The sequence below is a fragment of the Macaca nemestrina genome, chromosome 4 (assembly GCF_043159975.1).
Source record: "Macaca nemestrina isolate mMacNem1 chromosome 4, mMacNem.hap1, whole genome shotgun sequence".
Lineage (NCBI taxonomy): Eukaryota > Metazoa > Chordata > Mammalia > Primates > Cercopithecidae > Macaca > Macaca nemestrina.
The window spans coordinates 174,857,371-175,101,163 of NC_092128.1; the positions used below are offsets into that span (position 1 = coordinate 174,857,371).

The 243,793-nt window shown below is 45.4% G+C and overlaps 1 protein-coding gene, 2 long non-coding RNA genes and 1 pseudogene across 9 annotated transcripts; 3 read left to right on the forward strand and 1 right to left on the reverse strand.

Annotated features, from left to right (window-relative positions):
- The first annotated feature begins 42,805 nt into the window (after positions 1-42,805).
- LOC105472732 (uncharacterized) lies at positions 42,806-45,114 on the forward strand. Of its 3 annotated transcripts, none has more exons than XR_011621773.1 (4): positions 42,806-44,070; positions 44,248-44,399; positions 44,473-44,767; positions 44,884-45,114. It is a non-coding gene; the product is annotated as an uncharacterized lncRNA (long non-coding RNA). The 3 variants fall into 3 exon arrangements; XR_011621774.1 differs by having other exon boundaries at positions 44,275-44,399; XR_981768.3 differs by having other exon boundaries at positions 42,806-43,970.
- Positions 45,115-75,959: 30,845 nt separating this feature from the next.
- LOC105472731 (translationally-controlled tumor protein-like) lies at positions 75,960-79,334 on the forward strand (annotated as a pseudogene).
- A 26,850-nt stretch (positions 79,335-106,184) lies between these two features.
- Positions 106,185-123,106, reverse strand: LOC139362991 (uncharacterized). Of its 2 annotated transcripts, XR_011622789.1 has the most exons (3): positions 123,016-123,106; positions 115,743-115,993; positions 106,185-107,034 (listed from the first exon to the last, which is right to left on the reverse strand). It is a non-coding gene; the product is annotated as an uncharacterized lncRNA (long non-coding RNA). The 2 variants fall into 2 exon arrangements; XR_011622788.1 differs by lacking the exon at positions 123,016-123,106 and having other exon boundaries at positions 115,743-116,279.
- On the forward strand, positions 108,525-242,228 carry LOC105472945 (hormonally up-regulated Neu-associated kinase). 4 transcript variants are annotated; one of them, XM_071095608.1, is made up of 11 exons: positions 108,525-108,663; positions 164,084-164,376; positions 179,865-179,920; positions 186,338-186,473; positions 199,093-199,220; positions 208,849-208,984; positions 215,130-215,292; positions 223,019-223,102; positions 229,988-230,035; positions 235,569-235,749; positions 238,719-242,228. In XM_071095608.1, the coding sequence occupies exons 2-11, from the start codon at positions 164,171-164,173 to the stop codon at positions 239,375-239,377; spliced, it is 1,797 nt and encodes a 598-aa protein (XP_070951709.1). In that variant the 5' UTR covers positions 108,525-108,663; positions 164,084-164,170; the 3' UTR covers positions 239,378-242,228. The 4 variants fall into 4 exon arrangements, with proteins under 4 accessions (XP_070951709.1, XP_024645854.2, XP_070951707.1 ...); XM_024790086.2 differs by lacking the exon at positions 108,525-108,663 and adding an exon at positions 113,881-114,156; XM_071095606.1 differs by lacking the exon at positions 108,525-108,663 and adding an exon at positions 139,266-139,736.
- Positions 242,229-243,793: the final 1,565 nt, after the last annotated feature.

A 243,793-nucleotide genomic window follows, 5' to 3' on the forward strand; every position in this document is an offset into this window, starting at 1 on the left:
GGAGACCGAGGAGGGCAGATCACTTGAGGTCAGGAGTTCGAGACCAGCCTGGCCAACATGGTGAAACCCCGTCTCCATTAAAAATACAAAAATTAGCTGGGCATCGTGGCGGGTGCCTGTAATCCTAGCTACTCAGGAGGCTGAGGCGGGAGAATTGCTTGGAGCTGGGAGGTGGAGGTTGTAGTGAGCTGAGATCACCCCACTGCGTTCCAGCCTGGGCAACAGGACAAGACTATGTCTCAAAAAACAAAACAATAACAACAAAAAACAAATCAGTTGGTGTATATCTTCATTTCCCATGGCATCATAATTAGTATTCCACATATATCTGATAGACAACTGAGTATTAATAAATAACAATTTATGAGAGTGAACGGAAGTAACAGAACACTTTCAAATACATAATCACATTTGAGATATGCAGGAACTCTGCAGTCGGGAAAGAGGGCAGTGTTATGATCACAACTTTGTGTCTCAATTTGTAGAGCTAGTTAGTGGTAGAAGTAGAATTTTAATCCTGTCGTCTGGTAATATTTCTATGAGAGTCTAATTTCACATTTGTGTTTTTCCCTGACTACTAGCTTTGTGACCTTGGACAAGTTACGTAGCCTCTTCATGCCTTGGTTTTTCTTTTCTGTAAAATGGAGATAATAATAGCATAGGGTTGTTATGAGAATTAAGTGAGCAAAGTGTTTGGACTAGAACTTTGCACTTAGTAAGCACCATGAAAGTGTTTTTAAATAATATATAAATATTTGAGAATTAAATGAGCAAAGTGTTTGGACTAGAACTTTGCACTTAGTAAGCCCTATGAAAGTGTTTTAAAATAATATATAAATATTTTTTCTTCCCCTGCTACTACATCATCACCATAGTTAATTCCCACCTTCAAGTATTTCTCCTCAAATACTTGTGTTATCTTGATCTAGTTGGTTTTTGCCTACTATGCATTAAATAATGTTTTACATTATAGTGTGTTGCTACTTTTCACACGGGGATTTAGATCAGGGTTGGCAGAATTATGGCCAAATCCAGCCCACCATCTGCTTTTATAAATAAAGTTTTATTGGAACCCAGCCACTGCCATCATTTACATATTTTCATATGCTACGATTGGCAGAGTTGTGTAGTTACAGCAAAGAACGTATGGCCCTCAAAGCCTAAAATATTATCTAGCTCTTAACACAAATAGTTTGCCAACCCCTGTTTAAGAGATATATATCTTTTCCTTTTTTTTTTTTTTTTTTTCTGAAATGGAGTTTTGCTCTTGTTGCCCAGGCTGGAGTGCAGTGGCACAATCTCGGCTCACTGCAACCTCTGCCTCCTGGGTTCAAGGAGTTCTCTTGCCTCAGCCTCTTGAGGAACTACAGGCACACACCACTATGCCCAACTAATTTTTTTGTATTTTTAATAGATATGGGGTTTCCCCATACTCGCCAGGCTAGTCTCGAACTCGTGACTTTGTGATCTGCCCGCCTCGGCCTCCCAAAGTGCTGAGATTACAGGCATGAGTCACTGTGCCCAGTCCACCCCGCCCCCCCGCCAAAAAATATATATATATATATTTTAGACAGAGTCTCACTCCATCGCGCAGACTGGAGTGCAGTGGCACAATCCTGGCTTGCTGCAACCTCCGCCTCCCAGGTTCAAGTGATCCTCCTGCCTCAGCCTCCTGAGTAGCTGGTACTATAGGCGTGCACCATCATGCCTGGCTAATTTTTGTATTTTTAGTAGAAACAGGGCTTCACCATGTTGGCCAGGCTGGTCTCCAACTCCTGACCTCAAGTGATCCACCTGCCTCAGCCTCCCAGAGTGCCGGGATTATGGACGTGAGCCACCGTGCTTGGCCCTAAGATACTTATTTTTTAGAGAAATACTTGGAGTTTTAAGTTCTTCAAGAGAAAGGAAATTGTACACTTAAAAAAATTCAAAGACAATAAATATTTCCTTTCTGGTTCCTACTGAATAACAAAGGACAAATATAGATAATTCCTGCAAAACCATTCACTTACTTTACCTACATCACAGACAAAGGGCAATTAATATTATCATTATTAATCTGTTACCATTATAACAATTGCAAATTGCTCTTGCCCAGTCCCATGCCTGCCAAGAAGCTTGTGGATTTGCCTCTTTTAAAGAGGCTCATTTCCCTCCTCAAACATGATTTACAACTAGAGACTGTCCCTTGCGATCAAAGCAGTGATTTATTTCCCCCTGAGATCAGATCAAAGCCAGCCTGGGAGCGCTAGGTCTTGTGCTGTCGTCCCCCCACCAACCCCCATCACCTCACAGATACCTCCTGGAGGAGGGCAGTTTTTTCTAAGTTTGATCCTGGGTTACACCAGGCAGCTTCCTACATTTTCATGACTGCTGGTCACCCCCTTAATCTTGAATATTTGTCTCCTAAGCTGATGAGAAATTCCAGGAGAAGAATTGGGATGGATCAGACCAAATCCATTATGTTTCTTCCCTGGGAAAACATTTCAGGGCACATGACAAGCACCCGCTGCATAAACAAGACCAGATCAAATGCCTGGCATGGGACTGTATCATTGTATATTTTTACTGTTCTGATGTTTTATGTTTTAAACTGATCTTTCCACAACTGATGTTTTACACAGTGGCTGCCTCAGTTCTCTCCCATCTAGTTCTTGCAGTGGAATTGCTTTTTCTCAGGGCCTCTACCTATACAGATCACTTTGAGCAATTTGTCTTTAAAGCTGCTTGAAATGATCCTAATATTCTCCTGCAATTCTCACTGCTTTAAGAATCTGTCTCCTCTAGACATAATTCCTATCATTTTATAATGCAATGATATTGCTTAATAAATCCTTAATGTATGTTACTATTCAGATTGACAGATTGTATACTTATTATGTATGACATTTTCATTGACTTCTTTTGCGAAGTGACATTATTGCCATCCCAGTCTGGGAAAGATTTAATACCTGCTTCTTCCTCCATCCATTTATCAGAGTCATTCAGAACTCCTTCTTTTTTCCCTCCTGCCTCAAAGTATGAATTCAAAGATTTTTCTTTCAAACCTATTTCCTTAGATATTTTTCTCTAGTAATCACTTTGTTAAAGACATATTACTACCTAAAAGACAGTCACTTGCCCAGTCCCTGTCTGCATCCCGATTTATCGAGATTTTTTTTTTTTTCAGACGGAGTTTCACTCTTGTTGCCCAGGCTGGAATGCAATGGTGCGATCTTGGATCACCGCAACCTCCGTCTCCCAGGTTCAAGCAATTCTCCTGCCTCAGCCTCCCGCATAGCTGGGACTACAGGCATGCGCCACCATCCCTGGCTAATTTTGAATGTTTAGTAGAGACGGGGTTTCTCCATGTTGGTCAGGCTGGTCTCGAACCCCCACCTCAGGTGATCTGCCCGTCTCGGCCCCCCAAAGTGCTGGGATTACAGGTGTCAGCCACCATGCTTGGCCAGTTTATAGGCTTTTAAAACCAAATTTATTTCTTTTCTTTTTTCTCTCCTCCCTTCCCCTCCACGTCCCTCCCCTCCCCTCCTTTCCCCTCCCCTCCCCTCCTTTCCCCTCCCCTCCCCTCTCTCTCTCCCTCCCCTCCCCTCTCTCCCTCCCTCCCTTCCTTCCTTCCTTTCTTCCTTTCCTTTTTTTCTTTCTTTCTTTTTTTACTTCAGGCATGTTTTATTATAATCTTACACAGCCTACTTGTATTTATTTGGGTTCAGTTATAACATAGCATAATAAAAATAAAATACCTGGGTGATGAAATAATATGTACAAAAAATCCCCTTGACATGTGTTTACTTATGTAACTAACCTTCACATGTATCCCAAACCTAAAATAAAAGTTAAGGCCGAGCGAGGTGGCTCACACCTGTAATCCCAACACTTTGGGAGGCCGAGGCAGGCAGGATCACTTGAGGTAGGGAGTTCGTGACCAACCTGGTCAACATGGTGAAAGCCTATCTCTACTAAAAATACAGAAAAAATTAGCGAGGCATGGTGGTGCATACCTGTAATCCCAGCTACTCCGAAGGCTGAGGCAGGAAATATTGCTAGAACCTGGGAGGCGGAGGCTGCAGTGAGCCGAGATGGCGCCACTGCACTCCAGCCTGAGTGACAGAGAAAGACTCCGTCTTAAAAACAAACAAACAAACAAATAAATAAAATAAAAGTTAAAAAAAAAAACCCAAAAAACAAAGCACAGGTCCTCTGAAATAAAGCAGGCAATCATTATTCAATAAATACACTTGATTGATTTTGTATAGAAGGGCGAAGTTTACAACTAAATTTTTATTTATTTATTTATTTATTTATTTATTTATTTATTGAGACGAAGTCTCGCTCTGTTGCCCAGGCTGGAGTGCAGTGGCGCGATCTCGGCTCACCGCAATTTCCACCTCCGGGGTTCACGCCATTCTCCCACCTCAGCCTCCCAAGTAGCTGGGACTACAGGCTCCCACCACCTCGCCCAGCTAATTTTTTATATTTTTAGTAGAGACGGGGTTTCACCGTGTTAGCCAGGATGGTCTCGATCTCCTGACCTCATGATCCGCCCACCTCGGCCTCCCAAAGTGCTGGGATTACAGGTATGAGCCACTGCACCCGGCCTACAACTAAACTATTATAAAAAGTTTAGCATGAATAAGTACATCATTACACCTTTTGATGCAGAAATATACATCTTTGCCACTATACAAGAAAACTCTAATTAAAGAGCTTACAAGGTTTCACTCAATAGATATATATTCGTATATAAATATATAAACAGCATTCAATAGGCTTTTGTCAAAAAGGTAATTTCTGACCAAAAGACTTCCTTTAAGTGACTGAATCCTGGATCCTTCTGTTATTCATGCTCCACTCTTGAAAAAAGGCAAAGTCTGCTTAGATTGGGCAATTGCTTGTGATTTTAACATTTTTGTTTTCATTCCCCATGGTGGGAATAGTGTATAAAGAAAACCTTCCAACTGCAGAAAGGGCATTTAAATATCTCTTTCATAAATAACGAATATCACAGTCCAAGTCAGAGAATACCCTGAAAAGATGATCATTCTTAGTTTTCCTTCCATATTTTTCCTTCCTTCCTTCCTACCTTCCTTTCTTCCTTCCTTCTTTCCTTCCTTCCTTCCTTCCTTCCTTCCTTCCTTCCTTCCTTCCTCCCTCTCTCCCTCTCTCTCTTCTCTTTCTCTGTCTCTCTCCCTTTCTCTCTCTCTCCCTTCCTCCCTCCCTCCCTTCTCTTTCTTTCTCTCTTTCTTTCTTTCTTTCTTTCTTTCTTTCTTTCTTTCTTTCTTTCTTTCTTTCTTTCTTTCTTTCTTTCTCTCTCTCTCTCTCTCTCTCTCTCTCTCTCTCTCTCTCTTTCTTTCCTTTCGAGATGAGTCTCTCTCTGTCACCAAGGCTGGAGTGCAGTGGTGCAATCTCGGCTCACTGCAACCTCTGCCTCCCGGGTTCAAGTGATTCTCCTGCCTCATTCTCCCCAGGAGTTGAGACTACAGGTGTGCACCACCATGCCTGGCTAATTTTTGTGTTTTTAGTAGAGATGGGTTTCCACCATGTTGACCAGGCAGGTCTCAAACTCCTGACATCAAGTGATCCACCTGCCTCGGCCTCCCAAAGTGCTGGGATTACAGGCATGAGCCACCACGCCTGGCCACTAAACCAAACTTCTAGGGTATTATCCAAATATATTGCTGATGACAAAGGACCATTGTTTGACGAATTCCTTACAAATATTATTTATAATGTCTCTATTAGAAACATCATAAGTGGTTTCTAAGTTGCTTCTATTTAAAGTATAGTATTTATGGAAATTTAAAATCTTAAACTCTGTTTTTCAAGATATGATTTCTAACAGCCTTGAAAGCATCTTCAATTTTGATGACAAATTGTTAAACTTGAAATATTAATTTGTGTTTTAATTCAAAGGCAGTGGGATGTAGATCAGAGTGGTGCAGGGTTCCTGCCCTCATGAGGTTTGTAATTTCAGGTGAGAGTCCGACACACTTTAAAAAGTATCACAATGTGGGAAATGCTAAGGGAGCTACTGTTCTGGGCGGGTTCTGGGTGGGTCCCCTTGCTCCATACTTTACTGGAGCAAATATGATGGTGTCATCTGGGAGGGCTTCCTGGAAGAGGCAAACTAGGTCTTAAAGGAAGCATCAGATGTCACTGGCTTGGGAAAGATATTCCAGGAGGAAGGAATAGGTTGTACAAAGTAAGGTAATTTTGTCTGGGGAAGCTCCAGCAGGTTCACATGAGGACACAGTTGAGATGGTCTGCCTCTATACTCATAACTGTAGGTGCTTGGGAAAAGCTGAACTAAGCCAGTATTAACAGGCTTTGTCTGGACAATGCAGTGGGTCTAGAAGCAGGTTAGAAGGACTAGAAGAGATTAAAAAAAAAAAAAAACCTCTGATGTAAAAAATGAATACAGCTGCAGATAAAAGTAGTTTGGCACTATCTGTATGGTTCCCATCTAGGTTTATTTTATTTTATTTTATTTATTTGAGATGGAATCTTGCTCTGTCACCCAGGCGGAAGTGTATTAGTGCCATCTCGACTCTCTGCAACCTCCATCTCCCAGGTTCAAGCAATTCTCCTGCCTCAGCCTCCTGAGTAGCTAGGATTACAGGCATGTACCACCATGCCTGGTTAATTTTTTTTTTTTTTTTTGTATTTTTAGTAGACATGGGGTTTCACCATGTTGGCCAGGCTGCTCTAGAACTCCTGACCTCAGGTGGTCCACCTGCCTCAGCCTCCCAAAGTGCTGGGATTACAGGTGTGAGCCACGGCGCCCGGCCTCCCATCAAGGTTTCTAACAGGGCCATGAGAATTTTCTCTAATTTTCCTCTATGGTTCTATTGAGTAAGATCCTTATTTAGTGTACAGGTCTGCAGACAGAAAGAAACAAGCCAAGGAGAACACTGCTTCCTCTGTTTCTGTGGCTTATGTCTAATTTTAGGAAGCAGCGCAACAAATAATAAAAAACGGATGTTTCTAAGTAGATTTGTGTGTGTGTGTGTGTGTGTGTGTGTGTGCACGTGTGTCCTTTAAAGCTTTTCCTACCCCATCCTGGCCTCATGCAATGTCAAAAAAAAAGTAAGTGAGCAAATTGACACTTTCTTCTTGTAGTGATTATTATTATTTGAGATAGGGTCTCACTTTGTCACCCAGGCCGGAGGGCAATGGTATGATCTCGGCTCACTGCAGCCTCAACTTCCTGGGCTGAAGTGATCCTCCCATCTCAGCCTCCCGAATAACTGGGACTACAGGTGTGCACCACTACACCTGGCTAATTTTTCTGTATTTTTAGTAGAAACGGGGTTTTGCCACGTCGCCCAGGCTGGCAGTGATATTATTTTTATCTCCAACGTGCACCTGTGGCAGGTTGGCTTCTCCTCTCTCACCCCCAGAACCGAGTTATTTGCTTAACCTCTCTCTAATGCAGTGGCTGTGAGGAGAGTCCCTGGAGCCAAGCTGCCTGGATTTGAATCCTGGCACTACTACTTAACTGTTCACTGGGATGAGTTACTCAATGTGGCTACGTCTCAGCTTTCTCATCTGTAAAATGGGGGTATTAATAACAGTACCAACTTCATAAGCTTTTTGTGAGGATTGAATGAATTGAACATATACAGGTGCTTATAAGAGTACCTGGCACATGCTAGTACAGCTTGAGTTTGGTCAGTCTCATCTCTCAAACAGCATCTAGGGACACATGCTCAGAGCACCAAGAGCACTGATCTTCAGTACTCTCCCTCTTCCTTCTTTTCCCCACTCTCTTAATCACCGTTCAGTGTGTACCCCCCTATCCTCACCCCAGTTAGCTCCCGGGGCTCACACTTAATTTGTTCGGAGGAGAAGTGGCCTGGGCAGTGTCAGTCCCTGGTAGTAATGAGATGTGTTACGTGTTGATGCCTGGCAAAGAGGAAATAAGAAGAAATCCTAGGTCTGCAGCCATAAAAAAGGATGAGTTCATGCCCTTTCTAGGGACATGGATGAAGCTGGAAACCATCATTCTGAGCAAACTATTGCAAGGACAGAAAACCAAACACTGCATGTTCTCACTCATAGGTGGGAATTGAACAATGAGAACACCTGGACACAGGGCGGGGAATGTCACACACCGGGGCCTGTCGTGGGGTGGGGGGATGTGGGAGGGATAGCATTAGGAGATATACCTAATGCAAATGATGAGTTGATGGGTGCAGCAAACCAACATGGCACATGTATACATATGTAACAAACCTGCATGTTGTACACATGTACCCTAAACTTAAAGTATATATATATATATATAAAAAGAAATCCTAGGTCTATTCCTCCATCACTGCTTACCAGCTTTAGGAAAATCTAAAATGCCTACGGCCCTCAGTTTCCTCATCCTTAAAGTTGTGATGATAATAATTATCCTCGTCCCCCTTGGTCCTCTTGAAGGTCACAGGAGAATACTGCTTATGGAAATCTTTTGTAAACTGTAAAGTGCAAATAGATATATAGGACTGTTTTCATTCACCCAAACACTTGTCAATGAACAGCATTAGCTTTTCTTGGTCTTAATGTATTATTGAGTACCTGCCATATAATGTCAAATAGAAATCTTGTCTTGGTCCTGACTTTTATGGGAGGGATTTGTAATATCTGACTTGTAAAATTATGCTTGCTTAGATTACTAACATGCTTGATTAGGTTTAAGACATTTCTTTTCCTGGGTTGCTATCATGAATGGATGTTCTATTTTAGCAAGTGCCTCTAAAAGATCTGTTAATACCACCACATGGTTTTTCCACTTTGATTTTTTTTTTTTTTTGAGATGGAGTTTTGCTCTTGTTACCCAGGCTGCAGGGCAGTGGTGCGATCTCAGCTCACTGCAACCTCCGCCTCCCGGGTTCAAGAGATTCGCCTGCCTTAGCCTCCCTAGTAGCTGGGACTACAGGCATGTGCCACCAGGCCTGGCTAAGTTTTGTATCATTAGTAGAGGCAGGGTTTCACCATGTTGGCCAGGCTGCTCTCAAACTCCTGACCTCAAGTGATCCACCCACCTCAGCCTCCCAAAGTGCTGGGATTATAGGCGTGAGCCACCATGCCCAGCCACTACTTTGAACTTTTTAATAGACTCTTAATATGGAAACATCTTAGCATTCCCAGAAAGATCTTTTTGTACCTTTAATACACTGCTGGATATGAAATTTAGTATCTTTACTTTCACTGATATGTAAATGTCTATATTTGTATACACACATATATACACCATATATGTTGTGTGTATATATGTGTGTGTGTGTGCTGATTGATAGATACAGATAGATATAAGGTTGATATGGTTTGCTTGTGTCCTCACCCAAATCTTATCTTGAACTGTAGTTCCCATAATCCCCAAGTGTGGTGGGAGGGACCTGGTGGGGCAATTACCTCCATGCTGTTCTCATGATATTGAGTGAGTTCTCATGAGATCTGATAGTTTTATAAGGAGCTTTCCCTCTCTTCATTCTGGACTTCTTGCTGCTACCATGTGAAGAAGGACATGTTTGTGTCCCCTTTTGCCATAATTGTAAGTTTCCTGAGGCCCTGTGGAACTGTGAGTCAATTAAACCTGTTTCCTTTATAAATTACCCAGTCTTGGGTATGTCCTTACAGCAGCATGAGAATGGACTAATACAATAAGTTGGTACCAGGTAGTGGGTAGTGCTGTAAAGATACCTGAAAATATGGAAGCAACTTTGGAACTGGGTAACAGGCAGAGGTTGGAACAGTTTGGAGGGGTCAGAAGAAGACAGGAAGATGTGGGAAAGTTTGGAACTTCCTAGAGACTTGTTGAATGGCTTTGACCAAAATGCTGAAAGTGATAGGACAATAAAGCCCAGGCTGAGGTGGTCTCAAATGGATATGAAGAACTTGTTGGGAACTGGAATAAAGGTCACTCTTTCTATGCAAAGAGACTGGTGGCATTTTGCTCCTGCCTTAGAGCTTTGTGGAACTTTGAACTTGAGAGAGATGATTTAGGGTATCTAGTAGAAGACATTTCTAAGGGGCAAAGTGTTCAAGAAGAAGCAGAGCATAAAAGTTTGAAAAATTTGCAGCCTGACAATACAATAGAAAAGAAAATCCCATTTTCTGGGGAGAGATTCAAGCCAGCTGCAGAAATTTGCATAAGTAACGAGGAGCTGAATGTTAATCACCAAGACAACAGGGAACATGTCTCTGGGACATGTCAGAGACCTTCACGGCAACCTGGAGACCGGAGAGAAAAAAATAGTTTTGTGAGCTGGGTCCAGGGTCCCCCTGCTGTGTGCAGCCAAGGGACTTGGTGCCCTGTGTCCTAGCCACTCCAGCCGTGGCTAAAAGGGGCCAAGGTACAGCTCGGGTCATGGCTTCAAGGGGTGCAAGCCTCGGGCCTTGGCAGCTTCCATGTGGTATTGAGCCTGGGGGTGCATATAAGTCAAGAATTGAGGTTTGGGAACCTCCACCTAGATTTCAGAGGATGTATGGAAATGCCTGGATGTCCAGGCAGAAGTTTGCTGCAGAGGCAGGGCCCTAATGGAGAACCTCTGCTTGGGTAGTGCAGAAGGGAAATGTGGGGTTGGAGCCTCACACAGAGTCCCCACTTGGGCACTGCCTAGTGGAGCCGTGAGAAGGGAGCCACTGACCTCCAGGCCCCAGAATGGTACATCCACCAACAGCTTGCATGGTGCACCTGGAAAAGCCAAAGGCACTCAACGCCAGCTGTGAAAGCAGACTGGAGGGGGGGTATACCCTGAAAAGCCACAAGAGCAGAGCTGCCCAATGGTGTAGGAACCCACCTCTTGCATTAGAGTGACCTGGATGTGAGACATGTAGTCAAAGGATATAATTTTGGAATTAAGGTTTAATGACTGCCCTATTGGATTTTGGACTTGCATGGGGCCTGTAGCTCCTTTGTTTTGGCCAATTTCTCCCATTTGGAATGGGTGTATTTACCCAATGCCTCTACCCCCATTGTATCTAGGAAGTAACTTGTTTTTGATTTTATAGGCTCTTAGGCAGAAGGGACTTGCCTTGTCTCAGATGAGACTTGGTACTTGGACTTTTGAGTTAATGCTGGAATGATTTAAGACTTTAGGGGACTGTTGGAAGGGAATGATTGTGTTTTTGAAATGTGAGGACATGAGATTTGGGAGGGGCCGGGGTGGAATTATATGATTTTGCGGTGTGTGCCCACTCAAATCTCATCTTGAACTGTAGTTCCCATAATTCCCACATGCGGTGAGAGGGACTTGGTGGGAGAATTGCATCATGGGGGTGGTTACCTCCATGCTGTTCTCGTGAAATTGAGTTCTCACGAGATCTGATGGTTGTATAAGGGGCTTCCCCCCACTCCTTTTCTCAACACTTCTTCTTCCTGCCACCATATGAAGAAGGATGTGTTTGCTTCCCCTTCCACTTTGATTGTAAGTTTCCTGAGGCCTCCCCAGCCCTGTGGGTATGTCCTTACAGCAGCATAAGAATGGACTAATACTAAGGTATGAGTGTTTCTATCTTTTCAGAGACAGAATCTCACTCTTATCAGCAAGGCTGGAGTGCAGCGGCATGATGGCACAATCATAGCTCACTGTAACCTTGAATTCCTAAGCTCAAATGATCCTCTCACCTCAGCCTCCTGAGTAGCTAGGACTACAGGCATGCACCGCACATTCCTGGCTATTTGTTTTTTAATTTCTGTAGATGTAGGGGTCTCGCTTTGTTGCCCAGGCTGGTCTCAAATGCCTAGCCTCAAATGATCCACCTCCTTCGGCCTCCTAAACCACTGGGATTACATGTGTGAGCCACCATGCCTGGCCAGATATCAGTTTTATACTGAACCTCTAAAATGAGAAAATGGGTTAGATAAGCTTCCCATGTTTTCCTAGCCTCAGAGGTAGTTTATATAGAATTAGCTCTTCCTTAAAGCTTTGTCAGAATCTACCTGAAACGCCTTCTGGACTCAGTATCTGTTTTAGGAATAGATCTTTGAGTATCTCTTTGAGTTCCTTGATAGTTATGATTCTATTCAACACTCCTAATCTTCCTTGAATGAATCTTTGTAATTAATATTTTCTAGGATATTAGTCTCTTCATCCAGTAATTTTCAGAATGCTTGCCATTAGATAAACATTCTTAGTTTTTGACCTGTGATTTTTTTCTTGAAAGGTATGCCAAAGGTTTGCCTTTCTATTCCTTGTCTCAAAAAAACAAGTTTATTTTTATTTTTTAACTTTTATTTTAAGTTCAGGGGTATATGTGCAGATTTGTTATACAGGTAAACTTGTGTCATGGGGGTTTGCTGTACAGATTATTTCATCACCCAGGTATTAAGCCTAGTACCTATTAGTTATTTTTCCTGATCCTCATCTCCAGCCTCTGGTAGGACCCCGTGCATATTGTTCCCCTCTATGTGTCCATGTGTTCTCATCATTTAGCTTCCACGTGTTCTCATCATTTAGCTCCCACTTAAAAATGAAAACATGCGATTTTGGTTTTCCGTTTATGTGTTAGTTTGCCAAGGATATTGGCCTCTAGCACCATCTATGTTCCCGCAAAAAAACATGATCTCATTCTTTTTCATGGCTGCATAGTATTTCATGGTGTGTATGTATATATATGCACATTTTCTTTTTCCAGTGTATCATTGATGGGCATTTAGGTTGATTTCATATCTTTAAGGGTAGTATGGCTTCTTGGCCTTTTGGCTCAGATTTCATGTCTTTGCTATTACGAATAGTGCTGCAATGAACATACACATGCATGTGTCTTTATAATAGAACAATTTATATTCCTTTGGGTATATACCCAGTAATGGGATTGCTGGGTCAATTGGTATTTCTGTTTTTAGGTCTTTGAGGAATCACCACACTGTCTTCCACAATGGTTGAACTAATTTACACTCCCACCAAGGAAATTCAGGAAAAGAATTTCCTTTTCTCTGCAACCTTGCCAGCATCTGAAAAACCAGTCACCAATGCTATCTCCTCTTTATTGTCTATTTTTATTAATTTCTACTCTTATCTTTCTTAATTCATTCCTTCAACTTTCTTCAGATTTATTTTGTCTCTATCTCCTGCCAAGCTTCTTGAGTTGAAAGCTTGGTTGATTCATTTATTTTCAACATTTCTTATTTTCTGCCATATGCACATAAGGCTATGTATTTTCCCTGTGAATGCTGTCTTAGCGTGTCCCATGGGCTTTGATATTCATGGATCGCTCTTACTGTGATTCAGTTCTAAATGGCTTGTAATTTCTGCATTTATTTCCTGTCAAACCTAAGACTTATTTAGTGGAATGTTTTAAAATATCCAAGAGGATAGATCTTTGTTGGTTATCCATCTTTTATTATTTTCTCATTTTATTACATTATAGCTCATGAATGTGTGCTGTCACAGTTTTACTTTTGGGGATTTGTTGTGATTTTCTTTGTGGTTTAATACATTCAGAGAATGTCTCATGAGAGTTGGAAAAAAATGTGCAATGTCTGTTGGATAAAAACTTGTTTCTCTCCATATGCCTATGAGGTTATAAATGTTAGTTTTGTTAGCCAGGACTTCTCGAGCCATATTCATTTGGGTAGTAGTTGATCAGCCTGTTTTTGAGAAATGTGTTTAAAGCCACTCATGATGGGGACTTACCAGTGATTCCTTGCATTTCTATCAGGGCTTGCCTTACTTACAGATTTTGAGGCCAAGGTTGTAGGTACATAAAGATTTATGACTTACATTTTGTGGATTATAATATTATAATTATGATACATTCTTTTAATTTTATTTTGTGTGAGATGACTACTATTAATATATTCCTGGCATGCCTTTTTCTTTTTTTTTCTTTTTTTGAGACAGGGTCTCACTCTGTCATCCAGGCTAGAGTGCACTGGCACAATCATGGTTCACTGCAACCTGCTCGCCTCCCAGGCCCAAGTGATCCTCCCACCTCGGCCTCCTGAGTAGCTGCGACTACAGGACTGCACCAGCATGCCTGGTTAACTTTTGTATTTTTTTTTCTTTTTGAGACAGAGTTTTGCTCTTGCTGCCCAGGCTGGAGTGCGATGGCATGATCTTGGCTCACTGCAAGCTCTGCCTCCTGGGTTCAAGCGATTCTTCTGCCTCAGCCTCCCAAGTAGCTGAGATTACAGGCATGCACCACCACACCCAGCTAATTTTGTATTTTTAGTAGCGACAGGGTTTCTCCATGTTGGTCAGGCTGGTCTGAAACTCCTGACCTCAGGTGATCCGCCCGCCTCTGCCTCCCAAAGTGCTGGGATTACAGGTGTGAGCCATCGCGCCCGGCCTAATTTTTTTTTCTTTTTTAAATAGATTTTTTTTCTCACTCTGTCACCCAGGCTGGAGTGCAGTGGCGCGATCTCGGCTCACTGCAAGCTCCGCCTCCCGGGTTCACGCCATTCTCCTGCCTCAGCCTCCCGAGTAGCTGGGACTACAGGCGCCCACCAAGACACCCGGCTAATTTTTTGTATTTTCGATAGAGACGATGTTTCACCGTGTTAGCCAGGATGGTCTCGATCTCCTGACCTCGTGATCCGCCCCACTTGGCCTCCCAAAGTGCTGTGATTACAGGCGTGAGACACCACGACCGGCCTTTTTTTTTTTTTGAGATGGAGTCTTGCACTGTCACCTGGGCTGGAGTGAAATGGTGCGATCTCAGCTCAAGGCAACCTCCATCTCCCGGGTTCAAGCGATTCTCCTGCCTCAGCCTCCTGAGTAGCTGGGATTACATAACTTTTGTATTTTTAGTAGAGACGGGTTTCACCATGTTGGTCAGGCTGGTCTTGAATTCCTGACCTCAGGTGATCCGCCCACCTCAGCCTCCCAAAGTGCTGGGATTATAGGTGTGAGCCACTGCGCCTGGCCTAGCATGGCTTTTTCAATGTCTTTTCCATGTTTCCTGTGTTCTTTTCATTAGGTATTAGGATTGCTCATATGTTTGGCCTTCTTTCTGGCTGTGGCAGAAAGGTCAGAATGGTCTTTCCCAAGTATATGCCATTTGGCTACCAACAGTGCATCCTCCCTTTCCTAGCATGGAAAGTGACAGCCCAGTCAAAGGCTATTTTCTCAATCCTCCTCATGCCCATTTATGGTCACGTGATTAGTTCTCAGCAATGAAATGTGGGCAGCAGTGATGGGAATCACTAAGGACTTAATTTTTTTGTCTGCTTTGATTGAATGCTCACTTAATTGGTGATGATTTACAGAGAAGTGGAGAAAGCAGAGGGAAGTAAGGAGTTTCTATTTGTTTATTGATTCTAAGCCCTCAAAATGCCAGGTAATCGGAAGTGTCTGAATCATGTTGGTGGTGCCACTAACTTGCTTGATGTTTGCCTTCCCCTTCACTTAAGCTCCCTGAGGCCTGGGACTGTGCCCACCAAGTGCTGCATAGTCTTCCCTAAAGCTTAGGTTATAGTAGACACTTTATTAACATTTATTGTATGAATAAATGAAATGCTTTACATTTACTTTCTGGTGACCTCATCAACTAATTCTTTTTTTTTTTTTTTGAGACGGAGTCTTGCTCTGTCGCCCAGGCTGGAGTGCAGTGGCGTGATCTCGGCTCACTGCAAGCTCCGCCTCCTGGGTTCACGCCATTCTCCTGCCTCAGCCTCCCAAGTAGCTGGGACTACAGGTGCCCGCCACCACGCCCAGCTAATTTTTTGTATTTTTAGTAGAGAAGGGGTTTCACCGTGTTAGCCAGGATGGTCTCGATCTCCTGACCTTGTGATCCACCCGCCTTGGCCTCCCAAAGTGCTGGGATTACAGGCGTGAGCCACTGCGCCTGGCCTTCATCAACTAATTCTTTTGGTAAACGAATTTCTGCTTAAACCAGGCCAAGACCTTTCTTTATAAGGAGCCAGGCCAGTGAATCAGGGAGTGAGATCAGAGGAAAAGAAGTCTCCCTTTTGTGTCTTTAAGTCACGTACTGTGCCTTGAGTAGCTGGAAAAGCTCCTAAATAGTATAATAGACAGAAGCTGTATATATCCGCAATAGCAAGGACCACTTGTCTGAGAACCTGGTTTGTACCAGGCACTGACCTTAATGCTTTTCGTACATTGCTTCATTGAATGCTCGTAACAGCTACCACATAGATTGAATCTCCCTATTTTACAGATGCATCAACTGAGGCTCTGTGCAGTAAATAAGTTGTTCAACAACAGAGACCAAGTAAGTGGCCAAGTCAGAACTCCAATCTGTCTTCCTGACTTCGAGCTTGAATTGCCTTCCACCATACCTTATAAAAAGAATTCAGCAGCCTGAGGTTCAAAGTTCAGCTGCATGATACCGAGAATTCATTTAGTTTCTCTGAGCCGCCATCTCCTTATTTGTGGAATGGAGATAATGATGGCACTGATTGATTCTCAGCTCCTCACAGGGTTATTGTGAAGACAAATGAGAGGATGAGTATGTGTTTTGCAAGTGATTAAATTCTGCAAACACAAGTCACTTTACTTACAGTATACTGGAGACACTTACATTAGACTTTTAAAAATTTATATATATATATATACACATATATATATGTGTATATATATTTATACAGCGTCTTACTTTGTCACCCAGGCTGGACTGCAGTGGTGCAATCTTGGCTCACTGCAGCCTAGACTGGACCCAAGAGGTCAGATCCTCCCAACTCAGCCTCCCGAGTAGCTGGGACTACAGGTGTGTGCCACCATGCCTGGCTAATTTTTTTTTTTGTATTTTTTTGTAGTGATGAGGTCTTGCCATGTTACTCAGGAACTCCTAAGCTCAAGCGATCCATCTACCACGGCCTCACAAAGTGCTAGGATTACAGGTGTGAGCCACCGCTCCTGGTCAGACTTTTTTTTTTAATTTAAAAAACTTTATTTTTAAACTGTAATTTTTGAGATAGGGTCTCACTCTGTCACCAATGCTGGGGTGCAGCGGCGTGATTGTGGCTTACTGCAATCTTGACTTTTTGGGCTCAAGGGATCCTCCTGCCTTAGCCTCCCAAATAGCTTGGACTACAGGCATGTGCCACCATGCCCAGCTATTAAAATCTTTTTTTTTTTTTTTTTTTTTTTTTTGTAGAGACGGTGTCTTGCCATGTTGCCTAGGCTGGTCTCGAACTTCTGGGCTCGAGTTCCCACCTTGGGCTCCCAGTGTTGGGATTACAGGTGTGAGCCAATGCGTTGGGCCACATTAAACTTTAAAGTTTCTGAATTTGAGGATATGACTTTATGACAGGCAACCTCTCACTTTTTCAGAATAGAAATAATGCTCTTAGTCACGTGAGAGACCAGTGTCTTCTATTCTAAGTAGTCAACTTTCTCTTTAGTGTTGTTTGTATGTGGGCAAACCCTACCCAAGTTTCAGTTCCTGAAATCAATTTCTTAATTTGCATTAGGCAAAAGTGTTGCATAATCTTATTTTATTATTATCCAGCTTTTTATAGATCTTCGCTGAGAGACAATACGGGCTTATTGAAAGAGGCCCTGATTGGCTGTCACAAGCCCTGGGAGGGAGTCCTAGCCCTGGCACTTAGCAGCTGTGGGACCGTGGGTGAGCTACTTCACCTCCCTGCTTCTCAGGCCTCTACATCTGCAAAGTGAGAACAAGGAGCGCTCTTTCCCTAAGGGCCCTTTCAGTGTACTACTTAAACATGATTGCAAAGAGTCTTGTGTTAAGCAAAACTGAACACCTGCTGTCAATGTCTGCACCTCAGCAACATGACCCACAGTGGAATCTATATTTAGTTGCATTTGGATAATCTTCCCTTCCCCTTTTGCTTTAGCGCTTCCTACCTTCAATTATTTCTTTATTACAGCGATGCCCCCTTTTTGCTCTACTGACGTGGGTGAGATGCAAATGGGCCTTCTGAGACTCTTGCTATGTCTCCTGGGCCCCAGATGGACAAATGGGAGACAGAACTGTTGTGGAGTACATCTTGGAGCTGATAGGTTCGAGGGGCAGGAAGTGTTAGTCAACACACGAGAAAAATGGGGTAAACAGCTGGAAAAGGCTGAGCATTAGCTGACAGGCTCTTTAGCCAACAGCCCCGGGACTGGATCAGGGCCTTGTGCATGGTGGGAGAGGCACCTAGGACCTGTGGAAAGGACAGGAAGCCAGACCCAAGAAGCCTCAGGCGCAATCTGGCCCTCACTTATTACCACAAAACTTACAAAGGTGTGAGTCTCGTGAATCAGCTGCAATAGATTGTTGCCTTCAGGACAAGACAGTCTAAACAACTAAAAATTAGCCAGGTGTGGTGGCTCATGCTTGTTATCTCAGGGCTTTGGGAGGCTGAGGCAGGAGGATTGCTTGAGGCCAGAAGTTCAAGACCAGCCTGAGCAACACAGTGAGACTCCCACCCCCAACTTCTACAAAAAAAATTTTTTTTTTTTGAGACGGAGTCTCGCTCTGTCGCCCAGGCTGGAGTTCAGTGGCCGAATCTCAGCTCACTGCAAGCTCCGCCTCCCGGGTTTACGCCATTCTCCTGCCTCAGCCTCCCGAGTAGCTGGGACTACAGGCGCCCGCTACCTCGCCCGGCTAGTTTTTCGTATTTTTTAGTAGAGATGGGGTTTCACCGTGTTAGCCAGGATGGTCTCGATCTCCTGACCTCATGATCCGCCCGTCTCGGCCTCCCAAAGTGCTGGGATTACAGGCTTGAGCCACCGCGCCCGGCCCTTGAGCCACCGCGCCCGGCCCCCAAAAATTTTAAAATTAGCTGGACATGGTGGTGCACACTTGTAGTCCCAGCTACTTGGGAGGCTGAGGTGGGAGAATTGCTTAAGCCCAGGAGTTTGAGGTTGCAGTGAGCTATGATTGTGTCACTGGACTCCAGCCTGGGCAACAGAGCAAGACTCTGACTCAAAAAAAAAAAAAAAAAAAAAAAACCCAAACCCAAAAAACAAAAACAAAACAAAACAAAACAAAAAACAAAAACCACATATACACAACTAAAAATTACTACAAAATAGCCTGAATTTGGTAGATCCATTTCTTACACCAGGCATGGTGGCTCACATCTTTAATCCCAACAGTTTGGGAGACTGAAGTAGGCAGATTACTTGAGCCCAGGAGTTCAAGACCAGCTTGGGCAATATAGGGACACCCCATCTCTACGAATTAGCCAGGCATGATGTCATGGGTCTGTAGTCCTAGCTACTTGGGAGGCTGGGGTGGGAGGATGGCTTGATCCTGGAAGGTAGAGGCTACCGTGAGCCAAGATTGCACCACTGCACTCCAGCCTGCGTGACAGAGAGAGACACTGTATCAAAAAATAAATGAATAAATAAATAAATAAAATAAAATAAAATAAAGAAAAGAAAGCATTTCCTGAATACCAGGAAACCCAAGATATGACGGCTGATGCACATGAAGCCGTGTCCCTTCGTGCAGTGGGGTGGCAAGGCCTGAACAGGCAGATGTGGTCTCTCAGGAAACTTGCCTATGATTTCTGCCTTCCTCCCCTGTGGCAGTCCTGTTTGGTTGTGCAGGAGGTAAAGGAATCTGATGGCTTGGGAAATGTCCTGTTGATACAAAACTAACCTGTTTAAAATGTAGTGAGATTCGCGTTGTCTCTGAAAAGTAACATTTAGGCTAGTCACATTGGATCGTGCTTCCACCCTACCATATGCATAACCTACTTACAAGCAGCACTCAGCATTTACATCTGATTTTATAGGGACCAAGGACCCATTACCATTAATGATCTGCCAAGCCAGACAACAGTTCTGTGGAGGCAGATAATGATGTCCAATTTGCAGACACAGAGGATTAGATTTGAAGATGCACAGTACTCTTCCTGGGGCCAGATCCTTTTACCAGACACAGGGAAATATGTTAGAATTTTCAAGTGTGTAACTCTTTGCTTTTCTGCAAGCCATGCATCCTGTTGGGTGCATTCCAAAGATTGCAGATTCTATTAGTGGATACCGACTCATATACAAAAGAGAAACTATAGGAGTTCTGTCCAAAAAGGAGCCAGTGTCTTGCTAGGCCCTCGGGTCTCTGTAGGGATGCACCTGTTGATGTCCTCTGGCCTCTTGTCCATCTTACCTGGTAAGGGGCTTCTCCCCTCCAGCCCCCCTCCCCCCACCTAATGGATCTTCCTTAAACCCAGCTTTTATCTGGTCAGTCCTTTGCTTGGAAGTTTCCAGAGTAAGAAATATGAATAAAGGGAACGTGTACACAACGAGGGGGACAGTGAGTCCATTCAATCATTTCAGAAAACAATTTCAGAGAACCTAGGAAAACTGGAGGTGCCTTGCCACCCAGAAGCCCTTGCACATTCGCAACAGACAACACACATAAGAACGTCCTGGCAGCATTTTTATGAGAGCAGAAATTTGGAAATCAATCCAAAGTTTCATTAATCAGATGAAAAAGTATGAGAGATGTTCTCTAGTGGTGCTGGGGAACAACGGAGATGATATGTTCTCGAGTGGTCCCGGAGAACAACGGAGATGAATGAACCTGAACCAACACCTCACCGTGGGTGAATCTCTAGAACACAAAGTTGAATGAAGAAGAGAAGAAAAGTCATGGAAAAATATGCACAGTATGATCCTATTTGTATAAGGTTCGGAAATAGGTGAACTCAACAGTATCTGTGGGGAACACACAAATGCAGTGAAACTATCAAAATAAACAAGAGAATGGTGAGTGTCTAAATCAGACTGGGTGGTTTCCTTTGAGGTTATGGGAGGAACAGAGACCAGGGAGGGGTCTGCAAGAGTTTACTGCTTTGGTGATGTTCAGTTTCCTAAGCTGGGTAATGGGTCCCTAAGGATTCATTTTATTATTATCCTGCAAATCTTGCATCTGACTACACACACACACACACCTGCACACGTAAGTATTCTTCACTTTGCATGACGTAGTAATGAAAAAAATACACAGATAAACCACCTCTAGGAAATCTTACCTTTTCCCATAGCACCTACATTTCTCTGTCTAACTGGAAGACCCTTCCCAGTCTGGCAGCTCTGGCCTTGTAACATCAGCCAACACTAGTATTATATTGTGCCAGGACCTGTCTTACGTGCTCTGTGTCGTGTTGCCATATTCAATCCTAACAACTCTACAAGACAGGCGCCATTATTATCTGCATTTTATACATGAGGAAGCTGAGGCCCAGAGAGGTGAAGTCACCAGTCCGAGTTAACATGGTTAGTTCATGGCAGAGAGAGTATTGGAACCTATATGGTCTGATGGAAGAGTAGGAATATTGCTGATTTTTTCCCTCTAGCTTTCCCCTCCTCTCTGGTTTTGACTTTCTTCTTACTATTTCATGCAGATTCCCACCTTTCCCACCCATACTCGCAAGTGCCTGGTTCTCTTTGATCAGAATGGTCTTTCTCAAGTATATGCCACAAAACATCACAACCGTGAGATCCTCTGTTTAAAAAAATGGGAGTGTCACAGTCAGATAAATGGAGCAAACACTGAAAAGTAAAACCCACTCTCAGAAAATTACAGCGGTCATCAGCGATTAGATCTTCTAGGATGTTCTGGAATACAGACGCCTGATGAACTTTGCTTAACCCAGCATTTTCCAAACTTGTTTGATCATGGAAACTCCTCCTCGCCACCCTCACCCCCAACAGTATTTGATATTGAACCAGTGCTCCAAGGAACCCACTTTGGAAAATATTGGCAAGCGTCCTCATCACTCTCTTTTATCCAGTCATTCCTCCTCTTTTCCAGTCCTCCTTTATTCCTGTCTCCTCTGAAATCCTACAGCCCCTCTAATTTGTATTATGAAGCAGCTTGGCTCTGATCTATCTAGTGTTCAGTTTGGTTTCAGGATTTCTCTGGTTGGACAGCTTTTTATTCCTCAATGAAACATTAAATTCCTGTGGGCAGGGACTAGATTTTGGGCTCCTTCTCTGCCTCTCTCTGCCACTAGGCATGACTACAGTGCTGGGCACTTGGTAAACTCTTTTTTTTTTTTTTTTTTTTGAGACAGAGTCTTGCTCTATTGCCAGGCTGGAGTGCAGTGGTGCGATCTTGGCTCACTGCAACCTCCACCTCCTGGGTTCAAGCGATTCTCCTGCCTCAGCCTCCCGAGTTTCTGAGATTACAGGCGCCTGCCACCACGCCTGGCTAATTTTTGAATTTTCAGTAGAGATGGGGTTTCACCATGTTGGCCAGGATGGTCTTGATCTCTTGACCTCGTGATCCGCCCACCTCGGCCTCCCAAAGTGTTGGGATTACAGGCATGAGCTGCCGCACTCGGCCAGTAAACTCTTAAAGCATGAAAAACGGTGGGAGTGACTTGAGCAACAAAGAAAGAAAATCGCATGTTTAGTGAAGGAACTTGGCCATTCAAAGCCTGGCATTAAGGGGTCTCTGGACACATCCAAGAGACAGAGCACTTTGTAGAAAATGCTTTCCCATCACTTGAAGGAGACAGATTCAGAACACCTACTTGGGTCAGACAAAAATACCTTTGGGGTTTTAGGGTCACACCTCTGCCTCCCTCCTCCTCCAATGGCATGTTCCACACATTGCATTGCCCCAGTGGAAGATGGTATTTACCTTTAGCCTCTTGTGGATACACAGACCTCACCTGTTACTGCCTTGTCTGCTTCCGTGAACTCACTGTGTTCTCCTCTAAGGAGCCCAGGAGACTGCCGAGACCAGCTTGGTCGGGGAGACCCTAACCCAGCGGCGCTAGAGGAATTAAAGACACACACACAGAAATATAGAGGTGTGAAGTGGGAAATCAGGGGTCTCACAGCCTTCAGAGCTGAGAGCCTGGAACAGAGATTTACCCACATATTTATTAACAGCAAACCAGTCATTAGCATTGTTTCTATAGATACTAAATTCACTAAAAGTATCCCTTAAGGGAAACCAGGGGACAGGCCGAATTCATTGCAGCAGGAACACGCCCTTAAGACACAGATCGCTCAGGCTTTTGTTTGTGGCTTAAGAATAAAAAAAAAAGGCCGGGCGCGGTGGCTCAAGCCTGTAATCCCAGCACTTTGGGAGGCCGAGACGGGCGGATCACGAGGTCGGGAGATCGAGACCATCCTGGCTAACACAGTGAAACCCCGTCTCTACTAAAAAACACAAAAAATTAGCCGGGCGAGGTGGCAGGCGCCTGTAGTCCCAGCTACTCGGGAGGCTGAGGCAGGAGAATGGCATAAACCCGGGAGGCAGAGCTTGCAGTGAGCTGAGATCCGGCCACTGCACTCCAGCCTGGGCGACAGAGCGAGACTCCGTCTCAAAAAAAAAAAAAAAAAAAAAAAAAAAAAGAATGCCTTTAAGCGCTTTTTCGCCCTGGGTGGGCCAGTTGTTCCTTGTCCTCATTCCGGTAAACTCACAACCTTTCAGCTTGGGCGTTAGGGCTGTTAAGAACATGTTATAGTGCTGCAGAGATTTTGTTTATGGCCAGTTTTTGGGAGGCTTGCTCCCAACAGGAGACAGTGGCATGGCTGGCCCCAGTGGCTCATGCCTCTAATCCCAGCACTTTAGGAGTCTAAGGCAGGAGGATCACTTGGAGTTCTAGACTAGCCTGGGCAACATAGTGAGACCCCCACTCTCTACAAAAAATTTTTAAAAATTAGCCAGGTGTGGTCATGCACACCTGTAGTCCCAGCTACTTAGGAGGCTGAGGTGAGAGAATCATTTGAGCCCAGGAGTTAGAGGCTGCAATAAGCTATGACTGCACCACTGCACTCCATCCTGGGTGACAGAGAGAGATCCTGTTTCAGAAAACAAACCAAAAGAAAAGAAAATGGCATGCAGAATACACACACACACACACACACAGAGTATATGTGAGGAAAAGATTTTGGATTGGTGAAATACTGAATATTGTGCTCTATTTGCTCTCCCCCTTCCTTGGATTTCTAATGTGAGGGGAAAAAATCTTCCTTCTCATGATGGTTAACATTGAGTGTCAACTTGACTGGATTGAAAGATGGAAAGTATTATTCCTGGTGAGGGGTGTTGCCAAAGGAGATTAGCATTTGAGTCAGTGGACTGGGAGAGGCAGACCCACCCTCAATCTGGGTGGGCACCATCTAATCAGCCGCCAGCACGGCCAGAATAAAAGCAGGCAGAAGAATGTGGAGAGACTAGGCTTGCTGAGTCTTCCGGCCTCCATCTTTCTCCCATGCTGGATGCTTCCTGCCCTCACACATCAGACTCCAGGTGCTTCCGTTTTGGGACCAGGACTGGCTTCTTTGCTCTTTAGCTTGCAGACAGCCTACTGGGGCCTCACCTTGTGATCAAGTGAGCCAATGCTCCTTAATAAACTCCCCTTTATAGATACCTTTACCCTGTTAGTTCTGTCCCTCTAGAGAACCCTAATACACTTCAACTTCATTTCTTTACACCCTCTAAGATTTTCCTATGCCTGCCAAATTTATGCTCAGTGCAAAAATATAATTCATTCCTCTGTTCTGATTCCGTATATTCATCTTCTATTGCCACTCTAACAAATTACCACAAATGTCGTGACTTAAAAAAATACCAATTTATTATCTGACAGTTCTAGAGGCCAGAAGTCTGACACAGGCCTCCAGGAACTAAAATCAAAGGGTCGGCGGGTCTGTGTTCCTTCCAGGAGGTTCCAGGAGAGGCTGTGCCTCTTTGCTTTTTCTAGTCTCTGGAGGCCTCCTGGGGACCTTGGCTCCTGGCCCCTTTCTCTGGTTTCAAAGCCAGCAATGACCAGTCAATTCCTGATGCTGCCATCTTTCTTAAAAAACTTATGGGATTAGATTGGGCCCACCTGGATAGTCTGGGATACTCTCCCCATCTCAATATCCTTTACCTTAATCACATCTGCAAAGTCCCTTCTGCAGTGTAAGGGAAACTATTCACAGGCTGTGAGGATTAGGGCATCCGTATTTTTGGGAGCCATTAATCTGTCTACCACATTACCCCAACTTTCAGGAAGACTTTGAGGAGTGAGCAGAAGTCACTGTGTGACCAGGGAACATAATTTGGTGCAGAGTCAGCTGTGTTCCCCAAGCTCACTATGAGATCCTGAAAATCCTAAGTCCAAGGAAATCCATGGGGAGTGTTCGTGATATGGTTTAGGCTCTGTGTTCCCACCCAAATCTCCCCCTGAGTTGTAATAATCCCTACATGTCATGGGAGGGACCTGGTGGGAGGTAATTGAATCATGGGGGCGGGTATTTCCCATGCTGTTCTCGCGATAGTGAATAAATCTCATGAGATCTGATGGTTTTATAAAGGGCAATTCCCCTGCACACACACCTTCTTGCCTGGTGCCACGTAAGACGTGTCTTGCTTCCCCTTCGCCTTCTGCCATGATTGTGAGGCCTCCCCAGCCCTGTAAAACTGTGAGTCCACTAAACCTCTTTCCTTTATAAATTACCCAGTTTCGGGTATGTCTTTTTTAGCAGCATGAGAACAGACTAATACAGTTGGAAAGGAGAGTTTTGGAGGAGCCGTGTTCCTCTTGTCTTGGTTTGCGGATGCCTCATTAAGTATGGGAGGGTTTGTTCTTTTAGGGGAAATGTTGGTCTGTACATTCAAAGTATTTGGAAATTTGTATTGTTAACTTGTTAACTAGGAAATTTGCCTAGTTAACCGTCACGGAGTGGGGCAGACCAGAAGTGTCTGGGCGGAGGCAGTTCTCTGGTGGATGCTAAGGAAGGGTCTGTATTTGGGGCTGGCCAGAATGCCAAAGGGTAGGGCAGGGTAGTCTGTGGTCAATGCCAGCAGATGGGTCGTGGAGTATGATATGGGGATTGGCGTATCTGATGGGCCACTGGGAGCACTGAGTACCCAGCAGGTGGGCAGTCAGGCAACAGGCCACAGGGAAGCCTGTGGAGAAGGACTCTGGTCCTTAGGACAAAAGGGAGTAAACCAAGACAGCAGCCAAGACCTACAGGGACGTTGCTATAAGGCCCTTGGCTGAGACACGAACTCGGGCACAGAGAACACAGCAGCAGCCTGTTTATCAGACTGGGATCCGGGGGGATTGTGGCAGCGTTCCTCAATGGTGGGTCTGCTGGGTTACAGATGGTTCAATTCTGCATTGTGTGGCTATTTCCTGAATATTGCAGGATGTTTGGTATCCCTGGTTCCCACACACTAAATACTGGTAATCACCCTAAGTCATTTCATCAATCATTTTGGGATAGTGCCCTAAGACATTTTCAAATGTCTCCCTAGCGGGTGGGAATGCTCTCAGGTCATACTGAAATATGACCAGCCTAAGGTTGGAATGGATCCCAGGACTAGGGGCAGCTGTGAGCCTGGGGAATAACCCGCCAGCCCTAGGAGTAAGCCGATGTATATATAGAGGTAGGCCTCATAAGTATGAGAGACGCTGTTGTTTTGTGTTGATACAATGGAACTTATTTTTCCAGGCTTTTTGTAGTAATTTATGTTCTGCTTCCTCCATTCTCTCAACCATCTTCCTTTTTTCCCCTTCCTGCTAGCAATATTATTATTTTTTCTTTTCCATGGTGACTACCCTAGCTGGGGTCCTTGTTGTGTCTATGGATGGTTGTAAGAGGTCCCTGAATGACTATTCTTTATCCTGTCCCTTCATTGCATCAGCTGCTCTACATTTGCCTTCTGGAACATTCTTTCAAGCTTGGATCTGATCATGTGTGTCATTGTCCAGTTAATGAGTCTTTTGGGGTCCCCACTGCCAGCCCAGTGAAGGCCAAACTTGGCTGGTACTGAAGACCCTCAGCCAGTCTAGCTGGGTGGTCTTCCAGCTTTATGTCCCAGCTCTAGAATCTACGATTCTTTTGGTTTCAAGGTCTTCATTCCCCCTGGCACACCCTTGGCCATTTGCTTCCACAACCTCTACATCATCAATGACCTACCCCTATCTTTCCCTTTATGCATCTCCATCCTTTAAGGACTGATTCAAATGCCACCCTATCCATGAGCCAGTAAAGCACACTAATAGATATAATAAGGGTTCTCAAAAAAAAATTTTTTTTTTTTTTGAGACGGAGTCTCACTCTGCAGCCAGGCTGGAGTGCAGTGGCATAATCTCAGCTCACTGCAGCCTCCACCTCTCAGGTTCAAACAGTTCTCCTGCCTCAGCCTCCCAAGTAGCTGGGACTACAGGCATGTGCCACCATGCCTGGCTAATTTTTGTATTTTTGGGAGGGACGGGGTTTCACCATGTTGGCCAGGATGGTCTTGATCTCCTGACCTCGTGATTCGCCCTCCTCAGCCTCCCAAAGTGCTGGGATTACAGGCATGAGCCACTGCGCCCAGCCTCAAAAAATTTTAAAAAGTATTAATTACTGATTTTATATGGTGTTCCTATGAACAGACATTATAAAGGTTTAGATGCTTCCACCTTCTTTTAGCCATGAAATGGCATCCACGTTGATGCAAGGACCATATCTAGATTTGGGTAGTTAGAGGTGGAAAAAACTAAGTCTCAAATATGAAACCATTTTGTTTCTTTCTCTCAACACTGTTTTCTTCAAAAATAAAATATTGAGTTTTCTAATATGAAGGTGGTATTTTTTTCTGTTTTGTTTTTTTTTTTGAGACAGAGTCTCACTTGTTCTGTCACCCAGGCTGAAGTGTAGTGCTGTGATCAGAGCTCACTGCAGCCTCCACTGCCCAGGCTGAATTGATCCTCCCACCTCAGCCTCCCGAGTAGCTGGGACTACAGGATGTGCCACCATGCCCGGCTAATTTTTTATTTTTGGTAGAGATGGGGGTCTTGCTATGTTGCCTTGGCTGGTTTCGAACTCCTGGACTCAAGTAATCCTTCTACCTTGGCCTCCCAAAGTGTTGGGATTATAGGCATGAGCCACCATGCTGGAGTTATTTTTAACTATGACAAGTTAAACTATTTTTAAAATTGTTGGTCATTATGTAAGATATCTACCCCAGGAGCATTTTACAAAAGTTAGAGAAGTCTGATTCAATAACTTTCATACTGTTGAGTTGAAAAATCTCGAATAATGGATAAACCCACTCTGAACAGCAGGGGGCTCTTATGTACACAAAAAAAATCTGACTGCTTTTAAAGAGCATCAGCACAGGTGTGAAAATCATGTGTTCTCATCTGTGTGCCTCTATAGGTACAAGTGTCAACAGGTGTAATGACCGCTTACGGCCACCATCACTCATACCTTTCTATTTCTCAGTGTTGTTAGAAAGAGCAAAATGAGACAAACAGCCTGTAGGGAAGTATTGTAGCAACTTTAAACCGAGATCCAAACGGTAAATATTATTAATCAGTAAAACTATGGAAGTAATAACAACTTCACAAGATTGCTGTAAGATGAATGAGCTAAGCCACACAGAGGTGTCTGCAAGCTGCAAGCTGCTGCTCAAATGCTTATTTATTTTACTACTTTTTAAACTGCAGTCTCAAACTCCTAGGCTCAAGTGATTTTCCCACTTCAGCCTCCCAAGTAGCTGGAACTACAGGTGTGCGCCACCACACCTGGTACAAATGCTTGTTGTTCGTTGCCTGCTTGCAAGGGGCTCTTAGCTCTGTGTTTCCAGGCCTGGGCTCTCTCTAAAATTCCAGGGCTGCATCTATAATGTTCTGCCTGGAATCCCTTCTTAGTGTCTAATAGATATCTCAAAATTAATGGAGCTGAGACTGAACTCTTGATCCACTCCCTGCCCCACCTCGAAGAGAAAAAAAAAATCAATTACTCCATCCCCGGTCTTCCCCGCCTCCGTCAATGGCACCCAGCTGCTCAGGACACGCATCAAATTTTTAATTCCACTGTTTTTCTCATTTTGCTGAATCCAGAGTAGGTCTTGCCCACTCTCATTCTGAGGCACATCTCAACTCTGCCCTCTCTCTTCATCCTCTGTGCTTCCAGCTAGCACAAGGCGCCACAGTTGCTCATCTGGACTCCTGCCAAGAGCCTCCTAATGGTTCTCTCTTCCTCCTCCAATCCGTTCCTCAAACGCGGCAGGGTGTTCTTTCAAAACAAATCACATCATGCCACTCCCTTGCTTAAAACCCTCCCAGGTCTTCTCCATTGCACTTAAAATTAAAACCACCGTCCTTAACCGCCGTCCTTTCCTTGGCTGAGAAGGTCCCACCTGGTCAAGACCCGTCCTACATTTGCAGACTCATCTCCCACCATGCTCCATCCTCCACCCCACTCCAGCCCCTCTGTCCATGCTGTGGACACAGCAGGCATGGATTCCTCATCTTTTCATGACTGATTTCTTTGATGCATCCCATTCTTAGCTTAAATGTCACCTCCTCAGATAGGTTCTTCCTCGTCCACCAATCTAAAGCAGTGACCCATTCTCTCTTTCTTCATTCACCCTACCTGAACGCTCTGTGAAACATTTCTCAGTAGTTGGTATTACACACCAACCACATCATGTCCTTAATAAACCATTTACATTCATATTTCATCTAGTGACATAATTTCAGTAATGAGATCATTGAGATGGTGTATCGTACCTCTTTGGGATTTCAGAATAGAAGAAAAGAATACAGAAAATGCTTTAAAAAAATAAGCAATGACATGTGTTGTAATAGAGATAGCCACAACCTGTTAGTGTTCTCCCTCCACTCAGAGAATCAGTGACTTTAGAATGTTGGGGGAAAAGGCCAGGTGTGGGTGGCTCACATCTGTAATCCCAGCAATTTGGGAGTCCAAGGCAGGCAGATCACCCGAGGTCAGGAGTTCAAGACCAGCCTGGCCAACATGGTGAAGCCCTGTCTCTACCAAAAATACAAAAAATTAGCCAGGCGTGGCAACGGGCACTTGTAATCTCAGCTACTCGGGAGGCTGAGGCAGGAGAATCACTTGAACCTGGGAGGCAGAGGTTGCAGTGAGGAGAGATTGCGCCATTGCACTCTAGCCTGGTCAACAAGAGTGAAACTCTGTCTCAAAAAAACAAAAAACAACAACAACAAAAGAATATTGGGGAAAAAATCCACGCAAAATATGACTACAAATGAGTTATGCATGGAAACTAAAAGAGACTGACAACATCACCAGTGTCAAACCAGACTTCTTACTTTAGGAATATCCCTGACTTATTTTGTGTGCTCTTCCCTCCAGTTATCATCAAATATTTATCAAGCATCTACTCTGCCAAATGCAGAGGAAATCATGAGAAATAACAGCAGCCCACTAGGACCACTTCCCCTGTACCTTTTTCTCTCCCCTCTCCATCGCTCCTCTCTTCCTTGTGTGAAAACGTAATTCGTAAATACACAGAATGTTCTAAGCCTGTTCCTAAATGCATGTTATGGTTATTTGGGGAGGCAGCAGCAATTACTAGGCAGTTGAAACAATGATGATAATCATTTGAAATGACAATTTTAACTAATACATGGTCTTGGGGAAGTGCTATATTCGCCTTTTAAAAAGTGAATCCAATGTAGTCCTGGAAAAATTAACCAAGTCTGTACATGCCAATGGCAGTCTCTTGGAAAATTTTCAAGGCAAATAACTCACATGTTTGGGACCCGCTCACCTTCAGACATCCTCTTCCTGACCCAGATGTGTCTGCCTTCTGGTAAGCCCCTCCCTCTGCAGAATCCCCTCCGCTACCCGCGCCCCCCACCACCTGAAGGGAAACTATCCTTCTTCAGAGGCTTCTCCTCCAGGGCCACGTCTCCTTTTCCATCTTCAGTGAAAACTCCTGAGTATTTGCAGTAATGTTTGATTAAGGTCATCTATATACATGTGTGAATGACTGATAGTCTTATCTCACCAGGTTATACTTTTTCTTTGAGAGATAACTTTAATGAAACTCTAATTAGGAAAAAGCTATTAGCAAAATATTTTAGAGCAAGGTATTGGGACCCTCTCTATTTCTCTCTGCTTATGAGCTGTATTACCTTGGGCAAGTGACATAACCTCTCTGTGCTTCATTTTCTTATGTGTAAATGGGGATTGTAAAACTCATAAGGTTGTTGTTAGGATTAATTAATGTATATAAAGCACTTAGAATAGAACTGGGCACAGAGAAATACTACATATATATTAGCTATTACTGCCATGGCCATCATCACCACCACCACCACCATCACCATCATTATCATCATCATAATCACAGCCATCACCACCATCATCACCATCATTATCATCATAATCATAGCCACCACCATCATCACCACCACCACTGCTATCACCACCATCATCCATTATCACCACCACCACCACCACCACCACCACCACCACCATAAACACCAACATCACCACTATCCCCATCACCACCACCGCCATCATCACCAACTACCACCATTCCCACCACTATTATCATCACCACCACTACCACCACCATCGTCATCATTACCAACCATTACCATCATCACCACCACCATCATCATGACCACCATCATCCTCATCACCAACTACCACCATCACCCCCCACTATCATCACCACCACCACCACCATCACCCCCCAACCACCACCATTATCATCACCACCACCATTATCACCCCCTAACTACCACCACCAGCACCACCGTCATCACCAACACCATCATCATCATCACTGCCACCACCATTATCACCCCCCAACTACCATCACCACCAGCACCATCACCGTCATCACCACCACCATCACCACCACCATCATCATCATCACCATCACTGCCACCACCATCACCCTCCAACTACCACCATTATCATCACCACCACCACCATTATCACCCCCCAACTACCACCACCAGCACCACCACCAGCACCATCACTGTCATCACCATTATCACCTCCCAACTACCACCATCACCACTACCATCATCACCACCACTGCCACCACCATTATCACCCCCCAACCACCACCACCGCCACCACCACCAGCACCACCAGCACCATCACTGTCATCACCACCATCATCACTATCACTGCCACCACCATCATCACCCCCCAACTACCACCACCACCACCATCACCATCATCACCATCACTGCCACCACCATTATCACCCCCCAGCTACCACCACCACCACTACCACCATCACTGTATTAGTCCATTCTCATGCTGCTAATTAAGACATCCCCGAGACTGGGCAATTTATGAAGGAAAGAGGTTTAATTGACTCATGGTTCAGCATGGCTGGGGAGGCCTCAGGAAACTTACAGTCATGGTGGAGGGGAAGCAAATATGTCCTTCTTCACATGGTGGCAGGAAGAAGAAGTGCCGAGCAAAGGGGGAAAAGCCTCTTATAAAACCACCAGATCTCGTGAGAACTCACTCATTATCACGAGAACAGCAGCATGGGGGTGACTGCCCCCATGATTCAATTACCTCCCACCGGGTCCCTCCCACGACATATGGGAATGATGGAAACTACAATTCAAGAGGAGATTTGGGTTGGGACACAAAGCCAAATCGTACCAAGCGCTCTATCATCACCCCCGACTACCACCACCACCACCGTCATCATCATCACCATCATCACCACCACCACCACCATCATCATCACCAGAGCAGCAGTCAAAGCTTCTTTTCTTCATTACTTCAGAAGGTCCTGGGGCAGCGGCTTTCTTTTTTTTTTTTTTGAGACGGAGTCTCGCTCTGTCGCCCAGCCCAGGCTGGAGTGCAGTGGCGCGATCTCGGCTCACTGCAAGCTCCGCCTCCCGGGTTCACGCCATTCTCCTGCCTCAGCCTCCCGAGTAGCTGGGACTACAGGCGCCCACAACCGCGCCCGGCTAATTTTTTGTATTTTTAGTAGAGACGGGGTTTCACCGTGGTCTCGATCTCCTGACCTTGTGATCCGCCCGCCTCGGCCTCCCAAGGCAGCGGCTTTATTTTTCACTTTCCTTCGGTAAATTCAGTCGTGTGTGTCTGCTGCTCGTTAACATCTCCACCAGGGGGCAGGCTGTGGAAGAAAAAGTTCAATGCAAGACTTCTACTCTGTCCTTGAATTTCGGAGCTGCCAGTGTGTGAATTCTTCCAGACTCTCCCTGACACAAACCATACTTTGTATATCTGCTAAGCAGTTCTATTTTTCAATTTCTCTGTCACAGAGAGTTCCTCTTGTTCCGCGAAATATGTACGGTTTTGAATATTTGAACCCGATGTTTTTCTCTTTGCTCTAACTTCTGAAATGTTTCGCCAAATGTGGGAAAGTGAAGCTTGATGTGAGTCAATAGAATTTGTTTTTTCCTGCTAAAAAGTGATTTCAATTTTCAGCTGCAGACATAGGCAAAAGGTGTCTAGAATAAGAGAGTTTACATTTCTGGGCGGGCAAACGTGGTGGCATGCGGGCCACCCTTCCCTCCTCTGTGCTCACGGATGGCATGGTTGATAGATGGTGGCAATCTTCCTCGCTGAGTCCAAAGGCAGTTCTAGACACTTTCTCAACACAGCACTTCAGTCAGCTTCTAGCGATCAATGGCACTTGAGATAAAACCAACTTGGCATTTCTGAGATGTTCTACGTCACACTCCTTCCATCACTCTCCATTTGAAGCATAGTGTTTGGGTCAGGGCATTCTATTTTCAGAAGAGTATTTGTGCAGTGATGCTTAATGAGGGCAGCTCTGCTCCCAAGGTGTTTTGCAAATCTGTGGCCATTTCTTAGTAATCACAGCCAATGGGGACACACCTGGCACATGGTAGGTGGGAGCCAGGATTGCTTACTCACCCTGCAAGGTGTGAAGTTTTCCCTCATGATGAAAACTTGTCTCCCAGCCTGCACTAGTTTTGAGTATTTTGTTGGTCATTTATATAGGTGAAAAACCTGTTGATAATAATCTAATGTGCCGGGCGCGGTGGCTCAAGCCTGTAATCCCAGCACTTTGGGAGGCCGAGACGGGCGGATCACGAGGTCAGGAGATCGAGACCATCCTGGCTAACACGGTGAAACCCCGTCTCTACTAAAAAATACAAAAAACTAGCCGGGCGAGGTGGCGGGCGCCTGTAGTCCCAGCTACTCGGGAGGCTGAGGCAGGAGAATGGCGTAAACCCGGGAGGCGGAGCTTGCAGTGAGCCGAGATCGCGCCACTGCACTCCAGCCTGGGTGACAGAGCCAGACTCCGTCTCAAAAAAAAAAAAAAAAAAAAAAAAAATCTAATGCTAGACCTGAACTCTATTTGTATCTAACACACATTGTTTTCCTGTGCTTTTAATACACACGGAATTTTCCAGTTGTATAACCATCACATAAATTGAAATCTTGCACTCTGTTTTGCAGAAACTTCCACAAGAGTTGCTTCTACCGTTTCTGAAAATTGCCTCACCAATGACAGCACTGCCCATGGGATCTGAGTTGCCAAAGCAGCACACTGGGTTCAGCATGCACGTGTAGCAGTCCTGTTCACAGGGATTTTACATGCAAGGCACGCATCTGACTTCTTACTGACGCCTTCTATTGTAGTCAGGCTTGGGCATTGACATGGATGTGTGGTGGTCATGCTATTTATGGATTCTATTTCAGGACAATAAAATAGGTGGTTCCAATATTTGGTCTAGAAAGAGAGTCCACTAGGCTGGGTGTGGTGGCTCACGCCTCTAATCCCAGCACTTTTCAAGGCTGAGGTGGGTGGATCACGTGAGGTCAGGAGTTTGAGACCAGCTTGGCCAACATGGTGAAACCCTGTCTCTACTAAAAATACAAAAAAATTAGCTGGTGTGGTGGCAGGTGCCTGGAATCCCAGCTCCTCAGGAGGCAGAGGCAGGAGAATTGCTTGAACCTGGGAGGCAGAGGTTGCAGTGAGCCAAGATCATGCCATTACACTCCAGCCTGGGCAACAAGAGCGAAACTCCGTCTCAAGAAAAAAAAAAAAAAGAAGGAGCGTTCACTAGATAGAGACAAAGGGTTGCTTTTCTTATCTCTGTTGAAGAAGGGGGTGCAGGCATTATATGCTGGTCTTCGTGTAAAATGCTAAGCAGGGGTGGATGTGCATGAGTGACTGTGTGTGTTTAGTGTTTTAGTTTAGTTTCATTTTGTTTTTTTGTTTGTTTGTTTCTTGAGACAGAGTCTTTCTCTGTTACCCAGGCTGGAGTGCAGTGGTGCAATCCCAGCTCACTGCAACTTCTGCCTCCCAGGTTCAAGTGATTCTCGTGCCTCAGCCTCCTGAGTAGCTGGAATTACAGGCACGTGCCACCATGCTCGGCTAATGCTTTTTTTGATGTTTAGTAGAGATGGGGTTTCACCATGTTGGCCAGGCTGGTCTCAAATTCCTGACCTCAAGTGATCTGTCGGCCTCAGCCTCCCAAAGTGCTGGGATTACAGGTGTGAGCCACTGTGCCCGGCCCCAGTTTTTTTTTTTTTTTTTTAATAGTGGTAACTGACTTAGGCTGACCCACTTTTACTCTTTCCAGATCCAAAAAAATGCCAAAAGCACAGATTTTGGGGAGACACATCATTTGGAAGAGGCGTTGCTCTCGTTCACGGGCCATGTAAGATTCACTGATCTATGTGGGATCCAAGAAACCAATGGCTGTTCGTTTCTATCATGCTCTAAGAATTTTGGGTCTTCAAATCACTTTTAAGTTTATGACCTCTAAGAATAGATTTAGAAATGACATCTTATGGCCGAGTGTGGTAGTTCATGCCTGTAATCTCAGCACTTTGGAAGTCTGAGGTAGGGGGACCTCTTGGGGCTGGGAGTTCAAGACCAGTCTGGGAAACATAGCAAGACCCCATCTCTAAAATTAAAAAAAACCAATTTGCTGAACATGGTGGCACATGCCTGTAGTCCCAGCAACTTTGGAGACTGAGGCAGGAGGGAGGCTAAGGCAGGGGGACTGCTTGAGTCCAGGAGTTCAAGGCTACAATGAACTATGATTGCACCATTGCACCCTCAAGGGTATCAAAAAACAAGTCATCCCTTAAGGAATCAAAAATCTGGAAACAGCATTCTTTTTTGATACAGTAACCTCCTAGGTATTTATTCTGAAAAAAAAATTGGGAAAATGTGCAAAGATAGATAAACAGTTTGCATTATCAGTAAAGAAACAGGAAGAAAAATCTAACTGTTGAGCAATAGAGCACCGACTAAGTGAATTAATTAATTAATTTATTTATTTATTTATTTATTTATGAGTTGGAGTCTCGCTCTGTCGCCCAGGCTGGAGTGCAGTGGCATGATCTCGGCTCACCGCAACCTCCGCCTCCCGGGTTCAAGAGATTCTCCTGCCTCAGCCTCCCAAGTAGCTGGGATTACAGGCACGCGCCATGACACCTGCTAATTTTTGTATTTTTAGTAGAAACGAGGTTTTGCCACATTGGCCAGGCTGGTCTCCAACTCCTGATCTCAGGTGATCCACCCGCCTTGGCCTCCCAAAGTGCTGGGATTACAGGCATGAGCCACCACACCCTCCTACTTTGCAGCCCACTTCCTAACAGGCCACGGACTGATACCGGTCTGTGGCTCGGTGGTTGAGCATTCCTGTTTTATAGCTTGATAAAAGCTATTTTATACATTTGGACATAGATTCTCAAAATGTCTCTGTTGATAGGAAGAAGATTCAAATGCACACCTATAAAACGGTCTTCCTTCCCCAGCAGATTCATGGATTGCAGTATTGGAGTCAAGTCATGTTTCTTTTTAAAAAATTATGGTTCTTATTTTTCTTTTTGTAGTCACATCTCAGCAGCAGGAGGAAGAGTCATGCCTTCTTAATTTGAGGTCAGCAGTCAGTCAGTCCACATTTACTGGACACCCACAGGGTATGGCACATTTTACTAGGTGTGGGGGTGAACTAAAATAAATAGAAGTTTAATTCATGCCTTAAAGGAGCTTTTAACTTCCTGGAGACACAGAACACTCCTGCTGAACACAAATACACTAATAATAAGGAAACATTTCATGTGAGATTTAGAGATAAGCCGTCTAACGTATTTGGTGAAGGACGATATATTTTGTAATGAAGTGACTACAGAGCAATGGGATGGCCAGGACTGGCCTTCAGACCACTTCACTCCCTATGGACCTTTTCCCATCAGGTCACCCTGCCACCAACCCTAACGAGCCCCATCTTCTGCCATACGAATTTGTGCCCTAAATATTGAGGGGGAGTCGAAGAAAAGAAAACAAAATCAGATCTTTTTTTTTTTGAAGAAGTCTCACCATTTCACTCTGGCTAATGTGCAGTGGTGCGATCTCTACTCATTGCAGCCTCCGCATCCCAGGTTCAAGTGATTCTCCTGCCTCAGCCTCCTGAGTAGCTGGGACTACAGGCAATGCGTCACTACGCCCAGCTAATTTTGAAGTTTTTAGTAGAGGTGGAGTTTCACCATATTGACCAGGCTGGTCCCAAATTTCTTACCTCAAGCGATCTGCCTGCCTTAACCTCCCAAAGTGCTGGGATTGCAGGCGTGAGCCACCATGCCCAGCAAAATCAGATCTTGGTATCATGAAAAGTATATCAAATGCATTTTGGAGAAAATAGGAAACGGATTAAAAGGAAAGATCAGGGAGCATGAGCTAAGGGTTGGTCTAAGAATTGGCTGTGTAGAGCGGTACAGAAAGCCGGGAGTTCCTCTCAAACCAGCCGAGGGAGATGGTTAAGGCCGCGGGAGGCAGGAGAGGTTCTGCCGTGGGAAAGGACAGGTCTGTATGAGCTAAGGGAAGGGGATGCATAGAGTCATCACAGGACTGAGACCGGCGTGAGGAGGTAGAGGTGAGCCTGGCAGAAGTTGGGGTGTCACAGCCCCCTCCACATTCCATAGCTTCTTTCATTGCAACTTATTTCTTAGTTCAGTTAGTAGAAATTCAGTCTTTTCTTGGGGACGCTGAAAATACTCCGTGGGTATTATTCCATAAAATCCAGAGCAATGGAATGGATTTGCGTTGGCATACGTGTAATTGTGTGTGTAAGTGTGTGTGAGTGACTGTGTGAGAATGTGGGTGGGTGGGAATATGCATGTATGTGAGTGTGACTACGTAGAATGTGAGAATGCACATATATATGTGTGTGTGTTTGTGTGTGTTGTATGTGAGAGTCAGTGTATAGGTACATTGTCCCTAGAGGTCACTGTATTTTTTTCCTGTTGCCACTGTGACAAAATTACCACACATTTAGTGGCTTGAAACAACACAACGTTTGTTATCTTACAGTTCTGGAGGTCAGAGGCTGAAATGGGCCTCACTGGGCTAAAATCAAGGTGTGAGCAGGACTGCGTTCTTTCTGGAGGCTCTAGAGGAGAACCTGCAGCCCAAGAATCTGGTAATGCTTTGCACCTCAGGTTCTCTCACTGTCCAGCAAGAGTGGCCAACAAAGTGCTCCACTCAAGCTTCCATCCTCTAGGATGAGTTCCCTTTACCCACAGCCTTTAGGGCCATTCAAGAGTGAGGATATAGAGCCAGTTGTTTACTTCTGGTTGGAGCAAGTGGATTAAGCAGATCCATCTGAGGCCACGCTTTGCTTTAAACTGTCATAGGGAACGCCCCATGAGGCTGGAGGTGTGAGTGGAGAGAAGGATGGCGGCATGGCAGGGGTGAGGCTGCTGCTCATGGAACAACTTGTGTCATCACAACCAGATTAAGCACCTGCTTGACTGTCCCTCTGCCATTGATGATGGAGCTCTGTGGATCACACCAGACTTTTGTTAAGGCAGAAAAACTGACCACTTCAACCAGGTCAATCCAGATCATGTGGCCATTTGGCATTCAACAAGGCCACCAAAATTGTTGAACTGCTGGTTAGGATCTAGTCTTTTTTTTTTTTTTTTTGAGATGGAGTCGCACTCTGTTGCCCATGCTGGAGTGCGGTGGCATGATCCTGGCTCACCGCAACCTCCGACTCCTGGGTTCAAGAAATTCTCCTGTCTCAGCCTCCCGAGAAGCTGCAACTGTAGGCACATGCCACCACGCCCAGCTAATTTTTGTATTTTTAGTAGAGATGGGGTTTCACCATATTGGTCAGGCTGGAATTCCTGACCTCAGGTGATCCACCTGCCTCGGCCTCCCAAAGTGTTGGGATTACAGGCAGGAGCCACTGCACCCGGCCCAGGAACCAGTCTTACTGCAACAGTTTGCACCACCAGCAAGGATTCACTGTCATCCCCACTTGCCTGTATCACTTGGTCTTAAAGCAAATTGCACTGTGATTATACAAGGCCCAGGCAACCTAGGATCACATGCCTCTGCCTGACTGTGAGGGCAGCTGGGAAAGAAAATACCTTGTGTTTTCAGCTTCTGTAGCGGGTGGGTAGACAAGCTTTATCAAAAGGGATTTTCTCCAATTACAAGAAGGGGATTCAGACACTGGGCAGTCAAAATATCTCCAATATATGTTTCCTCCGCCCTTTTTGAAAAAGTATAGAAAAATTTACAGAAAAACATAAAAATAAAATGTAATCCAATAACTCAGAAATAAAAAATTTATTAGAATTTAGATGTGTTTCTTCCACATGTCCTCTAATGAATATTTGACTTAAAAGAACAAATGTTTCATGAGGTCAGGGATGTCATCTGATTTATCTGCCACTGACTTCATATTAATAAATGAATGCCTCAATGAATGGTTGTTTTGTAAATCTTCAACTAGTATTGCAATCATTTTTCATTATTAATAATGACCTTTATGCAATCAGTTTTAATGGCTAGGTAAGGTTTTATCCAATGAACGTAATATTACATTTCTAGTGAGCTGGGGTCCAAGAACGACACTGTTGGGAAATGAAGTGACCCTTGCTGCTCCTTGCCTCTTCTGCAGGCTTTGCTTTACTTTTTTTTTTTTTTTCTTTTTTGACATTATCTCAGTCTGTCATACAGGCTGGAATGCAGTGGTGTGATCTCGACTCACTGCAACCTCCCCTCCTGGGTTCAAGTGATTCTTATGCCTCAGCCTCCAGAGTAGCTGGGAGTACAGGCATGTGTAACTATGGCCTGGCTAATTTTTCTGTTTTAGTAGAGATGGGGTTTCACCATGTTGGCCAGGCTGGTCTCGAACTCCTGGCCTCAAGTGATCCACCTGCCTTGGCCTCCCAAAGTGCTGGGATTTCAGGCATGAGCCACCGTGCCCAGCCATCTGCAGGCTTTTCAAACCTGCCTGAAAGTGACAGCATTCACTACTTGCCTGTTATCATAAATCTTGATTCTCCCGCAAACCAAAGTGGTCTGAGGAAGCAAAGGCTAATTATTTACAATGGATCAGGGCATTGAACACTTAAGTCTTTTGTGACGGAAGTAGAAATTCAATTAATAAAACCTTTTTATTGTTCTTGGCTTGTTTGTGACACTCCTGAGTTTCTGGTGAAGAAGCAGGACACAGATGCAAATACAATGATGATGTGTTGATCAACTCATGCATAGACATTGTTCTAAGTGCTTCACGTGTGTTATCTCATTGAGTTTTCACAACAACCCTATGAAGTATTATCCCTCGAGGTATAGAGGAGGTTTCACATTGCTGGTGTAATCCCAGAGTCTGACTCATCAACTTCGTTCTAGTGTGACTCATTGACATCATTCTAGCTGTGGTCTCAAATGAGTTTATTCAAGTGCATTTTTGGCAAAAAAGGACGTGAATAAATAGTACCAAGAAATGGGTGGGGTTTTTTTTCTCTTAAAATGATGGCAGGGGCCAGGCACTGTGGTGGCTCATGCCTGTAATCTCAGCACTTTGGGAGGCTGAGGCGGGCGGATCACGAGGTCCAGAGATGGAGACCGTCCTGGCCAACATGGTGAAACCCTGTCTCTACTAAAAATACAAAAATTAGCTGGGCATGGTGGTGCGCACCTGTAGTCCCAGCTACTTGGGAGGCTGAGGCAGGAGAATTGCTTGAACCTGGGAGGTGAGGTTGCAGTGAGCTGAGATCACACCACTGCACTGCAGCCTGGTGACAGAGCTAGACTCTGTCTCAAAAATAAATACATAAATAAAAAATAAATAAATAAATAAAATGATGGCAGGAAGTATAACTCCTTTTGGGAACCATAGAAGCCCCTAGCTATTTAGAACAGGTTGAAAGACCTTTAATGATTTCTTTGGGAGAAGAGCTTCTTGGCAATTCAGGAAGACAGGTTAGTAACTTGGGATTTACAGAGAATCTGTTTGCCCTGTTCTTTCTTCTTTGGCTCTAGAAACCAAAACAGGGCACCTCCTGAACCGGAATGAGAGAAGTACTCTCTGACTCATTCCACTGACTCTTGCCTCAATCCTCCTTTGACCTGGGCTTCTTATCTGATCAGGAGAGAGGAATATCTCATAACAAACCTCCATTTAATTGACTCCCCAAATTAATGAACACTTTTCACATCCTCCCAAGAACACACACTAACACAGCAAGTTGAATGCTCATAGCTAGTCAATGACTCTCCCATGCACCCGTGCACCCACCTGCTGATTTTACCTGCTGCGCTTACCAAGAGTCAGTTCCATTAGCTCCCAAACCTCTTTCTGCCATTTATACTTATTGTTGTAACTAATTCATTTAATTATTAGGTGAACCACTTTATTTAACAAATTGAACATCTACAATATGCAAGGCAATGTTCTTCATGCTTGGAATAAATCAGTGAACAAGAAAACAAAGATCCCCTTTTTCATGTGACTTATATTCTATGCAAAAAGATATAATAATCTACTTCATAGAGAATTAAGTTGAATGCTTTGGTAAGACCCAACACATGTAAGTTGCTTAAAATTTTTGCTTAATTTGGTGTGGTTGAGACAACTGTAAAAAGATTGAGAAAAATATTGCAAGGCTCTGGAAGGATTCCACACTCAGGATACTTCACAAGTGTCTTTAAATTCTTGTTCTATTTTAAAGAAATCATAACTAGAAATATACAGGCATGATTTATACAAGAAAAACAACGAAGAAATCCAATGAGCAAATCCAAAGGAAGGCCTTGGACTTACATCAAAAAAATTTTTTTACTTGTTTTACATTAAAATGAAATGTTTAAGGTTAAATATTTATCTTTTTTTTCTTTTTAAAAATGAATTTTCACTGTAAGTGGCTTTTTTGATTGACAGTCGACAACTAGTCCCAATAGAGCTGGATGAGAGTTTCTACTCTATTTTTCTTTTCTCTTTTTCTGTTTTACTTCTGAGACAGGGTCTTGCTCTTTTGCCCAGGCTGGAGTGCAGTTGCATGATCACGGTTTACCATAGCCTCCACCTCCTGGGCTCAAGTGATCCTCCTACCTCAGCCTCCCGAATAGGTGGGACTACAGGTGCATGCCACCATGCCCTGGCTATTTAAAAAAAAATTTTTTTATAAAGACGGGGTCTCACTATGTTGCCTCGGTTGGTTTCGAACTCTGGCCTCAAGGGATATTCTCACCTTGGCCTCTTGAAGTGCAGGATTACAAGCATGCACTACTGTGGCTGGTCTTACTCTTATTTTTCAAGGACTGCTAGAATCGGAATCACCAGAGAGCTGCAGCCCTGAATTGGAAGTTCTAGGGTGGGCCCAGAACAAACTCTCTAGGGATCAACTCAGGAGAGTTCTTCTGACTATCAGGGCAAACTTCCTGAGTCCTTGGTCTGGACCTTCAACCTGGAGGATTAAGGCTCAAGGTACCATTTGGTGGGAAGGCCCTATCCTGTCTCCAGACGGAAAAACATTTTAGGGGGTCTTATTTTGACTTGTGTCATAGCAGAAACCTAGTATTACAAGAAAGGAAGTTGGCCGGGTGCCATGGCTCACGCCTGTAATCCCAGCACTTTGGGAGGCTGAGGTGGGCAGATCACGAGGTTAGGAGTTCGAGACCAGCCTGGGCAACATGGTGAAACCCCTTCTCTGCTAAAAATACAAAAATTAGCTGGGCTTGCCTGTAATCCCAGCTACTCAGAAGGCTGAGGCAGGAGAATGAATTGAGCCCAGGAGGCGGAGGTTGCAGTGAGCTGAGATTGTGCCACTGTACTCCAGTCTGTGTGACAGAGCAAGGCTCTGTTTAAAAAAAAAAAAAAAAAGAAAGAAATGAAGTCAACATGTAATTCTTTGTGCCCAAAGTAGATATTCCAAGGAGATGAAGAAAGGACCTTGTTCTTGAGCAGTTTATAATCTTGAGAAAAACTCATTACAAATTACTAGGTTATATTACTAGACAGCAGACAGTATTATTAGTAGCAAAATCATACGCAATGCATCCTCTAGAATGGTGAGAGTCTTGTGGTCCCAGGTTGCCCAGGACTAAAGGGTTGACTGCTACACAGGGCTTTCAGTATTAAACTGAGATAGTCCCAGGCAAACACGATGGTTGGTCACCATGGAGAAGGATCGATTTGCGTGCAAGCACAGCTGGGGAAGGCTTTGTAGAGGTGGGAGACATCTGAGTGGGCGTTCAAGTCTAGAAGAATGTAAAGCAGCCGGGAGCTAGGAGGGGAGAGGGAGAACTGTAATTTGAATGCATGAGCAGCCTCAGAGATTCCCAGCACTATTCGTTTAAATCCAGGTATTTAAAACCCAGTGTGTTTTTAGCGATCCCTTGGCATGTTGCTACAAGAAGTATGACAGAGCTAAGTGGTTCTGCAAGCAGAAGTGGTAACAGTTCATACGCACACCCACCTCTGAGTACAGGTTAATTAGCTTGTGTTGGCAGAGCCTTTGAGTGTGTGCAGCACGCCCTAAAACCCAGATATTATTAGCCAGTTAGCAACACCTTAAAAAATACCACATTGCTGCAGTCCCTTCAGCTCTTGTTTCTTCCCAATCTCTCTGAAATAGCTGGATGCCTGCAGATTTCAGCATGAGCTTCTCACTGGTACTGAAGTGGACACAGTGCCCGACACCTGCGTGAATGTGATTACAAACCAACCCCGAGCCTGGGCTGTTATTGCTCTGCTGCGGGGCCAAATTCCAAACAGTATGCTGTTGCATTCCTGTTAGAACAGGTTGCGTTTATCCTCTCTGCCTCTTCTCTTGTTGGCCTGTTCATAGACATGGTTTCTACACACACACACACACCCCTTTTATATGCCATACATGTGATATCATAGACCATATGCTATTACATCATACATCTGATAATGAGAGATATGCTAATGTCACTGAATGACCACAAACCCTGGACCACAAACCCTGCTCTTGTCTGAGCTCAGGCTGAGTTGTATGTCCCTTGGGTGGGGCAGAAGAGGGCAGGGCTTCAGCACAGGTGCCTTCCTCCCTGTCCAGAGCTGCTGCCGCAGGAGTTAGGGGGTGAGTTGGGCCCCACCTTGGAGCCTGCTTCCTATTCACAGGCAGCTTCAAGCTTAGCCAGGCAGAATGACCGTGGTAATGGCTGAACTCTCAAAAGCATGTGAGTGTGGATATGTGTGTGTGTGTGTGTAATGGGTGGATATGTGTATATATGTATGCATATGAGTTTGGGGGCATATGTGCTGTATGTATGTGTTTGGAGAGGGTATGTGTGTGCGTACAGGTGTGTGTGCGGGAATGGAATGGAATGTGTATAATGTGTTCATGTGATCCCAAGAGTTGACAGTTGTGCTCTGAGCCCCAGGAGATGCAGAAGTTTGTCAGCCCTCAGATATGGGTGCAGAAGACATTCCTGGTTCCCTGTTCTGGCAAGAGAGTAGGTGACAGCCCTGCAGGGGGACTGGAGAACGGGGAGTCTGGGAGTCCGAGGTATGGAGCACAGGAAGGGCGGGAGGCGGGTTTCCAGGCCTGGGCGAGCCTCCCATCCTCACCCCTCTCCCAGTTACAGTGAGAGGCAGAGGGAGAGACGGGCTGATTTTGCTGCTAGCAGTAATCAGTCTCGGACCTGCTGACAGTCTGCGGAGCTGCTATAAGCAACTCCCCGGCCATTGTTGCTGAGCAGTGACACACGGATCGGATGGGATCCTTCCTACGCTTTGTGGCTCCACCCTCGGCTGGGGTCTCCTGAATAAGAAAGCACACGCCCAGTCAGGTCCACCTCAGTCCTGCTCATGGGGGGCCTGCCAATTCCAGAGCTTCCCTGGATGAGGCTGCCCCTCCGCCAGCCCACCACGCAGGTAGGATGGAGTGAGCAGGCAGCAGAGCCGATTTTCCTCAGAGCTTTTATAAAGCATGAGTAAAAACAAGCTCAGAATGTTATTTCTATTCTCTTACTCCACAACAATCAACATAGAAGACTTCTGAGACCAAATATGTGTGGGTTTCCCCCACACTCCAAGCAAGCAATCAGTCTGCAGCGGACACCAGCTGGCTGTACTCCAGTTCAATGCCGTCTACCTGGAGCTAGCATCAGATCCCACAGGGGCAGGGGCTCAGTACCCCAAGGTTGTCCCCCTCTTCTGATGCCAATCATAAGCCCTTGGTTATTTTGCCTGTGCTTGTGACTCACCGGCTATAAATTGGGGTTCCCACAATCTCCTCCTTTGCTTCGATTAATTTGCTAGAGCTGCTCACAGACCTCAGGAAATACATTTCCCAGTTTATTACAAAGGATGTTTAAAAAGATACAAATAAGGCTGGGCGTGGTGGCTCACACCTGTAATCCCAGCACTTTGGGAGGCTGAGGGTGGCGGATCACCTGAGGTCAGGAGTTGGAGACCAACCTGGCCAAATGGTGAAACCATGTCTCTACTAAAAACACAAAAATTAACCAGGCGTGATGGCGGGTGCCTGTAATCCCAGCTACTCGGGGGCTGAGGCAGGAGAATTGCTTGAACCCCAGGAGGCAGACGTTGCAGTGAGCCAAGATTGCGCCACTGCACTCCAGCCTGGGCGACAGACTGATACTCCATCTCAAGAAACAACAACAAAAATAAACACTCAGATGAAGAGATACACGGGGGAAGGTCTGGAGGAGTCCTGAGCCCAGAGCTTCTGTCCCTGTGGAGTTGGGGTACGCCACGGTCCAGGCACATGGATGTATAAGCCCCATGTGTTTGGCTATCTGCTGGCTCTCTGAACCCAGTCCTTTCGGGTTTTTATGTAGGCTTCATTATGCAGGCATGATTGATGACATCACTGGGCATTGGTGAACAACTTAACCTTCAACCCCTCTCCCCTCCACTGAGGTTGGGAAGGGGGCCGAAAGTCCCAACCCGCTAATCCTGCCTTGGTCTTTCTGGTGACCAGCCCTCATCCCAAAGTTACCTAGGGGCTGCCAGATATCAGTCAAATCATTTGCATACAGAAGACATCACTTTGGAGGGTCTGAGGATTTTAGGAATTATATGCCAGGAAAGAAGATGAAAACCAAACATGTTTCACAATGTCATAGGATTCCAGAAATGGAGGCTACTCTTGCAGGACTGCTCTACATGAAAAATCCTTGTAAAATCAATATGGCAGTACAATACACACTAGCCATTTACTATTTGGTAGTGGAGTGAGGGGTGGAGTCTTACCAAGCAAAGCAGAGGTTTAAAAACACAGACAGATGGAGACATTTGAGCCTTGGAGTCTGAATGTCAAAGATTCCTGGAAATTACAGATTCTTGGGGTTTGTCTCCTGACAGGTTTAGACAAGAGTTCCTTGGCCTCTGGGTGTCCCCCCAACCCCCATCCCAACAGTGGTGCCCTTATAAATTATTGCACAACTGACCCAGTGTGGTCTTAAGAAAAGGGGAAGATGTGTAAATAGGGGTTAAGGGCTATTTGCAGGGAACAATCTCCTCCCTCATATTACGTCTTTTAAATTGATTCACCAAAGGCCAGCATGGCTTGTGACCCTGTGCCGGCAGGCTCACATGTACACATTTTCCAAATGACAAAGTGCTTGCTGCCTCCCAACAGGATTTCAGACAAGTCAACCTCAGGTCATGGTTTTTTTTTTTTTTTTTTTCCCCCTTAGAAATGATGGGTTCCCTTGGTCTTCGGTGAGCCCCGTTAGTGCTGATAACCATCTGCTTATTCTTCCTTTTTTCTCTCGGTCTTTCATTCCTTTCTTTGACTTGTGTTGACAAAGCACCTAGGAATAATTCTTTTGAAAAAATTGTTTTACTCTTACTGTAGTCAGCAAAGTTCACTTTATATTTTCTCAATGTTTATTTTAAAAGTAGAAATTTCTCCAGGCACAGTGGCTCATGCCTGTAATCCCAGCACTTTGGGAGGCCGAGGCAGGTGGATCACTTGAGGTAAGGAGTTTGAGACCAGCCTGGCCAACAGGGTGAAGCCCCATGTCTACTAAAAATACAAAACTTAGCCAGGCGTAGGAGCGGGCACCTGTAGTCCCAGGTACTTGAGAGGCTGAAGCAGGAGAATCGCTTGAACCTGCGAGGCAGAGGTTGCAGTGAGTCGAGATTGCACCACTGCACTCCAGCCTGGGTGACAGAGTGAGACTCAGTCTCAAAACAAAAAACAAACAAACAAAAAAAGTAGAGATTTCTCATATTGGTCTTTCTTAAAAGCATTACTTACATTATAGATCAGAGTGATGCACTAGAACTTTTCAAAATGATGGGAATGTCCTGTATCTGCACCGTCCTATTGAACTAGCCACCAGCCATCTGTAGTGCTTGAACACTTCAAATGTGACTAGTGTGATTGAGAAACCATGTTTTCTTTTTTTTTTTTTTTTTTTTTTTTTTTTGAGATGGAGTCTCGCTTCGTCGCCCAGGCTGGAGTGCAGTGGCGCGTTCTGGGCTCACTGCAAGCTCCGCCTCCCGGGTTCAGGCCATTCTCCTGCCTCAGCCTCCCGAGTAGCTGGGACTACAGGCGCCTGCCACCTCGCCCGGCTAGTTTTTTGTATTATTTTTAGTAGAGACGGGGTTTCACTGTGTTAGCCAGGAAGGTCTCGATCTCCTGACCTCGTGATCCGCCCATCTCGGCCTCCCAAAGTGCTGGGATTACAGGCTTGTGCCACCGCGCCCAGCCCACGTTTTCAATTTTACTTAATTCTAATCAATTAAAATGTAAATAGCCGCACGTGGCTAGTGGTTGCAGTAGCTAACCGTGTAGGTAGGAACAAGTACGGATCTCCATGGTGCTCCTCCTCCTAATCCCAGCAAATTCAGATTGCCTTTTCCTTGAGCAGTCCAGGTACACTCCTTCATCCCTCTCTCGGCCCCCTTGGCATGAGAGGAAGCACGCAAACACTCAGCTTTTTGCCCTGCTGTTTCTACAGCTCTCAGAATCCTTCACACAGTAAGTAAGAGATTGGGTTGGGAAAAGCTTGCTGAAATGTCAGTAATATGGGTGAGAATATTTCAGTTCTTCACCAAGCATTTTCTTTCTTGACACAACAGGTTTACCTTCTTATGCGTAAAGGAAAGCAATGGTTAAACCCTGAAATGAAATGCCTGGGTCCCAGGTGACTCATAGTTCTATTTCAATTTAATGCATGTTTTAATGAATGTGAGTTATTAGAGTTATGTATGCTTGAAGGTACTATATGATGAACATTTTGGGAGAAAGTCTATGGGAATTACAGTTACATAACCGGAGAAGAATTTGAAGAGTCCCAGGTTTGCATGAAGAAGCTCAGGGCTGCATTTAAGCTTCCAACTAAGGCACTGTCTCTCTAAGACATTGCTGGAATCTCACTGTAATTGGGTGATTGATTGTTGGCAAAGACCTAGGATGAGGGAGACGATTAGGAAGCATCTGTTTATACAAAGAGGACAAAGGGACAAGGCATTTCAGGGTAGAAAAAAAACTCAGACTTTTTAGCAAAAGTCAAAGGCAATGGTGAAACCCTGAAAGGAGGAGGTGGCTGGAAATATAGTGCAGACAATGGTGTACACCTGGAAAGGATCTACGAACCCAAGAGAGCTCATCAGTGTCAGAAAACAAGATCAATGAGGCCTACCTGAGCATGGGTGTCAGACAGAGACTATGTATGGGAATGATTCCCAGACTTGGAGAAGAGTTCTTGGTTAAAACAGTAGGAGGTAGCCCTTTATTTATTTTTCCTTCTTTTTTTTTTTTGAGACAGAGTCTCGTGCTGTTGCCCAGGCTGGAGTGCAGTGGTGTGATCTTGGCTCACTGCAACCTCTGCCTCCTGGGTTCAAGTGATTCTCCTGCCTCAGCCTCCTGAGTAGCTGGGACTACAGGCACCCATCACCACGCCCAGCTAATTTTTGTATTTTTAGTAGAGATGGGGTTTCACCATATTGGTCAGGCTGGGGTTGAACTCCTGACCTTGTGATCGACCTGCCTTGACCTCCCAAACTGCTGGGATTAAGGCGTTGAGCCACTGCTCTCGGCCTTCTTCTTCTTCTTCTTTTTTAATTGAGACAGAGTCTTGCTTTGTCACCCGGGCTGGAGTGCAGTGGCACGATCTCCGCTCACAGCAACCTCCACCTCCCAGGTTCAAGCAATTCTCCTGCCTCAGCCTCCCAAGTAGCTGGGATAACAAGTGTGCACCACCACACCCGGCTAATTTTTGTATTTTTAGTAGAGATGGGGTTTCACCATGTTGGCCAGGCTGATCTAAAACTCCTGACCTCAAGTGATTCACCGGCCTTGGCCTCCCTAAGTGCTGAGATTACAGGCGTGAACCACTGCACCCAACCCCCTTTGTTTCTTTTTCTATCCAGCTGTGTTCATCTGCCTTGGCTACCTTAACAAAATAGCATACACTGGGTGGCTTAAACAACAGAAATTTATTTTTAAACAGCTCTGGAGGCTGAGATGTCCAAGATCAAGGTCAGTTCCTGATTCAGTTCCTGATGAGGGCCCACTTCCTGGCTTGCAGAGGGCTGCCTCCTAACCATGTCCTTAAATTGCGGAGAGGGAGAGAGGGTGAGCTCTGGTCTCTTCTTCCCAGCCTCATCACCTCATCTAAACCTAATTACCTCCCAAAGACCCCGCCATTTCCAAATACCATCACATTGGGGGTTAGGGCTTCAACATGTGAATTTGGGTGGGAGACAGACACTCAGTCCACAATACCAACCATGCAATTAATATTTATTGAGCGCCTACTATGTGCTAGGGTTGTATCAGAGTAAAACACCTTGTCTTCCTCTAGAAACTCATTACAAACAACCACAACTCAAAGAAATAAGCAATAAAGTTCTGGAGTGCACAGAGGATAGGGGAAAACACTACACGGGGATATAGAGAAGACTTCATGGGGAGGTGACATTTGAATGGGGTCTGGAAGGACAAGGGAGACACAGAGGGGGTGAGTCCAAGACAGAAAAGACAGTATGTACTAAATCAGGGAGAGGGTCAAGGCAATGTGTGTTGAGGTCAGTGTTGATACATTGGGTTGTGGGATTAGAAATGATGGACGGGGTAGGATAGGTAGGCAGGAGATGACATACAGAGGCAGGCTGGGGCGGGGAAGAAGGGTTAAATGTGTCATATTAAGGAATTTGAACCTGATCCCAAAGGAAATGGAGAGTCTGAGGGCTCTGGAAATGTTTTAGCTAGGAAAGTGTGCTGATTTATGTGTAGGAAGCTAGTGGGCATTGTATTAGTTTGCTGGGGCTACCATTGAAAAGTACCACAGACTGGGTGGCTGAAAGGAAACTTGTTTTCTCAGTCCTGGAAGTTACAGGTACGAGACTGAGGTGTCAGCAGGGTGGGTTCCTTCTGAGGCCTCTGTCCCGGGCTGGTCGATGGCCACCTTCTCACGGTGCCCTCGTGTGTTCCTTCCTGTATGTGTGTTCCTGTTTGTGTCTAAATATCTTCTTACAAGGACACCAGTCATGTTGGATTAAGGGCCCACCCGAAATGCTTCATTTTAACTTATGACCTCTTTAAAGGCTCTATCCTCAAATACAGTCACATTCTGAGGTGCTGGGGATTAGGACTTCAACATATAAATTTTGGGAGGATGAAACTCAGCCTTGTCAGGCATCTGTGTTGGGGGCGGACTGGATAGGAAGGACTGGTAGGTGGTGAGACAGTGATAAAGCTCTTTTGTGCAAGTCCACTTGCTGAGTGAAGGTGGAGACCTGATTGGGAGCGGTCGTGGAGATAATCAGGAGGCAGCAAATGGGGAAGGTATTCGGAAGGTGGATTCCAAGTCAATAATGTGGGGAAGAGGAGATAGTGATTTTGGGCCATTTCTAGCGTGGACCTTTTAAGAGGAGGCTGGCAGCTTAAATGAATGGCGGGAATTCAGTAGAGGGAATAAGTTTGGAGGTCTTAACTAAGAATTCTTAGCTACTGTCAATGAATTATTGACAAATAAATGAGTACAGGTAAAATCCTATGAGTTCAGAATGTAACAGACACTCTGTTGCAAAGTGATGAGCTCCAGCTCTATATAGCACCCAGCATGTGTTGCTTACACGAAAGTTTGACATTTTTGTGGGTGATTTCTTATCCCAGAACTCTTCATCCTGCTAATAAATGCTTGCTTCTCTAGGTGCCTGAGACCTTCAGCACATGCTTTAACCAGGCCAAAATAAAGGGACCAATATAATTCATAATATCCTAAAGAAGACATTGGTGATAGATCTGATTTCAGAAACAGGGACATGTAGGAAAATAACTGAAAGGACTTAGATGCAGTCAGAGTGACCCTTTTCCCTGCTTAAACCTCATTATTCCTATCTGTGCATTCTCAGCATTGTAAGGCCAGCCTGTATAACATTACTTGTGTTATATATTTGTTCTTGAGTCAATGCCAGGGGAAAATGGACCTGGGAGAGCTCTGCTTTCACAGCTCCCAAGCCTGATTAACTTCTAACACGAATCCTCTAAAGCCTCCCCTTTGAGTCATCACTGCAGAATCAAAGTCTTCCACCTTTTCCTCTTCCATCTTCCTTTATGAAGCTGGGTCATCACCAGGGTTATTTTCCTCTAAAATGCCTACTGGCATCTTGAGCATGGCACCACTAAACACTAGGTAAGGGGAAAAGGCAATTAAAATGGGCGTGGCAGAGTCAGGAGTTTACAATTTTGTGAAGGGATAAGACAAGGACAGGAGGCTAAAATGAAACTCTTGTCTCAGTTTTGGCTGAGGCCTTAAGTCAATAGGTGGAAAGAACAATGGTGTTCCAAAGTCAGGGCGTGGTTTCTGATGCAGGACTTGGAGGTGGTTGAAAATCAGCTTTGAGGGCCACCAGTTGACCACCCAGCTGCCACCTATATACCACATGGAGAGGCTGGGTGAGGGGTTGGAGATTAAAGAAATGATTTCTTGGAATAGAAATAATCAGTGTGTAATAAGTTTTATCCCTTCGGCGGGGGGGGGGGGACGTTGCTTCCTCCTTCACATCTGTGAGCATGGATTCAGAGACACCTTTTAGAGGAATATTAGGTGTCCCTGGAAACTTAGGTAACTTGGGGTACTGGAGGCTGATTTCACAGGTACAGTCTAAAGTGGGAGAGCCTGGCCGAAGTCATAGAGAAGAGAGCTGTGTGCCTGCCCTTCCACTAGCCACAGACCAAAGATGCATGTTCACTGTGGACCAGAGGTGGGTCATGTGAGAGAGAGCCCTGCCAGGGTTATCAGATAATTCCCAGAGCAGAAGGAAGCTAGTGGTATTGCTAGATGGCCAGGGACCAAGGGAGAGCTCTTAAGTGGCCATGTTGATGGAATGATTCTGCCTGAGTCAAAAGCATGACAGATGAGAAATATTCCCAGTGGTGGGGGACGGGAGGGAAAGCCAAGGGAAAGAGTTGGTGTTCTACATGAGCCATGGCCTGGGGAAAACCAACATCAGATGTGTGTTTACCTCTGCCCCTCCCCCTGTCTAACCATGGAGAGGGCAGAAGGTGCAGCTAGTGAGGTGAGGGAAAGAGACAAAAAGCCAACCACGATTCCCAAGGCGCCAGCCAGAAAGAGGCCTAGGTTGACCCAGGGAGGGGCATGGACTTGAAAATAGAGATTTGGTGATTCTGTGGGCTAGAGGTCGTGAATGCATTTTTTGTGAGAGTGAGTAGTAAGCCACAGGGACCACCTGTGATTTCTTCCCAGAACGGTGAAGGACTCAGTCTCACAGAGCAGGTGGAGCAGGCCCTTTCAGGGGAAAGAAAACATCATTTTCTGATTGTATCTTGCTATGATTTGAATGTGTCCCCATGTGTTGGAAGCTTAATCTTCAATGCAATAGTGTTAGATATGGTGCCTCATGGCAGGTGTTTAGGTCATGAGGGCTTCATCCTCATGAACGGATTAATGCTGATTATAAACTGGCTTGAGTTATTCTCTCTCTGTCTTCCACCCTCTCCTTGCCCTTCTGCCATGTGATGCCTTCTGCCATGTTATGACACAGCAAGAAGGCCCTCACAGGATGCCAGCCCCTTGATCTTGGACTTTCAAGTCCCTAGAACTGTGAGAAATAAATCTCTGCTTATTATAAATTACCCAGTCTCAGGTATTCCCTTACAGAAGCACAAAATGGACGAAGACACACCTAGTTAATTCCTCACATTCAAGTTCTAGTTATATGCACAAGCAATGGTAATCTCAGGCAGAATAATGTGCATAGTCCTCATCCTCTCAATGCATACCTATCAGACATCTGCTGTGTGCCAGGCACTGGCCGGGCTCTGGAGAACAGCAGGGAATAAAACCAGGCAAAGTACGGACCCTTCACAGAGCCGACAGTTTAGTAGACACTAGGCCTCCTGAGACAAAGTTACAGTATGCTTTGAGAATCTGACAGGGGAAAAATTACAGGGGGGTAGAGGGAAGAGAGGAAAGCTAAGTGGAAGAGTGATGCTTGGGGCTGGATCACACAGAAGCTGTCAGACCTGGGTGGGCAGTGATGGCTGGGGTGGGGAGGTGATTCTAGACAGAATGACTGGTGTTCTGCACCTGGGGAAAGAGAGTGGTCAGTTTCATGAGAGCACACGGTAGATAGAATGAGTATGATTCCTCTTATATGAAATAGAATAGAAGAGGCAAATCTATGGAGACAGGAAGTAGATATGAGATTGCCTAGGGTTGAGGGGTGGGGAGAAATGGGAAGTAACTGCCAATGAGTACAGGGCTTCTTTTTACAGTGATAGTATTTTTCTAACTTCAGATCGTGGTGATGGTTGCCGTTAATATGCCAAAGCCACTGAATTGTAGACTTTTGGTGAGTGAATTGCTATGTGAATTATATCTCAAATAGGCTGAGAAACAGGGGAAGGAGAATCTAGTCATGGCAAAATCAATGTGGAATAATACAGTCAATAGAAAATTCAGAATTTGGCAAAGCCGAGCAAAAATGTCATTTAGAACTACGTGGTAGGACTCTAAGAAAAGGCAATGATTATGAACATGTCAGGGGTGGGTTAGCTCGAGGAGGCGGGAGGGGAAAATGCTAAGTGAGGGAGCGGAGGGGAATGGCTAACAAACTCGACATGTTCGATGATGAGGTGAGAGGTGGTTTTGCAGATGTGGTCTTTAGAACAATAATTTGTGCAACTCTTAGGAACACTCTTTTGAATGTATGATGGGTTTTAAAATAAAGAAAGAAAAAATGGGGAGGATGGTCAGAAATATATATGGAGAGGGTGTGCAGAGTTCAGAGTTCCAGGCGAGACATTCGTGTTTAACGAAGGAGACAGGGAGCCAGCGAAGACACTTGAGCAGGCAGCCGAGGAGATGAGAGCAGCAGGCTAGGAAGGGATCCAGGCTCTGTATGCAACATGCATGGGGGCAGGGAGGGACCAGTGGTGGGGAGAAGCCCTAGGAGACTGGTGATAGGATCTGGGTATCTCGTAGGGGAGCAGGGATGGGAGTGCTTTGTGGGAAGTCTGAGGACCACCGGCAGCAGGGTAAAGTTGAAGACGAAAGATCAATTATGGCACCTTGGGCAGAGATATGGGTTCAGGAGGAGCAGCCGGAATAAACAGAAGATGAATAGTTTAGTCTTGGACATGCAAGAAGTATAAGAAACTGTGGGGAGATTGTAACTATAACTCTTGGCAAATTGCAGGTTCCCGGATAATTATGGGGCCTTTATAAATTCTTTCTGTGCTCTTTCTGTGCTTGGTTCCTTGAGAAATCTGCTCTTTATGGTAGTCCTGTCTCGAGAACTCCATAGCCCCTCTGATCTGCAGTCCTGGCTCCCACAGCTTTCCAGATAGAAGAACAAGATGAGTCCCGTCGCATTTCTTTCTTTCTTCTTTTCTTTTCTTTTTTTTTTTTTTTTTTGAGACGGAGTCTCACTCTGTTGCCCAGGCTGGAATGCAATGGCGCAATCTCGGCTCACTGCAACCTCCACCTCCCGGGTTTAAGTGATTCTCCTGCCTCAGCCTCCTGAATAGCTGGGATTACAGGAGCCTGCCACCACGCCTAGTTAGTTTTTGTATTTTTACTAGAGACAGGGTTTCACCAGGCTGGTCTCAAACTCCCGACCTCTGGTGATCCGCCCGCCTCAGCCTCCCAAAGTGCTGGAATTACAGGCATGAGCCACCGTGCCGGGCCATCCTGTCACATTTCTCAGGGGCTTCGCCTGGGGCCCTGGCAGTGCAGACTTGAGAGGATGCTTTCCTGTTTCCCAACTCCAGAAATTCTCTTTGAATACTTTCTTCCTGAATGCTTTGGCTCCAGACTTCTTGTCTCCCTGGGACCCTAGCCGGGCTACTGTGTGAGAAGAATTGAGGCGAAGGCCTGTAGGGGAAAGAGACTCGTAGATAGGACATGAAGGATGAATGGAAGATGTCATCCACACTGGGTGGGAGGAGCAGGTGTGCAGCTGCCCACGGCAGAGACAGCATGATCCAAGAAACAAGGGAGAATCCCAAGAGGTAGGAACAGGCCATGTCGTTCAGGCAGTTTGTACTTGAACCTTCATCCTAAGTGTAACTGAAGCAATTGAAGGCTTTGAAGCCAGGTGGTGATATAATCGGTTTCTGCCTGCATATAGTGAGCATTTACTGTGTGCCAGGAGTCATTTGGTCTTTCATATATATATTATCTCTCTCTTTTTTTCTTTTCTTTTCTTTTTTTTTTTTTAGACAAAGTCTTGCTCTGTCGCCAGGCTAGAGTACAGTGGCGCAATCTCAGTTCACTGCAACCTCTGTCTCCTGGGTTCAAGCGATTCTCCTGCCTCAGCCTCCCAAATAACTGGGACTACAGGTGTGCACCACCATGCCAGGCTTATTTTTGTATTTTTAGTAGAGACAGGGTATCACTAGGTTGGCCAGGATGGTCTCGATCTCTTGGCATTGTGATCCGCCTGCCTTGGCCTCCTAAAGTGCTGGGATTACAGGTGTGGGCCACTGCGCCCAACTCATATACATCATCTCATTTAATATTTTCAGTGGTTCCATGGGGGTAGGTGTCATCCTTCTGTCCATTCATCTGACAAGTTTTAAAATTAAGGGACCACTTTGTGCCAGTCACTATATTTGTGTTCATTGGACAGATGAGGAAACTGAAGAGTTCTCACTCCCAGAGGATCAAATCAATTCCTAAAAGGCTATAACCAGAAAGAGGCACAGCCAGGATTCAAACCACGAAAGCAGATTCCAGGGCTTGTCCACTGGGCCTGAGGCATGGTTCAGCCAAACCCCCTCCCTGGGGTGGAGGTGCAGGTCCTGGGGGGATCTTAAAGGCAGCAAGGTCAGCGAGAACCAGGTCCTGAAGTATGAACTGATCTTGGGTAAAAAGTGGGGGTCAGTGCGGCTACTACAGCTGTCAAAAATATTCAAAGGCAGAGACCGAAACTTTTCCTCTGTGCTCATGAGGTCATTACAGATGCTTTGCTTGTTTTATTTAGTGCCTTACAGGTAACGTGAAGAGGATAAAAGGCACTTGGGAATGAAGTTGGAAGACCTGGGCATCTGCCGTTTCTCTGCTTTCTTTCTTGCTAACGGAGCTCTGATTTTCTTTTTCTTGGTGGTTGGGTTGAGGGGTTGGGAGGGTGGGTAGTCATGTGTCCAGCTCCTGTGAATGAACTGTGATTGGTTTTAAGCCAGTCATGGCTATGCTAATACCATTTGCTAGCTATTCACTTTGCCGCCCTCTCCTCTCGTAGCTAATGGGAGCCATTTGACCAAATTTCGGTCAATGAGACGAAAAGGAAGTCTGTTGAGGGCTTGTGAAAAGTATTTTTGATCCCTGCCATAGGAGGCAGGAAAGAGGAGGTCCTATGTTATCTGGCTGCCTCACTGTATGCTGACTTTGAATGCAGTCGTGATTCTTGGCGCTGTGGCAGCCATCTTGTGACCGTGAAGCAATAATCACAAAGACAAAAAGCCAACAAATGAAAGGTGGAAGCCTGGAAAGAGCTAGACACTGAATGAGCCTGAGAAGCTGAACTGATGGCAGCAAATTTTCCTTCCAGACTTCTTAGTATGTGAAAAAGGTAAATTTCCAGGAGCTCATGTGTTTTCATTACTTCTAGCTGACCATGTGCCAGCTGCTGTAATAAGCACAGTGGAGATGAGGTAGGAAGGAACGGCAAACCTATTTGGAGTACACGGTGATGTGTTAGGAACATTGCTTTGTTTTCTAATTTTTTTTTTTTGAGACAGAGTCTTGCTGTGTTGTCCAGGCTGGAGTGCAGTGGTGCGATCTCGGCTCCCGGCAACCTCTACCTCCCAGGTTCAAGCGATTCTCCTGCCTCAGCCTCCCTAGTAGCTGGGATTACAGGTGGCTGCCGCCACACCCGACTAATTTTTTTTTTTTTTTTAATTTTTAGTAGAAATGGGGTTTCGCCATGTTGGCCAGGCTGATCTCGAACTCCTGACTTCAGGTGATCTGCCCGCCTCAGCCTCCCAAAGTGTTGAGATTACAGGGGTGAGCCACCGGTGCCCCGCCTTCTAATTGTTTTATGTGTTGCACATCTTGAAGACAGAGTAACCTTTCCTTTTCTGTTTTCCCCTTCCCACTTGTACTCTCCTCACCTCTTCCTCCAACCCATATTAAGCCCATATGCTCTGTAACCATTTTTTCGAATAAAGAAATTTCTCCTCTTTAATTCTTATTGTACTTCTATGAAGCTATCAAAAATATTCAAAGGCAGAGACCTAAACTTTTCCACTGTGCTCATGAGGTCATTACAGATACTTTGCTTGTTTTATTTAGTGCCTTGAAAGGAAGCTGGTAATTTCTTTGATGACAAAAATACCTAAAGGAGAAAATGTCATAAAAGACTTTGGGGTGGAGAGGAGGGCAGGTATAAAAATAAAATGACAAAGACAATGGAAGAATGGGAAAGGGAGGATGAAAAGAAGTCTTTTGTATCACTGGTATTTCAGGGTTTTACACCAGAATTCTCTTCTATCAATGAAGACGTATTTTTGAGGTCTCTAATTATAATGGTTTCCTATGGCAGACACTATTAATTACCCTGCAAACAGCTATCTCCCTTCTTTTACTTGAACAGAATCCCATTTTTATCCTCTAGAGTGTGGCAATGTTACTCACATTAGGATGGGCCTTACAGAGGCCCCAGACCCCGTGTAGGGAATCTTATCCTTCCCCAGGCAGGGACTGGTTTATGAATGGTCATGTGACACAATTTTGGCCAATGAGATGAGAAGGGACTCCCACAGGGGTCTTTTGGGAAATTTCCTTTGCTTTTCAAATATGACAGCAAGCTCCTTTTTCAGCTTCTGGTGTGCGTAGGTGAGGAGGTGATGCCTAGAACTATGGCAGCCTTTTAGGGGCCATGAGAGAAGCCCACCCAAAAGGATAAGCCAACACACTGAAGCTAGTGAAAAAGAAAAGCAAAAATAATCTTGAACCTTAACTTTGGTTAACCTCTGTGTTAATAAACTCTTGTTATATCTGTTAATACTGATGTAAATAAATGATTAGATAAATAAATGAAGAATAAAAAAATCTCCTGTGCCGAATAATCTCAAATAATGTATATAGCTACCCTGTCCTCAAGGAGATAGAATGTACCCCCGCATTCCCAAAGTGTGCACTACACGGAGTGGCTTCTTTCTGGTAAGCACACTGGGTGGAGAGAAGGGTCACTGTACGGTAGAGAAGCCTGACAAACACGCCTCAGTCGGTGATCACGATTAACGTCAACAGTGATGTCATGGCCATAGTATGTACCTCTGACATCGTGTGATGAGAACGGCGCTTTATCTCTCTGGTCTTGTCTGATCTTTCCCAAACCCACAACTCTGTCTAATTCATGAGAGAAACATCAGACAACCCAAGTTGAAATATGTTCTAAACAAAATTTCTTGCCTGTGTACCTCAGAACTATCATGGAAAATTTGAGAAACTGTGACAAGAGGCACCCAAGGAGAAATGATTGCCAACTGTAATGTGGCATCCGAGATGAAATCCTGGAGGAGAAATAGGACATAAGGTAAAAAGAAAGAAAATCTGAATAAAGTACGGACTTTCATGAACAACAATGCATCAATACTGGTTCATTAATTATGACAAATTCACCATACTCATGTAAGATGTTAATAATAGGGCAAAGTGGGCCTGGGATTTATAGGAATTTTCTGTAAATCTAAAACTATTTTAATATTAAAAGTTTATTTTAAAAATAGAGACATTGATATCAAGAATGAAAGGTTCACTTCTAATGAAAGGTCCAACTCCAGATTCTATAGAGATTAAAAGAATAATATTATTAACAATTTTGTGCCAATATATTTGATAACAGATGAAAAAAATTGTTAAAAGACATAAAGCTCACTGAGGAATAAATAGGTAACTTAAAAATTCCCATGTCTCTTAAGGGCATTAATATCTAGTTAAAAATTTTCCCACAAAGAAAACTCAAGGCCCAGTTAGTTCTATTGGGAAATTCTGCCAAACAATTTAGGGAAAAATTAAACCAATTCTACACAAAATCTTCTAAAAAATGGAAGAGAAAGGTATGCTTCCCGACTGTCTTTGTTATACAATGGAATACTATTTAGTCATAAAAAAGAGTGAATTTCTGTCATTTGCAGAAGCATGGATGGAACTGGAGATCATTACGTTAAGTAAACAAACCAGGCACAGAAAACCAATTATTGCATATTCTCACTCATAAATGTGAGCTAAAAAAGTGGACCTCATGGATGTAAGCAGTAGAATGATGGTTACCAGAAGCTGGGAAGGGTCACTGGGAAGGGTCAGACATGTGCAGTGAGGTTGGTTATTGGGTACAAACATAACAGTTAGATAGGAGGAGTAAGTTATATTGTTTGATAGCACAGTAGGGTGACTACAATTAACAATGATTTATTGTATATTTCAAAATAGCTGGAGGAGTTGAAATGCTGTCAGCACAAAGCAATGATAAATGTGTGAGGCGATGGATATCCTAATTACTCTGATTTGATTATTTTAGACGGTAAGCACATATCAAAGTATCACATGTACTCTACAAATATGTACAATTATTATATATCAATTAAAAAATAGAACTATATGATCCAGCAATCCTGTTTCTGGATATATGCCCAAAAGACATAAAAATATCAAAGATATCTGCACTCCCGTGTTCATAATTGACAAGCTATGGAATCAATTTGTGTTCACCAATGGATGAATGATAAAGGCAATGTGGATAGAACACTATTGAGCCTTAAAAAAGAAACTCCTGTCATTATGGATGGACCCGGAGAACCTTATGCTAAGAAAAATAAGCCAGGCATAGAAAAACAAATGTTGCCTAATCTCACTTACATGTGGGATCTAAACATGTTGAACTAATAGAAGCAAAGAATGAAGTGTGGTTGTCAGTGGCCTGGCAGGTGTTGGGAGATGGGAATGGGGAGATGTTGGTCAAAGTGTCCAAGGTTCAGTTAGACAGAATGAATAAGCTCTAGAGATCTACTATATAGTATGGTGATTACAGTTAATAATAATGTATTGCATACTTGAAAATTCCTATGAGAGTGGATCTTAATGTTCTTACCACAAAAAATGATAAGTATGTGAGGTGATGGATCTGTTAATTAGCTCAATTTAATAATTTTGCAATGTATACAAAGATCAAAACATCACATTGTACACCACAAGTATATACAATTTTATGTGTCAGTTGTAACTCATAAAAATAAAGATTCTAGAACTAACATATGGGGCTAGCAAGGTTGCAGGATTTAAGATTAAAAATCAGTAATATTTCTACATACTAGCAACAAACAATCAGACATTGAAACTTTAAAATACACCATTTACATTTTATCAAAAATGTGAAATACTTTGAGGTAAAGGTGTGAAAGACTTGCTGTTGAAAACTGCATAACATTGCCAAAACAAGTTAAAGAAGACCTAACTAAATGGGGAGATATACCATGTTTATGGATTGAAAGACTCAATACTGTTGGGATGCTAATTATCTCCAAATTAATCTACGGTTTCAATGCAATTTTAATAAAAATTGCAGCAGGCTTTTTTTTGTGGGTGGGTAAAAATTGATAAACTGTGTTAAAATCCATATGGAAATGCAAAGTTCCAGAATAACAACTTTGAAAAATAAGAACAAAGTTGGAGGACTTACACCACCTGACTTCAAACTTATTATAAATTTATAGTAACCAAGACACAGTGCAGTATTAGCACAGAGACAAATAGATAAATGGAATACACTGGAAAGTTCAGAAATAGTCCACATGTATATAGACAAAAAATTTTGACAAAGGTACAAAGGCAATTCAGTTGAGAAAGGATGGTCTTTTCAACATATGATGTTGGAATAATTGAACATACACCTGCAAAAAGTTAACTTCAACCAATACCTCAAATCATGTACAAAAATAACTCAAAGTGGGTCATAGACCTGAATATACGATGTAAAATTATAAAAATTTTAGACTAAAACATAAGAGAAAATATTTGTGACATTGAGTAGAGTAAAAATTTGTTAGATATAAACCAAAAGTATAATCCATAAAAGAAAAAAATTGTTAAATTGGACTGCATCAAAATTAAGAACTTTTGCTCTTCATAAGTCCCTGTAAGAGAATAAAAAAAAAAAAAACCCAAAGACAGAGAAAAACTATTATTTTCCAATCACATATCTGATAATAGACTTGTGTATAAAATATATAAAGAAGGCTCAAAATTCAGTAATAAGAAGATAAACAATCCTAATTTTTATTTTGATTTTTACAATGTATTTATTTATTTATTTTGAGACAGAATCTCACTCTGTTGCCCAGACTGGAGTGCGGTGGCGTGTTTTCACTGCAACCTCCGCCTCCTGAGTTCAAGCAATTCTCCTGCCTCAGCCTCCCAAGTAGCTGGGATTACAGGCACCCGCCATCATGCCTGGTTAATTTTTGTATTTTTGTAGAGATGGAATTTCACCATGTTGGCCAGGCTGGTCTTGAACTTCTGACCTCAGGTGATCTGCCCACCTCAGCCTCCCAAAGTGCTGGGATTACAGGTGTGAGCCACTGCGCCAGCCACAATCCTAATTTTCAAATGGGCAAAAGATTTGAACCGACAATTCACCAAAAAGATATACGGATTATGGATAAGCACATGAGAAGATGCTCCACATCTTTAGTCATTAAGGAAATGCAAATTAAAACCACCATGAGGTGCCATTACACACTTACTACAATGGCTAAAATTAAAAAGGCCTGTCATGCCAGGTGACGATGTTGTGAAGCAGCTGAAACTCACATGCACTGCTGTGGAAATGCCAACTGATGCAACTACTTTGGAAAACAGTTTGGCAGTTTCTTAAAAGTTAAAAGTATCTCTACCACCAGTCATTCCAGCCTTACACACTTACCCAAAAGAGATGAAAACATATGTCCATACAAAGACTTGAATATGAATATTAACATCAGCTGTATTTGTAATAGCCCTAAACTGTAAACAACTGAAATGTCCACGAACAGATAAATGGATAAACAAATTGTGTTTAGTAAGTTAGAATATTACTGCACAATAAAAAAAGGAAAGGAGTATTGAATTAATGCATGCAACAACATGGATGAATCTCTAACAATGTAAGTGATAAAAGCCAGCTGAAATAGTACATTCTGCGTGCTACTAATTTTTATAAAATTCTAGAAAGGCTAATCTATGCTGACAGAAGGCTATTTAATGTATTGAGTGGGGGAGGGGATAGAGAGAGGAAAGGAGGCACAGGGAAAATTTGGAGGTAATGTATCTATCCATTATCTATTATTGCTTCTGGCGCTATTTTCATGTATGGTTACATATGCCAACATGTCAAATTACACACTTTAAATATATACAGTGCATTGTATTATAACTCAGTACCATTCTATTATTGGGAAATAATCACAGACACCATAAAAATTTATTTGTAAGGATGGTCATGGCAGAAATATTTATACTAGCATGAAAAAAATCAGAGGCAGATCAAACATCCAGTAGTAAGAGGATATAAAGTATTCTTCTATCATAAAAATAAGTATTACACGTTTAGATAATATGAGATTTGTGATGAACTTTTATGGACACAGGAGAAGGCACATGTTAATGAAGAAAAGCAGGTTATAAAACCTTGAAATGGAATCCCAATTTAACCATCTTCTCCTCCTTACACCCACTTGTAGATAAAATTCTTGAAGGAAATGTACTAAATTGTCTATAGGCAGTAATATTATGAGTGGTTTTTATATTCTTATTTGTTCTTTTATCTCCTCCTATTTTCCAAATCTTTTTTTAAAAATCACACAGTAACATTTTTACCCAGGAAATAACACTTTTTTTTTTTTTTTTTTTTTTTAAAGACAAAGAATTACCCAGATTGGTGACAATATTGACTCAAAAACCATCAACTGGATGTTTGCTCCCGTGTATGGCTGGATTCCCGCTTGTTCACTATGTCTGCAGTAGGTTACATTTTTGGTCACAGTGATTTGTTCCCTCTCTGTAGGTGGAGGATGTTGGCGTTCTTAGTCATGTGACTTGCTTTAGCTAGCACAATGTTAGCAAACATGATGGAGGCCACATTGGAGCAAAATGCTTCAGATGCAGTTGTCCGGTTTGGCTTGGCTGCTTGTGCTCCTGCCTTCTGCAAGAGAAAGGCAAGATGTCTTCTCAGAATTGCTAACTTAAAAATTACACAATCTGACCAGGCGTGGTGGCTCATGCCTGTAATCCCAGCACTCTGGGAGGCTGAGGCAGGCAGATCACCTGAGGTGAGGAGTTTGAGACCAGCCTGGCCAACATGATAAAACCCCTGTCTCTATTAAAGATACAAAAAATTAGCTGAGCATGGTGGCACACCCCTGTAATCCCAGCTACTTGGGAGGCTGAGGCAGGAGGATCACTCGAACCCAGGAGGTGGAAGTTGCAGTGAGCCAAGATTGTACCACTGCACTCCAGCCTGGGCAACAGAATGAGACTGTCTCAAAACAAACAAAAAAACAAAACAACAAAAATTACACAATCTGTATATTTAGAAAAACGAGAGCTTTATTTTGTATCAAGGTCATATCCTGCAAGGTGGCTGTTCTGACAGGTTGGAGAGAGGAGTCTCCTGTTGAAACTATTAGCAGGAACTTCAAGGAAAGGAGAGGAAAGACAGGAGTTTAAGCTGAATAGGTTGGGCTTACATACATATTCAACAGGATATAGGAGGAGCTATGAATATTCATGAAAGGGGGTTGTACACATGCATGACAAGCACACTTGTGTTCCAAGTGACCCATGTTCACTTTGGGGTGGAGATTCAACATTTCAATGAATGACTGTTAGGCCCTGTATGTCAAAAGGTGATGTGGTCACTCAGTGTGTAGCCTCTGTAAACCGGCTGGAACCAGTCCATACACAGTGGTCTTCTTTTTTTTTTTTTTTTTTTTTTGAGATGGAGTGCCCAGGCTGGAGTGCAGTGGCACAATCTTGGCTCGCTGCAAGCTCCACCTTCTGGGTTCACATCATTCTCCTGCCTCAGCCTCCCGAGTAGCTGGGACTACAGGTGCTTGCCACCACGCCCGGCTAATTTTTTTTTTTTTTTTTTTTTTTTTTTTTTTTGAGGCGGAGTCTCGCTCTGTCGCCCAGGCTGGAGTGCAGTGGCGCGATCTCGGCTCACTGCAAGCTCCGCCTCCCGGGTTCCCGCCATTCTCCTGCCTCAGCCTCCCGAGTAGCTGGGACTACAGGCGCCGCCACCACGCCCGGCTAATTTTTTTGTATTTTTTTAGTGGAGACGGGGTTTCATTGTGTTAGCCAGGATGGTCTCCATCTCCTGACCTCGTGATCCGCCCGTCTGGGCCTCCCAAAGTGCTGGGATTACAGGCTTGAGCCACGGCGCCCGGCCTCCGGCTAATTTTTTGTATTTTTAGTAGAGAAGAGGTTTCACCGTGTTAGCCAGGATGGTCTCAATCTCCTGACTTCGTGATCCGCCTGCCTCGGCCTCCCAAAGTGCTGGGATTACAGGCGTGAGCCACTGTGCCCAGCCATGCAGTGGTCTTCTTATCAGGAGAAAGTTATTGAAATCTGTCTCTTGTCCACTCAAAGCTGTAGTTATGGCTTGTGGAACAGGGGGTTGGTTATTTAGTCAGCATCTGGAGGTGGATGAGCTGTAATTGTTTCAATATTGCTTATCTTGAGGCCAGTGCTTATTCAACTGCTAGAGACAAAGAAAAACCTTGTGGTAGTTGGAACATGCTATATTCTTTAAGTGGAAGCTGTGTGACTTAACCTTGCCTGGCGTGGCCTTAGGTTCTGTTTACAAATTGGCATCCCATTGCCACAAATAGTCTGTTCTTATGTCTTATCATTTACATTTTAACATTAATGACTGTCAGTGTTGTGTCTAAACTGAAAAAGGGGCTGGGTGTGGTGGCTCACGCCTATAATCCCCTAGCACTTTGGGAGGTTGAGGCAGGAGAATTGCTTGAGCTCAGGAACTTGAGACCAGCCTAAGCAACATAGCAAGACCCCATCTCTACAAAAACATTGAAAAATTAGCTGGGTATGGTGGTGCACAACTGTAGCCCAGTTACTTGGGAGGCTGAGAGAGGAGGAGAATTGCTTGAGCCCAAGAGGTAGAGGCTGCAGTGAGCTATGATTGTGCCACTGCAGTCCAGCCTGGGTGGAAGAGTGAGACCCTGTTTCAAACCACAAGGACAGCGAGAACAAAACTGTAAAAGGGAAAGGGCATCATGAGGCATGTGTGACCTCCCATCCCATCATGGTTAATAACTCTGTTTTTAAGGTTTCTTGCCCAAGGGGGGATCCCTTAAGTTGGTTGGAAGGCTTAGCATTTTAATTTTGGCTTACAGAATGAAGGGGCTGTTCCTTCACCTTGGGGCCCAAGGTGAAAAGGTATACAGAGCCAACCTGAAGACATTTCGACCCCTGGAGCAAAGCCATGGCTGACCTGCCGCCTTCATGTAACCAAAACAAGAAATTGAGGTTTGATGTGGTAGCCTCTGAGATTTTAGAATTGCTTGTAATCCAGCAATACATTTTTCTATTATAGATGATAATATCTCATAAAGCATAGCACAGCAGTGTGTTTACTACAAAATCTTGAATCTAGGTTAAGAGCATGCCCTAGATTCCACACCGTGGGGTAGAGGTGAATGGGTGAATGGGTGAGGACTTAGGGGCGGTGTTAAAAAATTCAGGAAGATGCCTCTAAAAGGCACTATTATGGGAGAAGGCAAATAGAACTTCGGAAATGGGGTGGTGGGATGAGAGAATGGGGTGAGACGGTAGAGATGGAAAAAAGTGCACGGGAAAGGCATAATGCAAGTTTGCATGCAGGCCTGGACAAGATGGAGAAAGAGAGGAAGATGCAGAGGAAGGAAGGCCCACGTAGTTCAAGAATAGTGCAGAAATGCTTTTCTCAGCCACCACTGGTGTCCTTTCTCTTCTTAAAAATGATGCTGGCATTACTTCTTTCTCAAGTGCACTTCTCACCTCATTTCCTTAGCCAGTAAGTGGAAAGTACTCCAATGTGGGTTTTGGTGAATGTGTCTGCAGCCCCAGCTGCTGCTGGGTGCACCAAGCTGCCCATGTTTCTTCCTTTCCAAACAAGGGCTTCAGAACTTTTAGGTTGTGATATGGTTTGGCTGTGTCCCCACCCAAAACTCATCTTGACTTGTAGCTCCCATAATTCCCACGTGTTGTGGGAGGGACCCAGTGGGAGGTAATTAAATCATGGGGGCGGGTAATTCCCATGCTGTTCTCGTGACAGTGAGTAAGTCTCTCGAGATCTGATGGTTTTATAAGGGGAAACCTCTTTCACTTGGCTCTCATCTTCTCTTGTCTGCCGCCATGTAAGATGAGCCTTTCGCCTTTCACCTTCCACCATGATTGTGAGGGCTCCCAAGTCACATGGAACTGTCAGTCCATTAAACCTCTTTTTACTTACAAATTACCCAACCTTGGGTATGCCTTTATCAGCAGTGTGAAAGCAAACTAATACAGATTGTGTTGTGTCCATGGCTTTTTCTGGGTACTTGCCTTTGAATTTTCATTTTTTCTTAACTTAGGGGTTTCCAAATCTTGGGTCTACTCTTTCCTCTTCTGTGTACATAATTTCTCACAGGGAACATACCAACATCTTCAGCTTTGTATACACCACCTTTCTTCCTTTTTTGGAGAGTGAATAATTTGATGTCGTCAACCCAAGACACTTCACTGAACATAGAGATGTAGGTGGCAAGAATTTAAATTCATACCTAATAACCAGCTTGCTTTTTTTATACTTTAAAGACTTTTTTTTTTTCCAAAAGAAAAAAATCTAATTATGCACAAGAGCAATTCACTCAGAATTAATTCACTAGGAATTAAATTGAAAAAAAAAAGGCAAGGATGTTAACAATCCTTTTAAAAATAATTCAAATTAGAAACACTAATTATAGGAACTCCTTTATATAACATGAAACTCAGTTCTCTGAGGCATGGTGAAGAGGGCTGGCTGTAAAGCAAACTCTCAGAGAACAAAGTTTCTGATTTCTGGAGGAATTTGTTTGAACAAGGAATACAGTTTCCCTTGAGGAGTTACTGCTCAGATCTGTGATCACTGTCTGATTGTTTCTGGGACATAGCATGACCGACATTTAATTCTGGGATCAGAGTCTAAGGGCTCACCATTTTGAACTTAGGAAGTCAGAAAGGAAAGAAGACAAATGTTTGGGTGGCTCCTCTAATCGCAGCCCTTCAGCATTCTCACAGAACAGGAGCATGCAGCGGGCGATAATAGCGAGATTTCTATCTGGGAGTGTTTCACCCACAGCTTTGTTCTTTGTATTTCAGCAAGTTTTCTTGAGGACAGGCAAGGATTGGGATCTGAGGGCCATTTTTCTGACTCCTTATTAAGGTTTTATTTGGGCCTGGCTCAGTGGCTCACGCCTGTAACCCAAGCACTTTAGGAGGATCACCTGAGGTCAGGAGTTCAAGACCAGCCTGGGCAACATCTTTATTAAAAATAGAAAATTAGCTGGGTATGGTGGTGCACATCTGTAATCCCAGTTACTCGGGAGGCTGAGACACGAGAATCGCTTGAACCTGGGAGGTGGAGGTGGAGGTTGCCATGAGCTGTGATCACGCCGCTGTACTACAGCTGGGTGATAGAGTGAGACTCCGTCTCAAGAAACAAAAAAGGTTGTATTTGCCGATTACTAGGCCAAAGGGCACAATCAAAGTGATAACAGTGCTTTTCAAACTGTTGGGTTGTGTCCCAGTTTTTGGATTGTGAAATCAAATTAGCACAACTCAATATGTAATTCTAAAAATCAGAATAGAATAGAAAATGCCAGACTGCATTGGATACATGCATAAGAAGTGTTATGGGCTAAATCATATCCCACGAATTCATATGTTGGAGTCCTAACCCCAGTAGCTCACAATGTGAACTTATTTGGAGATAGAGTTTTTAAAGAGGTAATTAAGGTCAAATAAGGTTATTACAGTGGACTCTATTCCAATATAACTGGTATCTTTATAAGAAAGGGAGATTAAGACACAAACGCCCATCGAGGGAAGACCATGTGAGAACACAGATTGAAGATGACCGTCTACAATCCCAGGAAAAAGGCTTCAGAAGGAACTACCCTTGCTGACACCTTGATCTTGGACTTCCAGCCTCCAGAACTGTGAGACAATCACTTTCTGTTGTTTGAGCCACCCAGTCTATGATGCTTTGTTATGGAAGCCTGAGCAAACTAATACAAGGGGTAAGTATTATTTTGTGGAATTTAAATTTTTATTTTACATACACACATACACACACACTCATGCACACACACACATCCTTAAGATTTATAGCCTAAAAAGACTGAAAAATACTGGGTTAGAATGAGCCCACAGTGTTTCCATATTCAGGGAGCAACCAGAGAGATGGTTTACACTCATCCAGGTGAGGACAGTGAAGACAGGAAGTAAACGCTCACTATCAGAGCAAGCAAGGGCTGCCTGTTTCTCCCTCAGTAGAAAGACAAGACTTGACTTGGTAGAGGGAAATCTCCTATTCCCGTATGTGAAATTCAGTGTTTCCTGTTTCACCAGTGCCAAAAAAAAAAAAAAAAAAAAAAAAAAATTGTGTGTTAGAACAGAGCAACAATCTATAAATGAAAATTATTCATACTGATTTTGTTAAAGGGAGCCACTTATTACACAGTGAATTCCAGTTCCATTTGGAACTTACCCAAGAGCCTAGAAGAAAGCAAGAAAGTTTACGAGTTAGTGAGTCTAAGTGTCTTAAAACCCATGCCCTGAAATTCACCTTTATTCACAGGAAAACTCCTCTGGCCCTCATTCAATCTCTTTATTCTTATTTTAGACCCTAATAGTTTAAAGAGAAGTATTATTTTAAATTTAAAACATGTGAAAAGCTATTGTATTTGTTGGCCAAAATCCGGGTGGAGTCTTTCCTTTAGTTCCAGCGAATTCTTGGGGATGAGATAAATGTTGTAGGATGCCTGCAGACATAGATTCCTTGGAGAGTCATTTTGCTCTCTCTTTATTTTCGTTCAGAAATTATAGTACATCTTTCAGGCTGGGCGCAGTGGCTCACGCCTGTTATCCCAGCACTTTGGGAGGCCGAGGCGGGCGGATCACTTGAGGTCTGGAGTTCAAGAGCAGCCTGGCCAACATGGTGAAACCCTGTTTCTAGCAAAAATACAAAAATTGGCAGGGCATGGTGGCGTGTGCCTGTAATCCCAGCTATTCAGGAGGCTGAGGAAGGAGAATTACCTGAACCCGAGAAGCAAAAGTTGCAGGGAGCCGAGATCGTGACATTGCACTCCAGTCTGGTCGGCAAGAGTGAAACTCCACCTCAAAAAAATACATCTTTTAGCTGTAATCACACAGATCTCTGCTCTGTTGGTGAGATCATTTATGCTCGCATGAGTCTAAGCAACACACGAGCAACCAACTTGTAAGGGAGTCTGAAACTGGGATCTGCTCAGAAGGAGGGAAAAGCTGGAACTTTCAGGGCCTCTCTTGGGGCAAATGTGACTGACAGCTACAGCATCTAATCACATCTCCGTGACTAGGCCTGCCCTTTTTTGGTCTTTGGGACAGATTTCTTGCACAGGCTTTGCAAGCATCTATGTGTTGAATTTCTTGCAGTGCTGTGGAATTTCCGTCTCTGAACCAGGTACGTACGGTTCTTATTCCTTAAATACAACATCTATCTGGGTGTTAATTTGTTCTTTTTTTTCCCCCAGAGTGAGAAGGGGGAATTATAAATGGTGAGAAGTAGCACTAGGCTTTTAAAAGGGAATTTGGCCCAGCGTCTCTCAGAATAAACAACCAGAATTCTAGCATCCTCATTCTATCATACCAATTCGACATATTTCACACATACCCAGCAGTCTGATTCTCTAGTTCACAGCAGACTGGAACAGTAAATTGGAAAATCGAGCATGCTGACAAGAGCAAAGACAACATCTAATGGAATAATCAGAACAGTGACAACCAAAATATTACAGCTAGACTTAACAACCCGGGAAGGCATCTCCTGGGGCCATTTAGTGTGGGAAGAACCCACCCTGCATACCTCGGTAGCCACTGAGGGCACGATGGTGTTTCAGACCCAAAGACACCTTTGAGTAATCAAGAAGGAAAGCCATGACGCCACTGAGTAATGCCAAAGACTCTCTATTTGGCCAAAATTTAGTCAGGCTCCTCCAAGCCCTCTTTTCAACTAGGCTTCGGCCTTGGCCACTGTTCTTGCTAGGCCTGCCTTGCCCAGTTGTAGCAAGAATCCTGCTAAGTCCGTTTAGACAGAGTCCCCCAACCTTTGCTATCTGATCACCCTGGCCTGCCTTCAGCAAGCATCCTGTTAAGTCAGTTTAGAGAGTCCTCATACCCTTGGTGTCTCCTCGCAGTAATTTCCCTTCCACTGACCTTATCCCCTGCTCATCTGGCTGTAAATCCCCAGATGTCTTCGCTATATTTGGCGATGAGCCTAATCTCCTTCCTCTATTGCGGTAGTCTTGACACAAATTGCAATAATCCCAATAAAGTTTTAACAAGTGTCAGAATAATTTTTTTCTTCAGTAGTAATCAAGAACATAAACTCATTGCAGCAGCTTCAATGCAGATGTTTCAGCTATTTGCTGTCCCAGTTCCAGGAAATATAGACGATAGCTCCTGCCCGTTTTCCTCTGGATAGTACAAACCTGAAAGAAGAGCTAAGATAATTATTATTTTACTTGGTTTTTCCAAAGGCAAGGGTGTGTAAGTTGTTGACAAGAGTCCCCAGCTGAACCTAGCCCACACCTGTTTGGCTTGTGTCTTGCTCTTGTGTAGAGCTGTGTCCCCAGAAGGGATGCCTTTTTTTAATCTTTGCAGAAGCACTCTCAGTTCACCGAAGTGTGCACCTGTTGGGCCCATTCCCCTGGAGGGTTGCATTTAAACACCGGTTCCAGATGTGTTTTGGAAAAATAGAACACAAGTAAAGGAATGGGTAAGACAGGGAAAAAGATTAATTTGCTCATACACATTCAGTATCAAATCAACTGTAACTAAAAGAACAATAACTATCTGCAAGTTGAGTCATCTACCTGCAGGGCAGTGCTTCTCAAATCTCAGTGTGCATCAGAATCACCTGGAGGAGCAGATTCCTAGGTTAAACCTCAACTTTCGCTGAATTCATTTGCACTAGACTGGGGCCCCGGGACCTGTGTTTTAAATAAGTACTGATATGACTTAGGCGCCCGAGGCTCTTGGACCATACTTTGGAAATCACTGTCTGGAAAGACTGTAGGATCCACTTAGGCGGAAAAATAAAACAAAAAACCCTGCTGTTTTGGTTTATGGGAACACCTTAGTAGGCAGATTTTGGTTGTCCACCTCTGTGGCGAGAATTTGGAAGAGGAGATGTGAGCAAAGACAGTACTGCATTGTTATGTGTGATCAAGCAATAAGAATCTAGAATTGCTAGAAGTTTCTACTTCTTCCTCTTCTTCTCCTTCTTCTTTCTTCAACAAGGTCTTGCTCTGCTACCCAGGCGGGAGGCAGTGGCATGATCATAGCTCACTGCAGCCTTGAACTCCTGGGCTCAAGTGATTCTCCTGCCCCGGTCTCTCTAAGTGTTGGGATTACAGGTATGAGCCATTATGCCCAGCCTAGAAGCTTCTTAAAAGTGGAAGAGACTCTCTCATGAGAGAGGAGGAGCCCAGTGACCTGGTAGGAGGCCAGAACCAGAGGAAAACATGGGCTGAGCAAAGTTCCCAGTGGTGGGAGTAAACAAGAAACTTTTCAGAACTGTGATGTTGCATATTTAGGTTGTTTACCGTTATAAATCATAATGCCCTTCAATCGCCCTCCAATCCCCAGTAAATCTGTTATACAAACTGGTCTTGGACCAGAAGTGGGCGAGGAGGTGATGGGTCTGCGGGGAGAGTGCACAGAGAGGGAACTGAGAGCCTTAGTTGGGAGGCAGGAAGGCAGGGAAGCTGGCTGAAGCAAGCCCCAGTCAAAGCAGGGAGGAACACACCCTTTCTCGCCAGAGGTACTAAAGCAGTGGTGTCTTACCATTTCTGCTCAGGTGCCTCTATCAGTAAAGAAAAATTTGGGGCCTGGATATTATAGTCCATTTTATGGAATTGACTGATTCTACATTAAGTTTGCTCAATGTGAGGATGATGAGAATGAAGATCTTTATGATGACTTACTTCCACTTAACAAATAGTAAATATATTATGATTTTCATAACATTTTCTTTCCTCTAACTTACTTTATTGTAAGAATACAGCATCTAATACACAGAACATACAAAATTAGTATTAATCAACTGTTTATTTTATTGGTAAGGCTTTCAGTCAACATAGGCTACTGGTAGTTAAGTTTTTGGGGAGGGAAAGTTATAGACAGATTTTAGACTGCATGGCGAGGTCAGCCCTCCTAACCTCCACGTTATTCAAGGATGAACCGTGTAACTATATAACGCATATAAGATGCATGCTACTGTACTAATATATTATTGGCATTACAAAAAATATGTAAAAATAGAGGGTAAAAATAAGAAATCAGAATAAAAGTTCTAATAATGTACTTTTGTACCCCAGTCAATTGAGTTAAGTAGCCATGGAGCACATGGACTGTATATTGAAAAGCCTGATCTTATCCTAAGTGAACTAACACAGTCACAGAAAATCAAATACTGCATGTTCTCACCTATAAGTGGGAGCTAAACATTGAGAACACGTGGACACAAAGAAGGGAACAACAGACACCGGGGCCTGTTTGAGGGTGGAAAGTGGGAGGAGAGAGAAGATCAAAACACTACCTACTTGGTACTATGCGTCTTACCAGGTGATGCAATAATCTGTCAACAAAACCCCAGTGATAGGCAATTTACTTTTATGACAAACCTGCACCTACTAGGCACAGGTACCCCTGAACCTAAAATAAAAGTTAAAAAAAAAACACACACACACATTAGTTGATTAATTAATTAAAAAGAAAGTAGGGGAAGCACAGCCTTTACTGTTATATGAATAGGGCCTGTTTAGTTACCAGACACTTGGATTACTCAGCCACCCAAATTGAGAAGGGTTTCATGATTAGACTCAATTTTGGGGTTAAAGCATGGTGCTTTTTGTGCTTCTCAAACATTGGTCTGTAGATCTTGTCAGAAAGCAAGCCCAGGAGAAAAATACCTCAATTATAACAAATCATGATCATGAATGAAAAGGGAGGGGAAAACCTCAATAACTTCCTCAGGGCAGCAACTTTAAGACACTCCATTCTTGTAGCTAAGCATTAGCTCAGAGCTCTTGATCAGGAATCCCTGGATTCTCATGAAGACAAGACCAGGACGTCAAGAAAGGTGGCTGATATGGTTAGGCTTTGTGTTCCCAGCCAAATCTCATCTTGAACTGTGATCCCCAGGTGTTGAGAGACCTGGTGGGAAGTGAGTGGATCGTGGGGGTGGTTTCCACGATGTTATTCCCGTGATAGTGAGGGAGTTCTCACGAGATCTGATGGTTTTATAAATGCCAGTTTCCCCTGGCCTTTTCTGTCTTTCCTGCCACCTTGTGAAGAAGTTACTTGCTTCTCCTTTGCCTTCCGCCATGATTGTAAGTTTCCTGAGGTCTCCCCAGCCATGTGGAACTGTGAGTCAATTAAACCTCTTTTGTTTATAAATTACCCAGTTTCAGACAGTATCTCTATAGCGGTGCAAGAATGGGCTAATACAGTACCCACACCGAAAGGTTGGAGGTGATACCTTTTACCAGGGCTCTGGGTCTCAGCTTTTGGGCACCTTGCATTTGTTTGTTTATATTTATTTATTTTTATTGTGGTAAAATATATATAACATAAAATTATCCATTTTAACCATTTTAAAGTGTCGTTAAGTACATTCACAATGTTGTGCAACTGTCACACTACCTATCTGGTTCTAAAACTTTTTCATCACCTTAAACAGAACTTCCGTATCCATTAAATAGTAACTCCCCATTCCCTCTCCTGTGATCCCAATAACCTCTAATCTACTTTCTGTCTTTGTGGATTTGCCTACTCTAGGGACCTCAAGTAAATGGAGTTATATGTTATTTGTCTTTTTGTGTCTGGCTTATTTCACTTAGCATAATGTTTTCAAGGTTTGATTATGTTGTAGCATGTGTCAGAACTTCATTCCTTTCTTTGGCTTAATAATATTTCATTGTATGGATAGACCATATCATGTTTATCCATTCATCTGTTGATGGACACGGGTTGTTTCTTCTACCTTTTGACTGTTATGAATAATGCTGCAATGACCACTGGTGTACACGTATCTGGTTGAGTCACTGTTTCCACTTCTTTTGGGTAAGGAATGGGATTGCTGTGTCATATGGTAATTCTATGTTTAGCTTTTTGAGGAACCACTAAACTGTTTTCCACAAAGCCTGCACCATTTTAAATCCCTACCAGAAACGTATGAAAGTTTCAGTTTCTTTACATGCTCTACAATATTTGTTCATTTCAATTTTTAAAAATGGCATCCATCCTATTAGGTGTGAAGTGGTATCTCACTGTGGTTTTAGTGTGCATTTCCTTAATGACTAATGACATTGAGCATCTTTTATGGGCTTATTAACCATTTATGTAACTTCTTCGGAGAAATGTATTCTCAAGTCCTTTGCACATTTTTAAATTGAGTTGTTTGTCTTTTTGTTGTTGACTTATAGGGGTTCTTTACATAGGATACTAAACCCTTGTGAGATAAGTAATTTGCAAATATTTTCTCCCAATCTGTAGGCTGTCTTTTCACTTTCTTGATAATGTTCTTTGATGAACAAAAGTTTCAGATTTTGATCAAGTCTAGTTTATTTATGTTTTCTTTTGTGGCTTGGGTTTTTGGTGCCATGTCTAAGATGCCATTGCCAAATTCAAGGGCTCAGAAATTTACCTCTATATTTCCTTTGAGGAGTTTTATTGTTTTAGCTGTTATATTTAGGTCATTGATCTATTTTGAGTTAGCCTTTTTATATGGTGTAAGATAAGGGTCCAACTTCAATTCATTCTTTTACATGTGAAAATTCAGTTGTTCCAGCACCATCTGTTGAAGAGACTGTTATTTTCCTATTGAATGGTCTTGGCATCCTTGTCAAAAATCAATTGGCCATATATGCATGGATTTATTTTTGGACTCTTAATTCTATTCCATTGGTCTATATGTCTATCCTTATGCCAGTACCACATTGCTTTGATTACTTTTGTTTCATAAGTTTTGAAATTGGGACTTGAGCCCTCTGATTTTGTTCTTTTTTTAAAGAGTATTTTAGCTATTCAGAGCCCCCTTGCAATTCTATATAAATGTGAAGATCAGTTTTTCTATTTTTGCAAAACAGTTTGTTGCAATTTTGACAGGGAGTGCTTGGAATCTGTAGATCACTTTGGGTACAGCTCTGTTTTTTTTTTTTTTTTTTTCCCTGGCCTATTAGAATTATTGGGAAGGCTCCTTACCTGGTTCCAGAGGTGCTAACCTTGAATCTCCTTAGCCAGGAGGCTTAATAACTTCTCAGCACTCTGTACATGGTAAGGTTGGAGCAGGCAAACCAGTCAGAATGTTCATTGCCTATCTTCTCCTAGAGCTGGCTGAACACATCATTCAAAATACCAACACATCTCTCTTGCATTTGTTCCAGCCTGGAGACCACACTTTAGATCCCACTGTCTTAGTGGGTTGATGAATCAGCATCCAATTGAGGAACTGAAATTGGACCAGCTGGGTGTTTACAAGCTCAATTGGAAAGCAGACATTGAACTAGCTCTTAGATTTCCAGTAAGTTTTCCCCTTTTGTGAATGTACTTTATCACTTTTGTAGTTAAATATATTTTGCAGCTCATATATATACATACATATATATATATAGGCTAGGAATGCATTCAGTTGCATGTAACAGAAGATTTATTTTTTTCACACAATGGAAGTCCAAAGGTAGGTGGCTCTTGGCATTAGTTCAGGCACTCAAAGATCTCAGTGCTGGCATCCTTGCAGTACTTTTTGTCTTTCCCTCACAATCTCAAGATGGCTTCACCACTCCAAATATCACATCTACCTTCACAACAGGAAATGGTGGGAGAAGCACCCCAGAGCTTATGTCGAGAAGATAGAAGCTTTCCAGGAAGCCCTAGAAGATTTCCCATTATCTTTTGTTAATTAGAATTGTATCCCATGGCTCTCTGTAGGTGAAAAGGAACTGGAACCTTAGGGAACAGGATTGTCATGATTGGCTTTAACCAATCCTGATCCATTGCCTGAAGCCGAGCACATCACCTTCCTAAATACAATTGGAATTTTGTTGGCAAGGAATAAGGAGCAGCAAGATATCAGTGTACTACTTAGGCATATACACTTATGTGGTTATTTTATTATCTATTTTCTTAAGCACTTTCTACCTCTGAGGGCCTGTTCTCATCCCAGATATTCTAAGAATATAGAATAACCAAAAATTGTCTCGTCCTATCTATTTTCCATTTGGTCCTGGATGGTGGCTTGGTGCATACTGAAGTTAGTTGTAGAGATGGCAGGATGTGGCCTTAGGCTGTAAACAAATGTGAGGAGGCTTACAGGCACTGTGTCTTTAAGGCCCCGAGTTCACACTGTTCATGATATGTTTCCTAATTATTTCCTTTAAATGTTGAAAGCGCTTTCTTTTCTTGCCCTTTAGGGGAAAAAACCAAGTTTCAAAAAAGCATCTCACCAATGATTCAATCAAAGAAATGTCATTAATGAGAAGACAGAAAAAAAAAAATCCTCCAACATTGTATTTGGGTAGATTTCAAAAGTTAATTTGTATTTCAAAATGTGAATGTAAATTAAAAGGCTAAATACTTGAAAGTCAAAAATATTCCTTATTTGACATTAAAGTCAGTGAATTGATCACATTTGCTGAATGTAGCTAGTAAAAAGTGCTAATTTATGGCTAAGTAATTAAACAGGGAGACAGATGGAGAATCGAATGAGTTTTCTTCACATTCAATTTGCATACTGTTTCTGATGGTGCATACTCTTATTGCTCTGTGTGGTGCCCTCCAGTATTAGAAGAACATAAAGAGCTATTTATGTCAGCTTTGCTCAAGCAACCCCAAAGAAAGAAAAGGGGAATTATATCAAGTCCTAGACTTAGATAAAATACAGAGCTCAGTTAGATGTTCTCTTCTGTTTCTTGCTCATTCATCATTTTTGCTTCCATTTCATAGTGGATAGAATAGGCAGCTGTCAAATAGTGGAATTTTCTCCTTTCTCCATTGTATTATGGAAAACGCCATGGTCTGGGAATCAGAAGATGGTCTAATTTTAGCTTTCTCAGTAACTAGTTGTGTGACATTGGACAATTCTGTTCTCTGCAGTCGTAGTTGCCTCATTTGACATTTGAGTTGAATGTTGCCTAGATTATTTCTAGGCAGTATGGCACAGTGGAGAAAGCAAGGACTCTAATTTTGATCTTGGATCAACCACCTACCAGCTGAGTGATCTTGGATAACTTAGTTTAGCCACTCTGTGCTGCAGGTTCTTATTAGCAAAATGAGGATGTTTGGTGATCATTTTATGCAAAGCCCTTAGAATAGTGCCTGGAATATAAGCACCCCTCGATGTTAGCTGTTTTGTTTGTTATCTCTAAGATTCCTTAGTATGCTAAGAATCCTCGAGTCTGTGTTAAAGCATGAAGGAAGGTGACCTAATGACAGCTAATCCAGCTTGCTTGCACCCTGTGTCAGACTTGTAATTTCTAGAAATTACCATCAGAGATAATTTAACTATCAGGACCTTACTTGCACTCCCTTGATGATACTGAGTCACCAGAGGGAAAGATTTCAATGCCTTCCAGGCCATGCCAGTGCTCACATGCGCTAGGGTGGTACTGGCTGGGGGAAGTGGTCCATCAGCCAATGCTGTGCTCAGAGTTGTTTTGATAGTTGCTGGTAGCACTTGCAGAAGGGAACCGTGACCCTCTCCTCCATCTCCCATGCCTTCAGTTCAACAGAGAGGACCTGGAAGTCAATATCCCTGGCACTGGCATTAAGAGATACAACTCTGGTTTTGCCACCTGCTCTCCACTTCCACCTGAGCTCTGCTCTAGCTGCACAGAGCTTGCTCCGAGCTCCAGGCTCCTGCTAAGCTAGACCACCATCAACTCCCTCCAGCTGACTTCATGATAACCTACCGTGATCTCATCGGCCACAAAGAGGTATCCTCTGACTTTTACAAAGATCCTGGAGATCAGGGACAGGCTGTGTCTGGAGGTGGAGGGGAAGATGGTCAGTAGGACAGAGGGTAACATTGAAGACTTGCCCATTAGTGAGAATGCCTCCACTGAAGACCCCTACGGTAAAGATATAGAAAGCACAGTAATTGATGCTGTTGTTATCATCATGAACCATCACTTGCCAGAAACCAGCTCCACAAAAGAAGCCTACAGGAAGTACATCAAAGATTACATGAGATGAGTCAAAGGCAAACTTGAAGAACAGAGACCATAAAAAGTAAATTTTTTATGACAGACTGCAGAACAAATCAAGCACATCCTTGCTAATTTCAAAAAGTACCAGTTCATTATTTGTGAGGACATGAATCCAGATGGCATGCTGGCTCTACTGGACTACCATGAAGATGATGTGACCCCAGATATGATTTTCTTTAAGGATCATTTAGAAATGGAAAAATGTTAACAGATTTGGCAATTGCTTTGGATCTATCACCTGTCATTGTAACTGGCTACCACTTGTCATCCACACAACACCTTTGAAGACAAATGGAACTGATGTCACCTTGAGCACTTTATTTTGACCATGATTTATTTGGAGTGGAAGCATTGTTTCTGAGGGGAAAAAAAAAAAAAAGAAAAGCATACCATATATAGGTTGTCTAAAAATAAAATACATTTAAAGTTTAAAAAAATACAACTCTGTGACCTAGACTGGAGCTGTCAGCTACCTCTTTCCCACCTACATATATACTCACATGGAGCTCTGCGAAGGAGAGAAGCAAAATTTCTTTATAATTTTTTAGAGGTTTGTTTATTTATTTATTTACCTTTCACTGGATTTTTTATTTTATTTTATTTATTTATTTATTTTTGACAGAGTCTTGCTCTGTTGCCAGGCTGGAGTGTAGTGGCACAATCTGGGCTCATTGCAACCTCTGCCTCCTGGGTTCAAGTGATTCTCCTGCCTCAGCCTCCCGAGTAGCTGGGACTACAGGCACATGCTTCCATGCCCATCTAATTTTTGTATTTTTAGTAGAGACAGGGTTTCACCATGTTGGCCAGGATGGTCTTGATCTCTTGACCTCGTGATCTGCCCGCCATATTTAACCAGTCATAGATAGAGAAGACCCAATGATGAGGTGCAAATGGTTTTACAATCCATTTCATTTTCACTTTTGTGGTGTAGCCAGTTGTTTGGGATTACAACAGTACTAAAATCTTTAAAAATAAAGCTCTTCTCATGCCTGTAATCCTAGCACTTTGGGAGGCAGAGGCGGGCAGATCACTTGAGGCCAGGAGTTTGAGAGTAGCCTGGCCAACATGCAAAACCCTATCTCTACTAAAAATAAAAAAATTAACCAGGTGTGGTGGTGCATGCCTATAATCCCTGCTACTTGGGAGGCTGAGGCACAAGAATCACTTGAACCCAGGAAGTGAAGGTTGTGGTGAGCTGAGACCATGCCACTGTGCTACAGCCTGGATGACAGAGTGAGACTGTCTCAAAAGAAAAGAGGGCTCTAAAAGATGTCCATGATGGACATCACTGTCTGGCAAGCAGGACCCCTTGTTCTTCCAAAAGTACCTTGATGTACTTCTTATTGTTTTAATGTAATGACAGATCAAGGTGCTCTGTCCTTCCCTACCCAAAAATTGCGAACTGGTTCCCAATTAGGCAACTTGGCTTCTACTCTGACTTTAAATCTCATGCAAAGTGACATAAGAATGGGTGTTGGGCATTCTTCATTTGTGTCTCTTTCTCCGCTCTCCAGCTATCCACCTTACTCGGTGTCCTGCAAGGTTCATGTTTATGGATTACATCGGAAGGCTTCCTTAACCTCTGCTTCCATTTGGGTTTGGCCGACGGAAGGCACTGGCTGAAGATGAGAAGGTAGAAGAGTGAATTGGGGATGTTTTTCACCTTCTGCCCTCTCTGCTGGGCACAGTAGGTTGGTTCTTTCCCTCTCCTAATGCCTCAGCTTCATATGGTAACCCTAAAAATTAATAAATCCTTTTCCAGTTTAGTACTATCATAGAACAGCAGGCTTGGTTATTGCTCTTTGAAAATCAGTGTCAATGTGAGTTGAAATCTGTCTAGAAGAAAAAAAACCCAAAAATAATATTTTAAAGCTTTGTATTCAGAAATCAGGTTAGGAGCTAAAACAATAAAAATTTATAAAAAAATTTTAAAGGCTGGATGTGGTGGCTCACATCTGTAATCCCAGCACTTTGGGAGGCCAAGGTGGATGGATCACCTGATGTCAGGAGTTCAAGACCAGACTGGCTAACATGGTGAAACCCTGTCTCTACTAAAAATACAAAAATTAACTGGACATGGTGTTGCATGCCTGTAATCCCAGCTACTCGGGAGGCTGAGGCAGGGAAGTTGATTGAAGCCAGGAGACGGAGGTTGCAGTGAGCCGAGATCATGCCACTGCACTCCAGCCTGGGCGACAGAGCAAGACTGTCTTAAAAAAAAAAAAAAAATTATGAGCTGCAGTTACTTTAAAAAAAAAAAAAGAGAATTCATTTATAAGTTTATAATAAACCAATAAATTTATTAATCTCTTGGTAGATATTTTCATTTATCTAAAAGTATCTTCTTGTGTGATTTCTTCTTTGATTCATTGGTTCTTTAGTTGTATTAATTTTCATATTTATGTAAATTTCCCAAATTGCCTTCTGTAACTGATTTTTAATCTCATTGCATTGTGGTCAGAAAATAGGCATTTCTTATTTCAGCCCTTTTAAGCATATCAAGGTCTTATTTTACAGCTTAACGTATAGTCTTTCCTGAATAAATTTCCATGTGTGCTTTAGAAGAATATGTGTTGTTCTCTCATTGGGTGCATTGTTCTATAGATGTCTGTTAGATCTAGTTGTGTTATAATGTTGTTCAAGTCTTCTATTTCCTCATGGATTATGTATAGTTGTTCTACCTATTTTGAAGTCTCCAAATATTATTGTTTTTGAAATAGATAAATATTATTATCTATTTCTCCTTTCATATCTGTTCCTTTTGTCTGATTTTGCTTCATGTATTTTGAGGCTCCGTTGTCAGGTGCATATATGTTTATAATTGTTATGCTTTCTTTATGGATTGTTGCAAACCTTTGCCTAATTTCTAGAGTTCTGAAAAAGTTGATACTGACTATTGTTGCTAGGCTTTCTTTCTTTCTTTCTTTCTTTCTTTCTTTCTTTCTTTCTTTCTTTCTTTCTTTCTTTCTTCCTTCCTTCCTTCCTTCCTTCCTTCCTTCCTTCCTTCCTCTTCCCTTCTTTCCTTTTTTCTTCTTTCTCTTCCTTCCTTCCTTCCCTCTCTCCTTCCCTCCCTCCCTCCTTTGTTCCTTCCTGCCTTCTCTTCTTCCTTCCTTCCTCCCTCCTTCCCTCCCTTCCTTCCTTCCTTCCTTCCTTCCTTCCTTCCTTCCTTCCTTCCTTCCTTCCTTCCTTCCTTCCATCCATCCTTCCTTCTTTCTTTCTTTTTTTTGTGTGTTCTTGTTGTTTTTGTGGAGAAGCAGCTTTTTGGAGATCCTTACTCTGCCATTCCTGGTGATGTCTCTCTGCAGTTTCTAATAAGAGAAAGTCTCTAAGAGTTTCAAATAGAAGTATACATTTATGTTGTGTGTTCTTGGAAAGACCTTTTTTTTTTAGACTCGCTTTTACATAAAATAAGAAAACAATTAGTAAACACTGGGGTAAAATAAACTTTAGCATAATTAACAACTACTAAACTGGCCATTTTTACATGAACATATGAGGTGTGACATGAATCTGAAAACTGATCCAACTAGTAGGCATCATTTCAACGTCACTAGAAGAGTCAATCTGATGAGTCTCTGTCAATGTTGACCATCTTGACCATTGTTACATTTTGGGTGCTATTGATTAATCTGTGGTTCTTTGGATTCATCTCACAGAGTACAGATGTTAGGTATAGACTTTATCTTTCTTAAAATATGAATGGTTATGATCTTATCCCTTTCAACAGTAGAGATGTTTGATGAAGATTTGTATCTACCATGTGTTATTCATATAAACATTCTGCATAAGTAGAAGTTCACTGGAGGGTCACTTTGATTTTTTTCCAAGACCATTTATATACTCCAAAGATGAGTAATGAACTAATAGAGAACAATTACTGACTAAAATATTAAATAAAACTGGACATGAAAAAGGAAGTCCACATGAAATCCAAGGTGTTGCCAATAAAATTAAGAAATGCTAAAAACAGTCGGCAACTTTGTAATAGCAATGTTAACTTTTCTTCCCAAATAACTAGTAGGTACTTAGATTTTCTTTTTAAGTATTGGCTAAAAAGCCCAAATTACCTGAATTTCCTTTGAACTTTTTGTCTTTCATACATGGACCTTGCCACATTTTTGGTCATATCATAATTATTTTGTTGCTTTTATTTCCCTCTTAGGTTGCATGGGCTTCAGTAGCATGGCCTGTGCCAGTCATCTATTTTTCTCCAAGGACACCAAGCACAACATTTTGCACACAATTGGTATATTTAAAAAACGGGTCTTGCATTCAGGAAATCACACACTAAAAACAAGAAGAGTTTATGGGAAAAATAGGGTTAGGAGCAGACTACTCAAAACCTAAAGTACTTTATCACAAGAGCGTGAGTAAAGACAAGCCTAGGAGTGAAAAAGACATGCTAAATTTGTAACAACAAAAGAAATGTTAAAGTAAATAGTTATCTCCTTTTAAAAGGTGATGGCATGAGCTTCCTTTCTTAAATGCTCACTGAGCTGATAGATGAATTTTTTCTGGCCCACCAGTTAGGGAATGAAGATTTTTATCTCCCTAAAATTCATGTGTTGAAATATAATCACCATTGTGATGGACTGGGAAGTGGGGCCTTTAGGAGTTAATGGGTGGAACCCTCATGAGCGGGACTAGGACCCTTATAAAAGGGATCCCAGAGAGGTAGCTTACCCTCTTCTGCCACGTGAGGCTCCGACGAGAAGGTAGCTGTCTGCGACCCAGAAGAGCACCCTCACCAGAATCCGACCATACTGGGTCCCTGATCTCAGACCTCCAGCCTCCAGAACTGTGAGAAATACATTTCTGTTGCTTATAAACCACTCAGTTGATGGTAATTTGTTATGGTAGCCTGAGCCGAGATACCACCCATTTTCTGAGGTTGCAGCTCTTTGACAATTCAGATCCACACAGGGGTTTTAGTTCCCCCTCTTCATCTTGCCCAATGCCTCAGCAACTATTCCCGCATGAACACTGAAACCCGAGTATACCTTGGTTATTTAGAACAACAACCAGGCCCCAGCACATCTACAGTGGCAGCTTACATACCACTTTTCAGTTCTCTCCTCCATGTGGCCACTAGAGTTTCTTCTTTACTTCCTCCTTGTGAGCTAAACTAAATTTTAAAAGGGTTTTTAAAATCCTAGCGTTTTAGGCAGCATAGCAAGGAGTCTATTGAGGGAGCTTTTTGCTGTTATCTATTATCTTAGTCTGCCATCTTCCCAGCAGAGCTCCCACTTCCATTATTCTTTTCACAGAATCCTTTGCTAACAGATCACTGTTACTAGAATAATATGAACATTGGGTTCATTATGTATAGCAGGCTACATTTACGGGAAGAGAGAGAAGGAGAAACAGAGATTTAGTAAGAAGAGGAATTCATTTTATATTGAAGGTATAATTTTGAGGCCAGGTGCAGTGGCTCATGCCTGTAATCCCACAACTTTGGGAGGCCAAGGTGGGAGGATTGCTTGAGCAAAGGAATTTGAGACCAGCCTGGGCAACAGAGTAACACTCCATATCCACAAAATATTTAAAAACTAGGTAGGTGCAGTGTCATGTGGCTGTCCTCCCAACTGCTCAGGAGCCTGAAGTGGGAGGATCACTTGAGCCCAGGAGATGGAGGCTGCAGTGAGCCGTGATCATGCCGTTGCCCTCTAGCCTTGGCAACAGAGCAAGACTCTGTCTCAAAAAACAAAAAATAGGAAGTATAATTTTGAGCCAGTTCTCTAGAGTTTATCAGGTTTTCTTCCCAGCATTTTCTCTAACATACACTGTCCACACAGAAGGTTGAATGATTGCTTTAGGACTAATTACTCAATGTGTGCATTATTAGACCTTTTGTCTTTGTCCCTCTTCTCTATTTATTAGCATGTCTGCAGTTGGCTGAACCATGGAAAAAGATGCCATAGGAAACACTTAACAAAACTATTTAATAACAATCATTAACGTCTCTTATAGAACCGTGACTGGAAAGATGGAACCACTGGTTGAAATAAGATCTGAATCCTTACTGTCTCTGCTCTTGTTCTCTTCTTCTATACATATAAATTTGACAACTGCATCTGAAACAACCTATAGGGTCCGTTGCTAAAGGGAATTTTAAATTTTCTTCCATGGAACACTAGGTTTCCAGAGAGTCCTTAATGAATTCTGCAGGAAATAGTATATCTGTTTACTTATTCAACAAATATTCACTGAGTGTTGGCCAGATATCTGACACTGGGTTGGGCCTGGTCTTTGGGGAGACAGAACTGCCAAATTTCTGGCCCTTACTCCTTCAACCAGAGCAGCTCTGCTGGTGTCTGCTTTGTAGTTGACAATCTGTGTATGTGGGGGAGGAGGTTCTGCTGCCTAAAGAAAATTTGAAGCCTTCTGTGGCATAGGGAATGCCCTTATTTAATAGAAGTTATTATTAAGCAAAGCTATATTGGGGCTGTGGCCTAATAGTTCCACAATTTCCCCCCTTTCTGCAAAAACATGAAAGAAAGCATGTGGAATTTTTGTTGTGGCTGGATTTCATAAGGGGAAGATGCTTCTCTGTGTAAAAAGATATACAAGAGAAAGCTGTGGTTGGACTCTGCAGTGTAAGTGACAAAAATCTCAGGCTGGGCGCAGTGGCTCACACCTGTAATCCCAGCACTTTGGGAGGCCAAGGCCGGTGGATCATCTGAGGTCAGGAGTTCAATACCAGCCTGGCCAACATGGTGAAACCCCATCTCTACTAAAAATAAAAAGGTTTATGCATCTGTACAATGAGGAGCACATAGTGAGTGTGCGTGTGGTTCAGGATCGTCTCTATTAAGCTGCTGTAACAAATGTCCCCTAAATCTCAGTGACTTACAAGAGGAAAGGTTTATTTCTTGCTCATGTTATACGTTCACTGTGCACTGTCTCTGTCTCCAGTTTGAGTCTGACCTGACTTTTGGACTCCAGCTAACGGAGCAGCCTCTTTCTGGAGCATCACTTGTCCATAGTGGGGGTGAATTAAAAACACGGTGAAGTTAAAGTTTGTTCTTACAGCTTCTGTCTGGGAGTGAGACAGGTCTCTGTTATTGACATCTCCTAGGCTAAACAAGTTAAATGGCTTCACTGGATGTCATTGGCACAGGGAAATATAACCTTTCCGTAGGGAGTGACAGCAAATATTTGGTAACAATAATGTGAAGTGCTCTAGTGCTCAGTAAACACGTGCTGATTAAGCAGCTATATACAATCAACAACCATGTATCAGTGCATTCTCAGCTCCCAACCCTGTAAACCTTTTCTGAGTAGAGGTCCCTGAGATGTTGTGCTTTGTGTGTTATGGGAAGAGCTGCAGTGAGCTGAAATTAATCTCAAGATTTTTTACTGTCATAACTAAGTCACAACTGGCCTTCAACACTCCCTACCGATTGGGTAAGGAAACCACAACATCCAGTCCCCAACCCCACTCTCTTTCGCCTTTTCAAAATGCGTTATAAAACATTAGAAGGAAAAAGGTCTGGAACTTCTAAGGATTAAGAAGAAATTCGCATCAGCAGAAAGCAAGGCTGTAAACCCCCCAGGAGTTGAAGAGCTTAGTTCCAGAGCCAGATTGTAGAAGACGGGGCTTAAAAACGAATCTGGAGCCATCTTATGTAAAACAAATGGTCCGCCAACAGGAAGCCTCAAAGCAGGGCGCAGAGTATGAAGGAATGAAATGGATTCCAGGCTGCCATGAGGATTTTCTTGATTGAAACAAGACCAGCTTATGGAATCATGCTCTGTGTGAGTCCACAATTTCCCCCCTTTCTGCAAAAACATGAAAGAAAGCATGTGGAATTTTTGTTGTGGCTGGATTTCATAAGGGGAAGATGCTTCTCTGTGTAAAAAGATATACAAGAGAAAGCTGTGGTTGGACTCTGCAGTGTAAGTGACAAAAATCTCAGGCTGGGCGCAGTGGCTCACACCTGTAATCCCAGCACTTTGGGAGGCCAAGGCCGGTGGATCACCTGAGGTCAGGAGTTCAATACCAGCCTGGCCAACATGGTAAAACCCCATCTCTACTAAAAATAAAAAATTAGCTAGGTGTGGTGGCACGTGCCTATAATCTCAGCTACTCGGGGTGCTGAGGCAGGAGAATCGCTTGAACCCAGGAGGCAGAGGTTTCAGTGAGCTGAGATTGCGCCACTGCACTCCAGCCTGGGCGACAAAAAAACAAAAACAAAAACAAAAACAAAAAACAAACAAAAAAACTCAAAGTTGCCTTTGCAAAAGGAAATCCTCAAAGTTGAAAAGTCCAGAGATGGATTTTGCCTTTAGATATGACTGGATCCAGGAGTTCATGCAATATTACCAGGACTTTCTGTCTTTTGCCTTGCTTTTGTTTGGCTCTATTCTACAGAGAGGGTTGCATCTATCCAGGTTTCCCTCATCAGGGCCTTGCCCACTGCCTGCCATGCTTGCCTTCGCTGAGCTTTTAAACATCTCCAGAGCTATCTGCAACAGAACTGCATCTTTAGCCAGCTGCTGGCCTGTGTCAGTTCTTCCTTTGCAGCTGATAGGGCCTCTTTGTGGGCTGCCACCCAGGTCCTCTGGCTCTCATCCTTGGCCATTTACTGCTGGTAATCAACCCTCAGTCTCTCATCATCTTTCTGTAGGGTGTCAGCGTGACTTAGCATTACTCAACCAACACTGTTGTCTTTATATGCTTTGTTTCCCCAGATTTTTCAAAGCCCACATCATTGTACCTGCCACAGGCTTCTCTGCCACTGGACATTTGGCCAGGCCACCGCTGGTGAAATCTGTCACATTAGAGCCATACCTTGTAACAGGGGTTATCCTTGCCCCACCTACCAACCCAGACCTCACGCTCTTGGCCTGCCAGGCAGTAAGTGAGGAAGTCAGAAATTCTTGTCTTTCCACCTGCATTGTCTGGCCTCTAGTTACTGCTTAAGCTTCTAGGTCCTCCAAGAAATGGTCATTCAAATTGGATTAGGTGTGTGAGAATTTTTTAGGAAAAATGCCTGTGAGAAAATGGGAAGGGGATACCCTTCAGACCTTTTTTTTTTTTTTTTTTTTTTTTTTGAGACAGAGTCTCGCTCTGTTGCCCAGGCTGGAGTGCAGTGGTGTGATCTCAGCTCACTGCAACCTCCACCTCCCAGGTTCAAGCAATTCTCCTGCTTCAGGCTCCCAAGTAGCTGGTACTATAGGTGCACGCCACCATGCCTGGCTAATTGTTGTATTGGTTTTTTTTTTTTTAGTAAAGACGGACTTTCACTATGTTGGCCAGGCTGGTCTTGAACTCCTGACCTTGTGATCCACTTGCCTCGGCCTCCCAAAGTGCTGGGATTACAGGTGTGAGCCACTGTGCCTGGCCTCACCCTCAAACCTTGAGTGACGAAGGGAGGGAAGAGTGAGTGGAAGTTTCCTCTACTGATACGAAGTTTAAAGAAGTTTCCACAAGAATGCCATGTGGTCCTTGAGCCAACGTTGACCATCAGAAGGGTCCTGTCTCCAGGCAGGATTAGCTGCATAAGCTGATGGTCCAGTTTAACATTAATATGTAGGACTCTGTGTTAAAAATGTATTAAGAATTTTGGGCTGGGCGCAGTGGCTCCTGTCTGTAATCCCAGCACTTTGCAGGGCCAAGGTGGGTGGATTGCTTGATCCTAGGAATTTGACACCAGCCTGGGCAACATGGTGAAACCCTATCTCTTTAAAAAATACAAAAAATTAGCCAGACATGGTGGCATGCACCTGTAGTCCCAGTTACTCAGGAGGCTGAGGTGGGAGGACCACCTGAGCCTAGGAAGTCAAGGCTACAGTGAGCCATGATCAGGTCACTGCACTCCAGCCTGGATGATGGAGTAAAACCTTGTCTCAAAAAAAAAAAAAAAAAAAAAAAAAAAAAAAAAAAAAAAAGGAGACAGAGAATTTCAAGACAAAACAGCAGAGTGCTCAAGTGAGCATAGGGTCCTTCTGAGTTCAGGACCCTGAGTGACTGCTTGGGTCTCACAGCCATGAAACCAAATATGGTCTATCTTAGTATATCCCCACTGTGCTTAGTAATCAGCAGCCAAGCCCTTGGACAATCATGGCTCCCTGTAGTTAGAGACCTTCTAGGCATGTTCTCACGGTTCCTACAGATGAACAAATTTATTGTTTTTCTTGTATAGTTTTTGCTTTTTGTCTCTTAAGAAAGCTGAGGATAAACGTGTTATCCTCTATTTCTAGCAAATACTTTAAAAATGTTTTGGGGCTTTAATCCTGATGGAATTTATTTGTATTATTGGCACGAAGTAGGGGTTAACTTATTTTTTTTCCTCCAGTTGATAACCACATGTCACGTCATCACTTACTGAATGGCTGGTCTTTTCCCTTCTGATTTAAACGTCCACTGTTGTCAAATATTAGATTTCCATATATAAGGCATGACAAGAAGTGATAATGGAGCTGTTTGTAATCTTATTTTTGCTGAATCCCCAAGAGTGCAGACGCCATGTCTCACATTTCATGTGGAAACATCTAAAGGATTGAAAAGGGGATGTCTAAAGATAGTTTTTTTGGGCTGGGTGCAGTGGCTCACACCTGTAATCCCAGTAGTTTGGGAGGCCAAGGCGGGTGGATCACCTGAGGTCAGGAGTTCAAGACTAGCCTGGTCAATATGGTGAAACCCTGTCTCTACTAAAAATACAAAAAATTAGCTGGGCGTTGGATGCCTGCCTGTAATCCCAGCTACTCAGGAGGCTGTGGCAGGAGAATTGCTTGAACCCATGAAGCAGAGGTTGCAGTGAACCAAGATTGCGCCACTGCATTCCAGCCTGGGGGACAGAGTGAGATTCCATCTCCAGAAAAAAAAAAAAAAAAAAAAGATCGACCCTTGACCTATCAATAATATAATGTGCATGAAATAATTAAGATTGAAATTAGAGGAGGATTATCCTTAGAGTTATTGTTGAATCTTGAGTCTCTCCTACCTCTCTCCTTGCCCCTGGGTTCTCCTTGGGTTTCACCATTGCAAGGCCCCAGCCAGAGCTGTGAGTGGACAAGGAGAGATGTGGGAGCACTGCCTGCCTGGCTGCCTCCCTGCTGGGCGCTGTGTGGAATCGCTGCAGTTCTCTGCCTTTGGCCACAGCATGTGCTGGACTTAGACACCCCTCCCTCCTCTGCTTCTCCAAGTCCAGGGGCGAGATGTGTTCCCGGCTTTTGCTACCCTCAGAGGACCTCCCCTCCTTTGTCTGTTTCCCTCAACTCTGCCCACGCTCTTATTCAGAATCCTCGCTTCATTCCGTCATCTTCCATTTTCCCTTCCAAATGCACCATCTGTTTCCAATGGAAAGGAATGTCAGTGTGATGTCCTCTCATCTTTTAGAAGATGATATTTCTTCATTTTTCTCCTAAGTCAAGCCTTAACATAAGTGGTTTTGTCCATTTTGTGCTGCTGTAACAAAAAGCCTGAGACGGGGTACTTTATAAAGAACAGAAATGTATTTTTTCACAGTTCTGGGGGCTGGGAAGTCCAAGATCAGGGGCCATATCTGGTGAGGGCCTTTGTGCTGTGTTATCCCATGACAGAGGAGAAATTGCGAAGAGAGGGCTAGAGGTAGAGGTAGAGATGGAGACAGATAGAGGGGGCTGAACCTGTCCTTTCATAAGGAACCTACTCCTGTGAAAATGGCATTAATCCATTCATGAGGGTAGAGCCCTTGTGACCTAAACACCTCTTAAAGTTCCACTCCCCAACACCTCCACACTGGGGATCTAGTTTTGGAGCACACATCTGAACCATAGCAATATGATTATTGAAGAAAACTTGGGAATTGGAGGCACAGTGCAGAAGAGTTGCAGGCTGTATCCCCAGTGTTCTTCTTTTCTCTGTTCTATCCCCCATCCCTAGGTAGTCCCATCTAGGCCCAGAGTTTCAAATCCATCTATTAATATATGTTGCAGGCTGCGTGCAGTGGCTCACACCTGTAATCCCAGCACTTTGGGAGGCCGAGGCGGGCAGATCACAAGGTCAGGAGACCAAGACCATCCTGGCTAACACGGTGAAACCCTGTTTCTACTAAAAAGACAAAAATTAGGTGGGTGTGGTGGCAGCGCCTGTAGTTCCAGCTACTCAGGAGGCTGAGGCAGGAAAATTGCTTGAACCTGGGAAGCGGAGGTTGCGGTGGGCCGACATCGCGCCGCTGCATTCCAGCCTGGCAACAGAGCGAGACTCCGTCTAAAAAATAATAATAATATGCTGCAGACTCTCGAATTTGTATCTTCAGCCAGTCTTCTCTTCTAAGTTCCAGGTTTGTATGTCCAAAGCCTATTTACTCTGTCCACCTGGTATCTAACTGAGCTCCTGATCCTTCTCCACCTCCATGACCCCAAGTCACCCTCCATCTGATACACCTTCCTCCTTCAGACTGGCCTATCTCAGTCATGGCACGTCACACGCCCAGCTGCTGAGACTCCAACGTGGAGTTACTGACAATGATTTCCCTATTACTCTCTGCTATGGACTGTTTCTGTCTCCTCAAAATTCCCCTGTTGAAATCCTAGCCCCTAATGTGATGGTATTAGGAGGTGGGGCCTTTGGAGGATGATTGGGTTATGAATGTGGTTAGTGCCCTTATGAAGGAGGTTGATATGGTCTGACTGTGTCCTCACCCAAATCTCATCTTGAATCGTAGTTCTCATAACCCCCACGTGTTGTGGGAGGGACCCGGTGGGAGGTAATTGAATCATGAGGGCAGTTACCCCCATGCTGCTGTTCTCGTGATAGTGAGTGAGTTCTCAGGAGATCCGATGGCTTTATAAGGGGCTTTTCCCTCTTTTGCTTGGCGCTTCTCTTGCCTGCCACCATGTAAGACATGTCTTTGCTCCTCTTTTGCCTTCCACCATGATTGTGAGGCCTCCACAGCCATGTAGAACTGTGAGTCCATTAAACCTCTTTCCCTTATAAATTACCCGGTCTCGGGTATGTCTTTATTAGCAGCGTGAGAACGGACTAATACAGAGGTCACAGAGAGCTTTTGTTCCACCAAGTGACGATACAGTGAGAAGCCACCATCTATCAACAGGCAAGGGGGTCTCCGGGTCATAGATGGGGAGTCCTTTACCAGATACTGAGTCTGCATGCACCTTGATCTTGGACTTTGCAGCGTCCAGAACTGTGAGAAGTAAATATTTGTTGTTTAAGCCGCCAGTCTATGGTATTTTTGTTATAGCAGCTCAGGCGAAAGCACTCCCACCTCCGCTTTTCTTTCTCTCTCACATTGAGTCCATCGTCAAGTACCATTAGTCCGCCTCTCCATGCTGCTGCCATGAGCCTTGCCCAAGGAATCTTTATCACTTCTCCATGCAGGAGCCTTTTTAGGGTCTTCCTCCTTCTGTCCTTTTCCAATGAGTCGGACTTGTGTCACTGGGTAAATTGAACCACCTGTGTTTTTCCAGGGTGCATGGCCCAGGTGGCCAAGGGGCTGACATCCAACTCAATTCTGGTCTTGTGTCCTGCCATGGGGTGACCTCTGCTCTGAGGAAAGGGTGCCTGTCTCTAATTGTGCAATTAGAGGTCCTGGCTGCAATGCTCTCTCTAAAGACCTGGCTACTGCTGTCTTCACCATCATCCCCCATTGATTGCTCTGTATGTTAAAATAAATCTCTCTAGGTATACATACATGCATATACATGCATGCACATATACATGCATATACATAATGCATGTACACATACATGTGTGCATATGCATGCATATGGATGTATGTATACATGAATACAATGTGTGTACACATGCATGTACATTCACACATTATGTATGTTTATGATGTACATGCATGTATATGTCTCTCCATGTATGTGTGTGTATAACTATATCTATTTTACTTATTTATCTTTATTGGTTTAATCAGAGTTCTCCAGAGAAACAAAACCAATAGGTGGTATTATATATATACATATACCAACAGGAGGTTGCAATGCTACAGAGGCCTGGCTGCTGCTATCTCTTCACCATCATCCCTCATCGATTGCTCCGTACGTTGTATCCAGCACTCTGGCCGTACTGACCTCCTTCCTTTTATATATATATATCCCAACAGGAGGGAGGGGTGTGTGTGTGTGTGTGTGTGTGTGTGTGTGTATGTGTGTGTGTGTATATGTATACCTTTTGTTCTGCCATGTGATGACACAGCGAGAAGGCACCATCTATGAATGAACAAGGGGATCTCTAGTTCATAGATGGGGGCTCCTTTACCATATCCTGAATCTGCTTGCACTTTGATCTATATACCCCCTTTGATTTATATACACAAGGGGTATATAGATCAATTCATATATATATACACACATGGGGGTATATAGATCAATTCATATATATATACACTCACGGGGGTATATAGATCAATTCATATATATGTGTGTGTGTATATATATACACACACACACAGGGGGTATATAGATATACATATATACCCCCTACATATATACAGGGGGTATACATATATACAGGCGGTATGTAGATATATATACAGGGGGTATATAGATCAATTCATATATATATAAAACACTTTGATCTATATACCTCCTGTATGTGTATATACACCCATTATGTGTGTATATATACATGTGCGTGCACACACACCATAATATGTATATTGTATTATATATTATGGTATATACATACATATATGTATAAGGTCTATATATATATATATATATCTCCTATTGGTTTTGCTTCCCTGGAGAACTCTAATGAAAACAATAGATAAGATAAATCAGTAAAATAGATTACATACTGCAGCAGTTAGTGATAAATGCAACAGACAAGTCCCCACAATCTTCATTTTCTTCATAGCATCACTTGTAGCTATCTTGCTTGTGAGTTACAGGTACAGTTATCTGACCAGTGTACCGATAGTTACAGTTATGGTTATAGGTTGGTAACTTTTTGCTGTCTGCCCCGTCTACCGGAGTGAAGTGTTATTCACTGTGACATGCTGTTCTGGTTATCTTTGCTGTGTAACAATGCATCCCAAGCTTAGTGGCACAGCTGTTAGCTGTTGTTTTATTATGCTCACACTTTCTGTGAGTGTAGATTTAGAAAGGGCACCACGGGGATGGTTATTCTCTACTCCACGACGTCTTGGCCTTTGCTGGCAAGACTTCAGTCTGGGGGCTAAGAGAGTGGGGGCTCTAGGAACCACCCCTAAACTGGCTTCTTTATGGATACTTCTGGTGCCTGGGCTGGGATGGATGAAAAATGGACTGAACTGTGACAGTTGAGGGAGCATTGTGTGGCCTCCCATGGGACTTGGGTATGTCACAGCAGGATGACTGGGTTTGGAGAGAGAAATTCCCAAAGGGGTCTTCAGACAGTGAGCATCCCAAGAAAGCCAGGTGTAAGTGGTTTGACATTTTATGGTCTAGTTTCAAAAGTCACATTTCTTCACTTCTGTCACCCTCTATTCGTTCAAGCAGTCATCAGCCCAGTTTCAACAGTGGGGGACACGGATCTCTCAATTGAAAGAGTGTCCCAAAATTTCAGGCCATGTTCTAAAACCATCTTCCATGCTTAGCATATAGCGTAGTTCCTAGCACATAAAAGGTATTCAACAAACGTTTGTTGATTGTATAAACAGAAAAGCCCAAGCCAAACAAAATAAATATTATACTTATTCTACCACCTAGGGATATTAGAATATGATTCTACCTATTTTTTCAATGCTTGGACTTACTATGCATATATTATTTTTACTCAAAGATTATTTCTATAAGTACTATTAACGTTATAGTATTGTTCTACTTAGTATTATAACTTTCCCATGCCCATAAACACTCTTCCACACCATCGTAATTGTGGAATTGCTGTGTAGTTGGCTGTGTAGTTGCATGCTTTTTGAGGTATCATATTTTACCTATTTAATTCCCCTAGTATTAGACAAGTGGATTCCTTTCAGTGTTTTGTAAAATATCCTAAGTAAATATAGCAATAAATATATTTATGCGAACATCTTTGCACACTTTTCTAGGAATTCTTTTTTTTTGAGACAGGGTCTAAAAAACAGCTGGATCTGCTGGGTTTTATTTACTTACTGTGTTTTTTATTTTTATTTTATTAGAGACAGGGTCTCATTCTGTCACTTAGGCTGGAGTGCAGTTGTGCAAGCATAGCTCACTGCAGCCTCAAACTCCTGGGTTCAAGCAATCTTCCTGCCTCAGCCTCCAGCAGCTGGGACTACACGAATGTACCACAACAACCAGCTAATTTTTAAAATTTTTTGTAGAGATGGGGTCTCGCTATGTTGCTGAGGCTTGTCTCAAATTCCTGACCTGAAGCGATCCTCCTGTCTCAGACTTCCAAAGTGCTGGGATTACAGGCATGAACCACCATAACCAGCCTCTAGGAACTCTTTTAAGGATAAATTCCTTGAAGCAAACTTGCTGGGTCAAAAAGTATGTGCATTTCCAAGATCATCGATGTATATTCATACAATATAATTTTCTCATTTTAGAGGAACCAAAACTGAACATCCAACAAAATCCTTTTTGCATATTTTAAATTAGATGTATTTTCTTTTACAAACATTGAAGTTATCTAAACACGTAGTTTTGTCAAAAACAATAAAAATAAAAACAATACAACATAAGGGTATTCTCCTTTATTCTAAGTATTTACTTCTATGGTTTTTGCTTTGTTACAGTTGGTATTTCAATCAAATCAGTAGTGCTTCTGAAAGGAAATATCAGGAGGTTTTCTAAAAATATCACATCTTTGCCAAAATGTTCAGATTTGAAAATGAAATGTGTCCCTAGTAATTGAATTCCACTGCAAACCTATTCATCTCAGTTCTTAGGAGCCAAGAAAATTGCACCTTGAGAGTCGTGACTATAGCGCATTACCCATGACTTGCAAACTTGCTTGAACAAAGATCTGGAACCTAGATATACATAAAGAGAAAACTCGGGTTTTCTTGTGTGATAGTGACACAGTGCTTCATCTGTTAGAACATGATAGTATTCTATGAGTTTTAATCTTGCTAGGGACCATCCTATCTCATTTTTTACAACTTTAGTTATATTAATGATGAGTGTTGTACCAATGCATACTCTAATTTTTATAGTCTCTAATTTTTATAGTAAAGAAACATGATCCTATACTATACTGTACTGTACCATAAGATAGCTGTGTTTAAAATTTATGGTCTTTATATAATCAAGCTCTCCCTAAATTCATGTATTAAGTTCTACTTTAAAACTATACATTCTATGTTTGGCTTTATGGTATCTAATATTTATGTTTTTATTTTATTTTATTTTTATTTTTTGAGACAGGGTCTCGCTCTGTAACCTGAGCTGGAGCGCAGTGGTGCATTCATGGCTCACTGCAACCTCATTGAGCCTCCTGGGTTCAAGAGATCCTCCCACTTCAGCCTCCTGAGTAGCTGGGACCACAGGCGCGTGCCACCACGCCCAACTAGTTTTTGTATTTTTTGTAGAGACAGAGTTTCGCCATGTTGCCTAGGCTCATCTTGATCTCCTGGGCTCAAGTGATCCTCCTGTCTTGGCCTCCCAAAGTGCTGACACTACAGGCATGAGACACCACACCCGGCCAACTATCTAATATGTAGTCTGGCCAGTGTGATGTCAAACTAGTTCAACAGTATCAGGAAGAGGACTTATAAAACATCTCTCTTTCTACACTTGGACACAGGAAGGGGAACATCACACATCGGGGCTTGTTGTGGGCTGGGGGGAGGGGAGAGGGATAGCATTAGGAGATATGCCTAATGTAAATGACGAGTTAATGGGTGCAGCACACCAACATGGCCCATGTATACATATGTAACAAGCCTGCATGTTGTGTACATGTATGCTACAACTTAAAGTATAATAAAAAAACTCTCTCTCTCTATATATATATATATCACATAAAATAGACATCTCTATTATATATAAAATATACATATTTTACATATAAATATATATATATCACATACAAATATATATCTAAAATATATACCTCTCTATATCACATAAAATATCACATCTTTGCAAAATGTTCAGTGCAAATATATATATGTGTATGTGTATATATATCTTCTTTAGAGCAAATGGTAGTGGAATAAAAGAATAAAGCCTCCAAGTTCTTAGACTGAAAATAAAATGATTTATAGTTGTTTTCTCTGGTAGTGTTATAGCAGCATCAGTTTGACAGCCTGTGGTGACATTATCACTATTACTGACAGCAGCCTCTAATGAACACTTGTAAGGTCTCTGTTCAGCAGAGGTTTCCCACTATGTCTTTCCAACTTCCCGCCCTTTTACCGTGTCTTCCTTCTGTTCAGTGAAGTGAGCACTGGCGCTATGAGGAATTTCTTGCAATAGTTGGAATCATGTTCCAGGAACAATTTCACCTGTTAGAGTATGTGACTATAGGCTCAAACTTTGCTTCTTTCTTTTCCCCTACAGCACCATAGGAATGTTGGCATTTTTGGCTAGCTGTTTCACTGGGTTCTGGGAAGAATATGAAAATTTCCACATAAAGAGTTTTTTTCTTTTTTTTTTTTTTTTTTGAGATGGAGTCTCGCTCTGTCGCCCAGGCTGGAGTGCAGCGACGCTATCTCAGCTCACTGCAAGCTCCGCCTCCCAGGTTCACGTCATTCTCCTGCCTCAGCCTCCTGAGTAGCTGGGACTACAGGTGCCCGCCACCACACCCGGCTAATTTTTTTGTATTTTTAGTAGAGATGGGGTTTCACCGTGTTAGCCAAGATGGTCTCGAATTCCTGACCTCGTGATCCGCCCACCTCAGCCTCCCAAAGTGCTGGGATTACAGGCATGAGCCACATGCCCGGCCAAGAGGTTTTAAAATAAGTTTTAAAGGATGAAATAAATAACCATTTAAGATTATTGTTACAAAACATAAACTTCAAATTTTCAGATATAATATTAGTTTATGTAAGCTCACTCAACAGATTTGGGCAGGATTTATTTATTTATTTGTTTATTTATTTATTTTTGAGACAGAGTCTTGCTCTGTCGCCCAGGCTGGAGTGTAGTGGTGTGACCTCGGCTCATTGCAACCTCTGCCTCCTGGGTTCAAGCGATTCTCCTGTCTCAGCCTCCCAAGTAGCCGGGATTACAGGTGCCTGCCACCATGCCCGGCTAATTTTTGCATTTTTAGTAGAGATGGGTTTTCTGCCATGTTGGCCAGGCTGGTCTCGAACTCCTGACCTCAGGTGATCTGCACGCTTCAGCCTCCCAAAGTGCTGGGATTACAGGTGTGAGCCACTGCACCAGCCCAAGGCCAAGACTTTTTTTGTTGTTGTTACACTAAGGAAGTTTCTGTGATACCAATATACTGGTACTTTATATCAGCTGGGACTTTGGCAGCTTGACTTATTCAAGGATTAGGCACTTGCAACACAGTGGTCCTGGCTGGGTTAGGTCAACAGCGTTCCTGGGACCTGAAAGACAATACTGGGCACTTAGAAGTGTCTGTATTGTTCCCCGTCATTCTTAAAGGGTTCAGAAGTCCCTTGGGAAGGAAGTTGATTCCTGTCGATGATGAGTTATATTCATAGCTTATGATGCCACGGGACGTCATATGTCTCATCTCATCTGAGACACTGAATCTCAGTCATTCTCCTGCCACCTGTGAAGAGTTCCAGATGTTCCCATAGGCCCCACACAAAGGCTGATGTTCACATCAGAACTGTCTGATTATTCTTAGAGTTTACAGAAATTGTAAACAAATATTTCTGGGATATTTGAATTCTTAGTTAAAATTTCAGAGAGCCCAGAGGCTTACTGCATAAATAAATAGAAATAGAAATATTCTACTATTTCAATTCACAAATGGCATCTCCTTTCCACACATGGTTCCTTTTATCAAACTTCCACGGAAGTATTACATGTTGCTTTTACTTTCGTTCCTGGGTTTTTTCTTCCTTGTCAGTCTTCAGCACTTTTTTTGGAAGTGAATGCACACCGTTGGTCAGTCACCAAGTCACCAAAGCTTGATTTTTTTTTTGAGATGCAGTCTTGCTGTGTCACCCAGGCTGGAGTGCAATGGAGCGATCTCGGCTCACTGCAAACTCCGCCTCCCAGGTTCAAGTGATTCTCCCCACTTAGCCTCCCGAATACCTGGGACTACAGGCTTGTGCCATCACTCCTGGCTAATTTTTTTTTTTTTTTTTTTTTTTGAGACAAAGTCTCACTCTGTCACCCAGGCTGGAGTGCATGATCTTGGCTCACTGCAACCTCTGCTTCCTGGGTTCAAGCGATTCTCCTGCTTCAGCTTCCTGATGGAGGCTGGCTAATTTTTGTATTTTTAGTAGAGACGGGGTTTCACCATATTGGCCAGGCTAGTCTCGAACTCTGGACCTCAAGTGATCGGCCCACCTCAGCCTCCCAAAGTGCTGGGATTACAGGCGTGAGCCAATGTGCCCTGCCCAAAGCTTGAATTTTACACTTGTTTTCTTTTGTGCTGTGTATTGTATCACTAAAAATCTAGTTTTAAATTTTTTTTTTTTTTCCATTTCCACAGGTTTTGGGAGGAACAGGTGGTATTTGGTTACATGAGTAAGTTCTTTAGCGGTCATTTGTGAGATTTTGGTGCACCCATCACCTGAACACTCTACACTGAACCAAATTTGTAGTCTTGTATTCCTCACCCCCTTCCCACCCTTTCCTCCCAAGTCCCCAAAGTCCACTGTATCATTCCTATGCCTTCGCATCCTCATAGCTTAGTTCCCACTTACGTATGAGAACACACGATGTTTGGTTTTCCATTCCTGAGTTACTTCACTTAGAATAATAGTCTCCAATCCCATCCAGGTTGCTGTGAATGCCATTAAATCATCCCTTTTTATGGCTGAGTAGTATTCCTTAACACATGTGTATACTACAGTTTCTTTACCCACTAATTGACTGATGGGCATTTGGGCTGATTCCACATTTCTGCAGTTGCTAATTGTGCTGCTATAACCATGTGTGTGCAAGTATCTTTTTTGTATAATGACTTCTTTTCCTCTGGGTAGATACCCAGTAGTGGGATTGCTGAATCAAATGGTAGTTCTACGTTTCGTTCAAAAAGCTAGATTTTTTACTTTTAATTAAGGTAGACCTCATTAAAATCTTTTATTACATTTTTTTGAGGACAAGTCTGGACCCTGAATTTTCTATTATGCATCTAGATTTCTGTTTGTATAAGCTTAAATGTGTCAATTCTCTTTTGAGATTGGTTCTTATTTTGGATATTATGCTTTTGATCTAAAAAGAGCATTTGGTTTCCATACTTCTTTTACTTTTCATGTCTACGTTGACCCTGGAGCACTCATTTATCTTCACTGTTTGTCTTATTCCATTTGTGTTGTTATAAAGGAATACCTGAGGCTGGGTAATTGATAAAGAAAAAAGATCTATTTGACTCATGCTGGGATAATTTTTGTAAATTTTAATTGCAATGAATGGGAATAGATCTATTTATGTTTATATCTTTAGTATATTGTACTGTGTGCATTTTAGGCATTGTAATTCATTTTATTACTTATTGTACAGTAATATTTATTTTGTATTGACTAATACTGTATAAAAAGCATGGCAGCAGCATCTGCTTCTGGTGAGGCCTCAGGCTGCTTCCACTCAAGGTGGAAGGTGAAGGGGACCAGTGTGTACAGAGATCGCATGGTGAGGGAGGAAGGAAAAGGGCTGGAGGAGGTGCCAGGCTCTTTGTAACAACCAGCTTTCATGGGAACTAATAGAGCAAGAACTCAATCCCTTCTTCCCAGCCCAGAAAGGGCACTAATGTATTCCTGAGGGATCTGCCCCACGGCCCAAACACCTCCCGTTAACATTGTAGATCAAATTTCAACCTGAGATTTGGAAAGGTCGAACATCCAAACTACAGCACTGTTGTAGTCTCATCTCCCTGTTCAGGGCAGCCCCTTCCTTTTCCTTGGAGATGATGCAGAGACCCTAATCCTATCTCCCTTCCTGGTCAAGAGGCCAACGAGTAGAGTTAAGTCACAACGTGGCACAGCTGGTGAACTGAATAAGGGAGCAATGCAACCCTATGTTGAAGGAGCGGGAGGATTTACCCAATGTGTGCTGGCAGAAGAATGGAAGAAACTGGATTCTCAGGTGCTGGATCAAGGGGAGTGAAACATAAAGTTGGATAAGGGAGAACTTATCAATTTGGGAGCATCCAGCTGGGATCTAGAATTTAATATGCTGGCAAGACCCCTGCAAGAGACACGCTACTGGGATGGCTCTTAGAGCCTGGGAAAAGCACTGGACTATGCTAAGTGAAGCAGAAATGCCAGAACTGCCATGGCAGACAGAGATGAAGACCTCAGAGGAGCGGGCATCTAGAACTCATAGATACACAAGGCTAGAAACCTCACCAATTGATTATATTGCACAAAGAGGCACAGAGGGCCTTCCATTGTCCTAAGCAATAGGAAATGCACTAGTGAGAAGGGTCCTGGAAGCAGTGAGAAGCTCAGTGGTGACTCTCCCAGGGCTGTAGTAGGAGATGCCACTGCAGAATTTGATTTATTGATATAAATTGATATGATAGGACATTGAAATAACAAAGGCCAGGTGGCAGCACTCGACCACCAGAAGCCAGGCAGGTGTAGTTATGATAAAGAGCGTGAAAGATGGATGGCAGTCAAGGAGGATTCACCCATAGGGAATGGTGAAGACAGTTAAAAAACGTGATGTCCTTAGGGGTAACACAGATGGCAAATGAGTGAGGATATTATTTCATTTATACAACTAGAAGAAATCAAGGGTAGATGCTCAGGAAACTGAGGGCAGCTGCCCAATAAACAAATCATGATCCTTTGCTCAGTTTTCAAACTTGAGCCAATTTTCTAACCTGGAGCCCATTGACTGAAGAGAAGTCTGGATCTTTGAGAGAGAGGACTTTACTGTATTATAGCAAACATGCACAGCAATGATTTGGCCAATCCGTCCCTAGAGGTACCTAAGGCCACTTGCTTGGGTAACCAAGCCAGAGGAAGGGGCATGGTAGCTGGCTCCCAAGATAGGGTCCGGTGAGTCTCACTTCTGTGTGTGGTCCTCTGTGTGGTCCTCTTGCATGCTGAATGGGGCTGACCTGTAATGAATAGGACATTGTGCAAATGACAGAGGGTGACTTCTGAAGCTAAAGCATAAATACACTGTGGCTTCTGCCTTGCTCCTAAACATCACTGCATTTGGGAGAAGCCAACTGCCATTTCATGAGGACACTCAAACCAACCTTTGGAGAGGTTCAAGCAGCAAGGAACTAAGGCTTCCTGGGAACAGCCCCCATGAACAACAGTCATGCATCATACAACTGGATCTTCCAGTTCCAATCAAGCTTTCAGTTGACTGTAGCTCCAACCCACATTTTTTTTTTTTTTTTTTTTTTTTTTAGCGGAGTCTTGCCCTATCACCAACTGGAGTGCGGTGGAGGGATCTCGGCTCACTGCAGCCTCCGCCTCCTGGGTTCAAGCGATTCCCCTGCCTCAGCCTCCCACGTAGCTAGGACTGTAGTGGTGGCAAGACTCCTGGCATAGACACACACAAAAACTAATTTTTTTGTATTTCAGTGGAGACGGGTTTCATCATGTTGGCCAGGATGGTCTCGATCTCCTGACCTCGTGATCCACCTGCCTCGGCCTCCCAAAGTGCTGGGATTACAGGCGTGAGCCACCGCGCCTGGCCTCCAACCCACATCTTGACTGCAACCTCATGAAAGACCTTATGCCATCACCTCACAGGTCAGTCACTCCCAAATTCCAGACCCACAGAAACTCTGTGAGATAATAAATGTTGGTTGCTGTTTTAAGCCACTAAATTTTAGTGTAATTTGTTACACCATAATAAATATTTAATGTAGGGACCAGACACTTCAATGACTATTTAGGTCTGAATTGATACCCAGAGAATTAGAGCCTCATTGTCGACTCCCTCTTAGGGTGGGGGCTGATAGGTGCAAGATGATGAATTCAGCCTAGGCCTGGGCCAAGCCACGGTGGGTCCACTGTCTCCACGGAGTTAGGTGGCGGTTGTTTCCACAGTTGCCAAGTGTACAATTGGAATGGACATACTTGGTACCTGCCATAACCACTGCATTATTTGGCCTGTGAGGTAAGAGATGTTGTACCAGAAGGTTGAGTGGAAGGCCCTAAAACTGAAAGATAATTGTGCATCCCAAGAGTGCTAGAGATGAGTGTCACCCTTAAGGACTTAGAGGACGCCGGTGTGATGGGCCCAGCCCATCTCTATTTAATTCACCAGCCTGGGCCCTGCGGAAACCCTTGGATTCTGGATAATGACAGTGCACTACTGCAAACTCCATCAGAAGGAGCCCAGATTGCAGCTGCTGGGCTTGGTATGGTACTTTTTTTTTTTTTTTTTTTTTGGGATAGTCTTGCTGTGTCACCTGAGTTGGAGTGAAGTGGCATGATCTTGGCTCAATGCAACCTCCGCCTGCTGAGTTCAAGCAATTCTCTGCCTCAGTGTCCTGAGTAGCTGGGATGACAGGCACCCACCACTACGCCTGGCTAATTTTTGTATTTTTAGTAGAGACAGGGTTTCACCATCTTGGCCAGGCTGGTCTTGAACTTCTGACCTTGTGATCCACCCACCTCGGCCTCCCGAAGTGCTGGGATTTCAGGCATGAGCCACCACCTCCAGCCTGGCCTGGTATGGTATTTTTTTTACTAAAACTGATGAATGTCACCTTTAGGGGATGATATGTGGCCATTGTTCTGATGAATGCGTTCTTTTCCATCACTCTTGAAAGGAAAAAAAAACTGTTTGCATTCCCTTGATCAGACAATAGTATGTATTTAGTCTTCCTTCAGGTGGTGCTAACTCTCCTGCCCTCTGTCATATATAATATATAGTTTGAAGACAACTGGACCTGCTGGACATCCTGCAGGACGGCACCCTGGTCCACTGTATCAATGCCTTACGTCAATCAGATATGAGATAGATGAGCAAGACGCAGCAAGTGTACCCCATGTGTGGAAAGACACATGGGCTTCAGATCATGGGAGAAAAACCCCAAGTTTCAGAGGCCCATCACATCAGTTGTAGAAGTCTGGTGGTCCAAGGCACACTGGGGATAAATGTAAAGGATAAATTATTGCATCTCACACCTCCCACCATGAAGAAGGAAGCACCATGCTGGTAGATCCCGTAGTTTCTGGAGGTGGCATATTCTGTATCTGGGAATACTCTTCCTACCCATAGACTGGATTACATGGCAGGCTGCCTCCTGGAAGTAAGGCCCAGAGGAGGGCTCTGGAGTAGATCCAGGCTGCAGTGCAAACAGCCCTTCTGCTTGGGCGGAACAATCCAGCATGCCTTAGGTTCCTAGTGATGTCAGAGGTGGGGAAAGGCCACCATGTTCAGTTTACAGAAAGCTCCATGGGGGGATCATGAAGGACCCCTCGGGCTCCGGAACACGGCCATGCCACCTGCAGTGGAAAATTTTACACTCTTCATTAAATAGTTCCTGGTGTGCTGCTGCTGGAACACGGTAGAGATGAAGCACCTGGACATGGGACACCGAGTGACCATACGCACCTCCATAGCTGCCCTGCAGGGGCTCATCAAGTTCTTCTTTTTTTTTTTTTGAGACGGAGTCTCGCTCTGTCGCCCAGGCTGGAGTGCAGTGGCCAGATCTCAGCTCACTGAAAGCTCCGCCTCCCGGGTTTACGCCATTCTCCTGCCTCAGCCTCCCGAGTAGCTGGGACTACAGGCGCCCACCACCTCGCCCGGCTAGTTTTTTGTATTTTTAGTAGAGACGGGGTTTCACCATGTTAGCCAGGATGGTCTCGATCTCCTGACCTTGTGACCCGCCCGTCTCGGCCTCCCAAAGTGCTGGGATTACAGGCTTGAGCCACCGCGCCCGGCCTGGGCTCATCAAGTTCTAAGGCTGGGTGGGCCCTGCAGTATCCAAGGCAAGACAGAAGTTCTGCATCCATGATCAAATATATCAGCAGGGCCTGAAGGCCCAAGCCAGCTACACCGGCAGCTAGCTCAGACTTCCAGAGTCCCCACCACTGTGGCACCAAGGGTACTCCCTCAACTCACACCTGCGGCCACATTTGGAAGGGGAAATCCTTATGACCCACTGATGTAGGAAGAAAAAGTGAGCTTGGATCTTGGATAATGAATGTGGACAAAAATGGACACTGACTGTACTACAGCTGTACTCAGGATGGGCTGAAAGACAGCATCAAGGAGAAACCCTGATGGGTGGAGCTTCATTGGTGCACCAGGTCATCTGGTTGGTTTACACAGAGAATACGTATCTTCCCCCTTCCCTCCCTCCTTCTCTCCCTCCCTCCCTGCCTTGTTGCCTTTCCTTCCTTCCTTCCTTCCTTCCTTCCTTCCTTCCTTCCTTCCTTCCTTCCTTCCTTCTTTCCTTCCTTCCTTCCTTCCTTCCTTCCTTCCTTCCTTCCTTCCTTCCTTCCTTCCTTCCTTCCTTCCTTCCTTCCTTCCTTCCCTCCCTTCTCCTCCTCCTCCTTCTTGTTCATCATCTACTGATCAATGTGTCTATTGATCTATTAATCACCTATCTATCTAGGTATCATCTATCTCTCTATTTCTTTATCTGTATCTATTAATTATCTATCATCCATTGGTCATTCATTATGTAGCTGTCATGTATCATCCTTCTTTCTATTGAATCTATCATCTATTTCTATCGATCATCTGTTTATCATCTACTTATTGATCTGTCTCTTTACCAATTATCTATTATTGATTGGGCACAGTGACTCATGCCTGTAATCCCAGCACTTTGGGAGGCTGAGGAGAGATGATGGCTTGAGCTCAGCAGTTTGAGACCAGCCTGAGCAACATGGTAAAACCCCATCTCTACAAAAAAAGTACAAAAAAAAAAAAAAAAAAATTAGCCAGGCATCATGGTGCATGCCTATAGTCCTGGCTGTTTGGGAGACTGAGATGGGAGGATCACTGGAACCCGGGAGATTGAGGCTGCTGCAGTGAGCCGTGATGGCACCACTGCACTCTAGCCTGGGCAACAGAGCAAGACACTATCTAAAAAATCTATCTATCTATCTATCTATCTATCTATCTATCTATCTATCTATCTATCATCTATCACTATCTTTCCACACACATGGACTCATTAGCAGTAGCACATGGCTTGGGCAGTTGATCAGGGGCCCGGAAGGAGGGAAACTGGAAGGTGAGGGTTGAGGAGCAGGCCTAGGATAGTGGCATGCTCTGCATGGGAGTGAACCCAAAGCCTGCAGATGTGTGTATTGCATGCTAATGCTCAGCAGAAAGCCTCCGTCACGGAATGAAAACCGGGACAAACAGGACTTTTCACCCATTCACTCTTTGCTTTATTTTAAATGTATTGTTTTCAGATTTATGTCCCAGACACTTTTTGCTCTGATTTAAGAATGCCGTGCTAAGAACAATAACCAAAATGGCTTCTATTTTCATAGCATATGCCCATAATTTGCCACACTTTACCCTGGCAGCAGTCCTGGGACTTAGGAATGACAGGGAGAAGTTCTTCCTTTCCAGATGGAGAAAACGGATGCTCAGAGACAATAAACACCCTGCCCAGGGCCACGGAGGCAGCTGGTGAAGGAGGTTTGGCCTCCAGTCCTGCATTCTCTTCCCGGTTTCTTGGGCCCCTCTGGGCTGCGGAGGGAAAGCAGAGCCGAGTTGACCAGCAGGGGGCGCCGGCCTCTTTTTGTCTGCATCTGTCCACCTGGCTGTGCCAGGCAGGCTTCTGCAATCAGCCCGCGTGCCCAGTCCTGGGATTGGTGAGTGGGCTCAGTTCCAGGGTGCCCTCCGCCTCATTGCATCTCCACCTGCTGGCCACACCGGAGACCATGCACTGTTGTATGCGCTCACTTCTAAGTACCCCCAGACCCCTCGCTGCTGCAGGCTCTACTCAATCCCTACTAAGAAACGGACGGGAGTCAGCACGCAGCCAGAGGCTGTAAATAAGCCTCAGTGCTAACAATAGCCTTTCCCTCCCTGCCATAATACAAATGTGGAGCTTGTCGTGGAGGTTCCTGTTTGAGGCATGAATATTGATCTTTGGCCATATGTCTTTATGATGTGTGCTTTCTCCAGCAGGACCCGGTTTTGTTGCGTTTCTCCTTTCTGCCTTCTCATTTATTATGGTCGTCCGCTTCTGCAACGAGAGACCCTGTGAATTACAAATTTAGTCAACCACAACGAATTTGTGTTGAGCACTCCCCAGGGACCAGGCACCATGCATAGTGGACTTAACCAAAGTCCCAGCCCTCATGGAGCGGACATTCTAGGGAAGGAGCCAGACAACAAGCAAAACAAAGAGGGAAATGATGTAATTTGTCAGATGGCAACAAGTGCTGTGAAGGAAAATAAAGCAGGGAAGGGGATAAGGAGGTGGGGTACAGGGGGATGGGGCGTAGCCCAGGGGAAATTGGCATCAGAGAGAAAAGGTCAGAGAAAAGGCCCACAGAGAAAGTGACATTTGAGCAAAGACTGGAAGATGATGAGGAAGCCAGCTCTGTAGATATTTCTTGGAACAATATTCCAAAAACATAAAAAGAGCCCACTGAGGGAGTGGGTCCCACACACAGGTCAGTGTGACTGGAGGGCAGTGAATAGGGGGAGGTGAGATCAGAGCCATGATGGGAGGAGGGAAGAGAGATGAGCCCTGGAGGGTGGGAAGCAGATTGTGCTGGGCCTCGTCGGGCCACAGGGATGATGTTGGTGCCAATGTAAGATGGGAAGCCACTTTTGAATGAGACATGCATACAAGGGGAAATGGTCAAGATCAGTATGTGTGATGGCCTCTTCCTATAGAATATTTAAAATTCCATTCCTTCTCAATAGCCTCTATCTGGGATTTAGAGGAAGAGTCCACACACCAAGATGTCCTAAAGCCCTGGGCCCATCTTAGTTGGGAGGTGGCAGGTACATTTTTCTTACTGAAATAGCCGTTATATTCAATTTTTGGAGACCAACGGAGGTACAACTGTGATGAGTCCTGTGAGAAGCCATCAACATCTTGTTTGAAGAATGCACCTTTTTCTTCTTGAATATCAGCTCAGTGGCTGCTGGGAAGCAGCTGCAGGAGGTTGGCCTGGTGTCACCACCCATACACCATCATGCTGCAGCGCCACAACCACACAAAGTCCAGCAACTCTTTCCTCTCCCACACGGACAGATTAAGAGTTGAGATGAAGCTCCGCATTGCCATTGCTGAACGTGTACAGTGTACCGGCATGCATGGGTGTTGGGATACAAAGTCCCCTGCTTCAAGGACATTAAATGAGAGAGAGAGAGAGAGAGGAGAGAATGAACACATAAACAAGTGAATGTACATTCTTCTGTTAGCTAATGATGAAGGACATGAAAAGTTGAACGTGGCGATTAGGGACCCTGGGACAGTCTGCCTGATTTCTCATTTTCTGATTGAGAGAGCAGAGCTCTGAATGAAGCGAGAAACTTCAGCGATGTTGAAGAAGCGTGTTGTTGGCAGAGTGTCATGAACTGAATGTTTGTATCCCCCCGGCCCAAGTTCATTCGTTGCAGTTGTGACCTCTGATGCGACGATATTTGAAGGTGAGACCTTCGGAAGGCATTTAGGCTTAATTGAGGGCAAGAGAGTGGGACCCTCATGATCTGATTGGTGTCCTTATAAAAAGAAGAAGAGACCAGGGCTGTGTGTCTTTCTGCCACGAGAGCACTTGGCGAGAGCACTCGTCTGTCAGCCGGGAGGAGAGCCTTCATCAGGAACTGAATCTGCTAGCACTTTCGTTCTGGACTCCTCAGTCTCCATCATCATGTGAGTCAACTCCTGAGAGTAAACCTCTATATATACATATCTGCTGGAACCTAAATCTTGGATTCTCCAGAACTACGAGAAAGAAATGTCTGTTGTTTAAGCCGCCAGTCTAGGTGTTTCGTTATGGCAGTCTGAGCGGACCAAGACACAGAAGGAAAGGCTTTGAAGCGGGAAGAGCTTGGTGTCTGGCTCCCAGGAGGTGACAGTAAAGAGGGAGGCAGGGCCATATCATGATAAAGTGTTTGGGGAATCTTTTCTGCAGGGGTCTGTTGAACAGCTTTCGAGTGTAGGGAGGTGATATGATCCGTTTCCCTTTTTTTTTTTTTTTGAGATGGAGTCTTGCTCTGTCGCCCAGGCTAGAGTGCAATGGCATGATCTTGGCTCACTGCAACCTCCACCTCCGGGGTTCAAGCAATTCTCCCTGCCTCAGCCTCCCAAGTAGCTGGGATTACCGGTGCCCACCACCATGCCCGACTAGTTTTTGTATTTTTAGTAGAGATGGGGTTCCGCCATGTTGACCAGGTTGAACTTGAACTCCTGACCTCCGGTGATCTTCCCTCCTTGGCCTCCTTAAGTGCTGGGATTACTGATTCCCATTTTGAAGAACTGGTTTTGGTTTTGCCGTGGAAGCAAAGGATGCCACTTAGGAAGTGAGAGAAAGGGTCACAGGTGGGTATAGGATTTGCTGGTGGGTTGGATATGAGGATCGAGAAGCAGAGGAAGCAAAGGATGACTGCTAAATTTTGGGGTGATTTGGGTGAAGCTTTAGGAAAGAAGTACAGAAGTACAGAGGGTTGACCACAGGACTCTGGTTTCAGGGAAGAGATCCAACCTGGAGATTATGCTTTTGGATTCATCAGTTACCAGGGCAGTTGCGCTGGTGGACCTCTGGGGCATTCTTGAGTGACTTCTCTTAGTTTATGATGATGATAGTTGTACTGACGGAAGGTGTGAAAGCCAAAATTCACCTAGTACTTATAAGGTGTCAGGCACTGATCTGAGCGCTTTGTGTGCATAATCTGATTGACTCCATACAATTCCTTAATATCCCATTTTTGCAGCTTAAGGAAACTGAAGCACCAAAAGGTAAGTGTCACGACTCGTTTTTAGAGAAGCGTTTCATTGTGGGGATGCAGCCTACTCTGCAATAGCACACTGGGCTGCCTTTGCACATGAGTCTTTATGCCCGAGGAACCCTTTCTTCCTCAGCCGTTGCATTGTGCACATTCAACAGCTGGGTGTTGTAAAAGAATAATGCTTGACATGAACTCTGGGGACACGGGTTCAAGTCCAGTCTGTTATTTACGGGACGCTTTGTTTTGGGAACATGAACATATAGAGTTCACAGGATGTTTTTCAGGCGAAGTTGATCCATGTCTGCCGTCTTTGCTTTGCCATCCGTTCCTTCTCCAGTTACCAGCCGGCTTCTGCCAGCCTAACCCCTTCTAGCCAACTCTCATTTCCTGGCTGTGCCAGCCTGATTACTTCTAATTGTCTTTGACTGCTTCCAGCTGGGTCTTCTAGCTGGCGTTCTGTGAGAGCACAGAGGCAGTCTCCCAGCCATATGGGGCGAGGAGATGGGGAAGGAAAAGGGAAGGAAGGAAGCAGCTGGTACAAGTCAACTGAGAAAGCTTCCCCAGGCTTCACAGCCCACTGGGATTGGTCCTGTTTCTGAAAGGGTTAACTCATCCAAGTTAGAGAATGACCCATCTTTGACAAGACAAACAATTATATTTGTTGATCCCCAAAGGCAACCAACAATGCAACTAAAAATGCTTTTAGAAAGTCACTGGTAGCTTGTCTCCCCCAGGACTAGACGGGGTCTTGCTCTCAGGAGTAGTAAAACTCCACTTCAGAATCAGTGAATGATTACTTTCATTCATTTATTCAACAAATATATACTGAACAATGATCATGTCTCAGACACTGTGCTAGGTGCTGTAGGGTAAATAATAATGAAATTAGACACAGCTCCTGTCCTCAATGAGTCTAAAAGAGAAGAGAGCCATGGATAATAAGTACTACAGGACATAAGGGGAATGTGAAATGACTATATGAACTAAGAGACAACAGACGCAGATGGGCTTCTTGTAGCTTATTGGTTGGGGAGGGCTTCATGGGAAAGGGAACACCTGTGCTAGGTGGAAATGAGTTGGTGACAGCAGATTGGGGGTGGGCAAGGCACAGGCAAAGGTGTGACAGTACGGAGGCTCGATCCCAGCCAAAGACAGCTGAAATATAGCGCCCGCCCCCACCCCCCACCCAGGAACTCCGCAGGAGAATAAGGCTAGAAATTTAGTTTGGGCTGATTAGCAGAGAATTTTCAATGTTGCATTACTGTCGCATTGAATAATCAGATGCTTTCTGCGCACTGAATATGAGGGCAATATATTGTGTACCAATTTGTTTTACATAAAGACATTTCTGGGGTGATATCTTGTTAAACAGGCCATTTCAGAGACTAGGACTTGTAGTTCAAAAATCAGTTACAAAGGGGACGCACGGGTAGGATTTGAACTTCTCTTTGGCATCCATCCCAGCTTATGGAATTAGCAGTGAACTTGAATCAAACCCAGGCAGCAGGCTTGAAAAAGATTTAATGGGCCTGGATTTTCTCTCTTCTTCACCCCTTTCCTGACCTCTACCCTGAGAGGATAATTAAAAGGAAAGAAAATCTCTATTTCATTGTGAACGTCATCCACCATTTTTATGAAATTTTTTTTTTAGTCCATAAAGATACTTTGGGGAAAAGTCTCTGAAATTTGCCTTAAACCTTAATAAATAAATCTCTAAATTTTCATAAACAATGCATGTCCTAACATTAAAAAAAAACATACTCTATTAACACAACATTGGGTGGACTCCCAAACTGTTTCTGATGCAAGATTCAGAGTGTTTTTTTGTTTGTTTTGAGACCGAGTCTTGCTCTGTCGCCCAGGCTGGAGTGCAGTGGCAAGATTTCGGCTCACTGCAACCTCCACCTCCTGGATTCAAGCAATTCTCTGCCTCAGTCTCCCAAGTAGCTGGGATTACAGGCACCCACTACCAAACCTGGCTAATTTTTGTATTTTTAGTAGAGACAGGGTTTCACCATCTTGGCCAGGCTGGTCTTGAACTTCTGACCTCGTGATCAACCTGCCTCGGCCTCCCAAAGTGCTAGGATTAGAGGCGTGAGCCACTGCACCCGGCCTGAGTGGTTTTGACCCCAAAGTGAGCTCCATATTCCTCATTCTTTAGACAGTTGCTGGACATCTATTCTACTGGCACCATGCTGGTCACCATTCCCCTCCCATGCAACTGTCCTCTTAAGATTTGATTACTGAATTAGAGACATTAAAAGGATTGAATGAACCTTACTGAAATAGTCAAGGGTGGTGGGAGCAAAGAAGTGCCTTAAGCACAGCAAGAAAAACATTTTAAGCTGTATCCTTAATATTGGTAAACGGGAACAATGAGACAGAACAACAGAAAACACAGGTTCTGTCATAATAACTGAGGCTGGTGACTTGGAACAGGCAGGTAGATGAATATAGTAGCGTATTTAAAATTAGACCTATTGAAAGCAGGCCTTTCTCTGGGTCCCTCTTCAGATGGGTCAGCGAGCCCCCAGACACTGGATTGATGACAGCTGTTGTTACCCCCATATCCCCCACCCCCAGTCTCAAAGCAGTGCTATGGGTCGATGCCATACTTGTTTACTCAGGAATAAACAATGAAAGGAACTTTGTTAGGACCCAATCCTTCCTTTCAGCTCTGATGTTGCACGATCGGGGTGAAGTTTCCATCAAATGCGGGTACCTCAACAGGTAGCATTTTGTAAATGCCTCCTCCTACCTACCCTCCTGCTTCTCCCTCACAATATTCTTCATTTTCGGTTTGAGAAGATGTTGGGGATCCTGGAGAGGTACCAGTGTCGTCAGGGCAGTTGCAATTGTTTATGCGATAAGCACAGTCATAGCGCTTGCAGAACAAAAGCATCGAAGAAAGGCGAGCGCCGGTCCACCTCCTGCAATCACGGGCATCATTTCAACGGCAGGCAAAGAAGGTGTAAGCTACAAGCAGAGGCAGCAAACGCCCTGGTTCCTACGTTGCTGCTGCTACTATTATTGCTGTGGCTGCACCTCCTCCAACACAGCCAACCAGCCTGCGTGCGAGCCCAGGCAGACGCCTGGCCACCTCCCCACCCTTTCTTCTAGCCATCCATCTATCCTTCCACCCCAGGTCCAGGGAGCCCTACTGTGTGCCGGACCCAGGGCCGGGCAGGCAACCCGATCCACAGTCAACGGAGTTCGAGAGCCTTCCCCCTTCCCCCGCCCCGGGTGGGTGCGGCCAGTGGGGGATTTCACCGCCGAAAGGTCCAGAAAACCCAAGCACAGAATCCAGGCGAGAGGCGCAGCCGGAGGCGGCCCGACCTGGGCGGCCCGGGAGCGCGCGCCTCCGAGGCCGCGCAGGATCTCCCAGTCTGGCGCTCAGGTGGCTCCTGCGTCCACTCCGCCGCTCCCCTCCCCGGGCCCTCCCCTCTCGAGCGAGGGTCGAGTTTGACTGTGGCGCGCGGGGAAGGAGGGGCTACTAGGGATTTGAAAGTGCACGGGCTGCGGAGTGGAGCTCGCATCTGTTCCCGCCGCCCGCGACCGGATTAAATTTCTGCAAATTCAAACTGAATGGGGCTTTCTTCTGCTGCCTTCCAGAGGGCGCCTGCAGCCCGCCGCGCGCTTCTCTTCGGCGGGAGCTGCCGCCCAGCGCACGGCTAGGAGCGATCGCGGGAGCCGGACCCGAGCCCGTGCGGGCCAGACGGCGGCGGCGAGGCGGAGGCGCTCGGGCTCCGGGACCCAGGCACCCAGGCACCCGGACCCCGGGACCCAGGCGCCGCCGGACCGCGCCCCACCCTGCGCGCCCGAGCAGGACGACTGTCATTAGCCTCCTGGACGGGACCCGGGGCGGAATCCTGGTGTCCTGAAAGGGGCCCGGGCGACCCTCCGAGGAAGAACTTTTGGGGGCGGGGTCCCCGCTCCCGCGTCCCCTGGGCGGCCGCTATTGTCTGCGCGCCACGCTTGGCGGCGCGGGGGGCGTGATCGCGGCGGCCCCGGGCGCGGGGTGCGGAGACCCGGGCGGGGCTGGGCCCAGGGCGGCGGCGGGAGAAGCCGAAGGAGCCGGGGGAGCCGAGGAGCCTGAGGAGGAGGAGCTGCGAGCGCGGGAGCCCAGCCTGAGCCGCGCGGGCCGCGGGCGAGCGCGATGCCGGCGGCGGCAGGGGACGGGCTCCTGGGGGAGCCGGCGGCGCCTGGGGGCGGCGGCGGCGCGGAGGACGCGGCCAGGCCGGCGGCGGCCTGCGAGGGAAGTTTCCTGCCGGCCTGGGTGAGCGGCGTGCCCCGCGAGCGGCTCCGCGACTTCCAGCACCACAAGCGCGTGGGCAACTACCTCATCGGCAGCAGGAAGCTGGGCGAGGGCTCCTTCGCCAAGGTGCGCGAGGGGCTGCACGTGCTGACCGGGGAGAAGGTGAGTCGCCCGGGCGCCGTGAGGCTGGGGGACAGGGCGGCAGTCGGCGGCCAGGACCCCGCCGGGAGCACTACACTGGGAGTCCCATTGCACAGTCCCGGGCCGAGCGCCTTCCCCTTCTGCCCGGCTTTCCTGTTGGGTTAAAAGAGGGGTCGAGCCAAACGCGCACTCAGCCCCTCTCAGCCTTTCCCGAAGGGCGGCCTGGGGTCAGCTGCCCGGGGGCTGGGGAGGGGACGGCAGTGCCGGGGAAAGCGTCCCGCGCGGCAGTTCTGCAAGTGGAAGGGCGCCGCCTGGCGGACACCAGCGCCGGGGGCGGGATGGGGCCTCTCTGCCCTCCGGGCCGGCAGGGGCTGCGGATCCGTGGCGAGGCGGGAACCAAGGCTAGAGGAGTTGGGCTCTTATGTCGGGGGCGGGGGAGCCGTAAAGCTAACAGCCATCCTCTGGGGGAGCTTAGAGTCTGATTCCCGTCCTGGGCTCTGGGAGGAGGTGAGGGAAGGCTGAGATCCTGCATTCCTCCCCACCTGTGGACTCCAGCAGCTAGGGAATTTTTCGTGCTCAGGCTAGCGTTTGTGCTTCCGCCCTCCACCTGTCCATCCCTCAACCTGTGCTCCTCTCCATCCACTCAGCCTTCCCACCCCTGCCGCCCATACCACCCACCATTCTCATCCCCGCCGTTCTCAGCCGCTTCTCTCCGTCTCATCCCCTTCTCTCGGTTCCCCCAGCTCCTCTGTGCCCTCCAGCCTCAGGGTGGGAGCTGCAGTGAAGACCCTGCTACTGGCAGGAGCAGAACTACAGACACCTCCCCAGAGATTGGGAGATGCCTTCTTATCTTTCTAGAAGAGGGGAAGGGAAAGGGGACCTCCCCGAGACCGAAAGGGGCGCCTCTCCAGCCTTGCTGGAAGTTAGATGATTGTGAACCCTTGCCCGGCGAGGGGCAGGTAGATGGAAGGTGTCATTTAGAGCTGTGAGAAGAAACCCAAAAGCTGGTGGCTTGCTTTTGAGGCCGGGTCACCCCAGGCTGGAGCTGCCAGAGCTCAGAGCCAATCCAGGCTGGAGCTGCCCCAAGCTCCTGTCATCTCGGGCTCAAGGCTGCCCCCAGGCTGGGGGTGGCTCAGCCCTGGAGGGGGACCCGCTCCTTTGTGTGGTCCGTGGGTCAGGGAGGCGTCCGCCGCAAGGAGGGAAGGCGGAGTTCACTTCCCAACCGAGCCGGTGGCCTGGGAGCCAAGCCCTCTGCCTTCCTCCTGGGGACCTCTGCCCAGCCTAGGGCTGCCCTGTGAAACCCCTGGTCACAGGGCCAACCTGCCCTTTTTGCCTGTCACCAGCCTCACCCCACCTTTAGTTCCCCTCCCTCCATTTCCCCACTTTGTCTTGGAGCCTCTTGCCTGTGAGTGCAGGTCTCTGTCACCCTTGTCATTTTCCCTGTATTCCCTACAGCCGTTCTGAGTGAGCACCCCTTTATTATGGGTACGTGGGGTTAGAGTGAGTAGTTTTTAAAAGTGCCTGAATTCCCATGCAAAAAGGGAGTGTTCAGTATGAACTTGAGTAACTCTTCAAAAAAAAAAAAAAAGAAAGAAAAACCTCCAAACCTTGTTCTAGTCCGCAGGGAGCGAGGCACACTTTTACTCCTCCATTCGATTCGATTCGTTTCGTAGTGAGCTGTCTGACTTCCACACTGCGAGTCCGTTCAGGGCGCAAGGATGCTGTGAGGCCACACAGTCGGTTAATTAGAGTGAGCTCACTTCTCCTGGCCCTGTGTAAATTCCTGTTGGCACTGGCGATGGAAGTTTATTTTCATTGGAAACATATAGGATTCAGTCTGGTCGTGCATATTTCCTCTCTAAACATAACAGAAAGAGACGAGTCTTTATGCTGACAACGTAATGGCAAACACTGCAAGTACATTCTTCTCGCCTGCCCTGCTGCAGACTTCTGGCTTCTCTCCACTTTGCTGTGTTGTGCTGTGCCTCTGGCTCTGTAGCAGCGCATTTTTGCACCATAAAACTCTTGGCTTGGGCTGAACTGCCTGGGGGTGGATTCAGAGCTCAGCCAGCGCTGAGGTTCTGGAGCCCTGTGTCGGGCCCATTGGGAAGCCCCACATGCAGGGCATTTCTGCCCAAATAGGATTCACATGAAGAGACTCGCTGCTCCTCCAGGTGCCCACTCCCCTTTCCCTCCCGTTTTATCTTTCTTTTTTTTTTTTGAGACGGAGTCTCGCTCTGTCACCCAGGCTGGAGTGCAGTGGCCGGATCTCAGCTCACTGCAAGCTCCGCCTCCCGGGTTCACGCCATTCTGCCTCAGCCTCCCGAGTAGTTGGGACTATAGGCGCCCGCCACCTCGCCCGGCTAGTTTTTTGTATTTTTTAGTAGAGACGGGGTTTCACCGTGTTAGCCAGGATGGTCTCGATCTCCTGACCTCGTGATCCGCCCGTCTCAGCCTCCCAAAGTGCTGGGATTACAGGCATGAGCCACCGCGCCCGGCCCCGTTTTATCTTTCTTAAATGATGAATCTCACTTGATTGTTGCAATGACAGGAGATGTTAATTGGATGTGAAATTGTTCCCCTGGGCCCATTGATGGACTGCGGTTAAGGATGGTGGTTCTTCGGTGGAGAAGGAGGCAGGGGAGAGATGTCTGTGTTGGAAAAACTTGGTTTCCTGGGATGCTTCTCCCCCGCGGGGAGAATCAGTGCGTCAGGGATTGCAGGCATTGGGAGAAATCTGGATTTTAGTTCACTCAGTCGCTGGCTTTAAAGAAACAATGGTGTCATTAATAGCATTTATCTCCCAAAATCCAGCACAGTTAATGCTTAACTAATAGATTTGGGTTTTAGCAGATTGTAGGGATTAAAATGGTTGTGTGTGTGTATGCTTGACTCTGAGAAGGATTGCTAAATTAAAATGAGTCCCCATCCCCACTCTAGTTTTGGGTATTACCTAACTAAGGCCAATCCTAACACTTTGGGAGGCCAAGGTGGGTGGATCACTTGAGGTCAGGAGTTCTAGATCAGCCTGGCCAACATGGTGAAACCCTGTCTCTACTAAAAATACAAAAAATAGCCAGGTGTGGTGGTGCACACCTGTAATCCCAGCTACTTGGGAGGCTGCGGCAGGAGAATTGCTTGAATTTGGGAGGTGGAGGTTGCAGTGAGCCTAGATTGTGCCACTGCACTCCAGCGTGGGTGACAGAATGAGACTCCATCTCAAAAAAAAAAAAAAAAAAAGAGTTTAAGATTTTAAATTTCTATAAACATTAAACTTAAAATAGAAGCAACTTAGAAACCACGTATAATGTTTCTAATACAGACATTATAAATAATGTTTGTAAGGAATCAGTAAAACAATGGTCCTTTGTCATCACCAATATATTTAGATAATTTCTTAGAAGTTTGATTTAGTGGCCGGATGTGGTGGCTCATGCCTGTTATCCCAGCACTTTGGGAGGCTGAGGCCAGTGGATCACTTGAGGTCAGGAGTTTGAGACCAGCCTGGCCAACATAGAGAAACCCCATCTCTACTAAAAATACAAAAATTAGCAGGGTGTGGTGACACACACCTGTAGTCCCAGCTGCTTGGATGGCTGACACACGAGAATTGCTGGAACCCTGGTGTTGGTTCATGATCCTATGAACCAGGATAGGCATGGTCTCTGGCACATTACAGGTTATTACGTTTTGTAAAAAATTGATAAAAGTTGAAAAAATATAGTTGGAAAAACTGAATTGAGAAAAGAGTAGGCGTATATCAGATACTGTAGGCAGGCAAACTACAGAACAAGAACAGACAGTCCGTGCCACTGTTACCTTCTTTTGTGATTGAGTCTCACTGAGATACAAAGTTGAGTATATAAAATGATTGGTTAGGATGTTGAAGTATCTTGTTCTAACCTTTGGTTAAAAAATAATAAGCCTGCCTGTCACTTCCATCAGAACTATTTTTAGGCTAAGAATAAGGGTTGCCTGCTTACTAACTTGCCAATGATCGTGCTTAGAGCACGACGGTGCCAGATACCTGGAGTGAAGGAGTTACTAAAAATACGATTTACTATGTTTTGCAGAGCAGGAAATATGACTAATTTTAGAGGTGGCCTTTTGGCAGATCTGTTTTTAGCAAGTATTTCTGAAACAAACAGGTGCTAAATCCTGTATTTTTGAAGTGCTAGAAATTTAGGGGTAATCGCTCTGAGGAACAAGAAATGCTTAGAGAACTGGAAATTCCTATTAATCCTTGGCAGGGACTTCTTGGCAAGAAGGAGGCATTTGCAAAGCACCTGCTTGGTGTGCCCTGTGTGACAAGGCACTGCCTGTAATTTCGGAGATTGCATTCTGCAGTTGCGGGCGGATTCTTTTGAACTTCCTGCTCTGCCTCATCTTTTTGAAGTACTTGTGAATGATGGAAATTGGCACGTAGGGCCTGGTTCCTAGTGTTCATTGATACAGGTCCTATGGACTTCAAAGGGTGCTTTGAGTCAGCGCAACAGTGCAGAAACGGTGCCCGCGGAGAGGAGTACAACCCTACATTTTCTCTGCAGGTGTTGAGTCACGGCTATAGCTACCCGTGCATACCAATCCGACTCAAGTCTGTGAGACTATAGAATTCTGCATGCTGCCAGCTATTGGAGGTCAGCACGGCCATCATCGGTCCCAGGGTTTATCTGCCCAGAAGGGGTGGGGAGTGGCAGCCATGTGCCCCCGAAGAGAGGGACAGGTTGTGGTGTTCTCTGTGGGAAGGTGGCTTGGGCACAGGGTATCATTTGCCTTGGAACATAGATTCCCTCTGTCGATTATTTATGGTAATGGAGAGACCTGTTCTCTTGGCTAGTTGAGACCCATAGATAATCCCCAGGCCTTATTTTAGCTGATGGGTGAAACTTCTTTCTCTACTCAGCCCCGGTCGAAGTGCTGACCTGAATTGAATTTCACGCTTTCTGATAGGAGGTGCCACTGGGTGGTAAGATGACCAGCAGGAAAGAGCTAGAAACACAAGGCCTGAATAGTCCCCGAGCAGAGGGACGCCTCTGTGAATTCGAGAGAGCTGTTCCCTCTCCCCATCATCAGCACCAGCCCAGTGCTACAGTGTTGTATGGTTTTTTTCGGGGTCCCCCTCCCGTGCGCATTCTGGTTAGATGCCTGCAGCAGCCCTGGGGTGGGTAAGCTTGCAGGTGTTCTTCCCTGCATTGATGACGTAGAAGGGTGCCCTGAGTAGATCTTCTCGCTGACATTCTCTATGAGTTTGCTGGGATGGTTCTAACAAATTACCACACACTGTGTGGCTTCAACAACAGAAATTTATTCTCTCTCAGTTCTGGAGGCCAGAAATCCAAAACCGAGGTGTCCGCAGGGCCGTGCTCCTTCTGTAGCCACAGGGAGGATCCTTCCTTCCCTCTTTCTAGCTTCTGGTGGTGGCATTTTCTGGCTTATGACTGCAGCACTCGGTTTCTGTGTCTGTCTTCACCCAGTCTGCCTCCCTCTGACTGTCTCTTCTGTCTCTTAATCTCTTCCTGTCTCTTTATAAGGACACCAGTCATGGGATGGAGGTGCACCCTAATCCAGAATTGCCTCATTTTAACTCGATGACATCGACAAAGTCCCTATTTCCAAAGAAGATCATATCCACAGGCACCCAGGGGACTTGAAGCTATCTTTTGGGGGAGCATAGTTCAAGCCCCGGCACCTTTTTAGACTGTCAGTATTGGGTTGTGGCTGATTTCCTGGCAAGCAGATCTTGGGAAGGAGATGAATGTGCTTTTAGGGATTACTCTCAGAACTGACCTCTGCAAGGAAAGGGGCAAAGCAGCACTAGGCAGAGGGAGAAGCTGGGCTCCAATACCGCTCTCAGCCAAAGCCCCCGCCCATGCCGTGGTGAGTGCTGGAGCTGAGCTGGCCCTTCAGAGCTGGCCAACTTGGGATGAGAGGACTGGGATTTATATTTCTGCATGGACCAGTCCTTGAGGGGGCTGCCCAGGCAAGGGGCATGGCCTTGGACAAGACAGTTGCTGAGGGTGGTTCCTGGGGAGAGCTCACTCCTGGGGGAGTCAGTTCTTCAGCACTGATGGGGAATCTGGGGGTACAGCCCAGCATTTGCTGTTTACTGCAAGAGACAGGGTCAGAGTCCAGGGTTCTTCATCTGAGTCCATACCATATGGACCATAGACAACGTGGGCATCTTTTCCATGCCCACTTGGATATGCGTAGTCATCATTTCCATGTGTTGGTATCAAGTCCTCTCATCCCGTTACCTTGAAATATACAAGGTATGGCCAGGTGTGGTGGCTCACGCGTGTAATCCCAGCACTTCGGGAGGCCGAGGGTGGATCACCTGAGGTCAGGAGTTTGAGACTTGGCCAACATGGTGCAACCCTGTCTCTACTAAAAATACAAAAAAATTAGCCAGGCATGGTGGTGTGTGCCTGTAATCCAAGCTACTTGGGAGGCTGAGGCAGGAGAATCACTTGAACCAAGGAGGTGGAGGTTGCAGTGAGCCGAGATTGTGCCACTGTGCTCCAGCCTGGGCAACAAGAGCGAAAACTCCATCTCAACAACAACAACAACAACAACAAAGAAATATACAAAGTATTGCTGGTAAGTATAGTCCCCGTAGCAAACTTTAGCATTTAGTCCTTCTATGTATGTATGTTTGTACCCATGAACCAGCTTCTCTTCATCCTGCCCTACCTTGCAGCTCGATTGTGGTCTCTCACCCTGAAATGAGGGAGCGGCCGGCATGGCATCTTATTAGCAGATTCTGTGCCACACGCTGGGAAGTTTTCTGGCCTCACATTTCTCTTAGGTTAGACCATGAGGGCTCTGCTGTGTTCCTTGGCACTTACAAGGTTGAAAGCTCCCTTTATATGCTCTATGGGTTTTTTTCCTGAGAACTCTGGGGCAACTGAGAGTTGGGCCAAGTTGTGGCCCAGCATGCCTACTTCAGAGACGGTGGCACTTTCCTGGGAAGAGACGCTCCCTCTCCCATCACTTGTGAGTGGTGGGAAAAGTCGTGGAAGGAGTTTTGGGAATTTGGATTTTTGATGAGTAGAGTAACAGTTTGGGACATTCTCATGCACGAAAATAACTACTCAGGGTAGAGCCACCTGTTAACATCCTCTTAGCACTCTTACGGTGGCCACTCTGCCCTAGCTACGCAACTTCTCATCACTGGGTTCTTTTTGGTTTTTAATGATCTTTGTGTTTGCAAGATGTGTTTGGTTAAGTTTTGGAACTGGTAATACAGACACATGGTCTGAAATTCAAAGGTTCTGAGAGGGTTTGCAGTGAGAAGTAACTGCTTCTTATCTGGGCTCTTCAGTTCCTGGTCTTCTGGTGAGAGGTCACTCCTCCTCCTAGTCCTTGTGTATCACTCCAGAGATACCCTATATGCATAGGAACCCACATACATATTTGTAAATGCATAGGTATGGGCAGATTTTCCTTCTTTTATTGATACAAAAGAATGCATAGAATGTGTAATGATCAAGCCAGAGAATCGACGTGTCCATCACCTGAGTATTCATTTGCATAGGTTGGTATCATTTCAAGTCCTCTATTCTAGTTACCTTGAAATATACAAAGTATTGCTGCTAAGTATAGTCACCCTAACAAACATTAGAATTTAGTTCTTCTATCTATGTATGTTTGTAACCATGAACCAGCTTCTCTTCATCCATCCCTCCCACCCACCAGGGCAGATGTATTTTTAAACTGTACATGCTGTTCATTATCTTGCTTTTTCACTTAGCAATATGTCTTGAGCATCCTTCCCCATGACTACTACAAAATTGCCTCACTCTTTATGTTAATTAATTATTGCATAGTAGTCACTGTGTAGAGGAATCGTGTTGACTTAATCATCCCTTGTTGATGGACATTTAGGTGGTACATAATTTTTTTTTTGTTACAAACCACAGTGCGGTAAAGATCAATTTCCATTTGTCACTTTATAAATGTGACCCTTCAGTGTATCTGAGGGGTAAATTCCTAGTCTTAGGCCAAAAGGTATGTCTGTTTTAACTGTTGATAAGTATTGCCAAATTGCCTGCCATAGAGGTTGGCAATTTATAATCACATTTATAATCCTTATAATTTATAAGGGTTCCCAACTTATAATCACACCATCTGGTATGGGAATGTTTGCTTTTCCACGTGTCAGCCAACAGGGTACTCATTTTGATCTTTACCAATCTACTGTATTAAACAGGGTATCTTGTTTTATTTATTGTTTCTCTTATTTACATGGGAGTTGAGTATATTTTCATACCTTCTCAACTGTTTGTGCTTCATTTCTGTTCATTGTTCATGTCCATTCCCCACTTTTCTTTTGGGTTTTTGGCCTTTTTCTTATTGATTTGTAGGAGCTCTTTATCTATTAAGGGAATTAGTCCTCTTTGAGTGACGTATTTTGCAGTGTCTACCGTCTTCCCTCGCTCCCCATTATTCTTTCTCTTTTTCTTTGTGGTTCTTGCCATTTGCAGAAGTTATTTCTTGGGAGTTCATGAACTAGAGAAAGATAATTGTTAAGTTTTGGAGGTCTACGGAGCCCTATCAATTGTGTGCATGTAAACATATTTCTGAAGAGAGGGTCCATGGGTTTCATCATATTCTAAATGGAGTTATTTACCTCTAAAATATTAAGAGCCACTGCTTTGTTGCCCATCCTTGTTGGCTCTGCTGACTAAATGGAGGTCTGCAGATTACTGGGCTGAGGGTTTGGATCACCTTGGTTTGTTAACAACAGTGCCAATTGGTCTAAAGTTGCAGATTATACACACTCAGGCTAGGCAGGTGGGTTCTGCGACCATGGCCCTGGACTAAGCACCCTTGATTCCACCCCCACCCTTACTATGCCTGCATTGCAAGGGAGAGGCATACCGTGTGGGATGATCTTTGGAAATCTTTGACTCTTGCTGGTTTAAGTAAAACAACTATGAATCCATGTCTCATCATCTCTTCGTGGGAAAGGTGGTACCATTTATGGTGGGATGGTTGCTATGATCAGAATGTTTGTGTCCCCCAAAATTCTTTTGTTGAAATTCAAACCTCCAGTGTGATGGTATTTGGAGATGGGGCCTTTGGGAGGTGATGAGATCTACCCTCATGAATGGGATTAGTGCCCTTATAACAGGTGCCTCACTGAGGTTGTAGTGAAAAAAAAAAAAAAAGCCAGGCCTGGTGGCTCACACCTGTAATCCCAGACTTTGGGAGGCCGAGGTGGGTGGATCACTTGAGGTCCAGAGCTTGAGACCAGCCTGACCAACATGGTGAAACCCCATTTCTACTAAAAATACAAAAATTATCCAGGTGTGGTGGTGGGTGCCTGTAATCCCAGCTACTCAGGAGGCTGAGGCAGGAGAATTGCTTGAACCTGGGAGGCAGAGGTTGCAGTGAGCCAAGATCACGACGTTGCACTCTAGCCTGGGTGACAAGAGCAAAACTCTGTCTCAAAAAAAAAAATAAAAAAGTAAATAAAGGGTGCCTAAAGGAGCTTGTTTGCCCTTCTACCATATGAGGACTCAGAGAAAAGGTGCCATTTCTATGAGCCAGAAAACAGGCCCTCATCAGACACTGGATCTGCTGGTGTGTTTGGCTTAGACTTCACAGCCTCCAGAATTGTGAGAAATGTATGTCTGCTCTTTTTTTTTTGTTTTCTTTGACGAGTGTCACTCTTTGTTGGCCAGGCTGGAGTACAATGGCACCATCTTGGCTCAGTGCAACCTCCACCTTCTGGGTTCAAGTGATTCTCCTGTCTCAGCCTCCCGAGTAACTGGGACTACAGGTGTGTGCCACCACGCCCCGCTAATTTTTTTATTTTTAGTAGAGATGGGGTTTCATTCGCCATGTTGGTCAGGCTGGTCTCAAACTCCTGACCTGAGGTGATCCACCCGCCTTGGTCTCCAAAGTGCTGGGATTACAGGCACGAGTCACCGTGCCTGGCCAAATTGTCTGTTCTTTATAAGGCATCCAGTCTATGGTATTATGTGACACCAGCCCCAGCTGACTAAGACAGTGATTGAGAAGAAAGAGAAAGGGGGAGTATTGAGGGAAATGAAAACTTTTCAGGGAGCAAGAGCCACTACGTAACTTGGACTTAAAATGTACTAAGCTGAGTATTAATACAGTAATGCACGTGCGTGGCAGTGCACCTTGGGACTCTTTGAGCGGCTTTGTCTACTTGAGAAGCCCTCTGAGGAGTAGCCCTGGTGGGGCCGACAGGCGGGCCCTGCTGTTGGAATTCCTGTGGCCTCAGCCTGACGACGGTCTCTGAATGCCCTGTCACTCTCTGCCCCTTCCCTCTGCTTTGTCCCTCCTCACCACTTGGACTGGTGTGCTAGGGCTGCCTTAAGAGAGCAGCACAGACCTGGGGGCTGGAACAGCAAGGCCTTACTGTTTCTCATTCTGGAGGCTGGAAGTCCAAAATCAAGGTGTTGGCAGGGTGGGTCCTTCTGAGGCTGTGCAGGAAGGATCTGTTCCATGCCCCGCTCCTCGGCTTATCTGTGGCTGTGTTCTTCCTGTGTCTCTTTACATCGTCTGCCCTCCACATGTGTCTGTCTCTCCCTGTACAAATGTTCCCTTTCGTTTTCTTTTTTTTTTTTTTTAGATGGAGACTTGCTCTGTTGCCCAGGCTGTTGTGTAGTGGCACAATCTTGGCTCACTGCAACCTCTGCCTCCAGGGTTCAAGCGATTTTCTTGCCTCAGCCTCCTGAGTAGCTGGGATTACAGGTGTGCCCCACCACACCTGGCTAATTTTTGTATTTTTAGTAGAGACCATTTCACCATGTTGGTCAGGCTGGTCTTGAACTCCTGACCTCATGACCCGCCTGCCTCAGCCTCCCAAAATGCTGGGATTACAGATGTGAGCCACCACACCCGGCCTATGTTCCCTTTTGATAAGGACACCCGTTCAAATTGGATCAGGGCCCACCTTAATGACCTCACTTTAACTTGATTACTTCTCTAAAGACCTCATATTCAGGGGTCTGGGCGCAGAGGTTCATCCCTATAATCTTAGCTCTTTGGGAAGCCCAGGAAGGCAGATCACGTGAGGTCAGGAGTTTGAGACCAGTCTGGCCAACAAGGTGAAACCCTGTCTCTATGAAAAATACAAAAGTTATCTGGGTGTGGTGGTGCACACCTGTAAACCCAGCTACTCGGGAAGCTGAGGCATGAGAATCACATGAACCTGGTTGGGAGGCGGAAGTTGCAGTGAGCCGAGATTGTGCCATTGCACTCCAAATTGGGAGACAGAATGAGACTCTCAAAAAAAAAAAAAAAAGACCTTGTATTCAAATAAAGTACTGAGATAGTGGAGTTAGGACTGCAACAGATGAATTTTGGGGGGACATAATTAAACCTTTAACATCACCTGATCCCATGGCTTATATTTAGAGTTGATGTGTTTATCTCCCTACTAGAGTGTAAGCCCCATGAGGGGAGACCACTGCTCTATCCCCAGTGCCAAGAATAGTTTCTGGTACAGAGAATATGCTCAGAAAATCCTTTTTTTTTTTTTTTTTTTTTTTTTTTGAGACAGTTCCGCTCTTGTTGCCCAGGCTGGATCTTGGCTCACTGCAACCTCCGCCTCCCAGGTTCAAGCTATTCTCCTGTTTCAGCCTCTCAAGTAGCTGAGATCACAGGTGCACACCACCACGCTTAGCTGATTTTTGTATTTTTAGTAGAGATGGAGTCAGGCTGGTCAGGCTGGTCTCGAACTCCTGACCTCAGGTGATCCACCTGCCTCGGCCTCCCAAAGTGCTGGAATTACAGGCATGAACCACTGCGCCTGGCCAGAAAATGTTTTATGAATGGATCCAAGCATGGTTTAATCTTCCTAAGGCATGTGACAGCCTTCTAGGGGGTAATGTCCAAGCTGGTAGGCTCTGGTTCTGCAAGCGCTGTACGTTTCTCTCATTCCTTGCTGCTGTGGGTATGCCTGTCTGGGTGATGACTATGTTGAACGGGTTGTCTGGCTGGTGCTCTGTAGAAAACTCCTGGTCCCTGAACAGCTGTGTTTTCTGCAGGAATTTAGGTAGGCACCTAGGTATCTGAGTGACAGGTAACCAACCAGAACCAGACAATATTTTGCAGTGTCAGGGGACTGTTAACGGACCTCGCTCTTTCCTGAGAAAATGTAGCAACACTGCAACAGATGGGAGAAGTTGCTATTTGCAAACATACATTTTATTTTGGATGTTTCCCATGGAGATATATGTAGTTTTGGAGTCTGTCTCTTTGACTGTAATTTTTTTTTATAAGTTTATTAGTCTCCTAAGCCACATTCCTGCCAAAACATTTTGCAATCCTGCTTGCTTCTCTTGCCCATTTTCTGAGCCATTTGATTTCATTCTGGGCTCCCTCCCTGCATCACCAATGCCATTTTAATCGTCTATTTGAGTTCTTGTTGTCTTACGTTCGACCCCAAGGCTTTTGGTAAGTTGTCAGGCCGTCTTTCTGCCTTTCTTCAGACGCTTTTGTACGTGAAGCTCCTCTCTTTGTCACCATCGGCTCTTTGCCGGAGCTCTGTGTGTGGCAGCTTGAAAGTACGCAGCAGTAGTGGGTGCCCCGTGAGCACAGAGTGTGGTGCTAAGAGACAAAGGAACAGTGGATGTTGCAGCCACCTTCAGGGAGCCTTGCCAGCTCGGTTAAGGGATGATAGAATAAAGTTTGGATTCTTAGTGATTCCCTTGTCTATCTGGAGCAGAACACGGATTGCATAACCTTCCAAATCAACAAAAACCTGCAGGAAAGAAATGGGTACGTGGTTTTTGCTTTGACACTGAGGAGGTCATACTGATCACGAAAATAATGAACATTTGTGGATCTCGTACCATCTGCTGGGCCATGTCTTGGATGCTTTGTTGCATAAGACAACTTACTCTTCATAGCAGCCTTTTGTGGTAGGTACTGTTGTCCTGATTTTGCAGAGATGACCAGGATCTTGGTTTGCCTAGGACTCTCTCAAGTTTAATGTAGGAAGTCTTGGATTTGAGGAAGCCCCTCAGATAATGCCAAAAGCACATTCACCCAGGAAAACATTTCATCAGAGTGTTTGGAGTCCAAACTGCAGGTTTCCAAATAAAAGTATTAATAAGTAGCCAATCAGGTCATGAATCAGTGAAGTAAAGCGCAAAGCCCTGGGCATTACTGGGATGCTTTTGTGAGTAATAATAACATCCATGTGTGCTCACAAGGAGTGAGGGGTGCTTTTCTCACATATGTAGTACTGGTCTACCATCTTTATGCATTCACTGTGAGATGAGGAGCTTGAGCTATTAATAATATGTGTGTTAGGCCAGATGCAGTATTAAAATCCCATTTTAATACTGGGATTAAAATGCCTGTAATCCCAGCACTTTGGGAGGCTGAGGCAGGTGGATCACTTGAGATCGGGAGTTTGAGACCAGCCTGTCCAACATGGTAAAACCCTGTCTCTACTAAAAATACAAAATTAGCTGGATGTGGTGGCGCATGCCTGTAATCCCAGCCACTTGGGAGGCTGAGGCAGGAGAATCCCTTGAACCCAGGAGGCGGAGGTTATGGTGAGCCCAGATTGCAGGCTATTGAACTCCAGCCTGGGCAACAAGAGTGAAACTCACCTCAAAAAACAAACAGACAAACAAACACACAAAAAATGGGTGTTGTATGTGCACACACAAATGTATGTGTGTATATATATATATAAATACATGCATATACACAGATGTATTTGTGTATTATATACAACATTAAATATAAATTATATAATACTATGCTAAATATAAACACACACATATGCCTTTTTGTTAGACTTCCTCAATGAAGGAAGCAGTGGGGACTAGTAGCTCTCTGGGTAGCTCTGGTTAGCATCCATCTATCTCTAGTACTTCTCTTTTGCGCTGAGGGTTGAAAAATCTACCAGAGGGGCGAGAGGTTTTGAATCACATCGTGAAGCTGGAAGTTCATTCCTATGTCTCACAGTGAACAGTCCCTTCCAATCTCCTCATTAAACCATCCTCCTATGAGAATGAACACAGATTACCTATTAAAAACAAAACAAAATACCCAGTGCTTTTGCCTTATTATGCCGACGATTTGGAGCCAGACCAGCTTTCCCAAGCCATTGCTAAGTCCTCACTTGGGCTGAGAAAGGACATCAGAGGCAAATGGAATGAGGAAGTGCCCCAGGTGAAAAGCAAGCTTAGGGGAAGTTAGCTGTGGAGTCTGAGATCAGAATATTTTAACATTTTATCTGAGCCCTACGGTAGTGAAACCAAATGGATAAAGATAAGTGTTATCACTTATATAATCTGGTTTTTAGTTGGAATTACTGCTGCTCTGATGTAGCTTTCTCAGTGCATTCTTGATTCCAGGTTAAAAATTTAATTAGAGAAACTAGTCGATGACTCAGTTCTCAGTTGAACATTTACATTTAATAATACTAATAACGAAAACTTGTTTTGAAAACACGTCTCCAGGTTTGTATAGTGTCATTCCCATAGGGTGACATTTTATTCTATTAAAAGCTAACATTTGTGAGAAGTAGTTGCAATTTCAAGGCCAATTTGACATAATAAAACTTGAATTTCTCTCTGGAGGGAAGGTGCTGGATGGCTATTGTACTCCCACCTAATTTATTACTCTGAGATGCTTTTTCCAAGATCAAGAGTGAGCTTTTTATCATAAAGGCCATTAAAGCAGCTGAGAAAGTACCTGAGAATGTGTGGGGTAACAGATAGTTTCTTTCCAGTGTTCAGACTTAGAATTGTGTCCTCCAGATTTCAGAGGAACATATTACTCAACAGCGCATTTATTTTTAAAAAGTCTAATATAAATCAGTGTTTTTTCTATGATCGACTATAAATATTTTTTAAATAATATATTTTTAAGTATTTTTGACCAAGCATTAAGAATTTTAAAATTCTTTAAATCTTAACTGATTTATTATACTGTTACTTAACTGTCACAGGTATATTCCAGAATATTTGAGATTTTTAACAGATCAAAAGAAATCTTGAGCTCATATTTGATAGTTGCCATCTAAATCATGGCCACTTATACATACTTTTTTATTGTCAGTTTTGTCACTTGTTACTATATTGATCACATTGCATTATCCACTCTTTCTGTTTTAGATAACCTTTTTTTTTGAGACAGAGTCTTGCTCTATTGCTCAGGCTGATGTGCAATGGCGCAGTCTCAGTTCACTGCAACCTCCGTCTCCTGGGTTCAAGTGATTTTCCTGCGTCAGCCTTCCAAGTAGCTGGTATTACAGGCACTCGCCACCATGACCAGCTAATTTTTGTGTTTTTAGTAGAGACAAGATTTCACCTTGTTGGTTCGGCTGGTCTTGAACTCCTGACCTCAAGTGATCCATCTGCCTCGACCTCCCAAAGTGCTGGGATTGCAGGTGTGAGCCACCACGCCCAGCCGATAAATATTCTCTTAAACTTTGATTTCTGGGGATGCATAGCATTCCATTATTTGGAGCTGCTGTGAGTTCCCAATTGTTGGATATCGAGGTTGTTTCAAAATTTTCCCTGGATACGTGATACTGCTGTTACTATCCTTGTATGTTCATCTCTGAGTCATTCCTTAAGATAAATAGTTGGAAGGCTTTTGACACATTGCCACATTGCGCTTCAGAAAGGTTATACCAAGTGACAAAACAGATACGAAAGTGACTTTTCAACTGAGCGTTTTGATAATTAGTAAGGCTAATCATAATTTGTGTACTTGATTGAAAATGTGTTTCTTCTTTTATGAACTGTTAATAATTTTCCCCCATCTTTCTTCTGTTTATCTTACTGGTTTATAGAAACTCTTTTCGTATTACAGATATTAGCTTTTGTTTACAAAAAAAACTTTAGACAAATTAAATTTGACGATTTAATTGAGCCAAGAATGATTTGAGAATGGAGCACCCCCCGGCCCTGACCCCCAACCAGACAAAATGGAAGTAAGGTACAGAAACAGGCTGGATGTGGTCGCTCATGCCTGTAATCCCAGGACTTTGGGAGGCCGAGGTAGGTGGATCACTTGAGGTCAGGAGTTTGAGACCAGCCTGGCCAATGTGGCAAAACCCTGTCTCTACTAAAAATACAAAAATTAGCTGGGCGTGGTGACCCACCCCTGCAATCCCAGTTACTCGGGTGGCTGAGGTATGAGAGTAGCTTGAACCCAGGAGGCGGAGGTTGCAGTGAGAGGAGATTGTGCCACTGCCCTCCAGCCTGGGCGACAGACTGAGACTTTGTCTCAAACAAACAAACAAACAAACAAAAAAGAAAAGAAAAGAAAGAAACAGCTGGATTGCTTGCAGCTTGGCATTTGTCTTATTTGAACATGTGAACACACCTGTGATTGGCCCAGACTCTGTGATTGGTACAAGAGCAGATTACATTTAATAATACTATTAAATGTATTATTACACATCTGTTTACACATTCTGTTAGGATCCTGTTTACACATGCAAGTTAGGTTACAGTTCACTATGTACAGATAAACCATTAGGCTGAACTTAAAATATGTAAGAAAGCAACTTTAACTAAACTTTATTTAACATTTTATTGTGTTGCAACTATTTTCTCCCAGGTGGTCATTTGCCTTTTGATTCACCTTATGGTGCTTTTATTTTAGGAAGGGGGCAGAGGCACATAGAAATGTTGTGTTTTGTCGAATCAATCCAATAACCTTTTATCTTTAGTTTTCTCTTATTACTTTTATGCATAAGTAACCTAGAGGGCTTGTTGTTGGTTTTGTCTTATACATGATCAGTGGGTCCAGTGTTTCATAGTTGTCTGCAGAAAAATCTTTGCATTGGGTAGGGATATTTGACTACAGATTCTAACCTGTTACATAATGATTTAACCTGTTGGTGTTATGTACTAAAGCACAGGCTGTGGGGACTGACAGCTTGGGGCTCCCATCTGCTTTCTGCTACTTGGTATCTGTGATCTTGGGCACAGTGTTCAAAAACTCTAAACTTCAGCTTCTGTATCTGCAAAATGGTGACAACCATACCTCATGGTATTCAATGAGAATTTGGTTTTTAAAAAATACATACATATACATATATATATATACGGTGTGTGTGTGTGTGTGTGTGTGTGTGTGTGTGTAAAGCACATAGCCTGAAAATACAGTCATTATTGTGTTAGTCAAGAAACAGTGGCCGGACGTGGTGGCTCATGCCTGTAATCCCAGCACTTTGGGAGGCCAAGGCGGGCGGGTCACCTGAGATCAGGAGTTCGAGACCAGCCTGTCCAACATGGTGAGACCCCTGTCTCTACTAAAAAAATTCCAAAAAATTAGCCAGGCATGGTGGCGCATGCCTGTAGTCCCAGCTACTTGGGAGGCTGAGGCAGGAGAATCACGTGAACCCGGAAGGCGGAGGTTGCAGTGAGCTGAGATCACACCACTGCGCTTTAGCCTGGGAGACAGAGCCAGACTCTCTCTGGAAAAAAAAAAAAAAAAAAAAAAAAAGGGAAAGAAGAAAAAAAGAAATGGTAGTTGGTTGTTCTCTTCATTTGGACTTTCATAGTTACATTTACGCCTTAAAAGTATGTATTATTTAGCGTCTTTTAGGTAGTAAGAAACAGATACCCACTCAGTTGATCATAGATAACAGCGTTTTATTTTAAGGATAAAGTGAGGTGAGGCAAAAGATGATGGGGGCGCCTCTTCCGTCAACACCTCCCTGAGGACCGGAATGCCTCTCCGGAGGTCTGCATTCCTGGGATTCCACTTCCCTCTTGCCCACCTCTGCCTTGGACCTCCTTTTCTTGGCAGCTTCTGTGCTTCCTAGGGAGCATCCTGCCATTCACCCTGCCCCCTGCCTCAAGGCTTCTCACTATTCCTGGCTTCCCTGCCTCCTCCTGTGTTTCACTTTCTGCTCTTTCTGGATGTAGGGGAGGGAAAATGTCTTCCCTCCACCTTTCTATGTCTTTGGTTGGGCTACAGATTAAACTGACATAAGACAGAGTAGAAGGAGGAAAACCACATTTAGGGACACCGTATGCATGGGAGTCCCACAGAATATGAGACTCCAAGAAGGGCCAGGTCATGGAAGCTTCTACAGCATCCTGAGCTACAGAAAAGAATAGGGGCTTGAGGCTTTGGGGGTGGTGGCGATGCGTTATGGGAGGATGAGGGGAAGGAATGTATGGTGGTGAATAAAGGTTGCCTTGTTATGCAGATAAAAGTCTTCCAGGTAATAAAAGTTACCTGGAGCAACTCTCTTCCTGATACACAAATTTTTTTTATAGATATTATTTCTTTATAGATATTATTATTATTATTTGCAAAAGAACAGCTTTTCAGAGCTACTTCTATGTTTGCAGTTTCTCAGGATAACCAGCTCAAACTATGCCAAATAATTATAATTGGAGTGTCATGTTCTGGTCTCCTATAGTCATGTTTCGGGGTGGTTGGTGTGTCCTGAGCCCCAACATGGGTATTATTGGGTCTGCTTATATTTCTGGGATTGATGACATCGTGGTAGAAGTGTGATACTGGAATCCTTACTGACCTTACCTCCTTGTCACCTTTTTGCCACTGAGTGTCCTTTAACAGCAGAGAATCATTTTGACAGTGGAAGAAAGAATACTATTGATAGATGATCCTCCACGAGTTACCAGATTAGTATGGTTTGAGAAAGTTTGTGGGACAATTTAATTCTCGTGGTTTTGATCGGGTAGGCAACTCTTGCCTCAACACTCAGGAAAACATGTTATTGCCTTTAAGGGTTACACTTTCTCCCATGTTTGTGTTTTTGGGGATAGCTTGCTGCATTTTTTCACTGACCCTTTGCTAGAAGTTCTGTCATTTCCAGCGTGATCTAAGGCCCCTTTGGATTCTGGGACTGGGTTGAGAATTTTGTCTTGGATTCTTATTGCAAAAATTTCTGGGTTTCCAATTCCTGTGGTTTCTCCCTTCTTCCCCAAGGCTGCGTTTTTTTTGTACCTTTTCAACTGCTTTTGGCTGCCAGTTGTCCCTCTGGTGTGAGAATAGAATATTGATTGCTTCCTGTTGCCTGTGGGACAGGAATGCTTCTTGAATTAGAGCTAATTTTGGAGTTTAAAGTATTAAATGTCAAATTTGAAAGAAAGCATGTCTAAAACCTCTGTGTTGTGGAAAGGAAGGTCATCCCAGGGCCTAGGGGAAGGGAAAGGAAGAAAGAAAAGAGAAAGGAGAAAATAGCTGATGACTTCTCCTTTTTCCAGATCATTCCCTCTACACTCATGGAACGCTCTTTCCATTTTCGTAAAATCCATTTTTAGACTCAGAATTCTGCATCTCAAGCCATTTGCCAGGTGTACTGTGATGTCAGAATACTCACTGCTAGGGAAATTGCCCAGTTGTAACTAGCTTAAAAAATAACACAAATGGTACCTTTACTTGGAGATGATCGTTTGTTTTTTCATTCAAACACTTAGTGATGGCCCTTTTTATGCAGAGCTGCTGATAACCTGTATGGGCTTTTGTACACATTGGAAAAGCTGTGCCTTGCCAAACCAATTAGAAAAAGACATCCCCTCTGGGTCAACCAATTAAAAAAAAGCACATCCTCAAGTGGGCCAATTAGAAAAGGCATCCCCTCTGGGCAGCCCAGTTGGACAAAGGCTTCCTGTTTGAATGGATGCAGCTGCAAGGTGCATGGTTTAGCAAACAGACAGCATTTCGGGAGGAAAATGTATCCTTTGCTCTAGGGCACAGAGTTGGCAAGCCAAGTGGGGTCTGGATTTTTCCCCCCAAATGGCCCCCTCCATTGGGTGCTTTTGTCTGAGGCACCAAGTGCACTGTGAACAGGCTCAAGAATCAAATCTGCCCCGGTGGAGCCTGCCTCCTGGAGTGGGAGCTAAGCTGTGAATCACAAACACGGAACTCATGCTATTACAGTGGAAAAGTCCATGTTTCTTCCAACAGTGACTGATTAAGTGTCCCAGGATTTTAGCGAATCTCAGGTAAAAATCTGCAGAATCAGTCCTGGTCTCTTTCTTTGGCAAAGTCTGCTTTGTTGCTTGTTCTGTAAGAGAAAGAGAAGCAAGATGAAGAATTTGGATGATAAATAAATTCAGTGTGTTTATGTCACTCAAGGCCCAGGAGACACAAGCCATGCTCTGGCATATGTAACAATTAGGGTCTTGGGGAAATGCCCTTCACGAGACCTGTGAACTTTGTGTCTCCTGAGTCATCATTCAACCTGCCGCAGGGGCCCAGGGCTCTCAGACTTCCTGTGTGTTAAGAGCCGAAGCAGCTGTTAAACTAGAGTCCCAGAGACTCGGGTCTGCAAATTCGAAGAGAAAATTCCCCCCAAAGTGCTGATTGCTTATCAGCCCTGTTCCTTCCTTGGGTGGGGAAAGGGTGTGACAATTTAATAACGGGCCTGTGACAATTACATGCAAGTGGAGAGAACGAAAAACCAGCCTTGGAACAGAGATTTTTTTCTATTTTCTTTTCTGGGAATGGTACGTGGTGGTTTTGGCTTTCTCTGTGTGTAATCGGAGAGGCCCATCCGTCTCTGTGTGACAGAGGAAAATTTCAGCATTAGGAAAGTAACTTCTGATTTCTCACAAACAGCTGGGTGGGCCGTGCCTCACTGGTGCTCAGGCCGAAGCAACCTTTTAAATAGAGTTGCCCAGTGTGGCTTCTGCATCCGAAAGGGCCAGTGAGCTGCTGTGTGTTTCGCGGTGGTTGCTGAGCTCTTGTCATCCTGAGCACCCCTGGTGGAGGGTCAGTGTGAAGGAGGGCATTACCTTGAACCTGACAAGTCTTATATCTGTCAGGGTGTTTGCTGTGGGCTGAATTGTGACCCCCAACCCCAAACTCATACGTTGAAGTCCTAACCCCCAGTATCTCAGAAGGCGACTGCATTTGGAGATAGGATCATAAAGGGGTGATTAAGGTGCAATGAGGTTATCTGGATGGGCCTTAATCCAATATACCTGGTGTCCCTAGAAGAAGAGGAAATTTGGACACAGACGTGCGCACATACAGAGAGAGACTGTGCGAAGGCACAGTGAGAAGGTGGCCATCTGCACGCCCAGGAGAAGGGCCTCAGGAAGAAACGACCCTGCTGACACTTTGATCTCAGACTCGGGGCATCCAGACCTGCGAGAAAATACAGTTCCCGTTGTTGGAGCTGCCCAGTCTATAATCCTTTGTTACGGCAGCCCTGGCCAACGAACACACTCTTCATACACCTCCATTTGCTGAGTGTCCCAGAAGCTGAGGTCAGTTTCAGGAATCTCGCTGGGAAACTTCACCTGATTCACGAGACCACTGTCTCATGGGATCCCCCTCTTCAGTAACGTTCTCCTCTGGGTAGGAGCCTGGGGTTTCTCTCTCTCACTTCTTGCCTCACTAAACTCTGTTCTGTCACGAATCACATTCTGTCCAGATACCACGATACCTGCAAACAATGTCCTCCTTGAGTAAGGAAATCAATAATACTCATTGGATTCCTGACTCGTATGGTGTTGTTTGCTGTCTCATTCCATGTTGGGTCAAGAAAAACAAACAAACAAACAAGAAAATGTTTTCCCTATAGTGCTGTCTTGGTTTCCCTGGCCTATTTCTACAAAACACCCTCAAAAGAAGAAGGTGTTCCAAGTTCCTATTAGAATTTCTTCATGGACACATATAGATGTATGAAATTATTAGGATGGTCCATAAAGCTCTTTTTTTTTTTTTTTTTTTTTGAGACGGAGTCTCGCTCTGTCGCCCAGGCTGGAGTGCAGTGGCCTGATCTCAGCTCACTGCAAGCTCCGCCTCCCGGGTTCACGCCATTCTCCTGCCTCAGCCTCCCGAGTAGCTGGGACTACAGGCGCCCGCCACCTCGCCCGGCTAGTTTTTTGTAGTTTTAGTAGAGACGGGGTTTCACTGTGTTTACCAGGATGGTCTCGATCTCCTGACCTCGTGATCCACCCGTCTCGGCCTCCCAAAGTGCTGGGATTACAGGCTTGAGCCACCGCGCCCGGCCGGTCATAAAGCTCTTTATATTGTTTGTTGGATATTGACACATGACTTGTGTTACTTTGCATATGATTTGTGTGAACCCAAAAGATTATTCTCTGTAGCTCTTAAAATGTTCACTCTTTAGGAACACTCTTAAAGTGATCAACTAAAAAATGCTGTTGCTAGTAGCTTGATGTCATGTGCATTAGTTGCCTGGGGCCGTAACAAAGTACTACAAACTGTGTGGCTCAGGGCCAGGCGCAGTGGCTCACACCTATAATCCCAGCACTTTGGGAGGCCAAGGCAGGCAGATTGCTTGAGCTCAGGGGTTTGAGACAAGCCTGGGTAACATGGGGAGACCCTGTGTCTACAAAAATACGAAAATTACCCAGAAGTGGTGGCGAAGGGCTGTAGTCCCAGCTACTTTTGGGAGGCTGAAATGGGAGGATCACTTGAGCCTAGGAGGTAGAGGCTGCGGTGAGCTGAGATCGCACCACTCACTGTAGCTGGGGTGACAGAGCAAGACCCTGTCTCAAAAAAACCAAAACAAAAAAGCAATAACAACAACAACAAAAAACTGTGTGGCTTAAACAGTGAAAATATATTGCCTCATTCTGGAGACCAGAAGTCTAAGATCAAGGTGAGCTGGTTCCCTCCGAGGGCTGCAAGGAAATGTTCTTTCCAGGCCTCTCTTCCAGCCTCTGATAGCCCCAGGCATTCCTGGCTTGAAGGGCATCCTCCCTGCATCTTCACGTCATCTTCCCTCTGTGCATGTCTGCCTCTTGTTCACATTTTCCATTTAATAAAGACACGGTCATGTTGGATTAGGGCCCACCGTAATGACCTCATCTTAACTGGGTCATCTGCAAAGACTCTATTTCCAAATAAGGTCACATTCACGGATGCTGGGAGTTAGGACTCCAGCATCTTTTAGGGGGACAGAATTGACCCGTAACACCATGTTATTGTTTTTCTTATCCCATCTCATTAGCCGCAAAAAGGTCTTTGGATCCTGGAAGCAAAGAGCAAGAGACAGGCAAAGGCCAAGAGGACAGTGAAGGAGGTGGGGTGGTCAGGGCTAAGAGATAGACTGCCCTGGGCATTGATGCTCCATGGGCTTTGGGTGGAGAGTGCTGCCTGGACCTTCAGGGAGCTTCATTGCCTCTGTTCCACCATGTTCTATCTTTCTGAGATGCTCACCTCCTCCCCTGTCCCGGGATGCTCATCATTGCTAAGTGTACTTGGGCTTATGGTTCACTGACAGTTCTCTTGGAGAGAGAAAGAGGGAGGCTACGTGGAGTAGGGATGCATTGCAGAGAAGCGACAGTTATGCTGACATTCTGTTAAGGAAGACCTTAGACTCTGGAAACAGACTTGAGGTGCAAGACCGCCAGCTGGTCTGGCTTCCAGGAGAAGGCCGAGAGGTGAGCCACACAGGGCAGTATTTCTCAGTCTTATTTTTTCATCCCTATGCTCTGTAGTGAAACCCCACCTGGCAAAACCATTTTATGTTTTGTGGTTATTAGGACAAGCTTTATACTTTGTGGGCATTTATTTATTTATTTACTTTTGAGATATAGTTTCGCTCTTGTTGCCCAGGCTGAAGTGCAATGGCATGATCTCAGCTCACTGCAACCTCCGCCTCCCAGGTTCAAGTGATTCTCTTGCCTCAGCCTCCCCAGTAGCTGGGACTACAGGTGCCTGCCACCATGCCTGGCTAATTTTTTGTATTTTTAGTAGAGACAGGGTTTCACCTTGTTGGCCAGGCTGGTCTCGAACTCCTGGCGTCAAGTGATCTGCCCGCCTCAGCCTCCCAAAGTGCTGGGATTACAAGCGTGAGCCATTGCGCCTGGCTGTGGGTTTTTTATTAGGGCAAAAATAGGTGGACTGAGTATGTGTTTTGCAGCTCACTTTTCGTCTCGACTCTAGAGGCCTCTCCCGTCTTTTACCTCTATGGAGAGGCCCTGCATTGAGCTTTGTTGTGGGGTGGGGTGGAACAGGGCGGGAGTGGGGTCCGAGCTTCTGAAAGTGTAAAGAGAGAGGATGATTAATGTCAGGCCAAGCTCTGCTTGGAACGAATTTGAGAAGTTTGAGAGAAAGGGCAGTGTCTATTGATGCTAGAAGAAAGACTGATATGAAAGCAAAGTTTTGATATCCACAAAGCATCCGATCGATCTGCCTAAATCGTTTGTTGGGCTCCTCTTAGGGAACACCGTCTGTGAGCTTATTCTCTTTTATGGTGTAACGTTACAAACACTTATAATGTATGTTATTGTGGAGACTGAATGATGATAAGCTGCTCTTAAGTTCCCACCCTGTTCCACTGTTCTCGGTAGATTTATGAGTACAAAAGGGGAAAAGCTCATTCTGCACTTGGTGCCATGGAGGAAATGATTTAAAAAGTCGAGGCGGGCAACGACTTCCCGCTGCACTAATTTTACTTAGATCTTCCCTTTTTACGTTCTGCATTAGTTTCCTGCGCTGCCATAACAAAGTACCATAAACTGGGCGGCGTCAAACAATAGAAATTTATTGTCTCACAGTTCTGGAGGCCAGAAGTATGAAATCAAGGCGTTGGCAGAGCCATGCTCTCCCTGTATGCTGTGGGGGAGGAGAATCTTCTTTTCTTCCTAGCTTTGGTGGTTGCCTGCAGTCTTTGGCCTGCTTTGGCTTGGAGATGCATCACTCCAGTTTCTGCCTGCAAATTCGTGTGACCTTTGCTCCGTGTGTGTGTCTGTGTTTCCTCTTCTTGTAAAGACACCAGCTCTATGGGATTAGGGACCCATCCTACTCCACTATGATCTTATCTTGACTAATTACATCTGCAATGACCCTGTCTTCAAATAAGGTCACATTCTGAGGTCCTGGGGGTTAGGCCTTCAACATATCCTTATGGGAGACACAGTTTAACCTATAATGTGTTCTAAACCAAACTCACTGCCTTTGCCAGTGACCGCTCTGCCTCTTCTTCATTCCCTGCTACTCCTGCTCAGCACCATCTTGGTTCCTCCATCTTCTCAGTTCCTTTTGGGTTATTCGGCTCCTGTAAGTTACACCTCTGGCTGCTGGGTGTTTTTTTTTTTTTTTTTAATTTTTTATCTTTTAGACAAAGTTTTACTCTTGTTGCCCAGGCTGGAATGCAGTGGCACGATCTCGGCTCACTACAACCTCTGCTTCCTGGGTTCAAGCAATTCTCCTGCCTCAGCCTCCCACGTAGCTGGGATTACAGGTGCCTATCACCAGGCATGGCTAATTTTTTTTAAGTAGAGATGGAGTTTCACCGTGTTGGCCAGGCTGGTCTTGAACTCTGGACCTCAAATGATCCACCTTCCTCGGCCTCCCAAAGTGCTGGGATTACAGGCGTGAGCCACCACGACTGGCCTCTGGCTGCTTTTTGATTTTATCTCCTACTGAGTCCCTTTGACACAGTCTAGTTGAATCCTCGTTCATTCTCCCTATCCCCTGTTCCTCGCAGCGTAAGCCGTCCTCATTGTCTAGAAGTGAACTCTAATGAGTCCACAGACCTGCTGAAAACATCTTGATGGGTCTTATTATAACAGAGCAAATTCCAAATTCTGTCCCCTGCATTCCGTGCTCTCTGTGATTAGCCCCCCATGCTGTGTTCTGAGTTTCTGTCCCAACCCTGTCGGTGTCTGCTGGACAAGGTGAGCTGTCTTCCTAGGGTCTTCTGTGGGGCCTGCTGGCCACCTTTGCTCCCGGCTGGTGCCTCTCCAGGCCCACCCTCCTAGCTCCTTTCAGCCCTACTGAGATGCCACGTTAGTTCTTGGTGGAGCCTGCCCTCCTCCGCCTGGCTGGAGGTAGTTTCTCCCCGCTCTTTGTTCTGTCTCCATGTCATCTCTCTTACTCCATGCAACATCTGGAGCACAAGCAAGCATGTGTTAGCTGCTTCCCAGGCTGCGGGATTATTTAGGCTAGAGCCAGGTCTTAGTTATTGAAACACACACACACACAAACTCTACTGTGCTTGTCATGATTTCTCACAAATAGTGGGTACTTTGACAGACTCGGTAGAATGCAGGTCTCCATGTGGAAGCTCTGGCTACAATTCTGAGGTTTTGTCGTGGATCAAAGGTCTCCTCTTTGAGTCTGGCTTTGAACAGCAGCACTCGGCTTGGAGGCCCTGTGCGCGCAGCGATACCTGTCCAAGTTAATCAGTACTCTGGAAGTAAGCCTTCCTTCAGAGTCAGCCTCGGGTTTATCGTGCTTTATTGTTTAACTTGCTAATGGACTGGACACGGAGTGGTTGGGAAGAATTTCCCAGGATGGTTTCAGTATGGATCAGATGCCTGTAGCCCTTGAATACTTCATTCATTTTCTGAGGCTGCCATGACAAAGTGTCCACAGACCTTAGAACAATGGAAACTGGTGGTCTCACAGTAAGCCGGAAGGAGCCGGAAGTCCAAAATCAAGGTGCACCCTCTGAAGGCTTTGGGGAAGGGTCTCTTCCAGGCCCCTCTCCCAGCTTCTGGCACTTGCATGGCTACTGGCAGCACGACTCCAGCCTTCGCATGACACTCTGTGTGTGTCTCTATGTCCAAATTTCCCCTTTTTATAAGGACGCCAGTCATATTGGATTAGGGTCCACACGAATAATGTCATCTTTATTAATTACATCTGCAATGACCTAATTTCCAAACAGGGTCAACTTCTGAGCTTCTGAGCATGCTAGGATTTCAACATGAAATTTGTTGGGGGACACATAACATGTAACAGGTTCTCAGCTTGGGTTCTTCTATAGCGTCTGGGGTGTGTCTGCTGGGTGACTTGGTTGGTCACTGAAGTTTGCAGAGGGGAGAGAGAGAGACACTTAGAGGTGAGGAGAAGGGGGTGACCATCTCCACCTGTACTGTCCCCCTCTAGGCCCTGGGAAGACAACTCTCGGTTCGTCCACCTGGCTTTTAATGCATTGCCAGGAGTTCTCTGATATGGAGGCCTCAGGCTGGTGGCGGGAGTGATGAGCTCGGGCTGAGCAGGCAGCCTGTGTCACCTCTGCTTGGCAGGCTGCAGAGATTGGCAGGCTGCCTCGGAGGGAGCTTTGAAGTCTCAAAGTGAAGGAGCCAGGGTCAGTCACATCTGTGTTTAGCTAATGTTTAAACTTGTAACTCACCTCTTCTGTTTCCCACCTATACTGCTTCTCCCTCTGCAAACTAAGCTCTGATGCTCAGGGGTGGTAAGGCTACTCCTGTATGCTAAGAGAGCATAGGTTGTCTTGTTAGGATGCCATGGTGTAGAGATTTGGGAATTATGCTTTTAAAGTGACAGATTTAGAGAGTAAGATGTTTTTGTTTTTCTTTGGTCACATTGAACTACTACCTGATTTAGGTGTTCACAATGATCAAATAACCCACTGGGTTATTTGAAGCCCAGCTCAGGCCTCAACCAGGTCATACCACCCGTCTAGATGGCAAGGGTCTACTTAGCTGTCAGTTGAGAGTCACATCCATGCCTGACCATGTCCCAGCTGGACAGCCTGTGGGCAACTTACTTTCTTTTTTTTTTTTTTTTTTTTGAGATGGAGTTTTGCTCTTGTTGCCCAGGCTGGAGTGCAGTGGCGTGATCTCGGCTCACTGCAACCTCCACCTCCCGAATTCAAGCGTTTCTCCTGCCTCAGCCTCCCGAGTGGCTGGGATTCCAGGCATGCGCCACCATGCCTGGCTAATTTTGTATGTTTAGTAGAGATGGGGTTTCTCCATGTTGGTCAGGCTGGTCTCGAACTCCTGCCCACAGGTGATCTACCTGCCTCGGCCTCCAAAAGTGCTAGGATTACAGGTGTGAGCTACCGTCCCTGGCCGTGGGCAGGTTTCTTAATCTGTGTGAACCAAAAGTTTCCCCTCTGTAAAAAGGGGAAATAATGGCATCTTCTTCCTCGTAGGGCTTGTGTGGGTGACGTGAAACGTGTGCAGTGTTTTACAGGGTCTTGTTTGTCAAGTGCTGATTCAGTGAAACTAGTCCCAGTTGGAGGTTTATATGGCTTGATGACTGTGGTCCACACCTGTGCCTTTTGTTTTCACACCGTGTAACTGACAGAGAAATGGCGATTGTCCAAATAGCTCATCAATTGCATGCTTATTGACAGCTAAACTAGTTAATTTAGACCACTAAATGGATTTCCCAGCCACTTGGAATATTTACTAAGCTTAAGTTCATCAGACAGTTGCCTACATTTATTTATTGATTCTCTAGACCATGGAGATCCACCCTATGTGCTGCTTAATTATAAGCTCTCACACTATTAATCTTTTCTTTCTGTAATGATAAAATGTGTTTAATATAATGAGATTAACACTACTGATCTACTTTTTAAAATATGATCATGATCAAAGTGTCTAATTTTACTTTTTTTTTTCTTGGTGCGGGGGAGAGGTGGAATTTACAACCAGTAAATCTTGATTCCCATCAAAGCCACATTAAACTCTTTCTAACATGATTTTGACATAACAAAGCTCCACTAATGTTGATGAAAGCAATGGATAACTGATGCTTGACCCAAATTCAGAGTATGGGGCCCAGTGGGGTAGGAAATCATAAACTCAGAATAGTAACTCCAATCACAGCTACCCCTCCACCACAAATCAGAAAAGACAGCTCAGAATTTAAAATGTATTTTCATAATGATTACGTTCTTGTAAGTGGAAAACATCCCTTTGAAGCTGATGATATTCTGCTCTCTAGAAATAATTCTTTTATTGAACTTGACTATATAAATATTCATGTTGCTGCATGTGTATATTTCATATTGTTTCATTAGTTACTTTTTAGTCATTGGAATAGTAAAAAATGTTCGCTAGGTACTAAAAATACTGTGGAGTTGAAAATAATTTTCATTCTTGGCCACACAGATTAATTTACTCTTGCCAAAAAAAAAAAAAAAAATTACCTTTACAGCCAGGCGGTTGACTAAATGATGAATAAGAAGTCTCTATTTTAAAAGAATTTTGAAAGTTAGTGTCCTGGAGAAAATAGAAATGTTTGTGTTGCAGTCTTGGAATCTGTGTGACTCTAGGCAAGTCCTCAAGCCTCTATTAAATAAAATTTACCCCTCCGTTAATGGAAACAAAAGTAAAACCCCCAACTGTTCCTTCAGTGATCACAGTTTCAAAAGGACTTTGCTATTTCTGCATGTTCACAAGATGGGATCCAGAAGGTTTTGGAAAAAGTAAGAGGAATGTTTTAAGTTAGTTTTTCTAAAACATCCTTAGGTTGTATCTAATAGGATCAACAGTATTAGTTAAAAGTCATTGGTTTCCTCTTTTTGTCTTCTGACAGCTGATTTAGATGATGTTACTCTTAAGTCGTGATGCTGTTTAAGAAAACTAAACAAAATCAACTAAAATAGCCCACTCGGGGGTAGCTGTGAATTTCTCATCCAATAGTTACAGTTACTGCAAGAGTTTAAGTACCTCTTAATGGAGGTATTTTAAGTTCCCCTTTTCCTGTAAGCTACGCAATTAGTCTCGGTTCTCCATCTAGTATACAAATCATGGCTATTCACCACAAAAGATTGGCCTTTTATGTTCAAATATTGAAATCCCGGGAGATTTTGACATGGATTTTGCTTCAGGAAATCTTTTTGGGTCTACTCTTTGGGCCCCTTCTGTCTCTGTTTACATTTTGCTAAACTATAAATGGTTGAACAAATGGTAAAGAATGGAAACTACATTTATCTGATGTTTCCTAAACTTTTTGCCTCACTGAAAGCAGCGGACAAAATGAAAATCCAAGGTGACTAATGCAAATAAAAAGATGGTGACCTCTTTTTGCAAAGATAAGCAAGAAGTAGAGATGTCTCCAGAGATGCCAATGATAGCCTTATTTGCAGAAAAGTTAATAGCTTAAAATAGCATTTAGAAAGCCATAAATTGGGAAAACATGCGACAGAGAAAAGGCACTCAAAGCATCAAGTTTGCTTGGAGATGTCTTGGGATTGTTGGTGTTTCCGCCAGTCGTGTTGCTTCCTCTCTGGAGTTTCTCTGGGTCTTCGCTGTTTTAGATCTGTTTTTTGCCTTAGTACTAAAATTCGTGATTAAATTTTACTGGTGTTATGGACTAAATTGTGTCCCACCCCCAAATTCACGTGTTGAAGCCTTAACTGCTAGTACCATAGAATGTGATTCGATTTGGAGATAGTCTTTAAAGAGGTGGGATGTGGTGGCTCACGCCTGTAATCCCAGCACTTTGGGAGGCCAAGGTGGGCGGATCACCTGAGGTCAGGAGTTTGAGACCAGCCCGGTCAACACGGTGAAACCCTGTCTCTACTAAAAATAGTAGCCGGCGTGGTGGTGCGCGCCTGTAATCCCAGCTACTCAGGAGGCTGAGACTGGAGAATTGCTTGAACCTGGGAGGCAGAGGTTGCAGTGAGCTGAGATTTGCACCACTGCACTCCAGCCTGGGCAACAGAGTGAGACTGTGTCTCAAAAAAAGAAAAAAAAGAAGAGGTAGTTGAGTTAAAGTGAGGTCCTGTGGGTGGGCCTTGATCCAATCTGATTGGTGTCTTTATAAGAAGAGGAAATTTGGACATAGACACATAGGGAAGACTATATGAAGACACAACGAGAAGATAAATGGGGTGATAGGAAATAGATTATTAGTTAATTTCACCTGTTTCTTTTTACTTTTTAAAGCCATCTATAAGCCTAGGAGAGAGGCCCCAGAAGTAACCAATCCTGCTTACACCTTGATCTCAGACTTGTATCTTTTCAAAACTGTGAGGCAGTAAGCCACACAGTCTGTGATACTTTGTTGTGACAGCCCTAGCAAATGAACACAGTGGAAGATAGTAATTAAAATGATTGAAAGAGCAAAATGTATTGAAAAAGAAAAAGGAGTCAAGGCCCGCATCTTACGATCTCCATGTCGCTCTTCCCACCCTGTGCACACGTGTGAGCAAACCCGCGCCCACCTCCCACTGAGCTCTCTGTTATCTGCTTATGGATTCCCGGCCCTTCCTGAGAGCCATTATCTGCTGTCAGTGGAAGCAGAGCATTCATTATTCCCAGCCAGTGCAGGGAGGCCAGGAGGATTTATGGAGTCATTGCAGGAACACAAATTCTGCTTTGTACAGACTGACACCATAAACGCACATGAATAAATCAGGGCAGAGCGGAAGAAAGACTTACTTTTCCCTTTCTCATGAACACAGGCATGGGGGCTGGCCCCGATGTTTAGTGTGTGATTTAGGTGAGGAGGAAGGAAGCCTTGTGTTCTCTTGGCATAGAGAAGCCATCTGCAGAGGTTTATTGAGGACCTCCTGTAAATGGGTCACCAGTGGGCCTGAGACTGGGAGGAGCTGTGATAAGGATTCCTGTGTTCAGTTTAGTGTACAACTGTTACTTTTATTTTTTTTTTTTTTCTTCTTGGAGCTGCTGTGTCTCTCCCTCCCCTGGGTTTTTGCACCCCTGCCCCTGCCATGCACTGACTTGCTTTGATATTTCCCCTTAGCATCATCTGCATCTATTAGCTATATCGTAATTCCACTGTGTTGTCCTTATTGTTGGCTCAGTTTTAGCTACAATTAATGGATGGTCACTATGTGCAAGCACTTTGCATGATTTACCTTGGCCACCATTATTATCCCTGGCTTACTGATGAATAATCGGAGGCTTACTGAGGTTAAGTTTCTTGCCTAGGATTTCCCAGTACTGGGACTCTGACCTCAGCTGGGTTCCCAAAGGCATGATTTAATTCTCATTACAAATGTGGGTGACTGGTAATCTTGTATGCACTTTGCAGATGAGAAAACAGAGCATTTCTTCCTTCCTTCATTCATTCTCCAGATTGTGTGGTTGCTGCTGCTGTTTGTTTAATGGTTTTTGAGAGAGAATCTTGCTCTGTCACCCAGGCTGGAAGGCAGTGGAATGATCTCAGCTCATTGCAACCTCTGCCTCCCGGGCTCAGGCTCCTGCCTCAGCCTCCCAAGTAGCTGGGACTACAGATGTGTGCCATCATACGCGGCTAATGTTTGTATTTTTTGTAGAGATTGGGCTTGACCATGTTGCCCAGGCTGGTCTCGAACTCCTGGGCTCAAGCAATCTGTCTACCTCAGCCTCCTAAAGTGCTGGGATTACAGGCGTGAGCCCCTGCACCCGGCCCAGACTTTGTGTTTTGAGTGCTGGGTTTCAGGCGGGCAGTCAGCTGGTCCCTGGGCCCAGAGGGTGAGTGGTTTGCCCAAAGCCAGGCAGCCAGAACTTCCCTGTCCCCTACAGTTGCCTCTCACCACATGTAGCTGTTCAGCACTTGAAATGTGCCTGGTCTGGCCGGGCATGGTGGCTCACGCCTGTAATCCCAGCACTTTGGGAGGCCAACGTGGGTGGATCACCTGAGGTCAGGAGTTCGAGACCCGCCGGGCCAACATGTGAAACTCTGGCCCTACGAAAAATAGAAAAATTAGCCAGGCGTGGTGGCGGGCGCCTGTAATCCCAGCTGAGGCTGAGGCAGGAGAATTTCTTGAACCCGGGAGGTGGAGGTTGTAGTGAGCTGAGATCTCGCCATTGCACTCCAGCCTGGGCAACAAGAATGAAACTCCATCTCAAAAAAAAAAAAAAAAAAAAAAAGAAAAGAAAAAAAGAAATATGCCTTGTCCTAACTGAGATGTGCTGCAATTGTGAAACACACACCAGATCTCAAAACGTCATAGTGTGAAAAAAGAAGAATGCAAAATATCTCCTTAAGAATTTCAAAATATTGGTCAGATGCTGAGATGATAATATTTTAGATAAATAGGTTTATAGGAAATAGAGTGTTAGTTGATTTCACCTGTGTCCTTTTACTTACTGTGGCTACTAGGAAATGCAAAATGACTTATGTGGCTTACAGATCTTGGTTGCACGGCACTGGTCATGTGGCTGAGGCGAGGATGTCTCCTGTGGATTCTCTTGTGCCATTCTGAGGTTGCTCAGAGGTACCGGTTGTTCCCTCTGAACCAAGAGTGACAGTGCCCAGGTGGGGATTGATGGGTTGGACATGTGAGAAGCAGGGAGGCAGCACGGGGCACCTGGAAGATATAAAAAGTAGAGAGGAGTCACAACCATGTGAATATATTTCACACCTCTGACCTGTGCACTTAAAAATGGTGAGGACAGGCCGGGCGTGCTGGCTTACACCTGTTAATCCCAGCACTCTGGGAGGCCGAGGCAGGCGGATCACTTGAGGTCAGGAGTTTGAGACCAGCCTGGCCAACACAGTGAAACCCTGTCTCTACTAAAAATACAAAAATTAGCCAGGCGTGGTGGCGGGCACCTGTAGTCCCAGCTACTAGGGAGGCTGAGGTGGGAGGATCACTTGAACCCGGGAGAGGGAGGTTGCAGTGAGCTGAGATCATGCCATTGCACTCCAGCCTGGGTGACAGAGCGAGTCTCCATCTCAAAAGAAAAAAAAAAATGGTGAGGACCGTAACTTTTATTTAGGTGTTTTTACCACAATAATAAAAAAAATTTTTTTTTTAAATGAACAAAAACTTAAGGAGTCTGTGTCTCGCTATGACTATGGTGTAAAAGCATTTAAAGAATGAAAATTTTATTTGACCATAGGCAATTGGGCTAAACAAAAATTGATAGAATGTAAGCTAGTCAAAATAAACTTTGTTCCAAGAAAAAAAAAAGTGGAGAGGGAGGTGTGGGTGGGAGTCGGGGTGTGCTGGCAGCAGATCACAAAGGACTTTCAATTTCTCATCGAGGAATCTGGACTTTATTTAGATGATGACCGTAACTCTCCTTAGAAAGAAGACTCTGGGGCCTTGTGCGAGAAGGGACTGAAAGCCGGGAGGGTGGAGGAGTGCTGGGGGCCTGTCAGGAGGCTGGCCAGAGCAGGGGGGTGGCCAGGAAGGAACCTTCTGGAGGAGACTTGGCAATCCGTTGTAGGGAGGGACAAGGGGGAAGGGGATGAACCTGTCAGACAACAGGTGGGGAGAAGGCAGGCCTCAGCGAGGAGGAACGATCGTGAATGTGTGACTTCAGAGAGGCAGAGAGGGAGAGTGGGGTGCAGGCTGCCCACCACGTCGGGGTGTCTGCTGGGATTCTCAGCAAGTCCCCTGTCATGGCTGGCGAGGGGTGGTCATGCATAACTAGCCCATTGTTTTTTGGATGCTGTGGATCTGTTTGCTTTTAGGTTATGTAATTTGAGGCTTCCTCTCTGTTGTTGCAGAGTTACACTCTGGGTGATTAAAAATGGGGCAGAGTTGGGAGAGACTGGGAACAGACAGGGCTACTGGGGAATGGGAGTTTCTGAGGATTTAAGACCATTGGGTGTTCAGGGGTTTTTTTTCGCCAATATATTTATCAATTGTGTTTCAGGGCTCAAACAAACATTTTGGGGAATACCAAGATGAATCACACACGATCTCGAAAAGCTTGTAAACTGGGCCCTTTTGACTCTTTTCCAAACCAAAGAGAAATGATGCTGCATTACCTGTTTTAACAATACTCACTTCCCCTGAAGATTCCTGAGTTTTGGTGCACTGCAAGTGGGCAGCGCCCTGGAGGGACTGAGGGTTAATTTTATCCTTGTGGATAATAAATGCATCTTGGACAAAGCAAGAACACATATTTTAACTAAGTTACAGGCTTCTGATAAGAATTCCAGCAATTGCACAAGCCCCACAGTTGTCTGTCCAGCCCAGCCATTCTACCTTGCTATCTCAAAATCCTCCGTTTTGCATTCCTCTCTTGCAAGAACCAGTTTCTAGTTTCTCACCAGCAGGATACGTTTCCAGGGTGATTTGCTTACTGAATTGGAGCCCGGGCGCAGAGGATCCCGGGGAAAGAGGCTTCAGAACGCCCCTGGGTGGACGTGGGAGGGTTTCCCAGACCTGCGTTGGATGCTGACATTGTTTTTTCCTTAGAGTCTTGCTTTTTGCCTTGGCCCAGCACCTGGTTCTGTTAGCATCGCCAAGATCAGTCTTAATGAGCTCTGTTGTTTAAACTGGGGAAGGAAACTTTTTCCCCTCATTTACAAAAAGGCGAATTTTAGCTCAGCCGCAGGAGGGTGGCCAGCGGGCAGCCAGGGGTCAGAGGCAGTTGAGCGCTGCTACATAAATAGCAGCAATTAATGGGCCCCTGTAAAGGACAGGGATGTGTGTGTTTGCTGTCTAGCATTGTTTCTCTGCGAATCGGAGCTACACTGAAATTAATTATAAAGCCAGCAAAGGATATTTTCTGCTTTCTGTTAAATAAGTATCATCCACACAGGAGCACGTTCCACTTGGATGCATTTACACACATCATTTCTTTGGAAGACGGTGTGAAACCAATTTATTTTCAAAACTCCCCACTGGGTCATGCTAATCACCACAGTTTTCAGCCCTTTTATTCGGGCTTGGGCTGGAACAGGGAGCCCTCAGGCCCTCGTCATTTCCTTCATTGCTTTGGGGGCTTTCCCTTTGCCAACCCTGCCCAAACCATTTCTTCCATTGCTGTCAACCAGGTTTGAATTTTTATGATGAGATTTACAAAGCGAGCCATTCTGTTATTACTAATAACCATCATAAAGGTTTCATACAGGTTCTGCTTTGGTTTGCTGGGGCCAGTATAGTAAATAACACAGACCTGGGGGGCCTTCAACAACAGACATTGATTTTCTCTGAGTTCTGCAGGCTGGAAGCCTGAGTTCAAGGGATCAGTAGGTTTGGTTTCTCCTGAGGCCTCCTCTCCTTGGCTGACTGAAGGCTGCCTTCCCACTGTGTCTTCACACAGACATCCTCTGTGCTCTCATCCCTGGTGTCTCTCTCTCTGTATCAAGACACCAGTCCTGTTGGATCAGGGCATGACCCTCATGTCCTCATTTAACCTTATTTCCCTTTATAAGGCCCTGTTTCCAAATACAGCCATCTTTCTCTATCTGCAGGGATTGGTTTCAGGATCTCCTTCTTTGTTTTTGAGACAGAGTCTCACTCTGTCACTCAGGTTGGAGTACAGGTTGCTCACCACAACGTCTGCCTTTTGGGTTCAAGTGATTCTCATGCCTTAGCCTCCCGAGTAGCTGGGATTACAGGCATGCGCCACCACACCTGACTAATTTTTGTATTTTTAGTAGAAACAGTGTTTTGCCATGTTGGCCAGGCTGGTCTCGAACCCCCAACCTCAGGTGATCCGCCCACCTCGGCCTCCCAAAGTGCCGGGCAGGATCTCCTTCTGATACCACAATCCAAGGATGCTCGAGTTCCTGATAACAAATAGTGTCGTATTTGCATATATCCTATACCTATCCTCCTGTATATTTTAAATCATCCCCACCTTACTTAGAATACCTAACGCAATGCCTACACATCACTTCATTCACGTGGATTCAACTTAGCACTTGGCATATGGCAAATTCAAGTTTTGCCTATTGGAACTTTGTGAATTATTTTTTCCCCAACATTTCTGATCTGAGGTTGGAACCCATGGAGGGTCAACTATATAGTCACAGTGGGGCTAGAGCTGGAATTTTGGGGGAGGACATGACTTAGCCCATAACAGGTTCTGAAATAGGCACTTGGATGCATTCATTCAAGAAATACTCATTGAGCGCCGCCTGTGTGCGGGGGCTGTTCTGGATGTGGTAAGCATGTCAGTGAGGGACCATACCCTCCCTTCTGGGGCTTCCAGGCGTCGGGCAGATTCCATGCTCACTTGTTCTATGGGACTTCAGAGGTGCTAAGTGCTGTGGGACAAATAGCCCCGGGGCACATGGGTTGTGAGCTCCAGGTGATGTAGTTATAAATGAGTGAGTCAGGGAAGCTTCTCTGAGAGCTGACATTTCGGCAGGATCTTAGAGGTCGAGGGAGTGCTATGTGGCCAAGGTCCCTGGGGAGGAACACCCATTTCTGCTGCTGAGGAACAGCAAGGAGGCGGTCAAGCCGAGGGCTGCCTGATGGGAGTGGCACAGGCGTCCTCAGGACACGGTTTCTTTCCTTTGGGAGCCACGGGGAGCCTGGGTGTGTTTTCATGGTCCTCGCTTTTGGGGAGCCTTCCTGTCCCTCTAAATTAGCTGCTCTGGAGAAGGCGACAGCTCAGGCAAGTTTGGGAGAGGGATGGAGTGCCCACCAAGGGGACAGCCCAGAATTAGACATTGGCATGTCAGGAATTTTATGGGGGCACATGGGGGCTGGTGGTGAAGAATGAGGGTCCGTCTGTCGTGGATCGCCTGCTGTAATGCTGCACCCGTGAGGTCTCCCCAGCACCCCTTCTCCCCCTGACCTGTCCCCAACTCTTAGTCACACTTTTAGGAAGCGAGAAACCATTTTCTGCGGCAGGAAAGGCTGGACAGCAAGCAGGGACGACAGCCCACTGCCTTGGGCTCAGCACGGATCCTCAATTTCTGTCTCTGTGGGGACTTTCCACAGCGGCTTGGTCTCCTCATGCCTACTTTTTAGCATTGGCATTTGGCGTCAGTTGTACAGCTGCTGTCCACCCCAAAGTGGAATCTGGAAGGCACACCTGGGATCGGGACTGGCCATGGCCGTGCATCCGTCCTTCCCCCCTGTCCCTCCCTCCCCATCTTCTTTCCAGGTCCATGCTGGCCCTGTTGTTGTCCAGGGCATGCTGATGGAGCTCCTTCCAGGTTCCTGATGTGGTGCTGGACACTGGACACACCAGGTTCAGTCACTTTTGAAATGGCCAAGGGTTTGGTGCCCGGAAGGGGGTTCTGGAAGCGTTCTAGGAAAGGAATGGGCCTGGCCTTGAGAGAAAGGTGAGAAGGAGCCAAAAGGGCTGATCCCAGCAGGGGTCTGGAGGTGGGAGAATTTCGTGTGGTGACTACGGAAACCCTATTGTAGCCTAGTGAGTTATGGGGAAAAATAGGGTTAGGAGATTGTGAGTGCCTCGGTTGGGGGAGGAGAGGGGTAGAGTTGTAATTAGGCTGGTTGGGGAAGTCTCTCTGAGAAGGGGACATTTCTCTTTTTTTTGTTCAAGATAGGGCCTCACTCTGTCTCCCAGGCTGGAGTGCAGTGGTGTGATCACGGCTCACTGCGGCATCAACCTCCCAGAGTCAAGCCCTTTCCCCACGTCAGCCTCTCAGGGAGCTGGGAACACAGGCCTGCACCACCATGCCTGGCTAAGTTTTTGTATTTGTTTGGTAGAGACGGGGTTTCAGCGTGTGGCCCAGGCTGGTTTGGAACTCCAGGGCTCAAGCCATCTGCCTGGGGGACATTTCTCACGCAGAGGTCTGTGGACTCTGCATCATGATCGCACACTGGCTGAAACTATGTCCACAGATAGCACCCACATTTGATTTAAATGATTTTAATGTTTGAAGGGAAGGCATTGGTCGACCTACATTATAACTGGGAAATCTGAGGGCTTAAGTGGTGGGACTTCTCAAGGCAGTAGTAGAGATGACCGAGAACTTATACTGACCTCCTGTAGTGCTCTGGAGGGATTTTCCACACATGCATTCATTTATTCATTGATTCCCTCTTTCCCTTGCTCCCGTGAGCCCAGCCCTGTGCTAGGTGCTGGGAGGTCAGACGCCATTCCTGCTTTCGTGGAAAGTACGTGGAGGGTATCACAGCAGCGAAGCGTGTGTGTGATGGGAGTGACAGCTGGGGAGGCCCAGAGTGACCCCAGCCAGTCTGGATGGGGAAGCAAACTGTAACCTGAGGCCAGTGGCGGGTGGGAACTGGGGTTGACCTGGCCAAAAGTGTGTGGGAGGGAATTCCAGGCTGGGCTGGGTGGGGGTGGGAGACAGGAGGCAGAGAGATTAGCAGGGAGGCCCAACTCTGCCAGAGGGATGACGGCTGCCGGCTGCCGCAGGGGAGGGAGATTGTCCAAGGTGGAGGTGACAGACTCTTGGTGATGAATGAGGTGTGGGAATAGGGGCGGGATGGCTGGAGGAGGATATTACAGTAGGGCCACCTGTGGATGGTGGTGCTGTAGGCTGAGCTGGGAGCCCCATAGAGGAGTTGGAGCAGGGGGAGGTGACAGGCTCGGAGGCCCACAGAGTATCCAGGTGGAGATGGCCAGAGGCACGTCAGAGCTCAGGAAGAGGTGTGAGCAGGACAGGCATTGGCACTCATGGGCAGATGGACAGACACGAGCGTGCTGGAAGTGGAGGGGTGGACGCCTGCCTCCCCAGCAGAGGAAGGCCTGGGACAGAACCTCAGGGAGGCTACAGGGGGAGAAGCAGGAGGTGTGGGACCTGGGAGGGCAAGGGGACTGTGAGAGGTCAGCAGGGAGGGTGGCCTCTGGGTACCGGGGACCCTGGTGAGGCAGTCAGAGGGAGTGGTGGAAGTGGCAGTCTGGGGCAGGGGCTGTCTGGCTTCCATGTCTACACACTCCTCTGAACCAAACATGCAGAGCCTACTGACCACCACTTATTGAGGACTCTGATGAATGCTCTCAGAGCCAGGGTTTGCAGCTTCAGAGCCTGCGTGCCCAGCTGCTGTTGCTGTGACGTCTCCAGACTGGGGAAGGCAGGAGGAGGGTGGAAGAGGAACTATAAGACCTGGCCCTAGGCTGGGCGCCATGGCTCACGCTTGTAATCCTAGCACTTTGGGTGGCCGAGGCGGGCGGATCACCTGTGGTTGGGAGTTCAAGACCAGCCTGACCAACATGGAGAAACCCCATCTCTACTAAAAATACAAAATTAGCCGGGTATGGTGGCTCGTGCCTGTAATCCCAGCCACTCGGGAGGCTGAGGCAGGAGAATCGCTTGAACCCAGGAGGCAGAGGTTGCAGTGAGCTGAGATCTTTCCATTGCACTCCAGCCTGGGCAACAAGAGTGAAACTCTGTCTCAAAACAAAACAAAAAAACAAACAAAAAAAGACCTGGCCCTAGTCCTCAGTAAATGAATGCTAGCGCTTTGTTCTTACATTTTTACTCTTCCGCAGGGAATCCTGTAGAACTGTAGGATGCTCAGATGGTCTATTAGCCTGCTCAGGCTGCCATAACAAAATACCATGGACTAGGTGGCTTGAAACAACAGAAATTCATGTTTCACAGGCCTGGAGTCTGGAAGTCCGAGATCAAGGTGCCAGTGGGGTTGGTTTCTCCCAAGGCTCTCCCCTTGGCTTCTAGATGACTGCCCTCTCTCTGTGTCCTCACATGGCTTTTCTGTGCAGGCTCAGAGATAGAGTTCTGGTGTCTCTTCCCCTTCTAATAAGGACATCGGTCCTATTGGATTAGAGCCCACTCTAATGACCTCATTTAATGTTAATAACCTCTTTAAAGTCTCTCTCTCTTCAGTCACGTTGGGGGTTAGTGCTTCAACATACACAATTCAGTCTATTGCAGATGGCAATCTTGAACCATTACAAAGAATCTGAATTATCCTCCCGGCCTCCACAAGTGTACCTAAAGATCCACGACTCTTTTATAGTACAGGTTAATTATCCCTTCTCTGCTTGGGACCAGAAGTGTTTTAGATTAGGGATTTTTTTTTTTTTTTTTGATGTTTGCTTTGTACCCAGTGGAGCACCCTTAATTCCAAATACTCCAGTGGGCATTTTCTGTAGGTGTCATGTTGATGCTTAACAAGTTTCAGATTCTGGAACATGTTGGATTTTGGGTCTTCAGGTTAGAGATTAGAGATGTTCAACCTGCACACACTTATACCTAGAACACTGGCAGGTATATTTTAGTGCTTAATAAATGTTTATTGAAGAAGGAAAGATTCATTTGAGTTTAGCATACAGTATTCATTAAGAAACCAAAGTGTTTTGGGAAGAAAGCTTTTTGGGGGATAATTTCCATGTGAAAAGAAAACTCAGTTGATCAGGGCTTCCCATTCCCTGTGCATTTTGATTATTTAAAACATGGTGTAAAAGTGCTTTGATTAAGGAAAGGCTATGAACTTTCTAAAACATAGCACATTGTATAATGTGTAAAACACGTGTGTATATTTCTGCGATATTAAAGAGGAGTCTCTTTGATCAGTATTTTTTTTTCTTCCTCTCAGTCGTACCGAAGATCCATTTTACATCTGACTTCTCATTTTGGAGATTGGATACATCAATACTTGATGTGTTTCAGAGTAATGAATTTTAAAGGCAGTGAAGGGTGATACAGGAGGAAGGGATGAATTTAAAATCCTGTTAACTCTGATCCTATGTAGACAGTCTCAGCTAAGTCAATATTTAAAGAAGATGAGAGACTCGCCTGATAGGAAGTCACTGCGTTGGGATTTAAAAGCAACTCTATTCCAGAGAGTTCAAAACACTGAGATACAGTTCAGCCTTCTTTTTTAATATGCTGAAGCCACCGGTCAAGGAAATGCACATTTTTTTTTCCTTAGCTAAACTGAGCTTGAATGCTTTTTTACCCTCTCTACGGGTTGATTCATTGAAAGTAAATTGGTAGTGATAATAACAGCGTCAATTTAAGGAGCACTTCGTATGTGCCACACACTGTACTAAGTGCTTTCTTTATGTCCATTATCTTAGAGACCTATTGGTTGATGGAAGTGTGTGTCATTACTGGGTACATTACTGGGCCTGGGTCATTTTGTGGATCCCTTGTTATAAGTAAAATTCTACATTGGTTTTTTTTCTCCTAATACCTAACAAAGGCCGTCAAGCATTAATTCCTTGATGGTTAGCAAATGACCCCTCTTCTGATGGGTTGGGATCCACACACATGGCCTCTTCCTCCTGTCCTGTGTTGAGGAGGGCAGTGCTTCCCCTTTCGTGCAGGGCCAACTCTTCCTCCTCTTCCTCTCCTTCCTTAAGGTTTCCTCTCTCTTTCTTTTGTTTTCTCGCTCTTTTTTTTTTTTTTTTTGAGATGGAGTCTCGCTCTGTCACCCAGGCTGGAGTGCAATGGAGCTTTCTTGGCTCACTGCAGGCTGTGCCTCCCAGGTTCAAGTGATTCTCCTGCCTCAGCCTCCCAAGTAGCTGGGACTACAGGTGTGCATCACCATGCCCAGCTAATTTTTGTATTTTCAGTAGAGATGGGGTTTCACCAGGAGTTTGGCCAGGCTGGTCTTGAACTCCTAACTTCAAGTGATCCGCCTGCCTCAGCCTCCCAAAGTGCTGAGGTGACGGGTGTGAGCTACCACACCTGGGTGGGTTTCCTCTCTTTCTGTCCCTCCTGAATCTTGTATTTTTTTATCTCTGTAGCTGCTGCTAGTGAATTTTTGGCCTTGAGGGATTTCCATTGCTTTCTTATGAGCTCAGCTATTTATTTAAAAGTGGTTTGCTGATTTTATCCATCATCATCAATTGGTGGTGTTTGTCAGGGAAGGAGGAGGGTGGAGTTACCATGTTGTGAGACATGCTTTCTGTTTTTCCTTTTTCTGAGACAGGGTCTCACTCTGTCGCCTAGGCTTGAGTGCAGTGGTGAGATCATAGCTCACTGCAGCCTGGAACTCCCGGACTCAGGCGATCCACACACCTCAGCCTCCTGAGCAGCTGGGACTACAGGCATGAGCCACCACGCCTGGTTAATTTTTGTGAGATGAGGTTTCGCCATGTTGCACAAGCTGCTATTTCTTAATTAATAAAAGAAGTTGATGAATAATCTCTTTCAACTGTCATATATTGGAACTGTGCTATTCTCTTTCTACTAATTTTCCACCACTGCAGGACGTTGCTACTGAACTTGGAAATATGGGAGAAATCTTTGGAAAACTGATTCCTTTGTAAAATTTTGAAAAGCCTTGCAACTTGGATCTGTTGATCAGCCTTGGTTTTAGTGATCTTTGACAGAAATTTGTTTTTCTTGTGCTCGTGATGACATCCAGGCTTAGATACCCTCCTGAAACTCCTATTCCCAAACACACGCACGCACGCACGCACAGAGGCACGCACGCATGCACGCACGCACGCACACACACACCCTGGACTGAATTGGGAGTTCTCCGGTGGCATTGGCTGGGGGCCTCATTCTTAAGTGAATTGGTGAACCTGCAGCATTGGTAAGAGCCATTGATTGGTGTGGTGCTATCACTCCTGTTGCCTGGAACATGCTAAACCTGCTTATTTTACTGCCATTTGATAGCAGAGATTTAATTTCACTCTGTAAAACTCTCCCGACTCAAGCAGTTTATTTTGCAGCTAGAGATCCATCATTGCGTTGGGCTTCACCCAGTCAGTGTTAGCTTTGTTTTGCCTGCAAACCTCTGATTACTGTCAAATTGAATTAGATGTCTCCCTTTGCTGATCACTGATTGACTTTTCCTTAATTTCCCATTCATTTTTTTCCCCATTTCAGTTGTTATAGATGAAGTCGATTAAATGGTTTTGTGTAATCAAGAACAGCGTTCCATTTCAGTATGATCAGCACGGAGCTTGTAAGTCAGGGGGTGGATGTAAACAAGCTGGTAATGAGCCGGCATTTGAAAATCGAGAGGAAGCTTAATAGGAAATCTTCTCCCAGGTGAGGTAGCTTAAGGGCTCAGGGTTTTCAGGGAGGGACCGTTGACTGGTAGAACTCGGGAATCAACGTGTCAGATGAGGGTAGGGCACACACCGGGGATGTTAGTTTCCTGCTGCTGCTGTAACAAATGACCACAAACTTGGTGGCTTAAAACAACAGAAAGTGATTCCCTCACAGTCTGGAGGCTGGAAGTTCAAAATCAGTCTCATTGGAGATCAAGGTGTCAGTAAGGCCATTCTTCCTTCAGAGACCCAAGGGGAGACTTGGACTTGGCTTGTCCCAGCCCCTGGTGGCTGCTGGCATCTCCTGGGCTTGTGGCCACGTTATTCTCTGTCTCCATCTTCACTTTGCTTTCTTCTCTGCTTGTGTGTCTATCTGATCCTCTCCCTCTTTTAAAGACACTTTTGATGGCATTTAGGACTCACCCAGTTAATCCAGGACAGCCTCCCCATCTCAAGACCATTAACTTCATCTTGTCTGCGGAGTCCCATCCCCCTAAAGATGACATTTTCAGGTTCCAGGGATTAGGATATGGCCCTATCTTTGGGAGGCCATTGTTCGACTTACCACACTGGGCCTGCTTCACAGAAGACTTTGGTACAACGGCCCAAGGCCTGGGCTGGACGGAGTGGTATGAGGACGAGGGGCTGGACGGAGTGGTAAGAGGACGAGGGGCTGGACTGAGTGGTATGAGGACGAGGGGCTGGACGGAGGGGGATGGGGACGAGGGGCTGGATGGAGGGGGATGAGGACGAGGGGCTGGACTGAGGGGGATGAGGACGAGGGGCTGGACTGAGGGGGATGAGGACGAGGGGCTGGACGGAGGGGGATGAGGACGAGGGGCTGGACTGAGTGGTATGAGGACGAGGGGCTGGACGGAGGGGGATGAGGACGAGGGGCTGGACAGAGGGGGATGAGGACGAGGGAGGGGCTGGACTGAGTGGTATGAGGACGAGGGGCTGGACTGAGGGGGATGAGGACGAGGGGCTGGACTGAGGGGGATGAGGACGAGGGGCTGGACTGAGGGGGATGAGGACGAGGGGCTGGACGGAGGGGGATGAGGACGAGGGGCTGGACTGAGTGGTATGAGGACGAGGGGCTGGACGGAGGGGGATGAGGACGAGGGGCTGGACGGAGGGGGATGAGGACGAGGGAGGGGCTGGACTGAGTGGTATGAGGACGAGGGGCTGGACTGAGGGGGATGAGGACGAGGGGCTGGACTGAGGGGGATGAGGACGAGGGGCTGGACTGAGGGGGATGGGGACGAGGGGCTGGACTGAGGGGGATGGGGACGAGGGGCTGGACTGAGGGGGATGGGGACGAGGGGCTGGACTGAGGGGGATGGGGACGAGGGGCTGGACTGAGGGGGATGGGGACGAGGGGCTGGACTGAGGGGGATGGGGACGAGGGGCTGGACGGAGGGGGATGGGGACGAGGGGCTGGACTGAGGGGGATGGGGACGAGGGGCTGGACTGAGGGGGATGGGGACGAGGGGCTGGACGGAGGGGTATGGGGACGAGGGGCTGGACGGAGGGGTATGGGGACGAGGGGCTGGACTGAGGGGGATGGGGACGAGGGGCTGGACTGAGGGGGATGGGGACGAGGGGCTGGACTGAGGGGTATGGGGACGAGGGGCTGGACTGAGGGGGATGGGGATGAGGGGCTGGACTGAAGGGGATGAGGACGAGGGGCTGGACTGAGGGGGATGAGGACGAGGCGCTGGACTGAGGGGGATGAGGACGAGGGGCTGGACTGAGGGGGATGGGGACGAGGGGCTGGACTGAGGGGGATGGGGACGAGGGGCTGGACTGAGGGGGATGGGGACGAGGGGCTGGACTGAGGGGGATGGGGACGAGGGGCTGGACTGAGGGGGATGGGGACGAGGCGCTGGACTGAGGGGGATGAGGACGAGGGGCTGGATGGGGTTTTCAGGGGGCATTTCCCCAGCACCATAGATCGTCTCATTGCCTTGTCCTTTCACCTTCAGGAAAGGGAGGAGGGTGGGCTAGAGAAAGAGCAAGAAGTGAGAGAGTGGGGAGAAGTGCTTGGAAATACTGCATTTGTGCAGAAGTCGGAAGGTATGGGAAGAACTGCCTAAAGAAAAGCCTAGCGTGCACCCCTAAGCCTGGCTGTATGGCTATGATAATGAGGCCCAGACTCATGGAAAGAGCCACCTGGACTGTTCTTTCTGTTCAGAGGGGTCTGCAGTGTCTACACTTGCTAACCAATTACGGAGCTTCATAGGGTCCCACCTTGACATATCTCGTGGAGGTGTAAAACCCTGGTTCAGCCCTGGGAGTGGAGCCTGAGAGTAAGTTTGTGAAGACTCTGCTCTCTGTGGGTCTCATGGACGTGGGGGAGCAGAGGGGACGGTGCAGTCAACGAGGAATTGTCAGAGTCTCCTGGACTACATCAAAGGGCTAGAGTGAGGAGGAGAGAGAGGCTGCTGATGAACGCTGGGGTCATTCCCCACTGCCAAGAGGGTCTCTCCATGCCTGGAAATGCATCCCAAAGGGCAGCATCAGATAGATTCCTTTCTTATGTTTTCAGGGAAGCTATTCGTTTCTTGTGGCTGCTTTAATGAATTACCACTCTGGTGGCCTAAAGTAACAAATTGATTCTCTGACAGTTCTGGAGGCCAGAAATCTTAAAACAGTATTGGCAGAGCCACGCTCCCTCCAGAGACTCTAGGGGAGGATCCTTCTCTGCCTCTTCCGTCTTCCAGTGGCAGCTAACATTCCTTGGCTTGTGGCCCCGTCACCCCAGTGTCTGCCTCCTTCCTCCTGTGACTGCCCCCTCTGCTTATTTGCGTGAAAGCTCCTTCTTTCTCTATTTTATAAGGACACTTATGAGGACCTTTAGGGCCTACCCAGGTAATCTAGGTTAATCTCATCTCAGAATTCTTCACTTAATCACTTCTGCAAAGACCCTTTTTCCAAATAAAGTCACATGATCCAGAGATTAGGCCATTATTCAACCTGGTACAGGCAATTAAAGAGCTCAATAAGGTATCTTAACAATAATCGTATACTCTGTTAAAAAGGCAGATTGTATTACTGCTGGGCTTTTAGACTTGTTTGTTCACAGTACTTTTAAGAACGTCATTGCCAGAGGGTGTAATTTTTAAAATACTGCAACACAGAGTCGAGCAAAGACAATGCCTAATTGTACTTTTCAGCATTCCTTTTTCTCCACCTCCCCAAGAGGACGGATATGAAATATGTGTGTGTCTATGTGTTTTTGGAGGGTAACAGTTTACAAAGCTGTTAGTTTAGCATCCCTTGAACTACCTGGGGCCAGGCACAGCCAGCGTGTACCTTTACCTCCTGGGGACTGAGAGCATCGGCCTGGTTGACTCGGGGTAGTGCAGGCCCCATGCTGTGAGGTGTGGATGGCAGGGGCTCTTCTAGCCTGTCTGGTCCCCTTGGGGGCTGATTGACTCTTTGTTACTCCCATCTTTGGATTAAGGGCCTGAACCTCCCTATTAAAATGAGACTCTGGGCTGGACATGGTGGCTCATGCTTATAATCCCAGTACTTTGGGAGGCTGAGGTGGGCGGATCACTTGAGGCCAGGAGTTCGAGACCAGCCTGGCCAACATGGCCAAACCCTGTCTCTACTAAAAATACAAAAATCAGCTGAGTGTGGTGGCGGGCACCTGTAATCCCAGTTACTCAGGAGGCTGAGGCAGGAGAATTGCTTGAACCTGGGAGACAGAGGTTGCAGGGAGCCAAGATTGTGCCACTGCACTCCAGCCTGGGTCACAGAGCGAGACTCTATCTCAAAAAAAAAAAAAAAAGACATTGCTGTATAGAGGAGATAATAGATTATGCTGTTTACATCCGTCTTTGTTTGGTGATTCCATTGGTTAGTCACTATTAGTCACTTGCTGTTTATAAAGTGCTGTGTGTGGTAAAGGGGGAGTGGTCCCTGCATTAAGCCATGACTGCCTTACATCTTACCACAGATGCTGATGTGTAAGGACGTAGGGAAGGAAGGTGCCGGGGAATCTCTGGAAGGGCGGTTAGCCTCTGGAGGACCTGGGGTTGGGGGCTTGAGTGGGGAAAGGCGGGTGGCTGGAGTACCTGGAGAGTGACGGAATGCAGGTCCCAGGGAGTGGCGAGACATGCCAGGAGGGAGATCTGGGAGGAGTTGGGGCTGCGTGGTGGTGGGGCTGATGGAGAAGGTGCTTGGGTGCTCCCATAGGCAGCAGTGAGACCTCAAGAGCTTCTGCAAGAAATCGAGAGTTCCAGACCCACTGATTTGGAGGCAGAGTGTAGAGTGAATTCAAGAGGCCGGGAGGAGCCTCAGGAAGAGGTGACATCCATGCCTTAGTCCACGCTGGGGGCGGCCAGACTTTTATTGATTCATTCATTATTTTGTTTAATTTAAAGTTTGCCTTTAGTTTGGACTTTTTCCCTTTTTTGTTTTCTTTTTGTTTTTTAAGGTTTTCCTCAGCGTTATTGAGGTTGAAGGCAGATAACCACGTGTGCGTCCAGTGTGCAGGGTGGGGCTTCAGTGAATGAACACGTTGTGAAATGGTTACCATGGTCAAGCTCATGGACATGTCCATTACCCCACAGGGTTATCATTTGTGTGTGTGTGTTGAGTTAGCAGTTTTCTTTCTTTCTTTTTTTGAGATGGAGTTTTGTTCTTATTGTCCAGGCTGGAGTGTAATGGCGCGATCTCAGCTCACTGCAACCTCTACCTCCTGGGTTCAAGCGATTCTCCTGCCTCAGCCTCCTGAGTAGCTGGGATTACAGGTGTCCATCACCATGCCCAGCTAATTTTTGTATTTTTAGTAGAGACAGGTTTTCACCATGTTGGCCAGGCTGGTCTTGAATTCCTGACCTCAAATTATTTACCCACCTTGGCCTCCCAAAGTCCTGGGATTACAGGCGTGAGCCACCGCGCCCGGCCTCTTAGCAGTTTTCAAGTGTGCAATACATTGTTGTTAAACCTGGTCACCACACTGTACATTAGATCTCAGACTTCTGTTTTTTTCTTTATCGTGAACTATGTCCCTAAAATAATATTTGAGCCCCGCACTGAAAACATGTATTCATCTGTATTTATTTACTTATTATTTATTTCTATACTTGTACCTCTGTGCATGGCATATTGCATATAATGCATATTGAGTGCATTGTGAAACAGGTACAAAATGTAATTACAAAAAAGAGAAATAACAAGAAGTGGAAGGTCCACTGTCTTCATCCTGCGCCTGGAGGCTCCACAGCTGTGTACGAAGGTGTTCCTGTGGTGCTCGAGTCTCAGTTCATGACGGGCGTCTGGGCGCTGGCAGCAGTGGTTGGAATGAACCAGATGGGTGGTGTAGGGGAACAGAGAGGAAGGGCAGGTGGCGAGGCAGCTGGCAGAAGACATTGACATCATGTGTTGATGTCAGTGGCTGATCACATTAGAGAGGGGAGTGAAGACCAAAGAAAGAACAGGGCAGCCGGGCGTGGTGACTCACGCCTTTGACACCAGTGCTTTGGGAGGCGGATGGGGAGAATCACTGGAGGCCAGGAGTTCAAGACCAGCCTGGGCAACATGGGGAGATCTGTCTCTACAAAAAGAAAAAAATGAGCCAGCCGTGTTGGTGTGTGCTTATAGTCCCAGCTCCTGGGAGGCTGAGGTGGGAGGATCACTTAAGCCCAGGAGTTTGAGGCTTCTGTGAGCCACGATTGCACCATGTACTCCAGTCTGGGCAACAGAGAGACTCTGTCAAGAAAGAAAGAAAGAGAAAGAGAGAGAGAGAGAGAGAATAAGAAAGAAAGGAAGGAAGGAAAGAGGAAGGGGAGGGAGGGGAGGGAGAGAGGAAGGAAGGAGGGAGGGAGGGAAGAAAGGAAGGAAGGAAGGAGGGAAGGAAAAGGGTGAATACAATGGAGAGGTGACTTCCCCTAAAGGAAAGAGAACTGGGGACAGATGCGGATTTGGGTGGAAAAGACAATCTTCCCTTCCCTCTGTCCCTCCATCCTTCCTTCTGTTCTTCCCTCCCTCCCACCCTATGTCTTATGACAAGTTGGTTGTGGGGGAAATGATGCAGGAGGAACTTCCTGGGGGTCATAAAAATGTGCTCCTGAATAACTACAAAGGTTGGGTGCTGACAGTGTGGGCTCCCTGTGAGTTTCCCGGGGAGGTAATTCATCAAAGGAAGGAGGCTTGAGGGCCTGTGCAGGGCAGAGAGAGGGTGGAGCAAGGCTAGGGGTGCTGCATCTTTGGGCGGTGTCCCCCAACCATGCCCCAGAACTAAGATTGGGGGCTGATTTAGCTGTTTCTGAAGTGATTGGGGGTCCTCAGACCTGGAGGGAGATGATGGTGAGTCCTGAGGGGGAGTGAGACGAGCCCTTTGCTGGAAGAGAAATTGTTATTTCATCTTCCCATCCTGCAGAAAAATAAATTTGACATTAATCCTGCACTATGCCTTCCAGACAGCCATTCAGGTTTTCTTAGGTAAATTCCATTGTCTTCCTTAATCATTGGATTTTTCCTAATGTTATACCTACATATGTGTGTGTGTATATATATGTATGGTATATGCATAAATATAAATGTGTATATATATTTTCTGTTGATGCTGTTTTAGATAAGTGTTTCTCCTCTGCAGAGAAATAGCTAGCATTTTTCTTGGGTTCCTGTGCGTAGCCAAGGAATCGCTATTGTCTGTAATGTCTGTAAGAACAGGCATGTTCTTGTTTTCTCCTTAGGTGGCCATAAAAGTCATCGATAAGAAGAGAGCCAAAAAGGACACCTATGTCACCAAAAACCTGCGGCGAGAGGGTCAGATCCAGCAGATGATCCGTCACCCCAATATCACTCAGCTCCTTGATATTTTAGAGACGGAAAACAGCTACTACCTGGTCATGGAGCTGTGCCCTGGGGGCAACCTGATGCACAAGATCTATGAGAAGAAGCGGCTGGAGGAGTCTGAAGCCCGCAGATACATCCGACAGCTCATCTCCGCTGTAGAGCACCTGCACCGGGCTGGGGTGGTCCACAGGTAAGGGCCAGGCCACGCTGGTGATCACTGACTGTGAGGTCCATAGATGGCACTGGGCTTTGGCACCCTCTCAGCCTCTGAGAAAGGCTGAGCAATTGCAGCCTGTTTTACAATTTTTCTATATTTTTATTTTATTTTATTTGTTAATTTTTTTGAGACGGAGTTTTGTTCTTGTTGCTCAGGCTGGAGTGCAATGGCGCAGTCACAGCTCACTGCAACCTCCGCCTTGTGGGTTCAAGCAGTTCTCCTGCCTCAGCCTCCCGAGTACCTGGGATTACAGGCACCTGCCACCACACCTGGTTAATTTTTTTGTGGTTTTAGTAGAGACAGGGTTTCACCATGTTGGCCAGGCTGGGAATTTTTCTGTATTTTTATTCCGTGGAATTGTTTTGTGAATTGGGTTCATGCCAGTGTGAGGGTTAAAAGAGTAGAATCTGAAGCCAGAGTGACTGGGCTTGCAACCTGGCTCTGCCGTGTAATAGTTATGTGACCTTGGGCAAGTTACTTAACCTCTCTGAGCCTCGGTCTTTTAATCTATAAAATGGGAATAATAATAACACTTCTCTCTCAGTTGGAGTAAGGGTCAATGAGTTAATAATACATGGGAAGAGCTTGGGACAGCATTTGGTACCTAGTAGGCATCAGGTGTTAGCTGCTTTTCTTCTTGTTTGCATAGTCCTGAGACCAGTTGTTTAGGTGCCTAAAAGAGCCAGTGTTAAGATGGCATGAGATTAGTGCAAGGTATGATGGTGCTTTCATTGTGTTTGCTTTACATATGGTAGCCACTCAATAGCTGTTTTATTCAATGAAATTGAATCACCATTCGAATTTTGAACTTGCCCTTGAAATCAAGGAGTGTTTTCCACAAACCAAACCAGTCTTGCAAATAATTTTATGAAAATCAAGCTTGTTTTTAATAGCTTGTTGCTTCCTAGGAAGGGGCTCTACAAAGAAAGTGAATGGAAGCAGCATTCTTAGCAATGTTGCCATTGGTGGTGGTGGGTGCCTGCTTTTAGTACGGTATGAAAATAAGATCAAACGAATTTAAAGAAATAAAAGCTCCCTCTTTTCCTCCAAGGGGGTGTTGGCTTCACCAACAAATGCATGGTTTTTCCTTTGTGAAATTATGATCAATAATTACTCTGGGTTATTGAGAACAACCAGAAATCTTTTTTTTTTTTTGAGACTGGGTCTCACTTTGTCGCCTAGGCTGGAGTGCAATGGTGCAATCTTGGCTCACTGCAACCGCCGCTTCCCAGGTTCAAGACATTCTCCTGCCTCAGCCTCCCAGGTAGCTGGGATTATTACAAGCGCCCACCACCATGCCTGGCCAGTTTTTGTATTTTGAATACAGACAGAGTTTCGCTATGTTGGTCAGGCTGGTCTTGAACTCCTGACCTCAGGTGATCCACCCGCCTTGGCCTCCCAAAGTGCTGGGATTACTGGTGTGAGCCACCACGCCCTAGAAATCTTTTTTTTTTTTTTTTTTTTTGGAGACGGAGTTTCACTGTTGTTGCCCAGGCTGGAGTGCAATGGTGAGATCTTGGCTCACCGCAACCTCCGCCTCCCAGGTTCAAGTGATTCTCCTGCATCACCCTCCCTAGTAGCTGGGATTATAGGCATGAGCCACCACGCCCGGCTGATTTTGCGTTTTTAGTAGAGACAGGGTTTCTCCATGTTGGTCAGGCTGGTCTTGAACTCGTGACCTCAGGTGATCCGCTCTCCTCGGCCTCCCGAATTGCTGGGATTACAGGCGTAAGCCACTGCGCCAGGCCTACAAATCATTTTTAATTGGTGCTTATTTTAAAAAGCAAGATTGAAGCATGACGTATTTATGTGTGTATATATGTAAACATGCACACGTGTGTGCACATGTATGTTAAAATATTTTTAAATTAATAAATGTATGTACTATAAAAGTCACCATTTAAAAGTGTATAATCTAGTGTTTTTTAGTGTATTCACAGAGTTGTGCAACCATCACCACCTTCTAATTTTAGAATATTTTTATTACCCGCCCCCCGCCAAAAGAAACCCTGTACCCATTAGCAATCACTCCCCATTTGCCTCTTCCCCCAACACTGGCAACTACTAATTTACTTTCCGTGTCTATGGATTTGCCTATTCTGGCCATTTCATATAAATGGAATTATATAATATATAGTCTTTTGTGATTGATTTCTTTCATGTAGCATTATGTTTTTCAGGTTTGTCTAAGTTATAGCATGTGTCAGTGTCTCCTTCCTTTTTATGACTGCATAATACTCCATGTATGGATATACCACAGTTGGCTGATCCGTTTGAGTTGTTCCCACACTTTGGCTAGTAATACTGCTATGAGCGCTGTTTTCACTTCTCAGAAAACTCCAACTCTTAGGAGTGGAATTGCTGGGTCATATGTCAGCTTTCTTTATCCTTTTGAGGAAACACATATTTTTTAAAAATTCAACATTTAATGGTAAATCTAATTTTAATTTTAATAATGATAATCGAGTTCTATCTGTTTGAAAGCCATTTTCTTTCTTTCTGGTTTTTTTTTTTTTTGTTTTGTTTTGTTTTTTTGAGATGGAGTCTTGCTCTGTCGCCCAGGCTGGAGTGCAATGGTGCAATCTCGGCTCACTGCAACTTCCGCCTCCCAGGTTCAAGAGATTCTCCTGCCTCAGCTTCCCAAGTAGCTGGGATTACAGGCACGCGCCACCATGCCCAGCTATTTTTTGTAGTTTTAGTAGAGATGGGCTTTTGTCATGTTGCCCAGGCTGGTCTCAAACTCCTGACCTCAAATGATCCACCCTCCTCGACCACACCCCAAGTGCTGGCATTACAGATGTGACCCACCATGCCCAGCCATGAAAGCCGTTTATTTTCTGATCAGTGACAAAAGCAGCTCCAGGCCTTTACTTAATAGAACTTAGACTTCCAAGGTGGAGAGAGTTGTTTCCTTACTAATGGGATTGGTGCCATGGGATGCTCTGCCCTCTCATGTCTAAACCCACGGGAGGTCCATTGTCCAGGCCTTTTCTAGAGCCAGCCTTGGGTAGGCACCATTCAGGCCAATCATTTCCTCCTCACTGAGGTGAGAACACCTCTTCATGTACGTATTCTTAGTCATGCGTGTTGTCATGAGATCACACTTCATTAGAACTCTTTGGGCTTAGATTAGCAAGGAAGAGAACATTCAGAAATGGTAAGTGAATCATGCTATTTTTGGCTCTTCCCAACAATACCCTTGGGTAGCCTGAGGTGTCATAGCTCTGCCGTTATTAGGAAAATGATAGTCGTAAGTGTGCCTGGCTCTGTCTTTGTTTATTAAGATGACAAAGGCAGAAATCTCACAAGTGAATCAGCTTGGATTACCGACTCCGCAGGTCACAGTGGAAAATGGAACGAGGGACTGCGAGCGGCAGAGCTTTTTGTGGTACTCGGGGTGTTTTTTGCAAGGATTTTGTGCTGTCAAAAATAAGATGAGCACTGAGCTTCTCAGGATTGTGAGAACAACAAAGAAAACCAAGTGGAAGCTGCGCCTTGCACACTGGCCTCTCCTGCAGGAAATTCTCAACAGCCCTTTTAAAGTAATTTTAACAAAATCCAATCCCTCTCAGCGCAATTACTGTCAGAATGTCAAAGCAATGAATTTAATAGTGTTTTGATAGCAAAGACGGTATACTTTTTCTTTCTCTGATCTCTAGCTTTTTCTACTTTTGCCTCTCTCTCCTCAGGAATATATTTATAATCCAATAATGGCAAGGGCTCAGATCTTTTAAAGTTAGAGAAGATTGGAAATACACAGACAATTTAGGAAGATTTTTTTCACGTTTCCCTCTAAAAATCATGTTAATGTGTGTCACCGCCCATGGACATAGGTGATTAGGTGGTTGAGACCTCACATTAAAATGCTTGTTTAGAATATATTCATAGTGGCTTTAACGGAATGTCTTGACTTTCAAAGACTCTATACCACTAATTTTGGGTGTTCATATTTCAACTGACCACTGGTATGCTCTTTACTGGAGCCCTTTCTCATAAAGAATTTTCTCCTTTATGCTGCAAAGGTGGAATGAATTTCATAAATTATTTTGAGGTTAGAGTTTTCAAATGAATAAGAGACTATTGCATTTCAGAGAGGCCCTGGAGTTGCTGGTGGGAAGATTTCTGAGTACATATATTGGATCATGCAAAAGGATTCAGGATGATTTTTTTGTGGCTATATGTGTACAGTGATTTTAGGGGCTTTTGGTTGTGTGTGTGTGTGTGTTTGTTAGGGGATGCTTTAAAAATGCAGTTCCTGATTAGACTGATATTATGTTGTTATGTCATAATCAACTTAATGCTAGCAGAGCCCTCATTTCCTGTGGCATTAAATCGAAATAATTATTTATCTTTCCAGAAGTATTTAAACATCATTTAAAAGAAACAATAAATATGACAAGTAGGTTTTTTGTTTGTTTGTTTGTTTTTTCAAAGGAAGCTAAGCGTGTATAAAGCAGATTCGCTTTGCTGGCAGAGAACTTCCTATGAGACTAGACTTGCCACAGCCTCTGTGTCTAGGGCTGTTGTTCATTTTTACAAAGGTAGAGTGTGGTCTAACTTCTTTATTATTCTATTTTAGAATTGTCTAATCTTCTCTAAAATATAACAGGTTGCTTTTCCTTCCCCTAAACGTGCTCACCCAGCAGGATGCCAAAATCTGATGATTTGCCTATTGTATATAGAGCATCAACTCTTAACATGAATCACCTAGAACGCCGATTCTGCTGAGAGGCTAATTTGAGATTCATGTGTTCATTCAAAATGACCAAGTCCAATCAAACTATACAGAGAAAACACAACTGGATAATACAATACCACCATCCCTAAGCAGGAAGAGAGAAGCCATGGGGCTGCAGGACCAGGAGAAAGAGACACACGATCAAAGGGAGCCGGAGCCTGAGCTCGGATGTGTGTCAACACCGTGGCTCCCAGGGCCATGACCTTATCCATTCATCACTATGGAGAAAAGGGCGCTCTGCGCTTAAGAGGAAGGAGTGGAAGACAGGAGGCCCTTCTTTGTTCTTTTTGGCCTGACAAGAAGCAGGCCCAACCTGTGCTGGTTGGGGGGTTAAGAAGTCTGTTAACTTTCGGGTTTTCTTAGAGAGGAGAGGAAGGGGACAGCAGACAAGAGGGAACGATTTCTGCTCACATCCAGGAGCTGGATGGAATCCCAGGGCCTTCGAGCACATATCTGGAGGCACCAGTGACAGCAAAAGTTTTGTGTTTAATTGGCTTTTAAAAAAATCGCATTGGAAATGTGAGCTCTTGCAAAGCTCCAGCCCAACAGTTTCATGGATTGGGATGCACAGTGGTCTGCAGCGCTGACGGGAAAGCCAGACCCCCTTGTCCACGTGCTGGTTTGGCCACTCCAGAGTGGTGCTGGGCAAATCACTCGAGCTTTTGTACCTCCCTTTCCACAGCTACACAACAGGGAAAATGGATTCTCCACTTCACATGGCTGTTGTGAGGATTAGATAAGTCAGTCTGCATGAAGTGCTCAAAACCGAGACACTGTGTAAGGACTGAGTCCATGTTCTCTGTAATTACTACTGAGTCCAACCCACTCATTTTATCCACAGGAAGCTGAGGCCCACAGTTCTCCGTGCTCAGGGCCCCATAGCTGTTCTCTGCTTGTACTGCCCTTGTCTTTGGCTGAATTCTACTCATCCTTCAGGTCACAGCTCCAGGTTCACCTTCTCTGGGAAGCCCTCCAGGCTTGGTCCCCTGGCCATAGACTCCCAGCACCCTCTACTTTTCTTTCTGAGCACGTATCCTGTGGTTACTTCTCTCTATCTGCCTTCTGCACAAGCCACAGCTTAGCCCAGTGCTCAGCCCAGTGGGCACACAGTAAGACTTTGTTGAATGAAGGAAGGAAAATTGAATGAATACAGCTAGTGTCAGAGTTTGCACTGGGATGGAAGCTTTCTGGTAGCCAGTCCTATGTTCTGGAATAGTCCATATTCTCCCTGGAATTTCAAAGGAGTTTCTTCATTGACTTAGTGTCACTGTGTTTATTTTTTAGGTCACAATTTGTAGAGTGGCATCTTTCTAGTGAATGGGTCTTTCAGTTTTATAAACAGAATTTGTTTCTGGAACATTACGGGAACTCAATAAAGGTTTCATTTTGAATAAATAAATCGGGTTCATGGATAACACATTATTCTTGTATTTTAGCAAAATACCCATATTGTAAATAAATCAAGAATTTGCACATCATTTGCTTTTAATACAGTGCTTTTGAAGATAAGACCTAACCAAAAAAAAAAAAAATCATGTTCCCTGCAAAATACCTGTTGCCTTGGGGAGTTATGTGCTTGGGGAGTTTGGGATGCTTTATTCTTAGTTTATTATTAAAATTCATCTTGTGACCATCCCCGTAGGCAAAACTTTTTCCATCAAACTTAATCCTGTCTGAGTTGGGTCTGTCCTTCCCTGGGCCCCTTCTCTCTTACCTTTCGCTGGGCAGGGGGGCATGCCCCCCAATACTGTTTGCTTATGGCCAAATTGATCACCTCTTTTAAGTATTTTCTGGAGTCTTAACTCTTCACCTTGTCTTAGAATCTTTCACTTTATTATCCTCACCTCCAGCCTCTCACCTCATAAATGGAGTGGCCCGCAAAGCCCTCAGGAATCCACTGTGGCATTTCCCGCTGCCAGTGGCCCCGCTGGGTAACCCTTCTCATGATGGCTGGGCTCCGGGGCAGAATTAGAAGCTCTGAGAGTTTAAATGACTTGCCCGGGCCTGGTTGGCGGGTCCATTAGAGAGAGCCAGACCCCAGCACCTGTCCTTACTCCCTTCCGCAGGCTCCCTTGCTTGACTCCCTGTCTTTGCTCAGCCTCCCCACTTGCAGTGTTCACTGGTTCTGCCACGTCTCATGCTCTCCTCCTCTTACCTCCTATCCTGATGCCTCAGTGTTACACCATTCAGTTCTTTGGACTCAACCCTGAGCGGCTCCCCCAGGCTCTTTCCTGAGTTCCTGCCCCTCAGCCTAGACCTCCTGGGTTGGGCATGGCCTGTGGAGGCCCAGGGGAGAGACTGCCTTCTCTTTGCCTTCTCCCATCCCACAACTCTGGATGCATGTGATGCATGCATGTGCGTGCACACACACACGTGCGCCCATGACCATATACACATGGCGCACTCTGACATATGAGAGCCCACACACGTGTGTATGCAACACATGTGCAAACTCACGTGTACGTTCATACACCCATGGATGTGTGCACATGCATGCACACACCCACACATGTACACTCTTGCTGTCCCCACGTGCATGCAAGGTCACATGAACATGTGCCAACACTTGCAGTGTGCACACACAAACTCATGTGCACTTACACACTCAGGCATAAACACACACACACATACACACACACTCCTGCTTTCCACCTCCCCAGCACTGCTCCTGTCTGCCTCTTTGCTCCACAGACTTGGAGCAGCTGCCTTTCTGCGAAACCCCAGGGGCGGAGGAGCACCTGTATGTCTGTCATGGCAACAGGACCCTCCCTGACTCTCCTCCCTGCACCCTCTGTCCAAGAGGGCAGTGACTCAGTTCATGGCGGCCAGTCTCAGAACCTTCTAATTGACCATCTTGAAATAGATGCAAGGAGAGTCCGTGTGGGCGGGTGGAGGGGAGGGGAAGGGGTTGCTTGGTAGCCTGTGGGGAACCTTGAATGGCTAGTCATGGCCTGTTTGTGTGCTGGTGCTTTTGAAAGAACTTCGAACAAAGGGCTGTGATTAGGTGATACCTAGAGGGTGTGGAGTCGTCTTCTCCCCGCAGGTCCTTTCCCGATCTCTGTAAAAACACGCTGCGCTTATCTCAACGTCTGGTCTGTCTGCTGCCATGGGTCCCCTTTGAGCATTTCTCCCTGGAACTGCCTAATGAGCAGAGAAGGGTCCTGAAGCCTTCTGAGCCCGCACAGCGTCTCTCTAGCGTCCTCTTCTCTGCTGGGCTCCCTGCTCCTGCGTCACCGTGGCTTCTGGTTGGTGTATCGGTGCTGCCTGTTGTTCCCAAGACATCCCCCGCACCCCTGCGTCCTCAGCCCCAGCACTGTCCTCCCAACCCATCTTCCTGTGCTGCCTTCTTCTTCTTTTTTTTTTTTTGATACAGAGTCTCACTCTATCCTCTAGGCTGGAGTGCAGTGGTTCAATCTCAGCTCTCTGCAACCTCCACCTCCCACGTTCAAGCGATGCTCATGCCTCAGCCTCTCGCTGAGGCTACAGGCACCCGTCACCACACCCAGCATATTTTTGTATTTTTAGTAGAGATGGGGTTTCACCACGTTGACCAGGCTGGCCTTTAACTCCTGACCTCAAGTGATCCACCTGCCTCAGGCTCCCAAAGTGGTGGGATTACAGGTGTGAGCCACCATGCCCCACCCTGCGCTACCTTCTGTGACTTGTGCCACACCCCTTTGTTGCTCCTCCTAGCTCCTCTTTGAAGGCCCATTGGCCAAGCAAAAGCAACTTCCCATCTCTCCCAGGGCCATTCTCTTCTCCTTTGTTTGTTCTCAGTTAAAAGTTAACACTGGGCAGGATGAGGTGGCTCACTCTGTAATCCCAGCACTTTCTGAAGCCAAGGTGGGCGGATCACCTGAGGTCAGGAGTTCAAGACAAGCCTGGACAACATGGTGAAACCCCATCTTTACTAAAAATACATAAATTAGCTAGGCGTGGTGGCACGTACCTGTAATCCCAGCTACTCAGGAGGCTGAGGAAGAATTGCTTGAACCCAGGAAGCACGGGCTGCAGTGAGCTGAGATTGCGCCACTACACTCCAGTCTGGACAACAGAGCAAGACTCTGTCTCAAAAATAAAAATAAAAATAAAAAAAGTGAACACTGAATTTCCAGTTTATATGCCACAGGGGGAACTGTTCAGATGGCAGGACTGAAGGAAGATCCTCCCGCTTCCCTCTCCCTTCCATGAAAGAATTTAATCAGATCCAGGACCATTCATGTGGAGTGGGCATTCTCCTTCCCTCACCCCATCGTCATGTGCCGACCAGCCTGCCCTTCACTTTCCTTCCCGTAGGGCACGCCTCGCACTTCGCAGAGCCAAGTGTCTGGCTCTTGGGATGCAGCTAGAGTGAACATCAGGCTTTTCACGTGGACCGCAGGGAGGTTTTCTGATAGAGCCAGTATTCTGGATAATAGAGGCTTGCTCGTATTTTTTTTAAAGGTCCATTATAACACACTAACACTGAAACCTTATGAAGAAATCCGCCCCTTTTAAAACTTTCAGCTTTTATTTTAGCTTCCGGGTGTACATGTGCAGGTTTGTTACATGGGTATATTGTGTGATGCTGAGGTTTGGGGTACAGATTCCATCACCCAGGTACTGTGCATAGTACCCAACAGGCAGTTTTTCAACCCTTGTCCTCCTCTTTCCCACCCTCCTCTGGTGGTCCTCAGTATCTGTCGTTATTGTCTTTGTGTCCATATGCACCCAATGTTTGGTTCCCACTTATAAGGAAGAACATGCAGTATTTGATTTTTTGTTTCTGTGTTAATTTGCTCAGGATAATGACTTCCAGTGGCATCCATGTTGCTGCAGAGGGCATGATTTCATTCTTTTTTTTGTTTTTTTGTTTTTTTGTTTTTTTTTTTTGAGGCGGAGTCTTGCTCTGTCGCCCAGGCTGGAGTGCAATGGCGCAATCTGGGCTAACTGCAAGCTCAGCCTACCAAAGTGGTGGGATTACAGGTGTGGGCCACCATGCCCCGCCCTGCGCTACCTTCTGTGCCTTGTGCCACACCCCTTTATTGCTTCTCCTAGCTCCTCTTTGAAGGCCATTGGCCAAGAAAAAGCAACTTCCCATCTATCCCAGGGCCATTCTCTTCCCCTTCACCTTTGTTCACAGTTAAAAGTTAACACTGGGTTTACGCCATTCTCCTGCCTCAGCCTCCCGAGTAGCTGGGACTACAGGCTTGTGCCACCATGCCCGGCTAATTTTTTTGTGTGCTTTCAGTAGAGATGGGGTTTCACCATGTTAGCCATGATCTCCTGACCTCGTGATCTGCCTGCCTCAGCCTCTCAAAGTGTTGGGATTACAGGTGTGAGCCACAGCACCCGGCCGATTTCATTCTTTTTTATGGCTGCATAGTATTCCATGGTACATATGTACCCCATTTTCTTTATCCAATCCACCTTTGATAGCACCTAGGTTGATTCCATGTCTTTGCTATTGTGAATAGTGCTGCAGCATCTTTTGGGTAGGATTATTTATTTTGTTACCCTTCCTGTTTTATTCCAGGTGTCTCTCATTTTTTCTGCCTCTTTGGATCATTTGTATCCTCTTTGATCACTGTTGAGTAGCTGAGCAGACAGTCTGGGTTGCCCACTGTTCTGAATGGACTCAGGGACATAACTTCAGGGGGCTAAGGATGTCCCACAGTGAACTGCCTGAGTGAGGCACTTGGTTGTAGTCGTACCATTCTTAGTACGGATTGCTTAGGGAAGGAAAATGTATCCAAAAGCTGCTTTTATAAAAATTTATAGACAATATTTTTTAGAGCAGTTTTAGATTTACAGAAGACTTGCATAGAAACTACAAGAGAGTTCCTGCACACCGTCCCCCCCACCCGCATTTTCCCTGTTACGAATATCTTGTGTTCCCCTGGCACATTTGTTACAATGGATGAACCAGTATGGATACAGTCTTATTAACTAAGGTCTGAGTTTACCTTAGGGTTCACTCTGTGATGTGCAGTTCTATAGATTTTGATAAATGCACAGTATGATGTAACACCACTACAGTATCGTAATAATTTCAACACCCTAAAACCCTTCTATATTCCCCTCTATTCATCTCTCCTTTCTTCCCTCCCACACGCCAACCCCTGGCAGCCACTGCTCTTTTTACCATCACCATAGATTCCCAGAATGTCATATAGTTGGAGTCAAACAGGATGTAGCCCTTTCTGACCAGCTTCTTTCAATTAAAAGCATGCATTTGATGTTCCTCCATGTCTTTCCAAGTGAATCACACAATTTTTGGCTCAATATCTTATCTGTTTTTATCACTGAAGATAAAAAGATATTCTTTAATTTAATTTAATTTAATTTATATTTTTTAAATTTAATTTAATTTATATATTTTTTCTTTTTCTTTTTTATTTTTTGAGATGGAGTCTCACTCTGTTGCCCTAGGCTGGAGTGCAGTGGCACAATCTTGGCTCACTGCAGCCTCCATCTCCTGGGTTCAAACGAGTAGCTGGGATTACAGGTGTGCTCCACCTAATTTTTGTATTTTTAGTAGATACGGGGTTTCACCGTTTTAGCCAGACTGGTCTTGAACTCCTGACTTCAGGTGATCAACCCACCTCAGCTTCCCAAAGTGCTGGGATTCTGGGTGTGAGTCACCGCGCCTGACCTTATTTCTTTTTATTACTGAATGTGCCATTATTTGGATGTGCCAAAGTTTGTTTATCCATTCTGCTACTGAAGGACATCTTGGGTGCCGCCAGTTTGGGGGAAAGAATGATTGAAACTGCTATAAACATTTATGTCCATAAGTTTTCCACTCATTTAGGTAAATACCTAGGTAAAAGCTATTTTTAAAAATGAGATTTTAGTTCCTTTTTTCCTAAAGTCTGGAGGAAAGTATTCTCCCTCTTCCTTCCGGATAAGTTACAAAGGACAAAGCAGGAAGTGGAATAAAGCCAAAGGCTATTGAATGTTCTTTTATTTATTATTATTATTATTATTATTATTTTTTGAGACAGAGTTTTGCTCTGTCACCCAGGCTGGAGTGCAGTGGCGTGATCTCGGCTCACCGCAAACCCCACCTCCCAGGTTCAAGCGATTCTCCTGCCTCAGCCTCCCTAGTAGCTGGGATTAAAGGCATGCGTCACCACGCCAGGCTAATTTTATATTTTTTTAGTAGAGACGGGGTTTCTCCATGTTGGTCAGGCGGGTCTTGAACTCCTGACCTCAGGTGATCCGCCTGCCTCGGCCTCCCAAAGTGCTGGGATTACAGGCGTGAGCCACCAAGCCCAGCGTGAGTGTTCTTTTCTTGTGCGTGGGTAAGTACACTGATCTCCTGGACAGAGACAAAAGTAGCTCACCCTCCCATGAACTAGCCACAGAACCTTTAGGCCATTGGATTGGTTGTCACTGAAATCTTTTAGAAATCTGGACAAATAACCCAGGTTAACCAGGTGTATTCTGTGCATTTTTCTTAGGGGATAGAGTTGGTTATAAAGGGATGCTATGGGTGGGAAGATAGTGACTTTGAACTGATTTTATTTTTTTCTCAGTTTGCCTAATAATTATTTTTAATATGTCCTGCCCTAGTTTTAGGACGTTTCCTAGATTTTAAAAGCGGGTATTGTTTTTCTTTTGCATTTTCTCTTATTTTTGGTCTTTTGTTTATATCATTCTTCTAATCACTGTGGTTGTTCTCTAGGCTTTTGTGGCCCCAGAATTACCCAACTTAGTTTTATTGTTTTTGGCAGTTGCTGTCTTTTACCTCGCCTCTTTAGGATGTTTTTCCCCACACTATTTGTTCTGAACCAAATTTCTCCTTTAATGCCTTAGTGTGGCTTCCCTTCTTCCCAGGCAAAGAGGCTTTATTTCATTTGAAACAAACCGTGGCCTTCCTTTAGATTTAGAGAGTGCTGCTGTTTATAATCAGGGTTCACGGAACAACAGTTTGGGATATTGCTGGCATACTATTTTGTGTATGCATGTGTGTGTTTTGGAATTACCGTATATGCTTGAATAGAAGTCAGGCTGGTATTACGTCTTCAGTATCTTCAGAAAAGAGGAAGTGCCTTACAGAGTCCTTGCAAATCTCTCATATGATAAGGACACAATTTCAATGATAGTATTTTATTTTCAATAACAAAGTACTAGTTAGAGAAGACACATAAACCTTTATTTGGCTCACTGATGACTTTGGGTGCTCTAGAAATCACGCGAGGAACCCAGTAGGAAGGAAGGTAAAAGCATTTATGTGGCTTTAATAATAACTTCTAGAGATATGGCCTCTTGATTGTGAGAGTTTGAGAGGCCAGTCTCAAAACAGTTCACTGAGTGGTTAATTTATGGAGATTTTAAATGGGTGCGTATGATTTGGGATAAGATTTCCAGCAAAGGCATCATATGCAAATTAAAAAAAAATACTTTATCTCAAATATCCAGTCACCTGAAAGATCATGTTACATTGAAACACTGCACAAAGACTCAAAAAGTCATCCTGGTTCTGCCTGTGACTAGTTTGAATAAAATTGTTTCATGAAATGTGACAGCGTGGAAACAGTATTTCTTAAATTAACTATGTTAACATTTTAATATATGGTCTTAAATAGGATGATGCAGCTTTAAAGATAAGTGGTATCAATAGTCATTTAATAATTCTACTGCATTCCTAAAAAGTATACGTTTGCGTTTTCCAAAAACCTTTTACTGAGGGACAAAGTCTTCCTATTGGAAAAGCAAGGAGGTCACCTTATATTTGGAGTCACCCTGTATTTGGACACGTGTGATGCCTTTACAAGGCACGCACAGTTTTGAAGTATTCTGTGCATTGTTTCATTTGGAGTGAAGGGAAAATATACAATTCTTCTTCCCATTTGTGGGCGCACTGGATTGGGCAATGTCAGTTTATATCCCCAGTTTGAACGCGGATCTTCCTTCTCAGCCAGCACCCAGCCCTAAGGCTATTGGTAATTTTGAATCCGTTGGACACTTTTTAGAGTTCACCCTTTTTTTTTTTTTCTGCGTTTGGCTCCTTAATTCTTACCGTCCTGTAGTCCTGCCCTTCCTGTGACAACAGCCTGGCTGACATAACCCCTGCCCACCCCCGCACCTGTCCTTTCCCAGTTTACTGTGAACGCCAGTGTTCGCCACTAGCCTGTTGGTCTTTCCCCCGCACCAGTTCTCTGCCCTCACCTTGACAATCTCACATCCTTTCAAGGCTTCAGCGTCCACCCATATTGAGGTTGAAAACTGGTAGCCTGCAGGCCATATCTTGCCTGCAAGGGTGGGGTTTATGGTTGTTTTAATATGAGTTTGTTGCCAACATTTAAAAATTGAGATCAAATCTGGACCTCTGGCTTCTTTTGGAGAATGAGGTGAGCTGGCAGTGCTGGGACCAAGCCGTGAGCAGGTGTCCCCGTTAAGTGGGGCACTGCTGTCCTGTTTGCCACAGGCAGTCCTAGCTACCGCTCCTTTTTGTTTTGGACATTGACGTAGTGTATCAGTTGCTGTTTTTGTTTTAACATGATTACGCCATTCAATTCCCTACAGTAGAGATAAGAGGAAAAAGAAACATTTCTCTTGCCTATCTCTCTATTCAAAAGTGAGAAAATAAAAGCCGGATCAAGAATGGTATGTTTAAAAACAATGGAAGAGAATGTGTGTTTGTGTGTGTGTGTGTGTGTGTGTATGTGTGTGTGTGTAAGAGTATTTTTATATGGTTAACATTCAAGGTGTGTCTGAGTTGGCATGCTACAATTTAAGATGCCAGAGCTGATAATAATTGACCTAGATGGTTTTGATGTCCAAGTATATTCTTTTGCCCACATAAATACTTCTGCTTCTGAAATCTCAAATGATCTCATTGGTAATCTGGACTCATTGGTATTTACTGAGTACCTGGAATGTGCAAAGGTACTGGGGTACAGTGGGAAGCAGGGCAGACACGTTTCCTGCCTTCTGGGAGCTTACAGTCACAGGTGCAGACACCAGACACCTCACACTCAACATGACCCTGGGCTCATTTCTCCCTTCCACCTCCTCCCGTCCTCTCAGTGTCAATGCATGGCATCACCTAGTATCTAATTAGCAATCTTCATTCCATCTGGAACTTAGTTCCCCTTAGCTCTGTAAAGTTAACATATTCTCGGGCATGACACCAGGAATTAGGACACCAACATCTTTGGAGTCCATTATTGTGCCCATGATAATATCTACCTGCTAAATAGATTAACTCATCCTCACCTGCCAGTTTGTCATGACCCTTGGGCTCCAAACATGGAGGTCATTGCACTCATCAATTAAGTTGGCTTTCACATGTTTTTTTTTTTTTTAAATTGCTTCCCCAAATCTGAGGTTGCTCCCAGTGTCGCCAACCCAGGGCCACATTCGTATGAAATATTTCCCTGGCCCCTCAGGCTGCGCCATCTTGAGTGATGTGCTCCTCTCTCCCCACACCCTGGTTCTGCTTAACTTCCAGGTTCCGGTTTAGGTCTTGCTTTCTCCAGAAACTTTTCATGATCCCTTCTGTCCTCTTTGCTCTCTGTCGTCTCTGAAATTCTTCAGCTTTTATAGTCTACAGCAATTAATTGTTAATATATCATGTCTTTTAAATATTTACTTGTTGATTGAGTTTTGGCAGAAAGCTTTACGGGTTGGTTAGAAGTGACTCTAAAAACAGTTCATTGCCCGTCAGAAGCAAAATGTAATTCCATTATTTCGAATGCTTATCTGAAATGTTGTGTGGTTTTGTTTATTTCAGAGACTTGAAGATAGAGAATTTGCTACTAGATGAAGACAATAATATCAAGCTGATTGGTATGACTTTTTTTTTTTTTTAAAGCAAAATTATCTTTTAAGTGTTGTGTTGTCAGTTCTCAACTTTGAAAAATATCCATGGTCTATCTCTAATACCCAGACAATATTCTAGATTATCTTCTTTTACCTCCAAAATTTAATAATGGTTTTGAAAATGGATCATGTGTTTCCTTGTCTTATTCAAACTATAGCTTCTCCATAAATTCAGATGGAGCTGACCTTTTGTAGAATTTATTTTTATTTGGATTAAGCGGAAAACTTCTTAAAAATAGTGAAAGATAGTTTGGCTCAGAAATGCTTCCCATAGCTTTGTCATATCTCATTCCGCTTCTCGGTGAATGCAGGGATGCCTAAAATAAGGGGGAATGCAATTGACCTTCTCTTTTTAATATAATCTTTATTCAGGCTCGTTGGTACAATGGGAGCTGTGCAGAGAAGTCCCCACAAAGGGGTAGTTAGAAGTCTGAACCAATCAGAAGGAAGCTACAAGATGGAGCATCATAATTGGTTCATAATTCAGGGTCCATAGCAAATGCACTGCATGACTCATTTTCTAGACGAATTCAGGTGGTTCTATTGTTGTTATTGTCTCCCTCTGTGGTTGCTCTGGGCAGAATTCAGGGCATCATTTTTATATCCAGATACTAGATGGCACCATCTTTTATTCCTCTCTCTCTTTTCTTTTTCTCCCACCTGAAGTGCAAGTAATTTCTTTCACCTCAATGGCTTGAAAAGACTTTATAGGAGGGGAAAAGAAGAGGATCAATAGGACTTTGTGAATTTAACGTTTATGCCCAAGAAGGAACTTTTGTTTGACAAATGCTGAAAGTCATTATAAGATTCTCCAAAACACATCATTAAAATGACTTATTCGATATTTTGGGATTACAGTCAGCTCCCAATTCAGAACCAGGCAAGAGACTGCACAGACTCTGGATAATTAAACACCATTGATAGGTGTTGATGGATACACTTACTATTAGAAAGTTAACGGTGAAGAGGAAACCAATTTTTCCCCAAAAGCATTTAGGAGAATCTATTCTTAGAAGATTCTTAGATAATTCAAATGATTTTCTTTTTCTTTTTCTTTTTTCTGAGATGGAGCCTCCCTCTGTTGCCCAGGCTGGAGTGCAGTGGTACAAATCTCAGTTCACTGCAGCCTCTGCCTCCCAGGTTCAAGGGATTCTCCTGTCTCAGCCTCCCGGGTAGCTGGGATTACAGGCGCCCACCACCACACCTGGCTGATTTTTGTATTTTTAGTAGAGATGGGGTTTCACCATGTTGGCCAGGCTGGTCTCAAACTCCTGACTTCAGGTGATCTGCCCACCTTGGCCTCCCAAAGTGCAGGGATTACAGGCGTGACCCACCACACCTGGCTGATTTTCTTTTTGTTACATTGTTTTACTGTTGCATTTACTTGTCTTGAGGGCCAAATGCATAAGCCAGAAAACAAGGCACTGGTGTTGAAATGCTTGCAGGAAGTCTCTCTGGTCCTCATTTCCGACATCTGGAGGGTTAAACAAAGGGGCCTCCTGGTGTGCGGTAAGGAATGGAGGAAAGGAGTTTTTTGTTTTAGTTTCCCTGTAACTGTTCTTTGGAAAATGTGGAGGTGACAGTGATAAAGTTGTCGGAACAGCACCAGAGACTGTAAGAGAACAGACTTTGTAACAGCGGTATTTATATGACAATAAAAGTTAGAATAGGCCAGGCGCAGTGGCTCACACCTGTAATCCCACTTTGGGAGGCCGAGGTAGGCGGATCACAAAGTCAGGAGTTCAAGACCAGCCTGACTAACATGTGAAACCCCCGTCTCTACTAAAAATGCAAAAATTAGCCAGGCGTGGTGGTGCACGCCTGTAATCCTAGCTATTCAGGAGGCTGAGGGAGGAGAATCGGTTGAATCTGGGAGGCAGAGGTTGCAATGAGCCAAGATCGTGACACTGCACTCCAGCCTATGTGACAGAGCGAGACTCCGTCTCAAAAAGACTGAGGCTGGTGAGTCGTGTAAGGTGCAGACAGAGTTTCCACATCTCAGGTGGGCATTGCCCATCCTGTTTCTTTCCTTCCCTCTTGCCCCTCTGTCTCCTCTGTGCTTGGTGTCTCTGCTTTCTCCTTACGTGGTAGCCCTAGGTGACCATCGACAGAACTGTCTTGTGGAATAAGCGATGGTGAAATGCACAGACCTTTTTATTGGGTGGACGTTTGCTCAGGGGATTCTAGAAAAACCAGTCATTTCACTGCTGCAATCAGTGGATCCTTTTATAAGGGGCTCACAGATTGGTTGAATAACAGAACCTCTTAGAGGAGACCTGTCTGAGTCAAGTGAGGAAATCATACACCTAAATGAGAGCCCACCCCTTCCCCTCTTGCTGCACGTTATGGTCACTCTTTGGGCGCCAGGAACCATTTTATTCAAATCCCACAGAGTCATCGCCTCTCTGCTGGCAATGTCTGGGTGGGCACTGCAAAGACATTTTAGGTCTTTGGAACAAAATCGGCCCCTTCAGAAAGCAGGATGCCCGCACCTGCTAGAAAGGAGGCAGTGACCATTGGATTTCCCTTTGTTAATGGTGCCCATTTGGTTGCCGGTTCTCTCCTGAGCGGTGGAAACTGAGGAACCCTACCTCACACCTCCCCCAAGAGAGACCTTAGACTATCCCTGAGGGCTGGTGGGAACTGCATTTGGTTAAGAAAGAACCGCATTTCCGCATTTCCGGAAGGCATGGAGGGAGAGATGAAGGCCCAGTGTCTGTGAGGTTTCTTGCCCCTGGGTTGAGCAATTTGGATCAAAGGTCTTCCAACTCCTGTCTTTTTTTGTAACTTGAAAGCTCTTTGAACCTTCTTTTCTTCAAAGGCATTACCTACTTGTTTTTTTCCAAAGGTGATTATAGCTATTATGATTGCCTCTTAATAGTTTCTCTTTCTTTGAAAGAATTCGGTTTAAATAAATCTACTTAAGCCATGTGTCAAATTAACTAGAATTACCAGGAGTAAGATTTGATTTAATCAGAAAGTTTTTTTTCCCTTTTTAAAAAAAGCAGTCTGATGTTTGGTAAGTTAAATCTTAAAAGGGAAGAGGGGCAACTTAGAACTGAGTTTTGCACTTCAGTATTCCAAAGCAGGTTCACTTGGGCGTTTTGTGAGATTCATCCTGTAGCTCTCAGAAAATTGAGTGGTTGTTGGCTGATATATTTACCAAACCTAATTGAGACAGACCCATGTGACATTGCTGGGAGGTGGCCTTCTCTCAAGTTCCACAATTCCAATTATAGGCAGATGTGTACAGTTTTAATAATTACAATTATGAATGTGAAGCAAACTGGTTGTTTTTCTACAAATATATTTTAAATCAAACCCTTTCGGCTAGATCAACATAAGTTGCTTAACATGCAGATTCTATCTCTTCCACCTCCCAAATGCCCTGCTAAGTTATCTTCTTGAAACTGTGCTCAAGATAAGGCCAGACTGTTCCCAAACTTGCCTGGGATGGTAGAGGGTGACCTGACCTCTTATCTCTCCCTCTGCCCTCTTTGAGAACAAGTCCTTCTTTTTGGACCCCAGGTCTTGGAGAGGTGAGGAGGTGAACAAAACGAGGCAGCCCTTTGCTGTGACGGGAACGCTGTTGAGATTAGGAACGGAGTCTTTTGCTTTGATCTCAGAAGTTTAGAGATAACAATTTCTAGGACTCTGATGAAACTGGGCCTCCTCAACTATTATTGTCTTTATTTGATGGTGCTGTCTCTCACAGTGGGTGCTCCTCACACGTTTGTGTGTTCATTAACATTCTTTTAGGTTCATTTTCAAACTGAAAGCAGTCAAACAACCCTCCAATTTAAAGCACAATATTATTTTTCTTCTCCCCCCACCTTTCTTTTTGAGATGGAGCCTCGCTCTGTCTCCCAGGCTGGAGTGCAGTGGCGCAGTCTCGGCTCACTGCAACTTTTGCCTCCCGGGTTTAAGCAATTCTCCTGCCTCAGCCTCCCGAGTAGCTGGGACAACAGGTGTGCGCCTCCACACCTGGCTAATTTTGTATTTTTAGTAGAGACAGGGTTTCGCCATGTTGCCCAGGCTCGTTTCGAACTATAGCCTCAGGTGATCTGCCCACCTTGGCCTCCCAGAGTGCTGGGATTACAGGCATGGGCCACTGCCCCCGGCAGATTTTTCTTCTTATAAAAATATTCACGCCCTTTTCTTCCCGCTTCAGTGATCCTGAGGGGTGGGGTCTGAGAACAGGGTTTCTCAGGTTCTTTTTAACTGATATCTCCTCCTAGTCTCCCACACCCATGACTCCTGAAGGATTTACCTTGGACACGGTTTTTGGGGCCTATGGAAGCTGGCTGGGTCGATGGGAAAGGTGTAGGGGGAGAGTTGGGGAGGGAAGAGTAAGGGAGTCAAGGAGGCAAAGGGGAGGGAGGTTAAGAGAGAAAAATGGAATCGTAAAAAAACAAAAGAAGAGTTCAGTGTTTGAACATGCAGCACGCCTGGTTGGTTTGTTTGCCATTCCCTCTTGTAGTTTGGGCTGAAGAGTTTGGGTGATATTTAGAGCCTTCAAGAGTTTTCTGAGCTCTGCTTAGATGGGATCCTCTTTAGAAAAGCTTAACGCAGTGACTTTGGAAAAACATTTTGGCTGTGACATCTTGAACTGCACAGACTGGACTGTATCTCTCCTCCCCTGAGATTTCCTACAACGTTCCTAATGGTCATGTGTCCTGCAGGTGGAGACACGTTTGAGTGAGGTGAAAATACATTCGTGAAACTAGACATAAATACTGCCGATTGAGAAAGTGCGAGAGTTTTGTTCAAGACTGGAAGCCTGTCTCTGCCTGAGCCCTGCAGCCTGAGTCTTCTGTTTGAGGGGGATGGACCATAATATTTACACTGAAGTTCAAAGGATGAACTGTGATCTTAATTCTGAGATCAACAAAGATTAAGGAAAGATTCAGATGAGGGCATAAGAGTAACAACTCTCTAATTACCTGTCAGTTTCAGTATCTTTAAGATCAAAAGGTAAACATGGTGCAGAAGGCATAATAGACCCAAAGTCACTGATGCACTGGGCTTTCTCCCCCCTTTTCCTGGGTATGTTAATTATCCAGGAACAAAGCGGTGCCATGAGGTTGCTTAGTCTAGTTTGCATTGCCATCTTTCTTTCTTTTTTTTTTTTTTTTTTTTTTGAGACGGAGTCTGCCTCTGCTGCCCAGGCTGGAGTGCAGTGGCCGGATCTCAGCTCACTGCAAGCTCCGCCTCCCGGGTTCACACCATTCTCCTGCCTCAGCCTCCTGAGTAGCTGGGATTACAGGCGCCCACCACCACGCCTGGCTAATTTTTTTTTTGTATTTTTAGTAGAGATGGGGTTTCACCGTGTTAGCCAGGATGGTCTTGATCTCCTGACCTCGCGATCTGCCCGTTTCTGCTTCCCAAAGTGCTGGGATTACAGGCGTGAGCCATCACGCCTGGCCAACATTGCCATCTTTCTGGTGCTACTTTTCCAGCCAACATTCAGGGTTGTCTAAACTGCTGGGTATATTTTCCCCCTCTTCAAGTCACTATATGTGCTGCATATCTTTGGGGCAATTTTTTTTTTTTTTTTTTTTTGAGACAGAGTCTCGCTCTGTCGCCCAGGCTGGAGTGCAGTGGCGCGATCTCGGCTCACTGCAAGCTCCGCCTCCCGGGTTCCCGCCATTCTCCTGCCTCAGCCTCCCGAGTAGCTGGGACTACAGGCGCCCGCCACCTTGCCCGGCTAGTTTTTTGTATTTTTTAGTACAGTCGGGGTTTCACCGTGTTAGCCAGGATGGTCTCGATCTCCTGACCTCGTGATCCGCCCATCTCGGCCTCCCAAAGTGCTGGGATTACAGGCTTGAGCCACCGCGCCCGGCCATCTTTGGGGAAATTTTTTCATGAAATGAAAACATTCAGCTGAAAAAGTCAACTGTAAGTGGCTGGATTGCGTGTCACTGAGGGTGACACCGGCAGCCCGAGATAATCAGTCTTCCTTCATCTTTTCCCCACTTGGCGGCTTGGAAGCTAACTCCAATCCCCTCTGCCTGTTCCTTCTTCCTGCCTTCATCCTAGAAAGCGAATTCTCTCTTTTTTTCCTCGATGACTCATTTACAAGATTGGATGGAAATAGGTTTTAGTTCAGCATACTGTTTGCTCTAACTGGCTTTAACAGTGAGGCCCGATGTAAAATGCTCTCAGCTAAGCCAGGGAACCGCCACTGACATTCTTTTGCCTTGAGTCTCATATCCAGACGTTGTGGTTTGCAGCTGCTACGGTTTTCTTTAGGATGCTAAATGATGTGTTAGCCTGAGAGAATGTTTCCTTTCCTGCTGCCCTTTTTAGTTTTCCTTTTTTTTCTCCCTCTTCATTTCCGCAGTTTTCTAATTCGGAGCTTGTTTTGTTCACCTCTCTTTGCAGACTTTGGTTTGAGCAACTGCGCAGGGATCCTGGGTTACTCGGATCCGTTCAGCACGCAGTGTGGCAGCCCTGCCTACGCCGCACCTGAACTACTCGCCAGGAAGAAATACGGCCCCAAAATCGATGTCTGGTCCATGTGAGTTATCGAGCTTCTGAACGTCAGTGTTCCTCCTGCTGTCTCCACCGTGTCTTTCTTACGAAATCATGCTTGAGTATTGGATGGCAGGCACAGGTGACAGGCCCAGGAGTACGCTGTCAGGGATTCTTTGGGGCCTGGCTTTCCATCTCTGTTCCTTCTGTTTTGGTCTGCACGAACTGTCAGAATGGCCTTTACCAAAATTCAGTGCGGTGCTGAGGAGGGGAGAAAACCACGTCCTGCCCTCACAGAGCTCACATCCTGGCTTTGCGACTCATTTATGCCCCTTCCTCTGGCCCTTAGTTTCCCATCACCCTCTGTGTGAAGCTCCATCCTGCTGCCCGGCCCGTGCTCCTTGCGGGACTTGCTCGCCCATCTCTCCTGACCCCTGCCCTGCTCACAGTTCTTCAGACACGTCGGCCTCCCTTTTGTCTCTCCCACCTCTGGGCTTGTTGTTTTTTTTGAGACAGAGTCTTGCTCTGTCGCCCAGGCTAGAGTGCAGTCATGTGATCTCAGCTCACTGCAACCTCCCCTTCCCAGGTTCAAGTGATTCCTCTGCCTCAGCCTCCCAAGTAGCTGAGATTACAGGCATGCGCCACCACGCCCAGCTAATTTTTGTATTTTTAGCAGAGACGAAGTTTCACCATGTTGGCCAGGCTGTTCTTGAACTCCTGACCTCAGGTGATCCACCTGCCTTGGCCTCCCAAAGTGCTGGGATTACAGGCGTGAGCCACGTGCCCGGCCATGCACTTGTGATGCCTGGGATGCCCTTTCCCAGCCCTTTGGATGGCCTGCACATTCCCACATCCCCGTCTCAAGCCAGTGGCGCCAGTGCCGAGATCATCTCTGAGCTCCCTACCAGACAGTCCCCCAGAGTCTCTCCTCACCCTTTCAATTTCCTCCTCGGCACCTCTCAAAGCCTGTCCTTTTCCGGTTTTAAATCCGTGCCTCCCCTGTCTCCCCAGCCAGCAAGGACTCTGCACGAGGGGAGGGAATTGGTTGGTCTGGTTCACCGTTTTGTTCCCAGGGTCTGGTAGAGGAAGGGCCACCGGGGTAAGCACAATGAGTATTTGAAGGTGAATCTTCAGTTGCACCAAAGGTAGAGCCTGGGTCCCCCATGGTCCCAGTGAGTCACCACCTCCACCATCCCCTGTCAGTGACGGTCCAGGGTCAGTTCAGAGTCTTGGATTCTGGGATAGGATTCAACCCTTTGCCACAGGGAAATGGGCTCTAGACAGAGTGAGGTTCTGATTAAGATACAGACGAGAAAGGCTCGTTTGCATGAAAGGTGTGTTGATCCGGAGTATTTCTGGAATTCCCCTGCCTCTCTTCATATCCACTGTAACCCCCTTGTTCAGGTTGGCAGAGAAGCTAACGCTTGCTTAGTGCTTGATGTGTGCCAGACACCATGTCACTTAGTTTCACAATGACCCAGTGCAATCGTTACTCTCTATTACCCTATTTTATGGAAGAAGAAACCCATCATAAGAGAAATAAATAAAATTGCCCAAGGTCATAGAGCTGCTAAGTGGTGGAGTGGAATTTGAACCAAGCAGTGTCCTTTCAGGGTGTCAAGATACAGCCCCAGCTCTCCAACGTGGCTTGCGTGGGGGGGCCCTTGCTTGCCCTGTGGCCTTGTTGAAGGCATGCCCCCTCCCCTTCTCTCCCCACCCATTCTCTGGCTAACCCGGCATTGTTTCCTGTTCCCTGAACACAGCCTGCGCTTGCTACATACCAGCCCTTACATGCACCGTTCCTTTGGCCTGGAACCCTCTTCTTTTCCCTCTTGAGTTGCTGGGTGCTGGTTCCTCTGGGCAGCCCTCTGTGTCTCCAGCCAGCTGGCTTTGAGGCACTCCCATGTCCCCTCCAGCCCCCAACTCTCTGTGTTCCTGGGCCTCACCGTGAGGTCTTTGTCCACCTGCTGGAACCCTCTGGGCTGTAGCGGAGGGGCAGGGACCGCTTGGCTTGCTCCCAGAATTTCCTCAGCACCTGGTGGAACCTGGAGGAGGGGACGGAGGAAAAAAAGAAGGTGGGAAGGAGGAAAGAGGAAGGAGAAAGGAAAGAAGGAAAGGAGGAAGGGAGGGAGGAAGGAAGAGAAAAGGGAAAGAGGGACAGAGGAGGAAGGAGCAGGTGTTTCATCCAGGGAAACAGAATCTGGCAGGTCAGGGCTGAAGCTGGCCAAGAAAGCAAACAGAGGAATGTGGGTCAGTTCAAGGCTCTAGAAACGAGAGGAGCTGAGGATGTTCCGGTTGGAGATTGAGAAGAAACAGAGACCAGAACAAGATGTGGAGAGAGAGGGAATTCCCGGAACTTTCCCAGAAGGGGCCAACTCTTCTGGAACCCTGGCTAAGAGGACCTGCTTGTCAGCGAAGAGGTGAAACAGGTCAGGAATCAGCTTCTACTCCTGAGTAGGCTGGGTGCCCTGGTTAGTCACCCATGATCCTCAGGACAGTCCTGTGAGGCACATCTCTTGCCCCCAGTTTGCACAGATAGAAGAGAGTGATGAGTGCTGCCTAGAGGCACACGTGAGCCCGAATGTAGTGGAGCTGCCCATTGCTGAAGCCTGGGCTCCCAGTTACTTCGCAGGTGTGGTCTGGTGTGCAGGCTGCATATGGGGTGTGTGTGGTGCACTGATGACGGGCCCAGGTGGGCTGGGGTCATGTAGAGCTAGTGGAGTGGAGCAGCAGAGGATGCCTTCTCTTCTAGGGCATTGCTAGTCATAGACTTCCCTTCTGAGAAGGCCTCTGAATCCCCCTCAACACAGCCCCTCCCAGCAGCTAATACCAGTGGATCAGAGTTGTATATGGGAGGAAATCCATTATGGATTTCTTCCAACCCTTAAGAACTCTCACAGGTGTCTGGCACAGTCTTCCCTCGATAAATATGCATTGAGTGGATAAATATGAATATGTGAGTCTATAATCACTTTCTTAACAGCTAGAGAACTCATTTATGCTAAATGGGAAGCTATGAGAGGAAGAATTTGTGCGCGCGCGCGCACACACACACACACACACACACACACACACACACACAAGCACAAAAGGCTATGGGAGCCTGAAAGACCAAGAGGTCCCCTGTCTTAGTCTGTCTTTTGTTGCTGCAAAGGAATACCTGGGCTGGGTCATTCGTAAGGAAAAGAGGTATATTTGGCTCATGGTTCTGCAGGCTGTATAAGAAGCATGGTGGCAGCATCTGCTTCTGGTGAGGCCTCAGGCCGCTTCCACTCATGGTGGAAGGTGCAGGGGACCAGTGTGTGCAGAGATCACATGATGGGAGAGGAAACAAGAGAGAGGGAGGGTGCCAGGCTCTTTGTAATGATCAGCATGGATTGACTCATCCTATCCGCCTAACAACCCTTCAAGGTAGTGCTGTGTTACTCCCAATTTAAAGGTGTGGAAACTGAGGCATGAAGAGCCTCAGCCACTTGCCCACATGATACACCAGCGTGTGACAGAGCCAGGATTTGACCTATGTGGTTTGCCTCTAGGCCTCTGAGTCACCACCCTCTGCTGCTTCTATTACGTTGTACTTCCCCTGGTGGAGTTTACATGCTAGAGGGACAAACAGCCGGTATTTTAAAACGCTATAAACTGAGTGTGGTAACGTCTGTGGAGGAAGTGAGAGAGATTCAGGTAAGAAGATGGAGTAGCCTCTTGAGGAGAAGACTTCAAAGCCAGATCCTAAAGATGAGAAGGAACCAGCCATGGGAAGAGGAAGGTGTCAGGGAAGAAGGCCAGGAAAGGTCAAAAGTAAACTGGTGAGAAATAAAACAGATTTTTTTGTTATGGCAGCCCTAGTACACATGGCTGCACAGCTGGGTTAAGTCAGGAAGGCATCTGTAGGCAAGTTTGATCTGTTCCTGAAAGATGAGTGGAGTTGGCCAGGTGGAGAACGGGCAGGGAAACGTTCCAGGCAGAGGGAACAGCATATGCAAAAGGCTGATAGGTGTGACACATCTCATTTCTCTTCCTCTTAATTTTGGCAAAAACATAAAACTTCAGTACCTTTTAAGAGATAATTTTCTACTGCTTTGAAGTGTTGTGTCTGAGATTCGGGTTAGGTTTCTGTTTGGTGCCCATGACTTTGCTGGCAGAAGTGGAGATGGAAAACCCAAAGTGAATTTAATGTAGAAGGCTGTTTAAAATGAGAGTGAAAATGGAACTGATTTTCTCACCGGGTTAGACACTGTTATTATAAAATGGCTTCTCTCTTTATGGCTCTGAAACAAAAACAGAATGAAGAGTTCACTTCCAAAAGCGCAAACTCCCCTCCTGGAGGCTTTGGACCTGATGGATGGCAGGGACTTTATCCACAACTTCTGAGATGGATTTAGGAAGAAAATCAGCCTGTCACTGAAAGTAACCTTGGGAAAGAAAGCGCTTCCCTACTAATAGGGCCCCCAGGACCCTCCTCCAGTGAAGCCATAATTAACAATGGAAATGGGAAATAGTGCACTTTCTTGAGGGTTTTCCATTATTTTCAATGGTCATTATTTTCAAGACCATAAAAAATAGCTGTAAAGTAATTCACTTCTTTCCTTTACCCTTACCCCGCATTTTATATATATATATAATATATAAATATATTATATATAAATAAAATATATTGATGTGTGTGTCTCCAATGAACTTTGAGGTTTCAGACACAAACACCAAAAATATTCCTTCTGGTGCATTGAACTTTTATTACTGTGAATTGACTTTTCCTCCGAGTGACATATATGCTACTTTAAAACAACTTTAATGCAGATGTACTTTTTAATTGAAAAGAATTCAAAATTAACTTTATCTTCAGAATATTACAATACTCACGTGCAACCTTCAGTGAATCCCTACTGGTGAGGAAAACAGAAATGGAGGGTTCTATCCTGAGAAGATTGAGAACACAACGTTTTTGGGCTAAAGCTGTCCTCTGCTCTCATGGGGGTCCTTGGGATGGATGGGTGAAGTACTTGTGTGAGGGCCTGGTGCCTCCTGGAGAGTCACGCACAACACACTCAGTCCACCTTCCTAGCTCATTGAATCTGTTTTCACTTAGTGGAAAAAAAAAATCCCTGTCTCCAGTGCTGTACCTTTGGGTAGACAAGTTGGCCAAGAGGCACCATGTCTCCAAATAACTCTCCTGTCTCCAAATAGAACTGGGTGTTCAGGAGGGAGAGTGAGAGAAGTTGTTCTAGGCCTCAGACTCAGTGTTTTGTAAGTACTACAGATATCATCAGCTACTGTTCAGACTCAGTGTTTTGTAAGTACTACCAGATATCATCAGCTACTGGCAGGGGTCAAATATGGAAGGATGGTATTAGTGTTTTCTCTCTGTTGAGACCCTCTCAAAATGAAGGCTAGCAGGAGGTGGTGGGAAGAGGAAAGCTATGACTCCTTTGGGGAACCTTAGGGCTTTTGACTTTTAAGAGAGGTTTCCCTTAGCTTCTGAGATTATTCAGTTATAAAGTATGAGATTTTTTTTCCTTTGTAGCTAGCATGCATATTTAACATAGAAGAAAGGAACGAAGGAAAGGAAGAGAAACAACCATCTTGAAATCCACAAGAAAATAATTTCTTGCTAAACATAGACCATTTAATGGAACAGTGGTGAAATTTGAGATTTTCCAAATGGATGAATTGATTCCTAGTCTACTTACAAGACCTTAAATTGGAAGTTGTATTATTAAAAGTTGATACTGAAAGATGGAAAGATATTGCTTTCAGGTGACAAGTTAGTTTTAATTTTTCCAAGGCAATTCCTTTCTTGGAGAGCCACACGGAAGTAAGGTACATCTCCCGAAGGTCCTTTTGACTGCAGTCTGTGTAAACTGGGCAGTTTCTGAGGTTCCTGTTCACATGCCCCTTAAGAACAAGCAACCAGACCCTCCCTCCACCTGCCGGGATGGCTCTGTCCGTTGCTTTGTCCCCTGCCTCTTGTTAAAATTGCCAGCGACTTCTCCAGGGAGCAGTGGCTCCATGTCTTTCCTCTTTGGGACGGCAGGTGATGCCACAGCTTTTCCTCCAGGGAATATTTTTTTGTGTATCAGACTAAATATCAGGATGGCCATTTGGCTTTTGACTTAATTCCAAAGCTTCCCCGTTTGTATTTCACAAGTAAGGGCCCTTTTCCTCTTCTTTCAGCTGCCCCCGCATTGTCTCCCGTCTTCCTCTTGTGAGATCAGAGTATTCCACGCTGCCTAGTATCTTTGGGTTTTCTTCCAGCCTGCGATAGCTCACCCTTATTTCATTCTGCTGGAAAAACCCCCGGTCATATTTGATTGTTGTCCTCTCTTGTCCCTCCCTCTCATTTGTTAAGACTGTCTTTGATTCTTGGGAATCCCATGTCTGCCACAGAGAATCCAGAAAGCCCCTGGGCCATATTTCAAAAGACCCATCAGGAAATTCTGAACATGTTTTGAAACTCCTACTAATTCTATGGGATTACAGAGGTTTATAAACTGCATTCCACATTTTTCCCTTGGTATCCTCACATACTTCTGAAATGTCAGAGGGACTAGGCTTCTCTTTATCCAGATATTAAACGTGTATGGAAACTCTGGGGGAAAGGAATTAAGGTGCTCAATCTGGTTTCCCTTTTGAAATTTCCTAGCTAGGACTGTATGACTGTTCACGTAGGTTTTCTTTTTTTTTTTTTTTTTGAGATGGAGTTTTGCTTTTGTTGCCCAGGCAATGACGCAATCTCTGCTCACCACAACCTCCGCCTCCTGGGTTCAAGAGATTCTCCTGCCTCAGCCTTCTGAGTAGCTGGGATTACAGGCATGCGCCACTAAGCCCAACTCATTTTGTATTTTTAGTAGAGATGGGGTTTCTCCATGTTGAGGCTGGTCTCGAACTCCTGACCTCCGGTGATCCGCCCGCCTCAGCCTCCCAAAGTGCTGGGATTACAGGCATGAGCCACTGTGCCTGGCCAGGTTTCCATTCTTATTTGGCAACACAGTACAAATAAAATTGTAGCTTTTTCCCTCTTATTTTAAGAAAGGTTTTTTGATGAAACAATAGATCACAATTTATCAAGCTTAATTTCTTCCAACTACAGAATTCAGTTCTTTCTGTGGCTTAGTTGATGTGACCCTCATGCAGTCTGAACGTAGGTATTATTATTATCCACATCCTATGAATGAGAGACCCTAGGATGAGAGAGGTGGGTCCTCTTGAAGGATTTGTGACAGCTTCTTCTTCTTCTTCTTTTTTTTTTTTTTCCATCGATGATAAACTCCTCCAAGAGAAATGGAATTCTGGAATCAGTTTGTAAAGTCATCAATTAAAGTTACTATAAAAAGCACTTGCTCAACCCTGGCCAGACCTGCCACCTGGATGGCCCTGGCACCATCTTGAAGACAAGCATCTATTCATCTTATCTGTGGTCCCAGCCAGATGACGGAGAGAGGCAAAGACCAGTGTAATATGCAGTGACTTGAGGAGACTTTTGGCATCTGTTGAAGCCAGTCGGTGACAAGGAGGCAAGCAGTTTGGTGGCTCAGGGTCTCCTTCAAGAAAGAAACATTCATAAAGGCTTTACAGTTGCTCCTCTGGCCTCATAGGCTCTCCAAACCCCTTTAGTGCGGTTCCCCTCCCATTATCACGATGTCCTACCTCCTAGAGGCATCTGCACTATACGACACCCCCACCTGGGACAGGAAGCTAGGTGCACCCTAAAGATGAAAGGGAATAGAAAAGGCCATAGAGCAGCGTTCTGCAAACTTGAGTATTACACACTGTCTTTTTAAACGAAGAACATTCTTCATAACTGTGTGTGTTGACGTGAGTTATTTTTCTTTAAATGTTATTTATAAGTACATGAGCCCCAAATTAAACTCCTTTTATTTATGGCCCTATACAACTGAAAAAACCAAAACTCATTTACAGGTTAAATATAACCGAGAGTAAAAGAACTCCAGAATATTCAAATGAGCAACATGAATGCAATGGCTAATGTTTTGTGGGAAGGGAACGGCTGTACACAGCATGAATGCAGTTCTCACTGCTGGGCACAGGTTCTTCGACATTGGCAGGCCCATCTTGTGATGCCTCAACTCCCCTAAAACTTTTCATTCTTCCAGGATCTTTCCAGTTTTTTGAGTACGCATCAGAAGCACCTGGAGGGCTTGCAAAAACACCGCAGAGTTTCTGATTCCAGAGATGTGCAGTGGCGCCCAGGAATGTGCATTTTCTTTGCTTTTTGTTTTTGCTTTTTTTTTTTAAGAGTCGGGGTCTCGCTCTGTCACCTAAGCTGGAGTGCAGTGGCACACTTACATCTCCCTGCAGCCCCAACCTCCTGTGCTCAAGTGATCCTCCCACCTCAGTCCCCCAAGTAGCTGGGACTTACAGGTGCGTGCCACCATGCCTGGCTAATTTTGGTATTTTTTGTAGAAATGGGATCTCACCATGTTGCCCAGGCTGATCTCGAACTCCTGAGCTCAAGAGAGCCGACCGCCTCAGCCTCCCAAATTGCTGGAATTACAGGTTTGAGCCATTGCGCCTGGCTGAATGTGCATTTTTTTTTTTTTTTTTTTTTTTTTTTTTTTTGAGACGGCGTCTCACTCTGTCGCCCAGGCTGGAGTGCAGTGGCTGGATCTCAGCTCACTGCAAGCTCTGCCTCCCGGGTTCACGCCATTCTCCTGCCTCAGCCTCCCGAGTAGCTGGGACTACAGGCGCCTGCCACCTCGCCCGGCTAAGTTTTTGTATTTTTAGTAGAGACGGGGTTTCACTGTGTTACCCAGGATGGTCTCGATCTCCTGACCTCGTGATCCACCCGTCTCGGCCTCCCAAAGTGCTGGGATTACAGGCTTGAGCCACCGCGCCCGGCCTGAATGTGCATTTTCAACAAGTTCTCAGGTGGTGCTGATGCCACTGATCTGAGGACAAATGACGCACTATTCCAGTCACCAGGAGACTTTCTTTTCCTCTGGTAGAAGCATAGACGCATCACTAACACATTAAGTCCAGCTCTGCTTCCTTCTCATTAGGCTATGACAATAAAAGTGATTTTTTTTTTTTTTGGCAAAAATAGTTCATTGGTAAAGAAATACCAAAGCAGGCACTGAAATTGGGTGTGTGCGGTGGAGGGTGTTCTTAGTTATACGATGGTCATCCAATGCCCCTGGTTATGCTTTGTGAAATGTTTTAGTCTGTTGCCAAGAAGAAAATAAAAATCGGAACTGCCGCACCCCTGAGAATGTGTCTGCGTACCTCAGTTTGAGAAATACTGCATGAGTTAGGCATTATGAAGCACTTGCTGCAGAACAAAATGATACTGTGTAAGTAGCAGGCTCTTCAGCTTTAGGTATGAATGTTAGGGTAGGATTAGGCACTCAGAGGTGGTGAGCAGGGACAGAATCTTTTTGTTTTTTCTTCCCCTTAACTCAGTTCACTCCAACTCTGTTGAAATATGAGGTCTTTGCTCTGTAGCATGGAAGCATTAAAGCTCATTAACTGCATGAACCTGCCGGTGTGTATTCAGGGCAGAGGACTGGGTTGTTAAGGAGACTCCCAACCGTGTCAAATAAAGCACAGGCAAAAGGCCTGAGGTCCCGGACTGGGGAAGACCGAGAAGGGTGGGAAGATCCTGGTTCTAGTTTTCAAAGATGTGAAGTGCTGACCATGGAAGAGAAACTGGTCTTGTTCCACAACCAATGAACAGAAGATGTAGACGTTGGCTTAGTCTTGGAAAGCTTTATTTTTGCATAGAATCGCCCTGGATGGAACAGGCTGGCTCAGAAACATTGGGAACAGCTTATCTTGGAGGTTGTTCAGTGGTCCTCAGCAACAGCTTTGTGGGATGTGCCAGAAGGTTTCCATCCATAAAAGCTGTGTGTCCAAGTCCTCTTTGTATGCAAAACTCTACAATTTTGTGACCCTTTTAGCATTCCCTCTTACTGATCTCCAATAATTTTTCGAAGCAAGAATGTTGAGCTCTACCTCAAACATACTCAAAGTGCAGCATTGCATAGTACCTTCTCAAACATATCACTAGCGCTGATACTCCTTCCCTGCACCCCTAACCTGTCTCTCCTCCTCAGCCTCCTCAGTACCACTCTGTTACCACCATTGGTCCTGCATTCTGAGTTTGCCACCTGGCACGTGCCCTTCAAATGTCTCCACTGCGTCTTTGCCTTTCCCTTTCTGTTGCGTGCCATCATTCCCATTCTGATTTTAACAGCAACCTGCTGATTTCCTGCCACAGTTTCCTACTTTCCATTTTGAGCCCCTTTAATCCACTTATACAACATAACTACTCCCCAAATTATTTGGCCATACTACTTGTATCTGCCTAACCCCTATTCCTCGCCAGGCGGGTGTGTTCCACTAAACACACACAGGGAAATGCTGCTCAAATAGCTCTGTGTGTGCCTTGTTCATTCTTGTTTCCATTTCTTTGTTTATGCCCTTTTTATCTCTCCAGCCACACAACCAGCCAGCCAAAGATACATGAGCTCACACACATGCAGTGACTACCCGCGTGGCGTCCCCTCTTCATGTACCTGTTTCTAAGTTCTCTTTCTCCCTTCATTGAATTCCTCTTGTGGTCAAAAGTGGTGCAATTCAGCATTTCTTATTCCTTTTGCACTGATCACCCCCTGAAAGGACTGTGCTCATTTATTTGTTCGCATGTTGCTTGCCTGTCTTCTTCCCCACTCAAACCCCAAGAGGGCAGGTCTTTCTCTGGTCCCCAGTACCCAGCACCTATAGTCTTGCCTGGGGCAGAGAGCCATCCAGCAAGTATTTGTGGAATGACTGTTTATGCATCTGTCCCCCTAACTCCACTGTGAGTGGGAACCAGGTCTTAGTATAGGTCTGAAATTAGCAAATGATTTCTAGCGGGAGCTGTGGGCTCCAGCACCTGTCATTATCTGAAATGCCGTAATTCAGAGGGGGCCGCCTTGGAATTGGGCCTCGAGGGTCTTAATTTCAATCAGTCTCATTGGATTTGTTTTGACCGGAAATCTTACTGCCTGTTTATAAAGTATATATTCCCTTGGGCGCTTTTGAACACTTGAGACCTCTTGGTAGGCAGACATTTCATCCCCATCAGGAAATCTCATCAAAACGATGTTAGATTTGCACATCAGGAAAACAAAAATCCTCTAAGAAGATGTTTCTGTTCTCAGATTGGCTTTGGATAGGGGCAGTTAAGCTTATTCAGAAGGTATTTCAACCACATCTGAGATGTTGGGTTGGGGCCAGGTGGCAGAATCTCACAATGAACAATAAAAAAAATCAGGGCAGGAAGGAAGGGCACCTCCCCAGAAATTTCTCTAGTTACAAGCCACGGCAAAATTTAAGAGTAGAGCAAAACGCCGGGTTTTGGTATGAGGCTTCGTTTCTGAGGGCTGAGTGGTAACCTGGCTCACAGTTTGGCTGTGACGGGAGTTTCCGGTGTGGGGGGCTTTTCCTGTATTTTTTGGTCAGCCTTTTCCAGGTACCACCTTCTAAGCCATCCTTGGAAAACCACATAATGGCAATACTACTCTTAATTGAGGTCCCTGACGTCTCCCAGGTGTTTCTTACATTGCTTGGTCTGGGCCTCCTTGCCGTTGACTTCTTCCTGCCATAGCATTTGGAGAGAGCAGAGGGCCATGGTTCAACTCCTGTTTTTCTCTGTGGTCGCCTTCCGGGTCTTCACATTCAAGTGCTCTCACCCAAGCCTGCCTTTTCTTTCTGTCTTTCTCTCTCTTTCTTTCTTTCTCTTTCTTTCTTTCTCTTTCTTTCTTTCTTTCTTTCTTTCTTTCTTTCTTTCTTTCTTTCTTTCTTTCTTTCTTTCTTTCTTTCTTTCTCTCTCTCTCTCTTTCTTTCTTCTTTCTTTCTCTTTCTTTCTTTCTTTCTTTCTTTCTTTCTTTCTTTCTTTCTTTCTTTCTTTCTTTCTTTCTTTCTTTCTTTCTTTCTTTCTTTCTTTCTCTCTCTCTCTCTCTTTCCCTCCCTCCCTCCCTTCCTTCTTTCTTTCTCTTTTTCTTCCTTCCTTCCTTCCTCCCTCCCTCCTTCCCTCCTTCCCTCCCTCCCTCCCTACCTCTCTCTCTCTCTCTTTCTTTCTTTGTTTCTTTCTTTCTCTCTCTCTCTCTCTTTCTTTCTTTTTTTTTGAGGTGGAATTTCACTCTTGACACTCAGACTGGAGTGCAATGGCGCGATCTTGGCTCAGTGCAACCTCTACCTCCTATGTTCAAGTGATTCTCCTGCCTCAGCCTCCCCAGTAGCTGGGATTACAGGCACCTGCCACCACGCCTGGCTAATTTTTGTATTTTTACTAGAGATGGGTGCCAGGGTGTGCAGGGGCTTCATGCACAGCTTGCAGCACAGCAGCGAGGGGATGAGCAGGTAGTGGTCCAGGCTGATGAGGCAGGGGTTGGGGATGGAGGCGCTACACAGGCTGGTCTCAAACTCCTGACCTCAGGTGATCCACCTCCCAGAGTGCTGGGATCACAGGCATGAGCCACCGCGCCCGGCCTCACCCAACTCTTTGAACGTGACACTGAGCGTTCTACAAAGATGGCTTTGAAGAGGGCCTGTGGAGGTTGGCATGGAAGCAGCAGCTCTCATGCTTCGGTGAAGCCCATGTCTCCAGTGTCTTCCCCTCCCCAGGGGACCTGACTCCACTTTCGTGTGTATGTCTCTCTTTTCAGAGGTGTGAACATGTATGCCATGTTGACCGGGACGCTGCCTTTCACGGTGGAGCCTTTCAGCCTGAGGGCTTTGTACCAGAAGATGGTGGACAAAGAAATGAACCCCCTCCCCACTCAGCTCTCCACAGGTAATGCACCTGCTATTCTAGATCACGGTTCAGGACTCCTGTTGTGACCAGTTCGGGTCCACCTGTGAAACAGTATTTGTTTTGCAGCAATGGTATTATGTCTATCCCATGATTGTAAATTTCTTTCTAGTGTTAAATCAAAATGTCAAGGTACAGTGGTGTGATCTCGGCTCACTGCAAGCTCCGCCTCCTGGGTTCACGCCATTCTCCTGCCTCAGCCTCCCGAGTAGCTGGGACTACAGGCGCCCGCCACCTCGCCCGGCTAGTTTTTTGTGTTTTTTAGTAGAGACGGGGTTTCACCGTGTTAACCAGGATGGTCTCCATCTCCTGATCTCATGATCCGCCTGTCTCAGCCTCCCAAAGTGCTGGGATTACAGGCGTGAGCCACTGTGCCCGGCCTCACTCATGCCTTTCACCTGTATCCTTTCCTGTTCCTTTATAATTCTGAACCCCTAACTCCTCCTTCCTCTTTCTGCACAAAACACGTAGATCCAAAGGATCTGATATTCTCCATTTGAAAAATAATTGCAGGCTTGATTGTTTTAAAACTCACCATATTATGATGTTGACTTGGAAAAGAGGATTTGTGGTCACATTTCCAATATATCTTCTTTCTGCAATTATTGTCAAGAAATGTTTGTTGCATTGAAGTTGGGGCTGCAATTTGTTTTGTGAGTTGAGTTTTTGAGCCTGTTCAAAAGCTTTTAAGTATATAGAGGTTAAGTTACTTGATTAGACTGAATCATCAGGTGTGTTTGAAAAGTTCTCTCAAGCTTTAGCTGGTTCACATTTCCGTAAACAGTTTGTATTAAGGTTTGGTTTCAGATCCAGTAAATCAGTACAATTTGTTCTTTTGTTTGGTTCACAATTCAAGTTCCTGGCCTTGGCTTGGCTTTGATGAGCATTTAATTGGCTCCTTAGAATAAACTCAGCTTCACTGAGATAAGGCTTTTGACCAAAGAAGAAAGCAGTTATTTAACTGCAACTTATGATATTTATGATAGTTAAAATATAGCATTTTATTTTACTACTGTTATGTATTTTTCTTCTGAGTTTAAAAGCACGCATGAAGCTGACCCTGAATTTATCTTGCCAAGTGGAATCCAAGTGGAGACACATTCTTGTATGCAATGATCTAATTCAGCCCATACTGTCTCCTCAAGGGAGGGGAGAATCTCTGGAGGCTTGAAAGCAAAGGAGGCATTAAGTCCTTGGGAAGATGAGTTACAGCTCTGTCATTATAAAAGAAATATTTCTGCACTGAGAGTCATAACTCTCAGAGTTAGAAAATGTGCAAAATGTCAAACGTATTGTCATATTTAAGTTTTAGAGCTTTCAGAAATGTCGAAAGTGCGGCAGAGCACTCTGAGGTGTTCCCCTTCATTCGTTCATTCTATATTTCATACTCATTATGAAATAATGAAATAATATACTCATTAGCTTATTCCATGAATATGTATTGTGCACCGATTGTGTGCTAGGTGTGTTCTAGATTAAGGAAGACAGAGAACAAACCAGTCTCTACCCTTATAAAGCTTATATATCAGCAGGGGAGGCTAAAAATAAATCAATGGGTAATAAATATGTGTGGTATTTGGTAATGTGAAGTGCTCTAAAGAAAATAAAATAAATTGGGACAAGGGGATAGAGAGTAAAAAGGTTTTTTTTTTTTAACAAATAAGATTATTTTAAAAACTTTTCATTGTGATGTAATTGTAGATTCACACACAATTGCTAGAAATAATACAAAGAGATCCAAATAGCCCACATGAGTAACTTGTGTGACAGCTACCACAGTCAAGATGCAAGACAGTTCCCTCACAAGGTTCCCTTGTGCTGCTCCCCTGTAGCCACAGCCACCTCCCTTCCTCCTGCTCTCCCCAAGACCTGTCAGCTACCACCCTGTATCATCTATAATTTTGTCATTTCAAAAATGTTATATGTAAATCATTTTTTTCCCCACAAAGCATAATTCCCTTGAGATAATCTGAGTTGTTTCTTTTTATTGGTGAGTAGTATTCCCTGGTGTGGATATACTGCTGTTTGTTTCACCATTCACCCACTGAAGGACCGTTGTTTTATTCAAGTGACCCATAACAAAGGACAATAGGTGGATGAATGCACCCCCACAGTTGGGAAAGGCAGACAGTGCTATCTTTGAGCCTGATGAGAGCCTGAGGAGCTGGAGAACTGCTGGTCTGCTGCCACTTCACTGTATTAGTCAGAATAGACCAGGTTATGCTGCAGTAACAATCAGCCCCCAAGTCTTAGTGGCTCAGGACCACAAAGGTTTATTTCTCACTCATGCTACATCTCAATTGAGAGTTGGATCAAATGTTGAAAGGTTCTGCCCAGCCAAGGGCCCAAGGCTGATGGAGCAGCCACCATTTCCAGCATTTCTGGTTCATGCAGAGGGAGAAAGGGAAAGAGAAAGAGAAGCTCTTTCACCAGCAATTAAATCTTCCACCAATCTTCCAGATGTAAGTGGAAGCTTTCTAAAACATGGCACATGGCTTCACCCAACTAAAGAGAATGGGGCAGTGCAACCCTACCATGTGTGCTGAAAGTGAAAAGCCAGAAATATTTGTTGATTAGCGTTAGCATGAGCCCCACACAGCTGTGGGAAAAGGAGCCGACGAACACAGGTAGGTTAAGAACACAAGAAAATCAGTCTCATTGCTTCAGAATCATACCTTGTTTTTACTTTCAATAATATTATACAATCTTAGCAGGTTGAGCTCTAAGTGTTTTTTTTTTTTTTTTTTATTGTGAAAATTAAATTTAACCTTAAAGAAGCAAGAGTTGCAGTTCTGAAGATGTTAAAAGATAATCCAAAAGTAGTCCCAAAGAAGACATATTAAAAATGTTCCCAGCAATTTCAGCATCACTGGAATTGCCGTCCAACCTCACATAGCTCCTGCTTTGAGCAGACAGCTTTGCGTTGGCCTTAAGCTCTGTGTGTGCTTGTTAAAGATCTTCACATTCCTGTAGGACTTTGTTGTCTTGACTTGTCAAGCATGAATTGCATTTCTATATCTGATTTTCTAATTAGGGAATCTGATGCTCTCCCCATCTGCCCCTTTTTGAAATAACTATTGGGATATAGAAATATCTTTTTTCAACTAGGATTGAAATCCTTTGAGCCAGGTCCCAAGTGAAGTGTTTGCACATGATAGACGCTCAGGGAATCTAGGTTGCTGACTCTGGTGTTAACGTGCCTGTGTGACCTGGAAAGGTGGCCCGTAGATTATTTTGATGACTCAGGATTGGGAATTGTCCTGACCCAGTAGGGCCCAGAGCAGTGCACCAGCTGCTGAGGCAGCCCAGGGAGTCTTACCTGGTTTATAGAGTGAATGTCTTCAGGTTTGAGTATCAGCTGCTGCCCTTCTGACAGCCTCCCATTTTTCCCATCCTTTGCATCCCATCAAGTTTATCTCCTCTCCCTTCCAACCAGCCTGGCCCTGCTTATATCTGAAAATACTAGCTTACCAGTAACATGAGTAGCTGCCATTTATTGAGTGATCCTTTGTAGGTGTTTTTCATGTGGTGTTGTTTTCATACAGTCCTGCAAGGTAAGTCCCTGTTTACTAGTGAGGAAATTGAGTCTCAGAGAGATTAAGTCTGCTTGACTGAAAACCTAGATTTTCCTACCATGCTGTGTTATTTCACTCTTCTCTGATTTTGTTTAGTATAAGATGCACCCCCCTACAAAAAGTTGGAGGTATTATCTATTGTCTGTATGTCCTTATGTTTTGAGTAATGTCAATCCAAATAGAAAATATGCCAGTTTTATTGTGCCTCACTAATGCACATCTTTACTAATTGGATGACTCTGTCATTCATATTTGTTTTTGTTTTTGTCTAAGACAAGGTTTCACTGTGTCGTCCTGGCTGGAGTGCAGTGGCACAATCATGGCTCACTGCAGCCTCAACCTCCCAGACCAAGCAATCTTCCTGCCTCAGCCTCCCAAGTAGCTGGGACTGCAGGCACATGCCACCATGCCCAGCTAATTTTTTTTTTGTGGGGGGTATTTTTTATAGAGAGAGGGTCTCCCTGTGTTGCTCAGGCTGGTCTTGAACTCCTGAGCTCAAGCAATCCTCCTGAGTCAGACTCCCAAACTGCTGGGGTTACAGGCATGAGCTACTGCACCTGGCCCTGTCACTCATACATGTAATTATCATATCTATTAATTCCACTGCTCTTTTTGAAGATTAAGTTGGAAGATTTTTTACCAAACTTGAGTTGAAAACAGCATTATTGCCCTTGTGAATCCACAGAACACGCTTCCAAAGAACTGCCCTTCATTCATCTGTGTCATGCCATTTGCAAACTTAAGCTTCGAGGGCCTTTCAAAGTCTCTCTTGTACACACTTTCTTTTTGCTTGTTGGCACTTGTATGTCACAGAGTAGCAAATGCCTTTTATGGCTGAGCAATTTTTCAGACTGCTTCCCTTTTCATCACTACACCACAACGCTGGCATTTATAATACATTCCAAGCAGTCAGTTCAGGTGATGATGGTTTTGTGCCGTGAATTCTCCAAAGTCAAGCTGGAGGAGAAGTGTTAGCTTTCATGAGGGTTGAGCCAGTGCTAATGACGATGTCCAAGAAGGCACGATGATCAGATGATCAAACAGTTCTTTAGCTTGGGAAGTGATGAGGAGGGAGCTTTGAGCGCGGAGGAGTCTCTATTTGCATCTATCCGGCTACGCTAATGTGAAAAGTCTGATGACTTTGCCTGTCACCTGCGGCCGTTTCACTGGGTACCGTGTTTAGGTGCTCACACAAGCCAGTCCAGACTTTGGAAAGCTGATGACTCGTGAAAGAAAGTGGGGTTTGCGATGGAGGAAGGTGTGCTGCGTGTTACGTTGAGCAGGGTGGTATATTTTTCCAGGCTTGAGTGGAGAACCTCAGTGTTATCTCAGAGAGGTAGAGGGCGGCATGTGGCCTGTGGCCATGCCTGGCATGGCTTTCCAGGATGGTGAGGAATATTTTAATCTCTTTTGCTCATAAGGCATAGGGGTTTTCAGGACCCTAAAACAAACTTCAAAGAGCTCTAAGGATATTCTCAAAGTCCTTTTTGGATAGTAACGCAATGTCTGTGACGTCCAAAGGAAGAAAATTCGTCAGTGGAGATTTGAACTAAAATTACTTGTGCTCATCAGCAGTTTTTGAGGATGCAGAGTGCTCAGTTATGAAAATAGAACAAAAATGCACATCCAGTTTGTCCTTAGCACTTCTGGTTCATCATACTTTGAAAAAGCCTGGACTGTTGCCCAAGTCCTTTGAGGCAACCCTGGGTTGTTGCCCAAGTCCTTTGAGGGTAAGCAACAGCAATGTCTCAGAAAACATTAACTCAACAGCCCACTCGCTCTGATTCATTAAGCCCTCATCTTCTTTATCTGACCAATAGATGCCGCCAGTTAAGATCTAAGTGACTCTTGCAATGCAGAGATGTTAAGGGAAGCGAAGAGAGATTCTGCAAAGCAGAGATCTGTTTGATTTTTGGGTTATTAAAGAACATGGATGAAGCTGGAGGCCATTATCCTTAGCAAACTAACACAGGAACAGAAAACCAAATACTGCATGTTCTCACTTATAAGTGGGAGCTAAGTATAACCAAGAGGACACCATGGACACCAAGAGGGGAACAATAGACAGTGGGGTCTACTTGAGGGTGGAGGGTGGAAGGAGAGAGAGGAACAGAAAAAATAACTATTGGGAACTAGGATTAGTACCTGGGTGATGAAATAACCTGTACAACAAACTCCCATGACACGAGTTTGCCTATATAACAAACCTGCACATGCACACCCGAACCTAAAGTAAAGGTTAAAAACAATTTTTTTTTTTTTTTTTTTTAGAGTTTTAGCTGGGTATCCAGCGATAACACTTACAGTGGTAAATGTACCTCATGGTCTCCACGCATGCATTTCTACCCACTCCACTGTTTTTTTGTTTTTGTTTTTGTTTTTTATTTTTATTTTTATTTTGAGATGAAGTCTTTCTGTGCTGCCCAGGCTGGAGTACAGTGACATGATCTCAGCTCACTGCAACCTCTGCCCCCTGGGTTCAAGCAGTTCTACCACAGCCTCCCAAGTAGCTGGGATTACGGGTGTGCACCACCATGCCCGGCTAATTTTTGTATTTTTAGTAGAGGTGGGGGTTTCTCCATGTTGGTCAGGCTGGTCTTGAACTCCTGACCTCAGGTGATCGACTCACCTTGGCCTCCCAAAGTGCTGGGATATAGTCGTGAGCCTCCGCTCCTGGCAATATTTCCTTTTTTCAAAATTTCAGTATGTTTTTGGGGAACAGGTGGTTTTTGGTTACATGGATAAATTCCTTAGTGGTGGTTTCTGAGATTTTGGTACATCCATCACCTGAGCAGTGTACACTGTACCCAATGTGTAGTCTATTATCTCTCGCCCCCTCCTACCCTTCTCTCCAAGTCCCCTAAGTCCATTGTGTCATTCTTATGCCTTTGCACCTTCATAGCTTAGTTCCCACTTGTAAGTGAGAACATACAATGTTTGGTTTTCCATTCCTGGGTTACTTCACTTAGAATAATGATCTCAACTCCATCCAGGTTGCTGCAAATGCCATTACTTTGTTCCTTTTTATGACTGAGTAGTAGTCCTTGGTGTGTGTGTGTATATATATATATATATGACACATATGACATAAATATGTATGTGACACATATATATCATATATACAGTCACATTTTCTTTACTTTTTTTTTTTTTTTTTTTTGAGATAGAGTCTCACTGTGTCGCCTAGGCTGGAGTGCAGTGGCGTGATCTCGGCTCACTGCAATCTGCCTCCCGGGTTCATGCCGTTCTCCTGCCTCAGCCTCCGCAGCAGCTGGGACTACGGGCGCCCGCCACCATGCCCGGCTAATTTTCTGTATTTTTAGTAGAGACGGGGTTTCACCGTGTTACCCAGGATGGTCTCGATCTCCTGACCTGGTGATCCACCTGCCTTGGCCTCCCAAAGTGCTGGGATTACAGGCGTGAGCCACCGTGCCTGACCATATGTCACATTTTCTTTATCCACTTGTTAGTTGATGGGCATTTGGGCTGGTTCCATATTTTTGCAGTTGTGAATTGTGCTGCTATAAACATGTGTGCAAGTGTCTTTTTCATGTAATGACCTATTTTCCTTTGGGTAGATATCCAGTAGAGACTACCCACTATTGAAAGGCAGATGACCTGGTAACCTCTTCAACAGGATGGGAACCCACCCTGGTGGTGGGTTGACCATGAAGGTTGACCTGGCTGCATGACCTAGCAAAGATTATTTCTCTTGAGTTGATTCTGGCATCACAACTGGCCCCTTTTTTGATGGCCTAATTTTTACCCTGCAGAAAATGGGTTGAAAAAAGGCTCAGCATTTCCTCAAGAACAATGTTAAAATGACAACTTAAAACTTTTGAGAAAGTAAGACGTTTTATGACTTCTCCTTGCAAAGAAGATTACCTTAGAACACTGAAAAAATAACTTTGCAGAGAAGAATGGAAAAATTGGGGGAGCAAGCACATTATTATTTTCTGGGGTTTATTATTTGGTATGTTGGAAATCAAGTACAAAGCTACATAAAAGAATTCTTTATATTGCAAGAACATTATAGCAATACTTTGTAAAATAAGGGCTAGAGCATAAGAAAATATCACAGTCCCACAAGTCAAGCAAGACAAACCGTCTGCATTTTGAAGTCATCCCTGACATTCTTTGCCTATATGTGGGTATGCTGTATATTCTCCTACAATTTGGTAGCCTTAGAAGAGCCTTCATGGGCTGAGTGTGGTGGCTCACACACTTAATCCCAACACTTTGGGAGGCTGAGGCAGGAGGATCGCTTGAGCTCAGGGGTTTGAGACCAGCCTGGGCAACTTGGCAAAACCCCATCTCTACCAAAAAAATTAAAAAATTATCTGGGCGTGATGGTGCATGCCTGTAGTCTCACCTACTTGGAAGGCTGAGGTGGGAAGGTCACCTGAGCCAGAGAGGTCAAGGCTGCAGCGAGCCATGATCGCACCTCTGCACTCCAGCCTGGGCGACGGTGTGACACTGTCTCCAAAATATAAAAAATAATGAATAAAATAAATACAAAATAAAAGGCTTCATGTGCATTATAAACGCATTTTTACCTCTCATACAGTTGTCTCCATTGTTATTATTTTAAAGTATGCAAATATTCTGCTTAGAGACGAATTAGCTTATCTCTAGTGCTTGAATGGACAACAAGTGCTCTGTAAATATTTGTGAAATGAAAGGAAACCCAGGGCATTTAAAACATTATTTTTGGCCAGGCGCAGTGGCTCACGCCTATAATCCTAGCACTTTGGGAGGCCAAGGCGGGTGGATCACGAGGTCAGGAGTTCAAGGCCAGCCTGGCCAAGATGGTGAAACCCCGTCTCTCCTAAAAATACAAAAATTAGCCCGACGTGGTGGCAGGTACCTGTAATCCCAGCTACTCAGGAGGCTGACGCAGAGAATTGCTTGAACCCGGGAGGCAGCCTGGGTGACAGAGCAAGACTCCGTCTCAAAAACACAACAACAACAACAACAACAACAACAACAACAAAACATTATTTTTCCCTGGGATGGAAGGAAAAGGGGTTGTAGGGGTTTTATAGGTTTTCAACAGTTTCTCGTATCTTTTCCTTACACACTGTGCTCAGCATGACTAATGTGATACAGTGAACTTCAGGTGGCTTGAAAAAGAAAGACAAAATATATTAGCATCCTGTCCATCTAAGCAGTCCCTAAGAGCCCCCTAAGAGACAGTGCAAAAGGAGGCACCCATCAGGCGGACATGGGTTCACAGTGTGGTTTTCACTAGAACTTTTTACACAAACTAGGATTTTAAAGTCTGGGTCACTAATGCAGAGGTTTCCTAACACTTTAACAAAAACGCGTGGCGCTCTGGTGTCTTGACAGCCTGATTGACTGCGCTGGGTGGGCGTGGGCTCTGTGCAGCCTGGGCGAGGCATCATCGAGTTTGGAGAAGAGGTGGGCGGCCACACAGAATGGCTTTAAAAGAAAGGATCAGAAAGCAGGACCTCTCTGGCCTCTTGAGACTCTGAGTGTCCTGTGGTCCCCAGTTGGGAGGTCTAACTTAGGATGCCTGTACACTGCTGGCTTCTCCCTGAGTACCCAAAAACCTTCCTTGCGAGCAGGCATTTTCTGTTTATTTTCTTTCGTTCCTGCAAGCCTGTCAATAGAACATCCTTTTGGCTCACCTATAAGCAACAAGAAAAGGCCACAGGTTGTCTTGGGAAACACAGGGGATGGGGAGACCCAAACTGGTTCTTGCTTTATCATGCACCAGTTGCTCCCCTTGGACAGAGAACTTAAATTCTTTGGATATGTGGTGTGTATTTTTTAAGGAGAGAGAGAGAGAGGGAGAAACGGGATTTTTCACACCCCTCCTGTCTGAAGGGAGGTGGGGCTGAAACCAAGCTCTATGAATCCTTGAATCAGAACCCTGCCCAGAGACCCAGAGATCACCCCAGCAGTGGCTCGGGATGGGCAGGCGAGGTGGCGAGTCCCCTGTGTTGGTGGCTTTCACTGGTGTCCGCGTTCAGCCTGTAACATGCGCACGTTCTTTCCCTAATGTCTCCCAGGTGCCATCAGTTTCCTGCGCTCTCTCCTGGAACCGGATCCTGTGAAGAGGCCAAATATTCAGCAGGCACTGGCGAATCGCTGGCTCAATGAGAATTACACGGGCAAAGTGCCCTGTAATATCACCTATCCTAACAGGTAATTTCGTGTACCCAGAGGGACTCCTCGGGAGAGATGGGGCCTGTCCTATGAGCCCCGAGCAGTTCCGGACAGAAAGCTGTCCGTGATTGAAGGAAAAGCCATGTTCTCTCTTGGCTATCTCCCCTTCCCACTAACACCCACACCCACACATCCACAAGAGGAAGCGTAGACAGGACCACCGTGTGCTGTTGTGCCCTGTACCCTGCAGGGTCACCTGGAGGAGGAGTGAATGGAGGCTGACATCCAGGCTTTGAGGGTCTGTGTCTTCCCAGGGGGTGCCTCTTTCTAGTTCACACAAAGGGACCTTTGAGACTAGCTGTGGCTTGAGTGTGTGTGTGTGAGAGAGAGAGAGAGACAATGTCTATGTCTGCTTGGGTCTCCGTGTGCATGGTTGTTGTGTCTGTGTGTATGTGTTGTGTGTCTGTTTCTGTGTGTAAATTTGTGTGTGTGTGTAGGTCTTTGTTTTGTTTTTTGATACACAGTCTGGCTCTGTCACCCAGGCTGGAGTGCAGTGGTGTAATCTCAGCTCACTGCAACCTCTGCCTCCTGGGTTCAAGTGATTCTCATCCCCAGTCTCCTGAGGAGCTGGGATTACAGGCACGTGCCACCACACCAGGCTAATTTTGTATTTTTAGTAGAGATGGGGTTTTACCATGTTGCCCAGGGCCGGTCTTGAGCTCCTGACCTCAAGTCATCCGCCTGCCTCGGTCTCCCAAAGTGCTGGAATTTCATGTGTGAGCCAACGTGCCCAGCCAGTCTTTGTGTGAATGTGTTTGCGTGTGTGTGATCAGCTCACGAGCCCACCTGCCAACATCAGACAGAAACACATGGGATCACCCCTCCCTTTCCAAACCACCCTTAGATGCCTTCTTCTGTCTTGTTCTTGATGTTTATTTCAGCCCTAAGACCCCTGCTTTAAAATGTGGGAGGCAGGAAGGAAAGGCATAGGAGTCACTCATTTCAGGCCGGGTGTTCCCGTGGACTTTCTGTGAAGGCTCCACTTTATCAGTTTCCATGAGGAGGGTTCTTTAAGCAAAGTTTGCAGACAGGAACCCACAGCATAGGAACACTGACAGGTTCCCTGTGGCAGCCCATGCTTCTCTGTGTTGGTACGCTAACTACAAATTCAAAAACATTTCTCTTTTTTTTTTTTTTTTGAGACAGAGCCTCACTCAGTCACCCAGGCTGGAGTGTAGTGGCATGATCATAACTCGCTACAGCCTCCGCCTCCTGAGCTCAAGTGATTCTCCCACCTCAGCCTCCTGAGTAGCTGCGACCATAGGCGTGAGTCACCATGTCAGGCAATTTTTTCTATTTTTCTGCAGAGAAAGGGTTTTGCCATGTTGCCCAGGCTGGTCTCAAACTCCTGGGCTCAAGCGATCCTCCCGCCTCTCAAGGTGCTGGGATTATAGGTTTGAGCCACTGCGCCCGGCAAAAACATTTCCTTGTATATTTTTTTCTACTCCTTTGTCCTGTTTCTAACTAACCTGAGCAAGGGAATGAAGGCCCTTATTTTGGCTGTCTTCATGCAAATAAGGAGACCACATGGGCTCAGTACCTTCTAAGACTGGGACCCACCTTCCTTCTTCGTTTAGAGCTGGGGTGTCTTGTACGTTTGACCAGGCTTGGATGAAGGCAGGAGAACCACTGACCCAGAGGGGCAGATGGGAGACTGAAAGGGCAGAGAAAAGGGTGTCCTGTGTAGTCATAGTTTCAATGCCTAGAAAGGTCTAGAAACACCCGGCAAGCCTTATGAAAGCTGAAATGCTGAGTCCTTCAAAGAAGATGGCCAGGCAGGGCTCTGCTTGGGATGGAAGCCCTAGAAAAACTTTAAAGGGGCGTGGGAGTCTGCATCCACACTTCAGTGCCAAATTTACACTCACCGTGCCCAGAGAGGAGGTGGTTTCACTCTGTTGCCATCTAGAATTCTAGCATTTGGCTCATGGGAGGTAATTTAAACAAAGTCTAGGTGACTTAGGTTACCAAGGGAACCTGGAAATAGATTGCTGTTTTCCAATAACAGCTCGATGTGGGCCAGGATCTGAAACAGACACCAGAAATACTACTCTAAAGCGAGGCAGGGAGCAAAGCTGAAAGGACCTTGCCTCATTATCTACACTCATGATGGAGAGCAGCACGCAGGTACGCTTTCTGTTAAAGGAGGGGGCCTTGGTGGCGGCCACGTGAGTCATTAAGCTCATGTAATCACCGCCTAAATGAGCATAATCAATCCACTCAATGCGGCAGCTGCTGGAGAAAGTGGAGCTGGTGTGAGAAAGACGGTGTTTCCCCTCCTTGCTGGCTGCATCTTCATTCACAAAGAATTAGGAGGCGACATCTCATGTTTGTGGCTTTCCCACAGTTTGCAGACAGACTTTGATAGATTAAAACATAAATTCAAACTCCTATCCTGTTGTTGCCAGATTAGTGTAATGGTTTTTGCATTTGGACTTGGTCAGCAGCATGATGGCTGCACATGAAGCTGGTTCAGTGGACTGTAAAACGGGCTGAGATCTCGCGTGCTAAGGAAAACAGCACTCCGTGTCTTCTGTTTATGCGAGGCCCATTGCTCATTTCATGCTAGAGGCAAATCAGTGTTTGGTTTTTAAGTAGTGGAACCAGAATTATTCTTCTTTATTTTTCTTTTTTAAGACAGAGTCTCGATCTGTCGCCCAGGTTGGAGTGCAGTGGCACAATCTCGGCTCACTGCAACCTCTGCCTCCTGGGATCAAGCGAGTCTCCCACCTCAGCCTCCTGAGTAGCTGGGACTACAGACATCCACCACCATACTTGGCTGATTTTTGTATTTTTAGTAGAGACAGTGTTTCACCATGTTGCCCAGGCCGTTCATAAACTCCCGGCCTCAAGTGATTCACCTGCTACAGCCTCCCAAAGTCCTGGGATTACAGGCATGAGCCACCACCGTGTCTGGCCTGGAACCAGAATTCTAAGCTGTTGGGGGAGGTACATGTTGTTTATAGTGTTTATTTTGAAAAACCTTTATCTTTAAGACAAAAAAATGTGTTTTTTATATTTATTTTTCTGGTTTTACTGGCCTGTAGATAAAGGGAATGAGAACATACAAGCAGAGAAAGGGATATTTTCTTTATAAAGTATATTTTGTAGTTTCCCAACATACCTAGCCCCAGATGGATTTTAAGTGTTGTCAATAGTTTCCTTTTGAGAAAGTAAGGAAAAGAAAGGTCTCACATTTTACATCACTCTTCTGTCAAGCCTTCTCCTGTGAAGTCATTTCAGCTGCCAAGTTGATCTCTAAAAGCAAAGAGGGAAATGTCTTTGAAAGTAAATCTTTTATGAATAAATGTTTGTGCCAGTCAGTCAACAGATGTTTGCTAGGTGCCCGGCTCCCCTGCTGATTCAGGTGCAGACCTTTTTTTTCTTTTTTTTTGTTTTTTGTTTGAGACAGGTCTTCCTTCGTAGCCCAGGCTGGAGTGCAGTGGCGCAGTCACAGCTCACTGTGACCTAGAACTCCTGGGCTCGAGCAATCCTCCCACCTTAGCTTCTATAGTAGAGGGACTGCAGGCATGTGCTGTCATCCCCAGCTAAGTGTTTCTCTTTTTGTGGTAGAGATGGGGGTTTTGCTGTGTTGCCCAGGCTGGTCTTAAACTCCTGGTCCCAAGCAATCTCCATGCCTCGGTCTCCTAAAGTGCTGGGTTTCAGACATTTGTACAGAGCCAACCTTGCTGCCTCTTTCTGTCTCCCTGCAGGGACCTGGACAGTCTCTCCACCCCTCCAGTTAGCTTTGGAACTGGTGGGAGGGGAGGAGGTTACAGGCAATACAAGACAGAATTAGACCAAATTAGATCCATGGTATCAAAACAGATTGCATGTAAATTTGCGCGATTCAGATAATACCTAGTATTCTGGAACGTTGTACCATTCTCTGTGTCATCCAAACATGCAGCCATATACAGATTCGATAAGTGATACTGGAGAGCACCAGGTTTATGCATTGTTTATTGGAAAACGTTCAAACTGTTCCTCTCAGTCCAGAGTCAGTTGACCATTTACATTACGGCAGAGCTCGTTTTTGAAGATACTGGACATAAAAGGCAGAGCTGGGGTGTCTGCCCCTGCGCATACCCCTCCTTTCCAGTATACCCCAGTATCCTTTCCAGTATACCCCAGTATATATGGGGTATAGTAACCTTTCTTCAGAATACCCCATGCCCTCTGGGGGTGCCCTGCTCTTGGGGTTCCCAGGTATTTCCAAACCACTGTTCACTCTGCATTGTTTTGATAGACCTCAAGTAGTTATTTTAAAAAATGAACATGTTATTAATATACTTTTTAAACCAGTAATCATGCCCATCCCTCTCCCACCTGTTATCTGGAATGTGTAATTTCGTGGCAAACAGGAATGAGGAAGGCTGATCTCACTGTTTGTTGGGTGTGTTTTCATTTGTTTGTTTTTTGGGACGGCACTTAGGCAAATGGAGCAGAGGGAGAACTGATGTAGGTTACACCGACCGGTGGCAGGCAATGGTCAGGAGACCGCGTTCTGCTCTCGGTGCCCCTGCCAGCCGGCCGTGTGAACTGGGCAAGTTCTCTTCCTACAGGAGAATTTGCATCGTCTCCTCTTCTTTACAATTATGGGGCTACCCTGTGGGGTTTCTCTGGGCATTATAGCTCTGAGGTTCCATCCAAAATGTCTTCAGACCCCTTGACATGGAGGCTAGCAGCTCTCCAGCCAGATAAGCTTGCTTTCTACTTCGATTGCCCTCTTTGTATTACTTTATTTATTTATTTATTTTAAACTTTAAGTTCTAGGGTACATGTGCACAACATGCAGATTTGTTACTTATGTATACATGTGCCATGTTGGTGTGCTGCACCCATTAACTCGTCATTTACATTAGGGTATATCGCCTAATGCTGTCCCTCCCCCTTTCCCTCATCCCACGACAGGACCCAGTGTGTGATGTTCCCCACCCTGTGTCCAAGTGTTCTCATTGTTCAATTCCCACCTATGAGTGAGAACATGTGGTGTTTGGTTTTCTGTCCTTGCGATAGTTTGCTCAGAATGCCATCATTCTTTGTATCACTCTTAAGGGATGTAGAATGTTCTTTTGACACAGCCCCACTACCAACACACACACTCCCTTAGAGCCCTCCCCCTGATTTCTCAGTCTTTGTAGCCATTGGATGATGGTGATGATGATGATGATGATGGATGTATCTGTTTATTTGGGAAGCAGTGAGCCTCTAGACATTGAACCCAGCTGCTGGTTCTTAATTCTAGGGCTGTCACTTCCTGACTCTGTGACCCTGGGCAAGGTACTGACTGTATTGCTGTGGGCTTTGGTTTCGTTATCTGTAAAGTTGGGATAGTGATAGTACCTACTCACAGGACTATCAGGATGACTAAGTGAATTTACATTCTTTCTTCCCCACTGGGAGGGTGAACAAATGAATGGGTAGATGAATGAAGCCTGGTATTTCTTTGCCAATGTGTCCCAAGGAGTTTATCGTCACAGTACCCCTGTGAAGTAGCTTTAACTGTCTTCCTCTGAGAGCACCCCACTTTGCAGCTGAGCCCTGGACCCCCCATGTAAGAACTTACGAGCTCTTTCTGTTCCTCTAAACATGATCTGGCTAGTTCCTGAATACCTTCCTTTTCCACCCCAAAAACTAGAGTCCAGGTGGCTTCTGTCCATGGCAACAAATACATTTTAAGGAAAGAATGTGTGATCATAAGGAAATCTGGGGGACAGTTGGGAGATTTAAATATAATCCGGGTATTAGCTAATATTAAGTGATTATTAAAATTTTATTGGGTATGTTGATGGTATTGTGGTTCTGCAGGGGACATCTTTGGATTTTGATGGTGCACACTGAAGGGTTAAGGGATAAAGTGTCATGATGTTTGTAATTTAAAATACTTCAGCAAAAAAAAAATGCAAGTATGGCAAAGTGATCACTGGTACATCCAGATGATGGTATACGTAAAGTGATTGTACTATTCCTCCACTTTTCTGAATACATGAACATTTTTAAAATAGAAACTCAAGTCAATGAATGAATGAGTGAATGAATGAAGCTGATTCTGCCCAGGGGGTCTGTGTGGGACTCTCCGTGAAGGGCAGGGGTGACTGGCCCTCTCTCTCTCTGCGCCTGGCAGGATTTCTCTGGAAGACCTGAGCCCAAGCGTCGTGCTGCACATGACCGAGAAGCTGGGTTACAAGAACAGCGACGTGATCAACACCGTGCTCTCCAACCGCGCCTGCCACATCCTGGCCATCTACTTCCTCTTAAACAAGAAACTGGAGCGCTATTTGTCAGGGGTAAGTGCGACCCTAGAGGCGGTCATCTCTGCTGTCTGTGGAAAAAAGAGCTCCTACACCCAAAGTGTTTCTCAGTTACTGACACTTGATCCAAGCTGCTAATTTAATCTAATGTGAGGCTGAGTTTTCTGAATGTGGGATAAAGTCATAGCTAAACCTGCTTCTCAGGGAGTGCCTTTTATCTGCAATGTTTTTCAAATACTCTCCTACCAAGTTAAGCCCTGGGCAGAATTAGGAGGGATTCAAGCCTCTTTTCCCTTCAACAGCTTCTGTGTTGCCTTTTTTTTGTTGTTGTTCTGCTGCCTCTTAGCTCTTCGGGTTCCCCACGCTGTGGGCATTGGAGGGTTCTCTGGTCATAAAACTTAGGTAGCAGTGCCTCCCGGGCATTTGTCTCTAAACTATGGTACTATATATGGACTTCCCTGGCCTGACTCTGACACCTTCCCTCAGTCAGAGTGTCAGAAAGTCCAAGTGTCCAGTGTCACCTGTGAGGTACATTTGGAGTTTCCACAGCGTGGGGTGGATGGTGGGACCGTGACACCCTGTCCCCTTCATCGTTTTTGCCACAGGCAGTTTCTGTGTGCCTGGGTAAGGGAATGTATGTGCCTTAAATCGTCTCTCTCCAAATGGACAATGGCTTAAAAAGAATTCTGCAAATTGGATCCAAGACGATATGGAGTCTGCATCTCATGCTTTTACTCAGAATGGTGGGTGCTGACCAGCTCTAACAGAGAGTCAGCTGAAGAAATTCAGAATTGCCAGAAAGCCCATCTGAAATTTTACTGAGTGTTCATGGTCACGAAGGACCATCTTCACCCTGGGCCTGTTGCAGCTTGACATCTGATGACGTGGAGTTGTCACTGTTAGGAAGACGTTTACCATCCAGAACGTGTGCTATTTGAAGTCACGTGATAACCCAATATGTCACCAAATTTTACTAGAAAATAGGCTTAGAAACCTTTCTGAGAGGTTTCTGTACGAGAGCTAAAGATGAAAAATCTACCAGCAGTTGGGGAAATGATATTCTCGCTGGCATGGTGGAGATGGCCAAATTAATACCCAGAGGACAAGGTGGTCTGTGTGTGTCTTTTGTTAGCAAATCGATTTGGGAGCCATCTAGAAAACATTACTGAACAGACGAAGATGCTCCTTGGGAGGTTGGTTAAACATTTGGATGAAGGTACAGATGTTTCTGAGCTGATTTAGCTCAGAATACTGGCCAGATTTTGCTTCCGCAGGAAATTATCCACAGAACTACTTTTTTTTTTTTTTTTTTTTTTTTTTTTTTTTTTGGTGAACCACCAAAGGAAAGATCTACATGAGAAGAAATACTTTCAACAGTAAAAAGCTTTAACAATGTTTTATGGGGGAAAAAACGTGCTCTGTACGATAGGGTGGCACCGCTTTGATGGGGACAGAGTCAACGCTTTGAGTTAGATTTCACAGATGGTGTCACGGTGGCTGCCTTCCTCATAGAAGGCTGCTGGAGAAGAGATGTCAAATCCAGAAAGGCAGGACTTTCAACATATAGTATATTATTTATTTTATTTTATTATGTGTTGAGGAGAGATTAAGAAAATCTCTTGTATCACATAGCAGTTCTCTGTTCTCTCATCACGAGGAACATAAAAGACATGCTGGACTTGAAGTTGCTTCTCTCTCATTTCTCTTTTTTTAATTTTTTTTTCTTTTTTTTTTTTTTGAGACAGAGTCTCACTGTGTCACCTAGGCTGGAGTGTAGTGGGACGATCTCGGCTCACTGCAACCTCTGCCTCGCAGGTTCAAGTGATTCTCCTGCCTCAGCCTCCTGAGTAGCTGGGACCTCAGGCACGTGCCACCAGGCTTGGCTAATTTTTGTATTTTTAGTAGAGATGGAGTTTTGCCATACTGGCCAGGCTGGTCTCAAACTCCTGACCTCAAGTGATCCTCCTACCTTAGCCTCCCAAAGTGCTGGGATTATAGGCGTGAGCCAAAGCACCTGGCCCTCTTTTTTTTTTTTCTTTTGAGATGAGGTCTCACTCTGTCTCCTAGGGTAGAGTGCAGTGGCATGATCTCGGCTCACTGCAACCTCTGCTTCCTGGGTTCAAGCTATTCTCCCACCTCAGCGTCCTGAGTAGCTGGGACTACAGGCATGCACCACCATGACCGGCTAATTTTTGTATTTTTGGTAGAGACGGGGTTTTGCCATGTTGCCCAGACTGGTCTTGAATTCCTGAGTTCAAGCAATCTGCCCACCTTGGCCTCCCAAAGTGCTGGGAATACAGGTGTGAGCCACCATGCCCCACCTCATTTCTCTTTTGTAAAAAGACCATATTCCCCAAACTTCTTTCTCATACTTTAAAATTTCTATTTATTATATATCTTATAGTGTACATGATATATTCATACAATGTTACATGCTTATAATTTATAAATGCATATATTGTAGGTGCCTGCTTACAAGTTTTTCACACATAAGGGATCAGGGTCATACCATTTGGACACCACCATGCTATAGAGGATAAAAGTTAAGAATTTAAATAGTCTTCAGATAAAAGGAAGAAAAGAGGGTTAATGCACTGATTTTCTTTTTCAGGTGATGAATACTGTTCAAAACTTAGTTATTCAAATGTGTTTTCATGAAACTGACTATATCATAAAGTTCATGATTTCACTTATTAGAGAATGACATTGCTACTCTCCCAAGTAAGTTAACAGTTCCGAACACTGTTCTTTTGGTGGAACTAGTTCTTCGGGTGCTGACCAAGTAAGATGGAGGGGTCTTTGGTTTTAAAAACCTTTCCTATAGTTACTTCCACATTTAGAGATACAAGCTTTTGTCAGTCACGCTCTTCTTAAACAATCAACATAGCTCATGCCAAGCAAGAGAGACATTTTGTCTGAAGCTTTTTTTGTCTTTTCAAAACAAAACAAAACAAAACAAAAAGAGTCTTACTCTGTCGCCCAGGCTGGAGTGCAGTGGCACCATCATGGATCACTGGAGCCTCGACCTCCCGGGCTCAAGCGATCCATCTATAGTCCCAGCTACTCAGGAGGCTGAGGCAGGAGGATCACTTGAGCCTGGTAAGTCGAGGCTAATTTTATTTTTTGTAGAGATGGGGTTTCGCCATGTTGCCCAGGCTGGTCTCGAACTCCTGGGCTTAAGTAGTCCGCCCGCCTAGGCCTCCCAAAGCACTGGGATTACAGGCATGAGCCACTGCGCCTGGCCTAAAGCTCTTAGGCTGTGTCCTGATGTGCCTGGATGTATTGCCAGCTGCTGCATTTCTGCCTGTCTCCTTTGCCCAGTATCAGGGCTGGGAGTGTTGCAAAGCAGAGCAGGGCTTTGTCTTCTGAGAACATTCTCTGGAAACTCAGCTGGTGTCATTCTAACTGGAAAAGGTTTGGGGGTAGTTTTCAATTAAATTTATTTAATTGACCAAAAAAATTGTATATATTTATCCTGTGCAACATGATGCTTTGAAATATATATACATTGTGGAATGGCTAAATCAAGCTAAATAAATATGTATAACCACACAAATTTATCATTTATTTGTGGTGAGACCATTGAAAATCTACTCTCTTAGCAATTTACCAGAATAAATACACTGTTATTAACTATAGTCACCACATTGTTCAATAGTGTCTTGAATTTTTTTCCTCCTGTTTAACTGAAATTTTGTATCTTTTGACCAATATCTCTTCTGCCCACTTCCCCCAACCCCCTTCAGCCCCTGGTAACCATCATTCTACTCTCTACTTCTATGACCTACACTTTTTAGATTCCATGTATAAGTGAGATCATGCACTATTTGTCTTTCTGTGCCTGGCTTATTTCACTTAGCATTATGTCCTCTAGGTTCATCCATATTGTCAAAAATGACAGAATTTCTGCCTTTTTTAAGGTTGACTAGTATTCCATTATATATATGTACCACACACTTTCTTTATTCATTCATCCATTGATGACACAATAGCCATTTCTTGGCTATTGTAAATAATGCTGCATTGAACATGGGGTGGGGGTGCATATGTGTCTTCAACATACTGATTTCATTTCCTTTGGATATAGACCCAGATGTGGAATTGCTGGATCATATAGTAGTTCAACTTTTAATTTTTTGAGGAACCATACTGGTTTCTATAATGGTTGTACTAATTTACATTCCCACCAACAGTGTGCAAAGGTTCTTTCTTCTTCATATCCTCTCCAACATGTGGTATCATCCATCGTTATGATAAAAGCTATTCTTACAGGTGTGAGGCAGTATCTCATTGTGGCTTTAATTTGCATTTCCCTTATGATTGGTGATATTGAGCAATACCTATTGGCCATTTCTTTTTTTTGAAAGGGAGTCTTACTCTGTCCCCAGGCTGGAGTGCAGTGGCGTGATCTCAGCTTACTGCAACCTCTAGCTCCCGGGTTCAAGCTATTCTCCTGCCTCAGTCTCCTGAGTAGCTGGGACTATAGGCGCGCACCACCATGCCCGGCAAATTTTTGTATTTTAAGTAGAGACAGGGTTTCACTATGTTGGCCAGGCTGGTCTCGAACTCCTGACCTTGTGGCCCACCCGCCTTGGCCTCCTAAAGTGCTGGGATTATAGGCATGAGCCACCACACCGGGCCTAAGTCGTCTTCTTTTTTTTTTTTTTTGAGATGGAGTCTGGCTCTGTCACCAAGCTGGAGTGCAGTGGTGCGATCTCGGCTCACTGCAACCTCTGCCTCCTGGCTTTAAGCGATTCCCCTACCTCAGCCTCCTGAGTAGCTGGGATTACAGCCACCTGCCTGCCACCATGCCCAGCTAATTTTTATATTTTTAGTAGAGATGGGGTTTCACCAAGTTGGCCAGGATGGTCTCTTGACCTCGTGATCCACCCGCCTCTGCCTCCCAAAGTGCTGGGATTACAGACGTGAGCCACCGTGCCCGGCCTGGGCCTAAGTCTTATTTTTTTTACTTTTATTTTGTTTGAGATGGAGGTTCGATCTTGTTGTCCAGGCTGGAGTGCCATGGCGAGATCTCCACTCACCTCAACCTCCACCTCCCAGGTTCAAGCAATTCTCCTGCCTTAGCCTCCCAAGTAGCTGTGATTATAGGCATACGCCACCATGCCCAGCTAATTTTGTATTTTTAGTAGAGACGGGGTTTCTCCATGTTGGTCAGTCTGATCTTGAACTCCTTACCTCAGGTGATCTGTCTGCCTCGGCCTCCCAAAGTGCTGGGATTACAGGCATGAGCCACTGTGGCCCAGGCCTAAGTCTTTAACTCATTTGGAGTTGACTTTTGCAGATGGTGTGAGATGGGGTCTGATTTCATTCTCTGTGGATGTCCAGTTTTCCAACACTATTTATTTAAGAGGATCTCCTTTCCCCATTCTGTGTTCTTGGCAGCTTTGTCAGAAAGTAATTGACCATAAGTGCATGGATTCATTTTTGGACTGTCTTTTCTATTCCATTGGTCTATGTGTCTCTGTTTTTATGCCAGTATCATGCTGTTTTGGTTTCTACAGCTTTGTGATGTGTTTTGAAGTCAGGTGGTGTGATGCTTCAGCTTTGATCTTATTGTTCAAAATGACTTTGGCTATTCAGGGTCTTTTGTGGTTCCATACAAATGTTAGGATTTTTTTTTTTCTGTTTCTGTGAAAAACATCATTGGAATTTTGACAGGGATTCCATTGAATTCATAGATTGCTTAGTATACTATGGACATTTTAATCATATTAATTCTTCCAGTCTATGCAATCTTTTCATTTACTTGTGTCTTCTTCAATTTCTTTCATCAATGTCTTACAGTTTTCAGTGTACAGATCTTTCACTTCCTTGGTTACATTTGTTCCTAAGCATTTGATTTTTTTATGGCTGTTTTAAGTGGCATTGCTTTCTTGATTGCATTTGTGAATAGTTTGTTGTTAGTGTATGAAAACACTATTGATTTTTTGTGTATTGATTTTGCATTCTGCAACTTTCCTAAATTCATTTAGTAGTGCAAACAGTTTTTTGGTGGAGTCTTTAGGGTTTTCTATATATGAGATCGTGTATCTGCAAACAGGGACAATTGAACTTCCTTTCCAATTTTGATTCCTTTTATTTATTTATTTATTTTAACAATTTCCCAAACATTTTTATTTTTATTTTTCCTTCTACTTTTATTTTAAGTTCCGGGATACATGTTTAGGATGTGCAGGTGTGTTACGTAAGTAAACATGTGCCACGGTGGTTTGCTGCACAGAGCAACCTATCACCTAGGTATTAATCCCAGCATTCCTTAGCTGTTCTTCCTGAGGGTGCCTTTGATTTCTTTCTCTTGCCTAAGTGCTCTGGCTAGGACATGCAGTACTATGCTGAATAGAAGCGGTGAGAGTGGGCTTCTTTGTCTTATTGCTGAACAAGTTGTCTGTGGGGATTAATTCACTCTAGTTAGAAACACCTGCTTGCCTAGAGTGTGGATTCTCAGACCAGTTGTGAGTTTTATGATGTCTGTTTCACATTTAATGCTTAAATCATAGGGCGTACCTAGTCTGAGAATCCATACTCTAGGCGAGTGACTGTTTTTAACTAGAGTGAATTAATCCCTACAGACAACTCAACTGCTCAGTAATTTCCGCACATGGCTAATTTAATTGTACTGTATGCACTGTCCCGGTTATTAATCTTATCAACCAATTATTTATACCCCTTGTATAATTTTGAAGCTCAATCTAATGAACTAAAAAGTAAAATATTATCGCTTAATGGCCGTTTCTTCCCTTCTCTCTTGGTTTCCTCTTTTTAAAACCACGAAGCATGTATTTTAAGATAGAGAGCCTGGAAGGGCATTTGTTAACTATTTGTTGGTTGATTAATTAATTAATCCGTGTTTTTATTTCACCCATTTCCAGACAGGATTGCACCTACCTCAGCTTCAATGCAGTTGTTTGTCTTCTTCTTTGAGCTATGTTAGGAATTGTCGTGGCTTTCATTTGGGTGGTAGTAGTGGGGAGCAGTGTGTGCGTATGTGTGTGTGGTGTGTGTGTGTGCACTGTTGTTTTTTGTTTATTTTTATTTTCTTGAGAGACGCAGTCTCACACTGTCACCCAGGCTGGAGTTGCAGTGGCATGATCTTGGCTCACTGCAACCTTCACCTCCCGGGTTCAAGTGATTCTCCTGCCTCAGCCACCCAAGTCGCTGGGATTACAGGCGTGTGCCACCACATTCGGCCATTTTTGTATTTTTACTAGAGACAGGGTTTCGCCATGTTGGCCAGGCTGGTCTCAAACTCCTGACCTCAGGTGATCCACCCACCTTGGCCTCCCAAAGTGCTGGGATTCCATTAGCCACTGCGCCCGGCCGTGTGCTGTTTTAAAATAAAGCAAACAAGCAAGATCCATGTTCTATGTAGTGGTCCAATAAAATAAGTTATTCTTTCCAGCTCATTTTCTTGGTTTCTACATACATGTTTTTGAGTAGTCTTACTGCACAGATAAAAGAACTGAGGCCCTGCAAGGGGCAGCATTCTACTCAGGGTCACCTGGCCCTTTGCTGGCAGTGATAGTAACACAAGTAGGTGACCCGACTCTGCGCCCAGGGCTCACCCCACGCTGCATTCTGCATGCAGGCCATCCTGGGGTGAGACTTTATGTTGCAATTTACTGGCCTGCCAAACATTTCCAGCATTCTCTCAGCCAAGCGCTGGTTTAAAAATTAATGACTGCTTAATGGACATTTCTATTTCTGAGAGTTGAGCTGTGCTTTTTCTTTTCTCCTCTGGTAGAAATCTGACATCCAGGACAGCCTCTGCTACAAGACCCGGCTCTACCAGATAGAAAAGTACAGGGCCCCCAAGGAGTCCTATGAGGTGAGTGATCCCTGAAACCAACCTCAGGGTCTCTTAGGAAGGGTGGATTTCCATTTGCAGTAATTGGAAAAGAAACCAATTACTGTAGGACACTGAAGTAGCAAAAGACACATACTTACACTCATAACGGAGCCCTGGAGAAATGGTTTACAGCGGAACCGGCTTCGCGGTGTCTAAACCATGGTTCTCAGCTCTGGCTGCATGTTAAAGTTGCGGGGAGCGTTTGAACATCTGGATGCCCAGGCTGCTCCTCAGACCAGTTCCATCCAATCTTGGGAGTTGAGACTCGGGTATCGGGAGTTTTTGAAGCTCCCTGGATGTTCCAGTAAGCAGCCAAAGTTGAAAGCCACTGTCAGGATCTCCCAAAATGAAAATGAGATGTTTCAGTGTTTCACTCACATGTGAGTGAAACTAGCAAAAACTGATCTCATAGAAGTACAGAGTAAAACTGGTTATTGGAGGCTTGGAACGGCAGGGGGAAGGGACGGTAGAGAGGGGCTGCTTAACGAACATGAAATTACAGCTAGACAGAAGGAATAAGTTCTGGTGTTCTGTGGCACTGTAGGGTGACTGTAGTTAACAATAACTTATTATATATATTCAAAAAGCTAAAAGAGGATTTTGAATGTTCCTAACACAAAGAAGTGATAAATATTTGAGGTAATAAATATGCCGATCACCCTGATTTGATCATTACATATTGAATACATGGATGGAAATATCACTCTGTCCCATAAAAAAGATGTATAATGATTATGCATCAACTAAAAATAAAAGGAAAAAAATGCAAATGCTAGAAAAAAATGAGATGCTTAAAAATAGAGCTGAGCGTAACACGTGGCATCAGAAGAAAGTGAGATGAGGACCAGGAAAGTTTGGGATCACACAGGCTTTCTTGGCCAGCTGTCCCTGGTGACCTGATATAACCTGGGACGTACCTAGAGAAAAAGACCACGGCTCTTTGATTTCAGAATGAAAACTAGACCCCTGTGGCAAATCGTCTCAAATCTGGATCCCACATCCATGTTTATTAGGAGACTGTGCCTGTGAATTCCAGATCCAGGGAGGGGGCCAGGGGTGGGGTGCGACCTCGGGGCCCCTCATTCACTTTTTGCCAAGGGAGCTCTTCTTTCTCTCAGCGATTTTCCTTGGAACCTCTTCCCTTTCCCCTCTGGAGCCTCTTTATGTCCCCTGAGTGTCCTTGCCACGAGAACCTCTCTCCTGGGACACCCAGGTCTATTAGTCTGTTCTCACGCTGCTAATAAAGACATATCTGACACTGGGTAATTTATAAAGGAGAGAGGTTTAATGGACTCACAGTTCCACATGGCTGGGGAGGCCTCACAATCATGGCGGAAGGTGAATGAGGAGCAAAGTCATGTTTTACATGGCGGCAGGCAAGAGAGCTTGTGCAGGGGAGCTCCCCTTTATAAAGCCATCAGATCTTGTGAGACTTATTCACTACCATGAGAACAGTATGGGGGAAACCGCCACTGTTTCATGATTCAGTGATCTGCACCTGGCCCCGCCCTTGACACATGGGGATTTTTACAATTCAAGGGGAGATTTGGGTGGGGACAAATCATATCACCCACCCAGAAGTTCCTTCATTTGAGAAGGGATCAAAAAGGGACCCTTTGTCTATGCCCCAGTGAGGCCACTGGGCCTGGTCTCTCCTCTCTTTCCTTTTCCGACGTAAAGTTTTCATCCTGATCCCATGAGCGATGCACATCGCTCTGGAGGGATTCTTCTCCGGGCTTGTCTTGCATGCAGGACTGCAGTGGAGCATGGTGGTTACTGGGGCCCACACTGGGCTCCTGGGCAGCCAGTGAAGCAGGTGTCCAGGGACACTGATGACAGGGAGTGCCCAGCTGCAGGGCCCCGTGTGTGAATGTGACGGGAGCTCAGGAGAGGGAACTACCCCAGCATCGAGGTGGGCAATGGCACGGGTCTCCATTTCAGACAGACCCTGGGGCAGAGGGAGAGGAGAAACTGGCAAAGACGAGGGCTGGGGGGTGGTCGGGCAGGGGGTGGGGCAGTCAGAAGGCAGTGATGCCAGCGGGGGACCTGGGGGGCCATGGGAACAGAGGAAAGGTCACACAGAAATGGTCAGCATTGTCTACTGGGCAGCTAGTTGTCCTGAGCATGTTAGAAAGAACAGCTTCGTGAAGTGCCAAAGGCAGCAGAGAGGTTGCGTGGATTTGGGGGTGGGGAGGGGGAAGTGAAGTCCGTGAGCATGTACCTGTCCGTCAGTGACGCTGCAGTGAAGGGAGAGAATGTGTCCTTGATAGAAGGATGCTTGGGGCAGGGGAGGAATGGTGGGCCTTGGCCTTGACCCCAGGCTGGATGCCCCTTCCTCAAGACAGGCTGTGGGGCCCGGGGAAGATGAGGATGGAGACAAGCTCTTTGGAAGGTGGGCTGTGGCTGCAGGAGCTACGCCACAAACCCAGGTGTGGCTTTCAGGCTTAAAGCTGGAGAGCCAGGTAGTGGGGACCCAGATGCCCCCAAACTCTAGACCCCTCTGGCCAGTTGATTATTAAATGTTAACCCTCTGTTGCATGAACGAAGGGGTCTTGAATCTAGCACGCTCTGAACCAGACTTTCCCCCCGCCCCCTCCGCCCCCCAGCACAGTAGCAGCCCCGTCCTCCATCAGTGCAGGGAAGAGACCCGAGTCCTTGACTATAACTCTCCCCTGACCCCTAGAGCTACCCCATCACCAAGTTCTGCCAATTTGACTGCTAAACCCCTCCAGCCCCTGCACTCTGTCCATCTGCGTCCCCACACCTGTTCCCAGCCATATCACCTCTGTCCTGGACTTCTGCTATGCCCTCCTAACTGACCCTCTTGCTTCCAGGATGGTGGCCTGCCACTCTCTCCTGCCTGGCCGTCAGAGCGAGCTTTTCACCCTCACACCTCATCATGTCACTTTCCTGCTTGAGACCTTCGGAGGCTTCCTTCCTTCACTTGCCGGGCAGACTCTGTGCGTGGTCGCCCTGTGTGGTTCAGCCCCAGCTTGCTTCCCCTACCTTGTCTCCCAGCCCCATGGCCCACACACACAGCGCCGCGTCCCGCCCTGTGCTCAGTCCACAGCCTTAGGGCTTGCTGTGCTCTCTCTGCCTGCGGGGGCTGTGCACATGCCGTTCCCTCTTTCAGAATGTTTTCCCTGCTCCTCTTTGCTAAACCTAAGTGTTTTCAGATCCCAAAGCAAGATCACCTCCCCATGGGCCCCTGCTATTCCCTGACCTCTGCCATCCAGTCTTATCCTATCTATCCTATCTGCCTACCACGTTCTACATCCGGGGGCCTGTCCCGTTTGCAGCTGTTTGTTTGTTCTGGGGCTGTTTGACTAACATCTCTCCCTCTGGGCTGTGAGTTCCAGAAGAGTGGGCTCTGAGTCCCTTTTGCTCCTCACGATATTCCCAGAGGCCACACGATGCCTGGCATGTAGTAGGTGCTCAATAAATATTTGCTCAATAAACAAATGAAAAGATCAAGTGGGCCGGGCGCGGTGGCTCAAGCCTGTAATCCCAGCACTTTGGGAGGCCGAGATGGGCGGATCACGAGGTCAGGAGATCGAGACCATCCTGGCTAACACGGTGAAACCCCGTCTCTACTAAAAAATACAAAAAACTAGCCGGGCGAGGTGGCGGGTGCCTGTAGTCCCAGCTACTCGGGAGGCTGAGGCAGGAGAATGGCGTAAACCCGGGAGGCGGAGCTTGCAGTGAGCTGAGATCCGGCCACTGCACTCCAGCCTGGACCACAAAGCGAGACTCCGTCTCAAAAAAAAAAAAAAAAAAGAAAAGATCAAGTGAGCCCTGATGAGAGTCTCAGAAAATGGATAGAACTGGGACAAGCAACTGGAATAGGTAGGACATTCCAGGTGGGACACCTGGCTGGATTAAAGGCAGGGGGATACCTGCAGCCTAGCACACACATGATGTTATCATCACCAAATGGCCATGCCTTACGTCAGGGAGGGACCGCTTATGGTCACCTGCACTGAGGGTGGTCACCCCAGCCAGAGTCCAGGGGATGCAGAATTCACTGTTAGACTTCCTCCCTTGTGCTTTGCATGTCACTCATGAGGACCTCAAATAACAATGCAAACTTAGGTGCATGGAGCGTGTGCCCTAGGTGGCCCGTAAGCCACCTTGCCGACACCCTGGTCCACACTGCCCTCACATCCGCCCCACTGCGAGTGTGTGTCAGAAGGGGCCAGAACTCTAGTGGGAGAGGGGCCTTCTTTCATTCCGATTCCTTTTCTCTATTATTTCCTCTGGCCTGAAGACACATGGTAAGCGTTTAAACATTTGTTGAAATATTTAACGGTTAGGATTTAAATAGGAACACTAATGGGCAAACAGCATTCAATTTTCTATGATCCATTTGTTTCCTCTAAACTGCAGCGATACTTCTCTAATGAAATGACAGCTATTACCAGATGATCCAACTTGTCTCCGGCGGAACCTAGAAAGTGGAGTGAGGCTAGTTCGGGAAAGGGAAGGGCCCAGGCCTCACAGGGAAAGTCCACTCAGAGCCTGAGGGCCTTCCAGTCGTCCTCAGCACCACGTGGCAGGGGTGGAGCTGGATGGGGAGAGGGAGTGGTGGAGAGGTTTCAGATTGTGAGCAAATCGGGGTGTGGCCCAGGGCCCGTGTCCCCTAGGGCTGTCATCAAGCCATGTCCGGGCACTGAGTGCAAGCAGTGGCCTCTTTGTTCCTTTTGATTCCAGTTCGTTTTCTCCTAGGAGACAAAGGAGCTGAATTAAGTTGCAACAACTTCCCTCTTGGGGTTACTGTGCAGTGATTTTACAACTTTACCATTTTCTCTACTTCTTTTTCCTGTCAAAGGCAGAGACTGTATCTATAAAAGTGGGGTGCATTTCTCATCTGAGGACACCTGTCGTGTGTGCCCAACAGACTCCTTTTTCTAAAAAAGAGAACCCCCCGGGACTTTGGGGGTCGAGGTGGGGAGGTTATAATTTTTAAATTGGCTTATGAAAGCCATGGAGAGCCCAGGGCCAGTTTTGTTAAAGTCTTTTGAAAAACAGTGTTCATTGATAGGAAAATGTCAAATCCAGCTAGGAGGTCTCCTCTACAATGACAAAGTAATGTTGGAGTTTTCAAGAAAACTGATGGAGAGGGTGGCGGGGGACTGGATTCGTCTGCTTGGCTGCCCTAACAAGCACCACAAAATGGGTAGAAATTTACCTTTTCACAGTTCTGGAGGCCAGGTTCAGGCCTTACGGATGCGTCACCACATCTCTGCCTTCATCTACACGGCATTCTCCTGTGTGTGTATCTGTCCCAATTTTCCCGTTCTTTTCTCTCCTCCCTCCCTCATTTTTCTCTCTTTTCTTTCTTTTCCCCCCTTCCTTCCTTCCTTCTTTCCTTCCTTCTTTCCTTCCTTCTTTCCTTCCTTCCTTCCTTCCTTCCTTCCTTCCTTCCTTCCTTCCTTCCTTCCCGTCTTTCTGTCTTTTTCTTTATTTCTTCTTTCTCTTTCTTTTTCTTTCTTTCTTCCTCTCTTCTTTCTTCCTTTTTTCCTTCCTGCCCTCCCTCCTTTCTCTCTCTCTCTTTTTCTCCCTTCTCCTTCCCCTCCCTCCCCTCCCCTCCTTCCTTTTTCTTTGTTTCCAGGCCAAGCTGGAATGCAGTGACACAATCATATTTCATTTCAGCCTTGGCCTCCCTGGCTCAGATGATCCTCCCACCTCAGCCTCCCTAGTAGCTGGGACTATAGGCATGCACCATTAGGCTTGGCTAATTTTTTGTAGAGAAGGGGTTTCACTTTGTTGCCTGGCTGGTCTTGAACTCCTGAGCTTAAGGTATCTGCTCACCTCAGACTCCCAAGGGGCTGAGATTACAGATGTGAGTCACCACGCCCAGCCCAAATTTCCACATTTTTAAAGGACACCAGTCATACTGCATTAGGGCTCACCCTAATAGCCTCATTTAAACTTGATTACCTCTGTAAAGACTCTCTTTCCAAATAACGTCAAATTCTGAGGTCCTGGGGTTAGATTTTAACCTGTGAATTTTGGGAGAATATAATTCAACCCACACAGGGATGAAACATTCAAAGGCAAATATTAAAATGTTCACTTTGTGTCTTACTTCAAAATCTATACTACTTTAAAAATACAGTTCAGAATCAGATCCAGTGATCTGTGCTGTTAGAAATCAGAAATGTAGTTACTTGGCTGGACTCAGTGGCTCACGCCTGTAATCCCAGCACTTTGGGAGGCCAAGATGGGTGGATAACTTGAGGTCAGGAGTTCAAGGCCAGCCTGGCCAACATGGTGAAACCCTGTCTCTACTAAAAATGCAAAAATTAGCCGGGTGTGGTGGTGCGCACTGTAATCCCATCTACTCGGGAGCTGAGGCAGGAGAATCGCTTGAACTCGGGAGGTGGAGTTTGCAGTGAGCCAAGGTCATGCTACTGCACTGTAGTCTGGGCGACAGAGTGAGACTCAGTCTCAAAAAAAAAAAAGAAGTGTGGTTACTCTGGGGGACAGAATGCCTGGGAGAGGACATGGGGCTGGCAGGGAGGACCTTCCAGATGCTGGCTGTGTGTTCTGTTTCTTGATCCGAGTGACATTTCTGTGGGTGTCTTTGCTGTTTGAGAAAACATTGAGCTGCTGACTTATCATTAGAGCGCTCCTCCATACAGCGTCTTAGATTTTAATGAAAAGTTTACCTAGGAAATCTATTCAGCACACAAATTAGGACATCTGCTGCCTACTTCCACGGCGATTTCAGGATTTGCTTTCTGTCTATGAAAACGGAAACGAATAATTCTCAGCCAGAGCTGCAGGGCCATGGGGGGAGCATTTAGGGAATAAATAGCAAGTGCAGATTCTCGAATTGTTGAAGGCTGTTCCTTTTCACAGGCCTCTCTGGACACCTGGACAAGGGATCTTGAATTTCATGCTGTGCAGGTAAGAGCTTGGGGGATTATTATGTATTAGTCAGGATTCTCCAGAGAAACAGAACCAGCAGAGCACGGAGAGAGAGAGATTGAGACTGAGATTTACTTTAAGGAGCTGGATCACACAGTTGTGGGGATTGGCAAGTCTGAAATCTGCAGGGCAGACCAGCAGGTTGGATGAGTTGATGTTGCAGCTTCAAGTCCGAAGGCCATCTAGAGGCAGAATTTCTTTTGCCAGAAGACCTCATTCTTTTTTTCTTGAGGCCGTTGACCGATCGGATGAGACCCACCCACATCATGGAGGATAATCGACTTAAAGTCTAATTTAAATGTTAACCACTTTATTAATTAATTAATTAATTATTATTATTATTCTGGGTCTCTCTCTGTCGCCCAGGCTGGAGTGCAGTGGTGTGATCTCGGCTCACTGCAACCTCCGCCTGCCGGGTTCAAGCAATTCTCCTGCCTCAGCCTCCCGAGTAGCTGGGATTACAGGTGCCCACCACCACGCCTGGCTAGCTTTTGTATTTTTAGTAGAGATGAGGTTTCACCATGTTGACCAGGCTGTTCTCGAACTCTTGACCTCAAGTGATCCACCCGCCTCAGCCTCCCAAAGTGCTGGGATTATAGGGTGAGCCACTGCTCCCGGCCTGTTAATCACATCTTTAAAAACACCTTCACAGAACAATCTAGACTGGTGTTTGGCCAAACAACTGGGTACCATGGCCTAGCCAAGTTAACATATGAAATTAACCATCACTTATGATCCTAAGGGTTGGTCAGTCTCTGCCCAGGGCAGCAGGCTCTGCCAGCCCCATAGTAAAACATGCCGAATCCTGTTGTGAGTTTATCAGAATCCCTTTAGACCACATTGGTTCTGGCTATGTGGAATTGACTGTTTTTTATTGTCTCATTACAACTCTACACCTGGCTGTGCATTTCTGTTTCCACCTGTATGAGAAATGGGATTTGCAGCTATCTAGAGCTTCCTGGCTCAGTGGCCTAATTTATGAATGAAGCCCTCTTTTTTTTTTTTTTTGAGATGGAGTCTCGCTGTGTCGCCCAGGCTAGAGTGCAGTGTTGTGATCTTGGCTCACTGTAACCTCTGCCTTCCGAGCTCAAACGATTCTCCTGCCTCAACCTCTTGAGTAGCTGGGACTACAGACGCTCGCCACCACGCCCAGCTAATTTTTGTATTTTTAATAGAGACAGGGTTTCACCATCTTGGCCAGGCTGGTCTCAAACTCCTGACCTCAAGTGATCTGCCTGCCTCAGCCTCCCAAAGTGCTGGGATGACAAGCGTGAGCCACCACGCCCGGCTCAAAGCCCTCTTTTTATCAACTCACTTGTAGGTTTTTCTGCAGCAAAATCAGATTTCCCCTTATGTGATGGGCAGCAAAGAACCAAAACCAACCAGCCACCGACATCTGGGCCCCGGGCCATCCCAGCTGGTAGCAGTCAGCACTTGGTTCTGACATACCAAATAGCCTGGTGAGGCTTACTAATCATCAGAGGGAAGGAAAGCTCCAGAAGAGCCCACGTCCAGCTGGACTCGATAAGAGTTACTCAAAACTCATCTCAGGTCCCAGGGCCCCTCTGCCACATGCGGAAAGAGGCAGATTTCCCAGGCAGCCATCCATCCTCCAGCCTGGGGTGATGAGGGTGCAAAGCAGGCATCCATCCCTGTTAAATGGATGCATGTGCTCTTCAGGCGATAAAGCAGGTGTGATGTGTGTTCATCGTTATCCTCCCAGAGCTGGGAAGGAACCACACTTTTGGTTACACGTGGGAAAACACCTCCCTCGAGGAGAAGTGAATTGCTCAAGGTCACCCAACACATTCTGGAGAGAGCAAGGAATGGACTCCAGACTTCAGACTGCCGAGCTGTGACCGTGGCTGGGATTCTCAGGTGCAGCACCCGCGGCAGCCACGCCGGGAAAGAAGGGGGCGGTGTGGGTCTTTGGAACACAGAAGCCTGGGGTCATTCTTCAGTGGCCGTCATACCCCTAGTTGCACAGCCATCGGGGAAGACTCCAAAGGGAACCAGCCCTCTGGAGCTCAGACTTCAGAGGCTGAAGATGGGTTTCGCCCTCCTGTAGGCATCTCCGTCTCCTCCACGGGACAATACACAACATGAAGGATCTTGGGTAAATGATTGATCATGGGGCCGTGTTTTCAAAATGTCCCTCTTTGTAAATGTCCATGCACATCTGCAGTGGGTGGAAATAGTTGATAGAGAACAAGAAGCTGTTTAGTGTATATGGCTTGCCTCGGGGGCCTCATGTGGTCTTTTCTCTGATCTGCCTGGGAGGATTTGGAACTGTGCTTGAAGGTGCAAGAGGGCGGGCTTCGAACCGAGAGCTTGAATTCCATCACCCACCCTCGAGTCCACGTGGGTACTGGAGCGTATCGGAGGGAAGCCAGGAGTGTCTGCAGGCGGCTTCTTTGCTGTGTGAGGAACTTGCATGTGGAAGGGGGATGTGATAGGCCCTCTGAAGATCTGTTTCTGTTACGTAAGGCAATTTAGCATCCTGCTCCCTAAGAAATTTTTTTTGGAGAAAATAGGCCATGCAAATAAAAAAAGTCTGATTGGGTGATTGGTTGCATTTGGTAACACGTGCTTGGAAAGCAGGGAGATTGGCTGGTTGTAAATAAACATGCTTTCTCCAGGCTGTTGACCGGTGTGCGTGGACTGACTCTGAGGTTTGTCCCCCACAGGGAGCAGATGGGGTGAATTCTTGATTTCTCCTTAGAAACCGGTTGCTGTGAAATCACTGATTCTTTTCAGCTGGCGAAGCATGTTCTAGGGGTTCTTGGAGGACATACCAGGCTGCAGGATCTTGGGATGAAGTTGAACAAGGGTGGCCTTGGCAGGGGTTCCTGGAATTTTCTGTCCGGGGGTGCATTTTTCCCCTTTTCTGCCCCCATAGCAGCTTTCTGCTCATTGCCAAATAGCCCTCTTGTCAGCGACAGGAGAAATTTAGTCTTACAGGCCAACCCTGGTCTCTTTCCACAGCAAACTAACTCCCACGCATTACACACCACTAGGTGCCTATGGACCCTGTCTGGGTGGTGATACTGGTCCGCAGAAGTTTGGCATCTTGATTGTTAAGTTTTTGAGAACCCAAAGAGGGTTAGAAAGGAATGAAAAGAAACCTAGACAGCCACCGGCAGCTCTCAAGGCTGTGGATCACAGCCTTGAAAAAATGTTTGCTGATCGATTTAAAAAGCAATCCGAAAACGGAGGGAACTGCAGTGCTGTCTTTTCTACCAAATATTGTTTGGAAATGGAGACAAAGGCGCATTTGATTACTTTTTCCCATAGAAGGTGTTAGCAGGTAGAGCTGGTGACTTTTGCATAAAAGTAGAGAAAGGGAACCAACTAGAAGGAGATTCTGCCAGATTTTTCAGGAAAGCCGGTAACATTGCGTTTGCTGCTGGATGGGTGTGTGTCTCTGTGTGTGTAAGCATGTGTGCAAAAGCTTGTTCTCCTTTGCCTTAGAGAAGGTGGCCTGTTGGTGTGTCACGGACACAAAGGGAGAGGAAAGCCGTGGAAGGCGGGGATTGTCCTTTGCTGGCTTCAACCAAGGTGACCTGGAGCACACGTTCCCCATGAAAGTTCCCCTTCGGGGCATCCCAGATAATGCTCTGGAGCACATAACCTTCTCTGGAACATTCGGATCCCACTGCAGGAGCCTAGGACTGTGGCACACTCCTGCCTCCGGACCTTGCCATCCCTGGAACCGCCTGACCCTGCCCCAGGCTCTGAGAGTGTGGTGTCAAGTCAAGGGCTGACAACATCGACTTCAGGGCCGGGAAAATCCACGTTTCCACCGGGCTCACGGTGGATTACATAAGCACTACAGACTGTTTCTTCACATGTAAAGGAGGTAGCAGACTGATGGGTCATGTCCTCAGTGCAGCGTCTGGCACCCCGCGTGTTCTCAAAAAAGGCTGGTGGCAGCTGTGAAGGTGCTAAGGAGGGAGTTTGGCTTCCCATGTCACCCCTTTGTTGGGAAGCAGCCACATCAGCTACAGGCCAGGCTCCCAGGGAGCTGTGGCCCCTCACAGTGGCACTTGCCACGAGGCTCAGCGTCCCCACTTCCCACATCTCCCCCGTCTTCTTTCCCACTCACAAACTGGACATCATGAACTCTAATCTGCAAAGACTTTGAACATCCTTATTAGAAAGGGCTGTAAAAGTGCAAAGAGACGTTTCCCTGAGAAGCTTCTCAACAACGTGAATGGAAACTAGATGAGCTCTCTTGGTTTGCAAATGCTGGTTAAAGTTGAGGGCAAAAATGTGAAAAAGAAAAGCGTTTGTTTCCTCCTCACCCACGGTGAGGTCAGAGGTGGGGCTGCTTTAACAGTAAACACCAAACACAGGCTTCAGGGGCGGAAAAAGAACTGCTGCTGCTTCTTAGTGACATCACCTTTCCCAGAAGCTTGAACTGGATCAAAATTAATTCAGTTCAGTTTCTACCAGCCTTTTTAAAAAACATTTCAATAACTGTTTATTAAGCTTTCTCTAAGCATCTGGCTTTATGCCAGAGGCTGTGGACTTGAAGATATATAAAAGTCAAATTCATTCCCATCAGATGGATTATCATCTAGTACAACAAAGGCAAGACGTATACCAAAAGAATGGCCACTGCCAGGCGTTTTGGCTCACATCTGTAATCCCAGCATTTTGGGAAGCTGAGACAGGAGGGTTGCTTGAGGCAGGAGTTCGAAACCAGCCTGGACAGCATACCGAGACCCCATCTCTACAAGAAATCTTTCTTTTTAAAATAGCTGGGCATGGTGGTGCACACCTGTAGTCCCAGCTACTCAGGAGGCTGAGGTGGGAGGATCACTTGAGCCCAGGAGCTCGAGGTTGCAGTGAGATATGATGACACCACTGCACCCCAGCCTGGGTGATAGCACAAGATCCTGCCTCAAGAAAAAAAAAAAAAAAAATGCTTCATACACTCGAGTCCTAAGTATGCAAGTAAGTTCTCGCATGATTAGGGTAGAAAGGGCTGGAAGCCCATCAGGACCACTCAGGGCTCCTTGGATTTGTTGTATATGTTGTGTTGGCACCTCCTTGACTTGACTGCCCCAAATAGATCCTGATGTGAAGGTGGAAGCAGTTATGTTCCCAGTTGCCTTTGCAAAGCCATTACTGCGGGCACAATCTTTGGGCTCCTCTTTAAATGCAGACAGGTTTCCAGAAGTCCTTCTCCGCTTCACCTTAGTTTGTTGGGCTTGTTCCAGAAGAAGTGACCTCCTAGGAATGCCTTGTCCTTGCTGGAAGGCTTTGAAAGAGCACAGTGAAAGGGAGCTGGGCTCCACTGAAGGCCACTCGCTGCCCAGGCAGAGGGAGATGGGCTTCCTGGAGCATTGGCTGGGCCACAGCTCCTCCCTCATTCAACACACAGTTGAGAGCATAGAGTATTTAAAAGCTGGAGTTTCTCTCGTGGGTTTGGATGACTTTTCAAAGAGGAATCCCATTGGATCTTCTAGAGTGTGTCTAAGTGCATATGTTTGCTTCTGATTTGCAGGATAAAAAGCCCAAAGAACAAGAAAAAAGAGGGGATTTTCTTCATCGACCATTCTCCAAGAAGTTGGACAAGAACCTGCCCTCGCACAAACAGCCCTCAGCCTCGCTCATGACACAGATTCAGAACACCAGAGCCCTCCTGAAGGACCGGAAGGCCTCCAAGTCCAGCTTCCCCGACAAAGGTGGGTCAGCTCTGGGGACTCTCTCAGGCCACTTGTGTTGGGCTGCGTGTCCACTGTGTAGCCCTCACAGCAGATGGTCGAATGGGCCCTAGAGCAGAGAGGATTCCTGCGCTCACAGAAAGACAGGATTCATGGACCCGAGGTTGTCTGAGCACAGTCCAGGACCAAGCTGTGTGGCATTAGCCACTTGCGCAGGAAGGATTTGGGAAAACAGAGATGGGGCGCAAAGTATTGTGGAAACAGAAATTGGGGTGGATGATATTGTCAGAACAGAGTTTGGGAGGCACAGTATTGCAGGAGCAGAGGTCAGGGTGTGTGGTACTGTAGGAACAGAGATGAGGCTGTAAGGAATTGTGGGAGTAGAGATGGGGTGCAGAGCAGAGGTCAGGGTGTGTGGTACTGTAGGGACAGAGATGAGGCTGTAAGGAACTGTGGGAGTAGAGATGGGGTGCAGAGCAGAGGTCAGGGTGTGCGGTACTGTAGGGACAGAGATGAGGCTGTAAGGAATTGTGGGAGTAGAGATGGGGTGCAGAGCAGAGGTCAGGGTGTGTGGTACTGTAGGAACAGAGACGAGGCTGTAAGGAATTGTGGGAGTAGAGATGGGGTACAGAGCAGAGGTCAGGGTGTGCGGTACTGTAGGGACAGAGACGAGGCTGTAAGGAATTGTGGGAGTAGAGATGGGGTACAGAGCAGAGGTCAGGGTGTGCGGTACTGTAGGGACAGAGATGAGGCTGTAAGGAATTGTGGGAGTAGAGATGGGGTGCAGAGTGGAGACCGGGTATCTCCCTGAGTTCAGATTCCAGCTCTGCTGCCTGCAGAGGTGCAAGTTCCTTTACTGCTGAGGGTCTTCACTGGATTTGTAAGGGCTCCCACCTGTCGGAGCTGTTGGGCAGATGAGGTGAGATGCATACATAGGCTTCCTCACCTGAGTCAGAATCCAGCCCATCACAGAGAACTGACAAACGTGAATTTCCCTCCTCTGGGACGAGTGCTAAAAGATGCAAAAAGCAGACCTTACTGGGCGCAGGCTTAACACATGGTAGAAACGCCGAGAGGGGACACAGGAGCCGAGGGCGTCCTGAAGCAGAGCCGTGAGGTAGAAGAGAGGTTCCTGTTACTGAGGGGGATGAGACACTTCTTGGAGTTCAATCTCCTTAAATATGAAGAACCAGGTTCAGAGAGGGCCGTGGCTGTCTGAGATACACTCAGGTGTAGCGGGCAGTTAGTGCCTGAGCAGGACTTGAACCCGTCTCCTGTCCTTCTGCCTCCCATGCTGCTCCCAGAGAGAGGCCACTGTCCCCACATTGCCCAAAGCAACCTGCTTTCCCTGGGGCAGAGCATGCAGTGGATCTGGGAGGGGCAGCAGTGTCCATGTGGCAGCTAGAACATTGGAGATCTTGGCCATTAATGAAGTTTTACTTCTTTCTGCTGATGCATCTCAGGCGCCTGTGCCGGCCAGTTTCATTTCAGCGCCTATGTGTTTATTTCTGCAAGGCAGGGAGGCTTCCCAATGCCCTCAGCTGCTCCCAGAATCGATCCCAGTGGGCAGCAGCTTGCTCCTGCAGCTGGGCCTCCGCAGAGCCTATAAAACGTTATGAGAAAAGAAAGAAGCTAAGACAGAGCTTATTCCACATGAACTTGGCTTTATTTCCCTCATCTCCAAATCTGTAGAGGGTTTCCCCTTTCTTTTCTGGCCCAGTTTGCAAACCTGGATTCTAGTCTGTGCCAACCAGAGACAGAAACCATGGGGATCTGGCACGTTGCCTTAACTGGATGGATGGATGATGTTTTACCCCCGTTCAGAATTGGATGAGGCTCCATCCAGATCAAAAGTCATGAGGGAGCCTTAAAAGGGAAGGAAATCCTGACACATGCTCCAACACAGATGAACCTGCAGGGCATTATGCTAAGTGAATTACTCCAGTCACTGAAGGCAGATAGTGTGATTCCACTTATATGAGGTCCCTAGAGTGGTTCGATTCATAGAGACAGGCAGTAAAATGGTGGTTGCTGGGGGTTTCAGGGCGTGGGGATCTATATGGGGTGTTAGATTTGCAACAGGAAGACAGTTCTGCAGATTGATTCTACAACGGTGTGAATATACTTATTATAGCTGAACTGTACACTTAAAAATGGTTAAGATGATAACATTTCTGTTACGTGTTTTTTACCACAGTAAATAAATTTTTAAAAAGTCACGAGGGAAGCACACCTTCCAGTGTGGGCTGTCCAAGGACCAGATTGGCGGGAGTTCAGTCAGGGGACCTTGGTGTGCTTCTGGGAGTTTTATGGATATGCTTTTGAGTATATGTGCCTCTTTTATTCCAAGATCCTTTGGCAAGGTCCAGATTTTTTTTTTTTTCATTTTTTTGTGAGACAGAATCTCGCTCTGTCACCCAGCCTGCAGTGCAGTAGTGCTATCAAGGCTCACTGCAGCCTCCACTTCCGAGGTTCAGGTGATCCTCCCACCTCAGCCTCCCAAGTACCACCTGCAAGACCACAGGTGCATGCCACCACACCCAGCTAATTTTTAAAAAAATTTTTAGAGACAGGGTCTTGCCATATGGCCCAGGCTCGTCTTGAACTCCTGGGCTCAAGCAGTCCTCCCACCTTGGTCTCCTAAAGTGCTGGGATTACAGGCATGAGCCACCGCTGCCTAAGATCCAGAATTTTAAGCAATCAAAAGCAGGCATAATGTTAGGTTGGGGCCATGAGGCAAATTGGAATCCAGGAGACCTCCTGTCGCCAGCTCTCTGTCCCTCTGTCCTAGAAACACTGCCTGGCGTCTGTGGGGAGAGTGACACGCTGCTGGTGACTTTTGCAAAGTAGCCAAGGCTGTTTGCTGGCTGGTTTCTTCTGACCTTGGCGGGGAACTGTCTCAGTCGAGCTGGAGGTCAGAGCAGGCAAGAGAAGGGCTGTGAACACTGTCCAGGCGTCCTCATGATTGTTTACGCTTTCTTGGTGTGCAGATTCCTTTGGCTGCCGCAATATTTTCCGCAAAACCTCTGATTCCAATTGTGTGGCTTCTTCTTCCATGGAGTTCATTCCCGTGCCACCACCCAGGACCCCGAAGATTGTGAAGAAACCGGAGCCCCATCAGCCAGGGTCCGGAAGCACCGGCATCCCCCACAAGGAAGACCCCCTGATGCTGGACATGGTGCGCTCCTTCGAGTCCGTGGACCGAGACGACCACATAGAAGTGCTGTCTCCCTCTCATCACTACAGGATTCTGAACTCCCCGGTCAGCTTGGCTCGCAGAAATTCCAGCGAGAGGACGCTGTCCCCGGGGCTGCCATCTGGAAGCATGTCGCCTCTCCATACTCCTTTGCATCCAACTCTGGTCTCTTTTGCTCATGAAGATAAAAACAGCCCCCCAAAAGAGGAGGGCCTGTGTTCCCCACCTCCGGTTCCCAGCAATGGCCCCATGCAGCCTCTGGGGAGCCCGAATTGTGTGAAAAGCCGAGGCCGGTTCCCCATGATGGGCATCGGACAGATGCTGAGGAAGCGCCATCAGAGTCTGCAGCCATCTGCAGATAGGCCCCTGGAGGCCAGCCTGCCCCCGCTGCAGCCCCTAGCCCCTGTGAGCCTTGCCTTTGACATGGCCGATGGGGTCAAGACCCAGTGCTAACTTGAGCCAGCGGGATGTGGGGTATCTCTAGCAAATAGCAACGAAACAGAGCTCCACACATCTGTCAGGGTGTGAACATTCCAAGGCCTCGCTTGGAGCATCCTTAGTGGCCCCACTGGTTCCTGCCATGCAGTATCCCACCTGTAGCTGAATCCACAGACCCAAAGCCTGCACAACCCAACCTCACTTAGGGACCCCCAGAGATGCTGGAATCGCCAGGAGGGTTGGCTCCAGGGGCAGCCAATCTCTATCTTTCAGATCTTCCTTCCTCTCAACCGCTCACCAACCCCTTCCAGTTCCCACTTCCCCCAAGCTTGGAGGGAAAACGGGGCATCAGCCTTCTGGGGCCATCAGATGATGGACTGTTACCAGATCTTTCTTCACACTGTGCTACATGTGTGCCTCTCACAGTGGTTGGCCACAGTCACAGGGAGAGAACAACATCGCAGTCATTCCTCCAGGCCACGTTTCCTCTGCGGAGTGTAGCAGCCCCGCCTTTCATAGCAGGGGACTCCCCGAAGGCCAGCAGGAGCCCGGGGCAGGCCCAGGATCCTCAGAGGAAGACGGAGAGGAGCTTCGGACCAAGATCAAAGCAAACGGTGGGGAACGCGACAGAAGAGAGAGACTGAAGGAGACACTCACTTCCCTAGCAAGATTTTGATAGATTTTTGTTGTTGTTGTTGAAACGTGCTAATGATTGAATTATCTTTTCCAAAGAGATTTTTTTTTTAAAAAATGTGATGTCGGTAAATTGAAATAACATACTTTTTAAAAACTTGGATGGAGAGATGAGAAGCAATTCCACCAAACTCGTGTTTTCACGGGAGGGGTCGGTGTGGAGAGCAAAAAAGCTGACCGTGGTGATGTGCGGAGTGCTGTGGCCCACAGGCAGGGCACGTCTCGGTGGTCCTGTGTTCATCCTGTTGTTTAAGGCACAGCCCTGATCCTTCTGGGAGGCATAGAACACGGTCACAGCTGGTTCTGTAGAAAGAGAGAAAAGACGATCGTGACAATTCAGAGCATAATTCGGATGGCGAGATGGCAGCGTTACCTCTGTGCGATGCGGATTTCAAGGGGCCCACAGAACTCGTGCAGCCCAGAGCTCAGCGAGTTTGCTGGGAGCTGAGAGCAGGCTTGCCTGGCAGAGAACCTGTTCAGATACGGACCAGTTTGTTCTTCGAGGAAAGCCGAGCTCCTCAAACAGGGTTCAGTCCACATTGTGTTTTCACACCTTTCTCCAAGGATCGAACCAAAGATGCGTCTCCAGTGTTGTGTCTGTGCCCCCGTGTGTGTGTTTTGTGGACCCCTGTTGTTGTCTGACTGTATCCAGCTGGCACTTGGCAGGGTGCACTCATTGGTGAGAAGAATCAGAAAAAGAAGACTTATCAGCACAGGTGGGATAGGGGTTAGTGTAGGAGACTGGTTACAGAATGGCCTGGAGTCTTCAAATTTTGACCAGTGCAGGTGTGACCAGAGACCGCCTCTGTGGCCACCTCGGATAGTCATCTCAGTCCATGGATCCCAAAACACAAATCTAGAATTGCAAAGCCAGCCTTTATTTTCCTGGCAGGCAGCCTTGCCAGAGGGCAGAGAGGTAGTTCTGAATCACTCTCCTATTCACTAGTGGTGACATCCCTTAGTCCCTCACGTCTCTGACAGAGCAGGAGAGAATGGATATCTCACCGACCTTGGTGAGACCTGGAGCTGCCTCCTTTCTCCCTAGGGGATCACCCCAGCTCGAGGGCATTCTAGGATGAGGTCAGACCCCTTGGCGATTGGTGTTATTTTTTGTATAGCTTCAGACTGGGTTCCAGAACTTACCATTGAAAACAGAGCTTTTAGGCCAGGCGTGGTGGCTCATGCCTGTAATCCCAGCACTTTGGGAGGCCGAGACGGGTAGATCGCTTGAGCCCAGGAGTTCGAGAGCAGCCTGGGCAACATGGTGAAAGCCCTTCTCTACCAAAAAATACAAAAAAAATAGCTGGGTGTGGTGGCAGGTGCCAGTAGTGCCCGCTACTTGGGGGGCTGAGGTGGGAGGATCACTTGAACCTAGGAGATCGAGGCTGCAGTGAGCCAAGATCATGCTACTGCACTCCAGCCTGGGTGGCAAAGTGAGACCCTGTCTCCAGAAAAAAAGAAAATAGAGTTTTATAAGCAGAGAGAAGAAAAGAATCATCTAAGACCATCTCTCCATTTGACATGAAGTGTACCTTTTCTAAAGATGGTTTCCAGCTGCCACGGCTCCACTTTGCAGGCTCACAGGGTGTACACCTGTGCATTGGGAACTTTCTGGAGCCCCTGATGCCTTTTCCTTGAGAACAGGAGCGCTTCCGCCTTGCCATTAGCTCGTGGAGAACGTGCTTCTCATTCCTGGCATGCTTCAAGAGCAGCTGCAGATGTGCCGCTAACTGACCGCGTTGCCGTTGGTGACCTGGACTCTGAACTCAGGTTTATTCTAAACCCAGTGAGAGCTGAGGGGGAGTGAGGAAAGGGGATCAACTGTATTTTTGTGCGTGTATGGGCACCTGACAAATCTATGAAACCGAGTGAAAGGAGAAATGTTAGAGTCTTTATTATTTTATTATATTTATATGGAAAGCTTGACTCTCCCTTTGGTAAGTCCGAAACGTGTTGTCTGTTTGACCGTGACTGTCTTCCTCAGTCTGTGCCTGTGATTCCAGTCACCCTGTAGTTACTGACAGAAATTGACTGGACTGTCATTGTGTGAAGTCCAGGAGGAAAAGTCCATTTTAATTGTACGATTTGGTCATAAGCAAGGACTATATTTATGTCACCATTATTAGATATATGTACTTTTGTAATGACTGTGAAATACACTTTTCCCTCACTATGACTGCTTCTTTATTTGCTGATAAATCTTAAAACAGCTAAGTACATTGCAAATAATAGTACAGGTACCATCTTTTCTGTGAAGTTCTTTTTTTTTTTTTTTTTTTTTGAGACAGGGTCTTGCTCTGTCACCCAGGCTGGAGTGCAGTGGCACGATCACAGTTCACTGCAGCCTCAACCTCTCCAGATTCAAGCGATCCTCCCATCTCAGCCTCCCAAGTAGCTGGGACTACAGTTGTGCACCACAGTGCCTAACTGTGGTGCCTATTATTTTTTTTTTGTATTTTGTAGAAATGGGGTTTTGCCGTGTTGCTCAGGCTGATTTCAAACTCCTGGGCTCCAGCGATCTGCCCACCTTGGCCTCCCAAAGTGCTGAGATTACAGGTGTGAGCCACCGCACCCAGCCTTATGTAAAGCTCTTGACCTAGCATCTGACTGGAAACAAGCGGGAATTGCATTGGGGGCATTTTCTGGGCCAGTATCCCTGCCTTATTTTACCTGCAACAGGTGTGCCTACAAAAGTCTTTCTGACATGCATACTGCAGGTGGTGGTTCAAGAAGAATCAACCCTTTTCATTTGGGGAGATTAGGATCTTCCTTGGAGACTCTGAAAATGGCACACAAAGAATGACAGTTCTGAACATGACTTCTAGATTTTGTCCTTGTAGGAGGCCTTGGTCATGGATAGAGGAAGAGGGATGATGGGATGGAATGGGAGGGTGAGATCTAGCTGACCTCTTGAAATTTTCCCAGTTACTGCTTCCTTCGTAACTGTTCACAAGACGTTTTTCATATATACCACCTTGCTTTACCTTGTTTCCCCCTGGACAGGGGGACGAAGCCTTCGAGGGTCACATAGCTAGAAAGTGGAGAAGCTCACTGTTCACTACAGGAAGCCCTCAGTAATTGGATTCTGGGGGAAAATAACAAGTATCTGGTTTTGATGACAGTGTTTTCTTGTAAGAATCACAACACTTTAGAATAGAAAAGGACCTGAGATTCTCTGGCTCAGCCCCAGCCTTTCTGAAGAAGGGAAAACTAGAGCCCCAGATGGTTTAAGGACACCCCAGAGTCCCCAAATGAGCTGCCGTTAGAGCTGGTCTGGAGCAGAGTTTCTTCCTCAAAGAACACAGAGAAATCAGAGTGGCTGCCATGGTCAGAGGGGGATGTCAACAACAGATCAAGCTGTCATTGCAACAGGTATTTTTGAAGTTCCTGCAGGGACCAGGTCTTGCATTTTTAAGTCCTTTTCAAAACTGTGCAGCTTCCTGAGCCTTATGCTGTTTGTCCCACCCACTCTTGAAGCTGGAGAAAGACAGCTTTCTTTGGGAACTCTGTCTTTCTCAGTTGACTTCCCGAGTAAGCAGCAAACCCCTGGATAGCCTTGTTATCTACTTTAGCTATTAAGAGGCTATTGGGTTTTACTAGATTAAATCAATAAAACATTTCCTATAGAGCCATAGCATACATTGAAGCAAATTCAGAAAGAATGCAAAACTGCTGTCTTTTAGGGGGAGTCTGGAAGCCTGATGGTTATTGTATTTATTTTCTTTGTAGGGTTTTCTG

Coding starts and splice junctions, on each gene's coding strand:
- LOC105472945 (XM_024790086.2), top strand. CDS start 113,896: ATGCCGGCGGCGGCAGGGGACGGGCTCCTGGGGGAGCCGGCGGCGCCT. Junction 114,157..164,083: donor ACGTGCTGACCGGGGAGAAG/GTGAGTCGCCCG, acceptor TTTTCTCCTTAG/GTGGCCATAAAAGTCATCGA. Junction 164,377..179,864: donor CGGGCTGGGGTGGTCCACAG/GTAAGGGCCAGG, acceptor TGTTTATTTCAG/AGACTTGAAGATAGAGAATT.